Source organism: Rhinoraja longicauda, chromosome 1 (genome assembly GCF_053455715.1).
Source record: "Rhinoraja longicauda isolate Sanriku21f chromosome 1, sRhiLon1.1, whole genome shotgun sequence".
In the NCBI taxonomy this organism is placed as follows: domain Eukaryota; kingdom Metazoa; phylum Chordata; class Chondrichthyes; order Rajiformes; family Arhynchobatidae; genus Rhinoraja; species Rhinoraja longicauda.
This window is the reverse complement of record NC_135953.1, coordinates 81,466,406-81,754,763: the sequence shown is the minus strand read 5'-3', so window position 1 is coordinate 81,754,763 and position 288,358 is coordinate 81,466,406. Positions and strand designations below refer to the sequence as shown.

The 288,358-nt window shown below is 41.4% G+C and overlaps 4 protein-coding genes across 8 annotated transcripts; all 4 read left to right on the top strand.

Annotated features, from left to right (window-relative positions):
• The first annotated feature begins 29,927 nt into the window (after positions 1-29,927).
• Positions 29,928-72,709, top strand: c1qtnf7 (C1q and TNF related 7). Its single transcript, XM_078411000.1, has 3 exons — positions 29,928-30,078; positions 59,890-60,147; positions 71,604-72,709. The coding sequence occupies exons 2-3, from the start codon at positions 59,898-59,900 to the stop codon at positions 72,230-72,232; spliced, it is 879 nt and encodes a 292-aa protein (XP_078267126.1). The 5' UTR covers positions 29,928-30,078; positions 59,890-59,897; the 3' UTR covers positions 72,233-72,709.
• A 25,081-nt stretch (positions 72,710-97,790) lies between these two features.
• Positions 97,791-225,022, top strand: cc2d2a (coiled-coil and C2 domain containing 2A). Of its 5 annotated transcripts, XM_078401042.1 has the most exons (41): positions 97,791-97,819; positions 101,453-101,611; positions 106,677-106,758; positions 109,154-109,213; positions 117,745-117,822; positions 118,418-118,493; positions 122,844-122,935; positions 124,953-125,051; positions 129,858-129,962; positions 139,739-139,942; positions 147,594-147,765; positions 148,435-148,571; positions 148,670-148,801; positions 158,048-158,257; positions 159,695-159,795; positions 161,791-161,931; positions 170,357-170,513; positions 171,952-172,187; positions 174,438-174,615; positions 176,690-176,840; positions 181,747-181,894; positions 185,841-185,979; positions 186,469-186,672; positions 188,707-188,799; positions 195,058-195,149; positions 198,542-198,556; positions 198,797-198,964; positions 199,444-199,546; positions 199,932-200,041; positions 202,560-202,656; positions 202,749-202,847; positions 205,094-205,270; positions 209,037-209,057; positions 209,379-209,582; positions 210,527-210,616; positions 213,281-213,394; positions 215,690-215,824; positions 216,089-216,211; positions 220,011-220,069; positions 220,367-220,544; positions 221,683-225,022. In XM_078401042.1, exons 2-41 carry the CDS (start codon positions 101,598-101,600, stop codon positions 221,869-221,871), a joined length of 4,983 nt encoding a protein of 1,660 aa, XP_078257168.1. In that variant the 5' UTR covers positions 97,791-97,819; positions 101,453-101,597; the 3' UTR covers positions 221,872-225,022. The 5 variants fall into 5 exon arrangements, with proteins under 5 accessions (XP_078257168.1, XP_078257178.1, XP_078257188.1 ...); XM_078401052.1 differs by lacking the exon at positions 198,542-198,556; XM_078401062.1 differs by lacking the exon at positions 209,037-209,057.
• A 5,996-nt stretch (positions 225,023-231,018) lies between these two features.
• LOC144599749 (ADP-ribosyl cyclase/cyclic ADP-ribose hydrolase 2-like) lies at positions 231,019-259,497 on the top strand. Its single transcript, XM_078410990.1, is given in 9 exon segments — positions 231,019-231,185; positions 235,394-235,523; positions 237,715-237,850; positions 239,308-239,390; positions 241,739-241,815; positions 244,845-244,937; positions 256,062-256,083; positions 258,734-258,782; positions 259,418-259,497. Coding segments are annotated over 9 exon segments (837 nt in total).
• A 4,084-nt stretch (positions 259,498-263,581) lies between these two features.
• On the top strand, positions 263,582-287,966 carry LOC144599733 (ADP-ribosyl cyclase/cyclic ADP-ribose hydrolase 2-like). Its single transcript, XM_078410986.1, has 9 exons — positions 263,582-263,648; positions 265,035-265,197; positions 270,226-270,355; positions 274,519-274,654; positions 276,448-276,530; positions 276,774-276,850; positions 279,319-279,411; positions 285,627-285,713; positions 287,445-287,966. Exons 1-9 carry the CDS (start codon positions 263,582-263,584, stop codon positions 287,512-287,514), a joined length of 906 nt encoding a protein of 301 aa, XP_078267112.1. The 3' UTR covers positions 287,515-287,966.
• The last annotated feature ends 392 nt before the right edge of the window (positions 287,967-288,358 follow it).

The window sequence follows — 288,358 nt, the reverse complement described above, 5'->3', positions numbered from 1 at the left end:
TAAGAAGTAAAGTGGATGAGCTTGAGGCTCAGGTGGAGATTGATAGATATGACATTGTGGGGATTACAGAGACGTGGCTGCAGGAGGATCGAGGATGTGAACTGAACATTCAGGGTTATACGTCCTATAGAAAGGACAGGCAGGTGGGCAGAGGAGGTGGGGTAGCTCTGTTAGTGAGGGATGAAATTCAGTCCCTTGCGAGGGGTGACATAGGGACTGATGATGTAGAGTCGTTGTGGATAGAAATGAGGAATTGTAAAGGTAGGAAGATACTAATGGGAGTTATCTACAGGCCCCCAAACTGTAGCCTGGATATAGGGTGCAAGTTGCAGCAGCAGTTAAAATTGGCATGTAACAAAGGTAATGCCACTGTGGTTATGGGAGATTTCAATATGCAGGTAGACTGAGAAAATCAGGTTATTTTCAAGACCCTAAGAAAGGGCATTTGTAGAGTGCCTCCGAGATGGATTCTTAGAGCAGCTTGTATTAGAGCCTACCAGAGAGAAGGCAATTCTGGATTCAGTGTTGTCTAATGAAACAGATTTAATAAGGGAAATCAAGGTAAAGGAACCGCTAGGAGGTAGTGACCATAATATGATAAGTTTTAATCTGCAATTTGAGATGGAGAAGGTTAAATCGGAAGTGTCAGTGTTTCAGTTGAACAAAGGGGACTATGAAAGCATGAAACATAGAAACATTGAAAATAAGTGCAGGAGGAGGCCATTTGGTCCTTCGTGCCAGCGGGAGATAGGAACATAATAGGAGAGGAGTTGGTCAACTGGAAAAGGATCCTAGCAGGAATGACAGTGGAACAGCAATGGCAGGAATTTCTGGGCATAATCCAGAAGATGCAGGATTATTTCATTCCAAAGAGGAAGGAAGATTCTGCAGGAAGTAAGAGGCAACCATGGCTGACAAGGGAAGTTAGGGAAGTATAAAACTAAAAGGAAAGGTGTATAACATTGCAAAGAGTAGCGGGAAGCCAGAGGATCAGGGAACTTTCAAAAGAAATCAGAAGGTAACAAGAAGGGCAAACCGGGGTGAAAAGATGAAGTACGAAGGTAAGCACGCCAAGAATAAAAAGAAGGATAATAAAAGCTTCTTTAGGTATGTTAAGAGAAAAAGATTAGTAAAGACAAATGTGGGTCCCTTGAAGGCAGAAACAAGTGAAATTATTATGGGGAACAAGGAAATGGCAGAAGAGTTGAGCAGGTACTTTGGTTCTGTCTTCACTAAGGAAGACACAAACAATCTCCCAGATGTACTAGAGGACAGAGGGAAAGAAATTTGCATTAGACAAGAAATACTATTGGGTAGACTGATGGGACTGAAGGCTGATAAAGCCCCAGGGCCTGATGGTCTGCATCCCAGGATACTCAAAGAGGTGGCTCCAGAAATCGTGGATGCATTGGTGATCATTTTCCAATGTTCTATAGATTCAGGATCAGTTCCTGTGGATTGGAGGGTAGCTAATGTTATCCCACTTTTCAGGAAAGGAGTGAGAGAAAAAGGGGAATTATAGACCAGTTAGCCTGACATCAGTGGTGGGAAGATGCTGGAGTCAATTATTAAAGTAATAACGGTGCATATGGATAGCAGTAAAAAGATTGGTCCAAGTTAGCATGGATTTATGAAGGGTGACTTGAACAGGTTGAGTGAGTGGGCAGATGCATGTCAGATGCAGTATAATGTAGATAAATGCAAGTTTATCCACTTTGGAGGTAATAACAAGGAGGCAGATTATTATCTCAATGGTGTCAGATTAGGAAAACGGGAAGTGCAACGAGACCTGGGTGGCCTTGTACACCAGTTACTGAAAGTAAACATGCAGGTACAGCATGCAGTGAAGAAAGCTAATGGCATGTAGGCCTTCATAACGAGTGGATTTGAGTATAGCAGTAAAGAGGTCCTTCTGCAGTTGTACAGGGTCCTGGTGAGACCACATCTGGAGTATTGTGTGCAGTTTTGGTCTCCTAATTTGAGGAAGGACATCCTTGCTATTGAAGGAGTGCAGCGTAGGTTCACGAGGTTAATTCCCGGGATGGCGGGACTGTCATATGAGGAAAGATTGGAAAGGCTGGGCTTGTATTCACTGGAATTTAGAAGGATGAGGGGGGATCTTATAGAAATATAAAATTATAAAAGGACTGCCCATGCTAGATGCAGGAAAAATGTTCCCAATGTTGGGGGAGCCCAGATCCAGATCCAGGGGCCACAGTCTAAGAATAAAGTGGAAGCCATTTAAAACTGAGATGAGAAAAAACTTTTTCATCCAGAGAGTTGTGAATTTGTGGAATTCTCTGCCATAGAAGGCAGTGGAGGGCGCCACTGGATGAATTAAAAAGAGAGTTGGATAGAGCTATTGTGGCTAGCGGAATCAAGAGTTATGGGGAGATGGTAAGCACAGATTACTGATTGTGGGTGATCAACCATGATTACAATGAATGGCGGTGCTGGCTCGAAGGGCCAAATGGCCTCCTCCTGCACCTATTTTCTATGTTTCCAAGGTGTAAGAATTAAACGCCAAAGAATCAAGAGTGTTTGTCATATGCACTGAGATAGAATAATGAAATAGGGTTTTGTGCATATCTGGTCTACATTTCTTTTCCGTTGACTTTTACTGAAGACTACTCTATAGAGTCCTAGAGTTATAGAGTGATACAGTGTGGAAACAGGCCCTACGGCCCAACTCTCCCACACTGGCCAACAATGTCCCAGCTACACTAGTTCCACCTGCCTGGCTTGGTCCATATCCCTCCAAACCTGTCCTATCCATGTACCCGTCTAACTGTTTCTTAAACGATGGGATAGTCCCAGCCTCCTCTGGCAGCTTGTTTCATACACCCACCACCCTTTATGTGAAAAAGTTACCCCTCGGATTCATATTAAATCCTTTCCCCTTCACCTTGAACCTATGCCCTCTGGCCCTTGATTCCCCTACTCTGGGCAAAAGACTGTGCATCTACCCGATCTATTCCTCTCATGGTTTTGCATGCCTCTAGAAGATCTCCCATCATCAAGATTTTTATCTTGCTGGAAGATGCAAATGCTGCATTTGGATTGGAAGTAAACCATGTAACTAAACACCACTTTGACTAACTTCAGTAATAGACACATTAGACGACCCATGGTAAATTTTATTTACCCCAAAAGTGCTCAGCAAGATCCCAGGGTCGAGGGCCGCTGCCGGGCCCGGCAAGCCTCCTTCAACTGCGCATGGGCAGATACCAGGCCCGGCAACCCCCCCCCCCAACTGACGACCCATGGACCCATTGCCGGCCGGGGAGTCTCCCCCGGGGCCGGGGGCGGGTGAGGGGGGAGAGGAAAGGAGGGGGGGAGCCACTCACCTTGGCCTCAGGCGGCCATCGCGGCAGCCAGCAGCAGGGGAGCGGCTGCAAGGCATTGCCGTTTGTTCATCCTTCCAGTGGCCATCTACTTAGACCCTCTGCCGCCGCGCTGCACCATGGGAGGAAGGTCAGGCATGGGGCACGCCAGGACGGGCACCAGTCCTCCCGGTGCTGCTGCGCGAGGTGGGGGGGCGCATTTATTAAAGTTTATAAAGTTAATTACTTTTTAAATGTAACAAAACTTGATAAATGCACACCGCAGGCGAATGGTGAGTAAGGTGGGCCTAAAATTGTTGCGCTATTGTATACCGTTTTGGCTGTATTTCGGGAACATGCATACATGCACACATACGTACATACATACATACATACATACATACATACATACATACATACATACATACATACATACATACATGCATACAAGATGAACGTTTTAGTTATAGATAATTCAAGATGAGATTTTCAAGCATTAGAAGCATATTTACAATATTAAATTATTATTAGAAGCATGGATTTGTTAAACGTTATAATTGATATGGTTTAATACAGGCACACATTGCGTGAAGCTCATAAAACTATAAATACTGCATGCTGAGGAATTCAATGAAGAAAAATACACTCCCTTTTTTGCCAGTTAATGATTTATACAGTATTATCCAGCTGTTCCAGTCTACCTCTGATACTGGCAAGTATCTACAGTATTCCTTTCCTGACCAATATTTTATTCTAGTAATGACACCAGTCCTGAAGTGCCTTGTCAGATGGTAGCTAAATCTGTAACACGAAACAAACAGCTGTGGTTTCAAATCCCAATCTAGCCTCAAGAATGCAAATAATTATGTGTAGGGATGAACTGCAGGTGCTGGTTTAATCCGAAGATAGACACAAAAAGTTGGAGTAACTCAGCGGGTCAGGCAGCATCTCTGGAGAAAAGAAAAAGGTGACGTATCAGGTCAAGACCCTTCTTCAGTCTGAAGAAGGGTCTCGACCCGAGACTTCACCTATTCCTTTTCTCCAGAGATGCTGCTTAACCTGCTGAGTTACTCTAATTTTTGTGACTGTTTTATTCATACTAGTTCTATGTTATCCCACTTTCTCATCCACTCAATACACACTGGGAGCAATTTTACAGGGGCCAATTAACCTGCAAACTTGCATGCCTTGGAATGAAGGAAATGGAGGAAGCCCCATATGGTCACAGGGAGAATGTGTAAACTCCACACAGAGAGCACCTGAGACCATGATGAGACCTGAGACACCTGGTGTCTGGCACAGTGAGGTAGCAGCTCAACCAGCTGCATCAATGTGCCACCCTGTCACTCTATTGCAGAAGAGGCAATAATTTGGATGAGGTGTTAAGACGAGCCTTCCAAAAATGGATTGCTTTTGTTTTTGATTAGAAATCTTGCTTCATGGTTCTTGAAGATTGACCTTAACAAAGCTGATGGACCTTAACAAAGCTTTGACAAAGACCCACGTGGTTAAATAAAAGTCTATATAATCCAGGAGGGAGTGACATTTGGTTAAAATTGGCTCGGTGGGAGAAAATAGAAGACAATAACCTAAACAAGTTTTCGAGATTGTTCAATGGAATTCTGCAGGGTTCGCTACAATGCCCCTTGCTTTTTACGCTACATATAAATTATTTGGTTTTTACCATGAGTTTCTTAACTAAGGATCTTGCACATAACAACATTTGCTGTGCGATTAACAACGAATAAGTAAGTTTTACATTTTTAGAATATGTCAGTGAACTGAGTAGGTGGGGACAAAAGCAGTGCAAACCCAAAGACTCTTTCTCCTATTCATTGGCGTAAAGCACACATGATCAATGTACCAGTGCTTCCAGCCCCTCCACGCTTCCAGCTTACTTACCCTGCTACAATCAGTCTGAAGACCATTTCATTATGGGTGCACGGTGAGGCAGTGGTAGAGTTTCTGTCTTCCAGCTCTTGCAGCACCAGAGACCCGGTTCGATCCCGACCACGGGTGCAGTCTCTACAGAGTTTGTACGTTCTCCCTGTGAGTGGGAGTATTTTCTCCGAGATCTTCGGTTTCCTCCCACACTCTAAAGACGTACAGGTTTGTAGGTGAATTGGCTTGGTATAAATGTAAATTGTCCCTAGTGTGTGTAGGATAGTGTTAGTGTGCGGGGATCGCTGGTCGGTGCCGACTCAGTGGGCCAAAGGGCCTGTTTCCGCACTGTATCTCTAAACAAAAAACTAAATTTCTTCCAAATACATGGTCAACTTCCTCTGTCCTACCTGGCTCTTAAATCAGATCATGGATACATTTACACTGTGTTTCATATAAACAATAAAGGCTTGACCTTCAGCAGAAACTGTCTCCTGCCAATTGACTCTGATCCAACCCATCTCCATGTTTTTGTTAATAAAAATGTGTTCCCTTCCAGAGCTTGCGCAATGATCTTAAATGGATCACTTCTTTTATGGTGTAAGCTTCTGCCAAGTTGCTGCAGCCGAGGGAACCTTGATGTTCTGGGATAGACTGGGCAAAACTGCATCATCCAACCTAAAACATGGGGAATTATTATTTTGGATTCATCAAACCCTGCATTGCAGAGATTATTTCCAGATGCAGAAAGCAGCCTTCCCTGCCTCCTCCCCACCCCCGGGTGTTCCTATATCCCCTGCTGCCTCCCTTGAATGGAAGAGAGCCTGAACTTAATCAAAATTCAACACTACCATGTATCTATCAGCCACTGGTGTCATTCTAATGGACATGTTATATCATTCATGATGTAGCCCCAGCTTCTTCACTTTCTACCATATCCTCTTCTGCTCCTCTCCTCTCCTCCACCTTGTGCCTAAAACATTCCCTCCCTCCAAAGCCCCTGCCGTAAGGGGCTGCTGCTTCTGATGGAGCTTTGTTACCTTTCCTTTCCTTTAAATGCTGAAAGGACAGCACACCCTTGTATTATTTGTATTGCTGTTTCAAAACCCGAAATGCCTTTGCCATCGGACTTCTGGGACACTTGCCTATGATCACCATGTAGCACTTCTCCTGCAATGATCGCTACTGGTGTTGCAAATCACCTGTCTCTACCTCTAAGTTGCTGCACCTTGTTCCCAGTCTTTTCCTTTCCTTATGTCTCTCTTGTCCATCATCCCACAAATGCATCGTCAACCTTGTTATTACTTCACCTCTTAGCTGCAGCTTTCTCCTGCTGTCTTTTTCCACATTAGTTTAGTTTAGAGAAACTGTGTGGAAACAAATTATTCAGAAAAGAATATTAATATGCTGGTAAATGTTGCATTAATTCACTTGTTCTACCTATTCTTCCACCACTTTCTCTCCCACTGAAAACAAACTTATTTTTCTCTCTTAAACACAAAAAGCTGGAGTAACAGTGTAACAGTGAGGGCGTGCAGCGTAGGTTTACTAGGTTAATTCCCGGAATGGCGGGACTGTCATATGTTGAAAGATTGGAGGGACTAGGCTTGTATACATTGGAATTTAGAAGGATGAGAGGGGATCTTATCAAAACGTATAAGATTATTAAGGGGTTGGACACGTTAGAGGCAGGAAACATGTTCCCAATGTTGGGGGAGTCCAGAACAAGGGGCCACAGTTTAAGAATAAGGGGTAGGCCATTTAGAACTGAGATGAGGAAATGCTTTTTCAGTTAGAGAGTTGTGAATCTGTGGAATTCTCTGCCTCAGAAGGCAGTGGAGGCCAATTCTCTGAATGCATTCAAGAGAGAGCTAGATAGAGCTCATAAGGATAGCGGAGTCAGGGGGTATGGGGAGAAGGCAGGAACGGGGTACTGATTGAGAATGATCAGCCATGATCACATTGAATGGCGGTGCTGGCTCGAAGGGCCGAATGGCCTTCTCCTGCACCTATTGTCTATTGTCTATTGTCTAACACAGGCAGAATCTCTGGAGAGAAGAAATGGGTGATGTTTCAGGTTGAGACCCTTCTTCAGCCTAGTTAGGGGAAAGGGAAATGAGAGATATAGACGATGATGTCAAGATTTAAACAACAATGAATGAAAGATTTGCAAAGAAGTAACGATGCTAAAGGAAACAGGCTATTGTTAGCCGTGCGTTGGGTGAAAACGAGAAGCTAGTGCGACTTGGGTGGGGGAGGAATGGAGAAAGAGGGAATGCCAGGGTTATTTGAAGTGAGTGAAATCAATATTCATACACCTGGGCTGTAAGCTGCCCAAGTGAAATATAAGATGCTGTTTCTCCAATTTACGTTTAGCCTAATTCTGACAATGGTGGAGACCTATGACTGAAAGGTCAGTGTGGGAATGGGAAGGAGAATTAAAGGGTTTAGCAACTGGGAGATCAGGTAGGTCCAGGCGGACTGAGCGAAGGTGCTCAGCGAAACAATCGCCCAGTCTGTGTTTGGTCTCGCCGATGTATGAGAGTCCAGATCTTCAACAACGAATACAGTAGATAAGGTTGGAAGAGGTGCAACCTGAAAGGACTGTTGGGGGACCCTAGACAGGGTTGAGGGAGGAGATATAGGAACAGGTGTTGCATCTCCTGCATTGGCTGGGGAGGGAACCTGGGGAGGGGGTGGTTTGGCTGGGAAGGGATGAGTTAACCAGTGAGTTGCGGAGGTAACGATCTCTGCAGAAGGCGGAAAGGGGTGGAGATGGAAAGATGTGACAAATGGTGTGATCCCTTTGGAGGTGTCTCGCTTTCTCAGTTCTAATGACAGGTTCCTGATCCGAAACATTAACTGTTTCTCTTTCCACAGATGATGTCGGACTCGCTGAGTATTTCAGCCTTTTCTGTTTTCACATCATTCAGCCTGATCTCTCTTTATCTAGAGTACTTGTACCTTCTACCAAGAATGCTAGCAAATCTGTTATACATCCATATATTTCATTCATCTGTTCTATATCTCTCCATATCACCATCTATATCTCTCATTTCCCTATCCCCTAACTCTCAGTCTGAAAAATGTCACCTAGTCCTTTTTTCCAGAGATGCTGCCTAACCTGTTGAGTGACTCCAGCTTTTTGTGTCTAAACATCCTTTCCATTTCATTACCTCCTTAGTGATAATAATGTGGGCTGGATAAATAGGTAATGTTGCACATCCATAAACATGGATCTGCCAATAACCCCGTGGAGAGGAGTGATCGTGCTGCATAATTGAACTGTTAGAGAGACCATAATGGAGTGCAATTTGCAGATGAGGGCTACATTGAACTCAGTCACAAGTCTCATGAGGTCAAAACCTGGGTTTGGAGCCAGTGGTATTAAATAAATTTGCCCTGGGATGGCACCTTCTGCATGGAATATCAGTGAGGCCAAACGGATGTGGAGGAGCATTGTTGTGATGAAGGTGAACGGGGGGAAAGGGGCCTTCTCTGCCTGAGCTGACCCTGAAAAGCGAAACACATGTAACTGCAGATTGCTGGTTACAAAAAAAGACACAAAGTGCTGGAGTAACTCAACAGATCAGGCAACATCTCTGGAAAACATGCATAAGCGATGTTCCGGGTCGGACCCCTTCTTCAGGCTGGAGGGACCCAAACCAGAAATGTCGCTTAGCCATGTTCTCCAGAGATTCTGCCTAAAATGTTGAGTTACTCCAGCATAATCGTCTTTTTTTTAATGTGAAAACAGAAAGTCGGGATTTAACTGTCGGTAAGAGCAGGAATCTGGAATCTCAAGGACATGATTTCTACTTCTTGTTTTGAAGCTTGCAAAGCATCTCCGCCAGTCAGGAGTCCAAGTGTGTAAATAGCTCAGTGATAACCAGTTTGCATGAAGACAGGGACTCACAGAATGCTATGGCCATTCAGGTGGAGCCATAAGCACTGCAAGGCCTCGCCGATCAACTGGAGACCAACATCTTCACAGGAGACTGCAACAAGGGCCATGCTAGAAGCAACAGCACACTACTGATGGCATGCAACAGGCAAGCACAGGCAGCGAGCCAGTCTTCAGATGATCACCCCAGCAGTTAATAGTTTCTTTGATACAAGCTTGGCTCCAAGTTTGCAAACGCTTCAGGCATCTCCATTCACTATTTAAAATTCAGCAGTCAATATTCAAGCAGAGATGAATTATTTTGTAAGGGATATATCGCCAGTGAGATTTATTCAAAGAGAAATAATATTCGTAGCATGTCTTGTCTGTATCTGTTACATGCCGAGAGAAGAAGAAAAGCTGACATTGCTGTCAATATCCAGCACATTATATATGAGAAACAGCTGACTATTTCATGTGGACATGAGTTGAAAAGAAGATAATTAAGCATTAATTATCAGATCAGACAAGGCCAAGAAAGGGGTCTAATTGTTAGAAGTAGAAACATTTGCAAATTGTTTTGTGGAAATTCAAATTGAGCAAATCATTGGCTCACTGAAAAACCAAAAAAATTCTAAATGAAAACAGAAGGTGAAAGCACATTATCATTTTATTAATTAATGTTAGTTTTAAACTACACATTATCCATGTTGCTGGCAATGCAAAGCTGATGGGAAATTAAGCTTTGTTTTAATTTTAGTTTTAGAGATACAGAATAGAAACAGGGTCTTCAGCCCATCGAGTCCATGCTGGCCAGCAACTGCCCATACTCTAGATCTATCCTACATATTAGGGACAATCTACAGAAGCAAATTAATCTACAAACTTGCAGATGTTTGGGAAATGGGAGGAGACCAGAGCATCTGGATGGAGAAAACCTATGTGATCACAGGAACAATGTTCAAACTCTGTACAGACAGCACCGGTAGTCAGGAACAAACCTGGGTTTCTGGCGCTGTAAGCCAGCAACTCTACCACTACGCCACTGCACCACCCTGTCAGAAAGCAGCAGAGGAACGGCAGAAGAGTAGAGACAAGTTAAGTGGCAGATGGAGTACGATATGAGCAAATCTGAGGTAATGTAATCAGCCTCCAGAATGGCCAAGAATTTCAGGTGAGTCCTAAGCCCGAAGCTGCCTGTATTCTCCATTTCCCTAAACACAAAGTCTTGCTTGTCTGGAGTTGATTTTCCAGCACTTACATGTCCCTGGAGCTGACTGCACCCTGACCAGCGAGTCGTACGCCATTCACAGATTGTTTGGCAGACAATTGAGTCCTGCCACAGAGGTCACCAGCTGTGAAATCTGTAGTCGAAATTAAATGCATGCACAAAGATTAAAAAATATCTAAAAACAAGTATCAGTTACTTCTCTAAAGCACCAGCCAATAACTTTCTCCATCAGGAGATTCTAAGCAGCCAGAAACAGTTTAGTCTCAGTTTAGAGACAGTAAGCAAGTTAATTCTTGACATTCAATAGCATTACCATCAGCAATTGCCCAACTATCAACATTCTGGTGGTTAGTATTGGTCAGAAATTCAACCTAGCCAATCACATACATTCTGTGGCTGCAAGAAAAGGTCAGAAGGTAGTGATCTCCTTTACCTCCTGGTCTCCCAAATTCCATTCTCCATCCACGAGCCACAGGTCAGGAGTGCAATAGAATACTCTCAACTTGATTGGAAGAATGCAGTTGCAACAACTCTCAGAATAGAATACGTTTAACACCATCCAGGAACAAGTTGGCTTCACATTCACCGGCCTAAAGGTACATTCCCTACTTCACCAGCACACATTGACTGGTGTGTTCCATCTGCAACAAGACTACAGGTACTCACCTTAAGCTTCTCAAGAGGAACAGCACAGGGTGGGGAAGTGGTGCAGCAATTGAGTTATTGCCTTACAGCACCAGAGGCCCGGGTTCGATCCTCACTACGGGTGCTGTATGTATGGCGTCTGTACGTTCTCCCCATGACTGCGTGGGATTTCTCCAGATGCTCTGGTTTCTTCCCTTATCCCAAAGATGTGCAGTTTTGTAGATACTAGATCCTAGTGTGTAGGATACGAAACTGGGATAATATAGAATGAGCGTATCACAAAATTCTGGAGTAACTCAGCAGGTCAGGCAGCGTCTCGGAGAGAAGGAATGGGTAATGTTTCGGGTCGAGACCCTTCTCTCTGTCTGAAGAAGGGTCTCGACCCGAAACGGCACCCATTCCTTCTCTCCGAGATGCTGCCTGTCCTGCTGAGTTACTCTGGCATTTTGTGATACCTTCGATTTGTATCAGCATCTGCAGTTACTTTCCTACATATAATAATAATAATAATAATGCATTACATTTATATAGCGCTTTTCATATACTCAAAGACGCTTTACAGGGATTTAGAGAACATAGGGAAGTGAATATATAGATAAATAAGTAAACGAACAGAGAAAGGAGACAGAAGGTGAGGTGACCTTCAGTGGTTGAAGGCAGTACTGAACAGGTGAGACTTCAGTGATGTTTTGAATGTGGTGAGTGAGGAGGAGTCTCTGACGGTTTGGGGTAGTGTGATCATTGGTCAGCACAGACCCGGTGGGCTGCAGGGCCTGTTTCCACATTGTATCTGTAAACTAAACTAAACTAAGAACCATTGCCACTAAGAGGTTCAAGCGGGCTCATGGAAACATCAGCACCTCAAGGTTTCCCTCCGTGGAAATATATCACCATTCCTTCAAAGTTGCCGGGTCTGAATTCTTTATCCAGCAACACCGCGGGAGCACTTTCGGCAGAAGAGACTGCAGTGGGTCAAGCAGATAGCTTTCCATTATCTTCGCGAGAGTAATTAGGGATGGCAAATAAATCCTGTTCTTGATCCCAAAAAATGAAATTAAAAAAGGAACTGACTTTCTCTTTTTTTAATTGCGTAATGTGCCCATTCATCAAGAGTGTTCAGGAGAGTTTTCTTAAGCACAATGGTAAGTCCTGCAGGCTCCTGCGATTGGAGCTCCCGAAGTCAGACTCCAGCAAAGGCCGCCAGCTCATCGATGTTAGGCCGTAGTGCGGATGGAGATACAATACGGAAAAAATGGCATCTCCGCCGAGGTAAGAAATTTTTTAAAAATCCCCCAACCCCCACTCCTCCCAACCCACATAAAACAAGCTAAAGATCACTAAAACATATATTTAACACATACTTAAAAACCAACAAAGATGGAAGGGACAGACAGATTGTTGGCGAAGCAGCCATTGCTGGCGCCACCCGATGGAATTGCATGAAATGTTAAAATGCTCAACCAAATGTTAAAAGGCCAACTTTGAGGGTATGAGAGAAGGTCTCACTCAGGTTGACTGGAGCAGGTTATTTGAGGGGAAAGGAACATCAACCAAGTGGGATGTTTTTACAAGTGTGCTGACGAAAGCTTAGGATATGTACGTCCCTGTTAAAGTGAAGGGCAAAGCAGACAAATGTGAGGAAGCTTGGCTGACGAGGGAAATTGAGGCATTGGTCAAAAACAAGAAGGATGATAGGGACAGGTATATAGGCAACTGGGATCAAGTGCATCCCTGGAGGAGTTTTGGGAACTAAGGAGTAAACTGTAAAAGGAGGCAAAAAGGGGCCAGGAGATAGCTCTTTTGGGTAGCATTAAGGACAATCCCAAAAGATTTTATAAATACATAAAGAGGAAAAGGGTAACTAGAGAGAGAGTGGGACCTCTCAGGAATCAAAGCGGTCACCTCTGTGTGGAGCCACAGGAGATGGGCAAGGTCCTCAATGAGTATTTCTTCTCAGTATTTACCGAAGATTTTTGGTTTATACCAAAGATTGGCACAAAATGTTGGAGTAACTCAGTGGGTTTGGCAGCATCTCTGGAGAAATGGATAGGTGATGTTTGGTCTGAAGAAGGGTTGCACGGTGGCGCAGCGGTAGAGTTGTTGCCTTACAGCGAATACAACGCCGGAGACCTGGGTTTGATCCTGACTAGGAGTGCTGTCTGTACGGAGTTTGTACATTCTCCCCATGACCTGCGTGGGTTTTTTCCCGAGATCTTCGGTTTCCTCCCGCACTCCAAAGATGTACAGGTGTGTAGGTTAATTGGCTTGGTAAATGTAAAAATTGTCCCTAGTGTATGTAGGAAAGTGTTAATATGCGGGGATCGCTGGTTGGCGCGGACACGGTGGACCAAAGGGCCTGTTTCCACATTGTATCTCCAAACTAAACTAAACTAAAGGGTCTCGACCTGAAACATCACCTATTCATTTTCTCCAGAGATGCTGTCTGACCCGTTGAATTACTGGAGCATTTTGTGTCTATCGATGGTTGATTCTGGATATTTGTCAAAAATAACGTCTCACTTCAAGGGAATACCACCTCAAGGATATCTAGCAATGAGCTAACAATGGTGGACTTGGCAGCAGTGTAGGCATCCTGCAAAAGGATCTTAAAAATATCCCCCAGCAATATTATTGTGATGAGCCATCTTGTCTATGATGGTTGGTTCCAAATGAAACTGCCAAGCTTCACCATTGGATTATTGTTTTTGGTATTAATTTATTATTGCCATGTCTACTGAGATGCAGTGGAAAAAAATGGTTTTTGTATACTATCTGGGTAACTCATCCATCTGTGATTACACTCAAACCATATATGAGTATCAGTCTGAAGAAGGGTCCCAACCTGACACATCAACTATCCATGTTCACCAGAGATGCTGCCTGATCTGCTGAGTTACTCCAGCAATTTGTGTTCTTTTGTGTGAACCAGCATCAGCAGTTCTTTGGTTTTACATATATGAGTACAACGGGTAGTGCGTCAAGAAAAAGGAAACAGTGGAGCAGTCTTGTTACACATACAGAGAAAGGTCACATTAAAAAATCCAAGCGTCTCAATGACAGAGAGGTCCAAGGATACATCCTTAGTTTATGCGAGGCCTATTCAATGGTCTGATAACAGTGGGGAGGAAACCTGCAGTTGAGTCATGTGAAACGTGCTTTCAAACCTTTATATCTCCTGCCCGACAAGAGACGGGAGAAGAGGGAATGACTTGGGTGTGAGAGCTCCTTGGTTAGGTTGATTGCTTTCCTAGGGCATGAAGTGCAGATAGAATTGATTGGGGGCAGAGTGGGGAGAGTAGGATGGACAGAGCTAAGTTCACAACTCTGCAATTTCTTGCGGTCTTGTGCAGTACCCCATGGTACGAAACCGTGATGCTACCTGACAGAATGCTTTCCATGGAGAAACAAGATGCAGATTTGCATTGACCCGCATTCAGTCCAGTGGGAGAGTCGGTCTTCCTGGGATTTTCATGGCATTGTGGTGTGGAGTTGCATCTCTGATCCCGTGTCAGGCCAGGCCAGATCCGAGAGAGAAAATCCTTTCACTTCACCTTGCAGAATGGGAGACGTAAGTAACCTTTAGTTTTTTGGCAATGTATCAATAATTTTTTTAACAACATTTTGAGATTTTTTTTGTTAATTATTTACTTCAACATTACACTTCTCCAAATGTTAAGAACACTTACACGCTTTGGCAGAGGCAAATTTCCAAAGCAGCTTTGTTTTCTCTCAAAGCTTCTCACCAGAAGGCTCAGTGAGCAACCACCTGGTGCCAACTCACCATCTGACTCACCATATGTTGAGGTGCAAGGCCAGCATTATCAGATCTTGGCATCAGACCGTTTGAATGAGGGTGGGTATCTGGGCCCAGCAAAGTCCAACCCATTGGATTGTTTTGCTAAACAGAAAGTGCTGGAGTAACTCAGCGGGTCAGGCGGCATCTGTGGAGGGAATGGGCAGCTGACATTTCGGGTCGGGACACTTTTGCAAACTAATTGTAATAGGGGGAAAGGTTAGGCAGCAGCAGTACAAAACCTGGCAAGTAATAGGTAGATACAGGTGAGGAGGGATTGATTGGCAGAGGAATGGATTATGTAACAAAAGATAAAAAGGAGACAAAAGGGTGTCAGATAAGGAGAGGAGTGAAATTTAAAACCGCAGGGAAGGATTTTGGTAGAAGGGGACCAGGGTAGAGGCGGGGGGGGGGGGGGGGGGAGGAGAGAGGCGTGATAGTGGGAGAAATGGATGCACACTGGGATGGGGGGGGGGGAGGGGGGCACAGGAAAGAGAGGGGGAATAGGGAAAAACTAAAATCTTTACACAATAAAAGTTTGGACTGGCACATGTGTTAAACAATGGCACATTTGTTCTGAATTAGCATTGTTGGAACACTGGGCCAAATAAAGAAGTTACTTGAATAAGCATGTGGGAAAGTTTGGATGCAAACAGTTTGAGGTGACTGTCCTTATGAGTCCAATCTTATGATGATCTTGTGTTAATTTGAATGTGATTCTGTTTGAGCATATTATCTGGCTTTCAGGATCTCCATAGATTCAAAGAGGGGATTAAATGCTTTTGCAGCAGGTTGTTTCAGACTTTTCCCAGGCTGGCTTGAGTTGTGATCTGCCACTTGGTTGAGCTCTTCTTGGTAACGATTAGCTTTTCTGGAACCGCAACATTATTCAGGGTTACATCATTCATTTCCTCTAAAGTAAATCTTAGAGTTGGTCAATGAGTTAAACATCAGTGGTTAGTCTGTGGCCTGCGATGAATATCTTTTGGCAATCAAGATTTGCCAGTTTATTTCATTATTTTATTTGGTTCATTTTTACCATCAAGATAACTGTCAAGACATAAATCCATGAAATTACTTAGTTTTAGCATAACAGGTCCACCACGTATGTTCCGGCACCCTTGGTTCCTGAGCCTTGCTGTAGTATCTGTTTTGGCCTTTGCCTTGGGGGGGGGTGGGGATCAAGATACTGCCCTCAAAGTCGGCCATGGAAGACGTTTCAAATGCCCTCTCGCAATGCTACCTGGATTAAAGGAGCTGCCGGACCACCAGTTGCTGGAAAATCGGTGGTGGATCTGTATTACCACTGAGTTTTAGTCTGATGCTGCAAAATAAAATCCTTTGACTTCTCCAGTCCTTCAATCGGTTTATCCAGACAGAAGTTGGATGTGGACTACAGAGAGTTGCTGCTTTGATTATGGAGTACTGCCAAAGCTGAGACTAAGAGATTGCATCTGTTCTCTGTGTCACTCAGGGCGGGAAGGAAACAAAGTAAGTTCATCCCTGATCACTTTCCATGACTCCTGTTGGAAAGTTAAATGTGTGGCCAGGAATATGTGTAGGAATGTTCAGGAGGGAGGTGGTTATGGATGCACAGCAAATTCAGGCAAGGCAGCTGCAGTGGAAAGTTAAATTATTAAAAGTAAGTTAGCATGATGTGCAGAGGAGAGGAGGGAGGTCATCTTGGTGAGAAATTTGAGCAGACGTGGGCTGAAAGGACTGTTTCTCTGCTGCATCTCTCTATGATACCCTAACTCTAAAACTCAATGGCAATGAGAATAAACAAGGCTAAAGAGTGACATTTAAACAAAGGCCCATGGTTGTTATGGCCAGCTATGGAAAATAAGATATTAGGTGGTTTGAGAAGATGGTGGTGGACAAAATGTTGGTATCAGGGTACTTTATAGATGATAGTGGGTGTGGTCATTTTGAAGCATATGAAAGATAAAGTAACAAGAACATTAAAAAGTAACATTCACAGTAACATAATGTGTTATTAAAGGTCACACTCCTATTGATAATTAACAGTTTACTGTGGAAATATGATTTGGCAAAGAGGTTTCAGTAATAGGTTAGGTGCTGCACCAAAGAAACAATTTCATTCAGAGCCAAATTTCAATCCACAACAAGCTTGGTGCAGATGAGGGCATCATTTGTGACTAAACCAATATCTTGGAGGAAAAGATGGGAGGGCACCATTGATTGGAGGATCAATGGCTTAATTCATGGTTGAGGTGCTGGTTGAGACATCATTGAGAAAGGCCAGTGAGAAGCATTTAATAAGCCTTCACTATCCATCAATTGCAAAGAACTTTACCACATTTGATTGCTCCTGATATGATTAATGTACTGTTTGTAGGTGGATGTAAGCTGAGCTAAAGAGTTATCTCTGTCATGGATGGTTACACTATACCGCAGCTGACATTAAACTGACTGCTCGTTCTTTACTCATTCAAGGCCATTTCCTACTTGGCCATTACTCCCGTAATACTCTTGCTGGGGTCATAAATGGTGATAAACTGCAAATCCCAAGACTGTTGATTGTTTACTCTTTGACCTCCTCCTCCTAATTCTGTATGGATATTAAAGGGAATAATGTGAATAATGGGGAGAAGAGGGAGTAACCGGGATGAGACTCATCCTTGATTATGCTGGTGGCCTTGCTGAGGCAGCATGAAGTGTACATGGAGTCAGTGGAAGGGTGGTTGATTTGTGTAATGCTCTGGGCTGAGTCCACAAATCTATGCTATTTCTTGCGGTCTTGATGGAGATGTTCCCAAACCATGCTGTGATGCATCTGAAGAAGTTGGTGAGAGTTGTTAGGGACATGCCGAACTTCCTAAACTTTCGAAGGAAGTGGAGGCATTGGTGTGCTTTCTTGGCCATTGTTTTGATAAGGCTAGTCCAGAACAAATTGCTGGTGATATTTACTCCTTGGAACTTGCAGCTTTCAAATCTCTACTTCAGCGCCATCAATGTATATCGGAGTATGTGTACCATTTTGCTTCCTGAAGTCAATCACTATCTTCTTTGTCTTGCGGACATTGAGCAAAAGGTTGTTGTCTTGACATCAGGTTATGAGAATCTCAATCTACTTCCGATACTCCGTCCTATTATTATTTTATGTCCAGCCCACAATAGTGGTGGCCTATGTGAATTTGTAATTTGAATTGGATTTGTACTTGGCTGCACAGTCGTGGGTCTACAAGGAGTAAAGGAGGGGGCTGAGAATGCATCTTTGCGGAGCACTAGTGTTGAGGATTATCGGAGAGGATGATTTGTCCCTTATCTTCACTGATTGGAGTCTGTTGGTCAGGAAATCAACTCTGTGGGTTTCTAGATTAATTGGCCTCGTATAATTGCCCCTGGTCTACAGGGAGTCGATAAGAAAGTGGGATAACATAGAACTAGTGTGAATGGTTGATTGAAGGTTGGTGTCATCTCGGTGAGTCGAAGGGCCTATTTGCATGCTGTATCTCTAAACTGCACCAAATCAATTGGAAAGAGCATTTGGACACTTTGCTTATTTTGCAGAAAGTCAATAATTTACCTTCTGAGGTATCCATGTCCTTGACATGCTTACAGACTGTTGTGCCAAGGCATATGTAATCGCATAAAATGAAATCGTAAAGTTAGAGAGACATACTTTATTTTATAAATTAGAGCTTTATTTTATTTTTTACAACAGAAGCAGGCCCAAGCACCCATTTACACCAGCCCTATATTAATCATTATTCCCCCATGTTCTCAACTCCCCCCAGATCTAACTACAGTGGTGTGGTTCTATCACACTTGTCTGTCCCTTGGCTGACTCGTGTCTCATGGCAACTCTTGGGGAATTTGACTACTACGGTGTGTGTGAGATCTGCTTTAATTTAAAGTGATGAGCAAGTCCAGACTTGGCGTCCATTATGGGAGGAGGCTGTATGGATCCTCTTTAACCAACTAACGCTCCTTGCAATGACTCACCTCAGCTTCCCAACGCTTCCATCAACCCAGGCACAACACCCAATGCCCCCTAATTCATCTACCACTTCTCAAATATCAGGGGTCTGCTTTCGGTCCCCAGAGTCAGAACTAAACATGGAGAAGCAGCGTTTAGCTTTTATGCACCACATATGTGGAACAAACTCCCAGAAAACTGCAGGTCCGCTGCAACTCTCCGTTCTTTTAAATCGAGGCTGAAGACTTTTCTGTTTGGCGCTGTCTTTTATAAAATCAAATAATTATTCATTTCTTACACTACACTGTAACTTTTATTCTTGTATTTTATACTTGTCATTCTATTTTAACTTGTTTTTATTTTCTATTCTCTTTAATGACTGTTTTTAATTGCTTTTAATTGCTCTTTAATGTTTTATGTAAAGCACTTTGAATTGCCTCGTGCGAAAATGTGCTATCTAAATAAACTTAGGCCTTGTCTTGCCTAATGGTAGTATTTCCTATTCCCCAATCTGGCCTCAAGGCCATTGTGTGGTATTAATATAGGCTGTGAACAATAATTGTTTTTTTACGTTTCTCATTGCTTTAAGGACGATGTTTTGTGATTTATGGTTAGAAGTAAATTTCAGAAGGACAACCAATGAAGAGCCCTTTTATAAGTACAAAGATTTTTTTGTGCCCAGTTAGTCTCATGGGTTTCAAACCAAATAATTTTTTTGAGGTTATGAACCCATTGAACTCAGATAATTTGCAGCCAGGATAACCCTGTCCCATTATTAGTGATACCAAACCCTTTCCACTTCTGTGTCCCCTGTGACCAGCAACCCAAACCCTACCTGCGAAAGCATGGAAAATCTAAGTGCATTAAGCATGTAAGGACTTATCTAATGCTCCCAACACCCAGGACGCTGTGCACAATAAAATTTTGTTGTGACGACCCTTTAAGAAAACATTTGACTGCATCAGCATCTGCCCATTTAACACAGCTTGCCAAATGCCAAAAGATTTCTGGAATTATCCACCTTCATCAACTGATTTGGGCAAAGAGCGGATATGACTCTTTCAGTCAAAGCCAGATTAGACTAAACTGTTTGAGGGCCTCTTAAGACCATAAGGTCATAACATATAGGAGCAGAATTGGGCCATTCAGCTCATCAAGACCACTCAACATTCAATCATGGCTGATCTATTTTTCCCTCTCAATGGAGAATGATGGATTACAGGAAGGATATTGAGAACCTCGTAACCTGGTATCAAGACAACAACATTTCTCTCAATGTTAGCCAGACAAAGGAAATAGTGGTCAACTTCAAGAAGTAAAATCGTACACATATAGACTGGTATACATTGACAGTGCCAAGGTAGAAAGCCTCAAGTTCCTGAAAGTAAATATCACCAGTAACTTGGCCTGGACTAGCCATATTGAAGCAATTGTCAGGAAAGCACACAAATACCTCTACTTCCTTAGAAGGCTTAAGAAGTTTGGCATTTCCCCAACAACTCTCATCGCCTTCTACAGATGCAAGAAATTGCAGGGAATTGTGGACACATCCCCGATCATCACACAAACCAACCTCCGTTCCAATGACTCCATCTACACTTCACGCTGCCTTGGCAAGGCTACTAGCATAATCAAGGATCAGTCTCACCCAGTCACTCCCTCTTCTCCCCTCTTCCATCAGGCAAGAGGTGCAGGTGTGAAAATGCAGACTTCCAGATACAGGGACAATTTCTTCCCAGCTGTTATCATAAAACTGACCACCCTATCAACAACTAGAGAGTGGTCCTGAGCTACCATCTACCTCAATCTGGTGCAATGTGGCTTCCTCCATGGGGAATCTGGGATCAGTGTGACAATGTGCATTTCTTCAATTAACTGAAGTAACCTTACAGAGGCAAACAAAGCCCAATTTGGGAATTCTAAATTACACAATATTTAATTCAATGCAAAATTAGAAAGTGTAAAAAGAGAGAGATAGACATATGCCATTAAGCACAGGAAGAGATAAAAGATTCTGTGTGGACTTTACATTGAGCATTGAATAATGAAAGCACAAGAACTCGCTCTTTGGCCCACAATATCCATGCCGAATAGGATGCCAAATTAAACTAACTTCTTCTGCTTGCACTTGACTTTGCAAACAGAATGAGTGTGACTCACAATCTATATACTAAAACTCTCATTTGTTTGTTTGTTTGTTTGTTCCTGAACTACAGCCAAAACGGTACATGGACATCACATTAAATTTATAGATGTTCAGATTCTGGACAGACGAATAGCAACTTGAATTCAATGCTATGAAATATGAACAAGAGGCTCCAGCTGCCAAAATGGATACTGATGACAAAAATAGTCTAAATATTTGGACAAAGGCTACTTCAATTAAGTAAACATTTTGATTTCTTAAGAATTTTAACTTAACAATAAATTTGGATTCTGTAATCGTTGCAGTCTGTGTAAACTAGAGAGATTCTTTTTCAAATAAAGTAAGATAGCAAGTGTTCACGGTCTGCATATTCCTGTTGGGGTGAAGGGTAAATCAGGCAGGGTTAGGTCACCCTGGATTGCAAGAGGAGTTGAGGCTCTGGTCAGAAAAAAAGAAGAAGGCATATGTCACATACAATCAGTTGGGATCATATGAATCCCTGGAGGAGTATAAGGGATGCATGACTATACTTAAGAAGGAAATCAGGAGGGGAAAAAAGTGGACACAAGATAACTTTGGCAGAGAAGATTAAGGAGAATCTAAATAGATTTTACAATTATTTTAAGGAAGAAAAAAGTAACTAGGGAGAGAATAGGGCCCCTCAAATGCCAAAATGGGCATCTTATGGTTAGGTTACAGGAGATAGGCAAGGTTGTTAATGAATATTTCTCCTCTGTTTCTACCATGGATAAAGACACAAAAACTAAGGAACCCAAGGAAGCTAGTGTGGATGTGTTGGGGATAGACCTCATTAGAGTAGAGATGGTGCTGGATGTCTTAAAACACTTGGTAGATAAATCTCTGGAGCCTGATTGGATATATCCAAGAACACAATGGATAGTTAGGGACAAAATTGCAGCAGCAATGTTAACCAGAGATGAGATCCCAGAAGACCGGAGGGTGGCCTTTATTTAAGAAGGGCTGCAAAGAAAGAAAACTCTAGGCCAGTAAGCCTGACACCTGTGGTAGGTAGAATTACTGGAGGAGATTCTGAAGGATAAGATATGCATTAGGCAAGGCAGCGGTTGATTAATGATAGTCAGCATGGCTTTGCACATGGGAGATCATGTCTCATGAATATTATTGTTTTTTTTGAAGAAGCAACCAAGAATGTTGATGAGGACAGGTTCATAGACACAGTCTGTATGGACTTCAGCAAGGCCCTTGATAAGGCTCCATATGGTAAGTTATTCTGGAAGGTTAGATCTCATGCAATCCAGGGAAAGCTAGCTAACTGGATACATAATTGGCTTGATGGTAAGAAGCACAGGATGATGGTGGAAGGTTGTTTTTCGGACTGGAGGACAATGGCAAGTGGTGCGCCTCAGGGATTGATGCTCATTGTTGTTTGTCACGATGTAGACAAAAATGTGCAAGACATGGTTAACAAGTTTGCAGATGCCATTAAAATAGGTGGTAATGTAGACAGTGAAGAAGATTATCAAGAAATTGCAGTGGGATCTTGATGAGCTGGGTAAGTGGATCATGGAATGGCAAATGGCAATTCACATCAGTGCAAGGTGTTGCATTTTGGGAAGTCAAAGTAGGGCCCTGGGGAGCATTATCGAAGAGAGTAACTTTGGCGTAGAAGTACATAGGTTGCCAGCTAATGGTGTTAAGGATAGACAGAATGTTGAAGAAGGCATTTGGCAAGATGGCCTTCATCAGTCAGGGACTTAAATAAATTAGGATATTATGTTGCAGTTATACAAGACATTGGTGAGGCCACACTTGAGATATTATGTTTAATACTCCAAGAGCTGCCTCCAAGCAATCCGACGGTGGGTGCTGACCTAAAACGTTGCCTATTCCTTTCCTCTGCAGATGCTGCATGACCCACTGATTTCCTTCAGCACAGGGGTTTGCTCAGGATTCCAGAATCTGCAGTTCCCTGTGGCTCAGTATTGTGTCAGCCTGTTACAGGAAAGATGTCATTACGCAGGAACGAGTACAGAAAAGATTCACAAGGATGTTGTCAGTACTTAAGGGACTGAGGTATATGGAGAGGTTGGACAAGCTAGGACTCTATTCCTTGGAGCATGGGAGACTGAACACTGATCTAATGGAGGTGCATAAAATCATGAGGGTCATTTTTAGGGTGAATACACAGTATTTTTCCCAGGTTTGGGGAAACAAGAAGTAAAACAAGAAGATGCTTGACCAGCCTCTCCCTATAACTCAGACTCTCGACTCCGAGCAACATCCTTGTAAATCTTTTCTGGATTCTTTCCTGCTTAATGGGAAAGATTGAACAGGAACATGAGGGGCAACGGTTCCACACAGACGATGGTATATAAAAGCAATGCGTTGTTGAAGAAATTGTTGAGGCAGATACTATAGCAACATTTAAAGCCACTTCGACAGATACATGGAGAGAAAAGGTTTAAAGAGATATCCAAACAGGCCCGGGGTAGATGATCAGTATGGACGAGTTGCATCAAAGGACCTGTTCCTGAGCTGCATGATTCTATGAATATGATTTTTTCATTATTGCAACACCATCCAGAGGTAAAGGGATTTTTATTAGCTCTGTGGCCTTAATGTTTGATTTGCACTTTTGTTCCTGGGGAGTAGGCATAGAAATGACAGCCCTGTAGTAAATATCAAATGTCAAAGCACAAGTTGGCATTAAATAGAAACCTACGCCAGTGCGGCTGTATGATTGCTGAACTATATGACTGGTTAATGGCTCGATTGTAATCATGTATTGTCTTTCCGCTGGCTGGTTAGCACGCAACAAAAGCTTTTCACTGTACCTCAGCACACGTGACAATAAACTAAACTGAACTGAACTGAAACTGAACTAGACTGGACCAGTTAAGAAAGAGGGAAAGAAAAAAATGAGAACTATAGGCTCATTAGCTTGACTTAAAAAGCAGTGGAAATACTGAAATGTATTATTAAGCAAATGGCAACTGGGTGCTTGGAAAGTAAATATAGGATTAGTCAAAGCCAACAATGATTTATGAAAGGGTAATCATGTTAGAAAAATCCTTTAAAATTGTATTTGATTTTTTGACCAACAGAATGGACGAAGGCAAAGCAATTGATGTTGGATATTTGACCTATCAGCAGGACATTACAAATGTTGGCACACAAGGTTATTAAACAAAATTAAAGGACCTGGGTTGGGGTAATAGATGGGTGTGTATTGAGCATTAATTAGTGGACTGAAATTAGAGAATAAGAATGAATTGGTGATTTTGGGAATAATAGGGACCAGTGCTGGGATCCTGGCTGGTCACAAAGTGCATTGACGACTTCAATGAAGGGATTAAGTATAACTATTCAAGTTTGCTGATGACAACAATGTAGGTGACAGAGTGTTTGTGTGGTGGATGCAAAAAGAGGCTCCAGTACGTTTCGATCACCTAAATGAGGAGGATAGAAATTGGCAAATGAAGGTCAACAACAAAGACTGTTCCACTTAAGAACACTGAAAAAGTCAGGTCTACCCCAACAACTGCTGACGACCTTCTACCGCTGCACCATAGAGAGCATCCTAACGCATGGCATCCCTGTGTGGTACCTCAGCTGCACGGAGGCAGAAAGGAAAGCTCTACAGCGGGTAGTCCATAGAGCTCAGAGGGCCATCGGAACACAGCTACCAGACTTGGAGGGCATCTACAACACACGATGCCTCAGAAAAGCCACCAGCATCCACAAAGACTCTTCACACCCCTGCAACAGTCTGTTCGAACTCCTTCCATCGGGCAGACGATACAAGGCCTTCTATGCCCGCACCTCCAGACTCAGGAACAGCTTCATCCCCAGGGCCATAGCTGCTATGAACCGGTCCTGCTGAGCCGGATGGCCACAACGCATAGATCAACTTGCACTTTACCCTGTCCAAAACTGTTACAACTGTTTCATTTCGTTGGGTTGCTGCTGTCTAAATTACCTAAATTATTGCATCGTATGGGAGGCGCATTCCCAATCTCGTTGTACCCCTGGGTACAATGACAATAAAGATATATTGTATTGTATTGTATTGTATATTGGGTAGAAAAAAATAGAAAGGCAATGCAAACTGGACAGAGATTGAAAAGTGTTGGTGTTCATAGGAATGTACCTGCCTTGGTATACAAATCAGTCAAAGTTAATATGCAGGTTCAGTAAGCAATTACAAAGGCATGCTGTACTTTATTGCAGTTTAAATTCCATTTGGAATATTTTGGAGGACCAAGAACCAAGAACCAAGAACCAAGAACCAAGTGGATTTGAGTACAAAATTACTGAATGCACATTGTTCCAATTATACAGGGTCCTGTGAGATAGCATCTGGAATATTGTTTACAGAGTCTCTAGTCTCGTCAGGTTGATTCCTGGGACGACGGGTGTGTAGTAAGAGGAGAGACCAAATCTAGAAGAACGTGAAGTGAACTCAATGAAACATAAAAGTTATTTTGGGACTTGATAGAATTGATGCAAAGATGATGTTTCCCTCAGCAGAAGGTATATAGAACTAGGGGTCACCATTACAAAGTAAGGGTTGGCCATTCATGACAGGGATGTGTAGAAGATTCCTATCAAGCCCCTTTTGGGTAGAAGAAGAAGTTCTCTCCTCATTCTAAACTCCAAGGAATACAGACCCAACTATTTTGTCCCTCTTGGTAGGACAACCCTTTCATCCCAGGAGTTAGCCCAGCTAATCTTCTTTGGATGGCAATCAATGGTACTGTATCTATTTTTTAGATGAGGGGACCAAAACTGCACTCCAGATGATGCCTCACCTGCACGAATCCCTTGCAAATGGCTCTTCAAGGGATTAGTTCAGAGTGGACCCAAGGTAAAACATTAGCCATGACCTTACTGAATAGTACAGTGGATATCAACATTTATTTGTTATATTGTTAATGTAAGAGACAGACTGTGTGATACCTAATTGTAAAGTTAACTCTCGGAGTAAATTTCACTGGAACTCATTGCTGCCCCTATATTTTCAGCACTAACAGCGTTAAGTTCAATAAAGAGGGATTCTGCCAAAACTATAGCAGTGGGGCTGGAAAAGCTCATAGGAAACTGATTTTCCTATTGCTGTGATTTTACATCCCCGTTCATTAAAAACATGCATCAAATGTACAAACAGAATGCACAGAAGAGACCAGGTCACATACTTTATAGTAAATACATTAAAGAATAGCCTCACATCTAATGGTTCCTCTGTCAAATAGCTAGTTTGTTTGTCGTGGTTTTCTTTGCCAAACATGCTCACAATTTGATTAATGGTGATGGACAACACCCTGTCCCAGCTTGCAAAATATTGACAAAAGAACACTTCTTTTCAGATCTTACATTTGGAAAAGCATGGGGCCCTCATGGGGTATACAATGTTGCCTGAGAAGAAGAGGAAATACATTGAAAGTCAGTGGATTTCTATTGAAAAATAATTTAACCAGAGGAACCCTGTTATTCCATTAAGAAAAATGCTTTCAAAGAAAATGTAGATTAACTTGATCCATCTTGGCACTAGAATATTGTTGTCAGAACAATTAGAATCTAACTTTATTGTTCTTTCTCTAACTCTGAAATTGGACAAATATAAATTAAACATACTTGGACACTTACTGGCCTGGCTATGGGTTTTTGTACTGCCTCTTCAGATACTGAATTAACTATCCACTGATGGGAAAGATGGGAAAGGGGCTTCCGAGATATTGGTCCATAACGGGCCAACACAATTGACAAATGATGGGACCATTAAAGTAGGGAATGCGCAAGTAGTCAGAACTGGAGGAATAGAAAGATCTCGGTAGGATACAGGGATATTGAGGGTATATGAAGGTACATTGGTGAGGGCATGGAGGCATTTGAAAGCAAATGTGGCAATTGTAAAAGTTACAATTCACTGGACAAGATCAGTCACTGTTGAATGAATGGATAGATGAATGGAAATGGATCATAGATGATTGTGTTTGTGGAGAATAGAAGGTGTGGGGAGTCATAAGTGATAGGAGCAGAATTAGGCCATCCGGCACATCAAGTCTACACCATTTAATAATAGCTGATCTATCTCTCTCTCGCCTAACCCCATTCTCCTGCCTTCTCCCCATAACTCCTGACACCCATACTAATCAAGAATTAGCTGGGAGCATTTTGAAATGGCTGAAACCAGACATAATAAAGGCTACGGCAATTTTAGCAGCAGTTGAGCTGAGACTGGGAGTTAGTTGGGTAGTGATAGAGAGCTAGAAATTGGTGATCTTGGACACCATTCATGTGTGAGCATGGTATCCCAAGGCCTAAACTGACCACTATTGCTGTTAAAGAGAGTTGGAGTCTTGTGCCCAGGAGAGAGAAGGCTAGTATGCTTTGACCAAAGGGCCTGTATCAACTTTGAAGGCAGCTGACAGGACCGAGTCACCAGAGCCAGAGAGTGCAGGAAGGCGCAGTATCTGCACCTATCACAGCGTCTTTCCCACTGTCTCGGAGTGTATGTGGCACAACACCCGCGCAAAGACTGCACAACAAAGCTATCAGGAAAGTAAAGAGATACTTTTGGTCTAAGCTGGAGGATTAGACAAACATATGGCAACTATGGCAGAGCTTGCACCCCATTAGTTCCTAAAAGGTGAAACCAAGTAGCTCAAGTGATAGCGATGCATCAAATCTGAACAAACGTAATGGTTACTACTCTTGCTTTGAGAGGAAGAACAACAACGTACCTTCACGAGCCCCAACAGTCCTCGTCAACACTGCGATCTCCATCTCTGAGGCTGAAGATCCTTCATGAGGGTGACCCCCTCGGAAAGCATCTTGCCTTGATGTTGTACCTAACTGTGTTCTTAAAACCTGTGCAGACCAACTAGCTGTTTTTTTTCACAGACATCTTCAGGCTCTCACTACGACTATCCAAGATCTCCACTTGCTTTAAAAGAACATTCTTTATACCAGTGCCCAAGAAGAGTAAGGTGGCATGCCACGATGGCCTTGCACTTGTGCTTTGAGAGATTGGTTATGGCACATATCAACTCCTGCCTTAGTAAGGAACTGGTCCCACTATGATTTTCTTTCCGCCACAACAAATCGACAGTGGATGCGATCTTAGTGGCTCTCCACTCCACACTGGACCAAGCCCTACTTCAGCTAAATATCTGCTATGAACTTTATATAGGTTGCACAATGTACATCAGTGTGCACTATTATGATCTGGTTACCTAGTATTCCTGATAACCTATTGCATTATGGACTATTATATATTTATTCCTTGTATTGTTGCTTAAATGTTCCTGTAATGCTGCAGCAAGTAGGAATTTAATTGTTCTGTTCCCATTGCATATGACAATAAACCCTCTTGACTCTTGACTCTCAACATGATGACATCAAACTCGATGGTCAACTGATGAGAAGGATAGCTAGAGTTTCTTCAGTGCAGAGGAATCTAGAACTAGAGGGGATAGGTTTAAGGTAAGAATGGAGAAATTTAAAGGAGATCTGAGGAGAAGGCAAACAGTTGTAAAACTATAGTCATGGAGTCCTTTGGTCCATGAAGTCAGAGCGATCAATCATCCCTCCACAATACGGATGGTGTGACTGCTTTTATTATTAAAGTATTTTGGATAATAAATGATTGCTTTTGGATAATAAATTACTGCTTTTATTATTAATTTTAGAAATAAATATAGGAATACAGTATTTCAATAAAATAAAGGCCTTGGTGAGATCAGAGCTAGAATACTGTGTACAGTTTTGGTTTCCTTGTTTGAAATAAAGAGGAATTTGCTATAGAGTTTGCACGGTAAAGATTCATTACACATGTTTGAGGAATGGTGGGTTTACACTGTGGGAAGCGATTGTGTAGATAAGCCTAATTTCTCCGAAATTTAGAAGAATGAGAGGAGATTCGATCGAAACTTACAAAATTCCTAATTTGTTTCCACTGTCTGAGGAGGCTAGAATCAGAGGTCATACCTTAAGCAGGACATATATATGCCTGAAAACAAGGTGAATCTTTGACATTCAGTACACCGGAAGGCTCCAGAGGTCAGGCATTGATCGCATTCAAAACAGACATTATCGAATGCAGGGATACAGGGGCAGTACAGAAAAATAGCATCGAGGTAACAAATAATCTAGATCAAACTTTGATCATTAAATGGCCTCCTGTTCTTTCTGTTGTTTTAATATCCTTGGGTTTCATTTTCCCATTTAAACAATTATTACAAATAATCAAAGGGTCTGATCTTTTGCTGAAAGTTGTGTTTTGTCCTAGAATTTACAGTTTAATTCCAGGCCTTTAGGACATATGGGCCCCAATAATTCAGTCATGATTTGATGTCATGTTTTTAAGGGCTTTGGGTTAAACTTTGGGTTGTAACTTGTTATTTAATTGCTCCTTGCACATTTGCATTCCCACCAACCATTAATCTCAATTTCATTTGTTCCATATCTCTCTACATCACTGTCTATATTTCGTGTTTCCCTTTTTCCTGACTCTCAGTCTGAAGGGTCTCGACCCAAAACGTCGACTATTCCTTTTCACCAGATCTGCTGTCTGACCCGTTGAGTTACTCCAGCTTTTTGTGTCTGTTTCAGGGGGAATATGCGTTACATGTTGGAGCTGGTAAATTTGATTAACCTGTCACATTTGCACACATGGATCAGCATAACTCGTTTATAAAAGAATACGTTTCCTCTTGAGCAAATTGGAAAAGAAGTAATAAAATCTTCAGTGTTCTGTTTATAAACTTTGATTATGGCTGTGAACTAAACAGTGTCAGCAATTTCTTCCCATTGTTATGGTTTATTTGTACTATTTCAGGCAACCCTAATTTCTTCTGACATGACATGCTATCCTTTGATAAAATTATCTGGCCCATTATGTTATTCTTAAACTATGCAACCAAATAATCTGCCAAGAATGGTTGTGGAAATGTTTTTAGTTTGAAGCAGGGGGTGGGTGGGGAGGTTGGAAGGGAAAGAGAAAGGATAGTCTAGTTGCAGCCGTTGTAATTTTAGACAGAAGGTGTGCGTAGTCTGTCGCTTTCGTTAGTTCTTTACAACCTGCAACAAATCATGTTCTGTTGAGACCTTTTACAAGCATGTTTGGAAATGAGTAAAGAAGTATTCAATATGATCTTTATTATGAAGCGAAACTCAGTCTCGTGAACAATCTACCAGGAGTTTGCTGTAATTGCATTTACAAGCGGCAGCTGGGTGGCTGCCTAAAGGTGGTAAGTGATTTTAAGGAGTCTAGCAAACAAAACATATATTCCATTTCAATATAAAATCTTTAAAGAAATCTGATAAATTCATGTTTTAATGCTCGAGTTTCTTGGCAAACTGCAAAATGAAACAAGTCCAGATGTGACTTTTCAGTGTACAGACCACAGCTGGGCTGTTTTCTTGTTTGATGAATAATTTATACATTTCTGACAGAAATGAAATACTTATCAGTGAAAGTATCTCCTGGAGTTCTTAATACTTCCGATGATTAGTCAATGCATGTCTGCAGGAGAATGTGCTTTCACCAAGAAGACATAAGGCAAGTAACATTGTTCGGAATTCTTACAGCGGTCTGCAGAGGGACAAAGAAAGTGCAATGATTAAAACGTAACCCTTAAATGTTACTTCTAGAATAAAGCTTTGCTGAATATTGCTGGGCAGACTGTATTGTAAAATCCAATCTAAAGAATTGACTGCATTTGGGAGATTGATTACAATTTATAGATATTAAGAATAGATGCTCAAAATATTTGTGGATCTGTTATATATGCCAAACCAATCAGTATTTTTTTAACGTTGTGTATGTACTAGGTCCTCCAGTGACAATACAATCAGCCAAAGTGATGTAAATTATTTAATCTTTAATGCATTTCTATACCTTTTGAAGAAAACCATGTATGGATCAAAAAATATGACTAGCACGAAATCACTTGGCAAATTATTCTAGTAGTCTAACATTAAATGTATTGTTGATGAAATGAGGGCAAATGCCCCATTCAAGTTTATGAGCAAATTGGATTTAACTGCTTTGCTATTTATTTATTTTCTTTGGAATATTAATATTCAATAACAAGAGGCCTTTGAAGGGTCTCATTATCTTTCAAGATAATAACTTGATAATAACAGACCTGTCGAGTATTCATCTTCACATCTTAATAACTTCTCTGATCCAGATTAGCCTTCAATGAAATAATGAATGTTTGGAACTGCTAATCAATTCCTGTGTAAACTGTGGTAAATGTGTGATTTGTAGAGAATAGCAACGACTGGAAGATTTCCGACCAGTTAAAGCCAGACCTGTCGAGTATTCATCTTCACAAGTGTATTTAGTGCTTTTTCTTTTTGACGCAGTTGCTATACCCTGCATTTTAAGATCTTTCTACCCTGGCCCATCTGTCATCACTTCACCAGCTGGCAAGCTGGATTTTCTCCCTTGATATTAAGGCATTTAACATGTCGTAGGTTGGAACATGAATATTCCCACTCTGATGTTCTCACTTGCAGCCCGTCCCTTCTCCACGCACACGAGACCTGGTGGAAATTGTCAGAGGCCATAACATGGTGAATCAGACTTTCTGTTGAAACCTTTGCTGGGCTGCACTGGAAGGTCTGTAAAAATCTCATGCCATTTTCTTCATTTCACATCTACATCTATTCTATTAGTTACTGCACTTCTCTTGAATGACAGAAAATTAAAACCATTGACAGTAATGTAAAACAATATAATTGCCTCTCTTAATGTGTTTACTGAATTATTTCCCCCTTGCAACCTTCCAACATTTCTCACCTTTAGCTGTTACCTATAAGGTTCCTCTCAGTGCTTCCCAATAAATATAGCTTTTCCTGCCAATTGCTTTGAAAGTTGTATTTGAGGACAGTGGATTGATCAGATGAACACTGTGGTGCAGCTGGTAGAGCTGCTTCTTCACGGCTCTAGAGACCCAGGTTCGATCCTGACCTCAGGTGCTCTGTATGGAGTTTGCATATTGTCCCTGTGACTGTGTGGGTTTCCTCCAGATGCTCTGGTTTCCTCCCACATCCCAAAGACACACGGGTTTTCAGGTGTATTGGTCATTGTAATTTGTCTCTAGTGCGTAAGGAGTGGATGAGAAAGCGGGATAACATCGAACTAATGTAAATGGGTGACTGACGTGGACTCAGAGGAGCAAAAGACCTGTTTCCAACATGTCCCATCTATACTAGTCCCACCTGCCTGCCTTTGGCCTATATTCCTCTAAATCTTTCCTATACATGTACCTGTCTAAATGTTTCTTAAAAATTGCGATAGTAAAACTCTAAATCTAAAACAAAACTTTTGACATTTCTCAGGTGTAAGGGGTTTCTGCGCCAAGCTTTCGCCCGACCTAAGGTCCCCGTGCCTTGCTCTGATCCCTTGACCAGGCCGCGCACACTGGTTCCCCGTGAGTTGTTCGACCCACTCACCCCCTACGGTTCTAGACACTGGACTTAGATGCAGGAGCGTTGATAGTGCAGAAAAAAAACTCAACCAGACCAGATTTGAAGACCAGGGTTTAAATGGAAAAGGCTTTTATTGAACGCTTGGGACTATTGTCCATGAATACTTAGACACAGTTCTATTAGACATATGCACAACTACACGAATACTTAGACACAGTTCTATTAGACATATGCATCACTAAACAAATACTTAGACACAGTTCTACTAGACATTTCTTGGCTGTAAGATGGGGAACGTACGACACATCGCAAAATTGACCAACACATATTCATGTACACACCCACGTTTATTCAAACCACCCTCCCATCTACACTAAACTATGTCCAGGATATGCAGGATCGGGGTACATGCTCACCATGGGGCTATTACTGGGGTTACAGGCTGTTCGTGCTGCTTCTCCGCTGCTTTCCGTGAGGGTCGTGCTTGTCCCCTGAGTTTCTTCCTTCAATTTCTTGCGTTCCTTGCAGGTTTTCTTGCAGTATTTCTTCTCGAGTTGCGTGCCGGTTCCTCTCTCTTGCACTTCGCTTCTTCTTGCCTGTCTTTTCTTCCTCCTGCATCCGTTTGACTTGAGTTTAAAACCCAAAGGTCATGGCCAGTTATACTATTCTGACCCGTCCTATCTCCCGCCAAATCTTGGGATCTCTTTGTTTAAAAGATATGTATGAGTTTTCTCTCTGATCTGCGCTTATGTCCGGGGGTACCGGGGATGGCCAGACGGTGTTAATTGGTATTTCGTTGCGAGGTGAAGGGTTTAACTGGTTTCCCATCACCTACCAGGTAGTTTTCTATGGGATATTGCGCCCCCTTAACGAGATTAACTGTGTAGGCCGGCTTGGGGCATTGTGAGTATGCTGATGTCAGCGCCCCAGTGTCTGGACTTCGACCTGGTTTCGCAGGTTTCTGCATGGCCAATACCCATCCATTGTTCTGGCCGTGGCTTTGCAGAAACCTAGAGACTGGGCTGTAAGGTCTTTGAAGATGTAACAAGTAGAATGGATAAGGAAGAGCCAGTGGATGTGGTGTATCTGGACTTTCAAAAAGCCTTTGACAAGGTCCCACACAAGAGATTAGTGTGCAAAATTAGAGCACATGAATTTGGGGATAGGGTATTGACATGGAAAGAGAACTGGTTGGCAGACAGGAAGCAAAGAGTAGGACTGAATGGGTCCTTTTCAGAATGGCAGGCAGTGACTAGTGGGGTGCCGCAAGGCTCGGTGCTGGGATCCCAGTTATTTACAATACATATTAATGATTTAGACAAGGGAATTAAATGTGACGTCTCCAAGTTTCCGGATGACACAAAGCTGAGTGGCAGTGTGAGCTGCGGGGAGGATGCTCTGAGGCTGCAGGGTGACTTGGATAGGTTGGGTGAGTGGGCAGATGCAGTATAATGTGGATAAATGTGAGGTTATCCACTTTGGCGGCAAGAACAGGAAGGCAGATTATTATCTGAATAGTGTCACATTAGGAAAAGGGGAGGTGCAACAAGACTTGGATGTGCTTGTACATCAGTCACTGAAAGTAAGCATGCAGGTACAGCAGGCAGTGAAGAAAGCTAATGGCATGTTGGCCTATTGCGAGAGGATTTGAGTTTAGGAGCAAGGAGGTCCTGCTGCAGTTGTACAGGGCCCTGGTGAGACCGCACCTGGAGAATCGTGTGCATTTTTGGTCTCCTAATTTGAGGATGGACATTATTGCTATTGAGGGAGTGCAGCGTAGGTTCACCTGATTAAATCCCGGGATGGCGGGACTGATATATGATGAAAGAATGGTTTGACTGGGCTTGTATTCACTGGAATTTTGAAGGATGAGAGATCTCATAGAAACATGTAAAACTCTTAGAGGCTAGATGCAGGAAAAATGTTCCCACTGTTGGGGGAGTCCAGAACCAGGGGTCACAGTTTAAGAATAAGGGGTAGACCATTTAGGACTGAGATGGGGAAAAACATTTTCACCCAGAGAGTTGTGAATCTGTGGAATTCTCTGCCACAGAAGGCAATGGAGGTCAATTCACTAGATGTTTTCAAGAGGGAGTTAGATTTAGCTCTTGGGGCTAAAGGAATCAAAGGATATAGGGAAAAAGCATGAACGGGGTACTGATTTTAGATGATCAGCGATGATCATATTAAATAGCAGTGTTGGCTCGAAGGGCCAAATGACCCACTCCAGCACCTAATTTTCTATGTTTCTATGTTTTTTTTTCTATATTTCTAATGTGGACCACAACTGATCCAGATCCCTGATTTGAAATTGGTTAATAACTAGAGGTCTGCAATGCATAATATCTAACTGATATTTCCACACACACTTCCCATCCAAGTTTTGTCAACTGGTGAGCTGCATCGGGGCACGAGTTACCACCACAGCCCACAACAATTTTTGTACAAACTTTAGGCTAACCGTGTTCCTTTTTTTTCACCTGCCTCACATAAACATACAGCTTACGGCCAAATGAAAGTTTAAGCATCAGCGGAAATTGTTACAAATTGATAAAATATTTCTTCTTTATTGTGGTCATATTCTACTACATTTCTAATGGCATTGTTTCTAATAGGATCATGAAATGTACTTGCTGTTGTTACATTGCGAGATTATATTGATCATTCTTTAACTCTGATTGGGTGGATTACCATCCTTCCATATTTTGGTACTGGTTTATAATTGTCATGGGCACCAAGATACAGTGAAAAACTTTGTTTGCATGCTAGAATAAAATAGAATAGAATAGAATGCCTTTATTGTCATTGTACAAACAGTACAATGAAATTGAAAGTGCTACATCTGAAACAGTGCGACAGTGCAAATCTTTCAAAAACAATCGCACAAACATAGGAACCAATACAATAAGTACCAATATCAATAAAAACCAATATGCAGGCATACATAAGTACATCGGGTAATCCAAAGCAAAAACAAAGTGCAGAATAGAGTGTTACAGCTACAGAGAAAGTGCAGATAAAAAGAGGTATACAGTCTACAACAAGGTAGTTTGGAAGATTGGGAAGTTCATCTCTAGCTGATGAAAGTACTACTTAAGAATTTGATAACACCGGGGAAGCTCTTCTTGAATATAGTGGTATGTGCTTTGAAGCTTTTGCCTGATGGGACAGGAGAAAAGAGAGCCTGACTAGGTTGTGAGTGGTCCTTGATTACGGTGGCTGCTTTCCTGAGGCATCATGAAGTATAAATGGAGTCAATAGATAGAGGGGAGGCTGGATTGTGTAGCTTGTTCCCAACTCTCTACAATTTCTTGCAATCCTGGGCAGAGCAGTTGTTGAACTAAGCTGCAAACCATCCCTAGCTAACACGACAGTGAGCTAACCAGATGCTGCATGTTTGGAAATTGTACAGGTGCATGAAAAATTCATTTTCAAAGACTATTCATAACAAAGTTCAACTTGTTTCCCAATGTGTTGGGTCAATGGGTTTAAAAACGTCTAGTTCTGAATTACAATTACTAACCTCACCGCAGAATGCAAAGATCAGAGAATGGAATATAAACAGAACCTCAGCAGGTCCAGCAACATCTGTGAATCAACAAAGTAATCAAACGTATGATAATATAAGACCTGGAAATACCAATTCGTAACTTAATGTAACTCATGTACTTATATGTATCTCACCTGCTTCCTCTTCTACCTACCTGCATCCCAGCCATTATTTCCACACACCTTCTCCAAAATCTCTTCCCTGGTACTCCTACTTTGTTTCTGAGCACTAATTTCCTCCCAAATTTCTCCTTGGCATCTTCCTATTTCCCAATCATTTCCATTCCCACCTCCACCCACCTCTTCCCCAACCCATCCTCATCTATTCCTGTCAGCCTCAGTCCTCTGCCATCCCTTAATCTCATTCCTTCCCCCTACATTTATATCAGCCTATTGCCTTGATTTTGTCTTCCTTCCGATCTTCTCCAATTCTCCCTTCATCTACTTCCATCATCCTTCCCACAAGCTGAGAAAATGCAGGGGTAAGGATTCCACTGTGATTTGCATTCAAATGTGCTTAGAAGGCATTGGATTCCTGTATGCACATCTCTGGGGTTTATGGAAGCATTGAAGGATTGAAAAGTGTAAGGGGTTATGGGGAGAAGACAGGAGAATGGGGTCAGGATGGAGAAATAGGTCAGCCATGATTGAATGGCTGAGTAGACTTGATGGGCCGAATGGCCTAATTATGCTCCTATCACTTATGACCTTATGACCTCATGATTTCTATCCCTCAGTTACATGACATATTTATCTTTATTGTCAAGTAACTTTACTTCCAACGGACGGACCCTTGCAGCTAGTTCCATGGTTAGCAGCCAGTTATTCAGTTGAGAAGTGAACTGATTAACATTGATCATTAAATTCCAGAAAGGATTAATACAGAAAAGATTTTAGAGCAAGTAGTAACAGGAAACCTTTTCTTCAATCCAGGCATGATTAAAGTGGCTAATTAATCATGTTTTAATGAGTGCAGTACCGTATACGGTATGTACCCTGACTAGTACAATGCAATACGCTCAATTCTTCAAGAGATATCCTTCTCTGGGCTATAGCATGGTCTCCTGCTTATACACAAGGACGAGGGTATATAGTCCTTATTATGACTGGTACCAAGGGTTATGGGGAGAAGGCAGGGGAATGGGGCTAGGAGGAAGATATAAATCAGCCATGATTGAATGACAGAGTAGACATCTTGGGCCGATTGGCCTAATTCTGCTCCTATCATTTATGACCTTTTGACCTTATAATCAAGGACAAGTCTCACCCCAGTCGTTCCGTCTGCCACCTCTCCCATCAGGCAAGAGGTAGAGAAGCGTGAAAATGCATACCTCCAGTCAGACACTTTATTCCCAGGTGTTATCAGGCAACTGAACCATCCTATCACAGACTAGAGAGCAGTCCTGAGCCACTATCTACCTCATTGGAAACCCTCGGACTACCTTTAATTCTACTTTACGGGACTTTATCTTGCACTAAACATTATTCTCTTCATCATGTATCTGTACACTGTGGATGGCTCAATGGTAATCATGTATAGTCTTTCTGCCAACTGGTTAGCAAGCATCAAAAAGCGTTTCACGGTATCTCGGTACACTTGACAAGAAACTAAACTTATACCCGGCCTAATTGACCTGAGTTTATTTCATTGCACTTACAACACTAGAGTGAACCCCCATGAATGTGAGGCCCTGAGATATGATCCTCTTGAGAATAGACACAAAATCTGCTTTAACAATTATATTCAGCTTGCTGACTATTGTGATTTGTTAAGGTAAGGTTATGTGTGTCCCATGGCTTGCAAAGCAGGTCAAAGAAGAGAGCCCACTTCAGTGAAGCTAGGCACAAAATGCTGGAGTAACTCAGCGGGACAGGCAGCATCTCTGGAGAGAAGGAAGGGGTGGGTGATTTTTCAGGTCGAGACATCACCCCTTCGATTTAAACCAACATCTGCAGTTCTTTCTTACACACTTCAGTGAAGCAATGGTTAAAACTATTTTTATTCCAGTTCGAGCAAAGTGGCAATAAATTTCCATGCCATTTCCTTGAAATTTTGGAAGCTCTGGGAAAAACCAGACTAGAGACACATGGGCAGTGCAAATCTGCAGCCTTGTTAGTTATGATCTAAATTAGATGAACCACCATGCAGCCACTGAGTGCAACGTTTGAATAAATCTCTGCCCCTCGTCCCTGTGGAAGAATCTTGAACTAGGTCTCTAACTCCTCTCCTGCTTTCTTCTGCCAGGGCAGAATGTTTGTGTCCACAATTTGTTTGATATTATAATTAAAATAAGGCAAAGTAGGTTCCCATTTCATCTTCCTTTAGGAATAACCTATTTATATTTGGCCCTTTCAGTTTGGAAGGACAGGCTGCAAGATGTGAAATCATAAAATGGATCACTTCATAAGTTCATATGTTCTAGGAGCAGAATTAGGCCATTTGGCCCATCAATTCAACTCTGCCATTCAATCATGGCTGATCTATCTTTCCCTCTCAACCTCATTCTCCTGCCTTCTCCCTATAACCCCTGATACCCTTACTAATCAAGAATCTGTCAATTTATTAATTCTTTCTTGAGATTTTGGTTGACAGACAGAAAGCAAAGAGTGGGGATAAATGAGCCCCTTTCAGAATGGCAGGCAGTAACTAGTGGGGTACCGCAAGGCTCGGTGCTGGGACCGCAACTATTTACAATATACATTAATGACTTGGATGAAGGGATTAAAAGTACCATTAGCAAATTTGCAGATGATACAAAGCTGGGTGGTAGTGTGAACTGTGAGGAAGATGCTATGAGGTTGCAGGGTGACTTGGACAGGTTGTGTGAGTGGGCCGATACATGGCAGTTTAATGTGGATAAGTGTGAGGTTATCCACTTTGGTGGTAAGAATAGGAAGGCAGAGTATTATCTGAATGGTGTCAAGTTAGGAACAGGTGACGTACAACGAGATCTGGGTGTCCTAGTGCATCAGTCATTGAAAGGAAGCATGCAGGTACAGGAGGCAGTGAAGAAAGCCAATGGAATGTTGGCCTTCATAACAAGAGGAGTTGAGTATAGGAGCAAAGAGGTCCTTCTGCAGTTGTACAGGGCCCTAGTGAGTCCGCACCTGGAGTACTGTGTGCAGTTTTGGTCTCCAAATTTGAGGAAGGATATTCTTGCTATTGAGGACTTGCAGCGTAGGTTTATTAGGTTAATTCCCGGAATGGCGGGACTATCATATGTTGAAAGACTGGAGTGACTAAGCTTGTATACACTGGAATTTAGAAGGATGAGAGGAGATCTTATCGAAACGTATAAGATTATTAAGGGGTTGGACACGTTAGAGGCAGGAAACATGTTCCCAATGTTGGGGGAGTCCAGAACAAGGGGCCACAGTTTAAGAATAAGGGGTAGGCCATTTAGAACTGAGATGAGGAAAAACTTTTTCAGTCAGAGAGTTGTGAATCTGTGGAATTCTCCGCCTCAGAAGGCAGTGGAGGCCAATTCTCTGAATGCATTCAAGAGAGAGCTAGATAGAGCTCTTAAGGATAGCGGTGGTCAGGGGGTATGGGGAGAAGGCAGGAACGGGGTACTGATTGAGAATGATCATCCATGATCACATTGAATGGCGGTGCTGGCTTGAAAGGCCGAATGGCCGCTTCCTGCACCTATTGTCTATTGTCTATTGTCTATTTGGGCATTGCTGGCAAGGCCAGAATTTAAGGTTGAAACTTAAATGGCTTCTTGATCCATTGCAGACTGCCCGGTGAAGGCATTTCCACTCTGCATTTAGTCAGGGGGTTTCAGGATTGGAGCCAAGTAAAGATGAAGGATTGATGATATATTTACATGTGATTTATATTCCTTTAACATGCTTGAAGCTTATCTGCTCACAAGGCCTCCTCCAGCTAATCCACAAATATCTAACATTCTAACATTCTTCGGGAAATCAGTGATATACTTGCTGCCCCGGCGGTGATAAAAGCTGAAGACTTATTAGCACAACGTTATACACAACAAGCCCATTAATCTGGATAAACAATCAAATCTATGCAGTGAAATTCCTGATATGTTTGACAATTAAGATATCACTTGATCATTTTGTCCACCCACCTGATTAAAATGTTGCTGCCATTGTGCTGCAAAACACTTCTGCATCTGTTCCTGAGTTCCTGACGGTAATCACGTCATCCCTGGAGGGGATATACTTTGGCACTCTAAAGCCAGCCTGGGATCTGACCATTTGGGTAGAATACTAGAAGCAAAAAAGATAGAAAAAGACTGGATAAATTGCGACTGTTTCCAGATATCAAACACAGACCAGGCATGATGTGCTCACCAACAAGTTAACTTTTTCCAAAAAAAGCTATTATCCTTTTGAGGAAAGTAAAATTGGCATAAACATGCAAAGATCAGTGTTACAAACAGGGTCTGAGGAAAGTATAGGACACAGGCAATACCTCGACATCACATCACTCTTCATAAAAAATAAAATATGAAGCCACCAAACTTTTAACTATACACAACAGTTAAGAAATCAAACTAATCAACCCTTATATTTTCAAAATTCAGGAAGAAGAAATTAACAAATAAGCTATGTTGATATAACAATTTGGTGATCGTGTGCTGGGGAAAAGGTTGTTCCTCAGGTCCCTTTCACCTTAAATCTATCTCCACTATTTTTAGAGCCCTCTGTCCTTTGGAAAAGATGATGCCTATTCACCTTGTCTCTGTCCCTCATAATTTTGTGCAATTCTATAGGACCACCCCTCAATTTCCCATGCCTCAGGGAAGCTCCAGGGAAAAAAACTTTCAGACCCAGGAACATTGTTGTAAATGTCCTCTGCACCCTTTCAAGTTTAACGACATCCTTCCTTTAACAAGGCAATCTGGACTGCACACAACGCTCCAAATGTGGCCTCACCAACAGCTTGACCCATCATGTCTACTCCGCCATTCAATCATGGCTGATCTATCTTTCCCTCTCAACCTCATTCTCCTGCCTTCTCCCTATGACCCCTGACACCCTTACAAATCAAGAATCTGGCAATTTGTTCATTCATTCTTGAGACTTGGGCGTTGCTGGCAAGTCCTGTACTCAATACACTGACCAATGAAGGCAAATGTGCCAAGTGTCTTCTGCACCACCCTGTTGTTACTGATGTTGCCATTTTCATGGATCTATGTATTTGCATCCCTACGCCTCGCTATACATGTGCTGTATAAGCCTAACCTGATTTGTCTTAACTAAATGCCTCACATTTTGCTGAATTAACCTTCTCGGCTCCTCTTTCTCAGCTGATTGGACCAGTTGATCAAGATCCCATTGTAATCATAGATAATCTTCGACACTGTCCACAATACTACCAATTTTACTATCATCTGCATTCTTACCGAACATGGTGCCTACACTCACATCCAAATCATGATATAAATAACAAACATCAATGTACCTAGCACCAATTCCATTGCACCCCATGCAACTAATAGTTTTCTTCACCTGGGAGATTTGTCCTCATGCTCAGTTCATTCCAGTTCAGTTTAGTTTATTGTCACGTGTACTGTGGTATACTGAAAAGCTTTTGTTGCATGCTAACCAGTCAGCGGTAAGACAAAACATGATTACAATCGAGCCATTCACAGTGTACCGATACATGATAAAGGGAATAACGTCGAGTTGCTTAACGACTTTTCTTCTGACTCCTTTCATTTCTTCAAGTCAACTGGCAGTCGCATGGGCCCCAGTCATGCCTTCTTTTTGTTGGTCACGTTGAACACTCCTTCTTGCAAAGGTTTCACCACCCTGCTGCTTTCTCCTGCTTTCTAGTCAATTTTAAATCCAATTGGCTAGCTCACCCTGGATCCCATGTGCCTAAACTTCCAGAGCAGCCTACCATATGGCACCTTGTCAAATGCCTTGCTAAAGTCCACGTAGACAATGTTCACCAAGCTGCTCTCATCCTTCTTCTTGTTTGCATCTTTAAAGAATTCAACCAAGTTCATGAGATATGATTTCCCATGCACAAAGCCAGGTTTTCTATCCTTAACCATTCCTTGCGTTTCCTAATGCACATACCTCCTGTCTCTCTGTTTCTCCTCTAATAATCTACCCGCCACTGATGTTAGATTCATCGGAATACTTCCCAAGCTTTTCCTTGCTGCATTTCTTAAATAGAGGCACCTCGGTTTCTGGCACCTCACCTGTGATCATCAGTGATATCAATATCTCTGCCAGCAGCCCCACAATACATAGAAACAGAAACATAAGTGCAGGAGAAGACCATTCGGCCCTTCAAGCCAGCACCGCCATTCAATATGATCATGGCTGATCACCCAGAATCAGTACCCCATTCCGGCTTTTGCTCCATATCCCTTGATTCCCCTAGCCCTAAGAGCTAAATCTAACTCTCTCTTGAAATACATTCCTCAGTTTCCCACAATGTCCAAGGATACACAGGGGATCTATTTATTTTTCAGCATTTTAAGACTTCAAGTGCCTCAAATTCTGTAATGTGGATTCTTTTCAAGACATCCCTAAGTTTCCCAGCATCCTTGTCTTTCTCCATGGTAAATCACTGGAAAAATCCCAGTAAAATGTCATTTCTTGTTTATTTGGATGAGCATTATAATGAATGTCATAATTTATTTTCCGTGCCCAATTGCCCCAGACATGAAAAGACAGTCAACCATTGGCATATCTGGAATTATGGTGAACATGTTCCAATCACTGACCTCGTTAACTTTTCTGGAATCTTCATTTGAGCCACTTTTACAAGCATCTGAACTGGATTAAAAGGGAAACACTGTTGTTGCCATTTCCCAAGGTTAAACTTCACCGACTGAAGATTAAGCATCTTTTTAATGCATTTGACCATTTTCTGTGCAGTTGAAACTTGGTACACTCCCTCTGGAGTTTAAATTATAAACTCAACAGCATTATAATGCTGCACTTCAGAAGAAGATTAGTGCCAAATGTTTCACTGTTGTTACTGAGAAAATGTCATTATATATTGGCTCTCCCTGTAACACCTGATGAAATGCATTGGAAAATCTGCTGTAGTGATTTTCTTCTGTCCTAGCATAAAGTTGTAATTTTCAACTGAATAAACATGTGTAATTAGAATGCGAATGGTGCACTTTAGTGGCTTGAAGCACAGAGCCACCAGCTGAAAATATATCTTTAGTCCTGCAGAAGAAATATGTTTACAAATTTGTTGTGCTGTTGCAATTATGAATTTTGTGGTTCCGTTTCAGGACATATGCCAATGAAACACGCTTGACTCTTAACTCTTGACTACCTTCTCTGGAAAGACTGCATTGGCGCCCTTTTTTAATTCATCCTAAAAAATAAAAATCATCATGTGAGGCCTGTGTATCTTGTCCATCCTTACTAATCCTTGATAAGTGGTGAAACAAGGAACTGCAGATGCTGGTTTATATCAAAGGTAGGCACAAAGTGCTGGAGTAACTCAGCAGGTCAGGCAGCACCTCTGGAGAGAAAGGACGGGTGATGTTTCTAGTCTGATGAAGGGTTTTGACCTGAAACGTCACCCATCCTTTTTCTCCAGAGATGCTGCCTGACCAACAGAATTACAACAGCATTTTGTGTCTATCTTCGGTGTAAACCAGCATCTGCAGTCCCTTAATCCACAGCCTCTGAATTATCTTCTAGCCAAACTATTTATGTGGCTGTTCCAGAATCAAAATAATTTCTGACTGTCTTCTGCAGCAGTGGGTTTGGGAAATTCTTGGATACTCCGTTGACTATTCCGTTCTCTGTTAACTATTTTGTTATCTACCTTTTCACTATTAGATGTGGTAGGGCTGCACACCTTTGATTTGATACATGGGTTGTGATAATGCTTAGGTTTATTGCATGCTGTTTTTGCTGTTTTGCATTCATGTAGTCCTGTGTTCACCAAGTTGGTATTTCATTTTCAGTTATACCAGGCATACTCCCTGCATTCTTTACTGCACCATAGGGAATCTTTAGATGGGTCAAATGCAGGCAAATGGGAATAGCTTAGATGAGCACCTTGGTTGGCATTGATGAGTTGAAAGGGTCTGATTCATGCCATATGACTCTATGTTGTCCAGTTATATTGATTGTGGATGATCAGCCATGATCACATTGAATAGGGCCAAATAGGGCTGGCTCGAAGGGCCAAATGGCCTACTCCTGCACCTATTGTCTATTGTCTATTGTTATATATTTTTCCCAGAATGTAGATGATGGAATCAGTGATACTATTATCATTTGGTGCTAAGGAAACTGTTGGACTCTCATTTGTTTGAGATTTTCTTTGCATGGCATATTCATTGCAGGAGGCAGTTTATTTACACAGATATTAGTCCAATACTGACTATCAGGACTTGTTGCAAGCAGATACCTACTGAAGAATTGTGAATGGAAAAGAACATTGTTTGATCGTCAGTGAACATTCTCAAACAGCTGCCACTTACTTTCCCAGTTCTGATGAAGGGTCATGGACTTGAAATATTTTCTCTGTTTTTCTCTCTCCATAGATGTGATCTGATTTGCTGAATGTCCCTCATATTCTCTGGTTTTATTCCTCAGTGTAAAAATTGTGATTCTTTGTTGCTCAGTCCAATTAACACTATTATCCACGATCAAGCCTCAAATCCTCATCCTATCTACAACCCTCCACACCCCATCTTCCAACCCCATTCCCTCGCCCCACTCGCAACCACTCAATCAGCAGTCCTCCTTTGCCTGAGGGTCACAGCAATGTTTTTGACCATTCTTTGTATTTGACAGCTTTTCCCACACTGGCTCTGTTAAAATAAAGTCCGAGAACGTATTTCAGAGAACCTTGGGCCTCACCATTCAGGCACAAGTAATGAACCTCAGCCCTCACTATCTCAAGGAGTGTACCGTGGGCCTCACCATTCATACACAGGCACAAGGAATATACTCTGTGCACGCCACAGGCAGTGAAATAGACTTCCATGACTTTGAAGTTTAATGTACTGTACCTTTCACCATGTTTGCATGCATTGAGAAATGTTGAAACCACATCACGTGAATTATTTCATTTGCCTCCTTTCTGTCAATGATTTCATTACTTTTCAACTCAGAGGAGAGGATGAGCTCCTTAAAGTTGGAGAAATTTTGGCATTAAGTTCAGCAGGCATAATTACTGAATGAAGCCTTCCCGTGGAATTAGAAAATTACAAAGTATCTGGCACAACATCGGTTCAGCAGCCCCTGCTGCTTGGCTGGTGAGGGTGCAGGTTTGGTTTCAATATCTCACATTGAGTTGCAGCTCCAATCAACAAGGCAACTATTCCATGGCACTTGCGTGCACTGGTCAGGGCATCGATCAGCTTACAATCTTGTTTGATCACGAGTCCACCCAAATTAGACCTCAATAACGTAGAATAAAGGGGAGGCCATTTAAAACTGAGGTGAGAAGGAACTTTTTCACCCACAGAGTTGTGAATTTGTGGAATTCTCTGCCCCAGAGACTGGATGAATTTACTGGATGAATTTAAGTTAGACAGAGCTCTGGGGGCTAGTGGAATCTAGGGATATGGGGAGAAGTTAGGCACAGGTTACTGATTGTGGATGATCAGCCATGATCATGGCGGTGCGGGCTCGAAGGGCTGAATGGCCTCCTCCTGCGCCTATTTTCTATGTTCTATGAATCCCATGTGTTCAACATATAGAGAGGATCGAGCATTTGGCAGCAACAACAATCTCCCCCGCCTTCAACTATGCTGTTAAAAAAGGATCATCATTATTTTTTGGGGCTAGTTGCCAAATAAGTTACAGAGAGTTTATTGGACTAAGGCTGTTTAATGTTTCTGGGCCCTGAGGCATTTTGTGAAGTTTGAAGAGAAGTAGTGTGGCAGAAGGAAAGATGTGTCTTTGCTTCAAAGCTTCAACCATATAAAAACCCAGTCAGGCACAGATATATTAGTTCTGGTTAATCTTCCCAGGAGGGTTCCATGGTCAGGTGAATAAGGTATATACGGCATAGAAATAGAGAAAGGGAAGAAAGGTCATCCCCTTGTGACTTTATCCAATTTTTGTCAGGGTGGAGATCTGGAAAGATCTCACTATCTGCAGCATAGTGCGGGCCCAAGTAGGTCAAGGCTCTCTTTAATGCAGGATTTCAGAATTCACCCTGTGTCCCCTTGGTAGAGAACAACAGAGTAAAGCGAGGCAGAAGATGAGTACCGACCTGAAACGTCACCCATCCCTTTTCCCCAGAGATGCTGCCTGACCGGTTGAGTTACTCCAGCACTTTATGTCTATCTTTGACCTTACCCTTTCTCTGCCACTTTGGTGCAGATCTCCCAGGTGCTTCCACTTCCCTCACAGAAATATGCCTTGTACTGCAGCCAAAGAGTAGGGCCTGATTCAGGGGGCCAGAAACTGTGCAGACCTCAAACTCTTCAGGCTGGAGATCTGTAAACATCTCATGATCTACAGCATTGTACTGGTCCAGGGAGGTCACGGCACCCTTTATTGCAAAAGTACAGAATTTACCTCCCTCCCCCTTGGCAGAGAGCAAAGAGTTGTTTGTGAGAACAGAGAACAGTAACATTCCCAATGTTACAGGGAATTATGAACTACCCTCCCATGGTGATCACTCTGAGATTACTGTTAAGATGGACTGGCGTCACACCCACCAACTTCAGGTGAAGCCCTCAGAAGATAGTTTGAAGCAAGTGTTCAAAGGAGTGTTGATAAAATCCTGGCAAATTATGCTCAATTTATCCCCAAAATGTCCTGTTCAAAAACTCTAGCAGCTAATGAAATTGAAAGCTGAGCATAGTTTGAAGAAGCTGCCAATATTTGTAGCAATGGTTTCCAGCACAGATTTATTTACTCCTGTTCTGCCCGTCATTGTAAGGAGAGATCATTTGTTGAAGCATGTCCCATCAAAGGTAGATTCTTTGAGGAGCAGTGGCAGGCAACCGAAGAACAATATCTTCCTTAAATAAAGTAGCAGCCATTCCTGCTGACCCTTTTAACTTGTTGACCAACATGATACATTGTCCTAAAGCCACAAGTAGACAAATTCTTGATAAGCAAGACAATGAAAGGTCATCAGGGTAGGCAAAAATGTGGAATTGAGTTTATAAACAGATCAGCCGAGCTGGGTCAATAGTCTGAGTGGACTATTCCTGGTCTTAGTTCATATTTTCATATGACAGTTACTTTTTGTTTGAAATATCTGTGTGGGAAAAATATCATTGTGACTAAATTAAATTTCTGGAAGCAACAATAACAGCACTTCTGGAGGATAATGTGTTCAAGAACTGAAGCCATGACTTTTGGAGAAAAACATCTGACATTTACTTTTGAAAGTTGTCATGTGTAGTTATCTGAAATGTCATAAACGAGGCAGAGGAGGAATTCAACTTAGATGCAGATAAGGGATTAAGATATAATTTCCCTGAACATTGCATTTGTTCCCTGGTGCTTCCTAGAAAAATCTTTGCAGCCACTTCTGGCAAATTCCCCCTCAATTTATACTTTCATCTCAGATTTACATAGAAACATAGAAAATGGGTGCAGGAGGAGGCCATTTGGCCCTTCAACCGAGCACCACCATTCATTGTGATCATAGCTGATCATTCACAATCAGTAACCCGTGCCTGCCTTTTCCCTATATCCATTGATTCCACTAGCCCCTAGAGCTCTATCTAACTCTCTTTTACATTCATTCAGTGAATTGGCCTCCACTGCCTTCCGTGGCAGAGAATTCCACAAATTCACAACTCTCTGGGTGAATTTTTTTTTCTCATCTCAGTTTAAAATGGTCTCCCCTTTATTCTTAGACTGTGGCCCCTGGTTCTGGACTCCCCCAACATTGGGAACATTTTTCCTGCATCTAGCTTGTCCAGTCCTTTGATAATTTTATACTTTTCTATAAGATCCCCTCTCATCCTTCTAATTTCCAATGAATACAAGCCCAGTCTTTCCAATCTTTCCTCATATGACAGTTCAGCCATCCTGGGATTAACCTTGTGATCCTATGCTGCTCTGCCTCAATAGCAAGGATGTCCTTCCTCAAATTAGGAGACCAAAACTGCACACAATACTGCAGATGTAGTCTCACCAGGGCCCTGAAAAATGCAGAAGGATCTCTTTCCTCCTGTACTGAAATCCTCTTGTTATGAAGGCCAACATGCCATTAGCTTTCTTCACTGCCTGCTGTACCTGCATGTTTACTTTCAGTGATTGGTGTACAATGACACCCAGGTCTCATTACACTTCCCTTTTTCCAAATCTGACACCATTGAGATAATAATCTGCCTCCTTGTTCTTGCCGCCAAAGTGGATAACCTCACATTTATCTACATTATACTGCATCTGCCATGCATCTGCCCACTCACTCATCCTGTCCAAGACACCCTGCAACCTACTAGCATCTCCTTCACAGTTCACACTGCCACCCAGCTTTGTGTCACTTGCAAATTTTCTAGTGTTAATTCCTTCATCCAAATCATTAATATATATTGTAAATAGTTGCGTACTCAGCACCGAGCCTTGCGGCATTCCACTCGCCACTGCCTGCCATTCTGACAGGGACCCGTTTATTCCTGCTCTTTGTTTCCTGTCTGCAATGATTCCATTCTCTATCCATGTCAATACCCTACCCCCAATACCATGTGTTCTAATTTTGCTCACCAATCTCCTGTCTGGAACCTTATCAAAGGCTTTCTGAAAGTCTAGATACACTACATCCACTGGCTCCTTCATCCATTTTACTTGACACATCCTCAAAAAATTCCAGAAGAGTAGTCAAGCAGGATTTCCCCTTCATAAATCCATGCTAACTTGGACCAATCCTTTTACTGCTATCCATATGCACCGTTATTACTATAATAATTGACTCCAGCATCTTCCCACCACTGATGTCAGGCTAACTGATCTATAATTCCCCATTTTCTCTCGCTCCTTTCTTGAAAAGTGGGATAACACTAGCTACCCTCCAATCCACAGGAACTGATCCTGAATCTATAGAACATTGGAAAATGATCACCAATGCGTCCACGATTTTGAGAGCCACCTCTTTGAATACCCTGGGATGCAGACCATGTGGCCCAGGGGATTTATCATCCTTCAGTCCCATTAGTCTACCCAATACTATTTCTCGCCTAATGCAAATTTCTTTCAGTTCCTCTGTCTCCCTCGATCCTCTGTCCTCTAGTACATCTGGGAGATTATTTGTGTCTTCACTGAGGAAGACACAAACAAAGTACCTGTTCAACTCTTCTGCCATATCCTTGTTCCCCATAATAATTTCACCTGTTTCTGCCTTCAAGGGACCCACATTTGTCTTTACTAATCTTTTTTCTCCTAACATACCTAAAGAAGCTTTTACTTTCCTTCTTTATATTCTTGGCCAGCTTGCCCTCGTACTTCATCTTTTCACCCCTTATTGCCCGTTTTGTTACCTTCTGTTGTCCTTTGAAAGTTACCGAATCCACTGGCTTCCCGCTACTCTTTGCTGTGTTATACATCTTTTCTATTAGTTTTATTCCATCCCTAACTTCCCTTGTCAGCCACGGTTGCCTCTTACTCCCCTTAGAATCTTTCTTCCTCTTTGGAATGAAATGAGCCTGCATCCTGGATTATGCCCAGAAATTCCTGCCATTGCTGTTTCACCATCATTCCTGCTAGGATCCTTTTCCAGTCAACCTTGGCTAGCTCCTCTCTCATGCCTTCATGGTCGCTTTTGTTCAACTGCAACATTGACACTTCTGATTTAATCTTCTCCCTCTCAAATTCCAGATTAAAACTTATCATATTATGGTCACTACCTCCTAGCGGTTCCTTTACCTTGAGTTCCCTTATTAAATCTTAGCTCAATGCTAATCTTTCTATAAGGGGTGACAACTGAACAAAAGTAGGCACTAACTGGGCTAAAAACAGAAATCGCTATAAAAAAAACTGGTTTGCGGAAAGAGAAACTGTAAACATTTCAGGTCTGTGACCCTTCATCAGAACTGGTGAATGCTTTTCGGAACCATAAGGTCAGGAAAGGCCATTTTTGAATGGAAATTCTTTCTATCATTGCTGGTCGCATTACATGCTGAGCCATATTGACAGGCTCCAGGGACAGGATATATTTCTCACACAAAATAATGCCCCTCTACTGAACAAACGTTTGTCTCTGTAGCCTGATAATGTGGCACAGCAAAAACAAACTTTCTGTTTTTGACCCATTAGTGAAACTTTTGTTCAGTAGTCACCCTTTATAGAAGGACTAACATTGAGCAATCTTCCCAAAGAGTTCCACCTCTCAATACATGATGTTTTCGTCATGCTTGTTCTTCTCCGTGCCGTTTTAAATCTTACTCTGTTGTTGAGAACCATCGTAAAGAAATGAGGGTATTCAGATTCAGTTGGATTGAAATTTAACTAGTTTCTAAAATTTACTCCAATTTACTCCCTCACATGAATGATGCCACGTAAACAACTACTGTTGTGCCAAATAACCTTATACTGTATATCCTTTCCAGCGATACTCAAATATTACAAAGATTCATCATTATATGAGGTCTGAGATCAATAAAAAGGTATTTACACATTCCAAAAAATAGTTTTAACATACTTAATATTCTTTTTATTGGAGACATTATCTTTCATATCTTTAATTTGAGAAATGGACTGAATGTTATTTTTGAAATATAAGCAATTGAAACAATAATTCAACTTCTCTACTAATGGCAGCAATTAACTTGGCAAGGCAACATTTTCTTTCCTTTCAATTGAACATCGTTCACTTTCCAACATCTTGATGCCTGATCTTTGGAATTTACTTGCCAGAAATGAAGATTTATGTAGCCAATGTACAGCTGCATACAAGTAGAAACCAATACAGAAATAATCTGCTAGAAAGGCAGCAGCAATATACAATTAATCTTTCATTTCTGTAAGCTTTTTATCCCCGATTCCAGCTTTAGCATTAATGTGATGGTTGCTGGCATTTTGCATACACAGTGAATTGTTGAGCAATTTAAGTAAGTTCAGAGGAGTTTAAAATGTTAGGCATTGTTCCATCTCAGCAAATCTGTTTCTCTTCAGACAATTGAAGTTAATTAAGATGCTGAAAATGTTTCAACAACTTTACAAAACAAAAATGGTGTGAAGATTCCACAAGGATACCAGAATTGATTTCTGTTTCTTGGCTCTTAACAAGGGACACCAATATACACAGAGAATTAAATTGAATAGTAGAAGAAAAGGTGTTCTGGAATCAGTGTGTAATGACCCTGTCCCTTTTTCATCCAGTGCAGGCCATGTATGGAATTCATACAGCCTATTTGACATTGCAATTTAAGCGATTGCCCTAGCAACTACAGGACTGATTAGCACCAGTTCTAACTGGCTTATTAGAAACAGTCTTCCCTTTTAAAAGTTGCTTTGTAGCTGGAAATTACTCCAGCGGGTCTTGCAATTTGCTGAAAGTCAAAGTAATCACAGGTAAGGGTGAGCATCCCCTTTACTGACAGTGTTCTAGGTTGATGTGTTGGTAAGGAGGAGAGGGATCCTTTCCCTAAAGAGAGTCTAAAAGCTTTCCGGGTACACACTGATACCGTGGGACAGGGAACAAATGTGAAGCTGAATGAAAGGAATGTGCTTCTGAGTATCTGCATGTTAATCTGGAAAATGTTCAATGATGACACAAGGAATTGCAGATGTTAGAATTTTGAGCAAAACATAAAGCAGTGGAGTAACTCAGCAGGGGAAGCAGCATCTGTGGAGGAAATCGATAGGGACCCTTCTTGAGAGTCAGACTGAAGAAGAATCCCAATCCACATTGTCACCTATCCATTCCCTCCACTGATTGGGGCGGCACAGTGGCACAGTGGTAGAGTTGCGGCCTTGCAGTGCCAGAGACCCGGATTTGATCCTGACGACGGGTGCTGTCAGTATGCAGTTTGTAGGTCCTTTCTGTGATCATGGAGAAGAATAATCCTATCATTAATCAGTTAACATCCGTGTAGTTATAAATGCACCCGGACACATAAAACATGTTGAGGATGTGTGCACATGCCCCTACAAAGGTAGTCAATTTTAAATCACTGCTCAGGTCCATGCTCTTGGTCAGAAATGTTAACCTACAACCACCACCACCACACACTCGCCTACCGGTCACTAATCTGAACTATACCGTCACACCTCACGGCATTTACAGATAACCAGCAAATTAATCATGGCAGGTCCATTAAAAGACTTTTGCTCTCTCGCAAAGCATAAGATGCGAAAAAGTGATGCTAACACTAGAGCCAGGCATGATTACAGAGAGGAAAGAATGTTGAGATAATTGAGGCATCCATTATAGAGTATGTGTGAAACAGTAAAGGTAAGGGGCATGGGATAACAATGGTTCATATTCAATCCCCTTTCACACGTTATATTTCTGTAATATTCTCTGATTTCCAAATTGCAAATGGTATTACTCACTTTATCGTCCTTCTGCTTCCAACCTTTATCCCTGTGAGATTCTCGTTCCATTGAGTTCCAGTCAGGCCAGGGACTGGTCAGCAACAAGAAAACAAAGATACCAATGGATTGATCTAACAATCAATTGATCTAACAATTGATACCACTACTTCTGAAACAGTTGCCATAATCATAAGTTGTGTAGGAAAATAACTGCAGATGCTGGTACAAATCGAAGGTATCATACATCAGACGCACATCAGTCTGAAGAAGGGTCTCGATCCGAAACGGACATCAGTCTGAGGAAGGTTCTCGAGCCGAAACGTCACCCATTCCTTTTCTCCAGAGATGCTGCCTGACCCGCTGAGTTACTCCAGCATTTTGTGATACCTGCCATAATCGTAAGGTTAGATTAGAGATGGTATTTGTATGTGCTGATACCAATCCCGAAGCCAGGTTAGTAGTGAAGGATAGCACAGGTGCACACAAACATGAGTTCTGTTGCGAAGTTTCAGATTTGAGTTTAAAGGTTTAGCACTGATATTTGTATATTAATGTCACGTGTTCTGAAGTACAGTGTAAAGCTTTTGTTTACATGATATCCAATCAAATCAGATAATGCTATCTGGGAGGACAATCAGGCCAGACACAAGTGCAGCAGGTTGAGCAAAAGAAAACAACCAGAGTAAAGTAGGGTCTCGATCCGAAACATCACCCACTCCTTCTCTCCAGAGATGCTGCCTGTCCCACTGAGTTACTCCAGCTTTTTGTGTCTACCAGAGTGACTGACAGATTTACAAGTGGAAAATATATTTACAGAATAAGGCTCATCCTTCCCAACATGGAAGTGTTTCACCACTTACAGATGAAGCACCGGCAGCGGTCAACCAATTCCCATGTATCCGACAAAAGGTCAAATAGCCCCAATAGCAGTTCTAGATGCCAGAGAGTATAAGGGCACCCCAGCAACTACAACCGAGTACAATATCAACTACAACAGCAGTTGTAGAAGATGACAGCATTGGCAGCAAAAACAGATTATTATCTCAATGGTGTCAAATTAGATAAAGGGGAAGTGCAACGAGACCTTGGTGTCCTTGTACACCAGTCACTGAAAGTAAGCGTGCAGGTAGAACAGGCAGTGAAGAAAGCTAGTGGCATGTTGGCCTTCATATCGAGAGGATTTCAGTGTAGGAGCAAAGAGGTCCTTCTGCAGTCATATAGGGCTTTGATGAGACCACATCTGGAGTATTGTGTGCAGTTTTAGTCTCCTAATTTGAGGAAGGACGTCCTAGCTATTGAGACAGTGCAGCGAAGGTTCACAAGGTTAATCCCTGAAATGGAGGGACTGTCATTTGAGGAAAGATTGGAAAGACTGGGCATGTATTCATTGGAGTTTAGAAAGATGAGAGGGGATCTTATAGAGATGTATAAAATTATAAAAGGACTGGACAAGCTGGATGCAGGAAAAATGGTCCCAATGTTGGGGGAGTCCAGAACTAGGGGACACAGTCTAAGAATAAAGGAGAGGCCATTTAAAACTGAGGTGAGAAGAAACTGTTTCACCCAGAGAGTTGTGAATTTGTGGAATTCTCTGCCACAGAAGGCAGTGGAGGCCAATTCACTGGATGAATTTCAAAGAGAGTTAGATAGAGCTCTAGGGGCTAGCGGAATCAAGGGATATGGGGAGAAGGCAGGCACGGGGGTTACTGATTGTGGATGATCAGCCATGATCACAATGAATGGCAGTGCTGGCTCGAAGGGCCAACTGGCCTCTTCCGGCACCTATTTTAAATAAATAAATAAATAAAACAAGGCCTGTTGAGATTTCCTGCTGGTTTGGTGGTATATCGGCTGTCAAGATGGCAGCATTAGTGCTCATTGCCGCCATGCCAGCAGTACCCTTGCTGCTGCCAAGGTGGCTGCCTCGGGGTGAATGGGTGTATTCCAAAGTTGAGCCTTTTCGGCCTAGGTCTGCGCATGGTCAAGGTCCCTGATCATCAATATTCTCATGCACTGGGAAACCAATGACTTCCTTTCCCTTGCTGCAGTTCATGGGCAGGCACTGTGCAAGCGGCAAAGACTGACAGGAACAGACCAAGGGAATGCATCAGGCCAATTCCGAAATATTGGGGAGTTTTTGATTTATAAATCTGATTTCTTTTTTTTGCTTTTTTGATGTTGTTTACTTGAACAGGCAGAGTTAATGATGGGTAGCAATGACTGGAGGTAGAGTTAAGGCACAAGATTGTTGCTGAATTGGAATTGGGATTCTGTGTGTTTGCTGGTAGCACAGTGGTTTAATTGTTATTTGAGAAATGAGTTGCAGTCTGCTTTCTGCCTTCCCGCTGCTGTTCTGTCTTCTCCTCTTTCTCCTGCACCTCAGCTACATGCAATATTGTAGGTGACAAGATATGACCACCAGGATGGTAGAAGAAGGAAGAATACCTGCAAGCAGCTGCTCCCAAAGTACTTTTGCCAAGTCCTGTCTTATAATATTGAAATTGGCCTTTCTCCAATTAGGACATTTATTTGCAGCCATTTTCATTCTTCCATAATTATATATATGACATAAATAACATAAATTATATATATTAATCTACACCGATGAGCCAAAACAATACGATCACTGACAAGTGATGTGAATAATATTGATTATCTTGTTACAATGGCGCCTTTCAAGGGGTGGGATATATTAGGCACCAAGTGAACAGTCAGTTCTTGAAGTTGATGTGTTGGATGCAGGAGAAATGGGCAGGAGTAAAGGCTTGAGCAACTTTGACAAGGCCCAAATTGTTATGGCCAGACGACTGGGTCAGAGCATCTCCTATACGGCAAGGCTTGTGGGATGCTGCTATAGGATCTGCTGATAATGTTTTGGTGCCAGATACCACAGGACAACTTCAAGGGTCTTGTCGAGTCCAGGCCTCAGTGGATCGGTGCTGTTTTGGCGGCACAGGGAGGACCAACAGCATATTAGGCAGGTGGTCATAATGTTTTGGCTCATCAGTGTATATCATATATTCACTCCTTTGATTACCTTTAATTAGATTTTACTGGGCTTTATTTTGTACTAAACGTCATGCATGTTATTCCTTTCATCATGTATCTGTCCATTGTGGATGGCTTGATTCTAATCATGTATTGACTTTCCACTGACTAGTTAGCATACAACAAAAGCTTTTCACTGTACCTTGGTACATGTGACAATAAACTAAACTAAACTAATTATCTGGGGGATTTACACAACTCCAGTAATTATCTCCAAAATTCTCTTCTTCTGACACTTTAACTACTAACCCAGCTACACCTTACGATTGGATCCAATATTGTCCCTTCTCCAGTAGTACCTTCAAGGTCACTTGCATATAATTGATGGCACTCGACACAAAATGCAATCATTTCTATTTCAAAAGCAAGCATCATGGAGAAGCATTTCAATTCTTGGAAATATACTAGACTTCTCCACTTTCCACGAGATATTCAGGAATTTACAAATTCCACATGAACCTTGTGCATTTAGTTTATTATCCTCTGAAAAAGATGCAAAATACAAATGAATCTTTAAAGAACAGAAAACAGTAACAAAGTGCATCAGTGGATAAAAGATTGTGTACTAAATGTTTTCCATATTGCTCGACTTTATAATCAGTCAACTCAACAATGTAGAGTGTTCTCTCCATTTGTCTGCAATCGTTATAAAATAATAAAAAACAGTTATAGAGTAGGAGGAGTTGCAGAATTAGGAAGGGGTGACACCTAGAGGAATTTAGGAATCAGGGTGACAAATTTAAATATGAGGCATTATTTAAGATGGCAAAATAATGTGTGTCAGATAAACTGCTTGATAATTCAGGGACAATAGAGTGGTCAATATCGGTGATGATGAGGCGAACTGATTGTATAAGAAAATAACTGCAGATGCTGGTACAAATCAAAGGTATTTATTCACAAAATGCTGGAGTAACTCAGCAGGTCAGGCAGCATCTCAGGAGAGAAGGAATGGGTGACGTTTCGGGTCGAGACCCTTCTTCAGACTGATGTCAGGGGGGCGGGACAAAGGAAGGATATAGGATATAGGTAATACCTGTAAATGGAGTTTTGGGTGACTTGATGTCAATGAGCAGTGGAGTGAAGTAGACCAAGCTGCTTTGGAATAGTCAGTAGCTAGAGAAATGCTCGGGACAGGAGCTGAAGATAGTGCAGCAGGTTTACCTGAATTATACCTGAATTTGAGAGTAATAGCAGTACGGAAAGGTTGGACAAACTTAGATTATTTTCTCTGGAAGGTCAGAGGCTGAGGAGATACCTGATTGAGGTTTAGAAAATTATGGGAGGCACTGATGGCACAGTCAGAACCTTTTTGCCAGGGTGGGAATGTCAGAAACGAGAGGGAATAGCTTTAAGGTGAAATGGGCAAAGTTTAAAGGAGATGTGCAGGGCATGTTTTCTAAACAGAGGGTGGTAGGTGCCTCAAATGTGCTGCTAGGGATGGTGGAGGAGGCAGATATGATTTTGCCATTTAAGAGGCTTCTTGATAAGCAATGTTTTGCTACCGTGCCGCCAGTGTTATTTTCTTTGTGACGAGAAGCTTGGTGAGGGCAGATTTCAAGAGGACAGGGCAGTCCCAGAAGAAAGAAAGCTGTTGCCAATATCTCCGAACATAAGAGCCTCAAAGGAAAGTTATGTGGTTAGCGGAAATTTGATTGAGGGGTTTCTATACATGTAGGTTAAGATGACTATCGACACATTGTTATACATATGGTGTCGGTGGAAATGACTATTTTTGCGTTGCTGTTGTGCTACTAGTCTGATATTGGTCCCTGCAGAGAGCCGTGAAAGACAAAAACAGAATCACACTACTCAAATGGAAATTTTAAAGAAGTTCAGAAGTATAGTTGAGAGTACACTCAAAATATTAGAACTAGATTCAGCATAAAGTTATGCCAGTAGTGGAATCCCATCTTCCCATCTCCACCCCTTTCCGCTTTCCGCAGAGACCGTTCCCTCTGAAACTCCATGGTCCACTTGTCCCTTCCCACCCAAACCACACCCTCCCCAGGCACTTTCCCCTGCAACTGCAGGAGATGCAACACCTGTCCCTTTACCTCCCCCCTCGACTCCATCTAAGGACCCAAACAGTCTTTCCAGGTGAGGCAGAGGTTCACCTGCACCTCCTCCCTCATCTACTGTATCTGCTGTTCCAGGTGTCAACGTCTCTACATCGGCGAGACCAAGCGCAGGCTCGGCAATCGTTTTGCTGAACAACTCCGCTCAGTCCGTCAACCTACCTGATTTCCCGGTGGCTCAGCACCTCAACTGCCCCTCCCATTCGCAATCTGACCTTTCTGTCCTGGGCCTCCTCCATGGTCAGAGTGAGGCCCAGCGCAAATTGGAGGAACGGCACCTCATATTTCGCTTGGGTAGTTTACACCCCAGCGGTATGAACATTGGCTTCTCTAATTTCAGATAGTCCCTGCTTACCCGGTCTATCCCCTCCCCCTTCACAGTTCTCCCACTAGTCTTCCTGTCCATCTACATTCTATCTTTGTCCTGCCGCCTCCCCTGACATCAGTCCGAAGAAGGGTCTCGACCCGAAACGTCACCCATTCCTTCTCTTCCGAGATGCTGCCTGACCTGCTGAGTTACTCCAGCATCTTGTGTCTACCATCACATAAACCAGCCTCCCTTTCATCCACTCCATCTACACTTCACGCTGCCTCGGCAAGGCTACCAGCATAATCAAGGACCAGTCTCGCCTTGGTCACTCCCTCTTCTCCCTTCTTCCATCAGGCAGGAGGTACAGAAGTTTGAAAACATAACCTCCAGATTCAGGAACAGTTTCTTCCCAGCTGTAATCAGGCAACTGAATTGTCCTCTCACAGCGAGAGTGCTGACCACCCAGTCACAGTGCTGACCACCCAGTCACAGTGCTGACCACCCAGTCACAGTGCTGACCACCCAGTCACAGTGCTGACCACCCAGTCACAGTGCTGACCACCCAGTCACAGTGCTGACCACCCAGTCACAGTGCTGTCCACCCAGTCACAGTGCTGACCACCCATCTACCTCATTGGAGACCTTTGAACTTTCCTTAGTTGGACTTTGTCAGACTTCAACGTTATATTTTTACACTAAATGTTGTACCCTTTATCCTTTATCTTTGTACTGTGGACAGCTTGATTGTATTTATGAAATCTTTTTCTTGACTCGATAGCATACAAACAAAATCTTTTTACTGTATCTCGGTATACTTGACTATAATAATAAAAAACTATACTAAACTTCTGAATGGTCTTTCCATAAGCTAGGATACTGTTCAATTCACCTCTACCCCATTGAGAACACTGGATTTTGTCAAAGAAACTAAAGCACTACAATGTATAATGCTGACAACTATATTCTGCACTCTTCCACTTTGATCCATCTAGTGTACTTGAGCTTGAACTGATTGGATCTATGTACGGTATATCTGATCTGTTTGGATAACATGCAAAAACAAAGCTCTTCATTGCACTTCGGTATAGACAATAGACAATAGACAATAGGTGCAGGAGTAGGCCATTTGGCCCTTCGAGCCAGCACCGCCATTCAATGTGATCATGGCTGTTCATTCTCAATCAGTACCCCGTTCCTGCCTTCTCCATGTACCCCCCGACTCAGCTATCCTTAAGAGCTCTATCTAGCTCTCTCTTGAATGCATTCAGAGAATTGGCCTCCACTGCCTTCTGAGGCAGAGAATTCCACAGATTCACAATTCTCTGACTGAAATTTTTTTTCCTCATCTCCGTTCTAAATGGCCTACCCCTTATTCGTAAACTGTGGCCCCTGGTATATGTGACAATAATAAAACTAAATTGAAAAGGCAACAATGAAAGCATCTGCAGAGTTGCACAAAATAATTGAAGATAGACACAAGAGCCTGGAGTAACTCAGCGGGACAGGCAGCATCTCTGGAGAGAAGGAATGTGTGACATTTCGGGTCGAGACCCTTCTTCAGACTGGTTAGGGATAAGGGAAATGAGAGAAATAGATGATGATGTGGAGAGATAAAGAACAATGAATGAAAGATATGCAAAAAAGTAACGATGATGAAAGTAACAGGCCATTGTTAGCTGTTTGTAGGGTGAAAATGAGAAGCTAGTGCAACTTGGGTGAGGGAGGGATAGAGAGAGGGAATGCCGGGGCTACCTGAAATGAGAGAAATCAATATTCATACCACTAGGCTGTAAGCTACTATTATTATTATTATTATTATTATTATTATTATTATTATTATTATTATTATTATTATTATTATTATTATTATTATTATTATTATTATTATTATTATTATTATTATTATTATTATTATTATTATTATTATTATTATTATTATTCTTTTTTAGTTGGATTTAAAGTAAAGTAAAGGAAAATAGCTTTAAAGCTATTTGGATTAGCTCGTTGGATTTAAAGTAAGGGAAAATGCTTTCTCTTCAGAATGCTTTGAGAAACATATTTTTCACTTTTTACTTGCGACATGGTTACTTTCTCACTTAAGCTATCTCTATCACAGTGGATTTAATTGGAGCACAATTTTACCTGGTGCAAATGAAGTTGTGCTGCTGTCAAGTGCTTTTGAAGCAGTACATTAATTGCTCGTATTACTTTTTTTGTAGATTGCAAGATGTTTGTCGTGCTTTACCTGGCAGCCTTTGTGTACTGTATAACTGGCCAACCTCTTCTGATTAAACTGAAAGGAGATCGAAGATATACCAATAACTTCCCCAGATTAATATGTAGTGCTCCCAGCTTTCCCGGACTCCCAGGGCCACCAGGGGCAAATGGATCTCATGGGCCACATGGGCGCATTGGCCTAAATGGAAGAGATGGGAGAGATGGAAGACTGGGCGAAAAGGGTGAGAAGGGAACAGCAGGTACGGCACTTTGGTTTCTTACTATATTAGGTATTGCCGCAATTTAATTGTTTTACAAAATCAACTACATTAAAAAAATAATGATAAATATCGGTGCTATTGATTGTGATGCATTGAAATGAGTCAATGAAATGAATCAATGGAAATATGAAGCAAAAAAAAAGATAAACTGCAGAATATTTAGTTAAGTCTGGCAGCAATTCTGGAATGTTCGATGATATTTTCCATTAATAAAATGTGAATTTAGGCTGTCATATTCAATGCAACTGATTAAAATAAATAGTTTGTTTGTTAAGTAATCAGCTTCAATATATGTATTTTAATATGCATTGAAATACGCAATTTTTGTGTTAGTGTTCCATTCATCCCAAAACTATTGTTGGATATTAGCAGATATTTTTGACATGCTATTTGATCACATCCATTACATCCAGCACAACGTCCTCAACAACATGCGTTTTAACATTTTCCACAAACGCACCACATTTTTATTGGGTTTCCCATTGTGCCAGCCCATCAGTTGCATCAGGCTATCTTTTTAGCAATCATCACTTCATGATGATACATCCAAATATCTGTAAACTTTGAAGAAATAAATGGAAAAATCCATTCATTTATATCACCTCTTGCAACATCAGACATTTCAAACTTTACAATTGATGTACTTTTGAAATGTACTCTCTGTTGTAACATAAGAAAAGTGGCAGCCAATTTACATCCAGAAATATTTTCAGACACGTGTTCAATGCACAAAATTTATTTTGTAGCAGTATATCAAGATTATAACATTATGCTCCCTTATGTCTTTGATCAATATTCTTCGCTTTGCATTACTTTTTGCTACTAATTCTCTCCGTTCCTTTCTGGTTATTGCTCCAATTCATCTTCTGTCTTTTATCAATAATGATTTCTTTGTGTCATTTTTTCATCTCACTGGCTATCTGAATATGTGCCTCTAACCTTCCATTTGGCTGTTTCACTTTGTCTATCTCTCTCCCTGAACATGGTCATCTCATGTCCCTGTCTGTCCCTCTCACTGTTTTCACCTTTTCACTGTTTTCACTGTTTACACCTGTTCTCTGTCTCTCTCCCTGATATTTGTTCAATATTCCACTCTGACCCCTTTCCCGATGTTCTCCCCATGTCCCTCTGTGTCTCTCCCTTGTGTAGATAGAAGTGATTGCATATGCTATAAACTGAAGTTAAAAAAACAGATTGCTGGAGGAACTTAGCAGATCAGCAAATCAGTCCCAATGCAAGATCTCAACCCCTCCACCTCCATTGATGCTGCCTGATCCATTGAGTTTCTCTAGTAGTTTACTTTTTACTCTCTCCCTGGTGTTCTCACTGTGTTCCGCTCATTTCCTCCCTTGTTCTTTTCTCACCATATCCCTCCCCTTTATGTTTGCCCAATCCTTCCCTTTCCTCTCTCCCTTCCCTTTCCTCTCTGTCTATCCTTCAGCAGTCTGCTCATAAATATTTATTTAGCCTGCAGTAAGTTGCTTATCCATTTCTTTTGTTCATTCTACACTTTGTCTGCACTTGATTATTTTCTTTCCTTTGATGGGAATGCTTCTAACTTGCACATATTTAATTCACTTATCATAAATGTATCTCAAGCTGGAACCAATAAGCATAATAGGAAGAGGAAACAGGCCATCGTCTTAACTTTCAAAATCTGTTCTGTAAATAATCCTTTGGGTGCATCTGGGAAGCATGTAATGCTTCCCATAAAGCATAAACTAACTGAGCTTTTGGAGATTTTGAGTACGAGAGCCATAGGTTTCTATTACCTACAGTGTGAGGAATGCCCTGAATGACCCAGCATTATTGTTCCAATGTTCTGACCTTTAGACTTTGGAGATGCATTGCGGAAACAGGACCTTTGGTCCACCAAGTCCGCACCAACCAGCGACCCCCATACACTAGCCCTCTCCTATACACACTAGGGACAATTTTCAATTTTTACTGAAGCCAATTAACCTACAATCCTGTATATCTTTGGAGTGCAGGGGGAAACCGGAGCACCCGAAGAAAACCCACATGGTCGCAGGACAAACATACAAACTCCATACAGATAGCACCCGTAGTCAGGATCGAACCTAGATCTCTGACATTGTAAGGCAGCAACTATACTGTTGCACCACTGCGCCACCCCATCTCTCACTGCCTCACCTGACTATCTCCCCCAGAGTGGAGATAATCTCTTCACCTCCATTAGGTCCCTCCAGCTTTTCCCACATTAGCCCCACCTCCAAAGTTACACACTGAAGGGGATACTGTATGTTTCTCTGTTAGTCTGCTGTCTAAATTATCTTTTGAACCTTGGTATCATTCTGGTGAATCTGCACAACATGCATTCCTGGAAGTGCCATGTCTACAACTGGATACATTGCTGCAGATGCAGTTTATTAAGATCATTCTCCCAGAGCTCAAAGGGAATTACACTGGCTGTTGCAAAGCAGTTCCCACAGGCAGCATGTTCGTTGTACACTGAAACCCTCCAGGTCTACAGTCAGGCATTCCTGGCGGGGGGTTACCAGGTAAATCTCCAAGGGTGTGAGGTTGCCTTTGAATGTCTACACTTCACATGCAAATGCCTTTTCTCGTGAGTGAATGAATGAATGAATGAATGATTAATACTTAATTATCACATGTGACGTATCACAGTGAAATTCTTTGTTTTGCGTACCATGCACAAAGTATGCAAAGAGTCATAGAAACATAGAAATATAGAAAAATAGGGGCAGGAGTAGGCCATTCGGCCCTTTGAGCCAGCACCACCATCACTATGTTCCAGGGCACATATACCTCCTCCCTCTCTCCCCATTCACCCTCTCTTACACACACACCCCTCTTAATCTCACACACACTCCCTCTCTCCCCTTCACCCTCTCTTACACACATGCTCTACTTTCCCTACGCCTCCTCACTCTTGCACACCTCCATTCCTCTATCTCACCATCTTTAACCCATATGCCCTCCTCCCTCTCTCCTCTTCACCCTCTCTTATACACACACTCCTCTCTCTCTACGCCCCTCACTTATACACACCCACCCATCTCTCTCCATCTTTAGCCCATTTACCCCCTCTCTCCATTTTTAGCCCATTTACCCCCCTCCTTCTCTCCCCCTTCACCCTCTCTTACACACGCTCCTCTCTCTCACGCACACATACCCTTTCTCTTAAACACCCATCCCTCTCTCTCTCTCCATCTTTAGCCCATTTCTCTCCCCTTCACCCTCTCTTCGACACCCACCCCAATTATTCTCACACACCCTCCCTCTCTCCCCCTTCACCCTCTCTTACACATTCCCACACATACCCTTTCTCTAAAACACAGCCATCCCTCTCTCTTTCCATCTTTCACCCATTTACCACCTCTTTCTCTCTCGCCGAGGATGGGCGGTCCAGGTTGGGTCTTTCTACCGGAGACCCATGGGATCGTTGAGGATGCAGGTCAGGTAGCAACTGATGATCCAGGCCCAGTCTATCTGCTCCTCCATGGAGTGAGGGTAAACCCCCTTCAGAAAGCGGAAGTTGAGGACTTTATCCGTGTGGCTCCTCACACTCAGAACTTCCCTTGACAGCTCCTCGTATGGCTCTCCTTCCAGGAGGAAGTTCGGCAGCCTCGGTCCCTCTCCCCCTCCTCCCTCTTCGTCCTCCTCTTCCACCAGCACGCCCCTCTCGTTGCTCCTGGCCCTCCGTCCGAACTCAAGGCTGGAGGTGAAGTCCATGTAGCCAGTGGGAGAGGCCACAAGGTAGCCACGGCAGATGTAGTAGGCACGGTAGGGCTGGCTGGCACCCAGTTGTGGCCACTCTTGGGTCTGCCCCTTGAAGAAGAGATTGGTGCACTCGAGGAAGGTGAGGGTCACGCCTCGGTGCAGCACTGCCCCCTTGGGCTGCACACCACCGAGATCTGCAACGAGCAAGGGTGTGACTGTTTACATAGGAAAATAAAATGGGACATGACTTTACATGGAAAGAAACTATGGGACATGACTGTCTACATTGGAAAAAACTATGGAGCCATGGCTTTATATAGAAAAGTACAATGGGGCGTGATTGTTGACATAGGAAAACACAATGCGATGTAACTGTTTACATAGGAAAACACAATGGGGTGTGAGTGTCTACACAGGAAAAACCAATGGGCGTGACTGTTTACATAGGAAAACACAATGGGACATGACTGTTTACACAGGGAAACACAATGGGGTGTGACTGACAACATAGGAAAAAAATGGGTGTGACTTTACATCGGAAACAATGGGACGTGACTGTTTACATAAGAAAATACAATGGGACGACTGTTTACAAAAGAAAACAATAGGGGAAATTGTGTAGCTGTTTACATAGGAAAATACAACGGGGCATGACTGCTTTGGAAAACAAGGTAGAAAGATAGAAAATAAGTGCAATAAGTTCCAATGGAACGGTGAAAGTTTACATAGAAAGACAATGGGGCGTGACTGTTTACATAGGAAGACACAATGGGAAGTGACTATACCTAATGGGTTGTTTATTCACAAAATGCTGGAGTAACTCAGCAGGTCAGGCAGCATCTCAGGAGAGAAAGAATGGGCGACGTTTCGGGTCGAGACCCTTCTTCAGACTGATGTCAGGGGGGTGGACAAAGGAAGGATATAGGTGGAGACAGGAAGATAGAGGGAGATCTGGGAAGGAGGAGGGGAAGAGAGGGACAGAGGAACTATCTAAAGTTGGAGAAGTCAATGTTCATACCACTGGGCTGCAAGCTGCCCAGGCGAAATATGAGGTGCTGTTCCTCCAATTTCCGGTGGGCCTCACTGTGGCACTGGAGGAGGCCCATGACAGAATGGTAGGACTGGGAATGGGAGGGGGACCATGACAGAAAGGTCAGACTGGGAATGGGAGGGGGACCATGACAGAAATGGGTTGTGACGGTTTACATAGGAAACTCAATGGGGCTTGACTGTTTATAGGAAAACACAATAGGGTGTGACTCTATATGGGGAAAAACAATGTTTACGTAGGAAGATAATTGGATGTGGCTGTTTACGTAGGAAAAGGGTGGTGACTGTTTACAGGAAAACAAAATGGGGCGTGGCGTTTACATAGAAAAACATGATGGGATGTGACTGATTACATAAGAAAACACAATTGGGGAAATTGTCACGCACATAGGAAAACACAATGGGGCATGACATTTACATAGAAAAATATAGAGTGCATGAGTGAGAGAGAGAGAGTGTGAGAGAGAGAGAGTGCGTGTGTGAAAGAGAGAGTGCGTGTGTAAGAGAGGGAGAGTGTGTATGTGAGAGAGTGAGAGTGCGTGTGAGTGCGTGTGTGAGAGAGAGAGTGCGTGTGTGAGAGAGAGAGAGAGAGTGTGTATGTGAGAGACTGAGAGTGCGTGTGAGTGCGTGTGTGAGAGTGCGTGTGAGTGCGTGTGTGAGAGTGCGTGTGAGTGCGTGTGTGAGAGAGAATCAGAGAGACCAAAGGAGAGAAAGGAGTGTGTGTGTGTGTGTGTGTTTGAGAGAGCAAGAAAGAGGAGGAGAAACACATAAACATAACACATAAGCAGCTCACACTCTGCCTTGCACAGCTCCAAAGAAACAGTGGACTGCGCCTGAAAATGAGCTTATCCTATTTCTGTTTACAATTTTGGTCTCAGCATCCATTTGGAAACACAGTTCTTATCCTGTGGCAGGATATTGCATATAAGTCCGGAATGTCTGAAATTTGCTACAAAATGTATTTCCTGATGAGTGGTACCTTCCTTAAATAACAAGAGCCCCTGCACTGAATATGTTTTCCTTGAAAAAAAGATGCCATGAAAATCATTATCATGTCAAAAGATCAGGGGTCATGTATCCAAAAAGGTGCTTCAATGCACAGAAATGCCCGGCTCTTGGAAAAGCCATTTTATGCTGCGCTTCACTGTTTATCTGGAGCTAGGGAAGGCAAAGGAACATCATTTCTGACCCTTTGTGTTCTAACTCACTACACTTTGCAGAAAACTCTCACCCACATTGGCTCTGCCTTTTGAAGGACCACATGAGCTCATGTCTAAACTCTTCATCCTCTTTGGGTAATGAGCAGTGGAGTGCTTTTCAACTCCACGCCTTCCAGATGTTCAGCCCAGGCAGGGCTCTGCAAGGGATTTCCCCGCACTGCTGACAGCTCTATCCAGCTGATGACAAATATCATATGTGTTTGTTTTTGTTGAAATCTGCATTAAAGTCAGCACGTAATCCTTTATCGAACAAGATCAAGCATTGTCGTTCTATTTTATTCAGTAAAGCTGGGGGAAGTTAAACAGAAACATTCAAATTTGTCTTATTCATATCTGATTGCATTCAGGCCAACAGACGTTGCTGAACTTACCTTTAATACAACTTGCACTTTATGACATCTTATGTTAATAGCATTTTAAAATAAAATATATACATTATGTTTCCTGGCCACATTTTGACAGATTTTCTCTGAAACTGAGGCTCATGGAATTGAAATATTTGAGTTCCCCACTCTTTTTGCAGGACAGGCAAAGGGTATAAAATTTACCATTTTGTATGTGTCATGATTGAATAATCTATCTTTCAATGGGACATAGGCATTGTGTTCAGTAGGCTTGTGGGTGGTTCTGTCTGTCAAAGGGATGCTGCTCTAAACCCTCAGAAATGTAATTGTAAACTGGACGTGTGAGATAATACACTTTGGGAGGTCAAATGTAAGAGGAAAAAATATAATAAATTACAGAATCCTTAGACACACTGAGGTACAGAGGCTAGGCACAAAGTGCTGGAGTAACTCAGTGGGCCAGGCAGCATCCCTGGAGGAAAAGGATAGGTGATGTTCTGGGTCAGGACCTTCTTCAGACCTGAAACGTCACCTATCCTTTTGATCCAGAGTTGCAGCCTGACAAGCTGAATTACTCCAGCACATTGTGTCTTTGGTATAACCAGCATCTGCTGTTCTTTGTTTCTACATTGAGGTATGGCGGCTTCTTGGTGTGCAAGTGTAAAACTCCCTGAAGGTGGTAAAGAAGGCAGCCACAGCATTAGGTCCAAGATTGGGTATCCTGTGGTGAGTTGTATCTTTCCTGACTCCTCAAGCTTTTCCACCAAGGCACAAGTTGAAAGACACTGGAAAACATTCCACTTGGCTGGATGAGGTTTGGCAGCATCCAAGTCAAAGCAGCCCATCTGATTGGCAGCCCATCCACCACACAAAGTATTTACTCTCTCCACCATTAGCACATCTTGACAATATGGTGCACCATCTACATTATGCACCGCAGAACTCACCTGGACTACATCAACGGCATCTCCAAACCCTGCCACCTCCACCACAGCCAGCACAAAGGAACATAACTACCTCAAAACGCAAAGTGCTGGACGAGCTCAACTAGTTCAGGCAGCATCTGTGGAGGAAATGGACCAATGCCATTTCTGGTTGGGATCCTTCTTCAGACTGGAAACTTCTCAGACACATAATCAACTCTTGGTTTCTCTCCAAGTCATACAGCATCCTCGATAATATGTTGCTTTCATTCCGAGTTGTTGGCTCTGAATCATGGAACTTCCCTCTCAATACACTGGGAACACTATCCCCAAAAGGGCTGCAGAATGTTGTGAAGGTGGCTCATCACCACCTTCTCAACAATAGTTAGGGACGGGAAGCAAATGCTGATCTTCCCACCACGACATCTTCTTGTGATTGAAACAGTATCAGAGAAAATCATTATAACTTTCCCAGTTAATCAGAGTAATGAGGCTCAGATTCCTGGAACGAAAGTATAATTTGGAAAGGAAAAGCAAGACATAAAACATGTATTTACATAACACCATTCACATCCTCACTACATTCAAATCCAAATGATTTAATAAGGTTTATTTAAGTAGATAGAACACAGGACACAAAGAAGACATATGGTTTTCTCTGCAACACCGCACACATTCATTCACCTTTAACATCTTCTCAAATATAATTTATTTCCTATAATTTCAAGACCTTACGAGGTTTCACACTCCCACATACTTTCCATCGTCATGATGAAGGTCTGCAAAGTGAAGGCACAATCTTTATCTTCAAAGACAGCAATATCTGTTAATTTTCCTCCAAAGGTTTGCCAAGTCCTTTAAAGCATTTCTTAAAACCTACCTCTTTAACCAACCTTTTTATGCATCTGTCCTAATATTTCCTTGTGCTTGATGTGAATCTTAATTTAATAATTTCCCTGTGAAGTGCCTTGGACAGTTTGCTACGCTAAATATGCTGAAAACAACAACAACTTTCTGCTGTTCATATCATATCATATCATATCATATATATACAGCGCGGAAACAGGCCTTTTCGGCCCACCAAGTCCGCGCCGCCCAGCGATCCCCGCACATTAACACTATCCTACACACACACCAGGGACAATTTTTTACATTTACCCAGTCAAATTAACCTACATACCTGTACGTCTTTGGAGTGTGGGAGGAAACCGAAGATCTCGGAGAAAACCCACGCAGGTCACGGGGAGAACATACAAACTCCTTACAGTACAGCACCCGTAGTCAGGATCGAACCTGAGTCTCCGGCGCTGCATTCGCTGTAAAGCAGCAACTCTACCGCTGCGCTACCGTGCCGCCGTGTTCGATTTAAGTCTCTACCACAAGTACACTATCCACCAACTGTGTTTTTTCATATTACTTGATTTTGCAATAATTATTGGTTGAATATGTCTTCCTTCATACCTGAAGACAAATTCTTACCTGAAGCCAATCTTCTACCTGAAGACAGTCTTCTACCTGAAGACAAATTCCTCATCAGAAGTTTGGAATGTCCATCCCTAGGCTGCCAACACACAATGTAGTTCACATTTCACAAAAATGTTCTTGAGCCCTAACAATTGATGTTACTTCCACAAGTTTGTGGCGGATAATCAGTTGCTGATTAATCCCAACTATTTAAGAGTTGTTTTTGTTATCTTTAATAATTTCTTTGTTTTGGTTATGCTGAATCGTGGCCTTGTTTCTTTGACTATAGCTATTCCAAAAGCTCCATAAATGTTTGATGCATTCAATAAAATAAATTTGGAAATGGCAGCATGACCGATGTGAAGATAGCCTCAGGGAACTTTGGCTAACAAGTCCAGGGAAGCATGTGAAGGGTAACTTCTAATTTTGCATCGGGGGGGGCAACATTTTTAATATTACTGGTGAGGTAAATTCCCAGGCAGTTATGGTGGTGCAGCAAGTAAAGTTGCTGCCTCACAACTCCTGAGACCCTGGTTAAATGCTGATCTCCCGTACTGTCTGTAATTGTATTTTTTAGGTACTTTAATGCATCCAAAAAGTAATTTTTATGAGCTACAGAAAACAATTGTCATGAATAATTCCTTTGCAATTTGCATTAAGCATTATTTAGTCTATATTTTTTTGAAGCTGGGAATCTCATGATGCACATTGTTAGTTAGACCCGTTGAAACTTGTTTGAAGCTTGATCTGGAGAGCACTGGTTACAGCAAAGTCCATGATGCCAGACTACACCCTTGTTGTAGTGCTGAAGACCTGTGCATCAAACTAGTCGTACATCCAGCCATGTTGTTCCAGTGCAGTTGCAGCATTACCTGATAATCTGGATCACTGAAAAAAAAAAAATTTAAACTGCAGATGCTGGAAATCTGAAATAAAAAGAGAAAATATTGGAAATATTTAACACCTCAGGCAGTATCTGACAGTGTCCTTGAACTGAAACATTGAGAATTATTATGGAGGATATGTTCAGTTCAGTTTAGTTTACTGTCAAGTGTACCGAGGTACAGTGAAAAGCTTTTAAACCAGTCAGCAGAAAGACAATACATGATTACAATACACTGTTAATGGATTGATTGTAATCATGTATTGTCTTTCTGCTGATTGGTTAGCATGCAACAAAAAAGCTTTTGTTTTTTGGTACACTTGACAAACTAAACAGAACTCCACATATCCTCCACAATAATTCTCAACACCGGTGCCCCCTACCATACTCTACCATACTCCCTGTATACTTACGACTGTGCAGTCAAACTCTGCTGTAACTCAGTTTGCAGATAGCACCTCTGTGATGGGCCAGATTTTGAACAATAACGAGAACAGAAAGGAAATAGAGAGCTTAGTAACATTGTGTCAGGACAACAATCTCTCCCTCAAAAGTCAGTAAGATGAAGGAGCTCGTTATCAACCTCAGGAAACATAGTGGAACACATGCCCCAATCTACATCTTTGGTACCAAAGTGGAAACGGTTGAGAGCTTCAAGTTCCTTGGCGTAATTAATAACCCCCTGGACCAACCACATTGAAGCTACAGACTAAAAAGCACACCAATGTCTCTGCTTCCTCAGGAGACTGGGGGAAATTGGCATGTCTCCAATGATACAAATGCTGAACTATCCATTAATTTGTCAGCTTAGAATGTGTATTCTTTCAAGATAACCAATGCAAGGGAATAGATTATATTTTGCATTTCCAGCAGCAGTGCACAATTGCCTCATGGACCATTTGCTGCTTTGCTTCACTCAATAAACATTAATCAAATAATTCACAGCAATCCACAATATTTGTCAGAGAGGACAGAGGGGGGAAAAGTGCCCACTTAATGTAGAATCAAACCAAAATCTTCTTTTAAGGAAAATTAGCCATAAATGTGAGACCACAGCAGGCAGGATGGAGTAGCAGTAGAGCTACAGCCTTACAGTGCCAGAGACTCGGGTTTGATCCTGACTTCGGTTGCCGTCTGTACGGAGTTTGTATGTTCTTCCTATGACCTGTGTGGGTTTTCTCCGAGATCTTCAATTTCCTCCCACACTACAAAGATGTACAGGTTTGTAGGTTAATTGGCTTGGTATATTTATAAATTGTCCCTAATGTGTGTAGGATAGTGTTAGTGTCGGTAAGGACTCGGTGGTCGGTGGGCGGGGGGGCGGAGGGGGTGGGGGGGTCGGGGGGTCGGGGGGTCGGGGGGGGAGGTGTTTCTCTCTCCAGAAGTGCTCCTTGGTCTGCTGCATTGTCCCTGCATTTTCTGGTTTTAAGATTCCTGTATCTGGAGTAATTTTCAATTACTTAAGAGTTAATGTAAGCTTATGTTTGTATCTTGGCCCAATAGAATATGATAAACAAGGATATATTTGTTGAAGACATATTCATAATCCAATAAGATAATTTGTGCCAATGATCATGTTTTACTCCCTGCTTGAAGGAGCTCTCAATATATTACAGATGGGAAATCAACTGAACTTCATTGGAAATCATTCCAGTATATAAACCTGCTATGGTAACAGATTAAATAACATTTTTTTTCCCCATGAATATCCATGGGAATAAATAAAAAAGAAAATTAAGATAAATTCCTTTTTACCCTAGTTGGTGTATGGGATTTTTCACACATTTGGTGATCAATTCCATCAAGTGTGAATAAACTAAAATGTCATCACTCTGATTTATTCCAGGGATAAGGGGAAAAATTGGAAGTGACGGAGACATGGGTGATAAAGGAGATAAAGGACCAGCTGGTAAAGCCGGAATTGAAGGACTGAGTGGCTTGAAGGGGAAAAATGGACCAACAGGATCTTCAGGACCAAGAGGAAATAAAGGACAGAAAGGAGACCCTGGACCACCTGGTTTTTGTAAATGTGGGAGTTTGGTGCTCAAATCTGCCTTTTCTGTTGGCATAACCACCAGTTACCCAACAGAGAGAACACCCATTATATTCAATAAAATCCTTTTAAATGAGGGCGGCCATTACATCCCTTCCACTGGAAAGTTTATATGTGCCTTTCCAGGGATTTATTACTTCTCTTATGACATTACCTTGGCTAATAAGCATCTTGCACTTGCACTGGTGCACAATGGAGAATATCGCATAAAAACCTTTGATGCCAATACTGGGAATCATGACGTATCTTCAGGATCTACTGTTATGTACCTGAAGCCTGAAGATGAAGTGTGGCTGGAGATCTTTGAGTATGAACAAAATGGTCTGTTTTCTGATCCTAACTGGACTGACAGTTTATTTTCTGGATTCTTGCTTTACGCTGATATGGACTATCTGGATGCGTTGGCAGAAGATGAACTATAGCACAAAAAAAATTGGATATTTTTGTTTGATTTCCAAGTCTTTTTGTCAAGATATCCGTTAAATATTTAATGGTAAAATCTAGGCCTGTTTGAATTATATGAAATTGTTCTGACTGACTGTTCAATCTTGGAATTAAGATGTAATTTGAGTTCCAAATATTGCCCGATTTTAGGATTAGTTTTAATCTGTCTTCATTTACTAGTAGATTTAATTAGAAGTGACATATTTGGGATCAAACTTGATAATAACACTTTACCTATTCAGATCAAAACCACAGAATATATTAGCATAGAACTGCTTAGTATTTAAAGTAAATTATGTTATATTTTATGCAACCCAGAATTTTATAAAACAATACCACAGAAATGTTGGCAACTTGGCTTTCTATATAATGTGTCTAATATAAGTGATGCTAATGAATTAGAACAGCTCAGATCTATCTAAAGACAACGTGAACACCCCTGATGTGATGGTTACAATCCAGAATTTAAAATATCATTCCATGGAAACTACATTTTACATATGTTGATTGTTATTATTTGAATCAGTTGTTATTATGATTTAAGGACCGCATTAAAAAATAATTGGAGCAGCAAATTTAATTGCAGCCGGTTTGGCAAAATCTCTAATGATTGAAGTTGCAAACATTTCATTTGCTTTACTTTAAATATAAAACCATGTCATTAACTTAATTTTTCCCAACAGATCCATACCATGACTTGTCTTATCGTCATTGTTAATTTGATAATAGAACAGCTTTTTTTGGAAGTAAGTTATGTTATATTTTTTGCGAATCTGTGTTTTATAAAACAACACCACAGAAAAGTTGGCAACTGTGTTTTCAATCTAATGTACATAATAATAATTATTTTATTCACAAAATGCTGGAGTAACTCAGCAGGTCAGGCAGCATCTCGGGAGAGAAGGAATGGGTGACGTTTCGGGTCGAGACTCTTCTTCAGACTGATGTTAGGGGGGCGGGACAAAGGAAGGATATAATAATAATTATTGTTCTGTTCATAACGCCAAAGGCAAAGGCACAAAGGTTTAACTTTGTTTTTCTGCAAACATGAAGGAGTACAACATTCTTTATGACAGCAGATGTCTTTGATAATTAAATACACTTTTTTTTTGACTAGAGTGATCCAGCACTGTTATCTGAAATGTTCATGGTGATCATTGTGCATTGTTGTCTTTTACCTAATCTAGCTTGGTAAAAGGAAACAGTGCACAAGAATGTCCTCATTCTTTAGGGAAGGTGGGGTCCCCTCTTCCATCATAGATGAGGCCCTCATATGTGTCTCCACAGTCTTTCGCAGCTCCACCCTTGTTCCCCTTCCCCCTGGTTGCAACAGGGACAGAGTCCTCCTAGTCCTTACCTTTTGCCCCATCAGCAGTCGCATACAGCACATATTCCTCCGACATTTTTGTCACCTCCAATAGGATTCCACCATTAGTCAAATCTTCCCATTTCTACTCCTTTCTGCCTTCCACAGAGACCGTTCTTTCCGCAACTCCCTGGTTAACTCATCCCTTCCCACCCTTCCCACCCCCTGCCCAGGTACCTTCCCCTGCAACCACAGGAGCTGCAACACCTGTCTCTATACCTCCTCCCTCGACTCTGTCCAAGGACACCAACAGTCCTTTCAGGTTAGGCAGAGGTTCACTTGCTCCTCCAACCTCATCTATTGTATCCTTTGTTCAAGATGCAGACTCTTATACATTGGCGAGACCAAACATAGACTGGGCAATCATTTTGCTGAACACCTTCGCTCAGTCCACCTGGACCTACCTGATCTCCCGATTGCCAAAACACTGACCTTTCTGTCCTAAGCCTCCTCCATTGTCAGAATGAGGGTAAACGCAAATTGAAGGAACAGCATCTCATATTTTGCTTGGGCAGCTTACAACCCAGTGGTATGAATATTAATTTCTCAGTTAAGTAACCCCTGCATTCCCTCTCTCTCTCTTTCCCTCCACTACCCAAGTTGTACCAGCTTCAAAGTCATCTTGTTGAGTCTCATTGTCTGTACTCGTTCTCACTGAGCAAACAGCTAACAATGGCCTGTTTCCTTTATCATTGTTACTTTTGCATATCTTTCATTCATTTGCTCTCCACATCGCCGATTGTATCTCACGTTTCCCTTTCCTCTGACTCTCAGTCCGAAGAAGGGTCTTGACCCGAAACGTAACCTATTACTTTTCTCCGGAGATGCTGTCTGACCCACTGAATTACTCCAGCATTTTGTGTCTATATTCAATTGAAACCAGCATCTGCAATTCCTTCCTACATAGTGCACAAGAAACCTCATTGAAGCCATGGTTAAAAAATTGTCTTTGCTATCTAAGCAGTAGACATCATTCAAGAAGAATGTGCAGAAGAACTTCAAGCGTGAAACATCACACACCTTCATTGGAGTGCAATGACATATTTTCTCCTATAGCCAACTTTCCATGTCCTCCAGAGATGCTGCCTGACATACTGTGTCTTTTTTGAAAATGAGCATTAGCAGTATTTTGTATCTCCTGGGACATTGTTTGACTGATTTGATAGTTTACAATCTGGTGATAATTCCAAATTAAAATCTCTTGAACTGATAGCTTGGAACTTTTCATCAATTACCTTGACAAGACAGCTCATAGTGTTGCAGGGTAGTAAATTCCCTGAACCGTGATTCACAATGGAGCAGTGCACTCAGATGTTAAATAGGTTGAAAACAGATGGTCAACTGTGCTGCTGATTCTCTGACATTCTTGCTCTACATGCAAACTTCCTCTGGCAGCTAGAACTGGTATGATTTCTTCAAGGACTCGGTGAGTCGAAGAGTCTGTTTCCGCATTGTATCTCTAAACTATACTAAACTAAAGTGGGGTTTTGTCAGAATTATTGACCAATCGTAGAATCAAGTCTTCGTGAGAGAATGGATTTTCCACATTTAAATAATTGTAAATAAAATGTAATCTTTAAGAATGTATATTATCAGGAAAATGTTTGTAATATTTTGTGAAAAGAGGAATTATCTCCTCCTTCATGGGTTAGTTTTAGTTTAATGATGGCACTTTCTACTTTTAGATTTAGATTTTTTAGATTTAGAGATACAGTGCAGAAACAGGCCCTTCGGCCCACCGGGTCCGCGCCGCCCAGCGATCCCCGCACACAAACACTATTCTACACCCACTAGGGACAATTTTTACTTTTGCCCAGCCAATTAACCTACATACCTGTATGTCTTTGGAGTGTGGGTGGAAACCGAAGATCTCGGAGGAAACCCACGCAGGTCACGGGGAGAACGTACAAACTCCTTACAGTGCAGCACCCGTAGTCAGGATCGAACCTGAGTCTCCGGCGCTGCATTCGCTGTAAAGCAGCAACTCTACTGCTGCGCCACCGTGTCGTATTAGGTTGTGGGTTCAAAGTCAACAGCAAACACAAGAATGTAATCGAGGATAACATTTCAATGCAGGACTGAGGGAGGGCTCCACTATCAGGGGTACTATGTTTATTTTGGGGTATTAATGAAAAGTCATGTGCACTCTTTCAGTGTATCTTAAATTCACCCTAGCATTATTGAGAAGTGAAATCTCCCATTTATTTAGGCTAATGTTTCTATCTCAAATATTTTCATCATAGAAACATAGAAAATAGGTGCAGGAGGAGGCCATTATCCTTTCGAGCCAGGACTGCCAGTCATTGTGATCATGGCTGATCATCCACAATCAGTAACCTGTGCCATTAGCTTTCTTCATTGCCTGCTGTACCTGCATGTTTACTTTCAGTGACTGGTGTACAATGACACCCAGGTCTCGTTGCACTTCCCTTATTCCTAATTTGACACCATCGAGATAATAATCTGCCTCCTTGTTCTTGCCGCCAAAGTGGATAACCTCACATTTATCTACATTATACTGCATCTGCCATGCATCTGCCCACTCACTCAAACTCCTAGCATCCTCTTTGCAGTTCACACTACCACCCAGCTTTGTGTCATCTGCAAATTTGCTCATGTTACTTTTAATTCCATCACCTAAATCATTATATTCTTTTGTAAATAGTTGCGGCACTCCACTGCCTGCTATTCTGACAGATTTCCATTTATTCCTAATCTTTGTTCCCTGTCTGCCAACCAATTCTCTATCCATGTCAATACCGTACCCCCAATACCTTGTGCTCTAATTTTGCCCACTAATCTCCTGTGTGGGACCTTATCGAAGTATTTCTGAAAGTCCAGATGCACTACACCCACTGGCTCTCCTTCATCCATTTAACTTGTCACATCCTCAAAAAATTCCAGAAGATTAGTCAAGTAGGATTTCTGCTTCATAAATCTATGCTGACTTGGTCCAATCCTTTTACTGCTTTCCAAATGCGCCGTTATTACTTCTTTAATAATTGACTCCAGCATCTTTCCCACCACCGATGTCAGGCTAACTGGTCTATAATTCCCGGCTTTCTCTCTCGCTCCTTTCTTGAAAAGTGGGATAACATTAGCTACCCTCCAATCCACAGGAACTGATCCGGAATCCACAGATCATTGGAAAATGATCACCAATGCGTCCACGATTTCTAGAGCCATGTCCTTGAGTACGCTGGGATGCAGACCATCAGGCCCTGGGGATTTATCAGACATCAGTCCCATCAGTCTACCCAATACTATTTCTCGCCTAATGCAAATTTCTTTCAGTTCCTCTATCTCCCTAGATCCTCTGTCCTCTAATACATCTGGGAGATTGGTTCTGTCTTCACTAAGGAAAACACAAAGTACCTGTTCAACTCTTCTGCCATTTCCTTGTTCCCCATAATAATTTCAAATGTTTCTGTCTTCAAGGGACTGACATTTGTCTTTACTAATCTTTTTTTCTTAACATATCTAAAGAAGCTTTAACTATCCTTCTTTATATTCTTGGTGAGCTTACCTTCATACTTCATCTTTTCACCCCGTATTGCCCTTTTTGTTACCTTCTGATGTCCTTTGAAAGTTTCTTAATCCTCTGGCTTCCCGCTACTCTTTGCTATGTTAAACACCTTTTCTTTAATTTTATACCGTCCCTAACTTTCCTTGTCAGCCACGGTTGCCTCTTACTCCCCTTAGAATCTTTCTTCCTCTTTGGAAGTACAAAAGATAAACTTGTCTTTGGTCACTGTTGTTAAAGAAGCCTGAGAGGACTTGGCTGCTGGATGAAGCAGCCTCTGTAATTTAGCTCTACTCATGATCTGATTATTTCATTCATTGATGTTTCTGTTGCATGTTTTCTTTTTTTATTCGTGTTGCGATTAAGTTGCCCTTTGTGCAATTATTGCCTTTCCCTCATAGTCACCTTTTGAACCACAGCCATCTGTGTGGTAAAGGTTATTGTCGTTACCCAAGTCACAGTTTCAGCTTTGGGTGATGTTGTCAAAAAGCATGGGTGAGTTGCTTCAATGCATCTTGTAGATGATATCCACCAGAAACAGTGGTCCCAGGATACCGCCTCAGAGATTGCATTTCACTAATTACACAAAGGACCTGATGCATGTGCAGAGGATGCAGATCAATATTCTGCTAAATTGGTCTGCTTTGCATTTGTCATCATCTGCAGCAAGTCATGAATTGTAATGTGGACACCTGGACAATGCTTGACATGGAGCATGCTGCCAAATCACTCACACTGGGATCATCAATCTATTACATCTTAAATTGTAATAGAAATCTGTTTCCAAATATTAGATCCTATGGGATTGCATGGCAACTAAGTAATTAAATCATTTACAAAATGAGCTTTCAATACAATATTTCAATTCTAATAACTAAAATTCCTCCAAACAACTGATTCAATTCAATGATTCAATTATATTTTATTGTTATATGTACCCCGGACGGTGAAATGCTTTGTTTTGAATACAACCCAGTAAATTCATACAGCAGACATCACCTCGGCACTACACAAGAGTCACTGGCACTGACAAAGTTACAAACAATTACAAAGTACTGACAAGTACTTTAAGTAGTTTACTGTGAAAACCACTGACAAGTTAAGATGGTGAGAGGAACCTTTGGCCCTTTGTCCCCACAACCTGAAGCACAAAGACTGTATTTCTCTCTTTTCTAATTTCCATTGTGAAGTGTGAGGCATTTGGAGAAGAAATAATGAGGTAGGAGATAATTTAATGTTTTTCCAAGCGATTTACTCCATTCATCTTGTTGAGTAAAATTTAATGTAGGCATTTTACTACAGGGCTGAAAATAGAAAGGTAGCTCAGAAAGAAGACACTCTGAGAAAACCCCCTTACTGGTCCTCCTGGCTGCAGCTTTTGAACGTGAATTCAACTTTTGAATAATGAATTAAATCCATTATTTTCACTCGATCAAAGCTCCTACTTGCACAAGCTTGTTTTACTGCTATTTGTAGATTATATAAATTCCCATTCAGCCTTGAATAATACTGATATATTTGTTTCTCTCATTGGTGCACAGAAACACTTTCCTGTACTAAACCCCATTCTTCGAGAAATTGACTATTTCCACTGATTTTGAAGATATGATCAATCAAAATGCCATATCTATTGTTCACCCGGATCCATTGCAATTTGTCTGCCATTTAAAGTTACACAAAACAAAAGCAGCTTTCTGATTACACACATATGTTACCACTCTCTTTTCTGATGATGTGATGGTTTTATTATTAGAATAAATCCAGCTGTACAATATGATTGAAAACAGCGTCATGAGTATAAACACAGAAAAACAGGATGCGGAGCTAGAAAATTTGATTTCAGATTAAAAGAGAATGATCTATGAAATGTGTAAAACATCTGTTAAAAGTAACGAATACCTAATGGCAACATGCTTTGTTTAAACTACAGCTATAACTTTAGATAAAGTCAATTGCCTAAATGTATAAGAGGGACCAAGAACATCACCAATCAATTGTATAAATTACCTGAATTTTGCTCCACTGAAACCAATTGAGAAGATTCTGTAAGGACAGGTGATCTCCTCCAGAATGTTACTATTCAGGATGAGCATTGTGTAATATTTTACACTTTACCTTCATTTTTAAGGTAAATGTTTGTCCAATTCTATTCGGTGAGTAATGGTGGCAAAGGTATGCCCTCGATTACGGGATTTGACATGGTTTTCCAAGTCAGATGGTATATTACAAAATCAGTTTGAATTCCTGGCAGGGTTTAAAGAAACAATAGGTGAGGCAAGCACAATATTCACATATTTATATCATTCCCTGAGGGCATTAACTCTATGGCTTCACACACAGTGTCTGCTGTTCACCTGAAACGTGTGGAAACTGAAAGGCAGGGGTTGCTCGCTTTCAGCCTGCTCTTCCATTGCAAGTATACTGTAATCATTTACACCTTCTGGCCCCACCTTTGCTGTTTAGTTTGGTTTAGAGATACAGCATGGAAACAGGTCCTTCGGCCCACCAAGACCAAGCCAACCATCGATCACCCATTCACATGTTCTATATTATCCTACTTTCGTATCCACTCCCTACACATCAGGAGCAATTTACAGAGGCCAATTAACCCACAAACCTGCACGTCTTTGGGATGTGGGGGGAAACTGGAGCACCTGGAGGAAACCCACACGCTCACAAGAAGAACATGCAAAGGTCAGGATCTCTGGTGCTGTGAGGCAACAGCTCTACTGCTGCACCACTGTGCCACTCTTTTGTTTGCATACTTCCACTGCTTTCTTTTTATATGGCATTTTGTATGACACCTCTAAAAAATCAAAATGTCATTATTTTGTTTTCCAGTCACATTACACACAACAAAAAAAGGAAAAAGAAAAGAACTCCGAAAAAAGCACTGCATACTTCTGATATAAATTAATTTTGCAATGTCCCACCGTGATATAAATTAATTTTGCAATGCCCCACCGTGATATAAATTAATTTTGCAATGCCCCACAATAATATCTGTCATTTAATCACCTATGCCCTTTGGGGTTTTTCTACACCAAAGTTACTGTGCACCCACCCATATTCCCAACAGCAAGCTTAATGCAGCTCTTCTCTTAACATTTCCCATTTCCAGTGAAATTCAAATCACATCAACCCAAAATATTGATCCTGTTCCTCTCCGCATAGATGCCGACTAACATGCTGAGTATTTGCAGCATATTCTGCTTTTATTTCACATTTCCTTCATCTATTACAAGTTACTTTTGAGCTAATTCCCTTGACGAAGGCACCAAAGCCATTTGTTATTGCCCCACTGCACTTCATTAACAATATTTACAATGGTGACTTTTGAGCTTATAATCATCTTTGAATTGTGGTGAATTATAACAAAAGATGTGAGACCATGAATGATCTTTTGAAGCCAGAACCCAGCAGTCCTAAAATTACATTTGTTCCCAATAGTGTACGAGCATTGTTATTGTCTTAGTAGTTTTGCAAAGCATTTAAGGGTTTCTATGAAATGAAAGAACTGGTATCAAATTATTGAAATGTATGCAACTAACATTATTGTGTTTGACTACAAGATAGTAAGTAGTTACGTTCATTCATCAATCACATCTAACAGAGTAGCTATATTTCCCTTAATTTTTTGCTGCAAATTCTACAAATGCTCTTTTCTATTTTTGGTTACTCCAAATGTTATCTTCTTAAAAAGGTATTTCTGGAGGTTTTGTAATGATATGCCCACCCACCATATTAAGACATTCTTTTAGGAAGGAGATGAGGAGGAATTTCTTTAGTCAGAGGGTGGTGAATCTGTGGAATTCTTTGTCTCAGAAGGCTGTGGAGGCCAAGTCAATGGATATTTTTAAGGCAGATATAGATAGATTATTGATTAATACGGGTGTCAGAGTTTATGGGGAGAAGGCAGGATAATGGGGTTAGGAGGGAGAGATAGCTCAGCCATGATTTAATGGTGAAGTAGACGATGGGTCGAATGGCCTAATTCTGCTCCTATCACTTATGATCTTATGAACACATTCTGGTGATGTTTAATTGCTGTTTTAGTAGGCACATTAAACCATGATATGTTTTGGAAGAAACCGCAGACTGGTTTGCACTGAATATAGAGACAAAATGCTGTAGTAACTCAGTGGGTCAGGCATCTTTGGAGAAATGGAATAGGTGACGTTTCAGGTCGAGACCCTTCTTCAGACTGCCGGGTGGAGCAGAGATGGTCTTGGCATGATGTTCGGCACAGATATTATGGGCCGAAGGGCCTGTTCTTGTGCTGTACTGTTCTATGTTCTGTGTTCCATGATTGTTGTAGTCCTTGATCATTGTTAAGAACCTACTAACATTTACTATCAATGCAAGAATCATGGTTTTAAATCTACTTACCAGAATCCTGAGATAATACAATGTTTCCAATAAAACATTATCTCATAATAGAGAGATAGTTTTGAAATGTATTTATTCATTTTTATATTCATATGGGTGAGCACAAATCTTAGGCCTGCTGCAATGTTATCCGGCCACACCTCCTCACCCCTCCTCACTTTGATTTATTGCTATCGTTAATTTCCCTTATCAGACATATGAATCATTTTTTTCTTGAGGTTTAGTGCCTTAAAGGAATATGTATTTTTTCCAGCTTGCCAACTCACAATTATTGCAACACTGAAGGGGCCTATTTAGACCCTTTACGTCTTAGCTCTTAGCATAGCAATCCTACATCCTATTTATTATTTCATTATTCCCCACGAGAACCTGCTGCAAACTTATTGATTCACACAAACCTATCATTTCTTTTTTTTTTGTCATTTAGCTACACTGAGGAGTAATTTACAGAAACCATTTAATCTGTCATCATATCATTGGGAAAAAAGACAGTGGGCTCAGTGGACCTCCACCCATACCTACATAGTTTCCTTCATTAAGATTTGGGATTCCTTTGGATACAGAAGTAAGGAAATAAAGATGTGAGATTGTAGGCTGGAGTACAGTTTTGGTCCGCTTACACAAACAAGGTTGAACATACCATGTATCACTGGTCTGCTTCAAGCCTTGAAAGGTTTGCAATATGAGGAGAGACTGTAGACTGTATTCTCCAGAATTTCACAAAAATGGGAAGTGATCTGATTTAAATTTACAAATTACCTCCGGTAATTGAATGTTTTCACTGACCGAGGTGTCTAAGAATAAGGAGTCAGCTATTTAAGATTGGGATAAAAATAAATTCCTCACTCTAAGGGTTTGAGTCTTTTGAATTCCCTTCCCCATCCCAGGATGTGGACACACCCTCTTTAGTCAGAGGGTGGTGAATCTGTGGAATTCATTGCCACAGAAGGCTGTGGAGGCCAAGTCAATGGATGTTTTAAGGCAGAGATATAGATTCTTGATTAGTACAGGTGTCAGGGTGATGGGGAGAAGGCAGAAGAATGGGTTTGAGAGGGAAAGATAGATCAGCCATGATTGAATGGCAGAGTAGACTTGATGGGCCGAATGGCCTAATTCTGCTCCTATCACTTATGAACTTATGACACTCAGTCACTGTGCTCATTTAGACAGAAGATCAACATTTCTTTGGGTACCAGGGTCACATAAGGATAGAACAGGAAGATGGCACTGAGGTAAAAGGTCAGCCTTGATAAGAGACAGAGTATACTCAGATATTCCAACAGCCTATTCTGGCTCCTATTTTTTTTGTCTTTATGAGCTCAGATGAAGTAAAGCATTTTTTACAGTTCCACCCCTTGTTCGGGCTGCACAGAAATAATTGCTCTTCTTCTGGATACGCTGAACAGAAACAGCCTGAATGCAAGGTAAATCCGATGTCTCATTTCTAAAGGATACTTGGATTCCTAATTGTTATCTAATGTTTAAGTTTGATAAACTGCAGAATTTTTCTGGCTTCATTAACATTACCAAGTTTAATAGTCCCAGGAAATCAAATTCAAATTGGGCCATCTAGAGTCCATAATATTTTATTAGAAACCACAAATATGGCTTTTATGTGCCAAATTCCTGGGATATTTTGCACTGCCGGAAGAAGATAGGGCAAGGCTTCTATCAGTCCTGATCGCATACCAAATCCCTCAGTTGGATTTGGAACTAAATATGCTTTTATATGTGCATGATTTATATAATTTTCCAGCCCAACTACATCTCAGAAAAAAAGCCAGAGATTCCCTCTTTATAATGTTGTTCTCACAAACCCGTTCTCCCTGTGACCACATGGGTTTTCTCTGGATTCTCCGGTTTCTTCCCATATCTGAGGTTTTGCAAGTTAATTGGCCTCTGTAAATTGCCACTAGTTTGCAAGGACTGAATCCGAAAGTAGGATAACATAGAATTATTATGATCAATGGACAACATGGACTCGGTGGACAGAAGAGCCCGTTTCCTTGCTGTATCTTTCAATCAATCAATACTGTTAAGGAAACAGAAAGCTCATGTAACATTTTAAATCTAATTTTTGACATATTTCTTTCAATAATATACAAATGCATATTACTTACATTTATGCTTTGGAAGGCACAGAGTGCTGGAGTAACTCAACGGGTCAAGCAGCATCTCTGGAGAACATGGATAGATGGGTGGATTTGGGTCGGGACCCTGATGCAGACTCAAAACACAAGACGCATATTCTTTCTGGTACTCATATTGTTTCTATATATAAGAAAATAACTGCAGATGCTGGTATAAATCGATTTATTCACAAAATACTGGAGTAACTCAGCAGGTCAGGCAGCATCTCGGGAGAGAAGGAATGGGTGACGTTTCGGGTCGAGACCCTTCTTCAGACTGATGTCGGGGGTGGGACAAAGGAAGGATATAGGTGGAGACAGGAAGATAGAGGGAGATCTGGGAAGGAGGAGGGGAAGGGAGGGACAGAGGAGCTATCTGAAGTTGGAGAAGTCGACGTTCATACCACCAGGCTGCAAACTGCCCAGGCGAAATATGAGGTGCTGCTCCTCCAATTTCCGGCGGGCCTCACTATGGCACTGGAGGAGGCCCATGACAGAGAGGTCAGACTGGGAATGGGAGGGGGAGTTAAAGTGCTGGGCCACCGGGAGATCAGTTGCGTTAATGCGGACCGAGCGCAGGTGTTCAGCGAAGCGATGGCCGAGCCTGCGCTTGGTTTCGCCGATATAAATAAGTTGACATCTAGAGCAGCGGATGCAATCGATGAGGTTGGAGGAGGTGCAGGTGAACCTCTGTCTCACCTGGAAAGACTGTTTGGGTCCTTTGATGGAGTTGAGGGGGGAGGTAAAGGGACAGGTGTTGCATCTCGTGCGGTTGCAAGGGAAAGTGCCCGGGGTTGGGGTGGTTTGGGTAGGAAGGGACGAGTGGACCAGGGAGTTACGGAGGGAACGGTCTCTGCGGAACGCAGAGAGGGGAGGGGATGGGAAGATATGGCCAGTGGTGGGGTCCCGTTGTAGGTGCTGGCTGGTGGGGTGGAAGGTGAGAACGAGGGGGATCCTGTCCTTGTTGCGAGTGGGGGGAGGGGGAGCAAGAGCGGAGCTGCGGGATGTAGAAGAGACCCTAGTGAGAGCCTCATCTATAATGGAGGAGGGGAAGCCCCGTTTTCTGAAGAACGAGGACATCTCGGAAGCCCTAGTGTGAAACACCTCATCCCGGGCGCAGATGCGGCGTAGACGGAGGAATTGGGAGTAGGGTATAGACTTTTTGCAGGGGACCGGGGTGGGAAGAAGTGTAGTTTCTATATATATGCTTGTTTCTATATATATGCTTTGTTATTTTCATTACAATTTTATTAATTTATAGCAAATAAAAAGTTATGTGGTGTTCTGTAGTTTGATATTTATGATTTTTATACTGGGGAGTAATATTCAATTCCTAGAAATTCAAGAGTAATTATGAAAATTTGGTTGAAATATAAATCAAGGTGGGCCCAAGGGCTTGTTTCCATGCTGTATTGCTCTATAAACTATAATTCAAGTAGAAATTAATATTAAATACCAAAATGACTGATGCACATTTCCATTTTTTCTTTTTATTTAAATACTCTTTGTATTTGTAGTCAGTTTCATTAGCTAAAAAACATGCAAAAAATATTTACCTTATTCGCTGCCCATCATGTTAAATATTTTACAGTACAACATTGCAGTCAATCATTTTCATTTTGCATGAACGTTCAATGTTATCAATCCTCATTTTTAGCAATCTGTCAGGATGCAAAAACCAGCTGCCTCTGACAGGACCAAACTTGTCATATTCCTGTGATTCAATCGTTTCTGCACATTTACAATCCTCGACAAGCTGTTATCTTCTTCTCCAGTCCCTTTACATCTCCATTCCCAATCAGAAAGGGCTCAAGGCCCTCCAGTTCTTCCTTGAATAGAGACTCAATCATGTACCCTCTACTAACACTCTCCTCTGTTTGCTGGAACTCATCCTCACCCTCAACAACTTCTACTTTGACTCCCCTCATGTTCCGCAGGGTAAAGGTATGGGCCCCATTATGCCTGCCATTTTGTTGTTTATGTCGAACAGTTCCTGTTCCAAACATACACTGACCATCCCCCAACTCTTTCCCTGCAATTGAATCCAAAAAAGGGTCCGGACCCAAAACGTTGCCTGTCCATGTCCTCCAGAGATGTTGCCTGACCCGTTGAGTTACTGCAACACTTTGTCTCTTTATTTGTAAACCAGTATCTGCAATTCCTTGTCTACACACCTGCCATATCTGATCATGTTATAATTCCAGTACCAAACTATAATGTTATTCTTCAAGATTTCATGGAAAAATAGAACTATTTACCAGTTAAGACATTGGTGACCACAATACAGTGCATTCAGAAAGTATTCAGACCCCTTCACTTTTTCCACATTTTGTTACGTTACAGCCTTATTTTACAATGGATTAAATTCATTATTTATCATCAATCTACACACAATACCCCAGAATGAAGAAACGAAAACAGGTATTTAGAAATTTTTACAAAGTAATTAAAAAGAAATAACTGAAATGTCATATTTACATAAGTATTCAGACCCTTTCCTATGACACTCAAAATTGAGCTTAAGTTCATTCTGTTACCATTGATTATCCTTGAGATGTTTCTACAACTTGATTGGAGTCCACCAGTGGTAAATTAAATTGATTGGACATGATTTGGAAAGGCACACAGCTGTCTATATAAGGTCCCACAGTTGACAGTGCATGTCAGAGCAAAAACCAAGCCATGAAAATGAAGGAATTGTCTGTAGACCTCCGAGGCAGGATTGTGTCGAGACACAGATCTGGGGAAGGGTATAAAACAATTTCTGCAGCATTGCAGGTCCTGAAGAGCACAGTGGCCTCCATCATTCTTAAATGGAGAAACTTTAGAACCACCAGGACTCTTCATAGAGCTGGCCGGCCGGCCAAACTGAGTAATCGGAGGAGAAGGGCCTTTGCTCAGGGAGGTGACCAAGAACCCGATGGTCACTCTGACAGAGCTCCAGAGTTCCTCTGTGAAGATGGGAGAAACTTCCAGAAGGACAACTATATCTGCAGCACTCCATCAACCAGGCCTTTTTTGGTAGAGTGGCCAGATGGAAGCCACTTCTCAGTAAAAGGCACATGACAGTCTCTTTGGAGTTTGCCAAAAGTCACCTAAAGGACTCTCAGACCATGAGAAACAAGATTCTCTGGTCTGATGAAACCAAGATTGAACACTTTGGCCTGAATGCCAAGTGTCACATCTGGAGGAAACCAGGCACTGCTCATCACCTGGCCAATATCATACCTACGGTGAAACATGGCGGTGGCAGCATCATGATGGGAATGTTTTTCAGCGACAGGAACTGGGAGACTAGTCAGGATCGAGGGAAAGATGAACGGAGCAAAGAACAGAGAGATCCTTGAACAAAACCTGCTCCAGAGCATACTGCACCTCAGACTGGGACGGAGGTTCACCTTCCAACAGGACAACGACCCTAAGCACACAGCCACGATAACACAGGAGTGGCTTCGTGACAAGTCTGTGAATGTCCTTGAGTGGCCCAGCCAGAGCCCGGACTTGAACATCTCTGGAGGGACCTGAAAATAGCTGTGCATCAACGCTCCCCATCCAACCTGACAGAGCTTGAGAGGATCTGCAGAGAAGAATGGGAGAAATTACCCAAATACAGGTGTGCCAAGCTTGTAGCGTCATACCCAAGAAGACTTGAGGCTATAATCGCTGCCAAAGGTGCCTCAACAAAGTACTGAGTAAAGGGTCTGAATACTTATGTAAATGTGATATTTCAGTTATTTATTTTTAATTACTTTGCAATAATTTCTAAACACCTGTTTTCACTTTTTCATTATGGGGTATTCTGTGTAGATTGATGATTAAAAAAAAGAATTTAATCCATTTTAAAATAAGGCTGTAACATAACAAAATGTGGAAAAAGTGAAGAGGTCTGAATACTTTCTGAATGCACTGTATATTCTTTAAGTTGTGTTGATTAAATAAACAATATTTTCTGCTCCATGTAACAATCTAGAGGCACTGCAGATTAGAGCTTTACAATATACTCCTAACTATCATTTAACTGCATTAAATATCTCAATACAATCCTTGTATTTCCACAAAATAATGAATATGCATTGCTCATTTTATCTCTAAATCTAAAGTCCATCACAGTGAGTCTGCAGTATATATGCTGGAAATTGAAAGAACAATCAAGGGCCCAATGCTGTAAGATTTAGCAGCACAAATCACAGCACAGGCACTGTGAGATAGAAAATAGGCTTTATCGTGAGAAAGGCCTTTCCATGCACACAGATATCCAGGATCTATAGAGGGATTAAATTAAGGAAATTGGTGGAGAAGATGGAAGATGAATTGAACCAGGCTGATGGATTGGTAGAAGGGTTTCAAGGCAAGGCCCAGCAGCCAGGATCAGCAGTGGTGAACTGGTTTGTCAGGAGTGGGGCTTTTGGGGCTTAGTTATGACATGGTAAGAATGTGGGAGTTGTGAATGGGGAAGTAGCTGAGTGAGAGCTGGACAAGTACATAACCTACAGAGAATACACTTGAAGAGGATTACCATTCCTAGAATCACAAGTTGAGGAAGGACATCCTTGTAATTGAGGCAGTGCAGCGTAGGTTTACAAGATTGATACCTGGGATGGCGGGATTGTCATATGAGGAAAGATTGAAAAGACGAGGCTTGTATTCACTGGAGTTTAGAAGGATGAGAGGGGATCTTATAGAAACATATAAAATTATAAAAGGACTGGACGAGCTAGATGCAGGAAAAATGTTCCCAATGTTGGGGGAGTCCAGAACCAGGGGCCACAGTCTTAGAATAAAGGGGAGGCCATTTAAAACTAGGGTGAGAAAAAACATTTTCATCCAGAGAGTTGTGAATTTGTGGAATTCCCTGCCACAGAGGGCAGTGGAAGCCAAATCACTGGATGGATTTAAGAGAGAGTTAGATAGAGCTCTAGGGCCTAGTGGAATCAAGGGGTATGGGAATAAGGCAGGCGTACGGGTTATTGATTGAGGACGATCAGCCATGATCACAATGAGGCCGCTGCGGACCTTTCACCGTCCGGCGCGGCCTGGAACGTGGCAACTTCAACAGCCTGTCCGCGGGAGAAGACAGCGGAGAAGAGAAAAGACATTCTGGCCTTCTATCACAGTGAGGAGGTGACTGGAGGAGACTCACTGTGATGGATGTTTCTTTTTTTTTTTGTGTTGGTTTGTGGTTGTGTAATTGCTTATTTTATTGCTCTTACTGTTGGACTGTGGGTGACGAAATCTCGTCCAAATGACTTATTTTTTGGATGACAAATAAAGGTCATTCTGATTCTTCCCCTCCTCCTTCCCAGATCTCCCTCTATCTTCCTGTCTCCACCTACATCCTTCCTTTGTCCCGCCCCCCCTGACATCAGTCTGAAGAAGGGTCTCGACCCGCAAAAGTCACCCATTCCTTCTCTCCCGAGATGCTGTCTGACCTGCTGAGTTACTCCAGCACTTTGTGAATAAATATCAGAATAACCTTTATTGTCCTCCAAAAAAACAAGTCTTTTGGACGAAATGCCGTTACCCGCAGTCCAACAATAAGAGCAATAAAAATAAGCAATAACACATACAATCACAAACCAACACAAAACAAAACAAAAACATCCAGTCACCTCCTCACTGTGATGGAAGGCCAGAATGTAATTTCTCTTCCCCTGCCGTCTTCTCCCGCGGTCAGGCTGTTGAAGTTGATGCTAAATATAAAATATTTCAAAAATGGTATCGTCAATAAAACGAACGTGTGAAATTGCTTGGGTGAGAAGTGGGGATGTTTGCTGGAGATTGCACAATGTTCAATTCCATTCACATTCCTCAGAAGTGGAACCAGTCCATGCCCGCGAGCAGCAAGACCTAGGCAACATTCAGCAGCAGACTGATAAAGTGAAAAGTAGCACCTGCTCCACAAAAGTCTCAAGGGTCTAGTATTGACCATAAATTCCACTGGATCACCTATATAAAAGTGTGACTTACAAGAGCAAGCCAGTGGTTGTCAAACCCGCAGCATATGTCTCACTTCCTGGCTGTCTATCGATATGGTAGTTATAAATGACATAAAGCAGGAGTGCAATGGAATAATTGGAACTTGCCTGGAAAAGTGCAGCCCCAAAGACTCTCAAGAAGCTTGACATCATCTAGGACAAATAGACTGCTTGATTAGCCTTGCACCACCATACTAAACTTACATTCTCTACATCAACAGTGCACAGTAGCTACAGTATTTACCATCTATAACCTGCACTGCATTTTTTTTTACCTAGACATCTCTGGCAGCATTTCCAAAACCAGTGTCCACCTCCTCTAAGAAGGATTACAGTAGTGGATTCATGGGAACGCCATCAACTGCAGCTTCCCCACCGAGTTACACACCATTTTGACTTGAATATATAACATGCCCTTGATTGTCACGAGTGTAAAGCCTGGAAAACCCTTCCAAAAGACACTTAGACAACTTCATTAAAGGTACAAAAATGATTTAAGAAGGGTTTTTTTAGATTTAGATTTAGAGATACAGCGCGGAAACAGGCCCTTCGGCCCACCGGCGCCGTCCAGCGATCCCCGCACATTAACACTATCCTACACACCCTAGGGACAATTTTTACATTTGCCCAGCCAATTAACCTACATACCTGATAGAAGGTGACTCACTTCTACCCTTTTCAAGTGCAATAGACAATAGACAATAGGTGCAGGAGTAGGCCATTCAGCCCTTCGAGCCAGCACCGCCATTCAATGCGATCATGGCTGATCACTCTCAATCAGTACCCCGTTCCTGCCTTCTCCCCATACCCCCTCACTCCGCTATCCTTAAGAGCTCTATCCAGCTCTCTCTTGAAAGCATCCAACGAACTGGCCTCCACTGCCTTCTGAGGCAGAGAATTCCACACCTTCACCACTCTCTGACTGAAAAAGTTCTTCCTCATCTCCGTTCTAAATGGCCTACCCCTTATTCTTAAACTGTGGCCCCTTGTTCTGGATTAGAGATGGACTATTGATGGCCTTGTAAGTTGTACCCACAACCAAAGAAAGTATTTCAACAAAAAAATCAGCTCAATCCACAACACTGTCAAATAAGTGAAATCGTGGAAGTCCTTTGAACTATTACCACAGTTATGCTGCTCTATCCATGACACTGGAACTCCCTTTCTAAGTAGTGACATTTTATGACCTATATCACAATAGTGAGTGCAAATCAATACTGGCTCCATAAACCTTTGCAGTTATGTATAGCTGTAAAAGACATTATATAAAAGCATACCTTCCTTTCCAAAATTCCTGGGAGAAGGAAAATATAATTAAAATATCATCTTTTTTTTTAACTGCAAAAGAATGCTCAAAACAGTACAAGTGATTAAAGTTAATTCAGGAAATTAATCAATTTATACTGATCCTGATTAATGTTAATGAATATATATTTTTATTGTGCAAGAGTTGAAGATCTGCCCAGTTGAAATACTTGATATATTTATGCACCATCTAGTTGCTTCGGTGCTTAAGAAAACATTGATTGAATTACTTTAAACCCTCTGGATTATCATGGAAGCCATGGTATTTTAAAAACTGGGAATGTTCCTTATTGTTCTCGGCATGCGTCCAAAATCCTCTACATCCCCTGCTCTGCAAATTGGGCACAGGATTCTAAATGGACTTTTGAAAAGACCCAAACAAGGATAAAGTTAAAAGCTTGAAAAATACTATCGCATACCCTACTGCAGTACCCACTGAGAATGTTTTTGGCAGTTATATAACTAGCCTCCATATGTAGATGTAGATATGTAGAAGTTATTTTTAGAACTTGCGTTGCTCATTTTCCACAAACTAGGATTTTATAATATAAACTCAGAGTTTGGCAACTCCAGGCAATAATTGTTGTACTTTATAGATTACGATAACTCACTGCAGACTCATATTCATTGTTTATCCAAGTAATAAAGTGCAGAACATTATGAAGGAGAGAAAGGCCATTAAAATACCGAGCAAAATGTTGATTTTGTAATTGCATAGATTGTTTTAAAACAGTATACTTGGCATGAATCTATTCATTTTGGCAGCTAATTCAAGATCTCTGCTAGATTAAACCATATGAAGACATACTGTTTGATCATAATCGAGGATGGTTCTTCATACAATACCTTAAAAGTAATTGTAAAAGATTTCTTGGTTCATTTTCAAAGAACATTAGATATTTTGAGTTTTAACCAGAATTCATCTCTGAATCAACAAGATTGTCAATAGTAACATTAACTGGTCATTAATATGGTGATTTACTGTATGTGACCAATGTGAAAATTGGTGCTGTACATCAACTGTGATGATGCTTCAAAGTCTATTGATTTAGAATTCTAAAAATGAAAAGTGCGCACTTTTTCTTTAAAGTGAAGTTGAAACAAAGAGAATGCTGAGAATATTCTGCAGGCACATCGCCTTTTCAAAGGTAAAAGCATAGCTTTAAGTTTCTAAATTCTGTTTTTGTTTCTGAGTTCAAGCATTTCCAATTTTCTAACAAACGATGGTAAAATACATTTATGTAGCATCTTTCCCAGCCCATTCAGAGCCTAATGGTCTTCACAGTCAATGACGGACTGATGTAATACTCCAGATGCTATTTTATAGTTGCACCAACAGATCTTGAATCTCTTTGCAGGTCTCAAGATGACTTTAAGTTGTCAGAATATAATGAAGCTCGAGGCTCAATAGGAGATGCATTTTAGGCTTCAAATGCAGTGATTATTTTTTGTGATAGCTCTTCGCTAGTTTCTGGCATGAATCAATTAACCCCTCAACATGTTTTCTTTTATTACCACATTGTATTCATTATCACTGTATTCATTGTGCATCAATTCTAGATTTCATACACCAAATTTCCATATAAATGATTGTACAAAGGAGGTGGAAAGCTTTGTATATGTTAATGAACACATTTGCTTATATTACCCTCTCAGTTTTGAAAAACAATACATCAGTAATAGTATTTAATGTGTGCAAAAAACAGCAACCATATTGGCTGCACATCTGGAATAAGATGTGCATCTGGAATAAGAGATCAAAGACCAAGATTTTGACTGAATACATATAAATATGTCTTTATACTAATTTAAAGAATATAAACAATGGTGAAACTATTCAAATTACTCATAATCTTACCATGTGAAATCAGCACATCATTCCGTGATAGAGAAGAAGGGAACAAGAATTTATTACATTCTACAGAAAACATAACAAAATCACAAAATGTCTTTTCATCAGTTGGTCGCTTAACCAACTGATGTAGAAAACTATCTTGTATACTTTTCATGGATCCATGCTTCACCTTTCATTGCTAATTTAGCTTATTTGTTTGGTATGTTGATTAAAGTCCCCTTGCATAATTATATTATCTGCAACCTCTAATTTCCTGATAAACGATGTTCACAACATTACAACCAATACAGAGTAGCCAAAAAAGTTTTCTGTCATTTGTTCTTAGTTTGCCCCAAATAGGTTCTAATGTTAAATCATGATTTGATGAACTAAGATCATATATTACTACCATATTGTTTACCCTTATTAAAAATTCCCTGTCACTTCGATGTGGGCGGCACGGTGGCGTAGCGGTAGAGTTGCTGCCTTACAGCGAATGCAGCGCCGGAGACTCAGGTTCGATCCTGACTACGGGCGCAGTCTGTACGGAGTTTGTACGTTCTCCCCGTGACCTGCGTGGGTTTTCTCCGAGATCTTCGGTTTCCTCCCACACTCCAAAGACGTACAGGTTTGTAGGTTAATTGGCCGGGCAAATGTAAAAATTGTCCCTAGTGGGTGTAGGATAGTGTTAGTGTGCGGGGATCGCTGGGCGGCGCGGACCCGGTGGGCCGAAGGGCCTGTTTCTGCGCTGTATCTCTAAATCTAAATCTAAAAAAAAATCTAAATCTTGTCATTTGCAAACTTAAACAAGCAGACAGTGGGTCATTGATTTCAGTGTCCAAAAGTTGGCAATTGCTAAGTATGTACATAGGTTTATAATCACCTGTGCCTGAACTTGCATTTATAGCTCCAGTCCCAATAATGCAACCATTATTAAGAATATATCAGGCAATAAAATCCATCAGGATAGAAAGATGATCAAGTTTAATTTGATTGATCAAATATGATTGATCAAAGTAACCCAAATACCGGGGATGAGATTACCAAATGTGAGCTTGATCAATGTATTGCAAGAAGAAAGGTAATATAAGCAGCACACACACATACATGTAGAAGAGTATTAAAACAACTGAATGAAACTAAAATTGATATAATCGTCAGTAAATTCAAAAGTCAATTAGTCAATCAAAATTGTAAATGGGAAGTTGTGTTATACAGACCAACCAGTTACTCTAATAAAACCTCACAGTACCATGATAAGACGACATCTTTAATGTCAAGTTTTGATTGTAAAACAAGAGATAAATTTAAATACAGATGTACTGATGCAACTACGTCAGCATGAAAGGAAGGACTGGAGCTTTATGTGTAGAAATGTCTGAAGAAGGGTCCTGACCAAAATGTCACTTATTCATATTCTTCAGAGATACTTCCTGACCTGCTGAGATATTCCAGCACTTTGTGTCTTTTTTTGTAAACCAGCATCTTCGGTTCCTTGTTTCTACGTAGAATGTCTTTGGTCACAAGATCAAAACTGGAGTAGTCGTGGAGGCAGATACCATCAGGTGTTTGAGAGGCTTTTAGATTGACACATGGAAAATAGACTTTCAGATAGACTCCTATTCATAGACTACAGCTCTGCTTTTCATACCATTATTCCATCCAAGCTCATCTCCATCTCATGGAACTTGGAGTCAGCACTCCCATCTACAACTGGATACAACCTGACCAACAGACCACAATCGGTGAGGATTGGTTATAAATCATCCACAATGATAATCCTCAACACTGGTTGAGGGTCCATTCTTGGTCCACTTCAATACTCATGACTATGCAGCCAAATACCAACGCAATTCAATTTACAAATTTGCAGATGATACCACCATGGTGTGCTGGACTCCAAATAATGATGAGATGGAGTACAGGAAGGAGATTGAGAACTTCATAACCTGGTACCAAGACGACAACCTCTTCCTCAGTGTCAGCAAGACTAAGGAGATTGTGAAAGACTTCAGGAAGCAAAGCCATACATACATTGATGACGCTGAAGTAGAAATGGTTGAAAGCTTCAAATTCTTAGGAATATCACCGGTAATTTGTCCTGAATCAGACATATTGAAGCAATGGCCAAGAAAGCACATCAACGCCTCTACTTCCTTAGAAGGCTTAGGAAGTTCAGCATGTCCCAAACAACCCTCACCAACTTTTACAGATGCACCATAGAAAGCATTTTATCAGATACATCACAGCATGATTTGGGAATAGCTCCATCCAAGACCACAGGAAATTGCAGAGAGTTGTGGACATAGCTCAGACCATCACGCAAACCATCCTCACTTCCATTTACTCCATCTATACCACGTAGCCTCAGCAAGGCCACCAGCATATTCAAGGACCAGTCTCACCCGGTCACCCCCTCATCCCCTCTCCCATCAGGCAAAAAGTACAGAAGTTTGAAAACGCATATTCCAAATTCAGGGACAGTTTCTGCCCAGCTGTTATCTGGCAACTTAACCATCCTATCGCCAACTATAGAGCGGCCCTGACCTCCCATCTACCTCATTGGAGACTTACAAACTATCTTTAATCGGACTTTATCTTGCACTAAATGTTATACTGCATCAGTCACTGAAAGGAAGCATGCAGGTACAGCAGGCAGTGAAGAAAGCCAATGGAATGTTGGCCTTCATAACAAGAGGAGTTGAGTATAGGAGCAAAGAGGTCCTTCTACAGTTGTACCGGGCCCTGGTGAGACCTCACCTGGAGTACTGTGTGCAGTTTTGGTCTCCAAATTTGAGGAAGGATATTCTTGCTATGGAGGGCGTGCAGCGTAGGTTCACTAGGTTAATTCCCGGAATGGCGGGACTGTCATATGTTGAAAGACTGGAGCGACTAAGTTTGTATACACTGGAATTTAGAAGGATGAGAGGGGATCTTATCGAAACGTATAAAATTATTAAGGGGTTGGACACGTTAGAGGCAGGAAACATGTTCCCAATGTTGGGGGAGTCCAGAACCAGGGGCCACAGTATAAGAATAAGGGGTAGGCCATTTAGAACAGAGATGAGGAAAAACTTTTTTAGTCAGAAGGTTGTGAATCTGTGGAATTCTCTGCCTCAGAGGGCAGTGGATGCCAATTCTCTGAATACATTCAAGAGAGAGCTAGATAGAGCTCTTAAGGATAGCGGAGTCAGGGGGTATGGGGAGAAAACAGGAACGGGGTACTGATTGAGAATGATCAGCCATGATCACATTGAATGGCGGTGCTGGCTCGAAGGGCCGAATGGCCTTCTCCTGCACCAATTTTCTATTGTCTATTGTCTATACCCTTATCCTGCATCTGTACTCTGTGGACGGTTTGATTGTAATCATGTACAGTCCTTCTCTGGCTGGATAGCATGCAAAAACTGCTTTTCAATGTGCCACGGTACATGTGACAATGATAAAAGGCATAAAATTAAGAGAAAGTGCAGGGAATAGAGGGATATGGGCCATGAGATGAGATTAGTTTAACTCATGAACATTGAGGGCCGAAGAGCCTGTTTCTGTGCTGTATTGTTGTACCCTTTTAGTCTATAATAGATGTACATGAAAGGCAATGTAAAATTGTCTAACGTGTGAGAAAGGTTCATCAAAGGTCCACTTTTAAATGTGCACAATTCAAGGTTACTCTAGAGGGTATCACAAAATGCTGGAGTAACTCAGCATGTCAGGCATCATCTAGGAGAGAGGGAATGGGTGATGTTTCGGGTCGAGACCCTTCCTCAGACCGATGTCTCGACCCGAAACGTCACCCATTCCCTCTCTCCTAGGTGCTACCTGACCTGCTGAGTTACTCCAGCATTTTGTGATACCTTCGATTTGTACCAGCATATGCAGTTATTGTCCTAAGGTTTAGATGCAATACAATAAGACATAAAAATAATCAAAGCTGGATACACTTATTGTGTTTGCATTGTGGAAAGGTAAATGGATAAATGCTTCAGGTCAAAACCTCTTCGCCAGAACTGGATGGACACCTTGACGAGAACCAGAGACATTTATCCAGTTCAAAAAACAGTGCAGGATAAACCTCTGAGAAACAAGGAACTGCTGATGCCGAACTGAAGAAGGCCCCCTACCCGGAAACGCCACCTACCCATGTTCTCCAAATACGCTGGCTGATCCGCTGAGTTACTCCAGCACTTTGTGTCTTCTTTTGTTGGAGGAACTCGGCGGGTGTGGCAACCTCTGTGGAGGGAATAGCATTTTGGGTCAGGATCTTTCCTCAGACTGCCCGAGTTAGTCCAGCACTTTGCATTTTGCTCAATATTACAGTATCTGCATTTTCTGGTGTCGATATTACCTGGCATATGACAACCAGGCAGATCATCTTCGAATAGTTTTAATGTGATTCCATTTCACACATTTAGCATTTGGTAGCTTTGAGAGGTTAACACAAGTAACAGCACAACCATTAGTGGGCATTCTGGCCAGAAAACTCTAAACTTTCCTGCAACTTATGGCTTAGTGTAGGAAGGATCTGCAGATCCTTGCACATACCGAAGATAGACACAAAATGCTGGAGTAACTCAGCGGGTCAGGCAGCATCTCTGGAGAGAAGGAATAGGGACGATTCGGGTCGGAACCCTCCTTCAGACTGGCCAGAATCTTCCGATTCTCCAGAGATGCTGCTTAATATTCCGTGTGTGGACTAATGCTTTACTGCTGTGTTGCCAACCTGCGCTCCATCGACAGGTAGAATCTCACTCCAGAATTTTCATTGGCTCACGAATTCCTTCCCCCCAATTATCTGCAAAGTTTTGGAAAATCTGATTTTTTTTTTTCTCCTTTAAATTGCAATGTCTTTTTGTCCTCCGTGGGCTATCGTAGGGAGGTGAGACCAGCAAGGGGAGTGGCGAATGATTGACGGAGGGATCCGCCAACAGGGGGCTTCCTCTGGCGTTTCTCCGGACGCGAGGCTGTTACTAGGCAGCGCTTCCTGGACACGGCGGCGTCCGTGCAGAATCAGGGCATGGCCGCTGGAGCAAAGACTAACCGCAATGTAAGTACGTGAATGCAAACTAGTGCCCAGTTCTCCTTCAGTATGAGGTGTTTTGTGGCATTCTCCCTCCTCGGCAAATATCAATCCAGCTTCCTTTACAAAGTGCAGACCGAGCGTGGAATCAGCTTTGTTTCCACTACTTAAGCTTCATTCCATATCTCCAGTGCGAATGGTATTATTTTCTTCTAACCTCCAGCATTGATGGAGGTTTTGTAAATCGTAAACCCTTATGCACTGTGTCCTTCATTGCGGTTTAAGTGCGTTATCTAACGTCTTTATTGGTTCTCCACACTCCAGACCGATCACTGATTTACCGGTCCTGTCGAAATGCACATTGTTTTTTTGAAAACCCTTGTCCGTTTTCCCTTTTGTTTGCAAACGTGGGAATTCATTCAAATATTTCCTCCAAAGAAATGTATATAATCACGCAGGCTGTAGGAAATTTTAGCTGGAAGGACTATTTCAAAAATGTAGTGATTGCAACAATGCAATATATAAATATAAATTAAAAAATAATGAGCGGCTTAGATAGTGTGGAAAATCAGAACCCTTTCCTCTGGTTGGGAATGTTAAGGACTAGGGGGCATAGCTTTAAGATGAGCGGGACAAAGTTTAAAAGTGATGTGCAGTGCAAGTTTTTGTTCACAGGGGGAGGTGGGTGCCTAAAATATACTGCCGGGGCTGGTGGTGGAGGCAGTTACAATAGTGGTGTTTAAGAGGCTTTTAGATGGGCACACAGATATGCAGGGAATGGAGGGATATGGATCACATGAAGGCAGATGAGATCAGTTTATCTTGGCATCACGTTTGGCATAGATTTTGTGGGCTGAGGAGCCCGTTCCTGTAGAGGGTAGTTTTGTAGATAGAACTGGGATGAAGAATGCTTGTATGTTTAATCTTTTTTGAACAACCTGTAACTTACATGGGTTAATGTATCTATGGAGAGATTGAGCACAATGTCATTGCAGCTGCAGTAGCAAGGGCTTCAGAGGTATTCTCATTTTTGTAATGCTATCCGCAGGAAGTTTGTGCCCTATCCCTTGTGAGTAACAAGTATTAAGTATGTATCCATTTTTGAGGTAAGGAGAACAGAACTGAAGCAGCAGCAGAACCATGTGGTGTCTGGGAATGGAAATGTGTGTGGATGTGAAATTGAGATCAAACATGATACCAATTTACAAACAAATGTAGATCAGTTACATATAATGGCCAAGGAGAGGGAATGAACTGATGTTTAGGTTTGGTGGGGATTGGCAGTCTTTAACTTTTCCAATAGTGATCACCTGTTGTCATTGCGCTGTCAAACAATTTAGAGATATGGGACGGACCTGGAGGCCACTGAAACCCATCACAACTATGCAGAAGCCAATGTACTTTTAGGTGATGTTGTGAAAGAGCAGCATAGAGATGAAAGTTATGAGGGCGTCAAGAACAGATTCTTGTTGATTTTCATAACCAACACTGGAGAGGAAGATAGACACAAAAAGCTGGAGTAACTCAGCAGGACAGGCAGCATCTCTGGAGAGAAGGAATGGGTGACTTTTGGGACCCTTCTTCAGACTGGTTAGAGATAAGGGAAACAAGAGATATGGACGATGATGTAGAGAGATAAAGAAAAATGAATAAAAGAAATGCAAAAAAGTAACAATGATAAAGGAAACAGGCCATTTGTTAGCTGTTTGTTGGGTGAAAACGAGAATAGACAATAGACAATAGACAATAGGTGCAGGAGGAGGCCATTAGGCCCTTTGAGCCAGCACCGCCATTCAATGTGATCATGGCTGATCATTCTCAATCAGTACCCCGTTCCTGCCTTCTCCCCATACCCCCTGACTCCGCTATCCTTAAGAGCTCTACCTAGCTCTCTCTTGAATGCATTCGGAGAATTGGCCTCCACTGCCTTCTGAGGCAGAGAATTCCACAGATTCACAACTCTCTGACTGAAAAAGGTTTTCCTCATCTCAGTTCTAAATGGTTTTTCCTCATCTCAGTTCTAAATGGCTAGTGTGACATGGGTGGGGGAGGGATAGAGAGAGAGAGGGAATGCTGGGGTTACCTGGAAAGTTTCTTCAGCTGATTTTCTTCCTAAAATAGAAAGGCATAATGTAGTTCCAAATAATGATGTAGTTCATGTGTTTCTGTTGATTTACCAATAATTTATGATCTGATATGTACAAATTAATTCTTACAGGTAGATTTTAAGATGCTTTATCCAATTTACAATCATGTTTGTCATCCTATGCATTCCAGTACCAGCATTTTATTTGATGATGAAACAAAGTTTGTTTCATGATCTACATTTTTTCAAGCGAATTATTTCTGCAGTGACTGAATTAATAAATTTATAGTACCTATTCCTTTTACAATTAATCTTATCTATCCTCATGTCGCACTGCTTTCATGATTAAACTTAAGGTATTTATGTCGTAAATTATGTCAGTATGGGAGCACCTCAAGGCTGCATGCTCAGCCCCCTGCTCTACTCTATACTCACGAATGTATAACCAGACACAGTGCGAACTCCATCTTCAAGTTCGCCGACGACACCACTGTTGTTGAATGAAATACAAATGGTGATGAGTCAGAGTATAGAAGTGAGATTGATCGATTGACCAAATGGTGCCAGCACAACAACCTGACTCTCAAATTTCTCATCACGCATTCCTTCTCTCCAGAGATGCTGCCTGCCCCACTGAGTTACTTCAGCATTTTGTGTCTACCTTCGATTTAAACCAGTATCTGCAGTTCTTTCCTTCACATTTTGTCTGCTCCACTGCAAAATCTTCTCCAGGTATGTCTTCTTTGAAGAAGTTTTCCTCTCTCCGACGAGAGTTCAGCTTCAATCTGAAGAAGGGTCTTGACCTAAAACGTCACCCATTCCTGCTCTCCAGCGATGCTGCCTGTCCCACTGAGTAACTCCAGCATTTTGTGTCAACCTGGCTCTCAATATCAGTAAGACCAATGAACTGATTGTGGACTTTGGAAGAGGAAGGATGAGGAACCATAAAACTGACTATATAGATATATATGTGTGTGTATTAGTGAGTATGTGTGTATATATACACACTAAACTTTTTTTTCTCATTTACTATGTACTATGTTTACATATTCTGTCGTACTGCTGCAAGTAAGAATTTCTTTGTTCTATCTGGAACACATGACAATAAAACACTCTTGACTTGAAATTCTGTGGAATCATTATTATGTGCAAAAAATATTTAGGATGTTATTTGTCATTCTATTTCACACCATTTTCTTTTAGAAGTGTTCTTTGTATTTACAATGCCTATCAAATTTCTAAACTCACCTTTATGCATGCTTAAACCCGGCCATATTTTTCAACCCCAAATATCTTTTTCCCCCACCGCACCCCCAATAACTTAGCTCATAAGTAGGTTATGTTCCATTCAGCAAGACAATTAAATTTCTAAAGGCAAATTGGATTCCATAACTTCTGGATCCATAGCTGATGGTAAAATCCAACGGCAACAGCAAATAATTATTTTGCAATTATTATTCTACAAAATATTTTTTTAGAATGCAAATTAATACTTTGCGGGGTTCCTTTAGTTGGCTATGTTAATGTTAAATATTGTGATTGATGTTACAGTATGGTTAATTTTATTTTTGCAGATGTTTGAGACTTTTTAATAGAACACATCACCTTTACTACAAAATGCAAGTGGGAAAGTGGTTTGCATTCAAAGTTAATTTAGCTGACCTTAAATGAAGTCTATTTGAATATGAAAGCTCTGATCATTTGGATGAATTGAAGAACATGGCCTCCACGGAGTAAGTGAAACAGTTTCAATTGTGGTTCTTTGTATGAAACATTCTTGTTTCCATAATGATAACTGATGATTGTGCTGTTACAATTTTTCCTTTTCTGAGAAACTTACCAGGGATACAATTGTAACAGATACTAATGAATCTTTTCTTGGGTACATTGTTACTCTTAACATTTGTGCAGTTGTTGCTGCTTATGACATTGTGAAAGACACAATGTAACCGCCCCAATGATCTTTACTTTTAAAGCAGGTGTATTAAAAAAATGGCAAACATATTATCACAATATCCCTCCCCTCTCTGCATTCCGCAGAGACCGTTCCCTCCGCAACTCCCTGGTCCACTCGTCCCTTCCTACCCAAACCACCCTAACCCCGGGCACTTTCCCTTGCAACCGCACGAGATGCAACACCTGTCCCTTTACCTCCCCCCTCAACTCCATCAAAGGACCCAAACATTCTTTCCAGGTGAGACAGAGGTTCACCTGCACCTCCTCCAACCTCATCTATTGCATCCGCTGCTCTAGATGTCAACTCATCTATATCGGCGAAACCAAGCACAGGCTCGGCGATCGCTTCGCTGAACACCTGCGCTCGGTCCGCATTAACGCCACTGATCTCCCGGTGGCCCAGCACTTCAACTCCCCCTCCCATTCCCAGTCTGACCTCTCTGTCATGGGCCTCCTCCAGTGCCATAGTGAGGCCCGCCGGAAATTGGAGGAGCAGCACCTCATATTTCGCCTGGGCAGTTTGCGGCCCGGTGGTATGAACGTCGACTTCTCCAACTTCAGATAGCTCCTCTGTCCCTCCCTTCCCCTCCTCCTTCCCAGATCTCCCTCTATCTTCCTGTCTCCACCTATATCCTTCCTTTGTCCCACCCCCGACATCAGTCTGAAGAAGGGTCTCGACCCGAAACGTCACCCATTCCTTCTCTCCCGAGATGCTGCCTGACCTGCTGAGTTACTCCAGCATTTTGTGAATAAATCAAAATATTATCACAACGTTCGGAAGGCTGGTTAATCAAGGTGTCATTTTGTACAGTTGCTTTTGTGTGTGCAAATGTGATCTATTTGACTTTATAGATACAGCGTGGAAATGGGCCCGTCAGCCCACGGAATCCGCGCAAACTTGCGATCACCTGTACACTTGCACTGTCCTACACCTTCCGGACAATTTACATCTTACAGAAACCAACTGGCCTACAAACCTTACTTCTTTGGGATGTGCAAAGAAACCGGAGTATCCGGAGGAAACCTACACGGTCATAGGGGAAACTCCGTACAGATAGCACCCATAGTCAGGATTGAATCCGGGTCTCTAGCGCTGTAAGGTAGCAGCTCTATCGCTGCGCCACTGTGCCATTCCATGTTGAATTTGAAGTTCATGTTCAACATCATCCTAGATCTGCTTGGTTAACAAAAGTCAAAATTCATTCGCTATTAAATGGTTGAAGGAATCTGAATACAAATACAGGTGCTCCCTGCCTTACGATGCTTCGACGTACGATATTTCGACTTTGTGACGGTGCAGCTCGCTTCCGGCCACGTGATCACGTGTATTCAATGCATTTCGACTTACAATATTTTCGGTTTCCGACGGGTTTCTCGGAGCGGAACTCCATCGTACGTTGAGGAGCACCTGTGGAAGAAAGGAAATGGAAGATGCAAGAAAAGGGGATACAAAGTTTAAAACCAAGAGACATAAGAATAACATGACCAGATTATTTGTACATTAGGTTGCGATTGCTATTAAAGATAAAATATAGACTTTAGTTTTGACTGCTTTTCCTTACTTTTTATGAAGCTTGTGTTAGTAGCCAGCAAAGCTTGAAGTGAGCACTTTAAATCCCTGTTTCCCCCCTCCCCATCATTTCATCCTCCCGTGGTGCAGTATGACTTTATTGCGTACCATCTGTAAAACGCACTGCACAAACTTGCCAACGCTATTTCAGTGTTAATTCTCTGACTACTTGGGTTAGCAGGAATGAGGAAACATCACGCTCTCTTGGAATTTTATCACTCAGCCATTGTTCCAGTGTCAAAGTCCAAGAATTACTTTCCTTATAACATCTTCAATACTTAAACCGCAACAGTTCAAGAATGCAGAAAATATCATTATATAGTTAGTGAAGAATATGGTGGAAATGCTCAGCAGGTTAGGCAGCACCAAACAGAGAAGGAAAGTGGAGTTGGAATTTAAAGTCAGTGATCTTCCATCAGAACCTTTGTTAGGATTAGGTACTTGTGTGGTTTTCATGTTAAATGGTTTTAGTGCAACACAAGTGATAGTAACCTTTAGATACAACAATGCATATCAATATATTTTTCAAAAGGTTTGTCAACTAAATCCCTTGAGTCTGAATTGATGCAATGGCAGCCACTTTTCTCATATTTTACCCATTAGCCATTCATTTTTAGAAGTTTTTTTTTCTCAAACCAACACCCTAAGGTTGGATGGATATTGAACATGTTATCAGCTAGCTTATTGGGAAATCAGATACTGAGGGGAAAGACAATCTCACAGCCAATTTTTGCAAGGAAAGTGAAGAACAAGAAAAACACAGATTCCTGTTCAGTTTTTAATTTAAAACATCCTTAGGCTGGAATTAGAAAGTAACAATAAAATACCATCATTTTGGATGAAGAAAAAGATTTTAAAAATAAGCAAGGAAGGTCAAATAAAGACTCAGAGTATGTGGCTGATTATTTTCCTTTTTCTTATGGAGCTAGTAAATTGGGTGGAGAAATGACAATGTAAAATTTAACCTGGATAAGTGTGGTGATACATTTTGGGATATTTGATAAGTGTAGGGCATACGCCATGAATACCCATGAATACCCTTGGGGATATTGAAGAACAGAAAGACATTGGTGTACAAATCATAGATCCCAGAAAGGAGGTATACAAGTAACTAACAAGGCATGTATGGAGTCACAGGATATAGGCTTTCATTAGCTAGGGCATGGAATATAAGTGCAGCAAAGTCTTGGTTTAATTTTCTGCAACACAGCTGATATATTGTGTGTATTTCTGGTCACCTCATAATAGAAAGGACATGATTATACTGGAGAAGGTGGGGAGGATGTTGCCGGCATTGATGGAATGATTTAGGAGAGACTGGATAGGCCATTTTTTTTCTTGGGGTGGAGAAGGCTGATGTCATAAGTCATAAGTGATAGGAGTAGAATTATGCCATTTGGTCCATCAAGTCTACTCTGCCATTCAATCATGGCTGATCTATCTTTCCTTCCTAACCCCATTCGCCTGCCTTCTCCCCATAACTAGGGACCTGATAGAGGGAAAGAAAATTATGAGGAATATGTATAAGATAAACTCGTCTAATATCAGAGGGCACAGATATAGGGTAAAGAATTCAAGGATCTGAGGATTTCTTTTTTCACCCAATGGGTAGTTGCAATCTGGAACACAGTACACGAGGTGGTAAATGCAGGTATTTTCACAACATTTGTAAATTATTGGAGTGCAGTGAATTGCCAAGGTTTAGACATAGAAAGTTTCAGGCCAAGTGATGGCAAATGGGATTAATATAAATGGGTATTTAATGGTTGGCATGGATATGATGGGCCAAGGGCCTGTTTCTGCTTTTGACTCCACAGCTCTAAGATAAGTTGATGGAATGTGTTTTAATTGTTATCGAAAGTAGCTTAACAAATCATTCCTGGCTTTGGCTCATCAAGTATTTCAGTCAGTTTTCAGAACAATGGGAAGTGTAAACTTTTGTGGTAATGGGAAGGACAATATGTGGCTTAAATCACATGGACGGCCTCTTTTACACTCTGTGTATTCCTCGGGCATGTTCAAATGTTGTGCAGTTCTGTTGGTGGAGCTGATGGGAGGGTTGAGAAGACATGACCCTACTTTTCATGTTTTTATATTGGCCAATATGGGTTTGGAGAATTGTTCCCAGGAATCTCAGTAAAGGACCAACCCTGTACAACTGAGATGAGGGCAAGCTTCTTCGTGCAGGGTCTTTGAAATTCTCTCGTACATATTTTGTGGTCGTTCATTGTTCATCTCGGTCGTTTGCCTCGGTAGGGGTCGAGCTGCCTGTCCGTGGGTGCGGGGGGAAGAGAGGGGAAGTTTTGTTGCCTCCATCACAGTGAGGGGGTGTTTGGAGTCACTGTGATGGATGTTTGTGTTGGGGTCGGGTGTCCTGTGTTCTTTTCTTTTTGCTGTATTTTGTGTGACTGCTGAAATTTCGCTCGGTGTTGTGCCGAGTGACAATAAAGTGTTGTTATGTTATGTTATGTTATGTTATGTTATGTTATGTTATCTTGTGGGTTTTAGAGAGATTCCTGGCTCTTATTATTTAAGAGTAAATTGGATAGGTATATGGATGAGAGGGGATTAGAGGGTTATGGTCTGAGTGCAGGTAGATGAGACTAGGTCAGGGAGAATGGTCGGCGTGGACTGGTAGGGCCGGACAGGCCTGTTTCCATGCTGTAGTTGTTATATGTTATATGTTATATACATTTTCACAATCAGTTGGCATTTGCCAACTAAGAATTTGTAAGACTAGTAGACCATGTAGCCCATCGAGTCTTTAATAAAACCAAGGGCAAATTTCTAGATCATCTCCATTTTCTGACCTATTCAAGATTATTTAGTTTCTAGTAATACCTGGGAATCTATTGACTTCAATTTTTACAGGCATAGAATGAGCAGCACTGCCCACATGGGTAGAGAATCTCAAAGGTGTGCAAATTTCCACAAACACATATTTTCCTCATCTGTCTTGCCAAACGTTTGACATTTCATGTACATGGTGAGATTATCTCTTGTTCAAGGTCATGTCTTGTTCATTAAACTCCTTAAATGGGTAGAATCTATACCCATTCTACTCAATCCTTGTTGGTCAGTTCACTCATCCTGAGATTCAGATTTCCCAGCTAAAAGGCGACTTGGATGGGGTGACTGACTGCTTTCAAGTTTTTAGTTTGATTGCTGCTTAAATTAAGCAATTGTTGTCAAAGCCGCTGCACTAACGGATCAACAAAAAGTTTAAAAGATCCTTTATGTTCTTTACATTTACAATTTATTCTTCCTTTCAGAAATCTTCGTCAGAAGATAAAAAGTAAGCGAAAGGCATTGCAAGCATCTCTAACTGGGAGCAGTGAAGTCAGTGATACTCAGGTAAAGCGTATGTATTTTAAAGAAGTGTTATTTGGGTCATAGAGTGTTGAGGCAGTGAAGTTCCAGAACTGGTTGAGTTAAACACAAAGGTCATTGAGGGATGGGCTTGGATATTGGTCAGTATGTGATCATCTCTATAAGGTGCTTCTCACCTGAGTGAGATTTGTGCAGTAGTGACCACAGTGTATTCCAAACATGTGTCTTGCTACCCTTTGTAAGGTACATTTTAACTTAAGAAGATATGAAGCATGTTGGATGGGGTGGGAGTGGAATTTTGCCTGTCCCTCCCCTGTTACCCAAGCCCAGCCAAGTAGAATTGATTGGCTGCATTGGCTCCAGGTGCCTCAGCACCAAAGATAATAGAGCAGAGCAATATAGACCACTCGACCCTAAAAACCTTAGTATGTCATGGAGCCATTTTAGTAGGCAGAAACTTGCAGAAACATTTTAAAAGAAAAGTAACAAAAATCTGTGAATTGATAGATAAGATATATTGTGTATTTTAATGGTATCATCACACATACGGTTCCCCCAAAACACTGATTACACTGCGAGAGGCATAGCGCATTGCGGTTTTTGCTTACTAAAATGGCAGACATTATGCTCCTTTGCATACTACACCAGTATGGGCGATTTCAACGGAGTGGTTCATCTTGCTCCTCTAGTATCTTTGCTCAGCACTGAATGGAGACCAGACTTTAGAACAGTTCTTGGCTCAGTTTGGCACTGGCCTGTATACGTTCTGTAAGAACCATTGGAGGACCTTACATTCCCCAATTTCAATCATTAATTTCAATGTCCCATTTTTCACATCTGAAAAAAAATAATTTTGAACTTGCCATTGTGTAATGATTCAAAATTTCTCCATTGTAAGATTAGCAATAGGTTGAAATTAGCTCTGGGCATAGCACCCTTGCAAGTTCTAAGATGGAGGTATAGGAATACAGATCCAAACCATAAAAAAATCCTGTCAATACAAACATAGCAATTCACACTCCCACCCAAAATTGGATTTCTTGAGGACAATAACTGGTAATGTTTGTAGAGATTGTGATCAATCTGTTTACTGCAAGGATATCTTTGGGTAAGCATCACCTTTACAACATGCTAGGGTTTGGGTTATGACCCTTTGAAATTCTGGGCTGGCTGCAGCCCATTGATAAAAGTGGTTGAATGAAAGTTAAATGTTTTGAAAAGTTTAATAGAAAAATCAAATGTAAAGCTAAGTTTATTCTTAATTGGAAAGATAAATGTCGATGTAATGTGATAATGCAAGGCATTTTGATTCCATTTCCCCCGCATTAAGTTGTATTATTTAGAAAGGATGACTATCCATTGGAAATTTCAAGGTATGGATGAATTTAGTTTTGCTCCATAAGTTTCAAAATCTTTCAGCATGCAGTTATCTGGTTTTGCAGGCTTGAGTTATAGAGAGAGGCTGGAACCTTTTTCTTTGGAGCAATAGACAATAGATAGACAATAGGGCATAGGAGATTGATGGATGACATTATTGTGCACAGAATCATGAGGGGCATGGATATGGTAAATGCCCACAGTCTTTTCTCCAGGATAGAGGATTCAAAATCTAAACGCCATTGGCTTAAGGTGACGGGAGAAATTTAAGAAATTCTGGCAACTTTTCCACTTTGAGGTTAGTCCATATCTGAAGCTTGCCAGTGGAAGCTATAGAAACAGGTACAATTACAACTTTCAATAGGCATTTGGACAGATATATCTATATGGATGGGAAGATGAGCCGAAGGGCCTGTGTCTGTTGTGTACAGCTATATGATTTAATGTGGATAAAAATCTGCTTTGTCGAAGTGTTCTGAATTCAGTGTCCAGTACATTGTTGGATGCAACTAACTAAAACCTGTCAGCTTTGCTTGAAATATTGAGTTTGAATTTCTGTTTTCACTGTTAATAAGTATATTTCAGCGCATGTTATTTGGACTACCTCATGAAAGCAATCTGTCATGAGCTAGAATAGTATCGTACCCACTGGTAGATGTCCACAATAGGTTGTTAAGTGTACTTGACCATTAATGTGGAATCCATATTCTCACTGTTTGAGAATATCTCCAGTTACTGAGGCAAGGATTTTGTAAGATTTAGGTATATTATTGTCACCTGTACCAAGGTATAGGGAAAAGCTTTGTTTTGCATGCTGTACAATCAGATCAGATAATACTACACAGTATATGAATACCAATAAGTCAAACTTTAGTACAATAAGTAGAGAGATTTAAAAGAGTGGAGCAATTGTAGTAGATGATTGTACATCCTCCTATGGGGAGAGCACACGAGGAGTCACCACGATCTTGCATCTCTTCCAATTATAGGTACATAATAAGTCATAAAGAGAATACTTAACGATATATTTTTTAATTGCTAGGGATTGGTTTCTGCAGAAATGGAAAACGGTACAAGAAATGAAAATGCTACTTTTATTGAGGTTTGTATCTCTTACAGTTCCTAAAATATTAAACGTATCAAAAGGTTTTTTTTCCCAGCTCCCACACAATCAGTTGTCAGTTTTTCTATTATTTGCAAATATGTGTTGCACATTTACTCCCTAGCTGGCATCACCTGGACCTGACACAGTATCTGCATTTAGGTTACAGAATTCCAGTTCGAACATTGAACAGTGCATCACAGGAGGATCCCCTTCCACGATGTTGTGCTGAACATGATGTCAAATTAAACTAATCTCTTCTTTCTCTACCTGACTGTATCCCTCCATTTTCTGCATATCCATGTGGCTATCTAAAAATAGACACAACATGCTCAGCAAGTCAGGCAGCATCTCTGCAGAACATGGATAGGTAACATTTCAGGTTGGGACCCTTCTTCAGACTAACTATCTAAAAGCCTCTTAAATACCTCTGTCATATCCGCTTCTACCACCACCCCAGCGCTGCATGTTGCAGGCATCTGCCAGTCTCTGTGTGTAAAACTAAAAAACAGTTTGCCCTGCACATCATCTTCAAACTTTCCCATTCTGTCCTTAAAGCTAAACTCTCTGGTATTTGATATTTCCATCCTGGAATAAAGGTTCTGACTACCTGCCTTATCTATAGACAATAGACAATAGGTGCAGGAATAAGCCATTCAGCCCTTCACGCCAGCACTGCTATTCACTGTGATCATGGCTGATCATCCACAATCAGTACCCCGTTCATGCCTTCTCCCCATATCCCTTGACTCCGCCATCTTTGAGAGCTTTATCTAACTCTCTTGAAAGCATCCAGAGAATTGGCCTCCACTGCCTTCTAAGGCAGAGAATTCCTCAGATTCACAACTCTGGGTGAAAAGGTTCTTCCTCATTTCTGTTCTAAATGGCCTACCCCTTATTTTTAAACTGTGGCCCCTGGTTCTGGACTCCCCCAACATCGGGAACATGTTTCCTGCCTCGCGTGTCCTATCCCTTAATAATCTTATATGTTTCAATAAGATCCCCTGTCATCCTAAATTCCAGTGTATACAAGCCCAGTCGCTCCAGACTTTCCACATACAACAGTCCTGCCATCCTGGGAATTAACCTCGTGAACCTACGCTGCACTCCCTCAATAGGAAGAATATCCTTCCTCAAATTTGGAGACAAAAACTGCACACAATACTCCGGGTGTGGTCTCACTGGGGCCCTGTACAACTGCAGAAGGACCTCTTTGCTCCACTACTCAACTCCTCTTGTTATAAAGGCCAACATGCTATTAGCTTTCTTCACTGCCTGCTGTACCTGCATGATTGCTTTCAGTGACTGATGAACAAGGACATCCAGATCTCGTTGTACTTCCCCTTTCCCTAAATTGACACCATTCAGATAATAATCTGCCTTCCTGTCCTTGCCACCAAAGTGGATGACCTCACATTTATCCACATTAAACTGCATCTGCCCACTCACCCAACCTGTCCGTCACCCTACATCCTCATAGCATCCTCCTCACAGTTCACACTGCCACCCAACTTTGTGTCTTCAGCAAATTTGCTAATGTTACTTTTAATCCCTTCATCTGAGTTATTAATGTATATTGTAAATAGTTGCGGTCCCAGCACTGAGCCTTGCAGTACCCCACTAGTCACTGCCTGCCATTCTGAAAGGGACCTGTTAATCCCTACTCTTTGTTTCCTGTCTGCCAACCAATTTTCTATCCATGTCAGTACCCTACCCCCAATACCGTGTGCAATCATTTTGCACACTAATCTCATATGTGGGACCTTATCAAAATGCTTTCTGAAAGTCCAGGTACACTACATCCACTGGCTCTCCCTTGTCCATTCTCCTAGTTACATCCTCAAAAAATTCCAGAAGATTAGTCAAGCATGATTTCCCCTTCGTAAATCCGACTCTGACTCGGACCGATCCTGTCTCTGATGCCTCTGATACTTTTATAAACCTGTCAGCTCTCCCCCTTGGCCCCTAAAACTCCTAAGGAAAATGATCCAAGTTTATCCATCCTCTCCTTTCAGTTAATGAGGTTTAATCCAGACAGAACCTCTTCTACACTCTCTCCAAAACCTCCACATACTTGCTGTAATGGAACAATGAGAAATGCATGTGCACCCCCACCAAAGCTGCAACATAACTTCCCGACTCGTACTCAATATCCTGATCGATGAAGGAAAACATACCTTATGCCTTCTTTATCACTCCATCTACTTGTGTTGCTACCTTCAGGGAGCTATGGGCTTGGACCTCAAGGTCCTTCTGTAAATCAATGCAGTAAAGGACCCTATCATTAACTGTACTTTCCCCTTACATTTAACTCCCAAAGTGCAACATTTCCCTGGATTAAAATTCATTTCTCATTTCACCACCTATATCTATAACTGATCTATATGCTGTATGTTTTATATTGTTTTCATAGCTTTGCAGTTTTGTAACAGATTTAAAATTCTGCTCTGATTGCTTCAATATACATTTTGCTGTCTTAAAGTATGATATTATATTTACTTTGTTCATTGGAAAAATTAAATAACAATGGATGCAGAAGATATCTCACCAAATGGAATGTATTAGTAATGAAAAAATAATCAATGCTGATCATTGGGAATATTTTTGTTCCATCGGAGATCCTATGCACTTAATCTTTGCAAAGAATTAAGAATGTATGAACAAATAAAACTGCAAATGCTGATACTCCAAAACAAAGATGGCAGAGGCATTCAGCAGCGTCAAGGGAGAGAGAAAAGGAGTCAATTACTTAATTAGAACTGAAAAGCGAGAAGTCAAGCGCTTTAAGTTGCCAATAGGACAATAGACAATAGGTGCAGGAGGAGGCCATTCGGCCCCGTCGAGCCAGCACCGCCATTCAATGTGATCATGGCTGATCATTCTCAATCAGTACCCCGTTCCTGCCTTCTCCCCATACCCCCTGACTCCGGAGAGAGGGAGAAGAAAGGGAATTTCTGTGATAGGGTGCAGATTTTAAGTTCTTGAGGTAATCACTACTATAAATATCTACAGTTAGAGACTGACAAATAAAGCTCTGTATTTCTGTATTCTGTATTCTGTAATACGAATACGACAGAATACGAAAACAAAAACAAAGGAACAATTTGAAAAAGAAACTCTGGTTATTTGAAATTATGTAATTAAATTTTGAGTCCATAAAGGTGTAACAGGCTCTGAAGTCTACTCTTGAAGCTTACTTTGCCAATTGTTGAAATAATTTATGCAGCCAAAGGAGTAAAGGGCAGAGTGAGACTGAGATGGAGAATTAAAATGGCAGGAAACTGGAAAACTTTCAACAACATTTTTAATTCGATCCACAAGAGAGACTCTGAACCTCCATTCTATTGTACATGTAATTCTCCATCCTATATGTTCAATGCTGGCCTCAGTAAGGTTACAGGTCATGGCGCTATGTTACTGCATAGGGAATTTACTGGCCAGTTGGCTTAGGTTGAGGATCTTGGGGATGGTGGTGAAGATATGCCCATCAGGGAAGAGTCTACTCACACAGTCTTCACACCCTACCCAGTCCTCCCCAATGAGCAATGTAATGACAAGCAGGGTTTTTCTAGCTAATCATCAATGAAATAAGTGAACAGCTGTGGACGTTTTGTGGCCACATTCTGTGGAGGTCAAGGGCACTTTAATTCTCGGCTCCCTCAAGAATGGAACTTTATAAGCAGCTGCAGCAGAACTTTGTTTCTCTTAATTTGCTGTTCACCACAGCATTGGAGGGGTCACCCAGCCACGGTGCTGATGCAGAGATGATTTAAATTACTTCGATTTCAGAGAGGAGAAGTTGATGTTCTTGGAAGTTGGGGCATTCAATAATACTGGCTGCTCATCAAATCATGCAGACATGGGCTGCATTTCTCTGTCCATGAGGACTCCCACTAATAATCCAGACCTTCAATTGAACAGATTTCTATTCCCTCACAATAACTAACTTGGTTTTGGATCATCAAAAGATATTCCAGATGACCAGTACATAATTTGTAGGATCCATACATTAGAGAAAGAACTTGATGTTTTATATGGGGTCAACAGGTGTTTTTAAAAAATAAAAATAAATACTGAAAACTGTTAGCTTTCCTGGTCTTTATTGTATTCAGAGAGATGATGAGTTAGGGTGGGATATTGTAATTTAGGTAAATTTGCTGGGTATTCATTTCTCTAAACTCAGATACAAAATATACTTTATTACCTTCATTTTCTGGTCAGTTTAATATTTTCCTGGGATCCATGATGATACATATAAGGTCCTCCTATATACCATCGTAAAGTGGCTATGCATGTTATTCTATGACTTTTATTTGGATATGTATATTAGCATTGCATATGAATTGTAGTGATGCAGTTGCTTTGCCAAGTGCCTTCAGTCCCTCTCATTAGTCATATATTGATTCATAGCTTTATACATTATATTTTCTCTTTATCTCCTCAAAAATCCTGTCATTTCAATATCCTTACTATAAAACAAAGCATAACCAAATAGATTTTTCCCAGAATTATGATTACACATAAAGGCTGTGATCTTTCACAAAATATAATGAAATTTCTCCAAATAGAAATTGAAATTTAAACCATTATTGTGTTTTTGGTTGGGGAGCACTCGAACTAGTCAAAAGTGTTTTATTGTCATTTGTCCTGTAGCAGAGTATTGAAATATAGTAATAATATATCAATGTGGAGAAACACAGTTAGTCTGTGTGGTGGGGATTACAATCTTGTTGGAAAGTGTGCAGAATAAGAAGGGATAACTGTATAAAATCTACTACACAGTTATTTCCATTTTGTTGATCAAAATGGTCCCAGACTTCAGCTGCTTTGCCTTTTAGATGGAAAACAAACAATGTGGTTGTGAAGTGCACCACATCACGAGAATGACGAGAAATGAAACAAAAAAATCTCCTGGCTCAGTTTTTGCAAAGCACTGCAGGTTTTGTATGTTTATGCCTGCAGTTCCTCCAGTGACACCAATTTAATTTCAGTATGATGTCTGACCCAGTAAATCTAGATCCCAGTAGACCTTTACTCAGTGTTTGCATTTTCAAGGATGCAGATGTTTTGGTAAACAGATTAAGATCAAGTGGACAATTTCTACCAATGATAAATCCTTTAAGTTTAGATGAAGTTGTTTTTGTTTTCCATTCATACTAATCGCGGGTAAATTAAAACTGCACATAAAAGGAATTTAACAGAATGATTTTATTTCTGAATTCTTACAATAAACTAAATAAAATTATTATACACATTTCTGAATTAATTAGTTCTACTTCTTGGTGGGTAAACCAAATTCATTTTTTTCATGTTAATTGAAAAATGTGAAGGTTTTTGTTTTAAAACCATATTGCCAAACACAGTGTAGGAAGGAGCCGCAGATGCTTGTTCAAACCGAAGATAGACACAAACATCCGGAGTAACTCAGTGGGTCAGACAGCATCTCTGGAGAAAAGAAATAGGTGACGTTTGGGGTCTGAAGAAGGATCTCAACCCAAAACATCAATTATTCCTTTACTCCAGAGATGCTGTATGACCCGCTGAATTAATCCAGCTTTTTGTGTCTATCTTTATGCCAAACACATTGTTCATGAACTACTTTCAAAATCACCATCTTCCCCTATGAAATGGCCTGCTCTGTTTTTCAGAAATAAATTATACAGACAAAAAAAATTAAAGTTATTGTAAATCACATTAGTGTCATGTTTTTAGATTATTCTAACAACGGTTCAATGAAGATTTTGTGGAATTTTGGCTAATTTGGACATTTCTTCTTAACCCTTTGCAAGATCATAACCTGTACTATGTTTTTTAAATATTCCAGAACACAGCCCTGCAAGGTACCAATATCCACTTTCAAACACTCCAAGCTAGTTTTGGATGGGTAATTTTAGAACATAGAACAGTGCAGCACCAGAACAGGCCTTTCGGCCCATAATATCCATACCAAATATGATAAGGTAAACTCATCTCCTCTGCCTGAACTTGATCCATATCCCTCCATTCCCTTCATATCCATGTGCCTATCCAAAAGCTGCTTAAATGCCATTATCATGTCTGCCTCCACCACCACCACCTCTGTAAGCACATTCCAGGCACTCATACCTCTCTTTAAAAAAAAAGTACTCTGCCTAGCACCATCAAACTTTGCCCCTCTCACCTCCAGTATTTACAATTCACACTGGGGAAAAATGTTCTGACTATCTACCTTATGTGTCTTATAATTTTATATATTTCTCCCAAGTTTTCCCTCAGCATGCAACACCCCAGAGAAAACAATCCAATTTTGTCCAACCCCTCCTTATAACCCATAGCCTTTAATGAAGCGTCTGGTAAACATTTTCTGCACGCTCTGCAAAGCCTACATATCCTGCCTGTAAGATTGGAGAGAGCTGATATGGAAACATCGACAATATAAATGCATCAGGAAGTTGTTTTTATCTTGCTTACACCCAGGTTTAACTGTAATACATTAGGCTGTGCTTAAGCCCCCACATGAGAGACGGCTTGGTCAATATGTTAGTCACTCAATTACAGCAATATCGTTAATGGGTTTCTAAGTTTGACTCTAGCTCCTCAGTTTCCAAGACTTACCAATGAAAGCAAGGCAAGAAACAGTAATCATTGAGGGGATTGCAGCCCAAGGCAAAGAAATGTGCCAATGCAGCTGATACTTTATTATCTACTTGTGTAAAAATTTGTAGTTGCTTGTGCATTACATTTTGGAGGTCCATCGGTCTGAACTGTCACATCATCCAGAGTGATACTTACACTCATTTGGACCTTTAATGAGGACCAAGATAGCAACTAGTGAAAGCAGAAGGTTCAGTAGCACCAGCAGCAACAGAAAAAGTAAGGTGAGATAGTTGCAACACTCTGCCAGCAGTGTGGAGCTGTACCACGGCTGGTCTACAGCAAGGGAATAAGCTTGCTTGATGTGTTTGGAATGCTAGTTGGTGGCAGGCATTTGGCAACTTCCTGGAACAGGACTTGGTGGTATGGTGCCTTTACCAGACACTCTGGGTCACCATTGCTTCCAATTGGGTTTTTTTTGTCCCTGGATCCTTCCAGAGCTTCATGAGATACTTGCAGGATCTTCTGGTTTAGTACTTGGCAAATCAGTAATCCAGGTAACTGAAATAAAAATCAAAAAGCAGAAATCTACCAATGGTTGAAATCTGAAATAAAAAGATAAAATGCTGGAAATGCTCAGCATGTCAGACAGCACCTGTAGTTGAAACCGAGTCAATGTTTTTGCAATGTAATTGGCTTTTCATAAAAATTGAAAAATGTTAAAAATTAAGCATATCTTGAGTCATTAGATGAGGGGGGGAGGGGGTGCTGTAGTGAATGAAGGAGTTGGCTGTGGTAAAAGAGTCCAAGAAAGACTGATAATGTCATTGACTGCATGTGTGTCATTTAGGACACCCAGGGTTAGTTATCAATCATAATATAATTTTACACTTAATGTACGGTTGGCGTGCAACTGCAAACTATATGTACTACATGTTTACACAATTCCATGACAGCCTCTGTGATGCTTTCATCGTGAGGCGGTCCCCCCCCCCCCCCCCCCCTCCAAATCTGTGCCTCTGGTTATATGTCACCAGCTGGCTGCTACCTTTCTCTGAATTCCATATATCCATTCTCCATAAATCTTCTGTGTGTCACTGTGCTCTAACTGCTCATCCATTACATTCATCATCCAAGCAGCAGGGGCCATGGCTGTTGCATGTCAATTTCTGCATTATAGGAAGCTTTACCAGAGCGTTACCTCTGCCAGGTGTCTCCAATGATCCTTTTTCAACTTATTATAATATTCATTTTGTTTTAACACTTACAATACTTTACAATATCCCTTTCTTCAGTAAATACTGATGGAAATTGCTCACTTACTATCCCAACAGCGTCCTTAATGTCTACTTATTTATTGTCCTCTTTCCTCAGGACTTCCTGCTCCAATTATACAATGGTCGTTGTATGTGAATACTTAATATGCTTTATTATAATAATAAGATTCAGCTTTTTTCCTCTTTCCATGTTTTTTTATCTGTCCTATAACCAACTTACTTTCCTGCATGCTCATCCTATCCTCCTAACCAAAGGGCTTCTATGCCCTTTCCTATATTAGTCAGTTTCTCAACTTTTTATTTATATCATGTTGAAACTCCAAATACTTTGCTCTTTAAGAAAAGTTAACTTTCTTTATCTTAATTGGTTCACCTTTACAAAAAATTGTAGTTCGATGCAACAATGTTTGTTCTGTCTTGTCTACCTCAATGCCTCATCTTTCCAATATCTTCCCTTTCCAAATTGGTAGCCTGTGTGAATTAACTTGCAATGAAAATTGTGTGGACTCTGCAAGAACAACCATTTTTATATTACTTTCCTTGGACTGAAGACAACCATTTTCCCCAATATGTTTTCTTTAACCTCACTTCAAAGGTTTATTTTTACTGCTACTAAATTGTGACTAACTTGGCTTTCTCAATACCTTAGTTAAAACTAGATTTACATTGTGGTTTCTGCAGGATATTCAGAATGAGGATGAACAAGTGGAGAAGCTCAAACAGACCATGAGAGCCCAAAGGCGACGAAGAAAAGCCCCTGTATGTTTTCCTGTACATCTTTGTTTATGTCAGTTTTATTTCTAACCTGGTTTCTCTTCTGTTTGAGAGATTACCAGATATACCAAATTGGTACTTCTCTTGATTTTAAACAAATTTAATTTTTTTGGAATTACCGATAATTGTGGTTGAGGACCAATAGAATTCTGCAGAAATATTAATATCAATTTACTTGCTGTCCTTTTCATCAATTCAGGCATAACCTCCTCGCATTTATTCTGACCATTTGGTTGATGCACAATGGGACACAATTATTGCCCATGAATGTGAGAGGAGGGATGAAGTTATCTCTGTCAGGTTGGTGTTTGCCACTAGAGCAAGAGGAAGGTATGCCCAGTTGTTCATGTTGTCAGATGCAGCATAAGAGTGGCCTGGTGGTAATTGGTGAATTTCCCCCATTTCCTCTCCATTCCATCGTGCCATTTAGGTTCCTGTAAATTGTCATTATAGCAAGGTGACTAAGGATTCAGTGGAAAAATATTTTTTTCCTCACAAAATACATTGTTTTAGTTTTGATTGATTGGAAGATACAGCATGGAAACAGGTCATTGACACTAACTTGTATTCTTGTTCCTAGCTTGTGGATGATGTTATTGATTTTAATCATGAAGAATCCCCGCAGGACATCACCAAAATCACTCGTCGTCAGCGATGTAAGCTATCACTAACAAAACAAAATTAATGCTGTTTGCTGCCTTTTTATTTTGATGTACAATGCCCAGCTCTAAATAGCGGTGATTAATTTGCCTTCCAACTAGATGATTCACTAGGATGATCGAGGCCCTAAGAAAACAACATCATTTGACATTTTCTGGATTTCTGAACATCGGAATACTGAGGCAGATTGTGCTGCATCAGCCTCTGATTCACATTCTTCTGCAGGATGACAGCAGTTGCCCTCAACCTTTATCTAGGAGGCCTTGGTGCCACAGCCACCCTCAGAACAAGTGAGATATGAGTGGTGACCAGTGTTTAGGTGTGCAAAGGCCATTCCTGATGGGCCTAGATGACAGCTCATTTAAAAACTATATTAAAAAAATGCATTTATTTAATGAGACTATTAGTGCTTTTATTCATTTGAAATAAAATAAAAGAGCAGAGCACTTGTTTTCACTTTTCTTTTTTAAAGAAGGAGAGTGAATCCATTCGATGTCAAGTCAAATATGCTTAATCACCAGTGCATTCGCTACATCCACACTGTAGTGTGCAGGCATGGAAATACAGAACTTGTTGATAAATGGTCTGCAGGTAGCTGATACTTCCCTAAGGAAGTGCTAGCTGGTTGTCAGGAGGGTTTGACCCAACGTGCAACCTTTCACTGCTATGATTCATTCTATTGGATCATAATAATTGGCATTAATTGTTGACCTTTAAGCGGTTATTCCCTTTGAATTCACATTTTTCGCATAATATTTATGTCTATAAAGCATTATTTTTAATACTTTATTTCAAGCTGGAAAATTGTTGTGGAATGCCATGTATGGCATATAACGTTTAAGGCAGAAAGGATTAATATAATGTTTTTTTATTTCTAACCTGTGCATACAAACAAAATGTGGAGTGTTTCAAATGTATGTGCTTTGCGAGGTAAGGGTGGGGTAAAGGTGAATTATGCTTGTGAAAGCAAAGAAATGATTAAGGGTGTGAGCAAAACAGAGTGTACCCCACGTAGCACCCAGAGTAACATTTTCCACAGCTTCTCACTGATAGAATATTAGACAATAGGTGCAGGAGTAGGCCATTCAGCCCTTCGAGCCAGCACCGCCATTCAATGCGATCATGGCTGATCACTCTCAATCAGTACTCCGTTCCTGCCTTCTCCCCATACCCCCTCACTCCGCTATCCTTAAGAGCTCTATCCAGCTCTCTCTTGAAAGCATCCAACGAACTGGCCTCCACTGCCTTCTGAGGCAGAGAATTCCACACCTTCACCACCCTCTGACTGAAAAAGTTCTTCCTCATCTCCGTTCTAAATGGCCTACCCCTTATTCTTAAACTGTGGCCCCTTGTTCTGGACTCCCCCAACATTGGGAACATGTTATCTGCCTCTAATGTGTCCAATCCCCTAATTATCTTATATGTTTCAATAAGATCCCCCCTCATCCTTCTAAATTCCAGTGTATACAAGCCCAATCGCTCCAGCCTTTCAACATACGACAGCCCCGCCATTCCGGGAATTAACCTAGTGAACCTACGCTGCACGCCCTCCATAGCAAGAATATCCTTCCTCAAATTTGGAGACCAAAACTGCACACAGTACTCCAGGTGCGGTCTCACCAGGGCCCGGTACAACTGTAGAAGGACCTCTTTGCTCCTATACTCAACTCCTCTTGTTACGAAGGCCAACATTCCATTGGCTTTCTTCACTGCCTGCTGTACCTGCATGCTTCCTTTCATTGACTGATGCACTAGGACACCCAGATCTCGTTGAACTCCCCCTCCTCCTAACTTGACACCATTCAGATAATAATCTGCCTTTCTATTCTTACTTCCAAAGTGAATAACCTCACACTTATCTACATTAAACTGCATCTGCCATGTATCCGCCCACTCACACAACCTGTCCAAGTCACCCTGCAGCCTTATTGCATCTTCCTCACAATTCACACTACCCCCCAACTTAGTATCATCTGCAAATTTGCTAATGGTACTTTTAATCCCTTCGTCTAAGTCATTAATGTATATCGTAAATAGCTGGGGTCCCAGCACCGAACCTTGCGGTACCCCACTGGTCACTGCCTGCCATTCCGAAAGGGACCCATTTATCCCCACTCTTTGCTTTCTGTCTGTCAACCAATTTTCTATCCATGTCAGTACCCTACCCCCAATACCATGTGCCCTAATTTTGCCCACTAATCTCCTATGTGGAACCTTGTCGAAGGCTTTCTGAAAGTCGAGGTACACCACATCCACTGACTCTCCCTTGTCAATTTTCCTAGTTACATCCTCAAAAAATTCCAGTAGATTTGTCAAGCATGATTTCCCCTTTGTAAATCCATGCTGACTCGGAAAGATCCCGTTACTGCTATCCAAATGCTCAGCAATTTCGTCTTTTATAATTGACTCCAGCATCTTCCCCACCACTGATGTCAGACTAACTGGTCTATAATTACCCGTTTTCTCTCTCCCTCCTTTCTTAAAAAGTGGGATAACATTTGCTATCCTCCAATCCACAGGAACTGATCCTGAATCTATAGAACATTGAAAAATGATCTCCAATGCTTCCACTATTTCTAGAGCCACCTCCTTAAGTACTCTGGGATGCAGATCATCAGGCCCTGGGGATTTATCAGCCTTCAGTCCCATCAGTCTACCCAAAACCATTTCCTGCCTAATGTGGATTTCCTTCAGTTCCTCCATCACCCTAGGTTCTCCGGCCCCTAGAACATTTGGGAGATTGTGTGTATCTTCCTCAGTGAAGACAGATCCAAAGTAACGGTTTAACTCGTCTGCCATTTCTTTGTTCCCCATAATAAATTCCCCTGCTTCTGTCTTCAAGAATCCCAGATAAAAACCTCTGTGCGTAACCAGGGTGACTAGTCTGGGAGGTACTGAGCAAAAATAAGGACATGAGAAAATAGGAGCAGAAATAAGCTGTGTGGCCCTTCACGCATGCCCGGCTATTCAATATATATAAACTATCCCAGACCTCAACTCTTCTCCTGTACCAGTACCCCATGCCTCTCAATTCTGCCACCTTTCAAGAAAATATGTAGAACTTCTTTAAATCTATTCAAGGATGCAGCCTCTACAATCCTGTGTAGAGAACTCAGAGAATCGCCATCCTGTACAAGAAGTTGTTCATATGCTCCACAGCTTTAGACGAGCGCCCCGTTAAACCGCACCATTAGAGATGCTGCTTTTAGAATCAACATTGGTTCTCATGCGCAGATGTAAATGATTTCAAACATGAGCTGTTGACGGCTCCTTTATGTGCTGGACAAAGTTTTCCCTTCTGCAATCTCTTGGGAATTGGTGTTATATATATATGTGTATATATATATATATATATATACAAATTGGCTGCTATGTTTTGTGAACACTTAATTGGCTGCAAAAGCCCATCAAGCCATAATGAGATTGGGCAAGGTGTTGCATATAAATGGTTGTCTTTTGTTCCAGTAAGCAGAGCAGACACAATTAAATACCATATATTTGTTCCTGTGGCAGTAAAAAACAGCTAAATTCCTATTTTCTGAAACAATGTTTAAAGCAACAAACTTGTTATGTTCCAGAAAAATATTTAATTGGTTTGGTTGTTAATTAGGAAAAGTCACGCAAGTAAAGCTTTGGAATTGTCGACAAATTTTGACAGCATATTTCTGGATAAGATGAGGTAATGGTAATACATCTGTGTACCCAATTCAAAGAGAGGCTTCCTGAGGTACCATTAATTTACCCCACACCACCTGTTGTTATAGCGGGAATTTTTGTAGGCATCTAGTCCACCAAGAGAACATTGGGTGTCAGGGGTTATGGGGAGAAGGCAGGAGAATGGGGTTAGGAGCGAGAGAAAGATCCATATGGCCTAATTTCTGCTCCTATCACTTATGAACTTAAGATACAGCATGCACAACTTTGTGAATTATTTTTTCCTGATAGTTCCTCATCCAATTTAAATGAAATTTTACATTTTGAATTAATCCACTCATATAAGAAAAGTATTATTTAGAGGATTTGAAAATGGTGCTGAATCTATACTAATTATAACCAATTCCAATGGCCAACCTTTTAAAGGATGATGAAGCAAGGAATTGCAGATGCTGGTTAATACACAAAAGGTCACAACTGGAGTCGCTCAATAGGTCAGGCAGTAACTCAGAAGAACATGGATAGATGACATTTCGGGTCGAGACCTTACTTGAAACTGAATTCAGACTTAAAAGATGATCCTCGTGTGGGTTTTTCAATCATGAAGAGGGATGAGCCCAAACTGTTCTTTCGGCACAATGCATCTGTGAATGTCTTTCCCTGAATAACTGTTGTAAATTATCTCCCATCAGCTCTTCCTCCTCTTGGTGAGTGTACACCAAGTACTAGTTTTGCTGAATACTCCATGCGAGAGAAAATGAGGGAGAAACTGAAAGCAGCCAGGGTACGTATTGTTTACAAAGGATAGATGTGAAAGTTTAAAAAAATTAAAGACTAATGATTTTTGTTAAAATGTATAATTTTGGTTGGAGTAGTTTTGTTTTATGCTTATTTAATAATTTCTATTTGTTAAATAGAAAAATAGTGTAATTAATATTTTGTCATTGTATATAACTTACTATGCAAGGCTCAAGCAATGATCTTTGCATTGGTTGGATATTTTAACCTGGATTTTATTGGGTCTTTATGGGTATTTCAGATTTCTCAATATCCTTATATTCTTGCACGCTTTAGGCTTTCTGTACAAATATGGGCATCCCAAACTTGCTGGTCAAGCTTTGTTAGCTATTCTCTGGCTAAACTTCTCTGTAAACTATACATGGAATTCAGTAGTGGAATAGAAGACTGCTGTGATTTTTTTTTCTCTATCACTTGTAGTGGGTGATCTGTTCATGGGTCATACACCAGAAAAGACTGAGGCAGGATTATATGCCCATACATTTATATGATGATTGTAGGACTGTTACAATATAGGTTAAAATTAAATTGCATTTTTTATGTATGGTTTAATTTTTTTAAATTAAGTGTTTTGTAGGGGATTTTAGTGATTGTTTTTATTTTTAAGTAATTTAGAATGTTTAACTTTTAATAGATTTAAAAAGTTAAATATGAGGTGAATTCTGAGGCAATAATAAATATTGAGAGCTTTGACAAATGTCAGAGCTGAGGTGAGGAAATGTCCCATCCACCTGACTGCCTCCAACTGGGGTCATGCAGTTTAGCTCTGGGGGCAGCTGCAGCAACATCTGAAGAAGGTTAGTTAGGTAGAATAGAATAGTTAGTGCAAGAGGTGTGCTCTACTCAGGAAGATCTTTGCTGGTATGTCTGCAGTTGCAGTCACGTTTTATACTTAAGAAAATGATGAATGGTTTTGTATTTTGCAACAAAAATTTCCTCTTACTGTTCAGACAATTTTGCAATTTATTTTAAGAACAGCTATTAGCCTTGTAGAAGATTGTTTATGGCAGACTTGCACAACCGATGGTCCATTTATCTATGCCTCTCTGGAACACTTTTCATTTATTATTACTCCAAGGTCTTTCCTTTTGTGTAAACATCTTTAATATGAGATTATGGCTGACCATGGGTGATAGGAACTGTCCGTGTAATCCATTGGTTGCTCGGTGGTTGTTTTGTATACTTGAATCTGACAAAAGGACATGGGTTCTCTGAACTTATGCGTAGGAAAGAACCGCAGATGCTGGTTTAAATCGAAGATAGACACAAAATGCTGGAGTAACTCAGCGGGACCGGCAGCATCTCTGGAGAGAAGGAATGGGTGACGTTTCGGGTGACCCGAAACGTCACCCATTCCTTCCCTCCAGAGATGCTGCCTTTCCTGCTGAGTTACTCCAGCATTTTGCGTCCTTCTCTGAACTTATGTTAGTTTGAACATCATTAAAGTTCTGATATTTCAGCTCTTCGGCATTTTAATATTGTAATATTAAGGTTTGTTTGCTTCTTAGTACTGTTTTCCTATTTATGAACTGGATAACTATGCTTACAATTTCCATTAATGTTTTCCATTTTTAATTTAAATGTTCAATGTTGTCCAAATGTTGTTTATAGCATTTAGCAGTGAAGGAGATTGTCGTCCATGGCTCTATTGAGTTTAAGGTTAACTTGTTTAATTAGGCAGACAGTGAAAAATTCATCTTTTAGCTCCTTAAAATAATTGAAACTCATATTTAACCCTTAAATTCAATAGAGCCATTGGACATTAATCTCTTTCAATGCTATCGCTATAAACGTGATCTGGACCATTTTGGTGGACAGCTGTTGTCCTGGTGTGAAGTTGACAGACCTGGAACTATCAAACTGAGACAAATGAAGATCAGCAACAGGTCTTGTGGATAAAAAGAGATGGTTTGCATGAGACTTGGGACAAGATTGAAGTGAAAGATGTGCATGCGAATGTGCATAGTTCAATTAAAATTTACATTTTTAAATACATTGTCTAGTCTAAGGCACAAAGCGCCCTTCAGCAAGAGGAAGAGAGTGCCTCTCGGTATCCAACGGACCTCAGAGACCAATCATCAATCACTCAATTTGATACTGAGGTGAGAAAATGTACTTTAATATGTTAGTCATTCATTTTAATATAAGCTTTATAGTAATTAATTATATTACCTCATGCCATTCTTAGCTTTCCATTTGCTTGTGAGAAGGTGCACTCTTTCCCCATCTCACACAGAGTTACTGCACGCTCCGATTACAAGGCTGTGCCTGTGTTGGGGGTTTCGTGTTGAGCATGTCAATGAAGAGGCCTGCCCAGTGTAACTGACTGAGAGTAAATAGGGCCTCAGTACTGGAGCAGTTAGCCTGAGCAAGGACACTGACACTGGTTTGATTATCTTCCAGGGCAATGGGAGGATTTTGTGGATGTTATCTTGCGTGGTATTTTTCTAGTGCATTAAAATGTCTGTATAGAGCCAGGATGTTTAGGTGCTAAAAATCTCTGAAATAAGCAAATAGGCATAATAAAATTACAAAAAAGGCACAAAAAAGGCATTTATTGACAAAAAAAGGCATAAAAGGCATGTATTTCCACCACCAAAATATGTTTCAAAATTATAATATAAAGGTATACTACATTAAATGACCAAAGTTGCCTGGTTGCACATAATTACTAGCATTTTTTTCAAATTATGTGGTATTAAACTATGCCATCTGCCAGACAGAATATGCTTCAGTTCTGAGAAGCTTTTTTCTACCCCAGCTGAGATCACTGGTGCATACCCAAAACAAGCTGCAGACTCTATATTCATGTCGATATACTCCTTTGATTGTTGACCTGCCTCCAGTGTAGCGATGACCACATTGGCAACATATCTCCCCACAGCACAGATTGTCTCATCTATTGAGATCCATATTTTGTTGCGTGCAACTTCATCTCTACTTTTCTGCACAACAATGTTGAAGTTGCTGTCAACATAATTTTTCCGTAATGATGACTCACTCGGTATATGTTCCTCTGTGTGTTTCTCTAAAAAAAACCTTTTCCAGTTTCAACAATGGAATTCCAGCATCAATGAATGCCTTGTACAGATCACTCGAAAACTCAGATTTGCGACTGGAGCCAGCAGTAGGAGACAAGCTTGCGTATTTCCCACCTTCAGTTTCTCTGCCCCCGACTTGTGTTCAGCTATCTGTACATGCTGGGAGACAAAATATTTCTTATCATGATTTGCTGCTTTCTCACATGCTTTGCAAAACAGCACACAGTTGGCTGTAGAGAATATATCACTCCGGTACACTATCACCAAATCGTTCCGTTTTTTATAAGGCGTTGACTTGACTTTAGGCATTTTGACGCTTGCCAGGGTAGATCCTACAGGAGCGGGGATGCAGACCTCTACAGGCAGGCGAAGTACAAGCTGAGAAGAGGAATCAGTGCTGCCAAGGAAAGGTACTCCGAGAAGTTGAGGAGCAAGTTCTCAGCTAATGACCCTTCTTCAGTTTGGAAGGGCTTGCAATAAATCACAAGCTCCAAGAGGATACCCCCCGCTCCTTGGACAATCGTCAACTGACCAACGACCTGAACGAGTTCTGCTGCAGGTTCGATAAACAGAAACTTAACCCCGGTACCCCCTCCCCCCCCCAAACAACACTTCACACCTACTCACAGCCTGACTCCAGCCTGAAAAGACTCGACTCTTCCCCACCCACCCCTCTCCAATCACCACTTAACACCCACTTACAGCCTGACTGCAAAAGACTGGGGCCTCGTCCACTACCCACGAATGAACGACCGATGGTGGTGCCCCCGGTTTTGCCCCGGTGGTGGAAATGTTCTTGTAAGTTACGTTACAACGGCAAAAAAAGGCTGATTTAGGCACTCGATCGTGAAAAAGGCATTATCTTGCTGAAAACATCAAAAAAGCCATAAAAGGGCACTTATGGCAAAATCCTGGCTCTAGTTATAGGTAACTGAAGCATATAGGAGGACTGGCATTCTGTACAGTCTGAGGTAATTAGCTTCAGAGATCCTGTCCCTCAATTGATAAAAGCATTGTTAGCACCTTGAAGTCTGTGCTGAATTTCATAATTTGCTGATAAAGTGAGCCTTTAAATTCAGGGGAAGTGTGATGCAGCAGGGCCAGGTTGGTAGAGGAACTTGATCTTGGAGGTGTGGGGCATAAGGCCCATCTTTCTTGCATTGTTCAGAGAAAGAGCCATTGGGTTGCAAGTACAAGAATCACCTGCTTACTACAACTGGACTGCGGAGGTTTGGGTGACCTAGGTTCTAAAGGCTAAATTGGTTGTCTCCAGTTGCATGCTGAGTTTGGAGGTGGGGTGCAATATTGTTAGAAAGAAGATTGAGAAAAGTGTTGGAGCAATGAAGCTGCCTTGTTTAATGTCAGCCTTCGCTGAGATTGTTCTGAATTGTAGACCCATTGATTTGTGTCATGGCTTGCCAGCAGAGATATCAGAATCATGATCATCCACAAAGAAAGAAGATATATCCAATCGTGGTCACAAGAGCAGATTGTCCATGCAATCTACCACAGCGAAGATTGTCATCAAGGTTCTTCTCAATTGCTTTCTCCCAGTGGTTGAAGAGCTGCTTCCCAAATCAAAGGGACAGTAGCCGTGATCTTCACTGCATGACAACCCCAAGAAAAATGCATGGACTTCCGCATCATACTTGGCTGACTTCAACTTCATTAAAATCTTCAACTCCATTCATCAGATGGGACTGTAGTTGTTTGTAATTGCATAAAAATAAGGGGGAAATGGTAACTCGGGAGAGAATAGGACACTTCAGAAACCAAGGTGGTCATATGCGTAAGGAGCCACAGGAGATGAGCAAGGTCCTCAAAGAATATTTCTCCTGTTTTTACCATTGAGAACAACATAAAGACAAGAAAACTTCGAAAGTTTATGGAGATGTTCTGAAGAAGTCTGCACTACAGTCGAGGAAACGCTGGACATAGGGCTCTAATTATCTACTGGGTAAACAAACAGCACAATTAATTCAGCTGAGTTTGATTTGCTCTGGATTGCAGCAGCTGCTTTTTTTTAAATATGGACCTTTTAACTTGGCTCAGAGACTGAGCTTGTAATTCATTTAATAATTGTTGATTGTAAAGCATAAAGTAGCTTTGTTTATATTTCATAAAGAAGATTTTTTTCTTGGTTAATAATCAGGCCAGCACAAGCAATACTTTCTGCAGCGTCTGTGATAAGAAGATGCCAAGTCCAACAAATTGGAGTCTGGTGGAGGATATCAGAGCAAGAATTAAGACCTGGAGTTCAAGAGTGCTTTTGCATTGATGCCTGGGGGGTTGTTGCAGAATCAGGACGGTGTCAGAGAATCAACGGCCTGGGAGGAGATAATATCAAGGTGGGGGGAGATTAAAATGTTGTTGAAGGGACCTTGAGAATCCAGGCGTGGGAGGTCGCGACTAATGCAAGGTCCATGAACCATGAACCAGTAAGATCTGAGGGACAAAACTGTATGAAGGTGGAGAGGAAGCTTTGTGGGAATGGAATGGGGGTTCGTGAGGTGAGAGCAAGGGTGTAGACAATGAATAACCTGAGGAAAGTAAGTAGGTTAAAGGAATCCTGGCTGAGGCAGTTTTGCAGTGCCAAGCTGGGTCTTGGTCAGGAAGGCCACCTTTAAATTACACAGAGTTAGTAGCACTAAACCTTTGTTCTGCCAGTGACCAATGCCAAATGTGTCTCAGACCAACAAGGTCTAATTTTCTCATTAATGTGGAAAATGGTTCATTTGTGAAGCAGTTCTAGTATGATTTCAAATCGCAGAATGCCATAGCTTAGAAATTATCATAATTTTCAAGCCTTCTGTGTGTTTCTCACCGAGGATTGTTCTGCCTGTGGTCAAGGGTGTTCATGGTTCTTGCTGTGTTCAAATATGACTGTCCCTTCAGAGAGTCCCTTGCATCTGAGGAAGGATGTGCTGGCTCTGATGAGGGTCCAGAGGAGGTTTACAAGCATGATTCCAGAAATAAGTGGGTTAGCATATGATGAGCGTTAGACAGGGCTAGACCTCTGCTCACTGGAGTTTAGAAGGTTAAGGGGGAACCTCGGTGAAACTTACACAATAGTGAAAGGCATAGATAGAGTGGATGTTGAAAGGATGTTTCAACTGGTGGGAGAGTCTAGGACCAGAGGTCATAGCCTCAGAATTAAAGGGCGCTCTTTTAGAAAGGAGGTGAGGAGGATCTTCTTTAGTCTGAGGGCAGTTAATATGTGGAACTCATTGCCACGGAGAGCTGTGGAGGCCAGGTCAGTGGATATTTTTAAGGCAGAGATCGACAAATTCTTGACTAGAACGGGTGTCAAGGGTTATGGGGAGAAGAGGGACGGACAGAGTTTAAGAGGGACGGACAGAGTTGACGTGGGTAGGCTTTTCCCTTTGAGAGTGGGGAAGATTCCAACAAGGGGACATAACTTCAGAATTAAGGGACAAAAGTTTAGAGGTAACATGAGGGGTAACTTCTTTACTCAGAGGGTGGTGGCTGTATGGAATGAGCTTCCGGTGCAAGTGGTGGAGGCAGGCTCAATTTTATTATTTAAGAGTAAATTGGATAGGTATATGGATGGGAGGGGATTGGAGGGTTATGGTCTGAGAGCAGGTAGATGAGACTAGGTCAGAGAAAGTGGTCGGCGTGGACTGGTAGGGCCGAATGGGCCTGTTTCCGTGCTGTAATTGTTATATGGTTATAAGGCAGGAAAATGGGATTAGGAGGCAGAGATCAGCCATGATTGAATGGCGGAGTAGACTTGATGGGCCAAATGGCCTAATTGTACCCCAATAACGTGTGTGAACGTATGTAAAATGGCATGGGCATTTTTTCCAATTTTAACGCTTTAACTCAATGTTTTTGTCACCTGTTCAGGTGGACGAAGAAGATGTGAAGAGACCAAGAGATGCTGAATCACCCATTCCTCCTCCAAGGGTTAGGTTTCGTGAGATAGCAAGTAGATTAAAGCCAAAACCAAAGGCAAGTCTTTGTAAACCAGTGGCACACTTTTTTTCTTCATGCATTGCATTCAATTTGTGCAAGATGTTAAACCAACTTTGAAGTTAAGAGTTCATCATCCTTAATTTGGCATTTTGAAGATAGATGATGCTTCAATGTGGCAGATGGCAAGATAAAGGGAATGTACAAGCTGTGATTAATCTGGAGAGTTCATACAAAATGTGGCACACAAAGTAATGGACTAAGGCATTGGCGGGGGGGCATATATACAATACAATTTATTTTATTGTCATTGTACAAGTACAACGAGATTGAGAATGTCACTTCCATATCGATGCTATCAAATATATAAATAAATCACGGCGAAAATGAAAACAACAAAAAGGGGGGGGGGAAAGGAAAAAAAAGGGGGAACCAGGTAAAGTGCAAAAAAAGGTTCATGCAGGGGTCAGTTGTGCCAGATCATCCTGGGGGCAGAGACAGATCATGGATCATGGCGGGCTCTCAGCAGGACCGATTCAGAGCAGCTATAGCTCTAGGGATCAAGCTGTTTCTTAGTCTGGAGGTGTGGGCGCCGAAGGCTTTGTAACGTCTGCCAGATGGAAGTAGTTCAAACAGACGGTGGCATGGGTGTGTGGAGCCTTTGTAGATGCTGGTGGCTTTCCTGAGGCAGCGTGCGTTGTAGATGTCCTCCAGGGCTGGTAGCTATATCCCAATGATCCTCTGCGCTCTGCAGATGACCCGCTGAAGAGCTTTCCTGTCCGCTGCCATGCAGCTGAGATACCACACATAGATGCCGTATGTCAGTATGCTCTCTGTGGTGCAGCGGTAGAAGGTCATCAGTGGCTGTTGTGGCAGACTGAGCTTTTTTAGCATTCTCAGGAAAAACAGCCATTGCTGTGCTTTTTTGACTAGTGCAGCGGTGTTGGTGGACCATGTGAGGTCCTCTGAAATGTGTGTGCCCAGAAACCTGAAGCTGGACACTCTCACTATTAGCACAGTATTGGTACACAATGTAGTTTCTTACCCAGTCTATTGCCATGAGAGTGCTGGTGCGTCAACTACCTAAATCGACATTGATGTTACAGATATCGGCCCTTGGTTTGATGTATTCTCTACAAATTTACTGGCAACAAAAATCCCAGTGGAAACTAAACTGTGAGGTTTCTAGCAATCTGCAACGGTCGATAGAAAGTCAGCATGCAATGAAAGTGTTGGATAATTTAAGAGAATGTGAGGCTGTTCACTTTGATAGAAAAAATAAACACCATGTACACCAAAATCTTGGAATTCAGAGAGATCTGGGTAGCTTTGTAAATGAAACCAGGAGAGTTATTGTGCAAGTATATAGCAAGCAATTAGGAAAACAAATGGTATGAATGCTTTGGAATAAAGGAGTTAGATATAAAGAGTTGATGCATTGTACAGATCTTTTGAGGTACAACTTTTATAAAGTTTTGTCTCCATTCTTAAAGATATAACTGACTTGAAGACAATGCAATGAGATCATAGCTGATTTGCAACTCAACTTTGTGGTTATCCAAGTTTCCGTCACTGTCTACATTTCCAAACTTCACTCCTGAGAGGCTTGGCTCTCATTTTTAAACAAGGCTGTCTTGTTCTGTTTTTTTCAACCAGCAGAAGTGGATTTACTCTATCAACTCAAGACAAGACTCAAAAATGTTTGATCATCAAATGTACCTGGAGCGGAACAATTAAATTCTTCCTTGCTGTGACTTTAACAGGCATATTGAAACAACAACACAGCAAATAAAAATACGATAAATTATCAGTTCTACTAACTAACCAAACAACAAAAGTTTAAGGCGAATTATGTAGTGCAATCCATGGTGAACTTGTTTAGGCTTTGCAGTGTGGTGCTGAGGTTGGGCTTTGATTAGGGTTGTGCAGATATAATAAGCAATTAGGAAGGCAAATGGTATGTAGTCTAATTTTGAATGCTTTGGAATAAAAGCCAAATGGATGATGGGAAGAAGCTATTCTTGAACTGAGAGGTAGGTAACTTCTCAGGTTCCTGTACCTTCTTCCTAATTGTAGCAGCGAGATGAGAGTGTGACCTCGATGGTGTGGGTCTTTCATGACACTAACTGCCTTCTTGAGGCAGCACTTCCTGTAGATCCTTTGATGGTGGGATGTCACCTACGCTTGATGAACTAGGCAATGGTCATCACTTTCTCCAACCCCCTATATTCTGGGGCACTCGAGTTATTGAACCAGGCCATGATACAACCAGTCGGTAGGTTTTCCACCATACACCAGCAGAGGTTCGATAGAATATTTGGTGATATGCCAAATCTCCTCAAATTTCTGAAGAATGTTATCAGTTTCCTGTAATATCTTGTTCTTTTGAATCAAAGCCAAACTGTGGGATTTATACCGACTACAATTAAAGCTGTAATCTTTATAATTCCTGTGAATCTGCAACATATAGCGTGGGTAGGAAAGGGCAGAGGACCTGCAAAATGAATATAGGCCAAAAGGTGAAAAGCAGAACCTACATGGTGTGTCAGGAGGAACTGCAGATGCTGGTTAAATCGGACTGACACAAAAAGCTGGAGTAACTCAGCGGGTCAAGCAGCATCACTGGGGAAAAGGAATAGGTGATGTTTCTGGTCGAGACTCTTTTTCAGACTGAGAGTCAGGGGAAAGTGAAACGAGAGATATAGACGATATAGACGGTACTTAGGACAAATGAATGAAAGAAATGGAGAAAGCAATGATAATCAAGTAAATGCAGAGCCCGCAATGATCCATCTTTAGCTGCAGGATAGGTGATTTAAAAGTTATGCAGACAATGAAACGCTGCAGGACAAGAGTAAAACTAGTATGATTAGGGTGGGGGAAGGACGGAGAGAGAGGGGATGCAAGGGTTACTTGAAGTTAGAGAAATCAATATTCATACTGCTAGGTTGTAAGCCGCCCAAGCGAAATATGAAGTTCTGTTCCTCCAATTTATGTTTGGCCTCACTCTGACAATGGAGGAGGCCAGGACCGAGAGGTCAGTATGGGAATGGGAAGGGGAGTTAAAATGTTTGGCAACCGAGAGATCACGTTGGCCGTGGAAAACTGAGCAGCCTGTCTATGACATTTTAATGATCAAGGTAAAAGGACCCATAAGTCTCATCAGTAAATTTGAATACGCTGATTGATTATTTCATCTGTGATGTTTCTAAAAATTATCAGTGGGTAGGTTCCCAACATAAATCGTTGGGATACACTAATTGTATCTCCTATCAATTAATGATTTGCCCACTTCCACTAAGCTCCATCACCTTCTGCTCACACTATTTCATTTTCTAGTCAATATTATGCCGTTAATCTAGCCTCTTAATCTTTAGTTTGCAATTTTATGTGAGGAACTTTAAATAAAATGAGGGGTGATCTTATAGAGGTGGCCAAAATCATGAGAGGAATAGATCGGGTAGACCCACAGAGTCTCTTGCCCAGAGTAGGGGAGGCAAGAACCAGAAGACATAGGTTTAAGGTGAGGGGGAAAAGATTTAATAGGAACCTGGGGGATAACTTTTTCTCAGAAAGGGTGGTGGGTGTATTAAACAAGCTGCCGGAGGAGATAGTTGAGGCAGGTACTATCATAACATTTAAGAATCATTTAGACAGGTACATGGATAGGACAGGTTTAGTGGGATATGGGTCAAACACAGGCAGGTGGGACTAGTGTAGATGGACATGTTGGCCGGTATGGGCAAGTTGGGCTGAAGAGCCTGTTTCCACATTCTGTGATTCTATAACATAGTCAAGTATGTCCTGGCATTTAATATAAAGAACTGCATTAGACATGCTGATGAGATGTCATCAACCTGAAACAGAAAATATTTTTCTCTCTCTATTCATGCTGCCTGACCTGCACTGAATGTTTACATTTAAGATTTCCAGAATCTGCAGTATTTTGATTTTAGACATATCCTTGCCCCATCCACTACTTTAATTACATCTTCAAAAAATTCATTTAGGTTTGTCAAGTATGTACAGCCTTCAGTTCCATCTTGATACTCACTGATGAACCAAAAATGTTCAAGGTCTTCAGTCAGTTTCACTTGGGCATAAATCTTAATCAAAAAGCAAAGAAGTGGATTGATAGGTGTTATTGATAATTTATTCCATTTTGCAATTTCATTTATAATTTTAGCATCTGCTCTTTTGTTTCCATATGAAAACTTTTTCCTTGGTATACCGTTGCAACAAAAGGAAAGTTTTCTATTATAGTGTATTCAATCGAGTGGTTCCAGATGGTGAACCTTTCGTTGCCAAATTCAGATTTTTCAGTTAACAGTGAAATTGGATGTTTGCTTGTTACCAGATTTACTTGGGGTGATGTAATCTTAACCTTCAGTAATGCTATTAGTATTTAATTGTCCTTGAACATTTGTAACCAATGTTGTAAAACATTGCTTAGAACACTTCTTTAATTTGTTAGACAGTGGAACATATGCAGAAATGTTTTTATTCACCTTGTGAAGTGGACAGATTTATTACGTACTTTTAGATCGTAACACTAATCATACCTTCCTTATTAATATTTGTAATGTGGAATAACCACAAATATGTACTTAATAAATGTTATCCTATCTGTGTTTGCTGAATTATCATCATTAGTTCAATCCTGACTGGTGTTGTCTGCAGGGAATATGTATGTGATCTGGTGTGTTTACTGTTTCGCCAATTTCCCCCATATCCCTAAATTATGTGGTTAATTGTTTAGGTTAAATTGACCCTGTTGTGTGGGTGATTGGGGATGGAATTGATAGAAATGTTTCATAAATGGGTGCCCAATGGTCAACACAGATTCAGTGATCTGAAGGGCCTGTTTCTGTGCAGTCTGGTTTTGTGAAGGAGAGATCTTGCTTGACAAATCTGCTGGAATTCTTTGAAGAAGTAAATAGCAGGACAGACAAAGGAGAGTCCGTGGATGTTGTTTGCTAGATTTTCAGAAAGCCTTTGATAAGGTGCCACATGTGAGGCTGCTGTGGAATATGAGAGCCCATGGTAGCAAAGGGCAGGTACTACCATGGATAGCAGGTTAGCTGGATGGCAGAAGGCAAAGAGTGGCAATAAGGGGGGCTTTTTCTGTTTGGCTGCCAGTGTCTAGTGGAGTTCCGCAGGGATCGGTGCTGGGGCCGCTACTCTTCACGTTGTATGTTAATGATTTGGATGAGGGGATTGAAGCCTTTGTGGCCAAGTTTGCAGATGATATGAAAATAGGTGGAAGGGCAGGTAGTGTAGAGAAAGCAGGGACTCTGCAGAAGGACTTGGACAGGTTGGGAGAGTGGGAAGAGAAATGGCAGATGGAATATAGTGCAACAAAGTGTGGAGTAATGCATTTTGGTAGTAGGAATAAATGAGTAGACTATTTTCTAAATGGGGAGAAAACCCAGAAATGGGAGGTGCAAAGGGACTTTGGAATGCTGGTGCAGGATTCCCAAAAAGTTAATTTGCAAGTCAAATCGGTAGTAAGGAAGGCAAACACAATGCTAGCATTTATTTCAAGAGAGCTAGAATACAAAAACAGGGATGTAATGCTGAGGGTCCATAAGGCATTCTTTAGGGTACATTTGGAGTATTGTGAGCAGTTTTGGGCACCTTATCTGAGGAAGGATGGACTGGCTCTGGAAAAGGTTCAGAGGGGGTTCACAAGAATGCTCCCAGGGAAGAGTGGGTATCATATGATGTGTAGGGAAAAAAAACCTGCAGATGCTTGTTTAAATTAAAGGTAGACACAAAATGCTGGAGTAACTCAGCGGGTCAGGCAGCCTCTCTGGAGAGAAGGAATGTGTGACATTTCGGGTCAGGACCCTTTTTCTGAAGAAGGGTCGTTCACATTAGGCAGGAAATGGTGTTGGGTAGACTGGTGGGAGTGAAGGCTGATAAATCCCCAGGGCCTGATGGTCTGCATCTCAGGGTACTTAAGGAGGTGGCTCTAGAAATTGTGGACGCATTGGTGATCATTTTCCAATGTTCTATAGATTCAAGATCAGTTCCTGTGGATTGGAGGGTAGCTAATGTTATCCCATTTTTTGAGAAAGGAGGGAGAGAGAAAACGGGAAATTATAGACCAGTTAGTCTGACATCAGTGGTGGGGAAGATGCTGGAGTCAATTATAAAAGACGAAATTGTGGAGCATTTGGATAGCAGTAACAGAATCGTTCCGAGTCAGCGTGGATTTACGAAGGGGAAATCATGCTTGACTAATCTTCTGAAATTCTTTGAGGATGTAACTAGGAAAATTGACAGGGGAGAGCCGGTGGATGTGGTGTACCTCGACTTTCAGAAAGCCTTCGACAAGGTCCCACATTGGAGATTAGTGGGCAAAATTAGAGCACAGGGTACTGACATGGATAGAAAATTGGTTGGCAGACAGAAAGCAAAGAGTGGGGATAAATGGGCCCCTTTCAGAATGCCAGGCAGTGACTAATGGGGTACCGCAAGGCTCGGTGCTAGGACCGCAGTTATTTACAATATATATTAATGACTTGGATGAAGGGATTAAAAGTACCATTAGCAAATTTGCAGATGATACAAAGCTGGGTGGTAGTGTGAACTGTGAGAAAGATGCTATGAGGTTGCAGGGTGACTTGGAAAGGTTGTGTGAATGGGCGGATGCATGGCAGATGCAGTTTAATGTGGATAAGTGTAAGGTTATCCACTTTGGTGGTAAGAATAGGAAGGCAGAATATTATCTGAATGGTGTCAAGTTAGGAAAAGGGGACGTACAACGAGATCTGGGTGCCCTAGTGCATCAGGAAAAGGAAGCATGCAGGTACAGCAGGCAGTGAAGAAAGCTAATGGAATGTTGGCCTTCATAACAAGAGGAATTGAGTATAGGAGCAAAGAGGCCCTTCTGCAGTTGTACAGGGCCCTAGTGAGACCGCACCTGGAGTACTGTGTGCAGTTTTGGTCTCCAAATTTGAGGAAGGATATTCTTGCGATTGAGGGCGTTCAGCTTAGGTTTACTAGGTTAATTCCTGGAATGGCGGGACTGTCATATGTTGAAAGACTGGAGCGGCTAGGCTTGTATACACTGGAATTTAGAAGGATGAGAGGGGATCTTATCGAAACATATAAGATTATTAAGGGGTTGGACACGTTAGAGGCAGGAAACATGTTCCCAATGTTGGGGGAGTCCAGAACCAGGGGCCACAGTTTAAGAATAAGGGGTAGGCCATTTAGAACGGAGATGAGGAAAAACTTTTTCAGTCAGGGGGTTGTAAATCTGTGGAATTCTCTGCCTCAGAAGGCAATGGAGGCCAATTCTCTGAATGCATTCAAGAGAGAGCTAGATAGAGCTCTTAAGGATAGGGGAGTCAGGGGGTATGGGGAGAAGGCAGGAACGGGGTACTAATTGAGAATGATCAGCCATGATCACATTGAATGGTGGTGCTGGCTCGAAGGGCCGAATAGCCTACTCCTGCACCTATTGTCTATTGTCTATTGTCATTCCTTCTCTCCAGAGATGCTGCCTGAACCGCTGGGTATCATACGATGAGCATTTGATGGCACTGGGCCTGTATTTGCTAGAGTTTAGAAGAATGAGGGGGGACCTCATTGAAACTTAACAAATAGTGAAAGGCTTGGATAGTGGATGTGGAGAGGATGTTTCCGCTAGTGGGAGAGTCTTGGTCTAGAGATCATAGCCTCAGAATTAAAGGACATTCCTTTAGGAAGATGAGGAGGTACTTCTTTAGTCAGAGGGTGGTGAATCTGTGGAATTCTTTGCCAGAGAAGGCTGGGGAAGCCAAGTCAGTGGATATTTATAAGGCAGAGACAGATAGATTCTTGATTCGTATGGGTGTCAGGGATTATGGGGAAAAGGCAGGAAGATAGGGTTACGAGGGAGGGATAGATCTGCCATTATTGAATGGTGGAGTAGACTTGATGGGCCAAATGGCCTTATTCTGCTCCTATCACTTATGATATACTCCCAATGTTCATAAAATAGGGGAATGAGATTTTAGCACAGGAATGAGAGTATAATTTAAGAATTATTCAAGTCCTATCAGCTTTTTTGATAGATTGAAAAATACAGCATGGAAATGGCCCATCGAGTCCATGCCAACCCATTCACACTAGTTCTATATTATTCCACTTCCACATCACACTGCACACTAATGGCAATTTACAGAGGCCAATTATCCAAGAAACCTACATCACTTTGGGATGTGGGAGGAAACTGGGTAACACAGAGAAAACCCACACAGTCACAGGGAGACTTGCAAACTCCATACAGACAGCACCCGAGGTCAGGATTACTTCTATATTAATTGAATATTGACTCAGGGCATAAATGTGACCAGAACAAAATTTTCAGACAATCTATCCTATACTATAAAATATTGGAGGTATATGTCAGTAGAATATATTTAGACCAGGATGTGGGAAGATTCAATGTATGCAATGGTTTTAATTAAGTATTTGTGTTGCAAAAAATACCATTTACCAAGATTATTTATTTTTTACTACAGTATTAATAACAGGTTGATAGATGTGATTTATTTTAATGTTGTTATTTTTTGTGTTGTGGGTAGACAGCATCTCTAAGATTATATTCCAGTTAAGACCAGAAAACATAGAAGTAGAATTAGGCCATTCGGCCCATCAAGTCTGCTCCCCCATTCAATCATGGCTGATGTTGTACCCGCTCAACCCCATTCTTCTGTCTTCTCACCATAACCTTTGGTGCCCTTGTTAATCAAGAACCTGTCAATCTCCACTTTTAAAATACCCAATGTCTTGGCCTCCACAGCCATTTGTGACAATGAATTCCACAGATTCTTCACCCTCTTACTAAAGAAATTCCTCCTCATCTCTATTCTAAAGGTACATCCTGTTATCTTGAGGCTATGCCTGCTGGTTGTTGAAACATCCATTCCACATGTCCATCCTATCAGGGCCTTTCATTATTCAGTAGATTTCAATAAAATCCTTGCCTCATCCTTCTGAATTCCAGCGAGTACAGGCCCAGAGCCTTCAAATGCTTCTAATACATTAACCCAATCATCCCTGGTATCATTCTTGTAAACCTCCTCTGGACTCTCTCCAACACCAACAAATCCTTCCTCAGATATGGGGCCCAAAACTGCTCACAACCGTCTTTAATGCAGTGGAATGGAATTTGTACACCGTTTCCTTTGCTGGTCTTGTGCAACAGTGGTTTTGTATTGCTAATGGAAACTATAGCATAATATAAATCACGACAGAAGTCATGATGTTTGCGGCATAGTGAATAGTGCAGATGCTGGTTTTGACTGATATGCATAATTTTGCATTTAATGTATTTTTTTTAACAAATAACATGTCAAAACTTTGCAAATGTAATGTACATGGTATATTTCCATACAATATAGAAGGAGGCCACTATGGCAGCTCTCAGAGATATTTAATTCGCCCACTTACATTCTTGTAACATATTCTCTCATGCACGCCCCCCTCCTCCCCGATGCTTTGACCAGGCACCAGAGATAATTTAGCATAAACAATTAACCAAACAGCTACAGTGGCGCAGCGGTAGAGTTGCTGCCTCACAGCTCCAGGGATCTGGGTTACATCCTGACTCCGGGTGTTGTCAACTCAGAGTTTGTTGGTTCTCCCTGTGATCAGGTAGATTTTCGGGTGCTCCACATTCTTCCCACACTCCAAAGAAGGACAGGTTTGTAGGTTAATTGGCTTTGGTAAAACTGTAAATTGTCCCTGGTGTGTAGGATGGTGCTAGTGTATGTGCACCAATCACAGACTTCTAAACTAATATTATTCTATATTTACAGGAAGGGTTTCCATCCGTTGAGGAGGCATACAACTTCTTCACCTTCAATTTCGATCCTGAACCTGAAGATTCAAATGAAGGGTCAGAAGTGAGGAGTCAACCGCAAACACTTCATGAGGTCGATCAGGGTGAAGGGGAGGCGACAGAAGGTGATGGTGAAGGGTCTGCAGTCAGCAAAGATGACGACAAGGAGGAAGAAGGAAAGGTATAACATTGCAGAATTTCTTGGGAAATCCATGTTGCCTAGTGTTTCAACAACCTACTGGAACAATTATTTTTCAATATTTTGGATCCAAATGTGACATACTATAGAAGACAAAGTAAATGATATTTTGGCTCAAGGTTTGTGAGCAGTGGTGGACTGCAGGGATCTGTGCTGGGCCCACAGTGTGGAATTTTCCACACAGTGTGGAATTCTGTCAAAGGATAGTGACATATGGGTCAGTTACAGATATGGGTGGAGAAATGGTAGATATGTATAATCTGAGCAAGAGTGAAGCGTTGTACTTTGCTTATAAGAGTATCGGTTATAAGAGGAAAATATACAATTAATGGCATAACAGTTTTAATAGTTCCCTAGTTCCTTGAAAGTAGTAATAGTAAAGAAGATTTATTGTATGCTTTTGTAGGAAAAAAACGGCAGATGCTGGTTTAAATCGAAGGTGGACACAAAATGTTGGAGTAACTCAGAGGGTCAGGCAGCATCTCAGGTGAGTAGGAATGGGTGACGTTTCGGATCGAGACCCTTGTCTCGACCCGAAACGTCACCCATTCCTTCTCTCCCAAGTTACTCCAGCTGAGTTACTCCAGCATTTTGTGTCTACCTTATCATATGCTTGCCTTTGTTGATCAGGCCATTGGGTATAAAAGTCAGGAAGTCATGTGGTATTTAGGTTCTTTGAAGAGGGTGCAGAAGAGGTTTATGAAAATTGTATCTGGATTAGAAGGCATTGACTATAAGGAGAGGTTAGGCAAACTTGGATTGTTTTCACTGGAGTATCAGAGGCTGAGGGAGACCAGATAGAAGTATTTAAAATTATGAGAGGCATAGAAAGGGGAGACAACCAGAATCTTTTTCACAGGGTGGAAATGTTAAAGATTAGAGAGCATAGCTTTAAGGTCAAAGAGGGAAAGATTAATAGACAATAGGTGCAGGAGTAGGCCATTCGGCCCTTCGAGCCAGCACCACCATTCAATGTGGTCATGGCTGATCATTCTCAATCAGTACCCGTTCCTGCCTTCTCCCCATACCCCATATGAGTTGTGCGGGCAAGTTTTGCTACACAGAAGGGTGAGTGCTTAGAACATGCTGCCAGGGATGGTGGTGGAAGCAGAAACAATAGCTGCATTGAAGAGGCTTTTAGATAGACACATGCAGGGAATGCAGGCAGAGGACAATAGACAATAAACAATAGACAATAGGTGCAGGAGTAGGCCATTCAGCCCTTCGAGCCAGCACCGCCATTCAATGCGATCATGGCTGATCACTCTCAATCAGTACCCCGTTCCTGCCTTCTCCCCATACCCCCTCACTCCGCTATCCTTAAGAGCTCTATCCAGCTCTCTCTTGAAAGCATCCAACGAACTGGCCTCCACTGCCTTCTGAGGCAGAGAATTCCACACCTTCACCACTCTCTGACTGAAAAAGTTCTTCCTCATCTCCGTTCTAAATGGCCTACCCCTTATTCTTAAACTGTGGCCCCTTGTTCTGGACTCCCCCAACATTGGGAACATGTTTCCTGCCTCTAATGTGTCCAATCCCCTAATTATCTTATATGTTTCAATAAGATCCCCCCTCATCCTTCTAAATTCCAGTGTATACAAGCCTAATTGCTCCAGCCTTTCAACATACAACAGTCCCGCCATTCCGGGAATCAACCTAGTGAACCTACGCTGCACGCCCTCAATAGCAAGAATATCCTTCCTCAAATTTGGAGACCGAAACTGCACACAGTACTCCAGGTGCGGTCTCACCAGGGCCCGGTACAACTGTAGAAGGACCTCTTTGCTCCTATACTCAACTCCTCTTGTTATGAAGGCCAACATTCCATTGGCTTTCTTCACTGCCTGCTGTACCTGCATGCTTCCTTTCAGTGACTGATGCACTAGGACACCCAGATTTCGTTGAACATCCCCTCTTCCTAACTTGACACCATTCAGATAATAATCTGCCTTTCTATTCTTACTTCCAAAGTGAATAACCTTACACTTATCTACAGTAAACTGCATCTGCCATGTATCCGCCCACTCACACAACCTGTCCAAGTCACCCTGCAGCCTTATTGCATCTTCCTCACAATTCACACTACCCCCCAGCTTAGTATCGTCTGCAAATTTGCTAATGGTACTTTAAATCCCTTCATCTAAGTCATTAATGTATATCATAAATAGCTGGGGTCCCAGCACCGAACCTTGCGGTACCCCACTGGTCACTGCCTGCCATTCCGAAAGGGACCCATTTATCCCCACTCTTTGCTTTCTGTCTGTCAACCAATTTTCTATCCATGTCAGTACCCTACCCCCAATACCATGTGCTCTAATTTTGCCCACTAATCTCCTATGTGGGACCTTGTCGAAGGCTTTCTGAAAGTCGAGGTACACCACATCCACCGACTCTCCCCTGTCAATTTTCCTAGTTACATCCTCAAAAAATTCCAGTAGATTTGTCAAGCATGATTTCCCCTTCGTAAATCCATGCTGACTCGGAATGATCCTGTTACTGCTATCCAAATGCTCAGCAATTTCGTCTTTTATAATTGACTCCAGCATCTTCCCCACCACTGATGTCAGACTAACTGGTCTATAATTACCCGTTTTCTCTCTCCCTCCTTTCTTAAAAAGTGGGATAACATTTGCTATCCTCCAATCCACAGGAACTGATCCTGAATCTATAGAACATTGAAAAATGATCTCCAATGCTTCCACTATTTCTAGAGCCACCTCCTTAAGTACCCTGGGATGCAGACCATCAGGCCCTGGGGATTTATCAGCCTTCAGTCCCATCAGTCTACCCAAAACCATTTCCTGCCTAATGTGGATTTCCTTCAGTTCCTCCATCACCCTAGGTTCTCCGGCCCCTAGAACATTTGGGAGATTGTGTGTATCCTCCTCAGTAAACACAGATCCAAAGTAACGGTTTAACTCGTCTGCCATTTCTTTGTTCCCCATAATAAATTCCCCTGCTTCTGTCTTCAAGGGACCCACATTTGCCTTGACTATTTTTTTCCTCTTCACGTACCTAAAAAAACTTTTGCTATCCTCCTTTATATTATTGGCTAGTTTACCCTCGTACCTCATCTTTTCTCCCCGTATTGCCTTTTTAGTTAACTTTTGTTGCTCTTTAAAAGAGTCCCAATCCTCTGGCTTCCCACTCTTCTTTGCTATGTTATACTTCCTCTCCTTAATTTTTATGCTGTCCTTGACTTCCCTCGTCAGCCACAGGTGTCTCTTACTCCCCTTAGAGTCTTTCCGCCTCTTTGGGATAAATTGATCCTGCAACCTCTGCATTATTCCCAGGATTCATTTAATTTAGTATCATGGTTGGCTCAGACATTGTGGGTTGAGGGGCCTGTTCCTCTGCTGTTTTGTTCTATGTATGTTCTCCGTTAACTTTTCTTGTTCCCACATTTGCTGTCAAACTTCCTTTCAACAATTAACTAAGTAAGAAATGAAACATAGCTACATTTTACTCTGGTCTAGTTATGCTTCAGTTTTTCAAGATTTTTGAAGGGGGAAAGTAGAAAATAGCAATGAGAGGTGTGGTTTGTTAGTTGCCTTCATTGTAGTACTGTTGCAATAAAGCAAATCTAGATCACTATCTGAATAGGTCATGCTACAAACGCATGAGATTGTGGATGTTGTGAGAGGATAAAAATCAGCTCAGCTTCATGTCCTTGGCACTTTATCTTTGGATGATTTACGTTTGGCGTGGATTCATTTGGCCGAAGGGCATGTTTCCGTGCTGTATTACTCTGACTTATTCCCAGTAATCTGTGGCACTCAATCAGATCATGATATGGATTGGCTTTCAAAGACTAAGCTGGTTTATAATGTGTAATGACTTTTTTTTTGATCCAGTAGTATGCTTTAGGACCAATGCAAGTGAAAACACCTTTTCCAGGTGAATAGTGAGGAACAATAGATTTAATAAAATCAACATCCAAATCAGTGTGCTGCAGAAAGCAAAATTGGTTGTTTTCCCCCATTTTTTATGACAATAAGGAACCACAGTTTTTATAATCAAGCAAAGTTATTTTAACTTTCATTCATACAATGATATAATAATTTGGATATGAAATTGCTCAAATTTAATTTTAAGAAACAATAAATTCAATTATGATCAATTTTAACAGCATGAACCTTGGACGTAAGACTTGATTGACATTGTTGCATTGCAAATTTTCAGTTAAATCACAGATGCATGAAGCTTGTACCAAAGCAGTTTAGTTTTTTTGTTTAGTTGGGAGATACAGCACGGAAACATGCTCTTCGGCCCACTGAGTCCGCACCAACTAACGATCCCTGCACATTAACACAAGCCTACACACACTAGGGATAATTTACACTAATACCAAGTATACAAACCCAAGCCAATTAACCTACAAACCTGTGTCTTTGGAGTGTGGGAGGAAACCAAAGATTTAGGAGAAAACGCACGCAGTCACATGGAAAATGTTCAAACTCCATACAGACAGCACCTGTAGTCGGGATCGGACCCGGGTCTCTGGCGCTGCAAGCCCTGTGATTCAGCAACTCTACCACTGCGCCACTGTGCAGTTAATTACTACAAATGTTGAAAAGCAAAACGCTGAAAGTACTGAACATCAGAAATAATGAGAGAAAACGTTAGACCTGCTCAGCGGGTCAGCTTCTGTGGAGAAGGAAACAGCGTTGTTTATGTTCTTTATCTGAGATCTGCTTTCTTATGTTACTGTCGTACAGCCTGGAAACAGGTCTTTCAGTACAACTCATCCATGCCGAACAACTCTGTTTGTCATTTCTTGGCCCACTTGCCCAGCTGATCAAGATCTCACTGTAATTCTTGATAACCATCTTCACTGTCTACCACCTATTTAAGTCCCCTGCAAACTTGCTCATCATGCCTTTATATGTTGATATAAATTACGAGCAGCAATGTCCCTGAGACACACCACTAGTCATCAGCTTCCAGTCCGAAAAGCAACACACTCACTTCCTCCAGTCTGCAGAAACGTCACCCATTCCTTCTCTCCTGAGATGCTGCCTGACCTGCTGAGTTACTCCAGCATTTTGTGAATAAATTCCTCCAGCCCTCTCTGTTTCCTACCATTAAGCTAATTCTGTATTTAATCCACAAGCTCTCCCCGGATCCCATGCAATCCTACCAAAGCAACCAACCATGCATAACTTTATCAAAGGCCTTGCTGAAGTTCATATAGATAATACCTGTGGTCCTGCTCTCATCAACTTTCTTGGTTACTTCTTCACAAAACTCAATCAGATTCATGAGATGTGATCTCCCACACACGCAAAAGCATGTTGACTATCTCTAATCAGCCCCTGTCTTTCCAAATGAATGTACATCCTATTCCTCAGAATCCGCCCCACTAACTCTCCTACCACAGATGTTAGGTTCACTTGTCCATAGTTACTGAGCTTTTCTTTGTGGCCCTTCTTAAATAGAGGCACAACATTAGCCAACCTCCAGTCTTCCAGCACCTCATCGTGTCTAACTATGATCCACATATCTCAGCGGTCATATTGCAATTTCTTCTCAAGCTTCTCACGGTGTCCTTGGATTTCTATCCATTCTTTACCCACCCTTTCTCCAACTTAAAATTAACTTGCTTTCTCTCTTCTTGAATTGTGACAGGATTTTTAACCAGAAACATTAACATTAACAGGTGTTGTGGCTTTCTGATTTTATTTCCAATTTCCAACCCCCTCTTTTTTTAATGAGTCCCAGAAGTGTTATTTTTATTTATTTATAATGTGTAAAAGATGATGTGTAACCATGAATGGCATGGTTCTGGTTAAATAATATTTTCCCATATGTTCTTGATTGTATATCTCCCCCTTGACCCTGAAGGATTATTGTAGGAATAAAAAACAACATCAAAGGGGCAGCAGTTTAGATACAGTCTGTCCAACTGATTTTCTGACTGAATGTTTAAAAAAAATGAGTGTCAGTGAAACGGGAAACGAGTGCTGATTTTTCAGGTAAATTACCTTTTATCAGAAAGTAAATGTTTGATCACAAATGTAATTGCAATGAATTGCTGGAAAGCAAGGCTGCTTCTTGATGTCGGTCGTGAGGAAAAGTATGGTCTGGAAACTAGTTTGCTTCAACAAGCCTATGTTTCTTGTTTTTTTTGTTTTGAATCAATTTAGCATTAATCTAGTTTTTGTTCTCTCACACGGAGCCTGTTATCACCACAATAGCCCAGCATGTGAACAATTCAACAAACGGGAAATATATCTTATTAACACACAAAACTTTTAAAGATGTTACTTGCATTTGTTTTGAACGTCTGAACAGAATATTTAGCTTATCTAACATTATCAAAATGAAAAACTTAACACTTGACATATGCTTTAGCAACACTTCAAAGATGACCGAACTTTTAACAAGCAAGATTTATTTCTCCTGTAACCTATTTCTCCTTTTACGAAGGTAGTGGATCATACAAATTCACTCACAGCTCTTTGGTATAATGTTAAAATGAGTACTCATCATCTGAATTTAGACACGATTCCCAGGGAGATTGTTGGGAAAACTGAGATACAGCAATGTGTTCCTACATGTGCATTTTCACTCAGAATCATAAGGTGGAACAGAATGCAGAAGTTTGATAATTCTGACATTTTGGGATTCATCGAGAGCAACTTGCAGTGTATTTATTTATGACTGGTAACATTCACAACATTCTTTGTAAGCCATAGCCGCTTTGCATTTCCCACAACATGATCTCAAATAATTGAAAGCCAATGCTATTATAATGAAAGCATGTGAACCAAGGGAAAGTCACATCCCTTTTCTCCAGTTGGCAGCTTCTAGGCTGTGGTTGGCAGAAAAATCCGATTGTGTTGCCAACCAACTCTCCTCCGATCCAATTATTCAAATTGAAAGAAAGATACAGCATGTAAATAGGTGCTTCGTCTCACTGGGTCCACGTCGACCATCAGTTACCCATTCTCACTGGTTCTATGTTATCCCACTTTCACATCCACTCCCACACACCAAAAACAATTAATTACAAATCTGCACATCTTTGGGATGTGGGAGGAAACAGATGCACCCAGAGGAAACCCACATGGTCACAGGAGAGCATGTAAACTCCACCCAGACAGCGCCTGAAATCAGAATCAAGCCTGGGTCTCTGGCACTATAAGGCAGCAGCTCGGCCAGTGTGTACAGGGGAACTTGAAGATAGTGAAGAAATTTATTCAAAAACATCAAATATGCTTTTTTTTTCAAATAACTATTGCATTGTTCAGTTCATCGTTTAGTTCAAGGTTATGTGACATGATCGAGTATTGGGAAAGGCAGAAGTATTAGGAGTTACAGTTGATATATTTCTGCCATTTGTCCGTACAGAAAAGGTCCCAACTTTGTTTAAAGGAATTATCTTCTTTAATGGAATTCTGTCTATTATATTCAAATATCTCTTTAAGTTTAAGAGGCTAGAAGCGATACAAAGCAAAAAGCTAAAGGGAGCATGGAATTCCAAATAGCCAAATCAAGTGCACCACCTATAGCAGCTGGAAAAACAAAACTGAAGTAGCTGTAAGCCTCGGCATTAGAGAATGTGTCATGTGTTTCTTTTGGTAAGTGTTCATGTACTGGAAAATTAAACAATGTTCTTTAATTACTGCAGGAAGAGGACGAGCCGCTTGTGAATGATGATGAGGAGGATGAGGATGACTATCTCTTTATAATTGATCAGACAGCTCGTGATTTTCTCATAGTGAAACCTCCTGATTATGAAGGCTACCACAATCGACGGCAGAAAGAGAGAAAAGTCCTTTTTATCCCCAGTATTCTGTCAGGTAACTTATTTTGTATGTTGTTTCTTTTCAACATTTCCACTAGGAAAGAAAAATGGCGCATTGACTTTTTATTTAGCAAACATTAGTTTAACGTGGAAATAGCATTTTGTGATGAATTCAATTGTCTGAAATACTACTGGCCAATTACTTAGTGAAGTTGTTAACCCATTTAAGTCAAACTAATAAATCATTCCTTCATTCAAATTTTAGGCAGTTGAATCTTAACAAGTTACTTAATAATAATGTATAGTGCCCAGTAATAAGTGGAGTTCTAATGTTTATGTAAACATTATTATAAATATGCTTGCAGATACGCTAGCAGAAATATTTAATACATAATGCAGGACAAAAACAGGAGGATTCAACAAAGTTGAAATCTTTCATTTTTTAATATCTTCCCTTAAACTGATTACCAACAAATAGACAATCTCTATGTCAAAAAAACAAACTGCTGAAGGACTTCAACCGATCAGGCTGCATCTGTTGAGGGAAATGGACAAACGATGTTTCGGACTGAAGGAAGGTCCCAGTCTGAAATGTGCTCTGTCCATTCTCTCCACAGATGCTGCATGGCTTTCTAAGTTGCTCTAGCACTGTGTTTACTTAAAATTCCAGATTCTACAGTCCCCTGTGCCTTAGTCTTTTTCTATGTTTCATTCTGATGTACAGTATCTACATCAGAAAAAGTTCCTGAAAACATGCAACCAAGGTTTCTTGAAGATGAAGGCATATATGTTGGAGAAAAACCAAAAGTTTCCAAATCAAACCAAAACATTCTTGAGAATCGATTACTTAAACATGAAGAGGTAGGTAAAGGCAACATTGGGTATACTTTTCCACATTTCTCAAAACAAAAGTTGCACGTTATTATCATCTACAAACATCTGAACTTTTGTCATCAAAGGGCAAGCAATGGTTTGGAAGCGATGGCAGAGTTATAGCCTTGGCTAACCCAATTAAACAGACCAAAACCAGACCACCTATTTTTACACCCCATGATGTAGTGGATCCTGCAATAGAAACTTTATATAGAAAGGTAAGTAGCCCATGGTGTTTGTTCTCTGATCAGTTTTAAAGTATCAAACATATTTTTTGACTGAATGCTTATCGAGCCATGATGAGACTTTAATAAAGTCTGTTTCAAACTCCAGGTAAGAACTGTTTCAGGCTGAAGTAGATAAAATGTAGGATTATAGGTTTATGGGAAAACTTACAAGTTATAGTTTGTTTCTTCATTTCTTCTGTGTGTGAAGGAGAAGGGAGGGAAGAGAGTGAGAACAGTTTAGCTCAGTTACCTTTTATCTACTTCTCATGAAATGCCATCAGCCTGAAACGTTAATGCTGGTTCAATTCTGCCTAACCTGCTGAGGATTCCCATCATTTTTGGTTTTCTGTGAAAATATGACTGTTTTTAAAATTCTCATCCCCTATACTTTCATGCTTAAATTTTGTTATGCTGCTTCTAATAGGACTCCATAATGACTCATCAAAAAACATTAACACATTAAATTACTCAAAAGTGAATATTTCAAATGGCCATTGGTCACTTGGTGTCATTTCACATGCCGAATAGTTCCATGTATTTCAAGACTCATTTATATACTTTCTGAGTTTCCCTAAATAACGTATGTATACATTGAGCCAAATGTAGAGCGATGGATTTAATCAACAATTCTTTTTGGAAAAATGTATAAGAGCAGTGCCATGACTTATTGGATGTGTTTCTCAATAAGAATAACTGGGCTATGATATCTGCAAGATAAATCTGCAGGAAATAATTTTTACCAATTACTTTTGAGCATTTGAGTTCCCAAGCCATTTCAATAGTATGTTTAATCCACATAAATACAAAGAAAACTAAAATTGAAAGACTTGCAATTCCTAACACATGCTCCATTTAAAATAGCAATTAAATCAACAACATGTGAGCTTTATGTTTGCAACATAATTGTCTTAACTCTCAGTAAATATGAAGATCTTGAGATTTGGTGCATGACACAACCTAGAAAATACGGTCAGTGATCTGGACATAACATAATTTCCTCGTGGTGGGTTTGTTCTTGCGTTTCTGTACCTGCACTTTAGCATAAATCCCAGTACCACAAATAAGCAAAATTGAATCTAGTGCATTATGAACTGGGACATGATTAGTGTACTGAATTGATTTGAAAATGTGTACATCATTCTTCTACCTGAAATAGCCATTGGCTTTCTTGACCTCATGCCCGATCAGCTGACTGCTTTTGAACTCGCTGTTGAATTTGAAGTAATTGCAATTAATTGTAGCATCAGTGTGAAAATCAGGGCGGAGAGTGGTTTCAATTAATTTCTGGACAGAATCACACCCAGGTTGTTGGAGCTATGTGGCAGCAACCATGCCACGTGGGCATTGCTTAAATTGTGTACCTAGAGGAAAAACGCGTCAACCATAGCAATATTGAACTAGGGATGCTGCAGTGATGTGGCTGCAGCACTAACTGGGGTTCTCATTGGTAAGATTTGGATCCATTAAAATTGTTGTTCAGAGCCATGGGTGCAGCCAGCCATTCAAACAACTTCAAGATATTGAAGCCATTGAGCACAGATCAATAGCAAGAACACAAGAAGTTAAAGTCTATTCTTTATTATTGTACATTTCACCTTTCAGATTAAATAAGAGAACATTTTAGATCTGTATTTCAACCTGCAGAAATTAATGTTTCAATGCAATTAATTGCATTGATATTGGTTCCTTCATTATTCCTGACTATCCCTTTAGTTTTGTTTTTAGTGGTAGTTTCAGCATGGAAATAGACCCTTTGGCCCACCGAGTCCACACGAACCATCGATTACCCGTTCACATTAGTTCTATGTTAACCCACTTTCTTATGCACTCCCTAGACACTAGGTGCAATTTGCAGAGGCTAATGAACGTACAAACCCGCACATCTTTGGGATGTGGGAGGAAACTGGAGCACCTGGTAGCACACAAGGTCACATGGAGATCATGTAAATCCACGCAGTAAACAACAGAGATCATGATTGAACCCAGGTCTCTGGCACTGTGAGGCAGTGGCTCTACCAGTTGTGCCACTGTGCCACCCCATATTTATTAAAGGAGTTGTATTTAATTTTGCTTTGAGAATAATTTAAAGGACATTGTCTGTTATTTTAATAGTTCAATTTGCACTAAAATCTGACTCTTGGAACCTTGAATCGATTCAGGGAAATTATTTGATTTTGCAAATTGAAATATAGATCAATATTATGGTATTGCAACTTTCAATTCGAGAGAAATTAACATTAACGTACCAAAAATGCCTAAAAATACAAAACCCATCAAAAAATGAAAGGTTTGTACTTGCTCAATGGCATTTCTCCACCTCTTTCCACTGCAATGTTTTATTTATTTTAAAATTTGGCTTACATATTTTGGTATTGACATTTTTTTGAAGCCCTTAACATTTCATGCTTCAGGCTTCACAGCCACTTTGAAGCATTTTTTATATCATTGCCATATAAACGCTGCTATCTAGTTATCATGAGCTTATATTTTATATTTTTTTAATGTACATTTATATAAGACTTTTACAATATCAGAATATTCTGAAGTTCCTCAAAACTAGCAAATCACTTTAAAATATTTGCATTGTTGTAACCATTTTGAACACCGCAAGGTGACACTTCAGTACATTGATAAAAAACAGATTTTTTTGAAATCCAGTTTTGTTTGAAGGATAAATATTGATCAGGGCACAGGGATAAATTCCCTGCTCTTTCAAATAGTGATCTTTCACATCCTTGCCATTTATCAGCTTATGTCTGAAGGTTGGCTAGGTCTTGCTCCATCAGCTGTGGGCTGCTTCATTTGCTGAGTAGTAATTTAGTCTATCTTGGTCTCCACCCCAACTTTCCTATTTTTCTCACCATCCATTCCCTTTTATATTTATAGCATCTGCAGTTTTTTACCTTTGTTGAGTTGGCTTTTAAGATTTCTATGTAAATACTTAATTCAACATGACCAGTGTAGATCATCAGGTACATAATTTTTTGTTGTAATAACTAAAATACAAAAAAAAGTTTGGCATACAACTAATATTATTCCTCAATTTAAAGTAGAAGACAGAAGAAGTGTGCAAACCTATTGATCAATCAGCTTAATGCCAAGGGTAGGAAAGATTGGATTTCTTACTCAGAAGTGCGATTGAGAACCATCTAGGAATGAAGAAGTACTACAGACTAATGAACTAGAGGAAAGGTCGTGCTTGACCAATCTTTTTGACTTATTTGTGCAAAATATATTGAAAAGGTAGGTGTGAATAATGCAGGAATTGAATTTGTAGAAAGGCCATGCATGATGTAATGCATTACAGATTAACGACAAAGCTCCCGAAATACAGAATTAATGGCAGGAAAGGTAGCAAACTGGTCACGAGGCAGCAAACAGTATGTAAGAATTTAAGCCTGAAGAATGGTCTTGACCAGAAGTGTTACCTTTTCCTTTTCTCCAGAGATACTGCCTGACCAGTTACTCCAGCATTTTGTGTCTATCTTCAGTGTAAACCAACATCTGCAGTTCCTTCCTACACATGTTCTTGCTATTGAGGCAGTACAGCATAGGTTCACGAGGTTAATCCCTGGGATGGAAGGACTGTCATATGAGGAAAGATTGGAAAGACTGGGCTTGAATTCACTGGAGTTTAGAAGGATGAGAGGGGATCTTATAGAGACGTATAAAATTATAAAAGAACTAAACAAGCTAGATGCAGGAAAAATGTTCCCAATGTTGGGGGAGTCCAGAACCAGGGGCCACAGTTTTAAAGGGAAGGCCATTTAAAGCTGTGAGAAGAAACTTTTTCACACAGAGAGTTGTGAATTTGTGGAATTCTCTGCGACAGAAGGCAATGGAGGCCAATTCACTGGATGAATTTAAAAGAGAGTTAGATAGAGCTCTAGGGGCTAGTGGAATCAAGGGATATGGGGAGAAGGCAGGTACAGGTTACTAATTGTGGATGATCAGCCATGATCACAATGAATGGCGGTGCTGGCTCGAAGGGCCAAATGGCCTCCCCCTGCACCTTGTTTCTATGTAAGAATTTAAGAAGGGTACTCAAAGTGGTGGAAAGAGGTGATTGTACCAGGAACGCGATGGAGTCCAGCCAAAAACTAATCGGACACGAGTTGCTTGCACTAGACGTGTTTATTCTCTCCAGTACAGCTCCCTACTACTCCCCCAGTCACGGGCGTTGCCCGGCCTTAAATACCAACACAGGTACCGCCCCCGTGGCTGGCACCTCCCACACCAAGACGCCGCCCTCTAGAGCCGATGGTTCGTTGTGCCCTGGGGTTGCCACCAGGTGTCACCACACGATGCATGGGAATTTCTGGTGAAATTGCTGTACAGTAATTACAGAAAACGTTTGAGTAATTGGAAATACCATTTGTAGATTACACTAAACTGGGGTGTGTAGTTAGTGACATGGAGGTAGGAGAATGGATATGTGAGTGGCAATATTTCGTGGTGCGATTTTTGTAGGTATGTGGAAACAGCTTAAATATTGCTTACAAAATAAGAATGGGGTAAAAGCATACAAGGATCACATTAGATGCATTTCACAAAATAAAACTGCCGTGCTAGATAGTAAAGCCATAAAAAAATCAAATAGCAGACTAATAGTTTAACGTCCACAGGAAAAATATTCAAATTCACTTAAAACTTGAGTAATATGTATAACAAGAAGAGTTATAGGGAGATGGAGTGATTCTGTGCTGATTGGCCTGATATATAACCTGCATGGATTCAATGGGTCATATTGCCTTCTTCCATGCTGTAACTATTCTACAAAATGGATACAAATCCATTGAGGGCGTGCAGCTTAGGTTTACTAGGTTAATTCCCGGAATGGCGGGACTCTCATATGTTGAAAGACTGGAGCGACTAGGCTTGTATACACTGGAATTTAGAAGGATGAGAGGAGATCTTATCGAAACGTATAAGATTATTAAGGGGTATAAGAAGATAACTGCAGATGCTGGTACAAATCGAAGGTTTTTATTCACAAAATGCTGGAGTAACTCAGCAGGTCAGGCAGCATCTCGGGAGAGAAGGAATGGGTGACGTTTCGGGTCGAGACCCTTCTTCAGACTATTAAGACTATTAAGATTATTAAGGGTTGGACACGTTAGAGGCAGGAACCATGTTCCCAATGTTGGGGGAGTCCAGAACAAGGGGCCACAGTTTAAGAATAAGGGGTAGGCCATTTAGAACTGAGATGAGGAAAAACTTTTTCAGTCAGAGAGTTGTGAATCTGTGGAATTCTCTGCCTCAGAAGGCAGTGGAGGCCAATTCTCTGAATGCATTCAAGAGAGAGCTAGATAGAGCTCTTGAGGATAGCGGAGTCAGGGGGTATGGGGAGAAGGCAGGAACAGGGTACTGATTGAGAATGATCAGCCATGATCACATTGAATGGCGGTGCTGGCTCGAAGGGCCGAATGGCCTCCTCCTGCACCTATTGTCTATTGTCTATTGTCTCAATCCATAGAGAAAATGCCACTGTTGAGAATGTTGTTGTCCATCACTTGTTCTCAATTAAGAACATAACATCAAATTTACAGCTTTGCAATGTGTAGGACGTTTGTTAATTAGAGCAACTGGGCTCTATAGATCCTTTCGTACAGGTGACTCAGAGATGTTCCTAGCATCAGTAGTTCTTCGTTTTCAGGATTCTCTTTTCTTCTTTGCTTCCTCCATCCTAGCATCCTTTTACGAATGAGGAAATCTTTTCAGCTGGGTACATGAAACATAACGATCCAATGCTTGTGTCTAAGAAAGTCTTTGAATCACTGTTTCTGTCCACTGCTTGCTTGTTTTCCCTCAGTCAGCTCTCCATAAAGCAGCTGCTGTGACTTTCTGTCAATAGTCATTCTTCTGATATCTCCTGCCCACCTAATCTGTGATCCTTTCAACAATGTGTAAAGGCTGAGGAGTTCAGTTTGGGACAGAATCTGTGTGTCTGGAATCTTATCTTTCCACTTGATGCGTTGTATTCTGTGCAGACTAGTCATGTGTATGTGGTTAATCTGTCTCGTATATTGGTGTACACTATTCATGTCTCCAAAACATTGAGTAAGGTAGTCTATCCTATCCGTGTTCTCCAGTCACCTATCCGTGCTTCTATCCCATTCTTGTTTTGCAAGGAATATTTGATTTTTATATCGTACCCCACAATGTGGACTGATCGTGGGAGAATGTTGTCAATGTAGGTGAGCTTATCCACTACTGAAAGCGTCTGACTATTAACAAGGATGTTTGGTCTGTGTGTGTGGTGTTTGGTGCAGGTTGGTGCATAATGTCTGGGGGAGGGGTTGTATTAATTATTACAGGCGCTGGAATATTTGATCATCCATTCCTGCATATCAGCTGCCGAGCTTACATTGAGTGCACAACCATCGCCAAAGAGGCAATCCCTCAAGGCTGTTATTCGTAATTTGATTTTAGCTGCGAGTCTCCTTAAGTTTAAAAAGTGCTCCTTAAGTTAAGTTTAAACTGTTAATCAGACCTGTACCCCAGGTTGACTCCATCTTCTATATCAGACCACGCATCAGATAGCATTGGAGAGAACAACATACTTAACGGTGCCAAACAAGCACACAGCCTATTTCACACCAATGATGACTGGGAATGAATTTGAAGAGACTCCATCATCCATTACTCTGGCTTTCACACCATCACAAAGTTGTCGGACAACAGTAATGAAGTTTTCTAGGCAACCATCTTTTTGACATGATCTTCCAAAGAACCTTGTGACCCTTGTGAAAAGCAGTGTTGATGCTTTACTGAGATCAAGAAAGACTGAAAATGTATAGCTATCATGAAGACTAAACCAAGAACATATTTTCCCGGAGATGAGATGTGCCCAGATAAAGGTCTTGCTGCTAAGTGTGTGTGTTTCGTCTGTGTGTGAGGTGTTTGGTGCAGGTTGGTGCATAATTTCTGGGGGAGGGGTTGAGTTATTTATTTCCTGCATGCTGGTCCTATTTGCCTGCATTCAGCCCATATCCCTCTAAACACTGTTCTATTTATAAATCTGTTAAAATGTATTTTAAAAGTCTTAATTTTATATAATGCTATAGCTTCCCCTGGCCGCTCAGCAAGCGACTACCCTCGGAGTGAAAGAGTTGTCCCTGAAGTCCCTCTTAAATTTATTTCCTCTCGTGTTAAACCATTGTCCTCCAGTTTCAGAATCTCCTGCTCTGGAGGGGAGGGGGTGGGGGGGGGGGAGACTATGAGGGTTCACTTTATCCATGCAGATTTGATTTGTGCACTTTTGTTTAACTTTGACGTATTTGTGGATATGAACAAGGACAACAATTCAAATGTGAAACCATTCAACTGGAGGAGAGCTAAATTCAGTGATTTTCTTAAAGTGATCAGGGAATCATACTGGCAGGTTAAACTAAATGAATAGCCAACAGAGGTTTAGGTATGAATGTTGCACATTCTCACAAAGAAGTAAGAAAGAATGACAAGCTCTCAAGAATCTTGTATGAAAAAAGATAACAAGCTCAAAATGAAATGTGAAAATAAACTTAAATTACAGCAAAGAACCATGTATACAAAGAATATCAAATGTGCTGGGGATATGTGTAAAAGCAAAGATAGACACAAAAAGCCGGAGTAACAGCGGGACGGACAACATCTCTGGAGAGAAGGAATGGGTGACTTTTTGGGTCGAGACCCTTCTTCAGACAAAGATGGGCAAAGAAAGCAAGATAATTACAAAATTAGAACATCAAGTTCACTTTCAATAACATAAGTAGAAACAGGTAGGCGATGAAAGGGTACCCAAATTAAGCAGATTCTGGATCAAGGAGCAGGGGCAGAGAGAGTAGCTGAGTTTTTGGAAATAATAGGTTCCGTTTTTTTCACAAAAGAAGAGTACACTGCCAATACCATAATAGGGGACAAGGAAATAGGAGCATTTAATGGGATATTAAATGACACATAAGATGTATCAAATGTACCGGCAATGCTCAAAATTAGAAAGGTTGCTTGTAGATAGAATGTGTCCTTGTTTGGGAGGTTTTGCTGCAATATTCCAATCCTGCTCTGTCATGGTAGTGGGACCAGAGATCTATGTTATTGTGAAACGGGAAGATAGAGATGCCCAGCAACACCAATCAACCAAATGTTTATGTTAGTGAGCTCCCAAAAATGTTATTTTAAAATAAAATTAATTGTCTTCTACGAAAATATATTAATTACTAAAATGAAGTAAAAATGACAAATGCTGACTGACGGACAGACTTCCTCCAACAGTTTTTTTGTTGCTCCAGGTTAAAGGCATATTGTGTATGACTTACTGTTCTTTGAAGTAACAAAGTTTGATGAGGATAGTGAGGTTCATGTTCACATTGTGAATTATCAGTGTTTTTTAACAATATAACACATATCGGGATGAGGGTAAATATCTATTTTCCTTCTCGGTGTGTGCACTGGACTTGCATGTAGGACATCATTTGAATGCTTGCAGATAACACAGAAATTACAAATGTAATAAGCAGCAAGAAGGTTTTTTCTGGAAAAAAATAAATAATTTCTCAAATTTAATTGGGAGGAGGTGGGGCTAATGAGGAGGAGACAAATAACAATTGAAATTTATCACCATGAGGATAATGGGAAATACTATACTACCATGCACTTTTTGATATTCAGTCCCAGGATGTATGTGTTGTTTTGTCATTGTCCACTAAAGTGTGGACATTATGTCTGTTGAAAATGGATTGAAGCCTTAGTACAGATCCATGGAGAGCAGTACTTATCACCCAAACAAGAAATCCTGCAGCAAGTGTGCGCTTTTACATGACGTTGTTTCCTGGCTGCTCTCCTTAAGCTGGATAGAACAATTCATTTCATTGCGGATAATATGTGGACTTTTTAAAAAATTATAAAGTAAGATCACAGAGCTTTAAGGTGGGAGGGGCAAAATTTAAAGGAGATATATAGGACAAGATTCTTGGATGAGTGGAATGGGCTGCCAAGGGTGGCGGTGAAGGTGGATACAATAATGGCATTTAAGAGATTTTAGATAGGTACGTAGAAATTATGAATCATGCGGAGGCAGAGGAGATTGGCTTACCTGACATAATGTATAGTCTTTCCTTTAACTGGATAACACGCAAACAAAAGCTTTTCACTGTCCCTTTGTACATGTGACAATAATACACTAAACTAAACTATTTCTGTGTTGTACTTTTCTATGCTCTAACAGAGCAATCCCTGACTTTTGCGTTCTGATTTTAGGCCGAGAGGTCAAGGTACAATAGTCAATATATCGCTGGTTCAGGTGAGCCACAGGGACACTTTCAACTGGACGTTGATGTTGCTGGTATTGTTTTCACCCACCACCCAATGTTCAGTCGTGAACATGTATTAGCAGCCAAACTGACTCTGCTGTATGATCAGTATCAACTTCGACAACAGAAGAACCTTGCCAACCTTTACTCTGACAAGGTATGAATATTTTATCACTAAAATTATTGTATGTCCCTGAGGTCACATCAAAAATAAGAATAAGGATTGAAGCGCCCCCAATTTTAAGATTACAGATGGTTTATATATATGCAGGAGTGTTAAAATTTCAGTTTGAACTTGCAGGGTGACATCAGCAGATAGCCCAGTATTACACCTGAGCATCAAGATATCTCAAGAGTTCATTTCAATTCTTATTTCTGGTTTAATGTACATGTTTCTCTGCAATAATGTTGCACATACTTGCTGAACTGACTCTGAAATTAGAGTTGACGCAATCAAGAGGCACTCAAACGAGGATTCATCTCTTTGATCAGTATGTGCAAAATAATTCATTTAGGTATATGTGGTGAAGTCTAAATCTGACTGCTTGATAGCATTTTAATCAATTTATCAGTTACCATGTGCTTTATGTTAGAATTTGATGCTCATAACCAATCTTGGACATTGCATAATTGTTTTTGGCATTTAAAAAATTGTTTCGGCATTTTAATATTTAACGTGAGACATGACGTAACATTTCAAAGGTCAAAGGTCTGTTTTTTTGTCATGTGTACCAATTAAGGTCCAGTGAAACTCGATTGAAACATACTTATAATATTGTTTATCATTTGGCATATATATCAGATTAACCAGAATTAAATTATTTTAAAAAGTATATTTGTATTGGTGTATTATAAGTTGTTCAAGAATCTATCGATCTCTGTCTTAAAAATATCCATTGATGGCCTCCACAACCTTCTGGGCAAAGAATTCCACAGATTCACCACCCTCTGACTAAAGAAATTCCTCCTCATCTCCTTCCTAAAGTAACGTCCTTAAATTCTGAGGCTATGACATCTGGTCCTAGACTCTCCCTCTCGTGGAAACATTCTCTCCACATCCGCTCTCTCCAAGCCTTTCACTATTCGGTAAGTTTCAATTAGGTCCCCCCCCTCATCCTTCTAAACTCTAGCAAGTACAGGCCCAGTGCCGTCAAACATTCATGGGCTCTCATCTTCTTCCGCAGCCTCTTGTGTGGCACTTTACCAAAGGCCTTAGGAAAATCTAGGTGAACAACATCCACTGACTCTCCTTTGTCAATCCTGCTATTTATTTCCTTAAAAAATTCCAACAGATTCGTCAAGCAAGATCTCCCCTTCACAAAACCATGCTGACTTTGGCTTATTTTATCATGTGCTTCTGAGTACTTGGAAAACCCATCCTTTTGCTTTGCTCCCTTCTTGACCAGCGGAGTAACAATTGCAATTTTCCAATCCTTTGGGACCACTCCTGACTAGTTTTTCTGGAAATATCACCACTAATGCCTCCATAATCTCTAAAGCTACCTCTTTGAGAAACCTAGGGTGTATTCCATCTGGTCCAGGTGACATCCACTTTCAGGCCTTTCAACTTCCTTTCTATGGTTTATGTTTATAGTTGTGTGCACTAAGGAAGGCAGTGAACAATATTGCAGACGGCCGAGGTGTGCAGAATCCAATGGCACAACACAGACTTGTGGAATATAAATCAGAGATCCGGTAAGGAGCATCTGTGTGTACTCGAGATTTTACAAATTAACAACTTTGTACTTGTATTTTAAGTTTCAGTGGATGCAAATGTGAGACAACCAATAATCCAATCCACTAATCTTAACAAAACATAGTATGTATCATATTATGTATCAGACAGTAAGACATCAGGGGTCAGGAACATTGGTTAGATTGGTGCCGGAGACAGGGGAAATTCATTATACCACTGTGTAGCATGTTTAAAACTAAGTGAAATTAAAGGGTGTTTTGCTATTACTTGGAATAACCATCTAGTGGTTCAGAATATCTGCAAGTCCAGCTCTACCAAAGTCCGAAGATGCTGGATTATCAAAATGGTACCGTATTTGATATGATAACAAATGATAACATAATCTACGTTATGAAATAGTAGATTGGAGGGGGAGAAGAGGTAGGTGTAAATGAGGACTGTAATTTTCCTCTCCTCTCATTGTGTTATTCCCAAATGGAAGGTGCTGAAATGTCACCCACTCCAGGCTGCGTCTGTGAGAAGCACAAAACCATTCAGTGCAGCGTATTTTGCCTGCCTCCATCATCACTTGCTATTGGAAGCGAAATCTCTGTGACAGGGAGCAACGGGCCAGAGTCGCTGGACATCCACTGCAGCACCTTCAGGCTACAGGGTCATAGTTTCCCATTGATCTGACGGATCATTTAGAGCAGCTATATCCAAATTCAGTGGTTAGCTTTGAATCCTGTTCTTTTAAAGAACCTGGAAGATACATTGTGCACTGCAGTGCTTCAATATTTGATATTCCTTGTGGCAATTTCTCTGTGTTAAATATTTTTATGTGTTTGATGTCAGCCAGGTGGTGGCACCATCAGTATAGCAGTGTTCAGTTTCTGCACAGGAGATATATCTGGCAGGAGATGGTCACAGCAACAAAATAATTTCCTCATTAGAGGATACACACTGATGGATCTGTAACTTGCAAGGTTATGGACGAACAGGTGGAAGTTACCTAATTATTATTTTTTGGGTGGCATGGGTAGAGTAGCCTCCTTCTGTCTCTTTCTGTTCTCTTCGACTGTGCAGCACCAATCTGGTGTGGCCCCACAGATTTTGGCAGATGCTGGTCATTCTGATGAATGAATACATGTTGAGACAATTTTCATCAGACAATGGACTTGCCATACCCATGACTTGTGTGTTATCACTACGGATACATTCACCATAGGAATCACCATCTAGAGCAGCAGACAAAATTTTTTTTGTTGCTTTTGTCTCCCAGCAACACCATGACTAATTATGTTGCACCAACTGTTAAAGCAGTCAAGAAGACGGTTCAGCGTAAAGCAGGATAAAATCTGAGGCCATCTGGTGCTTGTAGCTTACTGTCATACCTGGCAGCGTGCTGGCTGAATAGCCGAAGGGAGAATGCATTTTATAGCACAAATGTCACGAAGCAGTAATATTAACCAGAACCACAGCAAATAACTATTGTCTGAAACAGGATGGTTGAGTGAACAAATCTGTGAAAAACCTAATGTTACTGCCAAGTGGAAATAACAAACAAACCTAGTTACATGAGTTATTTAATTAACGCGTTTCATGTTTTTCTTTCATAATGCTGGAATAAATTGATTCACAAACAGTACTAATTTACTTGTGTAAATTTGTTTTTTGATTTTAAAGTAAATAAAATATATTTTAATTATTGTGATCAATAAACACTGAAATGTTTTCATGCAAACATGAAAAGAACGGTGTCTGCATGTTTACAGAGAATAAAACTCTTACCTTATGTTATTGTAGTTCATTGGAAAGGAACCAAAATGAATACCTAGTGAGAGAGTTTCTCTTTAAATAGTCAGCTACAAAAGGAGAGGACAAAAATTGGGTTAAAACCTTCACATTTATTGCAGTAAAACCAGCTGAAATGCAGATGTAAACCAGCTATAGAGGGAGTATTCCCATTAGGTTTAAACTTGATGTCTTTTTTAAATCCTAATATTCCTTCACAGAGCAACCCGAAGAATGTGTCACATGGAACAAGAGAAAGATCGGACCCTACTGAAGAATATTATTAAAGTATGGAAAGATATCAAGTCACTTAGAGAGTTCCAAAAATTCACCAACACACCAGTGAAATTACATCTTAGAAGGTGAAATTATTTTTTTAAGTTTAAATGTAATGGGTCAGTGTAATGTGAGTTCAGTCAATTGATCCCTCTATTCTTTTCCGCTCCTCTCTTCTCTCTCTCCCTCTTCCCCTCACATCTCTCCCCATCCCCTCACTCTCACCTCCATCCCCTCTCTTCCCTCTTCCCCATCCCCTCTCTTCTCATTTCCCCATCTCCTCTGTTCCTGCTCCCCATCCCCATTCTTCTCTCTCCCCATCCCCTCTCTTCTCTCTCCCCATCCCCTCTCTTCCTGCACCCCCATCCCCTCTCATCCCGCTCCACCATCCCCTCTCTTCCTGCTCCCCATCCCCTCTCTTCCTGCTCCCCCATCCCCTCTCATCCCGCTCCACCATCCCCAATCTTCTATCCCCATCCCCTCTCTTCTCTCCCCATCCCGTCTCTTCCTGCACCCCCATCCCCTCTCATCCCGCTCCACCATCCCCTCTCTTCCTGCTCCCCATCCCCTCTCTTCCTGCTCCCCATCCCCTCTCTTCCTGCTCCCCATCCCCTCTCATCCCGCTCCACCATCCCCAATCTTCTCTCCCCATCCCCTCTCTTCTCTCCCCATCCCCTCTCTTCTCACTTCCCAATCCTCTCTCTTCCCGCTCCCCCATTCCCTCTCTTCCCACTTCTTCCCCAACCCCTCTGTTCCTGCTCCCTCATCCCCTCTCTTCCTGCTTCCAATCCCCTCACATCCCACTTCTCCATCCCCATTTTTCTCTCTCCCCATCCCCTCTCTTTTCACTTCCCCATCCTCTCCTCCCGCTCCCCCATCCCCTCGCTTCCTGCTCCCCCCATCCTCTCTCTTGGTTTAGTAGAGATGTCAGAGGTTATGGGGAGAAGGCAGGAGAATGGGGTTAGGAGGGAGAGATAGATCAGCTATGATTGAATGGCGGAGTAGATTTGATGGGCCGAATGTCCTAATTCTACTCCTATTCCTTGTGACATGACTTCCCACTCCCCTATCACCCCTCTTCTTTCCATTCTCTTGTCCCTGGCCTTTGCCATCCACCTTCTTTTCACCCACCTCTTCCCCGAACTCCCAGTAAGGAGAAGAATAATTCATTTAAAAACATTTCTAAAATAAGGACCATGTTTTTCAAAATCAGGTTATTATTGACAAAATTCATAATTAATTTTGATGCACGATGTTATTACCAATTTGGCAACAATGTAATTGAAAATGTATGGAAAGATAATATTGTGGCGGTCCCTGGTGGTGAGTCACGCATGGAGCTCGGGGGGTGCGGTCACGGAACTTGGAAATGGAGGAGTGAAGTTGGTAGTGGAGTTCCAGGAGCAGTTGAACTGGTTGGGGGTTTGGGGGGCTGTATGGTGCTTGAGGAATAAAGAAAACTTTGCTTGACACGTGTCCCGCTTCATTGGCTTTGCTTGACATTCGTGTCCCGCTTTAATATTTTGATATGGATCATAGAAATCTTGACTTGCATCTTCTGATACTTTGAGGTTAAATTGATTTTCCTTGTTTGTTGGCATAAATTACCATTGTGCCTAGGATGTGGAGAGTGATTGAGTTGCCAATCTGGGAGTTGTATGAATGCTCTGTTTTAGATGTGCGTATTGAATCAAATTTTGGAAAGCAAATCTAAACAAAACTGCTATTACTATTTCATTAGCTTATAATTCCCAGTCATATCCAAAAACAAAGCAATTGCCTCCAGGACACAGTGTTGTTAGAGGATATTCTTTGTACTTCCCAATGTTGAAGCACAATATTAGTTATACTTGGTCTATTTGAAGCCTACCGCCTGGCAGAATTTGATCATTATCAGGCTACCAACAGACTGAAACCCACTGAAAGAATGGAGTTTCTTGCCATCATTACAAAAAACTGGGCATCATTTGCAAAACCAGCACATAATGACCATGATTAAATGCCCTCTAAAATGCGGTGATGAGCCACTGAAGCCCTTGTGGTGTTGCTGATCTGACAGCGTCAGTGTTCAAGAAGTTCCAGGATTTAAAGTCGACATCAATGCAAAATATAAATATACATTTGACTTGGAAATAGACCACTTGAAGTACACTCGAGCAACAGATGATGTTCCATTGTCCATTTTTTGATTGATTGAAACATACAATGTGGAAACGGGCCTTTCAGCCCACAAAATCTACACTCACCAACAATCACCCTTTCACACTATTTCTATGTTACCCCACTTTCACATCCACTCCCTACACATTAGGGGCAAACTTACACAGCCCAATTAACCTACAAACCGGCCCATCTCTGGGATGTGGAAGAAATAGTCATTTTAATGCAAGGGGCTTGACGGGTAAGGCGGATGAGCTTAGGGCGTGGATAGGTACGAGCGACTGGGACGTTGTAGCCATGACTGCAACCTGGTTAAGGGAGGGCAGGACTGGCAGCTCATGTTCTGGGGTACAGGAGCTTCATGAGAGACAGGGGTGAGGAAAAAAGAGGGGGGGGAGTTGTATTGTTGCTTAAGGTGGATGTCACAGCTGTGTTCAGAGGTGACATTACGGACGGTTCATCTAGTGAGGCTACATGGGTGCAGCTGAGGAACAAGAAAGGGATGATCACCGTGTTGGGCGTGTACTACAGACCCCCAAATAGTTAATGGGAATTAGAAGAGCAAATATGCTGGGAGATTGCAGGCAGCTGCAGGTCAAATAAGGTTGTTGTAATAGGGGATTTTAACTTTCCCAATATAGACTGGGAAAATCATAGCATGAAGGGTTTAGATGGGGTGCAATTCCTCAAAAGTGTTCAGGAGAGTTTTCTTAAGCAGTATGTGGAGACCCCCACACGTGAGAGGGCAACGCTGGATCTAGTATTGGGAAATTGGGGAGGGCAAGTTCATGAAGTATGTGTGGGGGAACCTTTTGGGGCAAGTGACCACAGTTCATTTAGGTTTAAGATTGTTATGGGTCAGGACAGAGAGGGTCCCCGTGTTAAAATGCTCAACTGGGGTAGGTCCAACTTTGAGAGTATGAGAGAAGGTCTCGCTCAAGTTGACCGGAGCAGGTTACTTGAGGGGAAAGGAACATCAGCCAAGTGGGATGTTTTTAAAAGTGTACTGAAGAGAGCTCAGGATGTGTATGTCCCCGTTAGAGTGAAAGGCAAAGCAGGTAAATGTAAGGTAAGCTTGGCTGACGAGGGAAATTGAGACGTTATTCAAAAACAAGAAGGATGCATGGGACACATATAGGCAGCTGGGATCAAGTGCATCCCTGGGGGAGTTTCGGGAACTAAGGAACAAACTAAAAAAAGGGAGGTGCCAGAGGATTGGAGGGTTGTTGTACTTGTTGTACTCAAGAAGGGCTGCAGGGAAACTGCTGGGAACTATAGGCTGGTAAGCTTAACATCTGTAGTTGATAAGTTATTGGAGAGTATTCTGAGGGATAGCATATACAGTAATTTGGACAGACAAGGGCTGATTAGGGACAGTCAGCATGGTTTTGTACATGGGAGGTCGTGTCTCACAAATCTGATTGATTTTTTTGAAGATGTGACCAAAAAGGTTGATGAGGGCAGAGCTGTAGATGTTGTGTACATGGACTTTAGTAAGGTATTCGACAAGGTGCCGCATGGTAGGCTGCTCTGGAAGGTTAGATCTCATGGGATCCAAGGAGAGATAGCTGAATGAATAGCAAATTGGCTCCATGGAAGGAAGCAGATGGTGATGGTGGAAGGTTGCTTCTCAGAATGGAGGCCTGTTACTAGTGGTGTGCCACAGGGTTTGGTGCTGGGCCAGTTACTGTTTGTCATGTACATCAATGATTTGGATGAGAACATACAGGGCAAGATTAGCAAGTTTGCTGATGATACAAAAGTTAATGGTTTTGCAGATAGTGAAGATGGTTGTGAATGATTGCAGCAGGATCTGGATCGATTGGCCAGGTGGGCGGAGGAATGGTTGATGGAATTTAATACAGAGAAGTGTGAGGTGTTGCATTTTGGGACGTCGAACAAGGGCAGGACCTACACAGTAAATGGTAGGCCTCTAGGTAGTGTTGTAGAGCAGAGGGATCCAGGAATACAAGTGCATGGTTCCTTGAAGGTCGAGTTGCAGGTGGATAAGGTGGTCAAAAAGGCTTTTGGCACTTTGACCTTCGTTAGTCAGAGTATTGTGTATAGAAGTTGGGAAGTCATATTGCAGTCATATAAGAGTTTTTTTGAGACCGCATTTGGAATATTGTGTTCAGTTCTGGGCACCATGTTATAGGAAAGATATTGTCAAACTTGAAAGGGTTCAGAAAAGATTTACGACGATGTTGCCAGGACTAGAGGGTGTGAGCTATAGGGAGAGGTTGAGTAGGCTGGGTCTCTTTTCCATGCAGCATAGGAGGATGAGGAGAGATCTTATAGAGGTATAAAACATCATGAGAGGAATAGATCAGGTAGATGCACGGTCTTTTACCCAGAGCAGGGGAATCGAGGACCAGAGGACATAGATTCAAGGTGAAGGGAAAAAGATTTAATAGGAATCCGAGGGGTACCTTTTTCACACAGAGGCTGGTGGGTATATGGAACAAGCTGCCAGAAGAGGTAGTTGAGGCTGGGACTATCCCATCGTTTAAGAAACAGTTGGACAGGTACACAGATAGGACAGGTTTGGAGGGTTATGGATCAAGTGCAGGCAAGTGGGACTAGGGTAGCTGGGACATTGTTGGCCGGTTTGGGCAAGTTGGGCCGAAGGGCTTGTTTCCACACTGTATCACTCTATGACTCTATAAATCCTACACAGTCACAGAAGATGCGCAGACTCCATACAGAGAGCACCCTAGGTCAGGATCGAATAACGGTCTTTGGAGTTGTGAGGTAGCAGCTCCACCAGCTAGCCTTTTTGTGGGCTGGAAATAGACAAAATGAATGTTATGGTGTTGCTGGAGTACGAATCAAGCGCAATAATTTTTTTCTTGTAAGGTGTCAGGTATATTGAGGATTATTGGAAAGGCATTTATCAGAGAAAATGGAGAGCATTTCATCAAACTCCTAATCTGTACCTTATAGATGGTAGAGTCATTTGCCAAATGATTTGCACACAGATCTTGTAGCCATATTAGTCATAAGCCAGTACAGTTAAGTTTCAGATTAATGATGATACCCGATTGGTAAGAGGTGATTTGTTGATGGTGAAGCCATTGAAAATTAAACACGTGGTTATTGGAAATTATTGTGTTTGGAATTTACATGGTGTCATTTTATCTGAAGATGTACTAATAGCTATAAAACATCAGTTTGTGCCTTGACCATACCATTTCAAGGTCATTCTATGGGCTGCTTCATTCACTGAAGCATTGGGAGTGGAATTGAACATTGCGCAATCATCAACCGATCCTAGTTCTGTCTCGATGATATCAAAATGTTCATTGTTGCTTATTGCAACGGGAGATGGTTGAGTCTAAGCCAATCCAGAAGGATGCCTTCAACAATGTCTTGGGCCTCAGCCGAATGCTAATAACCGCAGCCATTTTGTTTCAAATATGACTGGAACCCTTGAGGAATTTTCCCCATAATTCCCATTGACTTCAGTTTTGTCAGAACTCCTCAATGCCAAACTTTGTTAAATGGTGCTTTGATGTCAATGGCAATACTTGCATCCTGAGACTACAATTCAACACTTGACCACGTTTGAATCAAGTCTCGGATAATGCCTGGATTGAGTGATCTTGGCAAAAGCCATAAATATCAAGAGGAAGGATATGGTTAAATGCTACTTGGAGCAGCATTCTCTCTGGAATCTGGCTCTAAAGTTTCCGAAACATAGAAACATAGAAAATAGGTGCAGGAGTAGGCCATTCAGCCCTTCGAGCCTGCACCGCCATTCAATATGATCATGGCTGATCATCCAGCTCAGTAGCCTGTACCTGCCTTCTCTCCATACCCCCTGATCCCTTTAGCAAAAAGGGCCACATCTAACTCCCTCTTAAATATAGCCAATGAACTGGTCTCAACTACCTTCTGTGGCAGAGAATTCCACAGACTCACCACTCTCTGTGTGAAGAAATGTTTTCTCAGCTCGGTCCTAAAAGACTTCCCCCTTATCCTTAAGCTGTGACCACTGGTTCTGGACTCCCCGAACATCGGGAACAATCTTCCCGCATCTAGCCTCTCCAACCCCTTAAGAATTTTATATGTTTCTATAAGATCCCCCCTCAGTCTTCTAAATTCCAGCGAGTACAAGCCCAGTCTATCCAGTCTTTCCTCATATGAAAGTCCCGCCATCCCAAGGATCAATCTGGTGAACCTTCTCTGTACTCCCTCTAAGGCAAGAACGTCTTTCCTCAGGTTTGGAGACCAAAACTGCACACAATACTCCAGGTGCGGTCTCACCAAGGCCCTGTACAACTGCAGCAGAACCTCCCTGCTCCTAAACTCAAATCCTCTTGCTATGAATGTCAACATACCATTCGCTTTCTTCACTGCCTGCATGCTTGCTTTCAATGACTGGTGCACCATGACACCCAGGTCACGTTGCATCTCCCCTTCTCCCAATCGGTCACCATTCAGGTAATACTCTGCTTTCCTGTTCTTGCCGCCAAAGTGGATAACCTCACATTTATCCACATTATATTGCATCTGCCATGCATTTGCCCACTCGCCTATCTATCCAAGTCACTCTGCAGCCTCCTAGCATCCTCCTCGCAGCTAACACTGCCACCCAGCTTCGTGTCATCCGCAAACTTAGAGATGTTGCATTCAATTCCCTCGTCCAAATCATTAATATACACTGTAAATAACTGGGGTCCCAGCACTGAGCCTTGCGGTACCCCACTAGTCACTGCCTGCCATTCCGAAAAGGACCCGTTTATTCCTACTCTTTGCTTCCTGTCCGCCAACCATATCTTATCATATCATATCATATCATATCATATATATACAGCCGGAAACAGGCCTTTTCGGCCCACCAAGTCCGTGCCGCCCTGCGATCCCCGCACATTAACACTATCCTACACCCACTAGGGACAATTTTTACATTTACCCAGCCAATTAACCTACATACCTGTACGTCTTTGGAGGTATTTTCTATCCACCTCAACACTGAACCCTCAATACCGTGTGCTTTAAGTTTGTACACCAATCTCCTATGTGGGACCTTGTCGAAGGCCTTCTGAAAGTCCAGATATAACACATCGACTGGTTCTCCCTTATCCACTCTACTAGTTACATCCTCGAAAAATTCTATAAGATTCGTCAGACATGATTTGCCTTTGGTAAATCCATGCTGACTTTGTCTGATGATTTCACCACTTTCCAAATGTGATGCTATCACATCTTTAATGACTGACTCTAGCATTTTCCCCACTACCGATGTTAGGCTAACTGGTCTATAATTCCCCGTTTTCTCTCTCCCTCCCTTTTTGAAAAGTGGGGTTACATTAGCTACCCTCCAGTCCTCAGGAACTACTCCAGAATCTAAAGAGTTTTGAAAAATTATCACTAATGCATCCACAAATTTTAAAGAAATATAGAAAGCTGCAGATATCTCATTTGCAGAGGTTGGAATAATAATTAACTCGCAACAAATTGAGTAAGCTAGGGACTATATAAACATTGAAGCAGGGAAACACCATTTATCCCCTTTTTTTCATCTGTCGTTTAATAAAAATTATAATTTATTTGTTTTTATAAATTAATATCCAGGATCACAACATCTCTTTCAAGGTCAGCACTTATTATCTACCCCTAATTACACCACCTTGAGAAGAAGGTGGTCACCCGCCTTCTTGGACTGCTACAGTCATCCTTGCCAGGGTAATCACATAATTCTGGTGTGCAGGGATTTGGACCCAGTGGTGAAGAAGATCCAGCAATTTATTTCCAAATCAGCATGCGCATGAATTTGGAGAGGAATTTGCAGGCGATAGTATTCCTATATACCTCTTGTCCATGTATAATTCATGGGTTTAGGAGGTGCTGTTGGAATAGTCCAGGCAGGTAACTGCAGTGCAATTTATAGGTGGAGGTACATGGTGGAGTAGTAGTTGAAGGAATTAATGTTTAAAGTGGCTGATAGCATTCCAGTCAAGTGGTCTACTTTGCCTTGGGTGTTGTTCAGCTTCTTGAGAGTTGTTGATACTGCAGTCATACGGGCATGTAGAGAGTATTCTTATCATGCTCCTGACTTGCACCTTAATGATGGCAGGAAGGCCTTGGGATATCAGGAGTCACTCACTGCAAGATACCTGGCTTCTTGCAGTCAATAGTATTTTTGTGACTGGTTCAGTTGGGTTTCTGGTTAGTGGTGACCCCTGAGTTGTTGGTTGCTGCAACCAGCTGTTCACCAGTGTCTGTGAAAATGAGGCCCAAGATCAGACCTGTTTGGATTTCCAGTGCTGCTCTGACATCTTTGACCTATTTCTAACCTGATGTATTTAATGGGGGCAAACATGTTTTGACCTGTTATTTATGTTAAAGGCAGGAGGCCAACAGAAAAGCCGACGAAGTAAGTTATGAACATGAAATCCAGGCTGAGATTGCAGAACTACTGGAAGACTATCAAGAAGTCTACGATAGTAAGATGGAGGAATACAAAATAAAGTATGAGGAATGGAAAACCTGGAGAAAGGCAAGAGTGAGTGTTTGCTTTGTTTTGCTGACAGGTCGTGTTTATTTTCAATGCAATTAAACATGTGCTTCAATCAATCATAATTAAAGTCAATATTGACAATAATAAATTATGTTTGATCAAAACACACATTTCATTCCGCACCAATAATGCTCCAAACTAGGTGTCCAGATTATTTTACAATTTCATACTTGGAGGTTTCTTCCAAACAGGTGCATGTTTTTACATGGATGAATGTTTCATTCCAATGCAAAGAGGAGGGTGAAATGAATTATTATGTAAACAGGCCCATTCATTTCTTATTAAAATAAAATACTGCAGATGCAGGAAATCTGAAATCGTATCCCAGAAGTACCCACAAATCAGATAGAATCTATTGGAGTTGTGGTGCACAGCTGGTTGTGCTGCTACCTCACAGCTCCAGAGACCTGGGTTCGATCCTGACTTTGGGATCTGTCTATGTATGCGCATTCTTCCTGTGACCACATAGGTTTTCTGCTGGGTGCTCCACATCCCAAAGGCATGTGAGTTTGTAAGTTATTTAACCTGTGTAACATTGCCTTAATTTGTAGGGTGTGGATGTGAAAGTGGGATTACATGGAAGCAGTGTGAATGGGTGGTTGATGGCTGGCCTGGACTTGGTGGGCTGCAGGGCCTTTTTCCATGCTGAATCTGCAAACAAAGAGCAGAGGTCAGGTTTCAAATTAATGGCCTTTCATCCAATGAGCACTTTCCTTAGTGCCTGTGTCAAATTGTGATGATGAATTTGGGGCATAAGGCAGTGAGGAACTGCAATAAAAACAGAGGATGTTGTAAATATTAACTGTGTATCTCTCTCCACAGATGTTACCTGATCCGTGGAATATTTCCAGCATATTTTGTTTTCTTTCATTTTGTTTCCCTTTCCAAATGTCACCAATTCCAGTTACCACAGGAACTGTTGGGGGGGGGTGGGGGGGGGGGAAAGGTGGGGGGGGGGGAAAGGTGGGGGGGGGGGGAAAGGTGGGGGGGGGGAAAGGTGGGGGGGGGGGGAAAGGTGGGGGGGGGGGGGGGAAAGGTGGGGGGGGGGGGGGAAAGGTGGGGGGGGGGGGGAAAGGTGGGGGGGGGGGGGAAAAGGTGGGGGGGGGGGAAAGGTGGGGGGGGGGTGGAATTCCCAGTTTGTGAATTGAAAATCAGGTCATGGAGAAGGTATAAATAGTTGGGAGCATCATGGGTTGTTATTCTCCCTCTCTGACTTCTATAATTGCCTCTTTGGTTTGTTGGCTTTAGGCATTTTAGGATTAAGCAGAAATTTATATATATATATATATTTAGAAAAAGGACAATTAAAAAATGGCGTATTTTATTTTGTCTTGATTTCGCCACATGCGACGCAAGATGCATTGTCGGTGTTGGAATCAATAGATGATAACTGAGAAATTGGCTTGGCTCTGCTCCCTGACAGAAAGCAAAGAAGAAACAGAAAAGAACTGCGGGCGAGCAGCAGGATGATGACACGGATGAGAGTTTGACGGCTGAAGAATTTCCGAAGCCTGATCCTCCAGAGCCAGTTGATCCTTCAGTCATCGAGGAGCAAGTCCGGGCAACAACTGCCAGAATCTATCGGAAGCCCGGAGAACCCTTCCTGTATCCTGAACTGACCATGACAGCTACAGTAACCCCCACCAACCAGTGCCCAAGGTAAGTCTCAATATTAATGTTAAGTGGTTCGTCTGCCACAATTAGGAGCAGATCAGTGCAAAGAATATAGTACAATACCACGGTCTTTATATTGAAAAATATAAAACCTATTTAAAATCATGAATGTCTGAGCATACTGTCCTAGAAATTGACCAGCAGAGCTCCCAGAAAATGGTGGTGTGTAGTAAAAAAATAATTACCTAACCCAGAGTATGACAATTCGACACATTTGCCAAGGAACTGGAGTGCATCCATTTTTATTCTACTGAATGTGAATGATAAATTGGGAATTGCCAAAAATGCAAAATTGGAATTTAGAAAGCAAAATTGGAATTCTTGGCTTTAAGAAAGTTTCATCTCGTGCTCTCTCTGCACTTTATGCACTTGATCTCGTGCTCCTTCACTTGTGCTCCCAAGTTCTCCCCCCTCCTTCACACACCCGCAACCCCTCTCATGCTTCCCACCTGCACGCCACTCTCTCTCACTCAGGGGGATCTGTTCTCTGGCCATGAGTGATACTACTGTAGCCCCTTTGCTCAGCTGCAGTTTGGCATCACTGATAGAGGAGTCAATATGCAGTTCATAGGAACCTCAATCTATATTGAATGTTGGCAGAATTTATTTTACCAGTGATGACAAAATTGATATCCTGGGAGATAGTTTCTAGTCATACATTTTGATCCAACATTGGCAAAATTCAAACTCGATGACAATTGAAGAGAAACGACTGTTCATATTTACTTACAGAACAATAGGGTTTTGTAAATTTTCAGTCTGAAAGCTTCCTATTCAAGAGACAGCATTTGCACTGCTTTTTAAATGAAAATAATCCAACAGGAAATGTTGTAAATACTCAGCAGATCAAGCTGCGTCTGTAGAAATAGAAACCGGGTCAATGTTTCAGGTTGGAGATCCCTCACCAGAAATGCAAAACCCTTTTGTTTATCATCACTGAGATCTGTGAAGTAGTAAAGATCAAAGTCACTCTCAGCTTCTTAGAAACATAGAAAATAATGCAGGTATAGCCAACACCGCCATTCAATATGATCATGGCTGATCATCCAAAATCAGTCCCCCGTTTCTGCTTTTTCCCCATATCACTTGATTCCATTATCCCTAAGAGCTAAATCTAACTCTCTTGAAAACATCCAGTGAATTGGCCTCCACTGCCTTCCACAGAATCACAACTCTCTGGGTGAAACGTTTTAGAAACTTAGTCTCAAGATCTTTCTAGATTGTTATTGCCAACACAAAGTTGTGTTAATGAGCTCAACCAAACTCCGGATTTAGGACAAAGAATTTGTATGTTTTCATGGGACCACAGGAACAAGTTCAAGGCAAATGATTCTCTGCTGTATCACAGGCTTCCCTAAACTTCAGGCATTCATAAAGTGCATTCATGTCATAGTGGGGACATCCTTGGCAATTACCTATCGTAGAATCGATCAATGTGTCCTTTGCACTGAGAACATCCTTACTTGGCATTGTTATTGTCTGTCGAAATGTTGAATGAGATCACCTTTCATCTGCCTAAACTCAGTAAGCCCAATCTGTTTAATTCTCATACAACTAACTTCCCATCCTGTAATCAGCAAATCTGATCTGCCAGGAATAAAACTGGAAAAATCTGCAAATCCCATTGTTAATTGACATTATGATATTCTCCAATGTTACTTCTAATTTTGGCATCAATTTCAAATTATAGTGCATCTGTTTTTCCTGTAGTTCTATATTTATTTATTTCTGTCTTATTTGTAAAGGAGATTTTAATTCTTGAAAGCTTCTGTTGAACTTGTGAAACAAAAATTGAGGCATATTTGACAAAGTACAATTTGCTTTTCACCTGGTGTAGAATGTTGAGTTTTCTTGAAGCCAGCACATTGTTCCTCTTTGTTTTAAATATACTGATATTTAAACAATAATATATTGACTAATATAAGGGTTACATTCCATGAACCCATACGGAAATCAGAATTTACACAAGTCAGAATCATCAACTCTTGCTATTAGAGCACTTCCTGCGGCAAACAGCCTTTTTGGTAAGCACCGCCACCAACATGAGTGGACATACAGTGTTGTGGAAATGATAAACTGCATTGATGGCACTTGACTGAACATAGAATCGTTTAAGTAAGTGTGAGTTTACATTAGTCGCCTATTGCGTAAGTCAGGGAGTGTCTGTATTGAAAAATCTGTGATCCCCTCCCTGTACTTCTGACCAAATTAGAATTTATTTATTTTCTTCCCCAGAGGAGAACAACTGCGAAGTCAGGATGCACAGCGATGCACTCTATTTGCTAAGGTTCTCTTTAACAACAAGGAAGTTTCCAGGACAAGTAGCCGAACATTGGGTGCTGATTTTAAGATTCATTTTGGGCAAATCTTCAACATGCAGATAGTCAACTGGCCAGAAAGTATAAAAATTCAGGTATTTTTATGGGAACACTTCCTTTGAGCGAACTAATGTTCTTTAGTGGTGATATTTACCTGAACATTGAGTGGACGTCTTTAATTTCCCTCTTTTGCAGGCGTGTGGTTTGCTTTGCTGTTTTCTCATTCTTTTTGTAATTGATCCCAGCCAGGAGCATCATAAGACCAATGAAATATTTTCACCATATGTATTCTTGAATGTCTGAGAAAGGCTCTGTACCACTAAATAATATGCCTGCCACCCAGGTCCCAACCTATTCAAATGGCTGTGCCATTTATAGCACCACTGGACATTTAAGCTGTAGACATCAACAACAACCTCTTCGTGAGGTGGAGAGGTCCACCACTGGTGACCTGGCCTGTGGTAATGCATCTTGGCGCCCTGCCTAGTCTACCCCAATGGCCATTTGATTGAATAGAGACATGTCAAACCAATTCACCTAATTGTGGTGGAGAACATGCCCCAATCAGCATCAATGGTGCCAGACTGGAAATGATTGAGAGCTTCGAGTTCCTTGGCGATAATATTACTAATGGTCTGGGGTGGACCAAGCACATTGAAGCAATAGCCAGGAAAGCACATCAACACCTCTATTTTCTTTGGAGATTGAGGAAATTTTACATGCCCTCAATGACATTCACAAACTTCTACAGATGCACTATAAAAAGCATACTGTCAGAATATATCAAAGTTTGGTTTGGGAACAGTTCTAAGACCAAAGAAAATTGCAGAGTCGTGAATGTAGCTCAGTCCATTGCACACACCAGACTCCCCACCAGTCATTCCATCCACACTTCAAAATGTCTCGGAAAAGCAACCAATATAATCAAAAACGTCCCACCCTAGTCATTCTTTCCTCTCCCCGCTTCCATCGGGCTGAAGATACAGAAGCTTGAACACCAGACTCAGGAACAGCTTCTTCTCTGTTATCAGGTTTCTGAACTGTTCTACCAAAGCTAGAGTTCCGTCCGATTCATCTCTAGCCCATTGCAGACATTGGACTGTGTCTATGGAACTGGTTTGCTACAATGCTGAGAACTATATTCTGCACTTTTATCTTCCCCTTTGGTGCCCTGAAATGGGGGGACTATGTATAAACACTGCTGTAATTTCTACATCGTGAAACCAAAATGGTTAAAAATGGCCTTTATTAAAATCTGACAATGTGCACTTTAACCACATGTGATTTTTTTCTATTACAAATCTCAAATTGTGGAGTACAGAGGCAAATAAATAAATGATGGGTCTTTGTCCCAAACATTATGGAGGGCACTAAGTACTTACAGCAGGGTGCTGCTGTAAGTTTAAATGTGGTCTCTCCAATGTCTTGTACAGCTGTTGCATGATATCCCAACTCTTGGATTCTGATGAAGTGGTTTGGGTTTTAATTTATTTCAATGAATCTGAAGTGATGTGTAAATTAATAAGTGTTTTTAAATTTAATGTGGTTAGTTTTAAATTTTGTGATTAATTGAGTTCCTTTAAGACATTTGAAAAAGCAAATGGATTGGAAAAGTTTTGAAGGATCCGAGTCATACACGGGTAAATGGAAATAACACCTTGATCAACATGGATGAATTGGGCTGAAGGGCTTGTTTCTATGCTGTATGACTTTATAACTTTAATTTTTTTACAGTTTTTCAATTATATCTATTTATTCCACAACATCTGAGATATTTTAAAAAACAGAAAAGGTCGTGACATTGTGAACTCTCAGACATTATCGGGGAAGTTTGTGGGTGAGCTCTCATTTTCTGCCTCCTAAGACCTAGGTGCCACTTGCTGTCTGCAGTGCACACAAACCCATGTAAATGCTGCTAGCTAGCAGTCCTTCATTCAGTCACCAGCAGGCAAGCAGCATGAGTTGGCTCAATCTTCCACATTCCTGCACTGTGCACTGAAGTTATGTTCATGTAACCACGCTATTCCCAATGAGAAGAATAACATGTAAGATGATAAATTTTAAAAAATCACTTTAGTTGGTTTCTTCAGTTAGGAGATATTCAGTGTGAAAAGAAATACAACTTTGCTTTTTTGTAAGTTCATGTGTTTCTTCTCCCTTCTCTTATAGATATTTCAAACCATAGGGACAAGCACCACAAAGGTAGACGTCTTTGTTCCCATCCCAGAAACCAGTATCCTCACAGGGAGTGCTCCAATTGATGAAATGGAGTTTAGTAGTGATCAGCGTGTGATGTTTGACCATGAAGGTGTTGGCAGCGGTAGGTTTCAAGTGTAACATTTTAATCCCTTCATTAATTTTACTCAATGCGAAAAGAAATGGTTATCAAATTGGTATATTTTCACTCCTGTTCCCTTCCCCATTTCAACCGTCCCCCACCCACCCCTTCCTCATTCAAGCTAAATATCTCCATGAGACTAGGTAATCTAGGAAGTAAAAACATAGCATTTTGGTAAATATATCAATGCTCTAAAATTTAGTTGCATAGTACTGTCTCTATTAGTTTTTCCCGATAATTACCATACTTGGATTATTTTTGGCACTTCTGAAATGTGTGTAATACTCGCAACATGACTCAGTTTTCCACGCTGGCTACAATAACACAACACTAACTCGGGAGTCCTCCAGAACCCTGTAAATTTATTCTTATAGTTAGCTTTGATCCTTCAACTTCCCTCTCCAATACACAATCTCCCACCTGCAACATTTTAAACTAAAGAAAACAAAATGCTGGAATAACTCAGCAGGTTAGCGGCATCTTTGGAGAACAAGCATGGGTAAGTTTCGGTCTGGACAGTTCTTCAGATTGAAGAAGAAGGGTCCCAGCCAGAAACGTCATCTATCTATGTCCTCCAGAGATGATGCTTGACTCGCTGAGTTACACCAGCAATTTGTGTCCTTTTGTGTAAACCAACATCTGCAGTTTCTTGTTTCTAAATCTTAAAGCTGATCTCACCATCCATGTTAGAACCCTGATTGCCACCTTTCTCCCCCTCAACTTAGCGCAGTGTCTGACAACAGGCCCTAATCCTTCCACATCCTCCCTCAACACTCAAAGAAAGGCCACAATCATGTTTCTGGCCAGTAACCTTTCCTTTCACCTCTTCCCTCTACTTTCAATTCCAATCCTCGGTCACTGGGAGCACATTTTATGGCAGTGGCCATGGGCGGCACAATGGGACAGTGGTAGAGTCGCTTCCTTGCAGCGCAATAGACGAGTGCGACCCTGACTACGGGTGATGTCTGGACGGAGTTTGTACGTTCTCCCTGTGACCAAGTGGGTTTTCTCTGGGTGCTTCGATTTCCTGCCACACTCCAAAGATATTAATTGGCTATATTGTTCCTGGCTTGTCAGATAGAACTGGTGTATGAGTGATCGCTGGTCGGCGCCCGATTCGGTCAGCCGAAGGACCTGTTTCCACGTTGTATCTCTAAACTAAAAATTAAACTGAACTAAACTTTATTTCAAAGCATTTTGCTGATTGATTGATTGATGAACAAATGCATCAGTTTCCTGAATTTTATGCTGAATTATCCGATGAACCAGATGTCATTTACTCTGATTATTTGAAGCAGAAAATATTTTTAAAAGTTATTCTTTGGTTGTCATCTTCTTCCTGGTATAGTATATTCAAGGAGAGATCTTGACAAGACTTGGGTCTATTTCCTTCTCCTTTGCATACCAGGGTTGCCAAATATAATCCTTCTTTCCTCCCTGCTTTTTGTAGATGTTGAAAAGCCGCTTGGAGGAGGTCCGCCAAACAAGTAGGTTGATGTTGACATTGAAGTTAGGGCATGTTTTCTTCTATTCATGGCCAGTAAACTTGCATCATTATAGCTTATCCAAGCTTCTGACATCCAAAAAAGGTTATAAAATGAGTGTTCTTTTATCGAGCTTAGAACTATTTGATAGATCTTGGAAAAACTTCAGGAAGGCTTTTCCGTTAAGATCATTAACTTGGTTCTGATGGTTGTAATTTTTTTTTTTTTAATTCTGTAAGTGTATTTCTGTTTACTTCCTAGATCATTTCCTTCACTTATTTGGTATATTAATATACGAGTCTCTCTCCAGCCCCTACTGAATGTTTGAATTTATATAGTATACTAGACCAAGTGGACTCATTGGGCCCACAACTCATTGGGTTGCCATTGTGATGTGGGGAAAAATCGCACTTTTTTCTTTAAAATAAATGGCTTTAAAAAATTTTTTTTTTAAATCTCAATGAAAATCGCGATTATTTTAAATGGTGTTTTTTTCTGCATTGGTCTAGCACCCTCCCCTCCCCTCCCTCACTCCATCCCCTCAACCCCTCTTCTTCCCCACTCACTCCCCCCCTTCCCCTCCCACCCCCCAGTCACCCACTCCATCCCCCCTTATCTCACCCCCCTCCATTCTTAGAGGCTCTCCGGCGCGGCGCCATTCCCGCCCGTCGGGTTTCCACTGACGTCGAACATGGAGGTATTACTGCGCATGGGCGGCTGACGGGCACAGCAAGTGGAAAAGGGATTTATTAAAGTTTAAAATGTGGATAACAATATAACAATTTGAACGTTAATAGGATTTCTTGATGCAGGAATTTTCAACAACAGCATAATTTCCTCTTTTCACAACAGGAAGGAGTTGTCGAAAATCGCCACAACAAAAGGCAAGAATGCCGCCAAAAGGCTCAGCGTTCTTTTTGCATAGATGTCGAAGAGTTCTGTCCACCACTTCAAAGCTCTCCCTCCTAATCATCGGGCACTCATCCCAAACAAACAGTCTCACACTCCTGATCAAATGAACCATGTTGGAGTTCTTCTCAATGTTGCACATTGTATTATCGGTCACTTTGATGGGTATCTTGAATCGAGAATGTGCAGTTCTTCCGCTAGGCATCAATGTAGCTGCTATAATAGAGGATGCTACAGCAAAAGCAACATCAACTTGACCTCGAACTTTGGAGAGGATCAAATTGGTGAAAATTGTTTTGACCATTCCTGCTGGTGTATCAATGAAAAACATTGAAGGAACATTGCTTTCCAAGCAGCTGCACACATGGTCATGCAATGCGCTTTGCTCAGCATTCAGCACAGGCTCCTTCTCTTCAACAAATCACTGTTGTTCAGGCCTATTGTACTGCAGTTCACTCAGCAATTCTGGATTAACACCATCAAGATTCATCCTTCCATGTCTTGGTAGTGGCACATGAAAGTATCCCCGTGTCTTGTTGTAATTCACAAGCTTGTCTTGAATATACAACAGAGCCTGATCATGATGCCTCTCATCAATCATGATATTTGGATCATCAATTGTTCTCCGTTCTCTTGGAAGGTAATCTTCAGACATTGAATTCTTGAAGCGATCCCATAATTGTCAAGAAGAGTTGATCTCAGCAATCGTCAGCAAAACAAACAAATCGCTCAATTCTTCGGGAGTCTTGTCCGCTCAGCATCTTCCATCGTCTGTTGCCAATGGTCGTCAGTTTGCAACAAACCTCTTTCAGACGTTATGCAGACGTCTTGAAGGAAGGAAGAATATGTCCGTCATGCGTCCTCAATGAATCGAAGGATACTGGCCCTTTTACGTGATGGAGAAGCAGTCTCAAGTAGTAGAGGTCACATCTTGGAGCAAAGGTATACACTCGTCCCAGAACGTTGGCTTCAAAAATACTTAGGAGATCTTCCAGTATCTTCCCAAACTTCCTTCTTTGCCTTTGGAGCGGGAGCGGCAGTGGTGACGCTCCCCCCCACTTGGGCCGCGGAACCAAATGGCGGGAAGGGGGAGTTGAACGAAAATGACGACCCTCACCCCAACTGCGCAAGCGCAGTCACCCAGCGGCCATCTTACATAAGTGTAGGCGCTGGTCTGGCAGCCATCTTACGTGAGGACCGGCCCCAACTGCGCATGCGCTGGTTTTAAAAAACTTTAAAATGTGAATAACTTTAAAAATATAACACCAATTTCAATAAAACTACAATTTTTACCATTAAAGCGACGATGGTGAATAAGGTGGGCCTAAAAATGTTGCGCTATCGTGTACAGTTTTGGCTGAAGTACAGTCACAAACAAACAAACGAGAGTTTTTGTATATAAATGAACTTCCAGCTTTGTTCACCTCATTAGAATCAAATAAGTATTTATAATTGCCAAAAGGCAACTGCTTCAAACATTCTTTCTGATCAACGGAGGGATTTATCACAGAGAATTGTTTTGCCTCTTTGTTCTTTATGTCCTTCCTTCATACTAACTTTAAAATCCGTTAGGATATTCATCATGCCATACTACAGTAAACCCTCCTTAAAATGGGCCATGGTGGGGGGGGAAGGGGCAGGGTGGGAGTGGGGGGGTTGATGTCCATTATTGCTAATTGTCTGTTAGAGCCAATAATAATGTATTAACATTGTATGTAGTTGAAACAAAGAACTGCAGATTGTGGGAAGGGGGTGGGGGGGTGAGAAGCTGAGTGGACAGAGCGACAAGAGGAGGAGGCAGTGGCAGACAAGCGGGGCACGAACAATGCCACCACCTTCAACAAGAAGCAGCAGCAGGTGAGAGGGGAGGGAGCCCCATGATGACTGAGCGCATGCTGATGGTGGCGGCGGCCTGAAGAAAGCGCTGTCCCCAGGGGCGATAACGTGAGCCGTAACAACAATTGTGTCCTCGGAACATGGCTTGGTGAACAAGGGCTAGCTGGTGTATCTTGCGAGTCAGGAGTGGGGTCGAAAGCTGGGGCTCTAAACAGCCGGGGAGACAGTGTGAGCCTGGGGTGGCATCAGCATGACCATCTGCTATATCTGAAATCCGTTATGAAAGGGTCCGTTAAAACAAGGGTTTGCTGTAATTTGGTAATGTATGCCAATATTTTTCTTCTGGCTGAAAAAATTACCCTAATAATTTTTCTTCGCTCAATGAAGATAATGCAGTCTTTGCAACATAATGAGTTTTTATTGTTGCATGGACAGAGTATTTAATCATTGTTCTTTGCATCCTTTATTGTTTTCACACATGATATCAATTTATTTTCCAATATAATAAATTAATATTCACAAACGCAAGGTTAGCAGAACAAAATATTTATTGCACTTGAAAAACTGTGTCATTATCTTAATCCACTTGCTGATCTAATCTGTTAAATGTTCAGAAGGTTAATTTTCATTTTACACCTTTGCATTCCCTTTGCCTTCAGGAGTGCCATTTTCCTTTGAAGCAGATGGAAGCAATCAGCTGATCCTGTTGACCTCAGGCAAGCTAGCTTGTAGTGTGTCCTGGGCAGTGGATGAGAATGGTGTGCCATTGGTGCCTCCTGTGCTCCATCAGAACTATGCGATTCAAAGGTAAGACTTTCAGCTTAGTTTGAAATATTGTGTTTTTATTTCTCAATCCAGAGGCAAAGTTACCACTCTTCATTTGTGTGGTATGGTTGAAAATAATTAATAATTCAGACTATTAACTATGTGTAAAATTACAATATTGAAAACATGGAAGCTTATTTTTAAAAGAAAATGTATTTTCGTTATAAGGTTACTGATATGACATGAATGATTGTTTGATGTCACTTATTATTCACATTATGATGTCACATTATTTCAGCCTGTTGCATAAGATGCATCAAATGGTACGTCTGCACATAAAATAGTAAACTGGCAATGTAGATTAATTCACACTGATTGCTATTTAGGGGCGGAGAAAGAAAGTCAAGTCAAAGTCAAAGTCAACTTTATTGTCAATCCTCAGCCAGTTTACACAGACAGAAAATCGAAATACCGTTTCCCACAATCCCGAGGAACAAAGTGCATAAAATTAAGTTAAAATTAAAAAGGCACAGCAAACAACAATCAACATAAAATATAAAATATAGTCACTTCAATGACTTCAGATGAAGATGAATATATTACAATACAGTAGTGCAAAGCCTGTCCATAGCAGCGTTAAAAAAAAGTGTCTGGTGCTGGATGTGCGTGTGTGTGGGGTGTTAAAGTCCAGGTCCAATGGGGGCAGGGGAGAGAGGAGGAAGGGCAGGGGAGAGAGGAGGAAGGGAGGGGAGAGAGTTCAGCATCCTGACAGCCTGGTGGAAAAAACTGTTCTTTAGTCGGGTGGTGCTCGACCTCAGGCTGCGAAACCTTCTCCCTGAAGGCAGGAGGGTGAAGAGGCTGTTGGAGGGGTGGGAGGGGTCACCCACAATGCTCAATGCTTTGCGGGTGAGGCGGGTGGTGTAAAGGACCAGGAGTGTTGGGAGTGAGGCGCCAGTGATCCTCTCAGCAGTGTTCACTATGCGCTGCAGGGTGTTGCGGCTGGAGGCTGTGCAGCTTCCGAACCACACAGTGATGCAGCTGCTGAGGATGCTCTCGATGGCGCCTCGGTAAAAAGTGTACATGATGGGTGTGGGCGCTCCCGCTCTCTTCAGTTTGCGGAGGAAGTAGAGGCGCTGCTGGGCTTTCTTGGCGATGGACGTGGTGTTGTTGCTCCAGGAGAGATCCTCGGTGATGTTCACCCCCAGGAATTTGGTGCTGCTCACCTGCTCCACAGCAGCACCATTGATGGTCAGTGGGTGGGGGTGTTGGGTGTGCGTTCTCCTGAAGTCGACAACAATCTCCTTTGTTTTCTCCACATTCAGGAAGAGATTGTTGTCTGTGCACCACGCGGCCAGCTGGTTCACCTCCTTCCTGTAGTGGGTCTCGTCGTTGTTGCTGATGAGACCCACCACTGTTGTGTCGTCCGCAAACTTGACGAAGTGGTTGGAGCCGTAGGTGGGTGTGCAGTCGTGGGTCAGCAAGGTGAAGAGCAGGGGGCTTAGCACACATCCTTGTGGGGCACCCGTACTCAGCGTGTTGGTGTCCGATGTGTTGCTGCCGACCCGTACAGACTGGGGTCTGGCAGTGAGGAAGTCCAGCAGCCAGTTGCAGAGAAGGGGGCTGAGGCCCAGATTTGTTAGTTTACAAACCAGCTGCTGGGGGATGATGGTGTTGAATGCTGAGCTAAAGTCTATGAACAGCATCCTAACATATGAGTTTTTAGTGTCCAAGTGGGTGAGGGCTGGGTGTAGAGCAGAGGAGATGGCATCCTCAGTGGACCGCTTAGCTCGATATGCAAACTGAAACGGGTCCAGGGAGGGGGGGAGGTTGGATCTGATCTGCTTCATGACCAGCCTCTCGAAGCACTTCATGATGGCTGAAGTCAGCGCTACTGGGCGGTAGTCGTTGAAGCAGGATGGAGAAGACTTCTTGGGCACAGGTATGATGGTGGTTTCTTTGAAGCACGAGGGAACAACAGCCTGGCTCAGGGAGATGTTGAAGACGTCTGTGAGGACATCTGTGAGCTCAGCTGCGCAGTCTTTTAGCACACGACCAGGAATGTTGGGATTACTTAAAATTAAAGAATCAATATTCATACTGCTGGGTTGTAATCTGCTCAAGCGAAATATATGGGGCTATTCCTCCAATTTGCATGTGGCCTCACTCTGGTGAGATGTTACTGGTGGTGGGATCCCGTTGGAGGTGGCGAAAATGTCGGAGGATTGTGTTGTATGCGACGGCTGATAGGGTTAAAGTTGAGCACTAGGGGAACTCTTTCCCTATTGCAACTTGGGGAGGGGAAGCAAGAGCAGAGCTACGAGATGCCGAGGAGACACGTGTGAGGTGAGGGCCTCATCTATGATAGAAGAGGGGATCCCCCCATTCCCTGAAGAATGAGGACATCTCTGATGTCCTGGTATGGAACACCTCATCGTGGGTGCTGATGTGACAGAGACGGTGGAATTGGGAGTAGAGGACATGCAGGGTGCAGGGTGGGAAGAAGTGTAGTCTAAATAGCTGCGGGAGTCAGTAGGTTTGCAATAGACATTAGTCAATAGTCTATCTCCTGTGACGTAGACGGTGAGATCAAGAAAGGGGAGGGAGGTGTTGGAGTTTGAGTGCAGGATGGAAATTGTTAGGGATCTTAATGAAGTCCATGGGTTCTACATGGGTGCAGGAGTTGGCCCTGTTGCAGTCGTCACTGTAGAGGAGATAGAATTCGCGGATAGGGCCAGTGTACCCCTCGAACAAGGATTGTTCAACATTACTTATTACTCGTGAGCATAAATGCACAGTATTATCTTTAAAGCCCATGGGTTAACCAATGTCTTTCAAGGAAGTAAATCTGCTGTCCTCGCCTGTCTGAGCTCAAGTGATGCAGAGCTACAGCAATATGGTTGACTTGTAGGTAGCTGATCTGACCTGTTAAGCTGCTCAATTCATTGACAATTGGGGATGAGCAACAGTAGTCAACTTTACCAATGACAACCACTTCTCACGATTTAGAGCAAAATTAATTAATTTAAAATAAGAATACAGAATACAGAGCTTTATTGTCATTCGATACCGAGGTACCGAACGAAATTACATTTCCAGCAGTCACAGAACACAACAAAAAAGAAAAGAACACAAGACACACGACCCCAACACAAACATCCATCACAGTGACTCCAAACACCCCCTCACTGTGATGGAAGGCAACAAAACTTCCACTCTCTTCCCCCCACGCCCACGGACAGGCAGCTCGACCCCTACCGAGGCGACCGACACGCACAGCCCCCGCAAGGGGATGGAAGTCCCCGCGGCCGAGCCACACCGAGCGCTGAAACGTCCCGCGGCCGCACCGGGCGATGTTAGGTCAGCGGCCGAGCCGCGCCGGCGATGTTAAGCCCGGCGGCCGAGCCGCGCCGGCGATGTTAAGTCCGGCGGCTGAGCCGCGTCGGTCGATGGAAGGCCCCGCGACCGAGCCGCGCCCCGAGGAAGAGACCTAAAAAAAGAAAGGTTTCCCCCACCCCCCCACACATACACAGCCAAAAACAAAAACCATCCCAACACCAACACACAAACAAAAAAGGAAAAAAGACAAACAGACTGCCAGCGAGCCGCAGCCGTTAGGCGCCGCCACACGTGACACAAAGGTGCAGGCAAATGTGATTTACCTGGATAAAAATGTATTATTCTTTTCGAGTTATTCTTGCCTGTATGCAAGGTCTTGCACAACATAACATTGTCAAACGAGGGAGCCAGTACAAACCCGATACAGCTGGGGGGGGGGGGGGGGGAAGAGGAAAGTACATGGTAATGTCCATTTTTTAAATTAATTTAACTTGCTTTCATTTTTTTTATTTCTTCAAGTGTTTCTAACACTCTCCCCAGTAACTTTTGGCCTGTTATGTCTATGTGGCTTTGATTGGATACTTATTGTTAAAAAAATTGCTGCTTGCAAATGAGCTGACCTTGTGTAACATTTTTCACACATGTATATTAGCACTCTAAAACACCTAGATGCCATATCATCTATTGGCACATCTGGATTAACAGACACAAAAAAACTGGCTAAGTGGGCAGCAGAGTCTAGGCTTGATCCAAATGATCCCAGCAATGCAGCTTTGATGCAACTGATAATGGTAAGAGGACTTAACTCAAGAAATCTCTTTATTTTTTTAACCTGAATGATAAAGACAAATATTTATTGTGCTCCAGTCCCTCCAAGGTACAACGGAAGTGGTGGTAACTGTGCCATTCTAATTTTACAATCTTAATTTTACCTTCGGTGATTGGAGATCATCAGCTTTGTTATTCTGACCCTTTGGAATTCAATCTGTGCACACTTATGCATTATCGCTTTTCCCTGCGTCTTTCTGCATCTCTGACCATCTTTCAGAATATCTCAAAATCTATGCCTTTTATGAGATTCTTTACCTTGGTTCTTTATGTAGCAATTCTTGTGTGTATATATATATGAGAGAGAGAGAAAGATATGTATATTGCAAGACATAAAGAACCAAGGTGCTATATAAAATATGTAGCACTTCTTGCAATATATATATATATATATGTATGTTTATACTCACTTCTTGAAATAAATGTATAAATTCAAGTTCTTGCTTTTGTAGTCTGCAACAAATGGTGAGGAACCAAATAAAGATTACTTCAGGCTTGATCACCTACAAGAAGAATTTAACTTTTTATCAGAAGAAGCTCTGAACAAATCCAAGCGATTTCGACTCTTACAACTCCGAAATGAGGGAGCGACAGAGTTCCTTAATTACAAACAAATTCCCATTAAGGATTCAGAGATTTCTGAGAAGATTTTCCAGGTAAGATTAATGGCATTTCACAGGTGTACTAGTGCCCCTAAGGTGTGATTTTGTAAAAACATTCTATCACCAAAGGCATATAGTGATCTAACAACAATGGTATCAGATTATTCACTAGAATAATGCCTTCAAACCCCTCCATGACAATTAATTTAGAGTTGAAAAAGTCTATGTTCTACTCCAGTAAGCAGGTAACATGACAGTGGTAACTATTTTAAAACAGCTTCTTATCCGAGATAAAGTGGATGTGGAGAGGATGTTTTCAGTAGTGGGAGAGTCTAGGACCAGATGCCACAACCACAGAATACAAAGATGTACCTTTCAAATGGAGATGATGAAGGTGGTGAATCTGCAGAATTCATTGCCACAGATGGCTCTTGAGGCGGTCATTTGGGTATTTTTAAAGATTGATTAGTAAGGGTGTCAAAGGTTACGTTAGAAGGCAGGAGAATAGGGTTTGGAAGGAAAAATAGATCGGCTATGATCGACTAGTGGAGCAGACTCAATGGGTCGAATGGCCTACTTCTCCTGTCTTATGATATATTTCACAGAAGGAAACTAACTATCCACATTCTATAGTCTGACACACTTGCAACTACAACTCAGTCTGAAGAAGGGTCCCGACCCAAAACACCACCTGTCCATGTTCACCAAAGATGCTGCCTGACCCACTCAGTGTTGTTTTTTGTAAACCAGCATCTGCAGTTCCTATTTCTTCATTCCTGTAGTTGTGTTAGCTGTTTCCTTTCATTGTCAGGATGTGGGCATCAATAGCAAAAGTTTTACCTTCAAAGAGACAGTGAAGTCCACCACGATTCACAGATTTAACCCATGCAGAGAACCCAAACAGCTTTCAAATGATCACCCTATCTCAAAGAAGCCTCAGATGAATATTTATCTCAATATTATATGTTTGGAAAATTGGTACTTTATTGAGCAACCTCTCAAGCACATTAGATGCCAGGTATACTCCAGGTCAGCCAGCAAATATGAGCCACAAACATGAAGTAATATTTTCAGTATTATAAATAATAAGTATGTTACTAAAATACAAATTACAAATTACTTAATCTCTTGATCTGTCGATGGGATCGCCTTTATTGGACCAAAGACTGTGAATGAGGCCAGAAATTAAATGTCAGAAATCAAAACTGGACACTGGTATCTCAAAGATAGACACAAAAAGCTGGAGTAACTCACTGAGTTACTACACTGAGTTACTCACTGAGTTACTCACTGAGTTACTCACTGAGTTACTCCAGCATTTTGTGTCTATTTTTGGTTTAAAACAGCATCTGAAGTTCGTTCCTACACTGGTATCTCAATGATAGACATAAAATCCCCTTTGATGTCTCATTTTCACACCTTACCCTTCCATATCTCTGTATCTCCCTTTCCCCCAACTCTCAGTCTGAGGAAGGGTCTCGACCCGAAACGATTTTAATTTCTCCTCAGTGGATTACATATATTTTATTCAGGAAAGAACTGCAGATGCTGGTTTACACCGAAGATAGGTACAAAATGCTCCAGTAACTCAACGGGATAGGCAGCATCTCTGGATAGAAGGAATGGGTGTTGTTTCGGGTCGAGACCCTTCTTCAGACTGAGAGTTGGGGGAAAGGGAGTTACAGAGATATGGAAGGTAAGGTGTGAAAACGAGACATCAAAGGGGAGTTTATGTCTATCTTTGAGATACCAGTGTAGGAAGGAACTTCAGATGCTGTTTTAAACCGAAAATAGACACAAAATGCTGGAGTAACTCAGTGAGTTACTCCAGCTTTTTGTGTCTATCTTTGAGATACCAGTGGCCAGTTTTGATTTCTGACATTTAATTTCTGGCCTCATTCACGGTCTTCAGTCCAATAAAGGCGATCCCATCGACAGATCAAGAGATTAAGCAGAGGACTCGATGGTTCTATGTTATGACTCTATAGCAGCCAGAGGACCATAAAGATTTGGTAATTTAGGAAACTATTTGCAAATCAGTTTAACTTCATACGAGGAACTTTGTTTTGTTTTTAATCCTTTTTCTAGGAATACAAGGCGAAACAATGTGACAGAGAGACATTTGATCTGACAAGCCACCTCGATGTCCATAGAGCAAAGGTAGCGAAATACCTGCAAAAGGTAATATAATGGCATTGAAACCGCTAAATATTTTTGGGATTAGAAAAGGCTTTTGATAATTTTCATTTTAAACTTAAAGATATACACTTCATTCACTGACCATCAAGCTTTTAACTCGGTTTACAGAGAAGGGTTCAATTTACAGTCTTTTTCATCTTTTGTAATCAGTTATTGTGTTTAATATTTACACAGGTAGTTATGAAAAAAATGTTTTTATTGTGAATTTGGTTCACAGTTCAGTAATACAGTGCACACCTTAAACTAAAACTAATATTTATTAATGATGTAGATAATGTACACAGAATACAAAATTGTTAGATGTAGTAACATCTAACAACCCTAGTTATAGTGACCACAAAACCAGCCGAAATAATGAGTTCAGTTCAGTAAGATGAATCAGTTCAGTAAGTAAGATGAAGATGACTAGAGAGAGTGAAGTCAGCAAATTACAACTGGATTAAGTAGATCATTTTATACTTCAGAAGGCATACTTTTAAGTTTGTGCTGTTGAACACACAGGATAAGGAAGACCAATGATTTAGTGTTACTACTTTAAAGTAAATAATCAACAAATTTAAAAGTAAAGTGTGACTTTTATCGGGCCAACTGCAGCACGTGCCATTGGTTAGACATTTTTCTGAAGATGCTTTCATGGAGAGTTAATGGAAATGGGAAACAATGTGCATTTAAGGTTTCTCTTCACGATCTGAGAACATAGATATGGTGGGGAAGGAGCATGAAATCAAGTCAAATCGGATGAAATTGGATTGCAAGAGGGTATGAGAGTCAAATAGGAAAATTAAGCAAACATATGAAATCTATTTTTATAAAATTAAAGATTAATTTTGAATGAGGAATATAAACGATTCATTTTCTGGGTAAGAGAATATGAGCATGATTTATGCAGGACCAGCTGAGGTGTTGACATTTTCATCTCGCAATATATCCCTTGAATAGGGTGACCAATTTTCATTTTGCACTCCATATCTTCCCCTTTGCTCAATCATACTGATCTGATTGCATAGCATGCAAAGCAAAGGTTTTCACTGTACCTCAGTACATGTGACAATAATAATCCTAAACCTAAGCGTTTTTAGACCCTCATGCAGTATTGTACTTTGTAGTTTTTTCCAGCAAGATTCTGGCTGTTATTACATTGGATAAAATATAAAGGGTGGTTTAGAGAAGCAAGCAAGACCTCAGGACAATATAGTAAGTGAGATAAACATAGAGTGGAAAATAAATACTTTCATTCTGTAAAGTTAAGAGATTAATCAGAGGTGAGAATTGTAAGATATGTAAATTGGGCAATATCAGATATAAATGCAGTGAAGGCCAAAGAATTCAAAACCAAAGGGTCATTAGTATTTATCTCTAAGTGCTGACTAAAAACAATTAGTAAGGTTCTGATAATTATTAAACAACTAATGTGCCATGGGTTAATACCAATGTATTTAAAATAAGTCTGGAAGTTGCAGATTGTGTGTACTTTATTTTGTGCAAATTAATTGAATGATTTCTCATATAATTCTTCAAAGGTGAATACGTTTTCAAATACTGAGAGGTTCTGAATTTAGGCCCATTACCAAAAGGAACAGCTAAAGGCAAATTTTGGAGGGGGGGAGGTACGACAAATTATTGATCTGGTACTGTGATAAGTGGTTGGAACAAAAATTATAATTTAACCATAAAAGAGAAATGATCCAAAATTTAAAAAAGAAGCTAATGCAAATCAAGAAAGAACTAAACAAAGAGATGTATTAGAAAGACTGAGAAAGCTCAGTTTCACCACGAAAGGCAATTAATAGTCTTTTTGTTGCACACAATAACTTGGTAATCAAAGACAGGATGGGTCGACATGGAGGGAATAGAATGTTTGAGTAACTTGGCTGAGTTTTTACAAAAGCAGGTTAGAACAGAACAATATATGGGATATGCAAAAGAAAGTATTCAAAGGGCAACTATGAAAGAAATAGACTAAACTAGAAAGTATAGAAGCTTGGATGGTATGGATCAAAAAGTGCTGAATTGGGTGTGGTAAAATGTAATTTTTTTTAAGTTGGAAGGGAGCCATGCAGAAACCGCAGAGCTGGCAAATGTGCCCTTGTTAGGCAGGAGGGAAGGGATCCTGTAATAAATTACAACATATACATTTTGCTAAACTTTCAGAAGTTATGAAACAGATGGCAATTACATGAGCTAATAATTAGTATAAGTTTATAAAAAGCCCATTTAATTTGATTTCATTCCAAATTTGTAAGCATAGAATGAAACATGGAGCTACATGAATAAAACGATGGCTAGGGAAAGAAAGCAGAAGAAACTTAATTGGTCAGATGAGAGGAATGAACTGGAATGGATTATGTTGATAGAGCCACAATTATAGGATGAGATGAATGAACTGGAATAGATAATGTTGATAGAGCCACAATTATATCATATGATGTAGATTATACCGGTTTATGAGGTATGGCAGGGAACAATAGAATTTTCAGTATCAGGTTGTAGAGTATTTGACAAGGGTTCATTGCAGACAAAATTGATCTTGAGAAAACAAAATACAATTTAGGATTTTAAACATGAGAGGAGTGAAAATAAAACAAAGGAAGTGAAGTGGTTGGTAACAAGATGTTGATATGTGAGGAGGGTCAATAGTGAGAAGCTCGAGTCAAAAAGTGGAGAGAAATAAAGTTAAAAGTTTATTTTTACATGAGAGTATTAATTTGCCTGTGTGCTGTGTGCGAGCAATCTGGCTGATGCTATCATCCAGCAATTCATTTTCATTTCAATAACTTAACCAATTTCCGTTTGAATTCCAAGATTTAAGCTGTTTCCTCTACTCCTCCTGGTTGTCATTCCTGCTTCAAATTCGACTCATTTGCTATGCAGAAAGGTCTTCCTCACCCCTTCCACCAAGGGGAATGATTCTGCTCACCTCCACTGAGTATATCCCTCATGATTGTAAATGTCTAAGAAAGGAGGGAGAGAGAAAACGGGAAATTATAGACCAGTTAGTCTGACATCAGTGGTGGGGAAGATGCTGGAGTCAATTATAAAAGACGAAATTACGGAGCATTTGGATAGCAGTAACAGGATCGTTCCGAGTCAGCATGGATTTACGAAGGGGAAATCATGCTTGACTAATCTTCTGGAATTTTTTGAGAATGTAACTAGGAAAATTGACAGGTGAGAGCCGGTGGGTGTAGTGTACCTCGACTTTCAGAAAGCCTTCGACAAGGTCCCACATAGGAGATTAGTGGGCAAAATTAGAGCACATGGTATTGGGGGTAGGGTACTGACACGGATAGAAAATTGGTTGGCAGACAGAAAGCAAAGAGTGGGGATAAATGGGTCCCTTTCAGAATGGCAGGCAGTGACCAGTGGGGTACCGCAAGGCTCGGTGCTGGGACCGCAGCTATTTACAATATACATTAATGACTTGGATGAAGGGATTAAAAGTACCATTAGCAAATTTGCAGATGATACAAAGCTGTGTGGCAGTGTGAACTGTGAGGAAGATGCTATGAGGTTGCAGGGTGACTTGGACAGGTTGTGTGAGTGGGCGGATGCATGGCAAATGCAGTTTAATGTGGATAAGTGTGAGGTTATCCACTTTGGTGGTAAGAATAGGAAGGCAGATTATTATCTGAATGGTGTCAAGTTAGGAAAAGGGGACGTACAACGAGATCTGGGTGTCCTAGTGCATCAGGAAAAGGAAGCATGCAGGTACAGCAGGCAGTGAAGAAAGCCAATGGAATGTTGGCCTTCATAACAAGAGGAGTTGAGTATAGGAGCAAAGAGGTCCTTCTGCAGTTGTACAGGACCCTAGTGAGACCACACCTGGAGTACTGTGTGCAGTTTTGGTCTCCAAATTTGAGGAAGGATATTCTTGCTATAGAGGGCGTGCAGCGTAGGTTTACTAGGTTAATTCCCAGAATGACGGGACTGTCATATGTTGAAAGACTGGAGCGGCTAGGCTTGTATACACTGGAATTTAGAAGGATGAGAGGGTGAAAAGGAGGCATACAATCAGAAAAAATAATCAGAAGCATAGTGAAACTAGCGTTGTAAATCTGTTGAATTCTCTGCCTCAGAAGGCAGTGGAGGCCAATTCTCTGAATGCATTCAAGAGAGAGCTAGATAGAGCCCTTAAAGATAGCGGAGTCAGGAGGTTTGGGGAGAAGGCAGGAACGGGGTACTGATTGAAAATGATCAGCCATGATCACATTGAATGGTGATGCTGGCTCGAAGGGCCGAATGGCCTACTCCTGCACCTATTGTCTACCAGAATCTTTGTAACCTTGCATTTTTGAGGAGTACAACCCAAATTCTTGAGGCACTCCCGACAAATGAAGTCATTTATCCCTAGAACCCTTCTAATTTTCTGCAGCCTCTCTGAGTTTCACTTTTTTTCTAAAATAGTGTGCCCAGAATAAGATGCAACACTGAAGTTATTGCAGAGAAACTGCTTGATAAAGATTTACGACATCCTTGCTTTTGTACTCAATAACTCTTTATAAATACTTTATAAATAAAGCCCAAGAGCCTAATGTTTTTTAAACCATTTTCTTAATATGCCGGGGCATTTTCAACAATTTCTGAATTTTAGTATCTCATTTATATTGTCTCTTTTTATTCTTCCAAATATATTATTCTGTTTGTTCTATTTAATTTTTTTCCGCATTGTGTTTATCTATACTGTTATCCCATTTATAACTATCCTCACAATTCATCAGACACTCAAGTTTGTATCCTCAACAGGGTTGAAAATGTATTGTCTTTCTACTGGTAGACACAAAATGCCAGAGTAACTTAGCAGGACAGGCAGCATCTTTGGAGAGAAGGAATGGGTGACCTTTCGGGTTGAGACCCTTCTTCAGACTGATGTCAAGGGAGTGGGTGGTACAGAGATAGAATGTAGTCAGAGATAGTAAGACTGGTGGGAGAATTGGGAAGGGGGAAGGGATGGAGCGAGAGGGAAAACGAGGGCTACTTGAAGTTATATGTCAATGTTCATACTGCTGGTGTGTAAGCTACCCAAGCGAAATATGAAGTGTTGTTCCTCCAATTTGTGCTTATCCTCACTCTGACAATTGATTGGGAATGACATATTAGGAATGTGAGAGGGAGTTAAAGTGCTGAGCAACCGGGAGATCAGGTAGGTTAAGGGAGATTGACAATAGACAATAGGTGCAGGAGGAGGCCATTCGGCCCTTCAATGTGATCATGGCTGATCATTCTCAATCAGTACCCCGTTCCTGCCCATTCAATTCCACAGATTGAGCGGAGGTGTTAAGCGAAACGATCGCCGAGCCTGTGCTTGGTCTTGTCGATATACAGCAGTTGACACCTGGAACAGCGGATACAGTAGATGAGGTTGGAGGAGGTGCAAGTGAACCTCTGCCTCACCTGAAAAGACTGTCAGGGTCCTTGGATGGAGTCGAGGGGGGAGGTAAAGGAACAGGTGTTGCATCTCCTGTGGTTGCAGGGGAAAGTACCTGGGGTGGGGGTGGTTTGGGTGGGAAGGGATGAGTGGACCAGGGAGTCGCGGAGGGAACGGCCTCTGCGGAAAGCAGAAAGGTGTGGAGATGAGAAGATGTCGCCAGTAGTCTTTCCGCTGATTGGTTAGCACGCAACAAAAGCTATTCACTGTATCTCATTACACATGATAATAAATTAAACTCAAACTCAAATTGTACACCAAATATGATTTGCCTTTAAGAATGCCATGCTAGTTTTTCCTTGATCATTCTACATTGTGGAATTAGCAGCTAATTTGGAGCTTGATTATTGTTTCTAGAGGTTTCTTTTAGGAAGGAGATGAGGAGACATTCTTTAGTCAGAGGGTGGTAAATCAGTGGAATTATTTGCCACAAAAGGCTGTGGAGGCCGTCTGGATATTTTTAAGGCAGAGATAGATAGATTCTTGATTAGTACAGGTGTCAGAGGTTATGGAGAAAGGCAGGAGAATGGGGTTAGGAGGGAGGGATAGATCAGCCATGATTGAATGGCAGAGTAGATCTCATGGGCCGAATGGCCTAATTCTACTCCTATTTCATATGACCTTATGATAATTGACTGGTTTATAGTTACTATAATTACACCTGTTCATATTTATAGATTACAAAGGATTTGGTAAAAATTGTCAAACTATTATGTTGCAGAATTTGCACATGGTAGGGAGTGCATTTCCACAGCTGAAATTCTCTGGAAGCCCAAAATTGAAGAACAATATTTGATAAATATTTATCTTCTTAGGTTCGGGACTCTGTAAACAGCAGGTTTCTGCTGGCAAAGCATCATTATACCTTGTCAGATATGGTTATTGAAGAGGCAGTCCCCAGCATAAGGTAAATATAATGTCATACTCTGATTATAACCTGCATTTATCTTCTGTTTTGGATAGGATTGAATATTTTGTCAATATTAAATATCCACAGGCCATTATTTGTTTTCTTATCATTTTCTCTTCGTATAGTTTAAGAAGGAAACCATTGCACATTGAAAAGCAAGAGAAATAACTGGGCCAATGTATGCCATGGAATGTAAAATTCCCCTTCAAATGACCATAATCTATATACTAAAACTCTCTTTTTGTTTGTTTGTTTCTGAACTACAGCCAAAACAGTACACGATAGCGCAACAATTTTAGGCCCACTTTACTCACCGTCATCCCTTTGGTGCTAATGGAAGAAGTTTCACTGAAATCGGTGTTATATTTTTTAAGTTATTCACATTTTAAAGTTTAAATCTATCTCCTAGGGAGGGAGGGAGGGTGGAGGATAAGGGGGGGGTGGAGTGAGGGGGTCGGGGAGGGGGGAGGGAGGGAGGGAGGGGGAAGGGAGGGAGGGGGAGGGAGGGGAGGGGGAGGGAGGGGAGGGGGAGGGGAGTGGGAAGGAGAGTGGGAAGGAGGGGGGGGAGGGGAGTGGGGGGGAGGGGGAGTGGGGGAGGAGAGGGTGCTGCACCAATGCAGGAGAGGTTTGGGCCCAACAGGTCCACTTGGTCTAGTATTAACTATTACTGTAGCACTTTAAGACTTCTAAACTGGAACATGAGTGGTAAATTGTGGAAACAAAGAACTGTAGATGCTGGTTTATACACAAAAGGACACAAAGTGTTGGAGTATCTCAGCAGGTCAGGCAGCATCTCTGGTGAACATGAATAGGTAACATTTCATTCGAGTCCCTTCTTCAGACTGAGCATTCCAGAACTTTGAGTCCAGAACTGAGTAGTAAGCCTTGTCCATAGAAAAGCTTTGACATCTAGTTTAGCCACTCCCCTAAGGGTTTGTAAATGTCTCTGATATTCACAGTCATAAAAAATATATACAAAAAATGTTTTAAAATTATATATATTAAATTTCTTTGATTTTTTAAATAATTAAAAACCCTAAAGCACTGGAAAAGGCATTAATAATTAATATACTTAAATGAGCGCAATTACATAAAAAGTAAATTTCAATTTTACTTCTTTCTCACATTTATTTTCAACTTCCCCTTTTAAAAAGAAATACTTGCTAGATTTATATCAGTTCTGACTTGGTACAAGCTCAAAGCAGAATTATTGGCACGATTGTTGGGGATTCTGAGAAAGGCTGTGCCCTATTGAAGAACTGAATGGCAGATCGGGGTCCTTCAAGTGGCAATTAGCTGTGATGAAGTTGAGGCAGACTACCTACTTGTGAAATTAAGAATTTGTGCATAGGTTCAGGCGGCATTTTTGTGCGAAACTACTGGCTCTTTGCCGAAAGATTCAGGCCAATTTGTCTGGTTAATTTTTACACCCTTGTCAGGCACGTTCCAGGCACCCTCCACCCTCTGTGTTAAAAAAAATGCCCTGTACATTATCCCTTTCAATCTTTGCCCCTCTCATTTAAAGCCATCCTTACCTTTTATATTAAAATCCACTTTATGGAAAAATTGACCTACCACACTGTACTTCACTTCTAGCATTTGAATGTCATGTTACTCATTGCAAGGATGAAGTGAAGATCGTTCACAGAAACTTGATTTGTTCCTTTCTGTTTTAATGATTTTCTTGTCCAATTATTTTCTAAATTATCGGTTCTAATGAAATGATCACCTGGTGTTCTGTGTACTCAATATAATTAATTCAAAGTGTTACATTTGAGATTATAAGAACATTTCAATATTTTTGTCTTTTTATCTTAGCCTCTTAATGAAAATTTACCTTGTAAAGGTCATTCTGACTGAGAAAATTACTCCTGTAAAATCAAGAGTTGAACTATTTGCTATTTGCGTCATCTGCTGATTGTATTTACTTCTAAAATTATTTTAAATTGATATACTTTTCACAATTATTGCGTGAACTTTCGCCAATTGAGGTTTGTTGGGGTAACTTTAGAAACTGTTTCTATCAGCTGTGTACACAATTAATATAATGTAATAATTCCATTAGTTGGGTAATGATATTGCAATGGAGAGTTGAGTCATTTCCTCGGGAACATAGTCTGAGAGGTTTAGCCCTTTTGCCACAAAGTCTCCAGTGGTTAATAGTGCCTATAATCAATCAAGTATGACGATATGCCGAAAAATGACGTATCAGTGTCCTGCATCATACATCTGAGATTCAAGGATGCCATAATTACATCGCAAAGCATTTCCTCCTAGTTTTGTAGCTCTTCTGAGGCCATTGCAATAAGAGTTGAATAAATTCCTGCATACAAGTTATGCACCATGTGCTGTTCCATGGACCAGCAAACTGGGAGAATTTTTGATGGATCCAACAAATATTCTTGGATTGATCAATTAGAGGCATATTATAGCATTATTTATTGTCTCCTGTTACTGCTTGTCTGTTTCCTGAATGTTTCCCGGGTTTATAATCCAAAAAACAGTAACTGTACCTAAGGGAAAAGGAATATTTCTTGGAGGTAGAATTGAAGTTCAGAATTTTGCACGGAGGCTTCATGCTGATGTTCCATCTGCTAATATTATAGTAACATTAATTTGTATTAAGTATTCTATTTGGATCTGGAGGCTCGGCACATTGCCAGATACGGTTTATGTCTTGTTTCTGGGCCAAAGACATTAAGGATTTTTTAGGGGATTAGTTGTGAAAACATAACTCCAGCACTCTGTGGTTTGCTTAAGATTCTAGAATCTGCATTTCCTTGTGTCTTTGTCTGTACAGGCCGGTTGGGCCAAATGACCCGTTTTTCTACTGTATGACTCCCTCACCCTAAGTGACACAGTCAGTAGAGCTGCTGCCTCACAGCGTCAGAAACCCGGGTTCGATCCTGATCTCGGGTGCTGTCTGCATGGAGTTTGCATGTTCTCCCTGGACTGCGTGAGTTTCCTCCAGGTGCTCCAATTTTCATCCACATGCCAAAAATGTGCAGGTTTGTAGGAAAATTGGCCTCTGTAAATTGTCCCTGTAGGGAGTGGATGCATAAGTGGGATAACATATAACTAGTGTGAAACGGCAAATGATGTTCGGGTGGACTCCATGGGCCGAAGAGCCTGTTACCATGCTCTGTTTCTAAAACTAAAAATGAAAATATTGAAAAAAAATCATAGTAAAATCTCAAAACATAACACAAAACTCATTCTCTTTCTTGGTTCCTTTCTAATACTTTTACCTTAAACCTAGTTTAATATTTTGATACTTGCCTCTGATCATAACGACTATCTTCTGTGCAAAGTACTGTGTCTGCCTGCTTTAGTATTGGTTTCTTTTCATATATCTTCATGTCTCTTTATTTCTTGCATTTTCTGTACAGTTCTGGTGAATCACGGTATGTTACGTTTTTTTCATCTTTCCTTTCCATGTTATCACTTTAGCTTTAGATAATTAACTGTTTATAATTATCTTAACATTAAAACATATTTTATATAATTGTCATTCAAATTGAAACCAATATTTTGTTTTCGATTTTGTATTGCTTCTTAAATGTAGGCAAAGTTAAAACTATCTAGAAGTTTAAAAAATGTGATGAGAAAATTACAATATTTTTAAAATATGCTTTCTTTTATAGTATGTTAGGCGTCAATCTGTTCAAACTGGCGGAACCGAGGAGGCCACTTAGACCACGAAGAAAAGAGAGGAAGAAGGTCACAGCCCAGAACCTTTCTGATGGAGATATTAAACTTCTGGTGAACATTATTCGAGCCTATGACATACCAATACGTAAATCCATGGGAAGGTATGAGAAATCTCTTCGCAGTATTGTATTTTGTTTGAAAAAACATCACACAAATAAATTTTGGTGGAGACAAATTATCATTACTTTACATGGTATGAAATTTCATGAAATTTCAGCTTTAAATAAATTATTTGTAACTAATTTCAGTATTTTTTTTATTCTCTGAGAGGCTACTGATATATTTTAATCAATTTAAGTTTCTTGATGTCAGGGTTTATCAATATAATAACTTTCATTTTGTCAATTTGAATTGATTTTCTTTCTTTAGAAAAAGGACTCAAAGTATGTTTGGTTCTAGATGTGCCGAAAAAGAAGTAATCAAATAAATGTTTGTCTTAGAGTTGTACAGCATAGAAACATATGCTTCAGCCCATGGCCCATCAATGCCAACCTATACTAATTTCGCCTGTCTTCCTCATTGAAGTATCTTTCCAGATGCTTCTTCAATGTTCACACTATTTTTGTTATTCTTTCTGCAGACCAGTACTAACTTCCAGATCTGCGAGATCCACTAGTGAAACATTTCCAACCTCTCAGCCACCCCAGATATCAGCTCAAAGCCCGGAGTGGTTTACTGACCAGGTATGAAAAAATCAGAAAATACAAAGGTCTATAGGACCTACTTGTAACCAGACATATTCTCAGAGATGCCATCCAAGGAATCTTCTACTCTCTCCAGTTAGTTAAATTTTGATATTCTTTTGATAGCCATAAGAGACTAAAATCTTGAGCAAAGCACAAAGTGCTGGAGGAACTCAGAGGGTCAGGCAGCATCAATTAACTCGCATGAATGTTCAAATTTAAAATATTTTGAAGTTGCACTGTCTTTTGATTTTCCCTGCTCTGAGTGGTTTTGTTTATAGATGTTGAGTGTAAGCATTATTCAGCTAAGGGAGATCTTATGACATCTTATGACAATGTCAATATCTTAAACATTCTAATAATTGGAATACCTATTTTGTCAAAGGTTACAGTACATCCTTTTGTGGAGGTTTCATTTCAACGTATAGTCCGTCAAACTGCTACTCTAGATGGCCCAAACCCTAACTGGAATGAAGAACTGGAACTCCCATTCAGGTAACTCGTAAAGAAGATTGATTCGGATGAAGGCCAAATAGATCCATTTGATTTCCCTGCCTTCAAGAATACCAATTTCTCAAGTTTCAAATGTCCACATGAAAAATAGTCCAGTTTATTGTAATAAGGTTGTTTGTTCAGAAGACCAATAAGAAGACATGGGACAAAGAGGGGGAATAAAGGGGACCTTTTTTGGTTGACTTCAAGTAACTAGTGGTGTTAACTGGAATTGAGATTGGGTCTGTTGATTTTCATGTTATTGTTAATGATTGTGATGATAGAATTGATGACTTTGTGGCCACATTAGCAGATGATACGAAGATAGGTAGGGGGTCAGTTATTGTTCAAGCAGAGAATCTGCAGAAGGACTTGGACAAGTTGGGAGAGTGGACAAAGAAGTGGCAAATGGAAAACAGTTTAGCATAGTGTATTGTCATGCACTTCGGTAGAAGGAATAAAGAAGTTGACTACTTTCTAAATGAGGAGACAATTCAAATATTGGAACTGGAGAATGCTGGTGTAGGTTCCCAAAAGTTTAATTAGCAGGTTGAGGGTGGTAAGGAAGGCAAATGCAATGCCAGTATTTATTTTGAGGGGACTAGAATATAAAAGCAAGGATGTAATGCTGAGGCTTTAAAAGGCACTGGTGTGGCCCCATTTGGATTATTGTGAGCAGTTTTGGGCTGCATACCTCAGGAAGGATCTGCTGGCAGTCTGAGGGTCTAGAGAAGATTTATGAGGATGATCCCAAGAATAATTGGGTTAATGGATGAGGAGTGTTTGATGGCTTTGGGCCTATACTCACTGGAGATTAGAAGGATGAGGGGGATCTCATTGAAACGCAGCGAATAATAAAAGGCCTAGATAGAGTGGAAGTGTAAAGAATGTTTCCAAAAATGGAAGAGTCTAGAACCAGAGGGCACAGCCTCAGAATTAAAAGACATACTGTTAGAATGGAGATAAGGAAGATTTTCTTTTGATGGAGAGTTGTGAATCTGTGGACTTCATTGCCACAGACATCTGTGGAGGCCAAAATATTGGGTATTTTCAAAGCATTGACAAGTTGATTAATAAGAGTGTCAAAGGTTATGGGGCGAAGGCAGAATAATGGATTTGAGGGGGTAAAAATATCAGCCATTATCGAATGCAGAGTAGACTCGATGGGCCAAGCCACCTAATTCTGCTCCGATGTCTTATGGTTTATTAGTGTTACATGTACTGAAGTACAGTGAACATCTTTAGTTGGTGTGCCATCCAATTAAATCAGATCATATTCTACATGATCAAACTAAACACGAGTGTCACAGGTAGTGCAAAGAGAAAAATACCAGAGTACAGAATATAGTTTTACATTTTTGGACCGCTACAGTTACAGAGGAAAGATCCAAGATCCATGAAAAAGGATTGAGTGCAATTGTTGCAGTAGTTCCATCGGTATAATTATAAACTCAGCCTAAATAAACTTAGAAAATGAAATTGTTCACAATGGTGGGTCAGCAGCCATTTCAGTTATGCCCTCCCCTCACCCCGTACAAACTGCAGTAGTGGACAAAGCTCCAAAAAAACGTGAGCATGGCATTTACTAGAACTGTTCCACGTGTGTGAACAAGGATAAGTTGTAACAAAATCACACCAATTGTCAGCTGTTTACTACCTGAGAATCTACGAGCCAGGTTTAAACAAATCATCTAATTGTTGCAATCCATAGATTTTCTTTAATATGAATGTTTCCATTAGAATTTTGATATTAATATTTTCTATTTCATCTAAAAAGTGTCTATAATTTTGTGGACATGTGCTGAAAAAGCAGCTAACGGGGCAATGTGAAAAGAGTGGGACTAAATGGATGACTATTTCAAAGAGCCAGCTTTAGAACTGGCCAGAAATAACTGCCTCATAATTCAATGTGTAAGAAAGGAACTGCAGATGCTGGTTTACACCGAAGATAGACACAAAATGCTGGAGTAACTCAGCAGGTCAGGCAGGAGAAAAGAAATAGGTGACGTATTGGGTCAACACTATTCATCAGTCTCGACCAAAACGTCACCTATTCTTTTTCTCCAGAGATGCTGCCTGGCCCAGTGAATTACTCCAGCATTTTGTGTCTATCTTATAATTCAATACTTTTGGAAGATTCTTCTTCTTCAGTTTTTAAGGGATTGCCATTAAATATGAAGGATGGCAGAGTTGTAAATCAATGCCCTGTGGCGGTGCCCGGGGCTAGGCCACTCCCTTGGTCATTCCCCTCGGCACTGAGTGGACAGGGGGGATTAGGCCACTCCCTGGGTCATTCCCCTGGGGACAGACTAGTCTGGGGCTACGGGGTTTGCTGGAAGGGGTTATTGTTTTGACTCGTGCGAGTGACTGAGTGAGTGAACGTTCAGATACTGTATTAAAGTTATTGTTACTTCTTACCTGGCGTCTGGCCTGATTCCTGTCGCGTCCCGACCCACTACACTGGTGACCCCGACATTTCCTACAGCCCTATAATAATCATTTATTTCATTCTTAATTCCAGAGCACCTAATGGGGATTATAGTACTTCCAGTTTGCAGTCCGTTACAGATGAAGTTTTCATCAATGTTTTTGATGAAGTTGTTTATGATGTTCTAGAGGTAAACTTGAAAAGTTTTTTTAAATTATTTACCAAAATAATCCCAATCAGAAAATGTGTCAAGTTTTTCTAAAATCCATTCTGTGTCTTTAGGATGATAGAGATCGTGGGAGTGGCGTTCATACCCGCACTGAGAAACACTGGTTGGGTGTTGTGCACATCCCATTTACTACCATCTACTCCCAATCCAGGGTAAAGGCTTTTGCAAAAATATTTTCTTGTGGTATTTTTGTTTACATGCTGGGGAAAATCCGTGGGAGAAATATATGTTGCAACTTGATGTATCTGACAGCTACTTTATGCAATTTGTATGGTACAAGTACAACAGGGCAGATCTCAGGTGCATGTTTATGCGTGTTTATTTTGTGGCAGCCACAGCCCTATGGCTTGTGACCTTTAAAAATTATAGCTTAGTCTTGCAAATTATACAGCTACGTACAATTCTTAGATGAGTCACATTTAATCTTGTACCATCAATTGTTCATGATAAATTAGCCACAAATGACCTGTGATTGTCTTTTGTTATTTCATTATCCCAGCCTCCCACATCTTCAATTGATTTTGTTCTCAGCTGTTTCATTGACATTGACCTACTCCTACCAAAGCAGATGTTTTGCTTTCAGCAATGCTATCAGTGGACAGGAATACAATTTTGCCAGACTTGGTTAAACACTTAGGACATAGCGATTAGTTTGGAAATTTCCTCTGGAGGGATTTTGCAGAGATCTGGAATGAAATCATTTTTACACCCACTTATTCTCTACCTCTTTGTTTTTGTTTTTCTTGCACCATTTTGTTAAAGACGCCTGATGGTGGGATAAAGCACACAGGAATTAGTTATTTGGCTAGCATTGCAAGCACTAACAGACCTCAATGACCCTGAATTTAAAATGTATTAGCTCAGTTCCCTACTGTGGAAATTGTCGAAGAAAAATCAATTGTCAGGCACTTTTTTTTCAATTACATAATATGGGAGTTTTCCTTGCTGGAGAATTAAGTGCGTAGCCCCTTTGTTTTGAAGGTGCACGTTTCTGATCTCCAGGGTTTTGCCAGCAGTTCTGCACAGAACTGCTCGCAGATCTCCATGCAAGTGTAATGGTCTGAAGTCCGTGTCAAAGCATAACCAGTAATTTCCCAGCTGTCCGCTGCCACCGAACTCTGCATCTTTTGGCCGCAGAGTGGAACGTACTAAGATCTTCCAGCATACCCCACCCTGCATTCCATTCCTACGACAGGACTTAAGCATGTCTAAATGGGTTAATGCTTTAGTGAATTTTGTATATCGTCCTTTAGATAAAGTGTCAAACCAAGATCCCAGGGCATTTAATGGATCTTTTATAAAGAAATAATCTATTCGAAGAAGTAGATTTTCTATTTCAGCATCACGGCTAACTTTTTTCCCTCAACTAACGTCAGAATAACTTGCACGTTCACCTCTTTGCTAGCTATTGGGTGTTTTAGTTTCATTTTAGTTGAGTGATATAGCATGGGATGCTGCCCATGAGCTCACGGAGAAGCGGGGCGGCGAAGCATACCTGAGTAGGTGGAGCCTCGGCGGCGGCGGTGTAGCCTCACGGAGATAACACAGATGCTGCTTCTCAGGCAACCGTGGAGAAGCCGGGCCGGAGTCTCATGGGCTGGAACCTCAGTGGAGCCTTGCAGGTCAGAGTCAGAATCCTACGAGTCGACGGAGTCCACAGCTGGGGCCTGGATCGGCGTCAGGAGGGGACCTGGTGCCAGTGGTGGAGAGGTCGGAGCGGCGGTCGATGAGGGAGACAACTGACGGACAAGGACGGGCCACGTGGGAGTGAGGTGGAACAAAGGAGGACCCGGCATGGGGGAACCTCCGCTGTAAGGGAGTGGAGGGGAAGAACAAAAGAGGACCTGGCGCGAGACACTTTGTAACTTTGTAAGCACCCTTTATGTGGCGACTATTTGCATACCTTGGGTGTGCAAACAAAGAATTTCACTGTGACTTGTCACATGTGACAATAAAGTATTCATTCATTCATTCATTCAAACAGACCCTTCGGCCCAGCAAATCCGCGGCGCCCATCAATCACCTGCTTACATTAGTTCCATGTTATCCTACTTTCTCCTCCACTCCCTAAACAATAGGGCCAATTTTAGAGTCCAATTAACTGACAAACCTACATGTCTTTGGGATGTGGGAAGAAACCGCCGCATTCGGAGGAAAACCATGTGGTCACAGAGAGAATGAGCAAATTTCACACAGACAGCACCTGAGGTCAGGATCAAACCTGGGTCTCCGGCGCTGTGAATCAACAGATCTATCAGCTGGACCTCTGTGCCACACTGTGTTGGTATGCAATGTGTCCCCCATTTCTTCATTTGAACCAAACCAATTTCTACTCTGGCACTCTTAAGTCAATTTCTTCAGCAATTTTCCAAAAGTGTTTAAATGATCTGTCTTGCAGATTGATGGAACCTTCAGAATTAATACACCCCCGGTCCTTCTTGGATACAGCAAAGAGCGCAATCTAGCTAGTGAAAGAGGATGGGAGGCAGTTCGCAGCCTAAGTGAAGGTTCTTATCTCTCTCTCTTCATTACTGTTGAACCTCATCTTGTACCTGGAGAACCTGTAATTGAAAAGGTAATGTACATTCTTGATTTAAAACTGCTTCCATCAAGCTGTTTTTAAAACTGTTTCTTTCAGCTTCCTTGTCAGACCTTGTTAGGTCTGCCATTTACAATGTCAAATCCAAACGAAATAACAGTTTTGTCTAAGTGCATATATTTTCCAGAGCGGTCAACATAAAAATATAATTGGTGCACTCTGCAGACGTTTCAGCTGAGAGATAAGAACTATATGCCAATTTGATGCAGCACAGTTGATAATTGGGACTGTAATAAAATATGTTTTCATTCCACACACGTTTTATTTTATTTTCCTGAGAATTCCTTAGAAGCTCAGTAAAAAGATTCAAGCGAGAGAGAGAGAGAGAGAGAGAGAGAGAGAGAGAGAGAGAGAGAGAGAGAGAGAGAGAGAGAGAGAGAGAGAGAGAGAGAGAGAGAGAGAGAGAGAGAGAGAGAGAGAGAGAGAGTGTGTGAGTGAGTGAGTGAGTGAGTGAGTGAGTGAGTGAGTGAGTGAGTGAGTGAGTGAGTGAGTGAGTGAGTGAGTGAGTGAGTGAGTGAGTGAGTGAGTGAGTGAGTGAGTGAGTGAGTGAGTGAGTGAGTGAGTGAGTACCAAAAGAGGGGATGTACAGTATTTAGTTACAAGAAACAAATTGGATGTGCTGAGTCAGGGCTAAGTGGTCTGGATAAAGGCAGCTGTAGCTCAAGAGGGGAGAATGAGTACAAAGGAGAGGCCAGGAAAAACATTGCAATAACCACATCCTTGGGTGCCTCTAAGGAGAATGTAGGCTGAGTGTAATTTTCTGTTTGCTTTATTTTTCCAGTTTTAAACTAATTGTAAAAATAATTGGCAGTGGGACCAGAAAAGTTATTTCCTTTTCTTTCTGTTTCTGAAACTATGTGCTGAGACATAATAATTGATGAAAAGAGACGGGATGATTGAACCCGAGTCTTGGCAAAGACAAAATACATATTTAAGCCTCAGGAAGGTGATGATTATTTGGGGGCGGACAGCTGTCTTGTGACTGATTTCAATTTTCTTAATTTTCCGCAAACACTGTGCCCCACCATTTGCTCGAGTGCCAAATTTAGAAATGGAGTTCACTTAGTCTTTATTTGCTCCAAAGTTAATAAGTAATAAACTTCAACAGATTGTTCCTTCACATCCACACTCCCAATGATTATTTTCTACATTGCAGGCCAGTAGGGTGTTGTATTCTTTGTCTCAATGCAAAAATGTGTCCATTAAAGAAGAATTGTTCCATGAAGCATATCATTCTAGTTACAGTAGCATTAAAAGAGGCCAGATGAAATACCACCTGGCTCTTTTGTTTCAGAAACTAAAGGTAACCGAGGTAAAAAAAATCTTTTAAAATCCTTTGTAAGCAACAACAAGCTTTCCTTCCCATTTATAAGTAAAACATGAAAGCATAGATCTGTGGCAGTTTAATTTTGAGCAGTCTTTTAACTTGTTTCGTGTCTATGAAACTGGTTTAATTGTATCAGGTTCAAAGCTCACCGCATCATCCAAACCTACACATACAAAACCAGATCAAGCAATGACGAAACCAGTTGTCAAGGTTATCCACAACTCTAGGTGTTCTGATGAACTAAGCAAACTATGCTTGGTTCTCAGTCACGCACCAGGTCACCCCCTGCACAGATAGTCCTATTACCTAATAATTCCATGATCTTTCCCTCTATTTCTCTCTTGCTTTTTTTTAATTGAATGCTTTATTGTCACATGTGATAAGTCACAGTGAAATTCCTTGCTTCCTTGATTTTACTCCCTGCTCACTCGATGCTTCAGATTACACTCCCCTTGCTCTCTCTCCATCACTCTCCCTCTCAGTACAATCGTATCTCCCCCCCTTGTCCATCTTGCACCCCTTCACTCTCCCTCTTCTGCAGCATCTCCTTTCACAGTCTCTGCCCCCATCCCGTCTCTACCCCACACTGCTTCTCCCCCCTGCCCCAACAACATGTCAGGTAACAGTCTGACTAGAGCTCTGCAGGGGTGTCCTGATGTGCAATTTCAATTCTTGCAATGTGAACACTGAACTTCTCCTCAAATGGAAAATTGGACGAGCTGACTTCTTTAGTGTTCAGGAATAGTTACGGCACTTGGTCGAGCCAAAATCTGAGGAGTGCAGAATGAGGAAAAGAGCTGACAGGAGAAGCAGAAGGCTCAAGACACGGTAACAGTGCAGCTAATGGTGTGGATCAGTTATTTCCTGGGTTATGGTAGGGTCTACTGCAATAGAATTGCTATCACTTGGGTGAGGGAAGGTAGGATTAATCCATGTCACCATTTTACACCATCGTATCATCGATATTCGCCAATGTGTTTCGGGTAGCCAGAGAGGATTTTATTTGCTATCAGCAGCTTTGTAGCTTGCTAATGAATGACTCACAATTGTCATTTAATAGTCACATTGTATGCATATCTACCATTAATATCCTTTGCTCTACCATTAATATCCTATCCTATCCTTGCAGAATTGCCTGCAATTTGGGCAATTGCAATATTATGGAGACACAAATAACTGCAGAAACTAGAATCGAGCAAAACACAAATCGCTGGAATAACGCAGCAGGTCCCAACCCAAAACTCCACCTATCCATTACTTGCACAAATGCCTGGCCCACTGATTTACTCCAGCACCTTGTGAATTGCAGTGTTTTATTAGTTTAGTTTAGTTTAGAGATACAGCGCAGAAACAGGCCCTTCAGCCCACCGGGTCCGCACCGACCAGCGATCCCCGCATATTAACACTATCCTCCACCCACTAGGAACAATCTTTCCATTTTGCCATGCCAATTAATCTACATACCTGTAGGTCTTTGGTGTGTGAGAGGAAACCGAAGATCTCAGAGAAAATCCACGCAGGTTACGGGGAGAAGGTACAAACTCCGTGCAGACAGAACCCGTGGTCAGGGTCGAACCTGGGTCTCTGGCGCTGCATTCGCTGTAAGGTAGCAACTTTACCGCTGCGCCACTGTGCCGTAGTGTTTTATTGGTTTGATTATTGGGACCTTTGAACTTACTACAATAATAGTGCACCACTGCATTGAAGGAATGAAGGAGGGGTTCATTGTCAGAGATCCAATCTTCCATGTGAGGTAGAAAAAACAATTTTGTTGTTTTATTGAAAAAAAGAATAGGGGAACTCTTCCAGTGTCCTAGCAAACATATAACTTTTGCTTAGCACCACATTTCCTGTGTTACAATATTGACTTCATTTCATTGGCCAGGTTACACGTTTGAATGAACAATCTGGACACAAAACTGCAATAGGGAAGTCTCCCATAATGCCACATTGGGCAAGTCAGTAAGAAATTATCATGTTCTCCAAATAGGGAATAGAACATGCATTAAAATTGGAACTGTCTGAAGAATATGCTGGGCGTAATTAGTGAGAAATTATTTTTATTACAACCAGTGGCACATGTATGGGAAATGTGGCCATGTGGTGCGTGATTTTTCAACTGTTGAAGATAAATAATTAGCAAATCACTTATACCTATATTTTCTAATATATACCTGAATACTGCCAGTGGAATCAGAAAGTTAAAGATTCCATAAAATGTTCCAATTGTATCTTTACTTGTCTGTGTAAAATGGCTTAGAGTATGGAAGTCTGTTCCCATCTTTGTAGATTCTGAACTTTTACTTTAATTTGTTCAGATTTCATAACTGCAATCTGGATGCCTACTATCTGTCTGCTTCTCGCATCTTATATCCGTCTCTATTTTCTTTTCTTTCTTTTGCTGCTTCTTTGCAGGTGACTGAGATGCTGAAAAAGGTAAAATAATTCTAGCCTTGCAGACCTAACTGCTTGATCTTTTAATGTAAGCATTTTAAATATACTAGCAAAACATCAATGGTTCAGCTTTTTAAACCTGCATTTTACCTCAGTATATTGTACAGTCCATATTTTGAAGAAAATCTGTGTAATTAATTAGTTCAATTCACAACATAATACGTGTCAGATGATTGAGTTTTTTATTAATAATTTCTTATGAATCGTTCTACTGATATATCATTGGTTCAGTCATGGCTGGTCTTTAAAACAACATCTTTTCACATACTTATTGAAACATTCTAACTTTTCTGAAATGTTCAGTTTGAATCACAGGAGGATGAGAAACTACTGCAAAGAGCTGACAAGTTCCAGAAGGAAGTCGCCCAAAAGTTTCCAAATCGTCGATGTGTTACAACCGTCACTGATCTCACTGGCAAAATGGTTTTTGTTACAAGGTACATTAAACCACTTTTTCCACCCCAGGAGCTGCTGGATGTGCTACCTAATAGTTCTGAGGCCACGATGGTGAGTCTTGTTTACGCAATACCTTTGATCACAGATGTTAAGATACCATTTAAAAAATATTCTTCATAGAAATAGTTCAGCAGATTTCGACCCGAAACGTCACCCATTCCTTCTCTCCTGAGATGCTGCCTGACCTGCTGAATTACTCCAGCATTTTGTGAATAAATACAGCAGATTTACAGATTCATTAATCTGTAAAACAGAACTTCAAAGTAAAAAGAAAATGTAGGCCTACCGTCCAGCTATTTTTTCCTTTAATTTAATCTTTTTCATTTGGTGACTGCACTTTATTGATTCCCAACGCAAGGATAAAGTTATTTTCCTACCAACAGTATCACCAATTTTCAAAGTGTTGAAGTTCATCTTTAGTCCTCTGCACATCCTTTGTGCCTTAATGGAGGTCATCTTAGTATTTCAAGTCACCTGTGCTAACATTGAATGAGAGGAAATTTGGGGGAATTCATGAGCAGAATTTTATGCAAGAGTTTGGAGGAACAAACGTCATTGTCAAATACTAAGACCGCTGTTTATCAGAAATAATAACATTTATAAATGTAGTGAACACTTTGGCAAAATTTGCCTCCCTTTTTGTGCTTGTTACTTTAAAAAATCCTTTGTTTAGTGTTAAATGACATACTCCAAAAACGTTTTTAATCGCATTTGGCATTACTGAAATAAGCTGCTTAAATATAACATTTATGCACATGAATTGCAGTGAGGCAACTTGCCTCTGAGGTTATTTCTGCAAATAACTTTGAATATATGTAAATATTTTGAAAAGTCCTATTTGTCACAAATTGTGTTGTATATGTGTTATTGGCTATAACACAATTATTTTTTCATTGAAGCTCAACCATATTTTGATTACTCCATGATAGAATTTATTCTGAACCTGATCTTCATCAGGAAATGACTGCTTGATCTTATCTGTCCATATGTTTTAGGAACTGATGGCCCGTTATGTCTCTCTGATTCCCTTTCTACCAGACAGTGTGACCTTTGCTGGAATCTGTGACTTATGGTGCACTTCAGATGTAAGCAATTTTATAACTTCATTGCTCTAACTCTGGATTTTTTTTGTTCTTAGTTTTATCATTTTGTAGTTATAATATACTGTTGGAGAAACTTTAGGCTTTTGACTGGCACTATTTTGTGTATGAACTCCAACTCCAACTAATCACAGACTGTTTCGTGAAGAGGTATTGCACATGCTCATTCTAGCACACATAGTTGTCTCTGAGCAATATTTTTCCATTAAATCAGGTCTACAGTAGTTATGCATAAATGCAAAGTGAAATTATTGCATTGAATAATATTATTAATAATAATAATATTGTCAAAGATAAAATGTTCATAGAAGTTGAAATTGTTAAAAGCTTAACGATGGACTATAATTCTGCATAAAGTAGAATCTCTATTGAAAAGCCTAAAGGATGGCAGACGCGTGCATGCATGTTTGAGAGAGGGAGAGAAGGAGAGGGACTGTCTAGCTAGCAAGCTTCATGTTGGTAGGATGAAGTGCATTGATGAGATTGAGGTCAAACATTGGAAAACAAGAAATGGCAGCATTCATCTGCATAAACTCCACTTAGGCTGCCAAAAAAGGAAATCTCGATGTGTGCACATTTCACAAAATAAAACAAAATTACACACATTTAACTTTTCAAAGGAAAGCGGGAAAAATGTTCCCAATGTTGGGGGAGTCCAAAATCAGGGGCCACAGTCTAAGAATAAAGGGGAGGCCATTTAAAACTGAGATGAGAAAAAACTTTTTCACCCAGAGAGTTGTGAATTTGTGGAATTCTCTGCCACAGAAGTCAGTGGAGGCCAATTCACTGGATGAATTTAAAAGAGAATGAGATAGAGCTCTAGGGCCTCGTGGAATCAAGGGATATGGGGAAAAGGCAGGCACAGGTTACTGATCAGCCATGATCATAATGAATGGCGGTGCTGGCTCGAAGGGCCAAATGGCCTCATCCTGCACCTATTTTCTATGTTTCTGAAGGCTGACACGCCTGAAGGCATAAAGGGAAATATTATAAGATTATGTGCATGGGAGGCAAGAGCATTTATAGAAATATTGCAGAAGCCTTGAAGAAATGCACTGCACCCAATATTACACAACAAAGCCTACTTTCTTTGGACGCTTCCCTCCACCTTCTTGATCTCACCGTCTCCATCACAGGAGATAGACTATCGACTGACATCTGTTACAAACCACCTGACTCCAACAGTTATCCGGACTACACTTCTTCCCACCCTGCTTCTTCCAAAGACTCTAGGCCCTTCTCCCAATTCCTCCATCTCTGTCTCTCTCTCCACCTCCATCTCTGTTCCCAAGATGAGCTGTGCAAATACTAGGACATTATGGAATGGGGGTTCCCCGTTTCTATCATAGATAAGGCCCTCACATGTGTTTCCTCTATATCCCATAGTTCCACTGTTGCTCCCCCTCCCCCCTGGCGTAACTGGGACAGAGTCCCCCTAGTCCTCACCTTTCACCCCATCAGCCGTTGCATACAACACATCATCCATCCTCCGACGTTTTCGTCATCTCCAACAGGATCCCACCACAAATCACATCTTCCCATCTCCACCCCTTTCTGCTTTCCACAGAGACCATTCCATCCATAACTCCCTGGTTCACTCATCCCTTTCCACCCAAATCACTCCCTGCCAAGGGACTTCCCCTGAACCGCAGGAGATGCAACACCTGTCCCAATACCTCCTCCCTCGACCTCATCCAGGAACCCTGACAGTCTTTTCAGGTGAGGCAGAGATTTACTTGCACCTCCCCCAACCTCATCTACTGTATCCAGGGCTCCCAATGTGGGCTCCTATCAGCGAGACCAGGTATAGACTTGGTCGTCATTTTGCTGAACACTTACACTTATAATTCGCCTTGGCATACATGATCTCCCAGTTGCCATACATTTTAGCTCCCCTTCCCATTCCCATACTGACTTTTCTGTCCTGGGCTTCCTCCACTGTCAGAGTGAGGCCACACACAAATTGGAGGAACAGCACCTCATATTTCGCTTGGGCAGTTTACAATCAAGCAGTATGAACGTTAACTTCTCTCATTTCAAGTAACTCCTGCATATCCTTTTCTGTCCCTCCCCCACCCTAGTCATCCATCGGTCGTGTCCTTGTACATCTTAGCACATCTTCCCCAGCCAACAATGTGGTTGGCGATTATGGTCCACTTTTTGATATCCTTTGTGTTATTTCCAAGTGTTGATCTATAACCAAAGTAGCATGTTACCTTACATGTATAATTACTCAGTTATACTCAGTACTCTGGTAGTGGCTGACCTGAAAAACATTGTTGCTTGCAGTTTAGAAGACTGGACTCTTCCCTATTGCAGGCCATGTCCTTTTTTAAATTTTTAATGGCCTGAATGCTGTGTTTAGATGCCATCTAATTATAACATAGCGCACTTGTGCAGGTAAAACAAATTAGTCTCTACTAATTAATACAGGTGTCAGGTGTCAGGGAGAAGGCAGGAGAATGGGATTGAGAGGGAAAGATAGATCAGCTATGATTGAATGGTGAAGTAGATATGATGGGCCAAATGGCCTAATCGTGCTCCTAGAACATATGAACTACTGTGAACTACTATTCAGTCTGTTGTGCTTTGGGATGCATTAGATAGTTTCTTTTAAACTCAAAAAGGGTTTTTTTCCAATCAAAACAGCAATTCCTGAACTTACTTGCTGGTGATGAGGAGGAACATGCAGTTCTGCTCTGCAACTATTTCCTAGCGCTGGGAAAGAAAGCTTGGCTGGTGATAGGGACTGCCATTCCTGAGGTAAAAGGCAGCTGCTTCTTCTTTACCATGTTCTGTAGAGTTTCCATAAAGAGATGAATCCTTCAATCAAATCATCAAAAAAAATGATTGCTGCAATTTAAATTATAATGTCAGATGAAAAAGGTTATGTGTAGAGGATTGAGGAGGTTAAGTTTAATGATTTTGATCGGGTAAATGCTCGGCACTTGTTTTCACTGCTAGGGGAGATTAAGAGCAAGGATAACTTTAAAATTAGAGACAGGCCTTCACAAACCATCTGAAACACTTGTTCATGCAACTGGAACCTAGTTCATGCAACTAAAGGAACTTTCTTTTTATTCAGTTAAACTACTGCGAGGTGTATAGATGTAATTAGGACACAAATCAGTCGTAATCTAACTGGAGCAAAGATAACCTTGGCGGACTGCATAGGCTGCATGATTTCTTATGTTCTTGTCCGTATGGTTTGTCAAATGGGTCAATCGCTTAACATGTGTGGTGTCAAACATGAACACAAACATCAGGGAAAGTCAGTTTGCTTCCCAATCCAAACTGCTGGCTGATCTCTGCTAGAGAGGCAGACCATGTTCTGCTTTTTTAACATAGATTAGAATTTGAATGGAGGAATGGGTTGAATATCGTGTTGACATGTATACTGGCAGGATTCTTTTCAAATTTAAGACTTTGAGGAATGGTGGGTGAATTGTTGGGGGGGGGGGCAGAAAAGTGGAATCATCATATCTTATTGAAACAGGTGAATTTTTTACAGTGCTTGACGGGGTAGATAGAGGGATGATGATTCCCCTGTTTGGGACTTCAAGAATCAGGGCACCTGGTCAAAATATGGGATCAGGTGAGGGAAATTTCTTCAATTAGAGAATAGGGAGTCTTTGGAATTCTCTACTAAATGGGCTGTGATAGCTCCATTGCAGAGTATTTCAAGAGAGAGATATGTCGATATTTGGATGTTAAGGGAATCAGAGAATGTGAGATGTGTGCAGGAAAGTATTACTGAGACAGAGTTAACCATTGAGTAAAGAATGTTTAATTATCATATATAGTCAAGTCAAGTCAAGTCAATTTTATTTGTATAACACATTTAAAAACAACCCACGTTGACCAAAGTGCTGTACATCTGATTAGGTACTAAGGAAAAAAAATGAAACATACAGTAGCACGCAAACAGTTCACAGTGCCTCCTCAATGAGCCTCAAACGCTAGGGAGTAGAACAGTAGAACAGTAGAACAATTAAATTCTTACTTGCAGCTGCATAACAGGCCTGTAAACTCAATACACATAGGTAGTATGTAGTAAACAAAAACTCAATAAATTAGTAACTCCAGTACTAGTGCAAAAATGCCCTAAGTCCTTAGTATCATAGGCCATAGCTCATAGATGAAGTTGGTATGGTGTAGAATTTAAAAGCCTGATGGTTGGTGGGAAAAGGTTTTCCTTTAACCTGGTGGTCACCGTTTGCAGACTGCTAAAACAGTCCCCAGGACTCCTTTCATATTGTCTATGTCCGTCATGATTTTATATACTTTTGTAAGAGCACCCTCTAATACTCCTGCGCTTGAAGGGGGAAAGCTGCAGCCTATCCAGTCTTTACTTATAACTCAGGCCCTCCAATCCCAGTAGCATTCTTGTGATCATTTCAGCATACTCTCCAGCTTCATGGCATCCTTCCTTGAGTTACATAACCAGACTGCAGACAATACTCCAAATGTTGTCTTACCAATGTCTTGTACAGTTTTAACATAACATCCCAACTCTTGTATTCAGTGCCCTGACCAAACGCCTTGTTCACCACGCTGTCTACTTGTGTCGCCACTTTCAGGGAACAATGTACTTGTACCTCTAATTCTCGGTGTTCTACCACACTTCCCAGAGCCGTACTGTTTATTGTGTTAGTCACCCATGGTTTATCATGCCAAAATGGAATACTTCTCATTTATCATGGTTAAATTCAATTTGCCAATTCTTTGCCCGTTTTCCGAGATGATGTTGATCCTGTTGCAATCTTAAGTAACCACCTTCACCATTAACAAAACCACCAAGTTTGGTGTCATCTGCATTTTATTTATTGGTGGATATGTAGCAATTAAAATTAAACTATATTTACCTGGTAACAATTGCACCTTATAGATGTGTAATATACGTGCTGCTGCTTGCACTTCACAAAAATCATAATGATCTTTTAACTTGTTTTCTCGTTCTCTTCCTTATTTAAAGAGCTCCCATTTGCTAAGTTATATTTGGTTCTTTTCTCATTTAAAAAACTTTCACTAAGAAACACTGCACACATTTATTTTCAGGGTCCAACAGCATATGTGCTGAGCTATGATCACAACCAGTTTGTGATCTGGAACTCTGCTACTGGACAGTACTATGGACAATTTGATGCATTCTGTCCCTTGCAAAGTGTCAGCTGCTTGGTTAGTGCTGAAAACGTAAGTTTCATTTGAGCACATTCCCAGATATAATAGTGAAATCCAATGAACCAATCCAGTTATCAGTTTCTAAAATCCTAAAAGTTGAAGTAGTCTTTATTGATTGAGCTTAATGTTCAAACTTATTCATTTTAAAGCCTTGTTTGCTGCTTAAACGGAACCTTCTGGCAAAAAAAGCTGTTGATTGCGATTCTAACTTGGATTTTCTGATCTGTTCAAAAAGTTTCTTTTGTCTCTGCTCATTCATTGATATTGATTTTCTAGGTCTGGTTCAATGTACAGAAATATGAAACTGTAATGAGAATGAATTTTGATACCAGCAAGTCTAACTTGTGGAAGCCATTTTTTTCACGAAGTTTTCCATTTCCAGGCTTATCAAGTGTTCAGGTGAATATTTTTTTAATTTCCATTTAATATGGTTACAACATTTGCATGAACTAATAGAAATATTATATTCAGGATAGGGAAGTGACTTTGTTTTAACTAAGTTATGGCACACTGGTACAGCTGATAGAGCTGCTGCCTCTCAACTCCTGAGACCAGGGTTCAATCCTGATCTTGAATGTTGTCTGTGTGGAATTGGCACGTTCTTCCCGTGACCACGTGGGTTTCCTCCAGGTGTTTCAGTTTTCTATTGCATCCCAAAGACATGCGGGTTTGTAGGTTAATTGGTCTCTTTAAATTGCCCCACTGTGTCGGGCATGAATGTGAAAGTGGGATAACATAGAACTGGTATAGACACAAAAGGAACTGCAGATGCTGGTTTAAAAAAAGAGGGCACAAAGTGCTAGAGTAACTTGGTGGATCAGGCAGGATCTCTGGAGAACATGGATGGGTGATGTTTCGGGTTGGGACCCTTCTCCAAACTGGTGTAAACGGGTGATCGATGGCCGATGTGGACTCAGTGGGTCAAAGACCCTGTTTCCATGCTGTATCTTTCAATTTATTTTACCACATATTGGGTACGTACATGTGTGCATGGGAGTGGAAAGCTATGTATATAGTGAAGGGTACTCTGAAATACTGATATAATGGCTGCAATACAACTAGATTATGTGTTTAATAGTGACAATTAAGGTAGTATTTTACTGTCATGCAACAGAAAGTAATTGACAAATAACCAACAACTGACAACATAATGCCATTGTCAGTGATGGGAGAAAAGTTAATGTATAGATTGAAGGTTTAGCAGTAGAAAGTATTCAAATTTAAGGTACGGAGATTGCAAAATATAAAGATGCATGCATGCATATAGATATTTAAATGCAAAAATATTGCATTAAATATCAATGTAAGAGGATAAAAATAAATGGGATGCAGGCACTAAATGGTGTGGATGGGAAGAGAGGCTTGGGTTGAATTGAAATATCCTTCAAATGAACTCTTGCAGGTAGATAAAAGATACTAACAAAAGCATTGTTTTTTTTTGTCTTGTGTGATTTAGAACATACAATTATTGAATAAAGATTAAATAATATTCTGTACTGGTAAGATTGCAGACATAGTTCTCTATACTCATTTAAACATAGAAAAAAACATTTCTGCCATATATTGATAATTGATAGAAGAAGGTATAGTAACAGGGATGAATGTGAGATACAGAACTAATTGAATCAAAGAAAGCTTGTAAGAGTTTTAGTGTAGAGATACAGCGAGGAAACAGGCCCTTTGGCCAACCGAGTCCGCACCGATCAGCAATCCCTGCACATTAACACTATCCTACACACACTACGGACAATTTACATTTATACCAAGCCAATTAAACTACATAGCTGTTTGTCTTTGGAGCGTGGGAGGAAACCGAAGATCTCGGAGAAAACCAACGCGGTCAGGGGGAGAACATACAAACTCAGTACAGATAGCACCCATAGTCGGGATGGAACCCGGATCTCTGGCGCTGTAAGCACTGCAAGGCAGCGGGACAGGCAGCATCTCTGAAGAGAAGGAATGGGTGATGTTTCGGGTCGAGACCCTTCTTCAGACTGATGTCAGGGGAATGGGCGGGACAGAGATGGAATGTAGTCGGAGACAGTAAGACTGGTGGGAGAACTGGGAAGGGGAGAGGATGGAGAGAGAGGGAAAGCAAGGGCTATTTGAAGTTAGTGAAGTCAATGTTCATACCGCTGGGGTGTAAGCTACCCAAGTGAAATATGAGGTGCTGTTCCTCCAATTTGCATTGCAATTTGCAATGGAGGAGGCCCAGGTCGGAATGGGAGGGGGAGTTAAAGTGCTGAGCAACCGGGAGATTAGGTAGGTTAAGGCGGACTGAGCGGAGATGTTCAGCGAAACGATCGCCGAGCCTGCGCATGGTCTCGCCAATGTACAGGAGTTGACACCTGGAACAGTGGATACAGCAGATGAGGTTGGAGGAGATGCAAGTGAACCTCTGCCTCACCTGGAATGACTTTCGGGATCCGCGGTTGCAGGGGAAAGTACATGGGGAGGGGGTGGTTTGGGTGGGAAGGGACGAGTTGACCAGGTAGTTGCAGAGGGAATGGTCTCTGCGGAAATCAGAAAGGGGTGAAGGTGGGAAGATGTGGCCAGTGGTGGGATCCAGTTGGAGGTGGCAAAAAGTTTGAAGGATTATATACTATATGCGACGGCTGATGGGGTGGAAGATGAGGACAAGGGGGACTCAGTCCTTGTTACAAATGGGGGTAGGGGAAGCAAGAGCGGAGCTGCGGGATATAGAGGAGACCCTAGTGAGGGCCTCATCTATAATATGCAGAGGTTCACTTGCACCTCCTCCAACCTCATCTACTGTAGCCGCTGTTCCAAGTGTCAACTCCTGTACATCGGCGAGATCAAGCGCAGGCTCGGCGATCGTTTCACTGAACACCTCCGCTCAGTCCACCTTAACCTACCTGATCTCCTGGGTGCTCAACACTTTAACTTCCCCCTCCCATTTCTGACATTTCTATCCTAGGCCTCCTCCACTGTCAGAGTGAGGGCCAGTGCAAATTGGAGGAACAGCACCTCATATTTTGCATGGGTAGTTTACACCCCAGCAGTATGAACATTGACTTCTCCAACTTCAAATCGCCCTTGCTTTCCCTCCTTTTCCATCCCCTCCCCCTTCCCAGTTCTCCCACTGTTTTCCTGTCTCCTACTACATTCTATCTCTGTCCTCCCCACTCCCCTGACATCAGTCTGAAGAAGGATCTCGACCTGAAACGTCACCCATTCCTTCTCTCCAGAGATGCTGCCTGTCCCGCTGAATTACTCCGGCATTTTGCGTCTACCTTCGATTTAAACCAGCATCTGCAGTTCTTTCCTGCACTGTAAGGCAGCAACTGTACCGCTGCGCCACGGTGGCCACCCACAAGAGGTTTATAAAATTATGAAGAATTTTAGTAAGATGAGTAGGAAAGGTCCCATTTACTGTGACTGGGAACAACAATATAGTTCTACAATAACACCTGTCCATGACATGAATTTAATATAAAGTGAGTAATGAATTTGGAAACACTATTAGTGTTGTGCAAACTGATTATAATGTGATTTTGATTGTAAGGTAAAGAACCACTTAAAAGATACTTTGGAAATTGATAAACCGGATAAAAGGTACATTGGAAAAAATATCAGTGTTGGATGAAAAAACCTCCTTACATGTAATCTTCCCTCAGTAACCAGATGCCATTGTCTCTTAAGTCAAGTCAAGTCAAGTTTATTTGTCACATACACATACGAGATGTGCAGTGAAATGAAAGTGGCAATGACTGCGGATTGTGCAAAGAAATTACAATTACAGCATAAAAATTAAAATTAATACAGAAAAAAAAGAAGAAAAAAGCTCAGTCTTTCAGTTTCACTGCAATAGCCATTGAACATGACCCGCAATCATATCTATTGATACCTGTGCAATGATACTCAATTTCTACAATGTAACATGCAGCACTTAGCTTGCACTAACAAAAATAAACTCATAGCTATTAAAAGTGACCTTTACTTTTGAAAATATCTGCAGGCAAAATCATTCCGTTCTAACACGTTTGAATCTCTCCAGGGAGTTGGCTTGGGAATGCAACTGTCATATTCCTGCAGAACTTCCTGCACAGGAGTTCTGTGGTTAGTGGTGTAAAGTGATCCACATTCTTCAGGTGTTTGCTATCCAACCTGTTCACTCGGCTTAATTGGAAACATTGTGACATTCTATTCATGTGTTGTTTTCTTTTCTGTCTTGTAGCCGGATGAGTTGGTTTACCACCACACCGACAAGGCAACTGCAGTAGAACTTCAGGATAAGTAATGCAAATTTGTTCGTGGAAATTGTGTTTTTAATCGCCTTTTATTGTGTAAAATATGAGAGTTCTTTAGCATTAACAAACAAAAATTAACAACATGCATTGTTATCTAGATGCTTTCAAATGAGAAAGACACGGCAACTTTCAGTTTTACCTAATATTGATCACTGAAGTACTTAATACATATCAAACCTAACCATCATGCTAAAGAGTCTTTCACCTAAACCTGTTAAAGAATCCTCCAATGTTACATCATCAATTTTGGCCTATTTGCTGATATTTTCTGCAATTATCCTAGGATTGAAAAGATCTTGAAAGAGAAGATAATGGAATGGAGACCAAGACATCCCACCCGCTGGAACAGATACTGCATGTCAACTCTACGGCAATTCCTGCCAAAACTTGAGCTGACCCAAGGTCGAGAGGGTGGAGATGACCATTGTGCAGAGCTACAGAGTCTGTTGGGCGATTACAGGGTACTGACCTTTGAACCTCACCAACAGCAAAAGCCAGAACTAGGAAATGTCTGATTTGGTAGAAATTTAATATTTTTGTTTACAGAACAAAACATAGAACAGCACAGCACAGCAACAGGCCTTTCAACTCACAATATTGTGCCGAACATAATGCCAAGATAATCTCATTTCATCTGCCTGCATGTGATCCATATCCCTCCATCTCCTGTCTTTGTAAAACTCTCTTAAACTCCACCGTCAGTTCTGCCTCCACCACCACCCCATGTGCATTTCTACAAGTCTCTTAAATGGCTCTATTGTTTTTGTATCTGCTGCCACTGGCAGCATGTTCCAAGCACTCACCACCCTCTTTAAAATAAAACTTTCCCAGCATATCACTTTTAAACTTTGCCCCATCTCTCACCTTAAAGCTATTCCCTCGTCTTTGATATTTCCATGCTAGGAAAAGTGTTCTGTCTACCTATATAAACCTAATACTTTCACCTATTAAGAACTATTTACATTTCACTTATTAATATTTGCTTCTTTAGTTTATTTGCAAGTAGTACTCCTTGGCATGTAATGCAAGGTACTTTAAGTTGTATGGGCTTTTCACAAATCATTTAGTTTGGAATCATAAATAATTATAATGGTGAAAAAGTTCTAAGACAGTGTTGAAGGTCTAGACATATTATCCTTAGCATGTATACATCAAAATTGTGTATTTGGAGGAAATTTCTACGATACATGCATAATTTGCGTAAACTGCAGAAGCTATTAAATCAACTTTTGCTCTGCTCTAGAAATATCATTCCGCAACTCAGTTCAAGAACAACGTCGTTTTTCTTTTTCCTCCCAATTTATTCAATGGAAAATATTAAGACTTTCACCAAACGGCAAAACAAGGCCAATAATTTATTTGTCAAAAACTCAAAATCTTTTGTCATTTATCTTAACATTACCTTTCATCAATCACTTACAGCAGATACTTTTAAATTGTTTTGCAAAACAAGCACTAATGTGGGAAGTATTAGACATTTCTACCTCATTTATTTCAATTTGTTAATGTGGTATTCTGTCAGGCGCAATCTGTTGATTGTTTTTGAGGAGCAAGAATAAACTAATCTTAAGTAACTTGTAGTTTTTTCTCTCTCTACAGATTTCTGGGTTTCCTATTCACGTGTCTTTCTCGGAATTGAAGCCAATCATTGAAGCTGTACACAGCACTGGTGTCCATAACACAGAGACCCCTCTGGCAGAGTTTGCTTTAGCTGTGTACATTCACCCATACCCCAACAATGTTTTATCTGTATGGATTTACGTGGCGTCCTTGGTCCGCAACAGATGACATACACAATGAACCACAATCCCTGCCATCTTAATGTCAGCAGGAAAAGAATACTTGTTCAGTGTCTTTGCCTTATTGAACTGTACTGAAGCTGACAGTACTTTTGGATTTGCGTTCACTATATTGCAGATGAGATATAGAAAACTATACTACTGTTTTATCATGTTCAATTTTATTTCAAAGTTCTATAACTTAATTTTATACTGCACATTTCTTGCACCATGTAAAATATGACTGTGCATAAAACCTTGCAAGTCATTCTTCATAATGCAAACAATCCTGATTTCTTCCCCCATCTTGCATGAAAGTGAACTTGTCAAATTTGACAGGTTTAATTTTAAATTTAATTGAAAATTTAGATCTGTGACAGTCTGTGCTTTGCATCAGAGCTCAGCTGATCAGAAAAAATATATAATTTCAAGAAATAAATAGAATGGAAGTACTCAGCAGGTTAGGCAGTGTACGTGGAGAGAGAAACATATATAATGTTTCAGGTCACCTACTTGTCATCAAAACTGGTCAGTTCTGAAACCAATTGGAATACTAGAAGCTGTTGAGGACAACAATGTGCTCATCGGAAGAGGAGATCCAATTTCTTGAACTTGCCATGAGCTTTCTTGGGACAATGTCAAGACAGAGATATCAGAGTGGAATGGAGAAATAAGCTATTTGTTGCTACAAGCATTGAAATTGATAACCATAGTATACTGTTTGTATGCAAGTCAGATCATTTTGTAAGGTGAATTGCTGCTTAGTGACCGATGCGTTTCCAGGAATTGCAGATTCTGAAATAGATCTCAATTGTTACTAAGCAATGCACAATCTTGGAGTTTGCACCAAGTGTGCATCAACTATATGCACTTGACGGTAAACCTACTTTGCCAATATTTTCACTCAAGCCTGTGAAAACAAACTCAACCACAAAGCTGGCAATGATTCAATATAATAGCACAGCAGGAGCAGTTGCATTCAACCATTGACTGGAATGTGACTTTGTCATAGGGCTAAGTTGCACAGGTTTACTATTAGTCAAGGACAGATCAACCCACTTGGATTGAGATCATTTAATTGTATTTAAAATATTAAAGGATTAGTTTTGGGAACAGATCCAATGAGGCTTCAGCTATCAGTCAATGTAACTGCGAGCAATTAATGATGGGTTTGTGTCAGTGGGAGAATCTAACCACCTCCCAAAATGGGAGCAGCTGATGAAAACATTTCATTACACGAAGGGATGAGGATATAATCATGTAGAAATTACCTTCAGCAATATAAAAGTAATTGGAAATTAATTTAGGGTTAAAATGCCACAATATTCTGTACGGTTTAATTTAATGATGTCCAGATTCTGTAATAATTTGCACAGAAATCATTAATTCTTGTGGAAAATGTGGACCACTGTATTAACAACTGATCTATTTATTTATCCATCTTCCCATCCCCTCCCCTTTCTGCGTTCCACAGAGACCGTTCCCTCCGTAACTCCCTGGTCCACTCGTCCCTTCCTACCCAAACCATCCCATCCCCGGGCACTTTCCCCTGCAACCGCAGGAGATGCAACACCTGTCCCTTTACCTCCCCCCTCAACTCCATCCAAGGACCCAAACAGTCTTTCCAGGTGAGACAGAGGTTCACCTGCACCTCCTCCAACCTCATCTATTGTATCCACTGCTCTAGATGTCAACTTCTTTACATCGGCAAAACCAAATGCAGGCTCGGCGATAGTTTCGCTCAACACCTTCGCTCAGTCCGCCTTAACCAACCTGATCTCCCGGTGGCTGAGCACTTCAACACCCCCTCCCACTCCTAGTCTGACCTTTCTGTCATGGGCCTCCTCCAGTACCATAGTGAGGCCCACCGGAAATTGGTGGAACAGCACCTCATATTTCGCCTGGGCAGCTTGCAGCCCAGCGGTATGAACATTGACTTCTCCAACTTTAGAAAGTTCCTCTGTCCCTCTCTTCCCCTCCCCTTTCCCTGTTCTCCCTCTATCTTCCTGTCTCCACCTATATCCTTCATTTGTCCTGCCCCCTGACATCAGTCTGAAGAAGGGTCTCGACCCAAAACGTCACCCATTCCTTCTCTCCTGAGATGCTGCCTGACCTGTTGAGTCACTCCAGCATTTTGTGAAATAAATACCTTTGATTTGTACCAGCATCTGCAGTTATTTTCTTACACTATCTATTTTAGTTAATGGTGGTTAATTTAGTACACAGGATGTGACTTTGTTTCTCGGGTTTAATAACTGTAAAACAATTATGTTAGAATACTGAATATACCAAATTGACATTTTGCATTTGGGTAATATTTTGTGAAAGGGCAATACTTATGTAATACCAAGAATGATGGATTGATGGTGATTCTTTCTCAGTATAGATATTTTGTAGCAGAAACAGATTTAATGATATACATTTTAAAGATGCTTCTTTACACTGTGTTCTGCAACTTATAATACTTAAAACAGTGCAAGATACTAACTAAGAAATTACAACTCAGATTTTCGATAAAAGGACCATTATTTACATTAAACGAGCAGCTTACGTTTTTCCCTGTATCTTTGATTATCCTTCCAAATAACTATCAGTTTCCAAAATGTAACATGGTCTCTTGAGTTGCAGTAATGATCGTGTAGTTCACAGCCTCACCGCCCTCTGTGCAAACTGTGCAAACTAGAACATGTCATCCATTCCTGTCTTGTATAATATTATATCATTCTACATCTCCACTATTCAAATGTTTTCCTACCCATTCTTCCTATCCTTCATCAATTTTTTTAAACCCCTATTAAACATCTTGTTTCAATAAAAACAACCTCAGTTTATTTTCCTCGTAGCACAACTTGTAAGATATTGTTGCTTCAATATCCAACTTTGTATGTGTCAAGTCAAGTCAATTTTATTTGTATAGCACATTTAAAAACAACCCACGTTGACCAAAGTGCTGCACATCTGATTAGGAAAAAAAGAAAAAAGAAACAACATACAGTGGGACCAGGTATTCCCAACAGCAGAATAATGATGATTTCACACAGACACATTTGGATCCCAGCTTCTGTAATTGTCACGTTCAATTTGTTATAAACTCATTGTCTACTTGTGATTTTAATATATTTTATGAATTTTTATATTATGACTTTATAGTTATATGATTGCATCCACTTTTGTACTTTTATACAAAAAATACTAATGTTAATATTTATCAATCTTTGAAATCGCCAGAATTGTTTGCGAATAAATGAATTTACCATTTATTTGAGTGTACATCTATATGTAATTTGTATTCACACCTTCATTTTGGGTTTCATTGTGATTTTATTTTGCTAAAAGGGAAGGAATTTTGAATGGTGAAAACTTGTCGCAGTTCATTTTGTTTTGCTGTTAAAATTAGGTATTCAGAATTATTAAATAACAAGCAGTTATGGGGATTGTACTTTCACAGTACTCAAGTCATAGAGAGATACAGCATGGCAATAGACCCTTCAGCCCACCACATCTGTGCGAATAATCACCCTACAGCAATCCTTTATTAATCATGTTTTACTCTCCCCACCTTCTCATCAATTTTTCCTGGATCCTACCATTCATCTAAACTCGAGGAGAGACTTACAGACAACAATTAACCTATTAATCCGCATGTCTTTGGGATATGAAAGGAAACCAGAGATCCTGAAGAAAGCTTTCATGGTCACAGAGACAACTTGCAAATTCCACACAAACGGGTCAGGATTGAACCCAAGTCACTTGTGCTGTGAGACAGTGGCTCAACGAGTTATGTTGTTTTTAGTTTTAGAGATACAGCATGGACACAGACCCTTCGACCTACCGTGTCTGTGCTGGACCATCGATCAACTGTTCATACTTGTCTGTGTTATTCCACTTTCTCAGCCACTCCTACACATTAGTGGCCATTTTACAGTGACCAATTAACTGACAAACATCTTTGGGATTTAAGAGGAAACTGGAGAACCCAGAGCAAATTCATGCAGTCACAGGATGAACATGCAAACTCCACACAGACAGCACGCAAGTTCAGGATCAAACCCGAGTCTGGCACTGTGAGGGGGGAATGTAAGGGGAAAACTCATAATTAAGGTTAAGGTTAACAGCATCGATTTACAGAGGGATCTTGGGGTCAAAGTCCATCACTTGCTGAAGGTTGCAATACGGACGGACAATAGTATACATGCCTTCAGTTGTTGAGGCATCTGAGTACAAGGCATGATGTAGCTTTATAGGACTTGGTTAGGATGCATTTGAAGTATTGCGTGCAGTTCAGGTCACCCCATTACAGGAAGGATGTGTGGTTTTTAGAGGTGATTTACCATAATGATTCATGGATTAGTGGGTATTAGTTACAGGGAGAGGTTGGGCAGACTTGGATTGTTTCCTCTGGAATGTGGAGGTTGAGGGGAGGCCCAAGGAAACATATACAATCATGAGAGGTACCGATAGGGTGGACAGTCAGAACCTTTTTCCCAGGATGTAAATGTGAAATACATAGTGTTACATTCCGTAAGGCAGAATGAAGAACTAACTCACACATTAGTTGCCTGTATCACGTGCCTGTTTTATTACCCAGCATTCCCTGCTTATATTGAATACCAATTCATTAACATTATACATGAATATGTATGAATATGTGACACTGCTCTCCTTTTTTTAAAAAGTATTAAATCTAAGTACTCGGTTACAATTTTGTTGTTGTGATACTTGATTTAAACCAGTATTGTTTATCCTGTATTTATGAAATATTAAATGATAAACATAATATTAATTTTGCATATCTACACATTTTCGTGTCACTTGTGTAGTGAGTTATCTAATTTACAAATCTAGTTTAACTATTGGTTTACGGATCCTGCCTGATCATCTAACAGTAACAGGTGTAAAAGGTTTAGGTGTTGACTCAACTGTAGGCTTGTTTGGCTCTATTTCAGTAAACTGACTTTGACCAGAGGAATCTGTGTCTTTATCTGTACTAACGGAGTTTTGTGTTTCAACCACAGTGGTCTTTTCCAACTCACTTTCAGATAAATACTCAGGGATTAGGAATTCATGCTCAGTTTTTGTTCATATTTGCCTGGAATCATTTGATCAACATGAACACTTTTGATCTTATCTCCAACTTCAACTAAGTATCTTTTTGTTCCACACACTTCCACTATTTTCCCAACATCCCATTTGTCTCGACTGGACTTGTTGGGAAGACTGAGAACACGACCTTGCTCATCTGGCTTGAAGTTCCTCTCCTTTTTGTGGGAGTCAAAGTGGCGTTTTTGACTTAACTGTTTTTGCTCAAATCTCTAGGCCAAATTGGGGTGAACTAGACTTAGGCATATTCTTAGTCTTCTCTTCATCAACAATTCTGCAGGTGAGTAACCCGTTGTGTGTTGTGTGGTTCTGTATTTCAGCAAGAAACTAGCCAAAGTTTCATGCTGACCTTTGAACTACCCTGCAAAACCTGTTTCTTGAGAGCCTCTCTGACAACTCTAGCAGACCTTTCCACCGCCCCATTGGAGGCTGGATGGTATGGGGGAACAAGTGTGTGTTTTGCACCATTCCGCTGCATGAACTCTTTGAACCGTTCTGAACGAAACTGAGGCCCGTTATCAGAAACAAGTTCTTCTGGTAAACCATGGCATGAAAAAATTGATCTCAACTCATCTATGGTACACTTAGCAGTCGTGCTTGACCCCCATAGGCTTAACCTCAATCCATTTGGAATGACTATCTACTGGTACCAGAAAGTGATCATTACTCTTTTCACAAAAATCTACATGAACTCTATGAAAAGATCTACTTGGCCATGACCAGGGGTTGCAGGGGTGTTTTTGGTGGTTTACTCCGGCAATTTTGGCACACGCTACATTTGCTCACCAGTGACTTGATGTCACTGTCAAAACCAGGCCAATACACAAAACCTCTGGCAATTGACTTCATGCTCACTACGCCAGGATGTTCGGCATGAAGATCATCCATAATCTTGTTTCTCAAAGACTCCGGTACAACCATTCTGTAACGCCACTTAATGCATCCCTGCTCACATGATAATTCATGGCGTCGATTATGAAAAGGCTTCAGTTCTGAGTTCAGAATTGAATTCAATCCATTATCGATTTCAGTCCAACCATTCAATGTCTGTTCTTCAGCACAGAGTCTTTCTCTGTTTCTGCTGCAATTTCTGTTGCAGTCACTGAAAAGTCTTCATCTACAACTTGCAGTGTGTAGATTGAGTTCTCATTCCCCACGTCAGTTCTCATGGGGCAACACATCTGCAACTGCATTGCACGGAGCTTCTGTACTCAACCTTGTAGTCATACTGGGAGAGCAGAATTGCCCAGTGCTGCGTCCTTGATGCTGCCATGGAATATATAGCTGACTTGGGACCAAGTATCACTAGTGGTGGGTTGTGATCAGTCACTAGGGTGAATGGTCTGCCGAGAAAAAACTCGGAATTTCTTGATTCCGAACACGATGCTGAGTGCTTCCTTTTCTATCTGCATAATTGCGCTCACTCGGTGAGAGGGTGTGGGATGCAAAAGCAAAAGGCTTTTCCTGCCCGTCATCCATTACGTGGCAGATCACTGCACCTACACCATAACTCGAAGCATCACAAGCAAGTTTCACCTCATGTGTCGTGTCATAGTGAACAAGGAGTTTGTCACTTGTCAAGTTTTTCTTGCAGATGTGATATGAAGGTTGCTGTTCCTTTCCCCACATCCATTTCCCATCTTTTTGTAGCAGATGATGTAGTGGCTTTAGCACCGTTGCTAAATCTAGAAGGAATTGTGCATAGAACTGCACCATCCCAAGGAATGATCGTAGCTCTGACACATTGTTGGGCTTTGGAGCATTCACTATTGCTTCAACTTTCGCCTTCACAGGGCAAAGTCCGTTGGCGTCTACTTTGAGTCCAAGGTAGACCACCTCTGACTGCGCAAATGCACATTTACTTTGTCACAGTTTGACGTTGTGGCAGTTCAGTCGTGTGAGAACTTGCTCGAGGATTTCCAGATGTTCTTCCATGCTCTCCATGAATATCAGTAGGTCATCCTGGTTGCACACACAGTGCGGAATGACTTGCAACATTTTGTCCATGACAGACTGGAAGATTTTCGGGGAGGATTTCACGCCATAGGGCAGCTTCGTATATGAATACAAGCCCTTATGTGTGTTGATAGTCAAGTACCGCTGACTTTCCTTGTCGACATTGAGTTGAGCGTAAGCGTGAGACAAATCCAGTTTAGTGGAGACTCTTGCTCCGCTAAGTTCTGCATACAGATCTTGCCAGGTTGGCAACAGATATAGTTCATCATCAACGGCTTGGTTGATAGTAGCTTTGTAGTCACCGCATAGTCGAACAGTTTTATCGACCTTGGGTACGGCTACAATTGGCGTTGCCCAGTTGCTCTGGTCTGTCTTCACGAGTACTCCATTCCACTCCAACCTGTCGAATTCTTCCTCCACTTGTTGCTTTAGCATATATGGTACAGATCTTGGTTGACAATACACAGGTCTCACATCTTGCTTAAGTTGAATGTGTGCAGAGTATCCCGTTATTCCCGTGTAACGGTCGGCAAATATTTCTGCATGTTTGCTTATGACATTTTCAAGACGTGATTTGAAAATGTTCTTCCAGTCTAACTTTATTCTAGTCAGCCAATCCTTTCCAAGGCGGGTTGGTTTCTTTCTGTAGCTGGCTACTATGATGGACAGTGTTACTGACTGACCATTATGCTGAACTTTACAGTTCATTTGTTCGCATGTCTCCAAAGCTTCGCCCGAGTAGGTTCTCACCTTGACCTTACTCTCAGACAACAGTGTCTGTGGGAACTTTGTTTCATACAGGTCTTTGCTCATGACCGAACAATCTGCTGCCGTGTCAATACACATATCAATTAACTGTTCATTAATCAATAGTGTAGTTCAAAAGTCCTTGCCTTGGCTGGTTGTAGGCTTATCGATTTTGTTTGCATAAATGGTGTACAACAGAAGTTCATTTCCATCTGTGTTCATCTCCAAGTTGTGAACTCCTTTTTGGTGTTGTCGCTTGGTTCCCGCAACTACAATGCATTAACAATTCTTCTGTGAGAGGATAGTAAATCTCTGGATTTCACTGCCCTGCTGTATTGGAGGCCAGATTATTAGATATATGTAAGATGGAGATAGATAAGTATTTGAAAGACTGAGGTATCAAAATCGAAGGTTATAGGTACAGAACTGGTACGGAAGAAGTTTGCTTAAATCGGCCTTGATGTTAAATGGCAGGCCGGGCTTGAAGAGCAAGTGGTCTAATTATTCTGTTATTTTGCAGACAAATACCTATTGGAAGTATGTTTTCTGTACAGAGGTGCATCTGAAGGTACAAGGAAGACGCAGTCATAAGTGTAAGCAGACTTTAGAAAAAAAACCCTGCAGTGTTGTGGAGCAGCAGCCAGGCAAAGGAAAGCATTTTCCATGTGGATGATATTTTTAAGAGTGTACTATATTTTGGGATTGATCTTTCCAGAAGTACAGTTAACTCTAAACGTAAGTGCATATTTTCACGATGCACGGAGTGCCTTGATAAATGAGTGAGCTTCATTCTAGTCTAACAGTAAGGCACCAGTATGTAGTAGTGCTGCTGCTGCCGATGACATTATATACTCTACCCATATGGCTTATTTGCATATTGTGCATAAATGCACCACAAACCATAGTTTCAGAGGAAAGAGCTTTAATGAAATCTGAAGATTGACACGAAATGCTGGAGTAACTCAGCATTTCTCTGGAGAACAGAGCGTCTCTGGAGAGAAGGAATGGGTGACGTTTCGGATCGAGACCCTTCTTCAGACAGCATCTGCAGTTCCTTCCTACGCATTAATGAAATGTGGTTGCTTTTCAGATCACACTATTGCTGATATCAGGGGGTTAGTTCATATTAAGTTGTACCTATCTTCAACTGCACTGCAATATTTTTCTCCACAGTGAGAGAATGAATTCTTCGGCCCAGGTTTGAGATTAGCGTTCCAGCAGTTAATTATTAAACATATTTTCCCTCTCGCATTTACCATCATGCGGTGATACAATCCTCATAATCTAATGGTAGTATCGTGTTTAACATTTACTCCATGGGTATTGTTCAAATAGGAGACCCAAAGAATTCAAAATGCTGACACGGAGCTTGGTTCTGGTTGGAATCCTATTGAGGGTTTGCTTAGCTTCTGAACATGTTGCAGCAATGTCTTGGCAGGGTAAAGGTACTCTGCATAACTTGGAAGAGATCATAATTGGCAGATGCTACAACTATATCAGAGTAATAAATCCTACTGTGGGGTAAGAAAATGGTTTCTTTTTTTTCTTATATATTCATAAAAAATCAGATTACTATGATCTCTTGAAGCAATAACCACTTGTCTCTATTACAGCTTTTAGCTGTTCCTAGTTAAATTCACAACAAAGTTAACTGTGTATTTTATCCGTTAATGCCCCCCCCCCCCCCCCCCCCCACACTGTGCTGGAGGGGTTATGGCCAAAGTAGAACAATATTTCCAAACTTGAAATTATATAAAGTAAAAGCTGAGAATGCAGTTCAGATCTCCAAAAAGCTCTTCTAATCAAATTCTACTAACTGCAATAGATTTTGAATGTCCTAACTTTGTCTCTCCCCAAAAGTCATGGATTTTATTTTCTGCCCATAGCTCTTTGGATGAAACCTTATCAATACCTTATGAAAGTGAAATAAAATAGTATCCATTAACAATCTATTATTTAGTGTTTCCTCACAAAAAATTAAAATGCTTCTCCATTTCACCGATCAGTTCAAATGTGCTCACGTGCTGAATGATTCTGTTTCTAATGAGAGGTTGATCAGGAATAGACATACTTATTTGAGATAGAGTGCAAAGATTTGAGACACTGGAACAGTCCAATTAAAAATAGCTCATGGAAAGAAGATCTGACATCGATTTATCTGTGGTGTAAATACCTTCTGCGTTCCAGCATCATATTTGGCTTCTCTTCATAAGAGGTAATGGGATTGGAGTGAGCATGAAAATTACTGCACATTTATGCAGCTAATATTGGTACTTGCAGTTAAAATGAAAACAAATTGCAGATGTTAGAAATCTGAATCAAAAGTACAAAATGCTGGAAACATTGAACAGGTTAATAGAGCAAGAGAAATAGAGTCAATGCTTCAGGACAAAAGACTTGTCATCAGATCTTCATAAGGCATATTTGAAATGTTAACTATGTTTCTCTTTCTATCGATGCTGTCTGACCTATTCAGCATTGGCAGCATTGTCTGTTTTGCTCCTTCAAGTAGTTCTTTAGGTTCTTCAAGCATTTTATGGCTAATGCTACAAAGGTCTACGGAATGAATGCAAGTGAACAGACTATTTTGTTTTAATTTCCAAGGAACGTGCTAGGCAATCACAGACATTGTTAATCTCAGAAAACAACTCGGATTGTTTTTGTCCAATTTTAATGTTACACCCATTTCCTTTGCTAGTCCCCATATAGAGGCTGCATGCCTGAGGAATACATAGCCAAGCCATTTCTTTCTCTCTCCATCCCTCCCGCATCCTAACCGTCCTGCTAGTTTCATTGACGTCCGGCTAGTTGCACTGTTTGTATCCCTTCGATATCACCTCATCCACAGCCAACAATGGACCATTGTGGGCTTCACCTTCCCTTGCTCATTGGTGCTGGCTCTGATTTGTTCATTTCATACCTTTCATTCATTTGTTCTGAGTACCTTTTCATACCTCCAGTTTCCCTCTCCCCTGACTCTCAGTCTGAAGAAGAGTCTTGACCCAAAACATCACCTATACCTTTTCTCCATAGATGTTGCCTGGCCTGCTGAGTTACTCCAGCATTTTGTGTCTATCTTCGGTGTAAACCAGCAGCTACATTTCATTCCTACACCTTTCTAGGTTTGCAGTCTTGCTGTGGATGTGTCACTGTTGGAAAAAATGCCATCTGCTGTTGGTAAACTGGAGACCTCCAGGTGTGAACTTCCCAGCACATTAGTTGGAGATTCAGCAGTAGGTTTCTTTGCTTATCCAAAAACAAATTAACCAAAAGAAAGATTAGCAATAAGAGAACTAAATGTTGAAAGTGTTGGTAAAACGTCAATGAAAAGAGAAGAAACTCTCTTTTACATAGTTGCTGCAGAAATCTCCTTTTCTTTGGAGCTAACCACATTGCCCATCAACAATTCAATTGCTACACTTTATTTCTGCACTTTTGTAAAATAACAATTTGGTCTTTAACTTGTTTTTCACCTTTGATCAATTATCTCCGAGATGTTCACTTTTTTAGAAAAATTATTTTACCATGAATTTGATGGTGATTCAGACTTAAGCATTTGAGATTGGAGTTATATAGAAGTGGATTTGGCCTTCATTTCTTCCCACATTTCATAACACTGGAACATGTACCTTTTCTCAAGAGCAAATTTTAGAAATTCATATGATTTGCGTCTGATATGGTTAATTAATTAAGACTATTAAAACAAAGGGAGCAGGCAGGCTGGAGTAGTGCATCCAATCTGGACTAGTGGGCGTAGTTTTAAGATAAGAGGGGCACTGTTTAAAAGAGATGTGCAGAGCAAGTTTCTTTACACAGAGACTGATGGGTGCGTGGAACATGCTGCCAGAGGTGGCAGTGGAGGCACATACAATTTTTGGATAGGCACATGGAGGGAGAAGCATCATGGCATACAGAGGAGATGAGTTTAGCTTGACATCATGTTTGGTGTGGATATAGTGAGCTGAACGTCCTGTGCCTGTGCTGTAAACATGCATTTCTAGTATTCAAAATATAGTAAAACACTGTTAATTGGGGACATTGCCTTGAAACACCAAAGGTTTGGCATTTGGCTCTTTTGTTAGCCACCCCAAACCATGAAATCCCCACATCCACTACCAACCCAATAATCCTTCCTCTAAAAAAGGTTCCTCAGATCTTAATTCTTCCACTAAACTGCTACACGACCCTGTAAATAGCTTAGTGTCAAGTTTTGCTTGATTAAATTCGCATGAACTGTCCTGGATCGCAAGAAAAGTAAAGGCACTGCATGAATCCTACTTGTTATGTATTTTGTGCTTCAGATGTTCTCGGCTTTTCCTGGAAACATAATAGTTGCTGCCTTTGTTTATCTGCTGCACTGGTACAATGGTTTGAATAATGTGTTAATTTGAACTTTTGGCAGCTGTATCCAAATGGTTAAGCTATTTCAGTAATTGCTGATTTTATATCACTACCTAATTGCTATAATGGGCGCGGTTGGACAGATATTAAATTGATGCTCCCAATATCAATAACTGGAATCAATAAATGCCAACCTGCTTGTGATTCTAAATATACCCAACTCATCAAGCTAGAGATGAACTGTTCCACATTATATCAAAGGGTAAGTTGTTCTGTGATTGAATATATTCATCAGAGGAAAAGCCATAATGAACAAAGCTATTGTTATTTACGCAGTAGCCTTTCCATATCTCCTCCTTTATGGTCTTGCTGAACATTCTTCCCGGGATATCCCCTCCCTGCCGTGATCGATAATTCAATTTCACCCTCCTCTCGTAGCTCTACCTCTGTTCAACGTTGGTACTCCGGATGATTTAACTACCATCCTGCCAATCTCTCAAGCATGTTTATGTAATACCTCTAATATCCCAATCCCACAAATCGATCCATGCTGTGAGTTCATCGGCTTAACTGTAAAGTTTCTTGCACTACGTAAATACATTACTACTTTGGGTCACATGACTCAATTAAATACTTAACCAATTAAATGTTATATGATTACTAAACAAAAGAGTTCACGGAAATTGAAAATGCTCACAAATACTTAATTATGTTTATATTTTTCTTGGCTACTCACAGTGGCCTACAATGTCTTAAAACTCCCACATGATGTTGCACCTAAATTAAAATATGCTGCAGTCCTTTATATTTGTGGGTCTAAATGCCCAATTAAAAAAATATGCAAACAAAAGCAACTACAGAAAAACAAAAGCAATTACATCTTGTGTAAAATGAAAAGCGCTGGAGTAACTCTGCAGGTCAGGCTGTATCTCAAGGAGGAATGTACTGTATATGACATTTCAGATTGGGACACATTTTCATACTCGGATAGGTGGCATTTTGGGTCAAAACCCTACTTCAGACTGCAATGTGAAGAAAGATCCCGACCGGAAAGTTTGGCTATCTCTCCAGAGATCTGCCTGACCCACTGAGTTACTTCAGCACTTTGTGTTTTACTATAAATTATATACTTTTCCATTTTTGGATTACTTATAAAAAATATTAAGAATGGATTGATAGTTCTTATTTGAACTTATGATGCATAGCACTACTATGCATCCAATATTGACTTTCAATTTATCCTCCACTGCAATTTTAATTGGTCCAATGATAAAATCTAATTCAATAGAATAAAACGTAAAATGTTTTTAATTCTTTCCTGTTATTAACAAAACTAGGATCAACTACTGACTGTGAAAATATATTTGTGATTGATCATTTTATTTCAGAGAGAAGAACTGCTCGGCTATCTGGGAAGCATTTCAAAAAGCCTTTGTTTATAAAGACCCATGTAACGTCAGTCCTACTGATTATGAGTCTTTTATCAGGCTGGCATTTCACAAGATACCCCAAAATAAGGTGAGGCTTATTGATAATGCAAAATAACTTTTAAAAACAAACTGCTTAAGTAACAAAAGTGATTTTCTATTTCTTGTAATATAAATATACCCTCAGCCCTCGCATTTTGGAGTTGTAGTATAACCAGTGGAAAGGAGTTAAAAATAATTACTTCTGTTTTTCTTAAACATTGAAAGCATTGCAGTTTATTATTTTGTACCATTTAGTTCAGGCCTGGAAAAGTATGATATAGCAGTATATTAGAGGAGCATCAAGCAACATGTATCAGAGTTAACAAATGTCTACTGTTGTCTTGGAGAGCAGAGAACATATGCTCTATGAATGAAGGAACTGCAGATGCTGGTTTAAATCGAAGATAGACAGAAAATGCTGGAGTAACTCAGCGGGACGTTTCAGGTCGAGACCCTTCTTCAGAGTCTGAAGAAGGGTTTTAATTTGAAACATTACCCATTCCTTCTCTCCAGAGATGCTGTCTGTCCCATTGAGGTACTCCAGTATTTTGTGTCTAACATATGTTCTATGTTCTATTCAATGAACCAATTCTATGACATATTCTAAATTTATATCCAATTGCAAGCATGATTTTCTTGGATGCTTGATGGCACAAACATTGACGGGCTGTATTCCAGGCTACAATGGGAGGCAAGGAAGGAGATTACTTGGGTCCTGATCAAAAATTTTATATTTTTGTTGGCCAAAGATGAGGTGCCAGATGATTGGAGGGCAGCAAATATGGTATTTCAAGAAGAGCAATGACTACAAGCTTGTAAGCCCAATGACTACAAGCTTGTATGTCTAACATCATTAGGGAAGTTATTTTTTTAAATTAGGAGTAGGATTAAACTGCACTTGGAAAGACAAGATTTAAAGAAAGGTGGTCACAGTGACTCTGTTAGGGGGGAAATCCTGTATGACCAATATGTTTGAATTTTTCAGAGTTAACAAAATATTTGATTTCCTTTGAGTGGAGCCCTTCAACCCAATTTGCCCACTCCAACCAACATGTCCCAACTGCACGGGTCCCACCTGCTAGCATTTTGTCCACATCCCTCTTAACCTGTCCTATCCATGTACCTGTCTAACTGTTTCTTAAATGTTGGGATAGTCTCTGCCTCAAATACCTCCTCTGGCAGCTTGTTCCATACATCCACCACCCTTTGTGTGAAAAGGTTTCCACTCAGATTCCTATTAAATCTTTTCCCTTCACCTTAAACCGATGTTCTCTGGTCCTCGATTCACCTATTCTGGGCAAGAGACTCTGTGCATCTACCTGATATTTTCCTCTCATGTTCTTATGCACCTCTATGAGATCACCCCTCATCCTCCTGCACCCCAAGAATAGAGTCCCAGCTCAGACCCTCCAGTCCTGGTAACATCCTCGTAAATCTTCTCTGTGCCTTTTCCAGCTTGACAAAATCTTTCCTATAACATGGTGTCCAGAACTGAACACAATAAAATAGTGAAATTAAAAATATTTGTGACAATAAAAATAAATATTATATTAATATAAATTGGTAAATTGACAGAGCTAAAAGATGGAATTTAATCCTGATAAGTATGAGTTGATGTGAGTTGGGAGAACTAATAAGGGTAGGACATATACATGAATAGTAATGTTCTGGGGATTACTCGAGTACAGATCCGAGAATCCCTGATAAGGTGGTGATGAAAGTATATGAGATAAACTTGTCTTCTTTTGCTGAAATAAACAATGCAACAGAAGGGGAGTTGTGGCAAAGATTTACTAAACTTTGGTCAGATTGCAGGAGGAGTTTTGTGTACGTTTCTGGTCACCACACTGTAGGATGTAGGAAGGACATGATTACACTGGAGTGGGTGCAGAGGAGATTCATCATGATATCTCTGGGTATAGAACATTTTACATAAGTGGAATGACTTTATAGACTTGATTTGATTTGATTTCCTTTGAGTGGAGGAGTCTAAGGGAAGAACCTGATAGAAGTATACACAGTTCGGAGGGGCTGGCGTGGTCTGAAGAGCACTGCCTGAGGGAGTGCACTATCATAACTTTCAAAAAAGTATCTGGAAGAGCACTTGAATTGCCAAGGCAAAGGGTATGGACCAGGACCGGTAAATGGGATAATGTAAATGAATATTAATGGCTGGCATGCACATAAAGTGTCTCTTTCTGTGCTGTATGATTCTATGACACTGTGACTCTTGATTACAGACCTTATTCTGGGAAAACACCAAGCTTCTTGTACACAGATATGCAGATAAAACCAGAAGGATGATGCCCCTGGGTGACACTCTGATTGGTTTATTGGCAGATGACTTGGACTGGTGTGGACAGCTCGACGCTCCAGGTAAGTTGTATAGTTCCTGCTCCAATGTGCATTCTTATCCATAACCCTAAGTTGGGTTTCAATTGACGATTAATTGTGAAATTAAAAACATCAATCAAGTTAATAATATAATCAAGTCAAGTCAAGTCAAGTTTATTTGTCACATACACATACACGATGTGCAGTGAAATGAAAGTGGCAATGCCTGCGGATTGTGCACAAAAAATAATTACAGTTACAGCATATAAATAAAGTTAATAAGTTACTATAGTGTAGACAAAAATTTAGTCTCTGGAGTTATAAAAGTTGACAGTCCTGATGGCCTGTGGGAAGAAACTCCGTCTCATCCTCTCCGTTTCCACAACGTGACAGCGGAGGCGTTTGCCTGACCGTAGCATCTGGAACAGGCCATTACTGGGGTGGCAGGGGTCCCTCATGATCTTACTTGCTCTGGATCTGCACCTCCTGATGTATAGGTCCTGCAGGGGGACGAGTGTAGTTCCCATGGTGCGTTCTGCCGAACGCACTACTCTCTGCAGGGCCATCCTGTCCTGGGCAGAGCTGTTCCCAAACCAGACTGTAATGTTGCCGGACAGGATGCTCTCTACAACCCCAGAGTAGAAGCAATGAAGGATCCTCAGAGACATTCTGAATTTCCTCAGCTGTCTAAGGTGGTAAAGGCGCTGCTTTGCCTTACCCACCAGTGCGGCAATGTGCGTTGCCCATGTCAGATCCTCTGTGATACGGACTCCCAAGTATTTAAAACTGCTCACCCTATCCACAGTAGACCCATTTATCTCCAGTGGCGTGTACGTCCTTGGATGTTTAGCCCTTCTAAAGTCCACAATCAGCTCCTTCGTTTTAGTGACATTCAAGAGGAGGCTATTGTCCTGACACCAGTGTGCCAAATCAGCCACCTCCTCCCGGTAGGCCTTCTCATCGTTGTCGGAGATCCGGCCCACCACCACAGTGCCATCAGCAAACTTGATGATGGAGTTTCTATATAGTTTATCTATATATATATATCTATAGTTTGGATGTTTTCCATATTTTTAAACAGTCTACCCTCATTATTACAGACCCCTTTATCTTGGACTTTGGTTATAGTGGACGGAACGTTCCCACTGTAATCAGACACAGCTGTCTCTTTAAGAACACAGGCCGCTAGTTACATTGCGGGAGATCATAGAAATTGACAAGCAATTGCTTCAATCCATACTTGAGCAATGATACTCTAGTAAACAATGTAACAACCTTTAGTATTTTTAGCTTGCAATAACAAAAACGACATTTTTAGCTGTTAAGCAGAACTTTGTATTTGAAAACAACTTGTTTGTTCCAGCTAGCCTTATCTTGTCCCATAGTTTGTCTAAATCCTTAAAAGTTGAGTGAAACCAATGCACGGTGCGGGTTGATGCAATGCCATTATTGCAATAGTCTGATCTGCTTTTGCTTACCGTATTCATATTGTTTTACAGGCATCAATTTTCAATCCTGCCCTTCAACAACTGAATGTGAAAATAACCCAGTGAATTCCTTTTGGATAATAGCATCTGAGACTGTAAGTTATCATCAGAAAAATATTCCTATTTTTACAATCAACCAAAATTTCCTTTGCCTCTTTCAAAAGAGCAGGGTAAATCCTCCCTCTCATATTATATCCATATCCTTACCTTTGAATATTTTGCACAAATTTGTATTCAGCTCTTCCATTACAGTTGCATATTCTATTTCTATTCTGCAGTAAGAAACAGACTAGGGTTGAAAACATATACTTCATCAATTGTTACTTTGCAACCCAATCGTTTGATTTTCATATTTGTCCAAATTTGAATCTAGTTTAGGGTGGATGGTATCTCAGACATTGATCTCAGCATAACCATGGATAACCCGAGCAGAATGCATGTTGGACAGTGAACTATGTCTGTAGTGAGATTCTAAGATCTGTTGTGGTACCTTAAGACCATATGAGTTTTCTCCCAAGAAATTGGAGGGTTTTATTCTGAGATCTGTGAAATTGTAGAAATGGAAGGAAGACGAATGGTATGAATAACAGAGGGAGGAAAGAGAGAGAGAGAGAGAGAAAGCACAATGAAAGACAAAGAGATATAAACTACCTTGCTGACTCTATGACCTTTCCATAATGCGACATCAAAAAACACAATATTCTAACTGCAGCCAAAGAGCTGTTCCCTTCTATAAATCTCTTCTATTCATTGTCTCCTTTATAAAATTGAAAAGCTTGGTGATATTTCTATAACTTCATATTTCTGCATTCATAACTTCAAGAAATTGTGGGGTGTAATCACGGTAGCGCAGCGGTAGAGTTGCTGCTTTACAGCGAATGCAGCGCCGGAGACTCAGGTTCGATCCTGACTACGGGTGCTGCACTGTAAGGAGTTTGTACGTTCTCCCCGTGACCTGCGTGGGTTTTCTCCGAGATCTTCGGTTTCCTCCCACACTCCAAAGACGTACAGGTATGTAGGTTAATTGGCTGGGTAAATGTAAAAATTGTCCCTAGTGGGTGTAGGATAGTGTTAATGTACGGGGATCGCTGGGCGGCACGGACTTGGAGGGCCGAAAAGGCCTGTTTCCGGCTGTATATATATGATATGATATGATATGATACAGAAGCACACATTTTTGAGAGGTAAAACATTACTAAATTTTGACCAGGATATCATTCAAACCCTTGTTCTGTTGTGCATTATTCAAGCCATTCTGGCATCAATCAAAGCAGGTTTTGATAATAAAGTGGGTTTTGATCATAAAATGGGTGTGTTCTAATGGAACTTTCAATGTAGGTTTGAGAGTGTTGAGCTCAACGTCCCAGCTCTGAGCATTTTAAAATTATGCTGCAAACTAACCTGAGGCTGCAGCCACAGAAAGATGATAATGTTTCAATGTACAGGGAGCTGAGCAAACCAGCAGCTAGTCTGGAGAGTCAAAAGACAGCAGATGTTGAATTCTTGAGTAAAAAAAACATCGCTGGAAGAACTCAACAGGTCAACAGGTCAGGCGGTGTCTGTGACGGATTTTTAATTGGCTGAAAGATACAGCATGGAAACAGGCCCTTCAGCCCACTGTGTCCACACCAACCATCGATCACCCATTCACACTATTCTTACGTGACCTTACTTTCACATCCACTCCCTACACACTAGGGGGGACTTAGAGAATCCAATTAACCTACAGATCCGCACAACTTCTGAATATGGGAGGAAATCAGAGCACCTGGAGGAAACCCATGCGGTCACACGGAGAACATGCCAACTCCACACAGACAGCACTCAGGGTCAAAGTCAAATCCAGGTCTTATGCTCTGTAAGGCAACAGCTGCGCCACTGTGTCACCCTTAGGGTAATGGGAAGATGGCATGTTGTCCAGGCAGTGCCAAGCAATGGTGGCATCAGGACAACATGCAATTCCCCTCTGATCTCCAAAAGAAGCTTTGCACAGGGTGGGCCGTATAGCTCCAGAAAACCAGTTCAATCCTGGTGCTGCCCGCGGGAGATTTGTATGTTTCCCTTGTCACCGTGTGGGATTTTTCCAGGTTTTCCAGTCTCCTCCTATATCGCAAGGATGTTAAGATTTGTAGGATAATTGGCCACTGCAAATTGCCCCAAGATGCAAGTGAGTAGTAAAATCTGAGGGAGATTGGATTAAAGTTAATTGGATTCAGTGTCAGAATTTTCCCCATTGTAAGAAAATATAGCATAGATTGTTCTTTTTAATGTTTATGCTAAACCATTTTTTATGTGGGTGAAGGGATATTAATTCATATTTCTGAAGGGATGCTTAATCCCATTTTGATTCTTAATTTAAATAAATTACAAATTATACATATTGAATAATGAAACTCATGAAATTAAAATATATATATTTATTTGCCTGTTATTATAATTTTAGTACGCAAAAGAGGCAGAGGGAATTGTGAGTGTGATGCTAAATGGCTCAATTTCCACTGGAACCTTTCCTAAAGATGGGTAAGAGACTGGATATTGTGTCTTTTAGAAACAACACGTGAAAGTTTTTCTTATTGAATATCCTCATTGCATCAGTCTCCTGGGCAGGGTCCATTTATTTCAGAGATAGACACAAAAAGCTGGAATAATTCAGCTTAACACAGTTAACTTCAACATGGTTTATTCATTTAAAAAAATTGAAAAATATGTTCAAGTTATAATTTTCACGACTCATCATATTATTTATGTTACATAACATTAACATGTCATCTGCCATCACTCATTCACAGTGTTAAAGAACAAATTTGATTAATACATTTCAGCACAATGACAGGTGGTTACTAAACCTCAGCTCATCCCAAAGAATGCTTGTAGTGCCTGCACCCAGCTTTAGCCTGTCCTTTGGTAGATGGTCCTGCATCTGTGAGCGTGCCAGTGTGCAGCATAGAGCTTGAACTGCAAATGGTACTGGAACACTGGTCAGATTCAGGCATACCAGACAGTGCTTATTATTGTGGTAATTGTTTCCAAGCTGGTGGATATTTTTGTCGATGTGTCTTGGTGGGATCAGCCTGTACTGCCCAAACTCCTGTATTGTTCAAGCTGCTGAATACAAACCTCGAGAGATACCGTTGCATATTTCCCCGGACTTTCCTGGCGAAGACATATTTGCAAAGGAAATGGGCAACAATTTCACTTTTGTCATGAGAGCAGCATGTTGCAGGGCCAAAGCACTAACTATACATTGAGATGTGACTGGGAAGAGCTCTCTCACCACCAACTAAGCAAGGTCTTGTTGGTTGCATTAAAGCTTTGGCGATGAGGCCTTTGGGCAAATTACATTGATGGTTTGCTCAGGCAATTACCCACTGAGTCCACCATCCCATTTTCTGCCCAATTACATTTTATGCAGACCACAGCATGATTGATTTGTGATTGTGTGCTTCTGGATAGTGTTCACTGTGGTGAATGTGGAGCAATCCAACTGAAGGACCAGTCCCACTGAAGGAGCGGTCTACTGAAGGATCGGTCCCACTGAAGAGGCGGTCTAATGAAGGACCAGTCCCACTGAAGGAGCAGTCTAATGAAGGAGCGGTCCCACTGAAGGTGCAGTCTAAAACCCATGTCCCACTTAGGCAATTTTTTAGCTGACTACAGATGACTAGGCTGTCGCCACACGATCGCCGAGGTGTCGCCTGTATGGCCGTGAGTCGTCTCCAAAGAGTCGTAGCGTTTTTCTGGTCACCGCTGGATTTTGAAATGTTTTAAAAATTTTGGCGACTGTTTGTTTGATGCCAATGATCGTAGCTTGATATCTCCTGATGTAGACGTTGTTGCCAGGTTGTCGCCAGGTGACGTAGGTTGTCGCCGGTGCTGACTTTGTTGAATTCCATTGGCGACTACCTACGTCAACCGGCGACAGGTACCGGCGTCAAAACCGGAGGCCAAAATGAAGTGAATTATCTTCAGTTGTCGCCGACACGGCCGTAGCTTGTCGTAGCTTGTCATGGGTAGACGTAGGTTGACTTCGGTTGTCGTAGGTTACCACCTGTGTGGTCGTAGGCTGTCGTAGGTGCGGTCATAGGTGGACACCCTAAGTCGCGACGATTGGGTCACCAGTTGTTGGTGGCTTGCCGTAGCTTGACGTCGACTAGGTGGTAGGTTGTTGTAGCTTGTCGTAGACATTGTTGTAGGGGGGGTCCAGCCACCAGTTTTTCGGCGAACTGCTATGACTATTGCAGTTGTCGCCAGTCGCCTAAAAAAACGCCTAAGTGGGACAGGCCCCTAATGAAGGAGCGGTCCCAATGAAGGTGCAGTCCCACTGAAGGAGCAATCTAATGAAGGAGCGGTCCCACTGAAGGAGCGGTCCCAGGTAGCATGGCCTGCTCTAATCCAAACAACAATGGAAACAGATTTAATGTTTCCCTCAAACCAGAGCTTATGAAAATCTGCAGAAGGTTTATATATTTGTGTAAAATAGTGATTACCATTTCAAAGTAAGAAATTAATGTTTCCAGTCCTACAGAGATTTCATGCAGTAGTTGCAACCAGGAAACCAACTGTCTTTTTGCAATTAAATTAATATTTTTGGCAATTGAACAGACTAATGTGCTACCATTGCCATCAGCACTACTTTACTAAAGACAAACCTACAGCATTACCCCCCCATCTGTACAATGTTTCATCTCCAAGTGTTAAAAATGAGTTGGCAAAGACATTGGTCAGTCCACATTTGGAGTATTGTGTACAATCACCGCACTGCAGGACAGATGTGGTAGCTTTAGAAATAATGCAGAAGAGATTCACCAAGATATTGCTTGTAGCTGGGGGCTTTACTTAGAAGGAGAGATTGGACAGGCTGGGTTTATTCTCACTGAAACTTAGAAGGTTGAAGAGTAACTTTATCAAGGTTGAAAACAGAATGAACCCCATAGATGGCCATAGATAGTGTAAATGGTCCTTTTTTTTCTTAGGTAGTGCAGTCTAAACCTAACAGACATAGATTTAATGCGAAAGGGGAGAAATTTAAAGAGGATCTGATGGGTACTTTTTTCACACTGAAGGTGAAAGTTATTTAGACTAAGCTGCCAGAGGAAGTGATGAGGCAGATATAATTTCGGCATTGAAAGGTATTTGGTCAGGTACTTTTATAGGAAAGGAATAGAGAAATATGGTCCTAATATGAGCAAGTGAGATTAGCATTCAAAGTTCTTCATGGTCGGCAAAGAACAAGTTGAAGCAAAATTCTCATTCTGTGGTGTAGAACTTTATGATTCTAAGACCAGCTTGAATCAACCATTGCCAGTGCTGGAAATGTAGGGGTGAATTAAATAACACCAGGGACAGTAGATTTCATTTTCTCACGGCGCTGAAGGATTATTCTTAATATGTTCAAGGACCAGAGGACAGGACAGGTTTAGAGGGATATGGACCAAATACTGGCAGGTGGAACTAGTGTAGCTGGGACATGTTGGCCGGTGTGGGCAAATTGGGTCGAAGGGCCTGTTTCCACACTGTATCACTCTATGACTCTATGTTTCTCCCGATAGGTTTTTTGCAGAATATGAGCTCCCCAATTGGAATAAGAGCAAAATTTCTGAAGTACGGATTTGGATCATGGACAACATCAATGGACCTGATAGGTAAAGGAAACATATAGTGTATTATTGATCAAGAGAAATCTATTACTCAACAGATGAAAGAGCACTTAATTAATTAAGTTATCTCTTCGAAAATAAATTTGAATTTAGTGGTAACAAACAATTAGATGTATATTCTACTTGCTGGTAATTTAACACTAAGGGATTGCACCAAATATTACAACTATTTTAGTCCAGGTATTAACCTTTACTTAATACGCAAGTTTGATCATTGTTAAAATAGTGCCAGTAGTTATTTAGTGCAGTAAGCTATCACATTAGAAGAGCAATGCTGAGAAAAAGAGTGCACATTCCTTTGAAATGATCATTCTAAGGCAGTCAGGACTTAAAATTTAGAAATGATAGGAAGAGCCTAATTTATACACAATATACCACAAAATGGAAACATGGCTCAATGACTAAGTGTGCGATACTAATTGAGGAATAAATAGTTTCCTTATATCTAGTGTTGGACGAGCAGAAATTTCATTTGAATTTAGTTTGGGAAGACCAAACTTAATATCTTCAGTACTCAATGCAAACTCGATCCCAGGCTGATGGTTTCAATCGTCTCCCTGGCAAATCTTTGAGGTTTAACTGAACAGTCTGCAGTCTTAGTCCCACCGTGAGCCTCTGGATTTTTTTAACCAAAACTAATTTTAATCAATTATTTACAAAAGTGGTATGTACGATACAAAACAATATAAACAAACCCACCATCATAATAACAAATATTCTTAGATACGAAATAAACTATTATACAACTATATTACCATCCTTATTAAGGATGCATTCCACCCTCCCCCACGGTGCCCAGCGGTCCCCGAAATCCCCCGGGGCACCCGTGGACAGCACATAGTCCCTTTCTAGTACCACCCGGGCACTTATTGATGTATGGTAGTGAAAGTTTAACCAAGTCTAAAGTTGTTACTACCATTATATATTGTGAAATGTATGCAAATAATGAGCCAGTCTGATGGAAATACAATCAAAATAAGGTTCGTTAATATTGACTGAAATAGAAACCAAAAAAGTTAAAAATACCACAAAATGCTGGAGTAACTCAGCAGGTCGGGCAGCATCTCGGGAGAGAAGGAATGGGTGACGTTTCGGGTCGAGACCCTTCGTCAGAAGAAGGGTCTCGACCCGAAACGTCACCCATTCCTTCTCTCCCGAGATGCTGCCCGACCTGCTGAGTTATCCAGCATTTTGTGAATAAATCGATTTGTACCAGCATCTGCAGTTATTTTCTTATACTATAAGTTAAAAATACACAGCGAGTCAGACAGCGTCTGTGGGAAGAAAAGTAAGTTAATGTTTCAGGTCGAAGATCGTTCATCAGACTTTCTTTATTTTATTGTGGTCGTAATGTTGAACTATTTTTAACTGGTCTAAATCTGTCTCCAAAATTAGTTTAGTTGACTGACTAATAATTATCTGGAAATGAGGGATTTGAGGATAGGAGATCAATGTACAAAGGAAGGGAAAGGAGTAGGGTGACTGGGGGATTTGGGAGAGGGTGGGAGAAATGGGGGTGCACCTCGATTTGGAAGGGGGAGAGGGGCATGGGCATTACTTGAAATTGGAGAATTCAACCTTCCTACCATTGGGTTGTAAGCTACCTAAGCAGAATATGAGATGCCATTCTTCCAGTTTACCTGTCGCCTCACTCTGGCAACGAGAGTGGCCAAGGACAGAAAGGTCGGTATGAGAATGGGAATGGTAGGTTCAGTGAAATGGCTGCCTGGTCTACACTTGGTCTCGCTGATGTAAAGGAGGCCACATTGGGGTCATTGAATGCTGTAGACAAAGTTTGAAGATGTGCATGTGAACCTCTGTCTAACCCGGAAGGACTGCTGGATGGGAGGAAGTGTAGGCAGGCACAAGTGTTATATCTCCTGTGGTTGTCGGGGAAAATTCCAGGGGAAAGAGTGGGTTGGGTGGGAAGAGATGAGTGAACCAAGGAGCTTCAGAGGAAGTGGTCTCTGCCAAAAGTTCTCAAGACAATGCTCTCAAGACAGTGGAACTAATTGTGGACTTTTGAAGAGATCCCCCTCCCCTCCCCCCACTCACCATCAACAACACCATAGTCACATCTGCGGAGTCATTTAAGTTCCTTGGAACCATCATCTCCGGGGACCTTAAATGGGGGGTCACCATCGACTCCACAGTCAAAAAGGCCCAATAGAGGATGTACTTCCTGCGGCAACTGAGGAAACACAACCTGCCATAGGCAATGATGGTCCAATTCTATACTGCTATCATTGAGTCCGTCCTCACCTTCTCCATCATGGTCTGCTTTGGCTCAGCCACCAAGCACGACATCTGGAGGCTGCAACGGATCGTTCGCACAGCTGAGAAGGTTGTTGGCTGCAACCTTCCCCTCATTGACGAACTCTACACTGTAAGGGCCAGGAAGTGAGCGGGCAAGATCATCTCTGACCCCTCTTACCCTGGCCACAAACTCTTCGAAGCACTTCCCTCTGGAAGGCGACTCCGGACTGTCAAAGCAGCCATAGCCAGACATAAAAACAGTTTAGGCCGAGAGTATTCATTTTATTCACCTGTGCATAAAACTTATTCAAGAATTGATTATTTCTTGGTGGACTCCAAACTTATTCCTTATACGTATGATTCAAAATATCATAATATTATTATATCCGATCATGCCCCTTTAACATTTAGGGTAAAACTCCAAGGAGTAACGGGGAAACAGACTAATTGGAGATTTAATCCGCAAATCTTAAATGAAAAAGCATGTTATGACTATCTTAAATCGCAATTTGAGATTTTTTTTAACGCAAATGACCTTCCTGAAACACCTGCGTCCCTGCTTTGGGAAACATTTAAAGCGTTTGTGAGAGGATGTATTATTGCTTTTCAAGCGTCTCAAAACAAGAAGAACCGAGCTGAACAGAATGACCTGGAAAGTCAGATAAGACAGTTAGACATAACAAATGCCATCGCTCCCTCTATTGAAATACATAATAAAATTGCAGTGCTCAAATATAAGTTAAATTATATCCTTTCAGCTCATATTTTAAGGCTTTTTCAATATACTAAACAAAAACATTTTGAATTTGGAGATAAACCACAGAAATTGCTAGCACGTCAACTCCGTAAATTAGAAGATGATTCTACAATTCATAAAATTAGATCAGAAAATGGAGATTTGCTTAAACTACCTAAGGATATTAATCAGAGATTTTTGCAATTTTATCAGTCATTATATTCATCAAAAATAACAGATACTTCTGCGCAGATGCAAAAGTTTTTGCAGGAATGTAACCTTCCTGGTTTGAATGTGAGTGATAGAAATTTACTGGGCGCAGAAATAACTATGAAAGACGTTGAAGAGACTATTAAATCCATGAAAAATGGGAAGACTCCTGGCCCTGATGGCTTAAATAATGAATTTTATAAAAAATTCAGTGGTTTGATCTCTCCACGTTTGCAAACTGTATATAGTCACGCCTTTAAACAACAGAGATTGCCACAAACTCTGACTGAATCAACAATAATCCTCATTCCTAAAAAAGATAAGGATTCTGAAGACCCTGGTTCGTATAGGGCGATAGCTCTTTTAAATACTGATCAGAAGATATTAGCGAAAATCTTAGCTCAGAGATTAAGTCTAGTTATAGACAAATTGATACACCCCGATCAATCAGGCTTTATAGCCAAACGATATTCATTTTTCAACTTGAGACGCTTGTTTAATATAATTTATTCAAATAGACTATTAAATGAAGATTTAGCAATCATCTCGCTAGATGCTGAAAAAGCATTTGATCAAGTAGAATGGCCCTATCTTTTCTCAGTGATGGAAAAATTTCAACTAGGTGAAAATTTTTGTGCATGGGTGAAACTTTTATATACATCCCCAACAGCTAGAATATTAACTAATCAAATGCTGTCATCTAAATTTCATTTAGCTAGGGGTTGTAGACAAGGATGTCCACTATCACCACTTTTATTTGCCCTTATTATAGAACCACTTGCTGAGAGTATTAGATCAAATTCAGATATTTATGGCTACAACACTAAACATACAACCAATAAAATTTCTTTATATGCGGATGATGTATTAATATATATTACAAAGCCAGAAATTAGCATTCCGAATTTATTAAATCTCATAACTCAATTTGGTTCATTTTCAGGTTATAGAATTAACTGGTATAAAAGTGAAATTATGCCAATAATGGAGCATAATCCGGCCATACTTCAACAATTTCCTTTTAAAATTGCCTATGAAAAGTTTAAATATCTTGGAATTTACGTGACTAGGAAATATACTTCTTTATTTAAATCAAATTTTCCTCCTTTACTTGCTAAATTACACAGAAATATCCAATTTTGGAAAACACTTCCTATATCATTAGTTGGTCGTAGTAATGCTATAAAGATGATCTTTCTTCCACAGCTACTATACTTATTTCAAGCAATTCCGATCTACCTTCCAAAAAAGTTTTTTTTTTAAATTGATTCAATTGTTACTAATTTTATTTGGGACTACAAGACTCATAGAATAAATAAAAGACACTTATGTAAGTCTAAAATTAATGGAGGAATTGCTTTACCTAACTTTTTATTTTATTATTGGGCGGTTAATATTAAAAATATAACCTGCTGGTTGGATGATTCTGATCAACAACCGGATTGGTTAAAGATGGAGAAAGAGGATTGTTTACCATTCGATATTGGTGCGATCCTCTTAGCTCCAATAAATTTAAATAAAAAAACATATGGAGGTAATCCCATTATACATAGTGTTATCCGTACCTGGAAACAATTAAAGCTTACGTTAAAATTGAGTAAATTATCTGTTTTCCTTCCTATTGCGAATAATCCTTCTTTTAAACCGTTTGTCTTAGATAGAGGCTTTGCTCAATGGAAAAGTTATGGAATCAAAAGGGTGGGAGATCTTTATCATAAGGGAACTTTTCTTTCGTTTCAGGAGTTACAGCAGAAGTACGGATTACATGTTAATAATTATTTTAGATATTTACAACTTAGAGATTATGTAAAATCACACATGCAAGAATATAAGTTTAGAGGTCCAGAAACACTTGATGTATGCCTGAATCGACATTATAACTCAAATAAATTAATATCTTTTATTTACAATATTCTCCTTGACATTGACATTCCGTCATCAGAATCTTATAGACGAGCATGGGAGGACGAATTGAATCAATTTATAATGCAAGATATATGGGATGAAAGTTTACAACATATACATCAATGTTCATTGAATACTAGACATTCCTTAATACAATTTAAAATAATACATAGATTACATTATTCGAAGACGAAATTAAATAGGATTTTTCCTAGTATCTCTCCTATGTGTGATAAATGTCAATTTCAAGAAGCTAATTTAACTCATATTTTCGTAACTTGTATAAAAATGCAAAACGTCTGGTTGGAGATTTTTAAAATAGTTTCTAAAGTTATTAATAAAAAATTAGATATGGACCCAAAATTAATTATATTAGGATTATCAGAACATACTACAAATTTTACAGTAAGTCAGGTACATTTTCTTGATTACAGTCTAATAACTGCGAAAAAACGAATACTTAAATTTTGGAAAAAACCAATAACCCCCACAATTAAAATGTGGACTATGGAAATGACAGAGACCCTGCATTTGGAAAAAATAAGGTTTGCCTTAATCGACAAACCTGAGTTATTTTTAAAAATATGGTCTCCATTTATTGAATTTTTAGAAAAGTAAATGGGTTTGGCACAGGACTAAAATAAAAAATAAAAAATTTTTTAAATAAAAAGTTGAAACTTGAGTTGGGGGTTGGATGTACAGCTGTGGTTTTTGTCTCCCGGATCTACTCCCGTTAATTTTTATTGTTAGATCCTTTTTTTTTTTTTTTAACCCTCTTACTCTCTCTTCCCAAGTTTATAGTTTTATATTTTTATTTTTACTTTCTCTCTTCAAAAATTTAAAAATTGAAGCTATGTAAGAACTTTGTAACAAATGTGGTTTTTTTTTATTTCGATTTGTACATATGCTTTTTAAAAAAAAAAAATTAAAAAAATTTTTTTTAAAAAAAAGGTTCTAAAAGTAAACCTAGCAATTATAGACCTGTTAGTTTGACGTCTGTGGTGGGAAAATTAATGGAAAAATACTTAGGGACAATATATATAATTATTTGGATAAACAAGGCCTGATTAGAAACAGTCAACATGGATTTGTGCCTGGAAGGTCATGTTTGACTAATCTTCTTGAATTTTTTGAAGAGGTTACCAGGGAAATTGATAAGGGCAAGGCTGTGGATGTTGTCTATATGGACTTCAGTAAGGCATTTGACAAGGTTCCACATGGAAGGTTGATTAAGAAGGTTAAATCGTTGGGTATTAATAGTGAGGTTGCAAGATGGATTCAACAATGGCTGAATGGGAGATACCAGAGGGTAATGGTTGACAATTGTATGTCAGGTTGGAGGCCAGTGTCTAGTGGAGTACCCCAAGGATCTGTGTTGGGTCCACTGTTGTTTGTCATTTACATTAATGATCTGGATGATGGTGTGGCAAATTGGATTAGTAAATATGCAGATGATACTAAGATAGGTGGTGTAGTTAATAATGAAGTAGAGTTTCAAAGTCTACAGAGAGACGTGGGCCTTTTGGAAGGGTGGGCTGAAAGATGGCAGATGGAGTTTAATGCTGATAAGTGTGAGGTGCTGCATTTTGGTAGGACAAATCAAAATAGGACGTACAGGGTAAATGGTAGGGAATTGAGGAATGAAGTGGAACAGAGGGATCTGGGAATAACTGTGCATTGTTCACTGAAGGTGGAATCTCATGTGGATAGGGTGGTGAAGAAGGCGTTTGGTAAGCTTGCCTTTATAAATCAGAGCATCGAATATAGAAGTTGGGATGTAATGTTAAAATTGTACAGGGCATTGGTGAGGCCGAATCTGGAGTATGGTGTGCAGTTCTGGTCGCCAAATTATAGGAAGGATGTCGACAAAATGGAGAGGGTACAGAGGAGATTTACTAGAATGTTGCCAGGGTTTCAGCACTTAAGCTACAGAGAGAGGTTGAACAGGTTGGGTCTTTATTCTTTGGAGCGTAGAAGGTTGAGGGGGGACTTGATAGAGGTTTTTAAAATTTTAAGAGGGACGGACAGAGTTGACGTGGGTAGGCTTTTCCCTTTGAGAGTGGGGAAGATTCCAACAAGGGGACATAGCTTCAGAATTGAGGGACAAAAGTTTAGGGGTAACATGAGGGGTAACTTCTTTACTCAGAGGGTGGTGGCTGCATGGAATGGGCTTCCGGTGGAAGTGGTGGTGGCAGGCTCGATTTTATTATTTAAGAGTAAATTGGATAGGTATATGGATAAGAGGGGATTAGAGGGTTATGGTCTGAGAGCAGGTAGATGAGACTAGGTCAGAGAGAGTGGTCGGCGTGGACTGGTAGGGCCGAATGGGCCTGTTTCCGTCCTGTAGTTGTTATATGGTTATATGGTTAGGGGCAATTTACAATTTTACCAAAGCCAATTAACCTACAAAGTTGTATGTCTTTGGAGTGTGGGAGGAAACCGAAGATTCCAACAAGAGAAAACCTACGCAGTCACAGGGAGAATGTACAAACTCCATATAGACAGCACCCGTACTCGGGATCAAATGCAATACCTCTCCCTATACTTCCTTCCTCACCATATCAAGGACATAAGTCCCCCTTGCAAGTGAGGCAAAGGTTCACCTACACCTCTTCCACCCTGACCTGCTGCATTTGGTGTTCATGATGCAACCTCTTCTAGATTGTATAAACCAATTATAGACTGGGTGACCTTTTGTTGATTGCCTGCATTCTCTCTGTAATGGTCATCTCAAGATTCTGGTTGCATATCATTTTAACCATCCTTCCCACTCATGCACTATAAATTATCTTTTGGTGCATTAACTATGCCTGATATAGTAAACGTAATAGGTCCATATGACATTGATCTCTTTGTCAACTTCTGGTTAGTGTTTGTATGTCACAGAGTCAGCATAGAAACAGGCTGTTTGGCCCAGTTTATCAACACCGACCCAAATAATTGTCCCTGGACAAAATAATGATGATATCTTAGTAAAAAAATACAGAATCAAATTAACCCAATGAACATTAATTTGATTGGATTCCTATCAATCTGCAGCAGGGCGATGAAACAAATAATCAATTGTGTCATTCATTCCGCCTGGCGCCGTGACTCGTGGATGGCCAGCCTGGCCAGGCCCAGGAGCAACCCAACCAGGATATCTTCGGCCCTAAGCTCTCCCTCAATCCCGTCACTAGTCCTCGAATCGCTGACAGCAGAGCTGCTCCTCCTCCTATGGACCCCAGTGGTGGTGCGTCTTGCCCTCCGGATCTTGGCTACTGGTCCTTCTACCCTCAGCAGGAACAACGCTGCTCTGGGTCTCGGCGTCCTTCTCCAGGTCATCCAAGAAGGACCTGAGCTGATGCCGATCTTTCCCCATCACCCCCTTCAACTCCTTGCCCCTTCCCCTCCTTTTGAGGATGGTAACCACTTGGAGGGGATGATGGTATTGAACGCCGAGCTGTAGTCTATAAACAGCCTGACGTATGTTTTTATTGCAAAAAGTAATTTCATTTATGACCTTTGTTTTGGTTAGACCGAAAAGCCTAGCTGAAGGAATATGACATCAGGATAGCTATAGTTCCGCAAAGTAAATCTTGGCATCCATCCATCGGCGAGAGTCGATGGTGTGGCTTTGATGTTGCCCTGTTTGGAGCGGGGAGTCTATCATCTATGGTTGCATATCCTGCTGAAGGAATGTGTCAACAAGATGGCTACATTTCAGCAGAAGCAGTGAGAGCAAGTATTGGCTGAAAGTAGGTGAGTCAGAGGGAAAGAAAATTTTAAAAGAGTGCCAACGGCCCAGGTTCGAGTAATTTAAAAATTAGCCCTAAAGTAGTTGATTAGGTAACAGATAAAGAAGTGCTGCTGTAGCAGAGCGGCCTTGTTGGGAGCGGCCTTGTTGGGAGCGGCCTTGTTGGGGTAAAGTGCCTTGTTGGCAGCGGCCTTGTTGGCAGCGGCCTTGTTGGGGTAAAGTGCCTTGTTGGGGTAAAGTGCCTTGTTGGGGTAAAGTGCCTTGTTGGGGTAAAGTGCCTTGTTGGGGTAAAGTGCCTTGTTGGGAGCGGCCTTGTTGAGGTGAAGTGCCTTGATGAGTAAAGTTTGAGTCTTTGGCTCAAGAGTCCTCGGCGAGGAGTCTGCAACTAATTCCACTGATGAAATGGCAGGCAAGTTGGTGCAGGGTGTTTCCTGCAGGATGTGGGAAGTCAGGGACACAGCTGGTGCTTCTGGAAACTACACCTGCAGGAATTGTGTTCAGGTGCAGCTCCTGAATAAACGTGTTGGGGAACTGGAGAAGCAGCTGGATGATCTCAAGACCATCCGGGAAAACAAGAGTTTCCTGGACAGGACCTACAGTGATACAGGAAGAGCGAAGGTGGGTGACTGTGAGAAAGAGGAGTAAACGTGGAGTGCAGGAGACCTCGTGGCTGTACCTACTGAAAACAGGTACACCCTGTGGGGAGCGGACGACACAGCAAGATTGAGTGGTAGCCAGGGCTGTGATTCCAACCCTGGTGCCGAGGCACAACAGGGAAGAGTGACGTCAGGCAGAGCCCTAGTGGTGGGAGACTCCATCGTCAGAGGTGTGGACAGGAGATTCTGTGGCAGCAGGCGAGACTCCAGGATGGTGTGTTGCCTCCCTGGTGCCAGGATCCAGGATGTCTCAGAGCGGCTGCACGCCATCCTCAAGTGTGAGGGAGAGCAGCCGGAGGTTGTTGTGCATAGAAACATAGACATAGAAACATAGAAAATAGGTGCAGGAGGAGGCCATTCAGCCCTTCGAGCCAGCACCGCCATTCATTGTGATAACACCAATTAGTGTCCTCTTACCTTTACAATTCCTCAACTCTATCCACAGTGACTCTACCTCGTCAGTCCCTATGTCACCCCTCGCACGGGACTGAATTTCATCCCTCACCAGCAGAGCTACCCCACCTCCTCTGCCCACCTGCCTGTCCTTTCTATAAGATGTATAACCCTGAATATTAAGTTCCCAGTCCCGATCCTCCTGCAGCCACATCTCTGTAATCCCCACAATGTCATATCTATCAACCTCTAACTGAGCCTCAAGCTCATCTACTTTACTTCTTATACTTTGCGCATTCATATGCAATACTTTTAATTCCTTACTCATCTCACCTTTCACATCGATCCCTATTACACTTGGCCATTCTCTCCTATCCCTTTGTGAGCTTTCTTTCCCGTTAATTCTGGGGTCATTAACTATCCCTTTACTCTCTTTCCCTTTAACTCCATCCTTGACTGTCCCATTTGACACCCCCCACCCCCTATTTAGTTTAAAACCACCCATGTAGCAGTGGCAAACCTGCCTGCCAGAATGCTGGTCCCCCATTTGTTAAGGTGCAATCCGTCCCTTTTGTCTAATTCCCCCTTACCCCAAAACAGATCCCGGGGTCTAAAAATCTAAATCCCTGCCCCCTGCACCAGTTCCTGAGCCACACATTCAGATCCTGTATCTCCCTGTTTCTGCTCTCACCAGCACGAGGAACTGGAAGCAAACCGGAGATAATCACCCTGGAAGTCCTGCTTTTCAGCATTTTTCCGAGCTCTCTAGTCACGCTGCAGAATATCCATCCCCTTCTTTCCGACATCGTTTGTGCTGACATGCACTACCACTTCCGGCTGTTCACCTTCGCCCTTGAGGATTTTCTGCACTCTGTCTGTGACATCCTGGATCCTGGCATCAGGGAGGCAGCACACCATCCTCGAATCCCGCCTGTTGCCACAGAAACCCCTGTCTGTACCTCTCACAGTGGAGTCTCCTACTACCAAGGTGTTGCCTGACGCCGGCCCCTTTGGTATTGGCCCAACAGCACGTTTTACTTCGCAAACCAGTCTGCATGTTGGCGCAAGTTATATAGGTCAGAAAAGGAAGGAGGTTCTGCAACAAGAATTTACGGAATCGGATAGAAGACTGAAAAGCAGGACCTGCAGGGTAGTGATCGCAGGATTGTTTCCAGTACCTCGTGCTAGTGAAGATAAGAACAGGGGGAATGATAGAGGGAATGAATGTGTGGCTGGGGAGTTGGTGCAGGGGGCAGGGATTTAGATTTCTGGATAATTGGGATCTCTTCTGGGGCAATGGTGACCTGTATAAAAGGGACGGGTTGCACCTAAACTGGAGGGGGACCAACGTCCTAGTGGGAAGGTTTGCTAATGCTACACGGGAGGGTTTAAACTAGATTGGCAGGGGGGTGGGATCTCATGCAGGACAGAGGCACGTGAGAGGCTAGAAGTTGGTATGGAGGATGGTGTGGTAAAGGTGAGTGGACAGAATAAGCAGAGAGCGAGGAAGGAGGGTTGGTTTAAACTTCACGTATTTTAATGCAAGGGGCCTAATGCAAGCAGATGAGCTTAGGGCATGGAAAGGTACAAGTGACTGGGACGTTATAGCTATGACTGAACCTGGTTAAGGGACGGGCAGGACTAGCAGCTCAACGTTCCATGGAACAGGAGCTTCAGGAGAGACAGGGGTGAGGGTAAAAGAGGTGGGGGAGTTGCATTGTTGGTTAAAGAGGGTGTCATGGCAGTGATCAGAGGTAACATTATGGACAGTTCGTCTAGTGAGGCTATATGGGTGTAGTTGAGGAACAAGAAAGGGATGATCATCTTGTTGGGGGTGCACTACAGACCCCCGAATAGTCAATGGGAATTAGAAGAACAAATGTGCCAGGCGATTGCAGACAGCAGCAGGTCAAATAAAGTTGTTGTCGTTGGGGATTTTAACTTTCCCAATATAGACAATAGACAATAGACAATAGGTGCAGGAGTAGGCCATTCAGCCCTTCGAGCCAGCACCGCCATTCAATGCGATCATGGCTGATCACTCTCAATCAGTGCCCCATTCCTGCCTGGGAAAATCATAGCGTGAAGGGTTCAGATGGGGTCAAATTCCTCAAAAGTGTTCAGGAGTTTTCTTAAGCAGTAGGTGGAGGCCCCCACACATGAGGGGGCAACGCTGGATCTAGTATTGGGAAATTGGGAAGGGCAAGTTAATGAAGTGTTTGTGGAGGAGCCTTTTGGGACCAGTGACCAGAGTTTGATTAAGTTTAAGACAGTTATGGATTGGAACGGAGAAGGTCCATGTGTTAAAATGCTCAACTGGGGTGAGGCCAACTTTGACGATATGAGAGAAGGTTTCGCTTAAGTTGACTGGAGCAGGTTATTAGATGGGAAAGGAACATCGGCCAAGTGGGATGTTTTTAAAAGTGTACTGAAGAAAGCTCAGGATGTGTACGTCCCCGTTTGAGTGAAGGGCAAAGCAGGCAAACGTAAGGAAGCTTGGCTGACGAGGGAAATTGAGATGTTAGTCAAAAATAAGAAGGATGCATGGGACAGGTATAGGCAGCTGGGATTAAGTGCATCCCTGGAGGAGTTTCGGGAGCTAAGGAATAAACTAAAAAAGGAAATCAAAAGGGCAAAAAGGGGGCAGGAGATAGCTCTGGCGGGTAGCATAAAAGACAATCCCATAAGATTTTATAAATACAAAAGGGGGAAAAGGGTAACTAGAGAGAGAGTGGGACCTCTCAGGAATCAAAGCAGTCACCCCTGTGTGGAGCTACAGGAGATGGGCAAGGTACTAAATGATTATTTCTCCTCTGCATTATCGAGGAGAAAGACAGGAGGACGGAGGAAATTGGAGCAGTCATTGGAAGTGTCTTGAGAGCAGTCAGAGTTACTGTCGAAGAAGTACTGAAGGTACTGTCGTGTTTGAAGGTAGACAAATCTCCAGGGCCTGATCTGATTTTTCCGAGGACCTTGTGGGAAACCAAAGATTAAATTGCGGCAGCCCTAGTTGAAATTTACGAGTCATCCTGAAATACAGGAGAGGCGCTGAAAGACTGGAGGGTGGCAAATGTTCTACCTCTTTTCAAGAAGGGCTGCAGGGAAAATGTTGGGAACTATAGGCCGGTGAGCTTGACATCTATAGTTGGTAAGTTACTGGAGAGTATTCTGACGGAAAGGTTATACAGATATTTGGATGGGCAAGGGCTGATTAGGGATAGTCAGCATGGTTTTGTACTTGGAAGGTCCTGTCTCACAAATCTGATTAATTTTTTTGAAGACGTGACCAAAAAGGTCGATGAGGGCAGAGCTATAGATGTTGTGTACATGGACATCAGTAAGGCGTTCAACAAGGTTCCACATGGTAGGCTGCTCTGGAAGGTTAGATCGCATGGGATTCAAGGAGAGATAGCTGAATGGATAGCAAATTGGCTCCATGGAAGGAAGCAGAGGGTGATGGTGGAAGGATGCTTCTCAGACTGGATGCCTGTGACTAGTGGAGTGCCTCAGTGTTCTGTGCTGGGCCCGTTACTGTTTGTCATCTACATCAATGATTTGGATGAGAACATACAGGGCAAGATGATACAAAAATGGGTAGATTTGCAGATAGAGAAAATGTTTGTGAATGATTGCAGCAGGATCTGGATCGATTGGCCAGGTGTGCAGAGGAATGGTTGATGGAATTTAATCCAGAAAAATGTGAGGTGTTGCATTTTGGGATGTCGAACAAGAGCAGGACCTACACAGTAAATGGTAGGCCTCTGGGTAGTGGATCTCGGAGTGCATGGTTCCTTGAAGGTCGAGTCACAGGCAGATAAATAAGGTGGTCAAAAAGTATTTTGGCACTTTGACCTTCATCAGTCAGAATATTGAGTACAGAAGTTGGGAGGTCATGTTGCAGTTGTATAAGGCGTTGGTGAGACCGCATTTTAAATATTGTGTTCAGTTCTGGGCACCATGTTATTGGAAAGATATTGTCAAGCTTGAAAGGGTTCAGAAAAAAAAAAAGAGGATTGTGAGCTATAGGGAGAGGTTGAGTAGGCTGGGTCTCTATTCCATGAAGCGCAGGAGGATAAGGGGTGATCTTATAGAAGTGTATAAGATCATGAGAGGAATAGATTGGGTAAATGCACAGTCTTTTGCCCAGAGTAGGGGAATCGAGGACCAGAGGATATAGGCTCAAGTGCAAGCAAGTGGCACTAGTGTAGCTGGGAAATTGTTGGCCGGTGCAGGCCAGTTGGGCCGAAGGGCCTGTTTCCACACTGTATCACTCTATGACTCTATGAAGAGAAAATTGTTTTTCAGTCAACTCATTGAGGTTGTTTCTATTCTGAGTGCATTAAATGGAAAACTAAGGCAGTTTGGGCTGATATCCTTGTCAGGCATCCCGCGTAAGAAACAATATATGAAGGTAGCCAGAAAATTGTAGTTCCACAACGTGAGTCTGTGTATTTTTATAGGGATGTAAAATCAAGATTAGTGCCCAAACTTTCCCAGTGGGGTTTTCTTTACAAACACCATTCATCACCTGTACATTCGGAGCAGCAATTCTACTTCAAAACATTTTTTACAGTGTTTTTTTTTTCTTTCAGGACTATTCGCATCCTAGAATGTGTAGACTTTCCAAATGATGCAGCCTGCACTTGTATATAGCTACAAGATGATTTAATGTGTGAACATCTGTCTATTGAAATAATTTCTCAAAACCCCCTATTAATCAATTGTGTTATGCATTTCACATGCACATTAATGTAATTGCAAAGACATTTTTGACGTATTGTGTTTGCTTCAATGGCATTGTTAAAACTGTATTTTTAAAAAAATGTATCAGCAAATTTTTTTAAGACCAAAATGGTTCTTGTTTAAAGGAGAATTCAGCAACCCCAGCCTCTCTGTAAGAAGGGTGGTGAATCTGTGGGATTCATTGCCACAGATGTCTATGGAGGCCAAGTCAATTGATATCTTTAAGATGGAGATTGACAGATTGTTGATTAGTAAGAGTGTCAGGGATTATGGGGGGAAAGGAGGAGAATGGGGTTGAGAGGGAAAGATAGATCAGCCATGATTGAATGGTGGAGTAGACTTGATGGGCCGAATGGTCTAATTCTGCTCCTAGATCTTATTAACTTACTTGCCCAATAAGCACAACAAATGGAGGCACACTTTGACTGCAGTGCTCTTTCTGAGATCTGCATTCCTTTTAAGTAAGCTTTAAAAATAGAACACAGCGCACGTCTTATTGTTCACCGAAACTCCCACTTAAATGTTCCCAGCAAAAGAGAGCCTGATAATGAATCTCAGGTCCTGCTGTGACACAGGTAAGTGCAGGATACTGCAGCTCAAATTTTAATAGCAAGTGTTTAGACCACATCTGGCAGTGATTAATACCACTGATTTGAGAATTATATATAAGCAGTGCAGGCATGCAGCTTTGTCAACACAAACATTGTAATTTTAAGAACAAATACAGATAGATAACATTTTAAAGTAGATGTATGAATTTACCCTGATTAGTTGGAATAAGTCAAATGAAGACACTGCAGGTGCTGGTTTACAAATAAAGACACAAAGTGCTAGAGAAAATGGATAGATGATGTTTCAAGTCAGAACCCATTACACTGAAGAAGAATCCCAACCTGAAAAGTCACGTTTCCATGTTCTCCAGAGATGCTGCCTGACCCATTGAGTTCCTCCTGAACTTTGTTTCTTTATTTAGAAAATAAGTCAAAGATAGGCTGGATGATGACATTCAACTGGCAGTAGGAGTGGTGCCTGAATATAGGAGCGTTGTTAATAAAAGCCTGCATTTAGAATATCGTGTTCAGTTCTGGGCACCATGTTATAGGAAAGATATTGTCAAGCTTGAAAGAGTTCAGAAAAGATTTATGAGGATGTTGCCAGGACTAGAGGGTGTGAGCTATAGGGAGAGGTTGAGTAGGCTGGGTCTCTATTCCATAGAGCGCAGAAGGATAAGGGGAGATCTTATAGAGGTATTCAAAATTAAGAGACGAATACATCAGGTAGATGCACAGTCTTTTGCCCAGAGTAGGGGGATTGAGGACCAGAGGACATCGATTCAAGGTGAAGGGGAAAAGATTTAATAGGAATCCGAAGGGTAACTTTTTCACACAAAGGGTGTTAGCCGACACAGAAACGTGGTGTGCCTCAAACGAGAAAGAGATGCTCGCGGTGGTGTTCACAATAGAGCATTTTCACCAATACACATTTGGCCGTTTCACCGGTGTGATCAGCGATCACAAACTGCTTGAGATGATAGCGAAAAAGCCTCTGGTGAAAGCACCGAAGCACCTCCAGGGAATGCCACTCCGCCTGCAGAACTATGATTTCAACATCAGCTACTGTCAGGGGAAGCTCATGTAGCTGGCAGATACACTGTCCCGAGCAGTTAGTGGTACACGGAACAGAGAGCAAGCATTCGAGGAGGTCAACATGGTGTCTCGATTGCCAATTCACGTCATCATCAATGGCTGGCCTCGCGAATGGGGTAGGCTACCAGAGCAGCTCACACCTTACTATAGCTACAGGGATGAGCCTGCAGTACTAGATGGCCTGATTTTCAAGGGCGAGCGTGTGGTCGTACAGCTAAGCCTTCGCAGAGAGTTGAAGGAGAAGATACACTCTTCACATCTAGGCATCGAGGGCTGCCTACGACGAGCATGTGAATGCCTATTCTGGCCTGGCATAAGAAGCGACATCAAGCAGTATATCGCCACATGTGACGTGTGTCGCCCCTATGAGATATGCCAGCAAAAAGAGTCACTGGTGAGTCATGAGCTATCAAAGAGGCCATGGGAGAAAGTCGGCACAGATCTCTTCTCATGGGACGGGAAGGACTATCGAATCACAGTCGACCATAGCAACTTCCTCGAGGTAGACCGGCTGAAAGACACGGGCAGTCCTACTGTAATCCGCAAGCTGAAAGCTCACTTCGTGAGGTATGGCAGCCCGACGCAAGTTGTGAGTGACAATCGACCACAATTCACGTCGATCACATTCCGCCAGTTCACGAGAGAATGAGATTTTGAGCACCTGTGCAGCAGTCCAGGCAATAGCAAAGCGAACGGGAAGGCAGAATCAGCTATCAAGACAGCGAAGTGGATCATGACAACGAGCAAGGAATCGCGATCAGACCCATACCTAGCGATGTTGGATCATTGCAATACGCCTTCACAAGGGCTGAGCACAAGTCCCGCTCAACGCCTGATGAATCGCCACACGTGAACACTTCTGCCCACTACCGCAAGCCTACTCGAACCTAGGATAGTAAAGGAACAGGAACGCATGAAGTAGCGCGTGCAGCAACAGGCTGGCAATTGCAACAGGTCAGCCAAAGACCTTCTCCCGCTTAACGAAGGGGTTACAGTGCGAATGCAACCCCTCGTCCAAGGAAAGAAGGGTTGGGAGGAAGCCGTCATTACTCGCCAGCTTCACGAGCTGGACCAGTATGCGGTTCAAACCCCGTCTGGTATCTACCGACACAATCGGGTACATCTCCACAAGACCAGCGAGAATCCGCCAGACGAGCTAATCGCAAGTCAACACGCGAAGCAAGGCAATAACGTCAATGACCGGAGCTCGTCTACTACCACAACTAGTGCAATGCAGGCATTGGATCAACAGCCAACCACTACTGAAAGAAAAGCACCTACAGAAGAAAAAACATCAACAGGGCAAGCAGGAGAAAGTAATGCAGACAAACCAGTGACACACCCGCTCGGGGCGAACTGTGAGGATGCCAAAGCATCTCAGAGACTTTGTTGCATATTGATTTGTCAGTGTCAGTTGACATGTTTTTACTTGTCAGTTCATATTTAAGTTCATAATTGTTATAGTAATGGGAATTTTGTTTTTACAACATTCGCTGTTTATCTGACAGTTTTTCTCTTTTGAATAAAGGGGGGATGTTGTGATATATGCTGATGTAATGTATGCTAAAGTTGGGGAATGTATTAGTAAAGTCCACGCATGCGCGGGAGTCCTTCTTCTTGAAATCGTGTCTCAACCTGTCCTGTCCTGAACATTCAACCTTTTACTTTGATGTGGTTTAGGTGAATGATATCCGATTGCTCTGATATCGCTAGTCCGGCTCTCGACAGTTAAATAGAAAAAAGATAAATGGCTTTGCAGACTCCTGTTTTTAAAAGAGGAGTACTCAAGACAGAAAAAATAAGTATCGTCACAGGCTGCTGTTTTTGGAGAGGAGTGCTTAGGAGAAAGAAAAAAATGCAAAAACAGAGAGAATTAATGCACATCCTTTGATGCATTATAAATTTGTAATGGTTAAATATGTCAAGACTGTCTTATCCTGGAGGTTGACACTGTTTTTATGTTTGTAACTTTACACCAATAGTAATTATAATAGCTGAACAGTTTGAGAACTCTGTTTTATTATCATATCATATCATATCATCATATCATCATCATCATATCATATATATACAGCCGGAAACAGGCCTTTTCGGCCCACCAAGTCCGTGCTGCCCAGCGATCCCCGTACACTAACACTATCCTACACCCACTAGGGACAATTTTTACATTTACCCAGCCAATTAACCTACATACCTGTACGTCTATTGGTCCATGTCTTTGCTCTGTGATTGGCTAACTTCGGCTGTGTTTACATATAGCTGTAGGAGGAGATTGCAAAGTGAATGTTTGAAAAGGAGTGCCAACCTCAACTTTGACTGTGTGTCAAAGGAGAAACTGCACCTTGAAGATGTTTTTGCTGATTAGTCTGCATTTCTGCCGTAAAGGCCAAACAACACATAGCGCAACGATGTGTGGTAAGTAGGTTTTGATCCAAATGTCATTCAATTATTTTGTCAGTGCTATTAATTCACTAGTTTCTTAGACTGATGACAACTTAGTCCCTTCAGATAATGGCAGGGAAGGGTGGGGGTGGATTAACTTTGGAATGGGATGTGCCTATGCTGTTGGCTTTTTGTAATTTCGGAAAGGTGATAAGGTAACAAAGTGGAAGATGAAGAGCCTGCTTCTGATAATAAATGGTGAGTTGTGAAGGTAACTGGCATCACCTCTAAATTATTTGACTATGTAGGCAAGATTATCTACGTGGTACTCTCCCTAACCTAACTTTGCTTGATCATTTCCCTGTTGGACATATTTCCTCACGCTCATTCGATTATTGTTGAAGCAGTGCTGACCAAGACTATTCCCTGCTTTACAGCCTGGGTGTGTAGCATATGGCAAACAGCAATTCAGTCAAGTACTAAGCTGCCTCTTCCAGAGCTGTCCTGGAAGGGGTTTCTTTGCTTGAGTCTGTAAGCCCTGCAATGCTTTCAATGTTCGCTCCATATACCAATGGCGACACAGTGGCTCAGCTGGTAGAGCTGCTGCCTCACAGCGCCAAGGAGCCGGGTTCGATCCTGACCTCGGGTGCTGTCTATGTGGAGTGGTTTCTTCTGGATGCTCTGGATTCCTCCCACATCCCAAAGACGTGCAGATTAATTGGCTTCTGTAAATTGCCCCTAGTGTGGAGGGAGTGGATGGGAAAGTGGGATAACATAGAACTAATATGAGTAGGAAATCAATGAACAGTTCTGACTCAGTGGGCCGAAGGACCGGTTCCATGCTGTATCTCTAACTTTTGTTAAAGACGAGAACTCTCAACATATGATAAGAGAAAATGTTCATCACCCTACAGAGGTGAAATTGTTTAAAGTGCACTTCAGATGCCATTTTTAAATCACTAGCAGACAATTAACATTTTGTGAATGGATGCATCAGGCTTTAATTTCCATTAAAAATATATTTCAACTAGCCCGGGTTCGATCCTGACTATGGGTGATGTCTGTACAGATGTCTGTACCTTCTCTCCGTGACCTGCTTGGGTTTTTTCCAGGTTCTCCAGTTTCCTCCCACACTTCAAAGACGTACGGGTTTGTTGGTTGATTGGTTTGGAATAATTGTAAGTTATCTCTAGTGTGTGTGGGATAGTGTTAGTGTGCGGGGATCGCTGATTGGTGCGGACTCGGTGGGCCGAAGGGATTATTTTCACGCTGTATCTCTAAACTTATGTTATTTACACCATTTCAGAGTGGTTATTTTCCACATTTCTTCTGTATACATCCAAACTTGTTCTCCATACATAAGAATAAATAGAATGGTTATTTCTTGCACTAACACCAACATCTAATTCTTTGTTTTAGATTTGGTTCTCCTTGGACTTGTTGCTTTAAGTCTTACAAAGTCTCCCATGGCAACTGCTGTGCCCAAAAAAGAATGGGAAGGAAATGGATCGACAAAAAATTTGAAAGAAATAATGATTGGAAGATGTTTTGACTACCTTGAGAATGTAAATCCCAGCGCAGGGTAAGTCAATATGTAACTCACTGGCGCATCAGCGAAGAGCATTATTATGTAAACATTTTCTGAAGAAGAGCTCAACTATTACATGGTAAACATTCTGCTTTCAGAATAAGCTTGTAAATTCCGCATAAGAGATATTATAAAAGTGAAAATCACTTCCCTTCCTTACTTGTTGAACAAGTGGAAAAGTGGAATTAGATTGGCTCCTGTTCAACCTCCCTTTTTGTTGCCTGTGCGCAAACAAGATCCTGAAAAAAGTCCAACCAAAACCGTGACACCTTAAATATGCCTGTCCTCTTTTTTGTGCGTGAAGTACATTTATTTATCTAAAGATTATCTCTCCTTGTCACTGCACATACTAGGTAGTGTGTGTATATCATGCAGCATGACTTTTGATGTATAGCTGTATGCTCCACTCCTACTGGCTAGTGTACGTTATTGCTGGGTATGTATTATGTCATCTTTAAAAAGGCAAGTAAACAGGATAGAGCTTCTACCTAAACATAACTTACTTCTGAAACTCTGCGCCTTAGCACCATCGAGGTTCTAAATAACCTTATTCTCACATCATCACATCTCACATTCTTCCCACCATTAGCCATGTTTACTTCCACCTCTGCAATATCATCCTCTCATTTTAGCTGCTGCCGAAAAGCTAATCCACACCTTTGCTTCTGCCACGTTTATTTGTTTGCATGTATCCTTTGTTGCCTTCTCACGTGCACTCTCGCCTACAAAATGCAACGTGTTCAAAGCTCTACTGTTTGCATTTTATTCTGCACTACACCATTCTGCTTTGATCTCCATGCTTTGCAAGCTTCACTAACTTAGATATAGACATAGAACATAGACAAATAGGTGCTGGAGTAGGCCATTAGGCTCTTTGAGCCAGCACCGCCATTCAATATGATCATTAATAATCATCTAAAATCAGTACCCCGTTCCTGCTTTTTCCCCAAATCCCTTGATTACTTTAGCCCTGAGCTAAATCTAAATCTCCCTTGAAAATATCCACTGTCTTCTGTGGCGGAGAATTCCACAGATTCACAACTATCTGGGTGAAAAAAAAAGTTCCTCATCTCAGTCCTAAATGGCCTACCCCTTATTCTTAAACTGGACTCCCCCAACATCGGGAAATTTTTTCCTCCATCTAGCCTGTCCAATCCCTTAAGAATTCTATATGTTTCTATGTGAATACAGGCCCAGTCGACCCATTCTTTCATCATATGTCAGTCGCCCCCATCCAGGGAATTATCCTGGTGAATCTACGCTGTATTCCCTTAATAGCAATAATGTCCTTCCTCAAATTAGGAGACCAAAATTGCACACAATACTCCAGGTGCGGTCTCACCAGGGCCCTGTACAACTGCAGTAGGACCTCCTTGCTTCAAAACTCAAATCCCCTCGCAATGAAGGCCAACATGCCATTAGCTTTCTTCACTGCCTGCTGTACCTTGTAAATGATCACCAATGCATCCACGATTTCCAGGGCCATCTCCTTGAGTATTCAGGGCCATTAGAACTCAGAGGGGGACAAAGGGGTTAATAAAGAGTGGGAACAAAAGAGCATGAAAGAAAGCTTGCAGGGAATATAAAAACTGACTGCAAAAGCTTCTTCAGATATGTAAAATGGAAAAGATTAGTGAAGACAAATGTAGGTCCCTTTCAATCAGAGACAGGTGAATTTATAATGGGAAACAAGGAAATGGCAGACCAATTAAATGAGTACTTTGGCTCTGTCTTCACTAAGGAAGACTAAGAAATACTAGGGGATATAAATAAAGGAAATTCTTGACATTTTGACGGAAAATTGATGTATGAAGTTATTGTATTTCAGAGTAGTTTCTCATGGCATCACTTTCAAATAGTCATGATGCAGAATGATTGGAAACCCTACCATACACCCCCTTTTATAGGGAAAATGGGTGAAACGTGAATTATCTTCAGTTGTCTTCAGTCTTCAGGGTCATAGCTGGTCGTAGCTTGTCGCGGATGGATGTGGGTTTACTTTGGTTGTCGTAGGTTGTCGCCTCCGTGTGGTAGATTGTCGTAGGTGCGGTCGTAGGTGGCCATTCTACTTGCGACGATTGGGTCGCCAGTTTTCGGTAGCTTGCTGTTGCTTGACGTCGACTAGGTGGTAGGTTGTTGTAGTTTGTCGTAGACATTGTTGTAGGGGGGGTCCAGTCACCGTTTTATCGGTGACCTGCTACAACTATGACAGTCGCCGGCAGTCGCCTTAAAAAATGCCTAACCTTTATTAATATACAAACAAAATGTTTTAAAAGGTTGATAAGGACATACAACAGTGCATACAAAAATATTGTAATAAACTTCAATAAATTTCAATGAACTTCAAACTTTAAACTTCAAACTTTAAACAGAATAGAAGTGCAAAAACATACAAAACCTAACATCATTTATGGACATATTACACTGATGGATGATCAGATCAAGTCCACACTTGCCAAAGGCAGCACCGGCGACAACCTTAATCACCTGGCGACAACCTGGCGACAACCTACGACAGCGCCCATGTCAGGAGACGTCAAGCTACGCTCATTGGCTTCAAACCAACAGTCGCCAAAAAATTTCATGCCTTCACAAAATCCAGCGACGACCAGAAAAACGCTACGACTCTTTGGAGACTACTCACGACCATGCCCGCGACACCCCGGCGACCGTGCAGCGACAGCCTAGTCGCCTGTAGTCGCCTAAAAAAAAATCGCCGAACTGGGACAGGGCCTTAAATTTCTCCCAGTCCTCCGGTTTGCTGCTTCCGCTGGCCAATTTATATGCCTGTTCCTTGGATTTAACACTATCCTTGATTTCCCTCATTAGCCACGGTTGAACCGCCTTCCCCGTTTTATTTTTTCGCCAGACAGGGATGAACAATTTTTGGAGTTCATCCATGCGGTCTTTTAATCTTTGCCATTGCATCTCCATCATCAACCCTTTAAGTATACTTTGCCAGTTTATCCTGGCCAATTCCCATCTCATACCTTCGAAGTTTCCTTTCTTTAAGTTCAGGACCCTAGTGTCTGAATTAACTGTGTCACTTTCCATCCTATTGTAGAATTCCACCATATTATGGTCACTGTTGCCCAAGGGGCTCTGCACAACAAGATCGTTAACTCATCCTTTCTCACTACACTATACCTAGTCTAGTATGGCCTGCCCTCTAATTGGTTCTTCGACATATTGGTTTAGAAAACCATCCCGTATATATTCCAGGAAATCTTCCTCCTCAGCGCTGCCATCAGTTTGGTTGGCCCAATCTATATGTAGATTAAAGTCACCCATGATAACCTTTGCTACATGCATCCCTAATTTCCTGCTTGATGCTATCCCCAACCTCCTCACTGCTGTTTGGTGGTGTGTATACAACTCCAGCAAGTGTTTTCTGCCCTTGGCTATTTCACAGTTCTACCCATACCGATTCTACAGCATCCAAGCTAATGTCTCTCCTTGCTATTGCATTAATCTCCTCTTTAACCAGCAATGCCACCCCACCTCCTCTTCCTTTCTGTCTATCCTTTCTGAATATCAAATACCCCTGCATGTTTAGCTCCCAGCCTTGGTCACCATGGAGCCATATCTCCCTAATTCCAACTATATCATATTCCTTAGCTACTAACTGCGCATTCAATTCATCCACCTTATTACGAATGCACCTCCCATTAAGGCACAAAGCTATCAGGTTTGTTTTTCTTATTTCCCTTCTACCTTTTGCTTCTGTCCTCCTTTATGTCCCTCAGTCTCCTTGCATTGGTTCCCATCCCTCTATCCTGTTAGTTTAAACGTGACGTTTCCCACACTCTCTTTCCCATTAACTACACGCATACGCTTCCACGTTGTTGACTCCAGCCCCCCCTCCCCCACCCATTAAACCCACCCGTGTAGCACTGGCAAGCCTGCCTGCCAAAATGTTGGTCCCCTTCCAATTAAGGTGCAAACCGTCCCTTTCGTGCAGGTCACCTCTGCAATATCATCCCTCTCATTTTAGCTGCTGCCGAAAAGCTAATCTACACCTTTGCTTCGTTTATTTGTTTCCATGTATCCGTTGTTGCCTTCTCACATGAATGCTCTCCTACAAACTACAACATTCTTTTTAGCAGTTCAGAGGTTGAGTTGCCACCAAATGTTTGTGGCTTCCAGCTGAATTTAAAAAACTTAGATTCATACCTATGTAGGAACAAAGAACTGCAGATGCTGTTTTACACTAAAGATAAGCACTAAGTGCTGGAGTAACTGAGTGGGTCAGGCAGCATCCCTGAAAAAAAAAGGATAGGTGACCTGTCTGAAGAAGGGTCCCAACCTGAAACGTCACCTATCCTTTTTCTCCAGAGATGATGTCTTCCCCTGCTGAGTTACTCCAGCACTTTGTGTCTATCTTAGGCTCAAAAACTAGTCTGCCACTTCATTGCATTAGTGAAGGAATGCCCCATTGTTTGACTGTCAGGCTATCTTTTAGATACAAAATTAAATAAGGATTTTTCTCCCACACCATCACTGGATCTGAATGCTGGAACTCCCTATGTAATAGCACTGTAGAACTACCTTTGGTTGAAGAAGACAGCTCATCATCCCATTCTTAAGATCTATTAGAGATGGGCAATAAATGTTGACTCTGCCAGCAATACACAAACCCCAAATAAAAATATGTATATTGAAGCAAAAGTACACTTTCAATGATGTTGCTGAACAAATTTGGCCAGGGCTCTTCTGTTCCTTTTCAACTTCCTGATGAGATCCCTCGCATTCACCCAGGGAACCAAACAGGATCGTGTTTAATATATTATCTGAAGGACAAATGAACATTCATCTTGTACGATCTTGCTGTTCGCAAATCGGATGCCACATCTCCCTGCATTGGTTTTCAGAAAGTATTTTATTTGCAGTAAAGCACTTTGGGCTATTGGAAAAAGGTCAAATCTTTCAGATACACCAAAACAAACTGAGATTCTCAGCGTTATTGACAATGAGTTCCTTAATCCTAATAGCATTTTTGTGTTTAATTGTTTTTTTGGTTAGGATGAAAAATTGTGCAGAGATTTGGGAAGAATTTCTGAAGGTATTTAATGGCAAAGACCCATGTAGCATCAAAGAGCAGGATTATAAAAAATATTTGAGTTTTGCTGAACATGCCATCCCAGTCAATCAGGTGAGTCAATCAGTCATTGTGCCATCCTGATAACATAGAAACATAGAAAATAGGTGCAGGAGGAGGCCATTTGGCCCTTCGAGCCAGCACCGCCATTCATTGTGATCATGGCTGATCATCCACAATCAGTATCCTGTGCCTGCCTTCTCCCCATATCCCTTGATTCCATTAACCCTTAGAACTCTATCTAACTCTCTTTTAAATTCATCCAGTGAATTGGCCTCCACTACCTTCTGTGGCAGAGATTTCCACAAATTCACAACTCTCTGGGTGAAAAAGTTTTTCCTCATCTCAGTCCTAAATGGGTGAAAAATTTTCTTCTCACCTCCGTTTTAAATGGCCTCCCTTTTATTCTTAGACTATGGCCCTGGTTCTGGACTCCCCCAACATTGGGTACATTTTTCCAGCAGCTAGCTTGTCCAGTCATTTTATCATTTTATACATCATTTTATAAGATCCCCTCTCACCTAAACTCCAGTGAATACAAGCCCAGTGTTTTCAATCTTTCCTCATATGGCAGTCCCGCCATCCCGGGGATTAACCTCATTTACCTATGTTGCACTGCCTCAATAGCCAGTATGTCCTTCATCAAATTAGGAGACCAAAACTGCACACAATACTCCAGATGTGGTCTCACCAGGGCCCTATACAACTGCAGAAGAACCTCTTTACTCCTATACTCAAATCCTCTCGTTATGAAGGCCAACATGCCATTAGCTATCATCACTGTCTGCTGTACCTGCCCGCCAACTTTCAGTGACTGGTGCACAAGGACACCCAGGTCTCGTTGCACTTCCCCTTTACCTAATCTGACACCATTGAGGTAATAATCTGCCTCCTTGTTTTTGCCGCCACATTTATCCACATTATACTGCATCTGAGAAGCTGGATGGCGGGTCCCCGCGGGTGGGTTCATGGTTGGAGATCGCGGCGTCGGGGGGAGCCTAACGAGCCGGTCCAGTGGCCGCACTGCAGGTGCAGTGCATCCCAGCTTGAGGGGTGCTGGACCCCGCGGCCAAACGGAGGACTCGACGGATCACGCCCTGCAGGAGGAAGTCGCCGAGCCGTCATGCATCTGCCTACTCACTTAACCTGTCCAAGTCACCCAGCAACCTCCTCGCATCCTCTTCGCTATTCATATTGCCACGCAGCTTTGTGTCATCTGCAAACTTGCTAGTGTTCAAATTCCATCAACCCAAAGTCAAATATAGGAATGGCATTGCAATTCCACTCCTTTTCTGTATTGTAAATTCAAGTCAAGTCAACACAATACAGTAAAGTAAAGGTACAATGCAAATCTTGCTTAGAGTCATAGAGTGATACAGTGTGGAAACAGGCCCTATGGCCCAATTTGCCCACACCGGCCAACATGTCCCAGCTACACTAGTCCCACCTGCCTGCGCTTGGTCCATATCCCTCCAAACCTGTCTTATCCATGTACCTGTCTAACTGCTTCTTAAACGATGGGATAGTCCCAGCCTCAACTACCTCATCTGGCAGCTTGTCCCTCTCCACACCCGTCATGTCCCTCTCCTCACCCGTCCTTTGTTCCCTGGGGCACCTCCCACAGCTGACCATGAGCATGCAGTAGGCCAGACCCTGGTTCCCTCTCCTTTCCTACCAGCCTCGCTCCTTCCCCGGATGTCACATGTTCCATCCTCCCGGTCTCTGGTTGCCACACAACAACTTCCCCTTTTCAGGCCAGCGGTCCGCTTGGTCAGTCGAACAGGGGGCCGGCTCGGCGACTTCCTCCTGCAGGGCGTGATCCGTCGAGTCCTCCGTTTGGCCGCGGGGTCCGGCACCCCTTAAGCTGGGATGCACTGCACCTGCAGTGCGGCCACTGGACCGGCTCGTAAGGATCCCCCCGACGCCGCGATCTCCAACCATGAACCCAACCGCGGGACCCGCCGTCCAGCTTCTCAAGGGCCGTGGTCTCCTGGGAGAGTCTACCACTCGCGGTCTCCTGGGAGAGTCTACCACTCGCGGTCTCCTGGGAGAGTCTACCACTCGCGGTCTCCTGGGAGAGTCTACCACTCGCGGTCTCCTGGGACTGTCCAATGGTACACACACTCTGGTGGTGGTGAGAAATAAAGGGGATGTCTGTGACAGGCTGCAGGCCCACATTATACAGGTGACACACTGTTTTCAGAGCCACCTGGTTAACAGATAATCCTGAGAACACATGAAAAGATGGAGAGAAAACAGATGAGCGAACAGTATGGTGTCCAGATGTACTGAGTTCCAAGGGTTGTGTACATCCGCCAGTACAAAGTACAGATGAATCTGAGAAGAGATTAACAGATGAACAGAAAAGGATGCAAAGTGCTGGAGTGAGTGTGGCACAGTGGCACACAGGCGACACGTTGGCGCAGCGGAGGAGTTACTGCCTTACAGCGCCAGTGACCCGGGTTCAATCCTGACTATGGGTGCTGTATGTATGGAGTTTGTATGTTCTCCTGTGACCATGTGGATTTTTTCCAGGTACATCGGTTTCCCTCCCACACTCCAAATATGTGCAGATCTGTAGGTGAATTGGCTTCTGTAAATAGTCCCTTTTGTGTAGGATAGAACTAGTGAATGGGTGATCATTGATTGGCAAGGACTCAATGGGCCAAAGGACCTGTTTCCATTGCTGTATCTCTAAACTAAACTAAACTCAGCGGGTCAGGTGGTATCTCTAGAGAACATGGATAGGTGAGGTTTCAGGTCGGGACTCTTCTTCAGTCTGAAGAAGGATCCTGACCCAAAATGTCACCTATCCATGTTCTCTAGAGATGCCACCTGAACCTGCTGAGTTACTCCAGCACTTTGTGTCCTTTCTGTACTTCAGCATCTGCAGTTCTTTGTTTCTACAAAAGATGAACAATGACAGTTAACCTGGTTAACAGATGAACAATGACAGTTAACCTGGTTAACAGATGAACAATGACAGTTAAAAAGAGGTGTGATGAAAACAAAAAATCATGATGAAATTCAGAAATGTGATGCACAGTAATTGCTATAAATCTGAGCCAAAAGACCATGCTGGAAATACCCAACAGCCAGTAAAGCAAAACATAGAAAGATTTAAGAAGTGAGTTGGAGAAAGAGGTGATTCATGTGGATATGTTCCAATGTAGATCTGATGAAAATACTACAGTATACTGTCAATATTAAAGTCAATGGAGTTGATTTAATGTGGGATGATGTAAAACAGGTGATAGTGAATCAATAGTACAATTTTCATCTCCCTTATATATTATTACCATTATGTTCATTGGAAAATAATAGTTAAGAGGTGTAAAAGACGTTGCCAATTTACTATTATTCATTTGAAACCATTGCACAAATCTAACCTACTGTTTCTTTTATGCGTCTGGGGTTTCCTCAAAAAAACATTTTCACCATGCTAGTTTTGATGTTTTTATACCTGTCCTGCCAGCAGCATCCATATGTTGATTCTTGCAGTTTCCCAAATGACGCCTTGCCAAGAGCACATGAATAATTGCTGCATGTCAACTTAAAGCACACATCCCTAGTGAATAACAAAAAGAATGGCTCCCAATCAAGTTGCATAAATTTCCATCTTCTGATTAATTTTTAAGTCAAGTCAAGTCAAGTCAATTTTATTTGTATAGCACATTTAAAAACAACCCACGTTGACCAAAGTGCTGTACATCTGATTAGGTACTAAGGAAAAAATGAAACATACAGTAGCACGCAAACATAACAGCACATACAAAACAGTTCACAGCGCCTCCTCAATGAGCCTCAAACGCTAGGGAGTAGAAATAGGTTTTGAGCCTGGACTTAAAGGAGTCGATGGAGGGGGCAGTCTGATGGGGAGAGGGATGCTGTTCCACAGTCTAGGAGCTGCAACCGCAAAAGCGCGGTCACCCCTGAGTTTAAGCCTAGACCACGGGATAATGAGTAGCCCCAAGTCGGCCGACCTGAGGGACCTGGAGTTAGAGAGGTGGGTTAGAAGATTTTTGATGTAGGGGGGGGAATGTCCATTTAGGGCTTTATACGTGAATATACAATACAATGAATATACAATGAGAGATAAAACTCTTAAGAAACAAAGCTCCAGAAACAGGAAATATAATCCCAAGCACTTTAATTCAAATGTCATTTTCTTCCAGTTCTGTTCCAATAAAATTGCTATAATTGTTTTTATATCTTAGTCAATCTTCTGGAGTCAAACCAAGGCCATCACCTTTATGTTCAGTCACGTTACAGACACGTTTATGCCACTTGAGGACACTCTGACTGGTTATTTGGTAGATGGCCTGAACTGGTGTGGTAGTCGTAACATCAAAGGTGAGTGATGTTCGTTTTTACGCTCGAAGACATGAATTACCATTAACAAACAGGTTCCTTGGCAATGGACCTATTAACACTTTGGATTGTTAATATAACCACAAGCTTAAAATAGTGCTCACAGAAAAATCATTGGCATGATCTTCTCTTTTAAGTCAATGACTTATTTAATCCTGCCTAGATTGGAATCAAATTCTCATGGCAAGGACATCATAAGCATATGCCAAACCCAACCCCCATTTGTACTCTTAAAATACCTTGAGGGCTAACTTCTCAAACTTTAAGAACTCAGACAATTTTTATTTAAACTGGATTCAGATTGCAGTCTATGCATAGGTGTTCTACTGTTAAGTATACATCACTTTCTACCTGAGATCATCTCACTACAGCACCGGCGGTCCCAGTCATCTGCCACTGAGCCATTTGATACCATGATATGGCTCTTGCTAGGTCTCAGGTGTGCCTCCTAAAGCAGCTTATTAAGTATTTCATTGTGGATCATAACCTGCAATTGCAGGTATGTTCACATGAGTACCAGGGTTTGAGATGAAGTGGCCCTGACTTCAGCTGCACTCTGTACCCAAAGAGCAATATTGCTAGAGACCCTATTTGAGGTCACATCTCTAGTTAGAGTTAGATTACACCTTAACTCTCTACTAAGTCAAATGAGGTGTCTTCACCTTTGTCAGACTGTTCAGCACTGATCGAAGCAATATTTTCACCAGGATCAGAGAGTCATAATCAAAGCATATGTGGCGCTTCTGCTTTTGTTCCTTTCAAGTGGATTTCCTCATTCTTTAAACAATCAATCAATGAGTTCACACTCCCTTTAGGCTACCTTCATCAATTGTTTCATAGCATCCTTGCTTGGGAAGTGCTGAATATATACACTTGTCTTTGAGAAAAAGGCCAGCCAAAATCAAATTATAATGCTGTAATTGATTGACTGTTTTCAATTACTTTTTGAAAAAGTTCATAACTTTTTAGTAGGAACAAGAGAAAGAACTTTTTAAGCAATTTAAATGTAGTGAGATTTCTCTTTTTGTTAATGCATTCATTATTTTCAAAATATTTTGTTTCCTGGAAATCAGCTGAGTGATCCCATCTCAAAAATCCTTTGGTGGATGAAATATGTTTAAATTCAACCCATGAATGTCCTTCATTCAAGACTTAAGCTCCTTCTATGTCATTACAGAGTGAAATCTGTATATTACATAGCAACGTTAAAATGATGAGAGATCCATGTAACTGTTCAAATGAAGGGCATCAATGAAGTGTATTGACCCAGGCTTCCAGGTACTCAGAGTCATAGAGCGATACAGCGTGGAAAGGCACTTCAGCCCAACTTGTCCACACCAACAGGATAGTCCCTGCCTCAACTACCTCCTCTGGCAGCTTGTTCCATACGCCCACCACCCTTTATGTGAAAAATTTACCCCTCAGATTCCTATTAAATATTCTCCCCTTCACCTTAAACCTATATCCTCAATTCACCTACTCTGGGCAAGGGACTATGTGCATCATCCGATCTATTCCTCTCATGATTTTATACACCTCTATAAGATCACCCCTCATCCTCCTGTGCTCCAAGGAATAGACTCCCAGCCTACTCAACCTCTCCCTATAGCTCAGACCTTCTAGTCCTGGTAACATCCACCTAAAAATGTCTGACTTGTAATTTACGTTCATCCACATACCTGATGCTAAAAGTTAATTTTCCTGTATAGGATTGAACAACAGTGACTGGAATGTTAACAATAATGTGAATTGTAAATGACTAACTTGCATTGCAGGACCAAATTTTGAATCATGCCCGAAATGGAATGATTGTGAAAATAACGCAGCCCGTTCATTTTGGAGAGCAGCATCAAAGATTGTGAGTGTTTTTTTTCTGCAACAATCCATGTTTTGGTGCAGCCTAGTAACATTAGAACTGCAACTGTGCAGTAGCATTAGAACTGCAACCGTGCAGTAGCATTAGAGCTGCAACATGATGGTTTGAACTATTTTGGCTGCAAAATTCAGGACTTCATTATTTACTCAAAGGATAAGATGGTGGTGGTCTTGATTTAATTGAGGGTGAAGGATAGGAGACAATAATTGTGCATCTCTTCTACAGTACGCATCAAAGGCCCAAGGAGTGGTGACAGTGATGCTGAACGGATCCTCGACTGCAGACACTTTCAGAGACAACAGGTACTGATGACACCAAGGTGGCAAAGAGATAACAAGACAGGATTCCCGTCAACCTCAGGGAAGCTCCTGGATACCTCAGAGGAAAGAAGGAGAAATGTTTCTCTGAGGTTTCTGGAGATTTTCCTGCCAAAGAGGGCATGGGCTATTGGAAGATCCCATATAGGAATTACTGTTGTTTATTTACAGTTGATAGAACACAAATATATATGGAAGGTTAAATCAGAAGTGTCAGTGTTGCAGTTGAACATAGGGGACTATGAAGGCATGAGAGAGGAGCTGGCCAAGGTCGACTGGAAAAGGATCCTAGAAGGAATGATGGTGGAACAGCAATGGCAGGAATTTCCAGGCATAATCCAGAAGATGCAGGATCATTTCATTCCAAAGAGGAAGAAAGCATCTAAGGGAAGCAAGAAGCAACCGTGGCTGACAAGAGAAGTTAGGAATGGAATAAGACCAAAAGAAAAGACATATAACACAGCAAAGAGTAGCGGGAAGCCAGAGGATTGGGCAACTTTCAAAGGACAACAGAAGGTAACAAGAAAGACAATACGGGGTGAAAAGATCTAGTACGAGGGACAGCTGGCCAAGAATATAAAATAGGATGGTAAAAGCTTCTTTAGGTATGTTAAGAGAAAAAGATTAGTAACGACAAATGTGGGTCCCTTGAAGGCAGAAACAGGTGAAATTAATATGGAAAACAAGGAAATGGCAGAAGAGTTAAACAGGTACTTTGGATCTGTCTTCACGAACGATCTCCCAGATGTACTGGAAGACAGAGGATCTAGGGAGACAGAGGAACTGAAATAAATTTGCATTAGGCAAGAAATAGTATTGGGTAGACTGATGGGACAGAAGGCTGATAAATCCCCAGGGCCTGATGGTCTGCATCCCAGAGTATTCAAGGAGGTGGCTCTAGTAATTGTGGACGCATTGGTGATCATTTTCCAATGTTCTATAGATTCAGGATCAGTTCCTGTGGATTGGAGAGTAGCTAATGTTATCCCACTTTTCAAGAAAGGAGCGAGAGAGAAAATGGGGAATTATAGACCAGTTAGCCTGACATCAATGGTGGGGAAGATGCTGGAGTCAATTATTAAAGAGGTAATAATGGCGCATTGGGATAGCAGTAAAAGGATTGGTCCAAGTCAGCATGGATTTATGAAGGGGAAATCTTGCTTGACTAATCTTCTGGAATTTTTTGAGGATGTACCAACTAAAACGGATGAGGGAGACCCAGTGGATGTGGTGAATCTGGACTTTCAGAAAGCCTTTGATAAGGTCGCACACAGGAGATTGGGGAGGGGGGGAGTGGGGGAGGGGAGGGTGCTAGTCCAATGCAGGAGAGCCTTTGGGTCCACGGCTCGCTCTGGATGCAGTGCTGGTGGCATGGGGTCAAGGTGAGTGACACCCTCTCCCCTTCCCTGTCCCCCTTCGACCCGCCCATGACCCCGGGGGACACTTCCTGCCCGGCAATGGGCTTAGTCAGTTGGAGAGGGTTGCCGGGCCCGCAGGATCATCAGTTGGGGGAGGGTTGCCCCAGGAGAGGCCCGCAGGAGAGATTTGGACCCAATGGGTCCACCTCAGTCTAGTTCACAATTAATATGTAATCATTTAGCCAATAAATCCCAAAGAATTGTAGCTTCCTTATTATAACACAATAGCAGGCTCTTTGGCCCATCTGGTCTATGTTGCCCCCCCCCCCCCCAGCCAGCAGAATAATCCAATCAGTCCCATTTCCCTCTCTCTGCTGTTGTGTAGCCCTGAAACTTCCCCAGTGATTCATTTGCCATTTACCTACATTTGGAGTAATTTATAAAAGCCAATTAACCCATCAGATTGTCCATGGGATGTGAGAGGAAGCAGGAGCACTCATTGAAACCCATCAGTTGGTGGGAGACAGCGCCTAAGGTCAGGATACACCCTGAGTTCCCATCAGTTGGTGGGAGACAGCACCTAAGGTCAGGATACACCCTGAGTTCCCATCAGTTGGTGGGAGACAGCACCTAAGGTCAGGATACACCCTGAGTTCCCATCAGTTGGTGGGAGACAGCACCTAAGGTCAGGATACACCCTGAGTTCCCATCAGTTGGTGGGAGACAGCACCTAAGGTCAGGATACACCCTGAGTTCCTGAGACTGAGATCATTTGGGCAGAATAATAGCTGGTATTTCTCCTCGGCTGTCTGTTTAGTTTAACTTCCTCACAAATGAACCAGGGTATGTTAATTTACCGATTATAAGGTGCCAGTGTTGGTGGTAATTTCAAAGCTGTACAGCCCAGGCTACAGGAGGACTCAATCTGGATTGAGCCAAGCTACGATAAAAAATCATATTAGATATTGGGGAATTCAAGGTCTTAAGTATGAACCTATTCACTGGTTGCTTCCACTTAAATCAGTGTACAGCTGTGTGTAACGTTGATTTCAATATCTTTACTACTTCTGATTATGTTTTGTTTCCTATTTTCAGTATATTTGCTGAAATAGAAGTTGGAAATTTAGACAGGAAGAAGGTTACCTTAGTCCGCCTTTGGATCATCGATAATCTTATGGGACCTGACAAGTAAGAATTTATGGTTTTATTGTCTGCATTTTATGCTCTTATTACACGCAATACTTTTTCCATCTTCACTGAGCAAATTGCAATGGTTACACTAAGTGATCTCCAAAAGATGAAACCATTGAGGGGAACCATATAAAGATACTGGCTGAATCGTTGTAAGAAGCGCAGGTGGGGATGGTAGACATTTAGTGAAAAAGGTGGGAAGGGATTTGGAGAGAGAGTGGCACTGAATAATTATCACACACTCCTGGCTTAGATGTGACACAACTGGGGCAACAAAGCCCTGGAGATAGATTCAACACTTTCCTCTCCAGCTAAATAAAATACAAAATGATGTCAAGGCCTAAAATAGAATAGGAAGTGTGGGTAAAAAACCTTACTATTCTGCGACTATTTCCAATAGCCACAGTTTGCAAGGCAAGGAGTGTCAATTTAATTTGGCTAGAAGGTAACGTTCCTGAATCAGAAAGTGAAAAATGAAGCTCTTCCTCGAGACAAATCGAGTGAGTGATGATCAAAACCTGGTCTCTGGGATAACATCGAGCTGGATTCTTGCATCCAGAATTTCCATTGGATTTGTGGGATTATGGTAGCCCACACTATAACCATTTTTGGAAAAACAGGGACTGAATCCAGATCTCTGAATCCATGATTTATTGGGTGTGCTTGTCCCCCATCTTAAAGGTTGGTATGACTGCATAGTTTTGATTTCAGCTGAGCCAGAACAAGAGCTCAGAATATCAAAATTGTGAGAAAGGTCAGAATCAAGCATGGTGCCCATTCCATGTAAATCTAGAATCTCACATTAGAGATTTGACTTTGGATCTGGCCTTGAGAAAAAAGCATAAGATTAGAAAATATATTTTTGTTCAGGAGGTAGTACAGACATTAAAACTGGGCTGAAAACCATATCCAAGTTTTATTTTAAAGGCAAAATGGCTAGATACCTTGAAGAAATTTTTTAAAGGGATCAGAGAAACAGCTAGAAAGTTTGACAAAGAGAATACCATTTCTAGAGAATGTGGGATAAATAGACTCCACTCTAGTAAGATCCCGTGATCCATTGACTGAATTATAAAAGCCTAAGTCTTGGTTAAAGATGGAACAGTCTTGTCTATTCATTCTTGAGAAAGTGCCTGAGAAGAAATTCATGATTTCTTTCATCTCTGGCATACAAGATAATGAAGGTGAACGCAGAACATAATTTTAAACTGAACCTCAGAGTCAGACTGAGAGACTAGTGCCACATCTAGTTGAAACAGATTACCAAAAGATGCCAAAGCAACAGGGTTGTCTAAATGGGTGACGTTAACTTCTCTAATATTGACTGGGACTTGCTCAGAGCCAAAGGCTTAGATGGACCAGAATTTGTTAGGATCCAAGGTGATTTCTTGAAAATAGTTTGTGGATAGTCCAACCCGTGAAGGGAACATTCTGGACCCTGTTTAGTTAAGAGATACAGTGTGGAAACAGGCCCTTCGGCCCACTGAGTCTGCACTGACCAGCGATCACCCTGTAACTTGTGTTAGGAAACAAGCCTGGCCAGGTGACTAGTGTTTCAGTGGAAGAGCATTTTGGGGGATGGTGATCACAACCCATAAGTTTTTAAATTATTTTAAAAAGGGATAAGTCTGGATCTTCCCTTGCGGGAAGATACTAAATTGGAGTTAGGTAAATTATGTTATTAGGCAGAAGCTCGGGAGGGTACAGTTGTTATTGGATAAGTCCACATCTCACATGTGAGAGTTGATTAAAGGCCAGTTAATTTTCAGGACCGAAATGTTCCAGTAAGGAGGAGGAATAAGGATGACAAAATAAGGAAACCATTTATGACCAAAGAGGTTGTAAATTTGGTCAAAAGGGGAAAGGAAGCTTTGGCAAAGTGTAATAAGATTAAAGCAGACAGGGCCTATGAGGAGCATAAAGCAAGGGGGAAAGAACTCCAAGTGGGGGATTGGAAGGGCCAAAAGGCACCATGAAACGGCTTTGGTGAGTTGGATTAAGGAAAATCCCAAAGCTTTCTATAACTACTTTAGAAACAAGAGAGTAACAGGGTAAAGGTAGGACTGCTCAAGAATAAAGGAGGGAATTTGTGCTGGGGATGTCGGTGAGGTAATAAAGTAGTTTGTATCTGTTTGAGACATGATATTTGCTGCACGCCAACTCCAGGAAAAATGCCAAGAGCAGCACAGCAACCTGTTCGTGACCTTCGTCGATCTGACAAAGGCCTCCGACACTGTCAGTAGAGATGACGTGTGGAAGATAATGCAGAGGTTTGGCTGTCCTAGCAAGTTCATCACGGTTGTCCGGCAGTTCCATGACGGCATGATGGTGAAAGTGCTAGATGATGGAGACGAGTCAGAAGTCTTTCCAGTGACAAACGGTGTGAAGCAAGGTTGTGTTCTTGCCCCTACACTCTTCAGCATGGTCTTCTCTGCCATGCTGACTGATGTCTACCATGACTGCCAGGATGGAATACACATCAGGTACAGGACTGACAGCAGGCTGTTCAACCTCAGGCGCCTGCAAGCTGTTACAAATGTGAAGGAGACCATCATCAGAGATTTCATGTTTGCGGATGACTGCGCCCTCAACGCCAGCACAGAGCAGAAGATGCAGCATGAAATGAACTGCTTCTCACAGGCCTGTGACAACTTTGGTCTCTCCATTAGCACCAAAAAGACTGAAGTTATGTACCAGCCCATGCCTGGAAAGCCCTACCAGGGACCACACATCACGGTGAAGGGGCAGAATCTACAGGCAGTCGACAGCTTTACCTATCTGGGCAGTACACTCTCGCGACTGGTGAACATTGACGCTGAGGTCAACAACAGGATTGCCAAGGCCGGCGCTGCCTTTGGGAGACTCCGTGAGAATGTTTGGGAGCGGAGAGGACTCAGCCTTACCACCAAGCTGAAGGTCTACTGTGCAGTGGTACTCACCACTCTTCTCTATGCCAGTGAGACCTGGACTGTCTACAGCAGACATGCCAAACAGCTCAACCACTTTCACTTGAGCTGCCTACGCAGACTCCTTCACATCAGGTGGCAAGACAAAATTCCTGACACAGAGGTCCTGGAACAGGCCGGAATCCCCAGCGTCCACACCCACCTACGGAAAGCCCAAGCCAGATGGACAGGCCATGTCGTCAGAATGCCCGAGAGTCGACTGCCAAAACAGCTTCTGTATGGAGAACTGTGTCAGGGCAAGCACTCAGTAGGAGGACAGAAGAAACGGTTTAAGGACTGCCTCAAAGTGTCCCTCAAAGGCTTGGACATCAACCTCAGCACTTGGGAGTCTCTTGCTCTGGACCATCCAACCTGGCGTAGCAAGGTCACCACAGGAGCCCGTGTAGCAGAGTACAGACGCACTGCAGAGGCCCAGAGGAAATGCACCGCACGCAAGGCCCGGGCTACCTCCATTTCCACTGCAGCACCCATCCACTTGTGTCCTACGTGTGGGCGTGCCTTCCGGGCCCGGATTGGCCTCACCAGTCACTTCCGGACCCACAGTCACCAATCCTCCAACTGAAAGTGAAGTCATGGTCATCTTCGAACTCGAAGGACGAAAAACAACAACAACAGCAACAACATCTGTTTTCACCAAGGAGAAGGGCATAGAAGACAGTGGTTCTGTGTGGAGAATACTAACATGCAAGGGTAGTTTGAGATTAAGAAGAAGGCGGTGTTGATGCTCGCGAAGAGCATTAAGGTGCATGCATCCCCAGGGCATGATGAGATCTCAACCTCTCCTGGGCCATCATTGAAAGAGGCAAGAGAGAAGATAGCAAGAGCCTTGATGAAGAACATTGCATCTTCTCTAGCTTGTCTTCATTGGTCAGGGCATTCAGTAAATGCCCTGACCAGGGCAGGAAGTCATGATCAAGGACTTTTCATAGGCCACATCTGGAGTATTGTGTGCAGTTGTAGTAGCATTACAGGAAAGATGTAGAGGCTTTGGAAAGGGTGCCAAGAAGGTTAATCCGAATGATGCCCGGAACAGAGGGTATTAACTACAAGGAATGGTTTTACAGACTTACATTGTTCCCTCTGCAATGCTAGAGGTTGAAAGGAGATGTGAACAAAGTATATAAAATTATAAAGACATAGATAAGGTAGACAGTGAGAACCTTTTTTCCCAGGATGTAAATACAATAGAAACATAGAAACATGGAAAATAGATGCTGGAGCAGGCCATTCGGACCTTTGAGCCAGCACCGCCACTCAAAATATGATCATGGCTGATCATCCAAAATCAGTACCTCGTTCAGGCTTTTTCCCTATATCCCTTGATTCCCTTAGCCCTAAGAACTAAATCTAACTCTCTTTTGAAAACATCCAGTGAATTGGCCTCCACTGCCTTCTGTGGCAGAGAATTCCACAGTTTCACAACTCTCTGGGTGAAAACGTTTTTCCTCATCTCAGTCCTAAATGGCCTACCCCTTATTCTTAAACTGTGACCCCTGCTTCTGGACTCCCCCAACATCCGGAACATTTTTCCTGCATCTACCCGATCCAATCCTCTAAGAATTTTATATGTTTCTATAAGATCCCCTCTAATCCTTCTAAATTCCAGCAAAAACAAGCCCAGTCAACCCATCCTTTCATCATATGTCAGTCCCATCCCGGGAATTAACCTGATGAACCTACACTGCACTCCCTCAATAGCAATAATGTCCTTCCTCAAATTAGGAGAGCAAAATTGCACACAATACTCCAGGTGCAACTGCAGTAGGACCTCCTTGCTCCTAAACTCAAATCCTCTTGGAATGAAGGCCAACCTCTCCAAGTCACCCTGTAGCCTCATGGCATCCTCGCAGCTCACACTGCCAACCAGCTTTGTGTCATCCTTAAATTTAGAGATGTTGCATTTAATTCCCTCATCTAAATCGTTAATATATATTGTAAACAACTGGGGTCCCAGCACCAAACCTTGTGGCACCCCAGTAGTCACTGCCTGCCATTCTGAAAAGGACCCATTAATTCCTACTCTTTGCTTCCTGTCTGCCAACCAGTTCTCTCTCCATGTCAATACCCTACCTCCAATACCATGTGCTTTAATTCTGCACACTAATCTCTTGTATAGGACCTTGTCAAAGTATTGTTGAAACTCCAGATTCACCACATCCACTGGCTGTCCCTTTTCCATTCCACTTGTTACATCCTCAAAAAATTCCAAAAGATTAGTCGAGCATGATTTCCCCTTCATAAATCCATGCTGACTTTGACTGATCCTGTCACAGCTTTCCAAATGTGCTACTATAACATCTTTAATAACGACTCCAGCATCTTCCCCACTACTGATTTAAGGCTAACTGGTCTATAATTCCCCGTTTTCTCTCTCCCTCCTTTTTTTTAAAGTGGAGTTACATTGGCTACCCTCCAGTCCACAGGAACTGATTCAATGTTGAGAGAACATTGGAAAATGATCACCAATGCATCCACAATTTCCAGGGCCACCTCCTTGAGTACTCTGGGATGCAGACCATCAGGTCCTGGGGATTTATCTGCCTTCAGGCCCAAGAGTTTACCTAACACCATTTTCTGGCTAATGTGGATTCCCTTCAGTTCCTCCCTCCCACTAGATCCTCGGTCCCCTAGTATTTCCGGGAGATTGTTTGTGTCTTCCTTGGTGAAGACAGAACCAAAGCACTAGTTTAACTGTTCTGCCATTTCATGTTTCCTATTATAAATTCGAATATCAAATAACTAGCTTGTATAGCTTTAAGGTGGGAGAGGCAAACTTTATAAGAGATGTGTCGGCATGTTTCTTAGACTTAGAGAGTGGTGATTGCCTGGAAAGTGCCGTTGTGGGTGTTGGTGGTGGAAGCAGATCTAATAGTGACATTTAAAAGAAATTTGGATAAGCACATGGATATGCAGGGAATGGAGGGATATGGATTACTTGCAGACAGGTAAGAGTTGGCCTTGGTTTCAGATTCGGCACAGACATTGTGGACCAAACGGCCTGTTTCTGTGCTGTACTGTTCTATGTTTTGTGGTCTATGTTCTAACTATAGGATGTTCAATAGCAGTCAAGATATGATAAATTGTATGAGTTCCCTCAACTTTGTCCCAATTGTGAGAGCATAAAATTAAAAATCTTCATTTTGCAGCTTGCCCTGGAACCCCACTGAGTAATAATTTCCAGGCCAGTGGGAATGATTAGAAAGTTATCAGTTGTATTGCACTCAACATCAGCATTTTTATTTCCAGTGAATCCTGTGGTAGAGGCAGTGTCGCAGAACTAGAAATGATTCTGAAGGAGAAAACCATACAGTACGTTTGCGAAGATAATTACAGGTGTGTACCACATCGTTTATATTTCAATCCTTAAACATCTCAAAGTTTCATCACAACTCTGCATTAAAGTATTTCTTCCTAACAAAGCATTCACATTGAATTGGATCTAAGGTGCTTTCTCCTTCACTTAATTCATTCCTACATAGGATAGCGGAGTGAGGGGGTATGGGGAGAAGGCAGGAACGGGGTACTGATTGAGAGTGATCAGCCATGATCGCATTGAATGGCGGTGCTGGCTCGAAGGGCTGAAAGGCCTACTCCTGCACCTATTGTCTATTGTCTATTGTCTATTGTCTATTGAATGGAATTACATTTATATTCCAACCAGAGGAAGTCCGACAAGTGTATTCCAAAAGCACAATAGAATTTTGGTCTTACTCTGAACTACAAAGGAGATAAAATAATACCTTAACTTTACAATGGCACCTGGCTACCAAATTCTGTTTTGGGCTCCAGACTGCAAGAAAGGTATATTAGCGTTGGAGAGCGTCCAGTGCAGATACAAGGCAGCAATCCAGGAGATTAAAATTTGAAGACTGGTGAATATAATTTTTTTGGTTCTTTGTTTAAGAAATTAACTAAACGAACCATTTAAAATCGATCAGGTATTGGTGGAATAAATATAGAAAAACTACTTCCTCTGAAAGGGGAATAAAAGGCAATTGTTATCATTGCCACAAACGTTGATCCTAGCCATTTGGCAGAAACATCAGGAAACTATTCATTATGCCAGTGAAGTGGAACTTACTGCCACAGAAGCCTGTGAACATGTCAAATCTCCCAGTCACTGGAAGTACTGATCTGTGATTTCACCTTCCCACAAACATTTGCTGGTCTCTCCTTTTCCTTGTACTGGGCATGTGAAACTCTGCAGTTCTGAAGTAGTCACTGGAGGAGAGGTTTATGTTAAACCTATGCCACAGCTTTGGTTACTGATTGCCTTCACCTCATCTAAACCAAAGTCAGTGCACTGAGCGTGTGCAGGTTAATGTGTCCAAAGACAAATGACTCCCTCGTATATTTTTTCAACACCCCCCTCCCCCCCCCCCCCCGCACTCCCCAAAAAATATTTTCTTGGGGGCCTTTCTGACAGTCATGATGTGTGAGGGAATGCCCCAGCGTTCACTTGGAAGCTCTTTATGCTCTAGAACTTTTTATAGATTGCCAAAGACACTGAACAATTGTGAATGTTTTTGTATAATTACTGGAACCCATTATGGACATTAAATATCTGGATAAAAATGAGCCAATTAGTGAACATGGGTTAAATTTTGAAATAAATAAGAATGTATAATAATATCTGAATGCATAATAAGGTGTGAAGAAGTGTTCCAACCCAAAACATCACCCATCCTTTTTCTCCAGAGATGCTGCCTGACCCGTGGAGTTATTCCAGCACGTTGTGCCTAACTTCGGTATAATCCAGCATATGCAGTTCCTTTCTACACATGTATAATAAGCCTGTTTGAATATCTGAGAGTGTAACTAAATTGGTAGATGAGGGAATGCCTATGGATTTTATTTTTGATGGATTTTTAGATGGAGGTTATTTTTAATTGTAAATTAAAGACTGTTGACCAAACTCTGAGGGTATAGAAATAGAAGCGACCTATTGGCTTGGATGGAGAATTAGTTAAGAGATGGAGATAGAAACCTAGGATCTCATAGTGTAGCTCTTAGATTTGGTTTATTAATTCTAAAATGTGAAAATTGTTGCTGTTTTCTTGACAGGCCTGTTCAAATACTGCAGTGCGTTAACAATGCGGACACACCAACCTGCAACTTAGACGGCACCCCATAACTCTAATGTATTGCCCACACAAGGCTTTGACGTGAAACTTTTAAAGCCACCTGTCTCATTTTCCAGGTGTGTATTGTCCAATTTTGAGGTGATTTTAATTTGATTTGTAATTTTGAGATGTAAGCGTATACAATGAGGGAATGTAATGTAGACTAATAACATAGTTAATTATCACAATAAATGAGTGTGCTGATGAGTGTCCCCTTTAAGCCATGTCGATCCATCCTATCAGAGACATTCCTTGTTCCATCCATTCCCTTCCCCAACCTTCCCTCCTAATGAGAATCTATTCCTTTCCCAGTTCTGTTAAAGGGTTGCAAACTCAAACCATTGAGTGCTTCTCTTCCCACAGATGCCACATGACTTGCTGAAATTTTCCAGCACTTTTGGTTATAATCAATTAGTAGTCAGGTTGGCAAAGTCCACCACACTGATTTGGGGAAAGTCCTCCATAACATAAGGCAGAACAGCCTTGGGCCTAATGCATGCTTTTATATTTGTTTAAAATTGCTCCTTCTGGGCCTTGGGTGGAAGAAAATGTACCCCTGCTGTTCTTTCCAAAACAGAGAACCTTGCTCCTTTCTATACACTGCTCCTTTTGAGGTTTAATGACCAGGTTTCCAGAGGCTTCAGGGCCATTATTAATGTGCCCACAATCTAATGATTTCCACAGCCTCAGGTGCACCAGGAAAGAACGTCACCAGCTTCTACACCAAGAAGCCAGGTTAATGCCATAGACTACTCTACAAGGTTAAGGTAGAGTCATAGAGATTTACAGCATAGAAACAGGCTCTTTGGCCCACCTTGTTCATGCTGACCAATCCAGCAAAGGTGATGGGATATT

Coding starts and splice junctions, on each gene's coding strand:
- c1qtnf7 (XM_078411000.1), top strand. CDS start 59,898: ATGTTTGTCGTGCTTTACCTGGCAGCCTTTGTGTACTGTATAACTGGC. Junction 60,148..71,603: donor GGGTGAGAAGGGAACAGCAG/GTACGGCACTTT, acceptor GATTTATTCCAG/GGATAAGGGGAAAAATTGGA.
- cc2d2a (XM_078401042.1), top strand. Junction 170,514..171,951: donor AAACCTGGAGAAAGGCAAGA/GTGAGTGTTTGC, acceptor GCTCCCTGACAG/AAAGCAAAGAAGAAACAGAA. Junction 205,271..209,036: donor GAGAACCTGTAATTGAAAAG/GTAATGTACATT, acceptor GCTTCTTTGCAG/GTGACTGAGATGCTGAAAAA.
- LOC144599733 (XM_078410986.1), top strand. CDS start 263,582: ATGTTTTTGCTGATTAGTCTGCATTTCTGCCGTAAAGGCCAAACAACA. Junction 276,531..276,773: donor GGAGAGCAGCATCAAAGATT/GTGAGTGTTTTT, acceptor TCTCTTCTACAG/TACGCATCAAAGGCCCAAGG. Junction 279,412..285,626: donor AATCTTATGGGACCTGACAA/GTAAGAATTTAT, acceptor TTTTATTTCCAG/TGAATCCTGTGGTAGAGGCA.